Below are 288,358 nucleotides of genomic sequence, written 5' to 3'. Positions count from 1 at the left end.
TCTACATAAAAATGCCAGCTATAAGCTCTGCCACTGAGCTGTTAGTGACCCTCTTATCACTATTAGGAGTGAACAATAGCTCCTCAGATAATCACACCAGCAGTTGGGTCAGTGTGTTGTCCCACAGCAAAGGCGGGATTGAAACACTCATCACGAGGCCTCCATACTCAAACCCAACCGTTGTCGGACCCCAAACAGAACGAGGATTTGTCTCACAAAGATGATATAGTTGTAGTCCGTAGCAATCCAGGTTTCTCGATTACATCACCACAGCAAACAAACGTGTTGGTAACTGACTGTCAATGGCAGGATTTGTAATGGGTTCCATGATACCAAATTTCCTTCTACTAAGAGCCTGAAAATGGTCCGGGCAAGAACAGGAGTGTGTAATGAAGGTGCCATCGGTGTCTGGTTGGAGAAAAATAACTTGTGGGAGCTTCTCATACTTATGTGCCCTCACATAACCACTGCTCCGAAAAGACCATCCTGCTTGCTCAGTTCAATGATGCGCTTCCTCTCAAAGTATGTCAACTGGGCAAAATGTCTTTAACTGTATTGTAGAGGCATGTCTATCAGTCAACAGTCTCTTACCAAGGGGTACATGGGTTCCCTCATATTACTACTTGAGTGGGGACTATGACCTGATCCCTGTGCACCCTATTGAGCATTACTGGACCGTTAATCGGCCCAACACTACTATATTTAGGTCACTCACCTCTTTACGTTTTTTCACCTTATGCATTTAATAAAACTTAATTTTTTGCTTATTTTAACGTCCCTTTCATATATTTGCTCTCATTGTACCAACGTCTTGGGATGTATACCTTTACTACCTGTTTCTAAACGAGTATTGTCCAAGGGGTACACTACCCAAAAGTAACCCCTGAAAGCCATTTTATAGGGCTATGGGGAAGCATAAGGGCCCCTACTTGCACAAACTGTACTCAAAAAGTGCTACAAAATGCCTGTGTGTGAATCCACGCTACATCTACCTAAGTGCTCCAGGTAAAATTCAAATGTACATATCCAAACGAGAAAGAGAAATTCATAACAAGGGAGGAAAGGATTCCTTCTGATGACTGGGGAGACTCAGTCTAAGACCACATTCACATGACTGTAAGTGTTTCGCCGTCCACAAACCATGGATTCACAAAACACAGTTATTGGCTGTGTGCACGCCACATCACGGTGTGTACCCATTGACTTCAGGACTGCAGGGAATCAATCTGATGTTGGAGGGATTAATGTTGTTGAAATGGTTTGTCCACTGAGAAGTGTGAATCAGTCTCAGATCTCATTAACATACAGTGAAGAGGCATGAGGTGGTACATGGACTGCAATACGTAGTCCAAATAACTATATGAGGCAAGGTCTGGTGGAAGTATTGCATTAAGTTCATTAGACTTAATACCAAGAGGCCCTTTCACACAGACTGCCTGTTCATTCCTGATAAATGCCTGATTAGCAGAGGTAATAACTATAGCAACTGCTCAGAGTCTTGATGTATGGGCAGCAAATTTCTGTTTCGACAGAACAAACTGCCGACCAGAAACCAGGATTTTGGTGTAAGCATCAGCAAGCATTACCAGATGTATGACTGTTTGCTCATTGAAGGAGCGATCAGGGACACCTTTACACAGGGTAATTAGCAACAAGAAGTGTTCCTGGGAGCGCTCCTTCCCGAAAATATTCCCACAATTGTTTTCCCAGGTAATAAATAGAGTCATACTTACCTGCTCCGGTCCTGTTTGCTGGCCCCAGCTCATGAATCTTCCACCCTTCAACTTGTTTTCTTCTGGTTGGATATGGATACTGTCATCTGTGCTGCTGCAGTCAACAGGCTTCAACAGTGACATGTCCCCAAGCAGCACATCCCCGCTGAAGCCAGTCACTGGCTGCAGTGGCACAGGTGACCATGTCCATACGTGGCTGAAAGAAAGCAAGCCAGGGACTGGAAGAGCCAAAAGGAAGGACTGGAGCAGCAGGGAGTAGGTAATTATGACTATTGCTAAAGGTGGGTCAGGCTACAGAGCATAAGTACAAAGCATTTTTTTTTGTCTGGGAGGGGAAGCAGTATTATCAGCCTTTGTTCTGTACATAGTGCATCTAGTATGGAGAGAGAGCTAGAACTATAAGGCCCCTTTCACACGGCGAGTTTTCTGCGCGGGTGCAATGCGTGAGTTGAACGCATTGCACCTGCACTGAATCAGGACCCATTCATTTCTATGGGTCTGTTCACATGAGCGGTGATTTTCACGCATTACTTGTGCCTTGCGTGAAAATCGCAGCAAGCTCTATTTTGTGCTCTATCTCACGCAACGCAGGCCCCATAGAAGTAAATGGGGCTGCGTGAAAATCGCAAGCATCCGCAAGCAAGTGCGGATGCGGTGCGATTTTCAAGCACGGTTGCTAGGAGACGATCAGGATGGGGACCCGACCTTTATTATTTTCCCTTATAACATGGTTATAAGGGAAAATAATAGCATTCTGAATGCAGAATGCATAGTACAATAGGGCTGGAGGGGTTAAAACATTTTTAAAAATAATTTAACTCACCTTACTCCACTTGCTCGTGCAGCCCGGCTTCTCTTCTGTGCTGTGTACAGGAAAAGGACCTGTGGTGATGTCACTCCGGTCATCACATGATCTTTTATCATGGTGATGGATCATGTGATGGACCATGTGATGATCGGAGTGACATCACCACAGGTCCTTTTCCTGTACACAGCACAGTAGAGAAGCCGGGCTGCGCGAGCAAGTGGAGTAAGGTGAGTTAAATAATATGTATTTTTTTAACCCCTCCAGCGCTATTGTACTGTCACGGATGGTGTAACAGAAAACAAGAAGTTACAAATAAGGATCCGACTGGCTTGATCCGAAACTAAGGAACAAAAGGGTGACCCCTATTTAAGGCCTGAAACTCTCCCTGTCTTCTCAGCCCATGCAAAGATCTCTATGATAGAAAATTGCATATCCTCGTGCCTCGACTGTATGACACCTGAACACCCTATAATAGTGAGGGGACACGACCACCGGCTCCCTACACTTAATACGGAGGGAGTCAGGGTCACCTAGGATAAAGCAAACAGGAAAACACAAATCAATTAACAGACTTATCTGTAGAAGGATCAGTTGTAGCATCCAGCATGTACACACTCCAGGAAGTTGTATAAACTGCAAAGTGATGCAGTATGGGAAGGGATTTAAAGGGATGCAATCAGTGCAACTACATGACAGCTGAGAGAGGCTAACGAGATGACAAAACGAAAGCAAAACAAAAGAACCTCAAGCAGGAGGTTCTGAAGAACATTTGTCAGAGCTTCTCAGATGTCTGGTGGTGACATGTACTATGCATTCTGTAGACAGAATGCTATTAATTTCCCTTATAATGATGTTATAAGGGAAAATAATACAATCTACAAAATCCCAAGTTCGGGTTTGGGTACCAAACATGCCGATGATTTTTCTCACGCGTGTGCAACACGCATTACAATGTTTTGCACTCACGCGGAAAAATCGCGCATGTTCCTGCAACGCACCCGCACCTTTTCCCGCAACGCCCGTGTGAAAGAGGCCTAACACTCCCAATCAGCTTTCTCTGAAAACTGTGCCCACCCTGACTGTGCTTCAATATGCATGTTATAGTTTATCAAAATGATAAGTTACATTAAAGGAGTTGTTCACAATTTGAGGAGGTTTTGGCAGATCCCTCTTGGCCAGACCTGCAAAGGGAAGCATATCTACCTGTCCCCCACAGCTAGGTCCTGGCTCCTTCGCTGCCCGGCCACCACTGCTTCGCTCAGGTCCGCCACTGTCAAAATTGGCAGGGATACCACTGCAGCCTGTGACTTGCCGCAGAGGTGACATGCCTATTTTGTGCCATGTTAATTGGTCGTGTTAAACAAGAGGGGCAGATCACTGCTGGAACCAGTTATTGGCTGCAGTGGGACCAAAGAGGATGTTGACAGCTGAGGACCTGAGCAAGGCAGCGGCGGCTGGGCAGCGAAGGAGCCAGGACTTGGGGGAAAAAGGGGGGGGGGGGGGAGCAGGTAAATATGATTCCCTTTGCAGCTCTAGGTAGGGATGGGGGAGTCTGCTCGAACGCCCCCTCCCAGAAGGTGAACAACCCTTTAAAAAAAAAAAAAGTCTCCAACATGTATTTCTCTAATATAGCAAGTTAAGGCAGTCTGAGAAATAATTTGCAGAAACTTATACAAGTCTTTAGTAGCATGAAGAGTGCATGCTTTAAATAATTTCTTGGCAGATTATTATAAAACAACCAAATCTAAGCTAGAACCAGCACCCCCAGACCCAACATGTTTTTCATCACTGTATTTATGACTGCTTTTTTTAGTCTGTAAAGAAATCTCTACACCTATTCCACTCTCAGTGGGAAACCTACATTGAACATTTTTTGGTCGAAAGTGTATCACTAAGTTCTGCTTGGATTGGCTTGTAGTTTGAAATTACTATACACACCGTATACAGCACTGGGAAAAAAATAAAAGACCCCTCCATTTTTTTCTTAAATCAGTATCTCCACATGTATGACAGCCATTAAATTCCAGTGTTTGTTGAATTCCATCACACACATTTATCCAACTGGTATAAAGGATTGGTGATGGCCGGACCGGAGTCGTCCAGCCACCACCTTGCGGGGCTCCGTTCTCTATATAGGTGCGGATCCCAGCGGCAGGACCCGCACCTATAAGACAATGGGGGCATATGCAAGCGATGTGCCCCCCACTGTCTATGATGAGATAACCCCTTTAAGTCTTTGGTGCAATAAGGGCATTACCATTGCTCTAACATGGCCACAATGAACACTGCACTAGACACAGAGTATTTACATAAGACTCTCCAATAGAAGTCTTTGAGTCATCTCCTTTGTACCTATGATCCATGCAGCTGCAGTAAAGTATATCTCTGAATGCTGTTAAAGAGAGTCCGTCAGCAGTTTGGACCATGCTAAACTGCTGAAAGAACTAGGCAGTGAGTATCAAACTCACCTTTAGAAGAAGATTTCTTTTCAGGAGTAGTGTGAATATTAACTTTTTTTCTGCCAGGCACTGCTCCTTTTCTTTGTGTGATAGCTGTGGCATCCAACTGCTGCAGACTATATAGTCATTATAGGTAGATATCCTCGGTAGATATTTGCTTTAAAAGGGTTTTCTGGGATTTTTATATTGACGGCCTATCCTCCAGATTGGGGATCAATATCTGATAGGTGGAGGTCAAACTCCCGGCACCCTCACTGATCTGCTGTATTAAGAGGCTGCGGCTCTTCATGAGTGCTTAGGCCCCTCCCTAGGACATGTGACATCATGTTCATTGGTCACATGGCCCTGGCGCAGCTCATTTCACTCAAGTAAATGGGATTGAGCTGCCATACCAAATACAGCTGTTATACAATGTACAGCGCTGTGCTTAGTAAACTGCAGGTAGATGGCAGCACTCACCAGAGCTCTGGTAAGAACCGCAGCTTCCTCAAACAGCTAATTGGTGGTGGTGCTGGGAGTTGGAGCCAACCAATCTCATACTGATGACCTCTTCTGAAGATAGGCCATCAGTATGAAAATGATGGAAAACCCCTTTAAATTATTGATGGAACATCAATGAAACAATTTAAAGGGGTTGTCTCACTTCAGCAAATGGCATTTGGTATATAGATAAAGTTAATACAGGGCACCCTGCAATCCAGCAGCGGTGGTCGTGCTTTCACACTATAGAAAAAAGTAGTGGCCTCTCTAGTGGCCGAGACTATTTGGAGCACACATAGGCTAATGCAGCAGCTCCTGTCCTGGCCACCTCGTATCTGCGCTGCAGCGGTGGTCATAACCCCTGGAAACAAACAGTGTATTATATGATGGAAAAATGAATCCAGCCAGCAAAGGAGGCAATATGGACAATCACAATACATTAGTAAGTGCCTTGTATTAACTTTCTCTACATGATAAAGGCCATTTTCTTTCAAAGATGATTTTTATTAGGATTTTTTCAGTGTAAATTTACACTTTAAAAAAATGAAGTATGCTTGTGTAAATACAAGTATTGAAGAATAATTGCAAGCGTTTCAGTTACAGCAAAGTATCGGTGACATGGTTTGAATGTAGCAAGAATTTGTAGATTTTCATGTTTCAATATGTTACGAAGTAGAATTTAACATGGAACATCAAACATACAATATAGTGGAACTCGAGTTGAGCCTCATAGTGTTATTTTATTAGCAGTAGAGTGATCGGCTCAGTTAACGTATACATATTTCCTCCTCGGCTTCACGGGTGTTACCTTGAGTGAAAGATAAGTCTTGTGTTATGTATATGTGTTGATGAAGATCCAGAACATGTTCCTAAGTTCTTTTTGGAAAGTGTGTTAACCAACATCTCCATCCCCTCATGCATTTGTGGCCACTTCCAATTTGCCAAGCAAACGCTTGTTCTGCAATATAACTGCTCGATACTGTAGAGATTATTTCATTTATCTCTGGGATTTTTGCTGACTTCCAAGATTTGGCTAATAAAAGTCTAGTGGCAATTGCTATGTGACAAATTGGAAACCTCCAGTCTGTTGGTAAGTTTTCTAGTGCTATATTTAGTAGGACCAGATCTGGAGTAAGGATATTCTTTTTTCCTGTTAGCAAGAACAGGAGACTTTCCAGGTCTTTGCCCAGTTTTTTCAGTTTGGGACAAGACCAGAAAATGTGTTTAATCGTTCCCACACCACCACAGTTCCTCCAGCACCGGTCAGAATGATCAGGATATACAGTACAGACCAAAAGTTTGGACACACCTTCTCATTCAAAGAGTTTTCTTTATTTTCATGACTATGAAAATTGTAGATTCACACTGAAGGCATCAAAACTATGAATTAACACATGTGGAATTATATACATAACAAAAAAGTGTGAAACAACTGAAAACATGTCATATTCTAGGTTCTCCAAAGTCACCTGAAATGGTCTTCCAACAGTCTTGAAGGAGTTCCCAGAGATGCTTAGCACTTGTTGGCCCTTTTGCCTTCACTCTGCGGTCCAGCTCACCCCAAACCATCTCGATTGGGTTCAGGTCCGGTGACTGTGGAGGCCAGGTCATCTGGTGCAGCACCCCATCACTCTCCTTCATGGTCAAATAGCCCTTACACAGCCTGGAGGTGTGTTTGGGGTCATTGTCCTGTTGAAAAATAAATGATGGTCCAACTAAACGCAAACCGGATGGAATAGCATGCCGCTGCAAGATGCTGTGGTAGCCATGCTGGTTAAGTATGCCTTTAATTTTGAATAAATCCCCAACAGTGTCACCAGCAAAGCACCCCCACACCATCACACCTCCTCCTCCATGCTTCACGGTGGGAACCAGGCATGTAGAGTCCATCCGTTGACCTTTTCTGCGTCGCACAAAGACACGGTGGTTGGAACCAAAGATCTCAAATTTGGACTCATCAGACCAAAGCACAGATTCCCATTGGTCTAATGTCCATTCCTTGTGTTCTTTAGCCCAAACAAGTCTCTTCTGCTTGTTGCCTGTCCTTAGCAGTGGTTTCCTAGAGATGTGTCTGCTGCTAGAACTCTGTGTGGCATTGACCTGGTCTCTAATCTGAGCTGCTGTTAACCTGCGATTTCTGAGGCTGGTGACTCGGAAGAACTTATCCTCTGCAGCAGAGGTGACTTTGTAGCGCTTGATGGTTTTTGTGACTGCACTTGGGGACACTTTCAAAGTTTTCCCAATTTTTCGGACCGACTGACCTTCATTTCTTATAGTAATGATGGCCGCTCATTTTTCTTTACTTAGCTGCTTTTTTCTTGCCATAATACAAATTCTAACAGTCTATTCAGTAGGACTATCAGCTGTGTATCCACCTGACTTCTCCACAACGCAACTGATGGTCCCAACCCCATTTATAAGTCAAGAAATCCCACTTATTAAACCTGACAGGGCACACCTGTGAAGTGAAAACCATTTCAGGTGACTACCTCTTGAAGCTCATCGAGAGAATGCCAAGAGTGTGCAAAGCAGTAATCAAAGCAAAAGGTGGCTACTTTGAAGAACCTAGAATATGACATATTTTCAGTTGTTTCACACTTTTTTGTTATGTATATAATTCCACATGTGTTAATTCATAGTTTTGATGCCTTCAGTGTGAATCTACAATTTTCATAGTCATGAAAATAAAGAAAACTCTTTGAATGAGAAGTTGTGTCCAAACTTTTGGTCTGTACTGTATATCGTGGAGTTTTTTCGGTGTGAAATACCATCTGGAATGCATTTTGTCCATTTTCTGAAGTGGGGCAACCCTATTAAGACCTGTAAGGTTCATCATGACCACCCACTATCCACCGCTGATGACAGCTTCCTGTGCTGGATAATATTATAATGCTGGTCTGAGGTATTGAATGTACAAATGACGTAGAAGACAAACTGCTCTGTGGTTATAAAGGCTGCACCGATTCCCCTGATGTGATTCCTCAGAGTATACCTAAGACAAATTTTGGAAGAGTATGATGAATGTAACAACGTAACATTAAAATGATGATCACATTTTCATCCCCTGCAATTCCCTGCACAATTACAGTAAATGACTTGAGCTAGCAGGACCCCTTGTGTTTAATGGTGGCATTATTTGTTAACATGGCTAAATATGAGCAGTGGGCGGAAACTAAGACGTGCACCCAACACAACCGTGCCATTTAAACATCCATGTGCGGCCCTTCTACATTTCCCCGTGGAATAGCTGCATATATATATATATATTTATATATATATATATATAAACCTTTTAGTTATACAGGGAAGTAGGTTTTCCATGAACAACACTAATGAAATCTATTCATTTATATTTTATTTCCAGTCATTTCAGATGTCCTTGCTAGCTCAAGCAGTGTGACAAGAGAGCCACCCGCTGCTGCAGTGTTAAAGGGGTTGTCCGGGTTCAGAGCTGAACCCGGACATACCCATAATTTCACCAAGGCAGCCCCTTGACTTGAGCATCAGAGCAGTTTGTGCTCTTTTATTTACTATAAAACACTACCGGGCAGAGGCTTCCGCCCAGCAGTGTGTTCGGTGACGTCACCGGGTCTGATGGGCCGGCTTTAGCTCTGCCATAGCGGTTTTACAGGCTAGGGCAGCGCTAAAGCCCGTCCATCAGTGCCGATGACATCACCAGGCTCACTGCTGGGCAGAAGCCTCCACCTGGCAGCCTTAAGGAGAGCCCGGTTCGTCACCAGAACTCCACAAAATACCTTTGCCCTGTTCTATTCAGCTCAGGGCAAAGTAGAGCATAAACTGCTCCGATGCTCTAAGTCAGGGGGACTGCCTGGGTGAAAATGGTGATATGTCCGGGTTCAGCTCTGAACCCGGACAACCCCTTTAAAATATTCAGTTTTTACAATACCTTGATCTAAAGATCAATTTTCTGAGAGCAGCAATTGGAGGAGGTGTTCCTAGAATTGCCACTACTGAACACAAGCCATTGATGACGCCCATAGTCTTCCATGGGGCCCTTCTGTACCTTTGTACAGATGTATACACTGCAGCCTGACATGACCATGTTACAGGGGCATGAATAGGTGGGGGAGCAGTCCTTTCATGAACACAGCAGACACATAATGATGATTTTGAATGCTCCTGCTAAAATAAGCCCTATACCTCGTGGTGAATCGCCAAAGTTATGTAGAGACGCCCACTTCTACATAACTTCGGCAAATCTAATGGCGCTTCAAAATGCTTCCTAGCTGTCTTAAATTTATTTTCTAAGCCTAAAAGATGCTCACTGGCGTGAGTGGGAAAAAGTCGCAGATTGCAGCACAAAGGACTTTAATATAGGCGTATTTCTATTTACTAAACTACCCCCTTTGTCTCTATGAAATAAAACGCTTTCTCAAAACTCAATTGCCCTTTAAATAATACATGAGATTATTTTTTTTGTTAGATAATTTGAGTGTTTAAGTCAATGTGAAAATGTCACAAAACCTCAAACTAGAGTGTGGTGCTTTTTTTTAACCCCTTCCCGACCGCAATCTGTATATATACGTGATAGCTGCACATACCCCGTGCAGCTACCACGTATATAAACGTTCTGGCAGCTCTTTAATCCAAGTGCTGCCCCTGCCCTGTATGCTGTCACGGACAGCATACAGTGCAGTAATGCCGGCAAGGGACCAATCAGAGTGGCCCCTTGCCGGCAATCGATCCGATTGGTTAGTCTGTGCAGACTAACCAATCGGATCACGGCAGTGAAAAAATGCCGGTTTCAGGCTCTGATCTGCACTCTGCAGATCAGAGCCTGAAAGCAGATAGTGTTCCTCATGCCCCCCGATCTGTGCCCCTCCAAGCCCTTGGGGCCCCTCTGTGCCCCCCCCCCCGATCTGTGCCCCTCTCCTGCGCTCATCTCCTGCCCTAATGGCATGCGGTCCGCCCCCTCCCCGCCCCATGCATTAATTTTCTAGCCGCCCCTCCTGCCCCAGCCTCCCTCAATATTGTAGTCAGTACCCCCCGACCCCCCCCCCCTTTCCAGCGCTGCCCCCGATCTCCCTTCTGTGTGTGATGGCGGGGGCTCCATTACTGAGCCACCGCCATCAGCAGAGAATGTCAGCTCTATGCTGACACTCTCCTGTAACCCCATACATGCTGCGGTTGCGGCATCCATGGGGTTAACAGAGGGAGGGAGCTCCATCTCTCCACCATCGGGGCTGCAGCGCTGTGATTGCAGCACCCGATGGTTGCCATGGCAAAGGCGTCCAGTGCTGCCACCTACAGGCAACCTGGAAGTATTATACTTTGGAATGCAAGAGCATTGCAAAGTATAGTACAACTATCAGCCCCACTGGATCTTCAAGATCCAAGAGGGAACTGATAAAAAAAAGTGAAAATAATAAAAGTAAAAATAAATAAATAAAAATGTAAATAAAAAAAAAAGAAATTGCCTTTTCCTATAAAAAAAATGAAAAAATAAAATAAAATACACATATTAGGTGTCACCGCGTCCGTAACGACCGTCTCTATAAACATATCACATGATAGACCCCGTCCGATAAACACCATAAAAATAAAATAAAAAAAACTGTGCCAAAAAAGCTATTTTTGTCACCTTACATCACAAAAAGTGCAACAGCAAGCGATCAAAAAGGCTTATGACCCCCAAAATAGTACCAATCAAACCGTCACCTCGTCCCGCAAAAAATTATACCCTATTTAAGACAATCGCCCAAAAAATAAAAAAGCTATGGCTCTCAGACTATAGAGACACTAAAACATCATTTTTTGGGTTTCAGAAATGCTATTATTGTGTAAAACTTAAATAAATAAGAAAAAGTATACATATTAGGTATTGCCACGTCTGTAACGATCTTCTCTATAAAACTATCACATGAGCTAACTTCTCAGATGAACGCTGTAAAAATAAATAAATGAAAACTGTTCCAAAACAGCCAATTTTTGGGTCACCTTGCCCCATAAAGTGTAATAATGAATGATCAAAAAATCCTATGTACCCAAAAATGGTACCAATAAAAACCTCAACGCTTTCTGCAAAAAACTAGCCCCTGCACAAGACGATCGGCAGAAAAATAAAAAACATATGGCGTTCAGAAAACCAATCCAGCGCAATCTGCCTTCCAAAAACCGTATGGCATTCCTTTCCTTCTGCGCCCTGCCGTGTGCCTGTACAACAGTTTACGACCACATGTGGGGTGTTTATATAAACCGCGGAATCAGGGTAATAAATATTGAGTTTTGTTTGGCTGTTAACTCTCAATGTGTTAAAGAAAAAAAAAATTATAAAATGGAAAATCTGCCAAAAAAGTGAAATTTTGAAATTTCATCTCCATTTTCCTTTAATTCTTGTGGAACGCCTAAAGGGTTAACAAAGTTTGTAAAATCAGTTTTGAGTAACTTGAGGGGTGTAGTTTCTACAATGGGGTCATTTATGGGGGTTTCCACTATGTAAGCCCCACAAAGTGACTTCAGACCTGAACTGGTCCTTAAAAAGTGGGTTTTGGAAATTTTCTTAAAAATTGTAAGAATTGCTTCTAAGCCTTGTAACGTCCTAAAAAAATAAAATGACATTTCCAAAATGATGCCAACATAAAGTAGACATAGGGGGAATGTTAAGTAATAAATATTTTATTAGGTATGACTTTCTGTTTTAGAAGCAGAGAAATAGAAATTTGAAAAATTGTGAATTTTTCGAAATTTTTGGTAAATTTGGGATTTTTTCCTAAATAAAGGTGGAATACATTGACTCAAATATATGACTATCATGAAGTACAATGTGTCACGAGAAAACAATCTCAGAATGGCGTGGATAAGTAAAAGTGTTCCAAAGCTATTACCACATAAAGTGACGCATGTCAGATTTGTAAATTTTGACCTGGACACTGGGGCATCAATGACCCTTGGTCATGAAAGGGTTAAAATCAACTGTAATTCAATCCCTTAATAATTTGGACATACTAATAGATCCAAATGCTCTCACGGATGCTCAGATTACCAGCTTGTGACTGATCGCACTCCTTGTAAATGTAACACGTAGCTGGGATGGACCTTTGTGTCAAGGTGTACAACTCAATTACAAATAAGTTGTGCCGCTGTTTTTTTGGGTAAGAGAAGCGATGATTTTTTTTCTGTTACACAATTCACTGTATTGGAAAAATATTTCTATATTTTAAAAGTACGGGCATGTTCGGCTGTGGTGATGCTCATGATGTTTATATTTTTTTGTTATTTGTGTATATTTTTTTTATTCTACGGAAAGGGGGGTGATTTACACTTTTATATTTATCTATTTTTTAACAATTTTTTTTATAATTTTGAAGCTCATATTTGAACCTACAAAATCCTTTTTTTTTTTTTATTCTGAACACTCGTGGGTTTTTTAGATTAATTATTTGTACAGAATGGCTCATTTCTTATGTTGGCCTGCCACCTGCTTGTCACAATAAGAATTGCAGCTTCAATGCCCTGGGTCTCTTCAGAGAGACCCAGCGCATTGAAATCAATTACTGGCATCCTCATTGCCGATAAGAAGCCCGGAAGCGATCTCACATGATCAAGGCATCTAAAGACTTTAATGACCGCGATCAGCATTATTGTGAAATAGCGGAGACCCGCCGCCCATGGTGCCCACTACACACGCAAGCGGGTGCCATGTTTGCACTTCGCTCCAGTGCTGTACATGCACTGCACTGGTAGCGAAGGGTTTAAATAGTGCTGTGGCCCCTTATTCTAAGGGACCGGTGGGGGTTCTGCCAGTGGTAGTAGGTATCATGTATGCACAATAGTGGGAAACCCTGTCTAAATAATTGTGTATGCACAGCTCAATAGGGCACATTTTGGCGATGGTATTTGTAATGCAATTAATGTAATGTAATACATGTATGCATGTATTAGCTGCTTGCTTTGAATAACATGTGAGGAGACTTTACCTGGTTCATATACTACATTCTTTGAGGGATCTGCTAAGATAAATTATTCATCAGAAGCTGTAAAAAGGCCAGAGGTGTCTGAACAGCAACTTTAAAGGTGATAGAGTGTAGAATTTCAGGAAATGGAATCCAGGTCAGAAATTCAATTACTTAATGACAGCTATTTTGTTTCAGTTAGTGGTTCTAGGTGCAGGGGGAGCACTCATTTAGTCAGCAGAAAACACGATTTGTTAAAGGGTAAATAGACACATGGCTGAGTAAACAAGATACTCTTTTTGGTTAAGTAATGCTGTGGCCGCGCTGTCAGGGACAATATCGAGCACTTGAATGGCCTTTAAGCTCCTCATTTGTAAGCTCCCGCAGTCAAACTATCCTTTTATCCCTAAACATAAGGTTTACGAGGCATCAAATATAGACGCCTCCTTCTACAAAGAGGTTTCCCGTATTGTTATTCAAACTAGGGGGCCTGGAAAATTATTGCATTTCTGTTACTGCTTAATGTACATTTCTGTTACGCAGCTAGCATGAAAATAAAGAATGTACACGTGCATGCATTCACCCACCCGAGTGCAAAAGAAATAAGCTCTGGTTAGCAATTTTCAGATTTTTAGAAGGCTGCTATTATGTATAATCCTCAGTCATTGTGTAAAGTGGGCCAAAAATGAAAGAACAGGTGTAAATAATGTCCCTTTTAGGAAATAAAAACAAACGAACCAGCACCTCCATAATAAGTAAATTTGCTTACCGTATATCTTTGTGCAATTGACTAGCAGTGTGCCGTTACCTGTAGTTCTACTAATCACATTGTGTTTCAGCCAAGGTAACTTGGAGGTGCTGGTTCGTTTGTTTCTTTCCTATTGTCACTGCCACTGGGGGGTGGCGCCCCCAGCTGGTGAGTTTGAACCGTGCACCACCACCCATTTACCATGTGCTTTTAATCAGAAAGATTGTACAGCTGTATCCTACCTTGCCCATATTGCAGGCTGACAGCCTGGGAGAGGCATGTGTAGGATATAGCTGAGTGCTACTTTGCCCAGATTGTAGGCTGTAAGCCCAGGAGAGGCATGTTAGTGTAGGCCCCATCTGATGAAAAGCCACCTTGTCGTTCGGTAGATGGGTCCCGACATATTTTTGATCAATTATATGCGCAAAGAGCTTTTAACTGCCCTTGCAGTCAGTATGGCCACCAAGCAGCTTATTTTTCATTTAGTATTTGCTTATATCTTTGTGCAGTTGACTAGCAGTGTGCTGTTACCTGTAGTTCTACTAATCACATAATGTCCCTTTTAGTCATACTCCAGGTAACATTTACACCCCTTAAGACCCCTTTCACACGAACGTGACGTGAACGCATAGCACCCGCACTGAATCCTGACCCATTCATTTCAATGGGTCTGTGCACATGAGCGTTGTTTTTCACGCATCACTTCTGCGTTGTGTGAAAATCGCAGCATGTTCTATATACTGCATTTTTCACGCAGCCCTGGCACCATAGAAGTGATTGGGGCTGCATGAAAAACGCATTGCATCCGCAAGCAAGTGCGGGTGCGATGCGTTTTTCACTGATGGTTGCTAAGAGATGTTGTTTGTAAACCTTCCGTTTTTTATCACGCAGGTGAAAAACACATCAAAATGCATTGCACCCACATGGAAAAAACTGAACAACTTAACGTATTCGCAGACAAAACTGGCTGAACTTGCTTGCAAAATGGTGCAAGTTTCAATGAACGAACCCGGGCCTAATCCATCACGCTCGTGTGAAAGGGGCCTAAGGGTCCATTCACACGTTCGCACTTAGGGTCCGGATCCGTTCCGCAATTATGCGAAACAGGTGCGGACCCATTCATTTTCAATGGGGACGGAAAAGATGGGGACAGCACACAGTGTGTTGTCCGCATCCGCATTTCTGGTCTGCGGCTCTGCAAATAAATAGAGCATGTCCTATTCTTGTCGGCAGCTGTGTACAAGAATAGGCATTTCTATTGGGGTGCCGGCCTGTATCTGCAAAGAGCCACCCACTGTTTCTTCCTTTCTTTAATTCTCTGTCCACCTCAGTAATATCTCTGAGATGGACGCACATGCTCAGTTCCATCCTTTATCTGCCACCAGCCCTACTTACTGTTAGAAGCTGTGACAGCCACAGGGAGAGAGCTGCAGATTAAAGGACACATCCCCTGAGAAAGGACAAGCCCACTGAGCTGCCAGCCTGCAGAAAGTCCAGCAGAAAAATTGAAGCAATGAAATGGGAGGGAGCTGTGGATCCATCTGAGTTACAGGGCTGGTTCTAAATGTGTTAGAATGTGATTGTCATGTACTATGTGATGTCTGATTTTTTTATAGTAATTATCGGATAAACCTTTAAATTCCAGCTTCTTTCTAGCTGACATTCACTGGCCACCTACACACAGATTTTAATGCATACAGTAACTATATATATATATATATATATATATATATATAGGGTCTGATTTTTCTCTTAAACAGTACCACTCTTGTCCATAGGCTGTGTATAGTGTTTCCACTCTTCTCCATTCAAGAGAATATGGCCGAGCTGCAATACCAGAAACAGACCAGAGACAACAGTGATGCAATTCCTGGAAAAAAGGGAAACCAGATTTTCTATTCCTAAAAAGCTGTATTCTACAGTATTTACCTATTAGGGCTACTTTCACACTCGCGTTTGGTGCCTATCCGTCATGGATCTGCACAGACGGATCGGTTCAGATAATACAACCGCATGCATCTGTTCAGAATGGATCCGTTGCATTATCTTTAACATTGCCAAAACGGACAGGTCCGTTTTCTATTGTGCCATATTGTGTCAGTGATAACAGATCCGTCCCCATTGACTTACATTGTGTGTCAGGATGGATCCGTTTGCCTCCGCATCGTCAGGCAAGCAGGAGGTGGAACGGAGCCAAACTGATGCATACTGAACGGATCCTTATCCATTCAGAATACATTAGGGCAAAACTGATCTGTTTTAGACCACTTGTGAGAGCCCTGAAATGGATCTCACAAACGGAAACCAAAATGCCAGTGTGAAAGTAACCTTAACCCCTTAAGGACTCAGCCCTATTTCACCTTAAGGACTTGGCCATTTTTTGCAAATCTGACCAGTGTCACTTTAAGTGCTGATAACTTTAAAATGCTTTTACTTATCCAGGCCATTCTGAGATTGTTTTTTCGTAACATATTGTACTTCATGACACTGGCAAAATGAAGTAAAAAAAAAAAAAAAACATTTTTATTTATAAAAAAAAAATACCAGATTTACCAAAAAGTTAGAAAAAATAGCAAATTTCCAAGTTTCAATTTCTCTACTTCTATAATACATAGTAATACCTCCAAAAATAGTTATTACTTTACATTCCCCATATGTCTACTTCATTTTTGGATCATTTTGGGAATGATATTTTATTTTTTGGGGCTGTTACAAGGATTAGAAGTTTAGAAGCAAATCTTGACATTTTTCAGAAATTTTCAAAAACCCAATTTTTAGGGACCAGTTCAGGTCTGAAGTCACTTTGCGAGGCTAACATAATAGAAACCACCCAGAAATTACCCCATTCTATAAACTACACCCCTCAAGGTATTCAAAACTGATTTGACAAACTTTGTTAACCCTTTAGGTGTTCCACAAGAATTAATGGAAAATAGAGATACAATTTCCAAATTTCACTTTTTGGGCAGATTTTCCATTTTAATAATTTTTTTCCGGTTACAAAGCAAGGGTTAACAGCCAAACCATACTCAATATTTATGGCCCTGATTCTGTAGTTTACAGAAACACCCCATATGTGGTCGTAAACCGCTGTACGGGCACACGGCAGGGCGCAGAAGGAAAGGAATGCCATACAGTTTTTGGAAGGCAGGTTTTGCTGAACTGTTTTTTTTGACACCATGTCCCATTTGAAGCCCCCCTGATGCAACACTAGAGTAGAAACTCCATAAAAGTGACCCCATCTAAGAAACTACACCCCTCAAGGTATTCAAAACAGATTTTACAAATGTCGTTAACCCTTTAGGTGTTCCACAAGAGTTATTGGCAAATGGAAATGAAATTTCAGAATTTAAATTTTTTGGCACATTTTCCATTTTAATCCATTTTTCACAGTAACAAAGCAAGGGTTAACAGCCAAACAAAACTCAATATTTATGGCCCTGATTCTGTAGTTTACATAAACACCCCATATGTGGTCGTAAACAGCTGTACCGGCATACGGCAGGGCGCAGAAGGAAAGGAATGCCATACCGTTTTTGGAAGGCAGATTTTGCTGGACTGGTTTTTTTGACACCATGTCCCATTTGAAGCCCCCCTGATGCACCCCTAGAGTAGAAACTCCAAAAAAGTGGCCCCATTTTAGAAACTACGGGATAGGGTGGCAGTATTGTTGGTACTAGTTTAGGGAACATATGATTTTTGGTTGCTCTATATTACACTTTTTGTGAGGCAAGATAACAAGAAATAGCTGTTTTGGCACCGTTTTTAATTTTTGTTATTTAAAACATTCACGTGACAGGTTAGATCATGTGATATTTTTATAGACCAGGTTGTCACGGATGCGGCGATACCTAATATGTATCCTTTTTTTTATTTATGTAAGTTTTACACAATGATTTCATTTTTGAAGCAAAAAAAATCATGTTTTAGTGTTTCCATCGTTTGAGAGCCATAATTTTTTCAGTCTTTGGGCGATTACCTTGGGTAGGGTATGATTTTTGCGGGCTGAGATTACGGTTTTATTGGCACTATTTTGAGGTGCGTGTGACTTTTTGATCGCTTGCTATTACACTTTTTGTGATGTAAGGTGACTAAAAATGGTTTATTTAGCACAGTTTTTATTTTAAATTATTTACGGTGTTCATCTGAGGGTTAGGTCATGTGATATTTTTATAGAGCCGGTCAATACGGACTTGGCGATACGTAATATGTATACTTTTTTATTTATGTAAGTTTTACACAATAATATACCGGTAATTTTTGAAACAAAAAAAAAATCATGTTTTAGTGTCTCCATATTCTAAGAGCCATAGTTTTTTCAGTTTTTGGGAGATTATCTTAGGTAGGGTCTGGTTTATTTAGCACAGTTTTTATTTTTTACGGTGGTCATCTGAGAGGTTAGGTCATGTGATATTTTTATAGAGCCGTTCGATACGAACGCGGCGATACCAAATATGTATACTTTTTTTTATTTATGTAAGTTTTACACAACAACAGCTTTTTTCAAACAAAAAAAAAAAGATGTTTTAGTGTCTCCATATTCTGAGCCATAGTTTTTTTTATTTTTTGGGAGATTGTCTCAGGTAGGGGCTCATTTTTTGCGGTATGAGGTGACGGTTAGATTGGTACTATTTTGGTGAGCAAACTCCTTTTTGATCGCTTGCTATTGTACTTTTAGTGATGTAAGGTGACAAAAAGATGGTTTATTTTAGTTTTTACGGTGTTCATCTGAGGGGTTAGGTCATGTGATATGTTTATAGAGCCGATACGGATGTGGCGATACCTAATATGTATAATTTTTCCCCCCCTATTTTTTACCAATTTTTTTAACTTTATTTGGGGAAAATTACATTTTTGTTTATTTTTACTTGAAACAAATTTTTTGGGGGGGAAAACTTTTTTTTTCACTTTATTTTTTGTCCCACTTTGGGACTTGAACTATATTCCTTTACAATGCATTCCAATACTTCTGTATTGGAATGCATTGGCTGTATGAGTAATACTGTGTGTATTACTCATACAGCTTCCAGGGCCTGTGAGATCCAGGGGGCTGAATCTCACAGGCTCTTCACCGGAAGGCAGCGCGATGCCTTCCTTAAACATCGCGCTGCCTTCCATGCCATCGGGTCCCCCCCCACAGCCGCATGGGAACCCGATGGCACCGCCGCCGCAACCACAGGTAAAGCCGCAAACTGCAGGTCTGAATTGACCTGCGGTTTGCGGCGATCGCTGATACGGGGGGGTCACATGACCCCCCCCTCCGGCGTTTTGACAGGATGTCCGCTGAATGATTTCAGCGGGCATCCTGTTCCGATAAACCCCTGGCGCGCCGCAATCACGGTTTAAACCCATGACGTACCGGTACGTCATGGGTCCTTAAGGACTCGGGAAACATGCCGTACCAGTATGTCATGCGTCCCTAAGGGGCTAAAAGGATTTTCTGGGAATAATAACTTTTTATCTAATTCCTGCAGCCTGCCTCCTGAAACAGAAAATTCATAGTTACCTGCTCCCCACCGCTTCAGTCCTCCACGCTGTCTCTGGGGTATCCATGTTTCAGTTCCTGGAGTGTTTACATCCAGCCCTGCATGGGCATGGTCATATTTTTGAGCCATATGAGGGCTTTTTTTTGTGGAATAAGTTGCACTTCCTAATGGGACCATTTAATATTGCATATGATGTATTGGGAAGCTGGAAAAAAATGTTCCACCGCATGTGGTAAAACAGACCTGTTATCTTTATTCTCTGGGTCAGTACTATTACAGCAATACCACATTTGTATATTATATTGTGTATATATATTAACACTAAAACAAATAGAAACTTTGAAAACAAATTTCTTTGCATCACCATATTTCGACTCCCATACATTTATTTTTATATTTACAGGTGAAACTCGAAAAATTTGAATATCGTGCATATATTTCAGTGATGCAACTTAAAAGGTGAAACTAATATATGAAATAGACTCATTACATGCAAAGCGAGTTATTTCAAGCCTTTATTTGTTATAATTTGGATGATTATGGCTTACAGCTTATGAAAACCCAAAGTCGCAATTTTGAGGTACCCTTTGCTCAGAGGGTATGGGTTAATTAGCTGAACCTTTTCACAATATTCTAATTTTAAGCTGCATTAATGCAATTCCTTTTAATTTGCATTACTGAAATAAATGGACTTTTGCACGATATTCAAATTTTTCGAGTTTCTCCTGTATGTCTATGGAGCTGTATTAGGGCTGTTTTTTTGTTGGACAATCTGTAGTTTTTATTAATATCATTTTGGAGTGTGTGTGTTCTTTTGATCACTTTTTATTAAATTGTTTTTGGGAGGTGGAGTGATGAAAAATGGCATTCACTGTAAAGGATAAATATTATTATATTTCTTAGTTTGGGTGTTTTGGAATGCAGCAATAGTAAGATGCTTAATTTTTTTATTCTTATTTTTAATATTTATTTTGGGGAAGGCAGGGTGATTTGTGTTTTTATATATTGTACCATATTTCCGTCCTATAAGACGCACCAACCTTTTAGAGGAGGAAAATAAATAAATAAAAATTTCATCAGACTTCAGATCAGACCCCCAATGTTAAATGGTAACTGTCATATGATTATTTTTTTATGTCATTGGATTGGTCTAGTTAAGGAAGTTTACCTTAGTTCCCTAGTTAATACTTTTGTATAGGTATTGAATTACCTAGTAATTGCAGCATGTTCTTTCCTTCCCACGCATTTCAGTGGTGCGGCTAAAACAGCGTTGCTAGGTGTCCTCTGTCTCCCATCTTCTATATACAGAAGACGGAGGACGTAGTAGTGGGCAGTCCCGAACGCTGCGTGCGCACTCCCGCCTGACCGGGATAGTGCCGATATTTGCGATAAAAATTCACGATTAGAATATTTGCATTAAATATTCGCGATTACTCAAGAGGAAGAGGGCATGTTTAACATTGTAAGTCAGGACGGATCCGTTTGGCTCCGCATCGTCAGGCGGACATCAAAATGCTGCAAGCAGCGTTTTGGTGTCCGCCTCCAGAGCGGAATGGAGGCTGAACGGAGGCAAACTGATGCATTCTGAATGGATCCTTATCTATTCAGAATGCATTCGGGCTGAACTGATCCATTTTGTGCCGCTTGTGAGAGCCCTGAAACGGATCTCACAAGCGGACCCAGAAACGCCAGTGTGAGGAGCGGTTGCTATGGACGCAATCTTATTAAACAAGTGGTATGTGAACACAATAATTAGTGATTATGGAATATCACCACAGCAGCAACAACATATATGAAAATTGAATTTTATGTGAAAATTTGACAGTTATCCTTCAATAAGATCTCAGCTTAGACCCCAATGTTAATAAGACCGCCAATCAGACCATAGATCAGACCCCCAATATTAATAAGACCCTCATTCAGACCCCACTTCATTTAGTCACATAAATTACTGTATCAAAATACTAAGCCGAATTCGACTTCGTGCCTCATTGACAAAGCTGAGTTCAGCTTCGTAGCTTCCCCACAAAAAAACTCACCTAATCCATTTGATGGCGCTGGGGTCAGGACCTGCGCTCCAGCATGATGACATTTTACAGCATTGACTGGAAGCAGAAGGACCTGCGAAACGTCATCACACTGGAGCGCACGTCCTGTCCTGAGCTTCCAGTGAGCAGCGAGTGTTCACCGTGGCATGATCAAATGGATGAGGCAAGTTTTTTTTTTTTTTTGCACAAGCAGAGAAGGGTCCATTATTAATATTGGGGGACACTAATAGGGGCATTAGTAATTCTGGGGGCACTAATGGTCGCATTACTATTACTGGGGGCACTAATGGGGCATTAATATTACTAGGGGCTACTATAAGGGACACTATGTATTCTGGGGGTGCTAATGGGGGCATTATTAATATTGGGGGCATTACTATTACTGTGGGGCAATAATGGGGGCATTAGTATTCCTGTGAGCACTAATGGGGGCATTACTATTACTGGGGGGCTCTAATGGGGGGCAGTAATATTACTGCGGGTCACTAATTTGGGGAATAAATATTACTGTGGGGCACTAATGGGGGCATTATTAATTCTGGGGGACACTATTGCGGGCACTAATTCTGGGGGGCACTTATTCGGACATTAATATTACTGAGGGGCACTCATGGGGCATTATTAATTCTGGGGGGCACTAAAGGGGGCATTAATATTACTGGGGGGCACTAATGGGGGCATTAATATTACTGGTTATAACATGGCTGCACACCATTATATATGCAAACAATAGAGCTAAGAAATGGGGGTCATTCTTGATAAAAGTGGTACAATACCGACTATAAATGAGTAATGGAAGCTCTTAGCGCACATACGTGTCGGGCCCACCTACCAAGCGTCAAGGTGGCTTCCGCAGATGGGTCCCTATCACTAAAGAAACTGCCTCACTTTGGACTTACTAAAGCCTCCAATATTCAGGGCTGTGTAGGAACCAGCTACAAAAGTACTCTGCTCAGAAGTCCCAGGTAGATGGGCGTGTCCAGTCTAAAAGGGGTGCCACCCCCAATATATTGCAAGAAAATTTTGACTAAAACCTTCAGAATCACAGGTGCATATCCATGAAGCAAACATAATTACAGAAAACAAAATGGCTGCACACCATTATATATGCAAAGGCTTTAGTAAGTCCAAAGTGAGGCAGTATCTTTAGTGATAGGGACCCATCTGCGGAAGCCACCTTGACGCTTGGTAGGTGGGCCCGACACGTATGTGCGCTAAGAGCTTCCATTACTCATTTATAGTTGGTATTGTACCACTTTTATCTAGAATGACCCCCATTTCTTAGCTCTATTGTTTGCATATATAATGGTGTGCAGCCATTTTGTTTTTTGTATTTGTGGTTATAACATGGTTATAACGGAATGCCCAGACAGAATGCAAAATGGAAGCCTTTAAAAGACATTCCGTTTGCCTTCTGTCCTAATAGAAGTCTATGGGAAAGCATAACGGATCCGTCTGGGTCTTGTTATGCAAGACTGAAAACAAAGTCCTGTTGAAAAAAGCAAGAGTGGATTAAAAATAGAACTCTCTCTCTCTTATTTTTATGTCAAAAACAGCAACAGCTATACCTTTAAAACATCTCAACCAGACAAAGCATAAAACCTTGACTGTGGGGATCTAGCAACTAGGAGTCTAAATACAGTATATTGGAAAGCCTAAATGGAACAGTCCCAGAAATTTCTGCAACAAACCTGAACCTGCTGCGTGTGAACATAACCTTAGACTCAGTTCACACTTTTTGAATACCTGTTTTTTTAAAGATTAAGGCTACATGCACACGGCCTTTGTGTGTTTTGCGGTCCTGCAAATTGCGGATCCGCAAAACACGGATGGCGTCCGTGTGCATTCTGCAATTTGAAGAACTGCACGGACAGCCTATTCTTGTCCGCAAGATGGACAGGTTATATTTTTTTGCGGGGCCACGGAACGGAGCAACGGATGCGAACAGCACACAGAGTGCTGTCTGCATCTTTTGCGGCCCCATTGAAGTGAATGGGTCCGCATCCGAGCCGCAAAAACTGCGGCTCGGATGCGGACCAAAATGGCCGCATGCAGTAGTAGTCATTGGCTCCTGAACTGAAAAATTTAGGAGCCAAATAAAATTTTTAGTCGCCAAATCGAAACCGAATCAAAATTTGGGTATTGTGACAATGCTACTCCGATCAGATCAGTGTACTTTTTCGTCACCATTAAAAAGTATTGCGATACTCAATACCACGCGAAAAGAAAAAAAACACCAAAAAAGCTGCATGGATTCCGCATTTTATGCAATGGTCTGCCCATAATAGAATAGTCCTATCTTATTTTTTGGGGTGACTAGGTGACTAAAAAATGGTGAATCGCATGGTTTTTATTTATTCATTTCTGTTACGGTGCTCACCGCATAGGAGATATTTTTTTATAATTTAATAGTTTGGACTTTTCAGACGCAGCGCTATATAATATGTTTATTTATTTATTGTTTATATGTAAAATTGGGGATTCAAACTTAATATTTGAATGTTTTTTTTAGTTTTTTTTTTACTTACTATTAGCCATCTTAGGGGCTAGAACCCTTGTCCTATTCACCCTGATAGAGCTCTATTAGGGTGAATAGGACCTCACACTCTCCCTGCTGCCCTGTGCATTCAGCAGCAGGGAGATTACCATGGCAGCCAGGGCTTCAGTAGCGTCCTGGCTGCCATAGCAATCGATCGGAGCACTGCGATTACACTGCTGGGACTCCGATCGGAACTCCCAATGACTTTAATACTGAGGTGTTGGGGGGAAAGGGGCGCACTGCGCCACCAATGTTTATTATACTGGGGTGTCGGGGGGGGGGGCGGATGCGGACCAAAATGGTTTTTATTTATTTATTTCTGTTATGGTGCTCACCGCATAGGAGATATTTTTTTATAATTTAATAGTTTGGACTTTTCAGACGCAGCGCTATATAATATGTTTATTTATTTATTGTTTATATGTAAAATTGGGAAAGCGGGGATTCAAACTTAATATTTGAATGTTTGTGTTTTGTTTTTTTTACTTACTATTAGCCATCTTAGGGGCTAGAACCCTTGTCCTATTCACCCTGATAGAGCTCTGTTAGGGTGAATAGGACCTCACACTCTCCCTGCTGCCCTGTGTATTCAGCAGCAGGGAGATTACCATGGCTGCCAGGGCTTCAGTAGCGTCCTGGCTGCCATAGTAATCGATCGGAGCACTGCGATTACACTGCTGGGACTCCGATCGGAACTCCCAATGACTTTAATACTGAGGTGTTGGGGGGAAAGGGGCGCACTGCGCCACCAATGTTTATTATACTGGGGTGTCGGGGGGGCGGATGCGGACCAAAATGGTTTTTATTTATTTATTTCTGTTATGGTGCTCACCGCATAGGAGATATTTTTTTATAATTTAATAGTTTGGACTTTTCGGACGCAGCGCTATGTAATATGTTTATTTATTTATTGTTTATATGTAAAATTGGGGATTCAAACTTAATATTTTTATGTTTGTGTTTTTTTTACTTACTATTAGCCATCTTAGGGATTAGAACCCTTGTCCTTTTCACCCTGATAGAGCTCTATTAGGGTGAATAGCACCTCACACTCTCCGCACTGCGCCATCAATGTTAATTATACTGGGTGGTTGAGGGGGCGCACTGCACCTCCAAAGTTTATTATACTGGGGTGTTTGGGGGGGGTGCACTGCGCCACCAATGTTTATTATACTGGGGTGTTTGGGAGGGGCACTGCACCACCAATGTTTATTATACTGGGGTGTTTGGGGGGGGCACTGCACCACCAATGTTTATTATACTGGGGTGTTGGGGGGGCGCACTGAGCCACCAATGTTTATTATACTGGGATGTTGGGAGGGGCGCACTGCACCACCAATGAAGATAACTGACCTGTTAATACAAATACAGGAGGCGGGTGCCGGAATCAAATAGCCGGCACCCGACCTCTATGACAGGGAGCTGCAATCCACTGCAGTTAATCCCTCAGGTGTTGGCTATTTGATTCCGGCACCCGCCTCCTGTATTTGTATTAACAGGTCAGTTATCTTCATTGGTGGCGCAGTGGCCACAGCCCCCCTCCTCCTGCCGTCTCTCTTCCTATTGGCGGCGGCGGCAGCAGCACAGGGGGGAGGGAAAGACTCGTTCTCCACGGCAGAGCAGAGAACCATCATCTCCTGTGCCCTGCTGCTGTATTCAACTGCAGAGCTGCGGCGGCGGGTCTAGTCGCAAATGGCGACAAGGCAAAAAAATTGCCATTTGTAAATTCTAAGTCACATTGGTGACCATTTTGGTCGTCATCTGGAGCCCTGCGTGTGTATAAGGCCTTATTCTGTTTTTGTTTAAAAAAAAAACTTGGTGTACAAATTGAATAAAAAAGTGTGAGATAAAATAAGTTGTGAAATAATAATTCTTAATTGTAAAAAGGGAAGAAATCACTATTTGCATAAAACAGATTGATCACAGCACAAATTTTTCCTGTGTGTGGGAATGTGCACAGATGAGAAGGAATCAACAGACACATGCTGCCCGTCAAAATCCATTTATACAGGAGACACATTAGCATAAAAACAACACCAAGGCCCCCTTCACACGGGCGTCGCGGGTGAGGGCTGGATGAGATGCAGTTGCCTTCAGGGAAAATAGTGCGAGTAGGCATGCGATTTCAGTCAGTTTTGACTGCGATTATGTACTGTTGTTTCCATGCGAGTGCAATGCGTTTTGCACACGCGTGAGAAAAAACTGAACTTCAATGAAGTTCGGGTTCGGAGTTCTGTAGATTTTATTATTTTCCATTATAACATGGTTATAATGGAAAATAGCATTCTTTATTACAGAATGCTATGTATAATGTCAATTGAGGGTTAAAAAATAATAAAAACATAACTCCCCTCATCCACTTGATCGCACAGCCGTCATCGTCTTATTGCAGGACCTACAAAAGGACCTTTGATAACGTAATTGTGCTGGTGAGCGCGGTGATGTCAACGCAGGTCCCGCTGAATGAACATAGAAGGATCTTCTATCTTCATTCAGCAGGACCTGCGCTGACGTGATCGCGATTACGTCATCAGAGGTCCTTTTGCAGCTCCTGAAAGAAGACGATGCCGACTGTGCAATCAAGTGGATGAGGTGAGTTAATTTTTTTATTTTTTTAACCCCTCAAGGCACATTTTACTATGCATTCTGTATTAAGAATGCCATTATTTTCCCTTATAACAATGTTATAAAGGAAAATAATACAGTAAAATTGACTTTTATCAATTTACTTACATCGTCTCCTAGTGACCATGCGTGAAAATTGCACCGCATCCGCACTTGCTGGCGATTTTCATGCAGGTCCATTCACTTCTATGGGGCCTGCGTTGCGTGAAAAATGCACAATATAGAACGTGCTGCAATTTTCACGCAACGCACAAGTGATGCGTGGAAATCACCGCTCATCTGCACAGCCCCATTGAAGTAAATGGATCCGGATTCAGTGCGGGTGCTATGCGTTCACCTCACGCATTGCACCCGAGCGGAATTCTCGCCCGTGTGAAAGGGTCCTAAGGGCCCCTACACACATGAATTTGGTTTGGTGATTTTGTTATCACTATATCCAGGGGTACTATCATTCCCTGTGGAGAGTGTCTACTAGGTGTAAGGCCACTTTCACATGAGTGAGTTTTCCGCAAAGCACCCACACTGAATCCTGCCCCATTCATTTCAATGGTTTTGTTTACATGAGCGTTTTTTTTTCACGCATCAGTTCTGCGTTTCGTGAAAAATGCAGCATATTCTATATTTTGAGTTTTCCATGCAGCCCTTGCCCCATAGAAGTGAATAGGGGTTCAGTGAAAAACGTATTGCATCCGGAAGCAAGTGTAGATGCAATAAGTTTTTCACTGATGGCTGCTAAGAGATGTTGTGAAAAATGCATCAAAACGCATTGCACTCTCGCGGAAAAAAATTAACAACTGAACGCAATTGGAGAAAAAACTGACTGAACTTGCCTTCAAAATGGTGCGAGTTTCATTGAACACATCCGGACCTAATCCATCATGCTCGTGTGAGAGGCCTAAGAAGTGGCCATGCAACGCTCCAGAACTTGCTGCATTATCCATATTAAATGCATTTTTAGTGGCTTTTTTTGTCAAAACAAATGCCTGGATGTCATTTTTTCAGGTGATTTTTTTCCCAACAAAGAAGGGAAATGAAAAAAAAAACACCTGGAAAATTGCCATAGCTTTTTCTGGAGAAGGTGTTTTTTAACCCAAAAACTAATGTGCAGAAAAAAAGGGCTGGAAAAATACAACAAAATACTACCTATATGTGCTTTCCATTTATCAAACTGGTGTATAGTAGAACTGGCTTAGTTGCCCATAGCAACCAATCAGATTCCTCCTTTCATTTTCCAAAGGAGCTGTCCAAAACAAAAGGTGGAGTCTGATTGGTTGCTATGGGCAACTAAGCCAGTTCTCCTTTACACTAATTTGATAAATGACCCCCAAAGTGTCTATCCCTCCATCAAGCCTAGGCCCAGTCATACCAACGTTGTATACTGCGTTACATACTGCGAGTCCGCAATACACGGGCACCGGCCCGTGTGCACTCCGCATCACGGATGCGGACCCATTCACTTGAATACGTCCGCAATCACAGAGATGTGGAACAGAAGCACGGATCAGAACACCACGGAAGCACTACGGTGCGGACGGATCACGGACCCATTCAAGTTTAAATTGCGGTCTCCAATGCACGGAACGGATGCACCACGTTCGTGTGCAAGAGGCCTAAAGGAGTAATGTATTAACAAACAGCTTTGTGGCACCTTGTTTGGATTGTGTTATGGAATTAACTTCCCCTCATTTGAATGCTTAAACTTTCCTACTGATAGGCCTGTCTTGGCATGAAGACTCAGTTTTATCAGTTAAAAATGTGTCTCTTTTCTAAGGGGAATCTGTCAGCTTATAGGGGTTGTCCACATTTGGTGGTCTTATATGACACGTGACACATGGGGATATCACTGCGGTCAGTCATTGTCTACAATGGCACACATGTCCCCTGTCAAAAATAATGCTGACATGCGAGATCGGAGGGTGTCAGTGGCATTGAGGAAACAAAGGAGCTGGAACCCAGCAGCGGGGAGCAGGTAGGTTCCCTCCGCAAGCTGACAATGGGAAGGGGGAAAAGGGAGGAGGACTGTCAGGCAGAAAGGCCCCAAACCTGAACAACCCCATAAATACTACCAACAACTCTGCTGTCCGATAAGTTTCTGCTTCCATTACACAAGTAGCATTTCAGGTAATGATCCATCACTTACTGTATATATGTATGAAGATTAGATACAAGTACAGCCCGCCAACATCCCCCGAGTGCCACTGCCAAGACCCAGGACATTTACAGTTGTGTTCAAAATAATAGCAGTGTGTTTAAAAAAGTGAATAAAGCTCAAAATCCTTCTAATAGCTTCCATTTCCATACACACAAATGCATTGGGAACACTACACATTCTATTCTAAATCAAAACATGAAGAAAAATACATCAAATTTGTGTTGTTCCTCTAAACAAATTTAAGAAAAGTGAATATTAGACTGTTCAATAAAATAGCAGTGTTTGTATTCTTCTTTACAAACTCAAACATTCACTATATAAACTGAAAAATGTTTGAAGATTTTGCTTTCCTTTGAATCACTTAACTAATATTTAGCTGTATAACCGCTGTTTCTGAGAACTGCTGTACATCTGTGTTGCATGGAGTCAACCAACTTCTGGCACCTGTGAACAGGTATTCCAGCCCAGGATGATTGGACTACATTCCACATTTCTTCTCTATTTCTTGGTTTTGCCTCAGAAACTGCATTTTTGATGTCACCCACAATTTGTCTATTGGATTAAGATTCGGGGATTCGGCTGGCCACACCATAACGTCAATCTTGTTGGTCTGGAACCAAGATGCTGCATGTTTACTGTTGTGTTTGGGGTCATTGTCTTGTTGGAACACCCATTTCAAGGGCATTTCCTCCTCAGCATAAGACAGCATGATCTCTTCAAGTATTCTGATGTATTCAAACTGATCCATAATCCCTGGTATGTGATAAATAGGCCCAACACCGTAGTATGAGAAACATCCCCATATCATGATGCTTGGGCCACCATGCTTCACTGTTTTCACAGTGTACTGTGACTTGAATTCAGTGTTTAGGGGTCATCTTACAAAGTGTCTCCGGCCACTAGACCCAAAAAAGAAAAATCTTACTTTCATCAGGCCACAAAATGTTGCGCCATTTCTCTTTAGGCCAGTCAATGTGCTCTTTGGCAAATTGTAACCTCTTCAGCACATGTCTTTTTTTCAACAGTGGGACTTTGCGGCGGCTTCTTGCAGATAGCTTGGCTTCACATAGGAGTCTTCTAATTGTAACAGTACTCACAGGTAACTTTAGACCTTCTTTGATCTTCCTGGAGCTGATTGTTGGCTGAGTCCTTGCCATTTTGGCTATTCTTTTATCCATTCGAATGGTAGCTTTTCGCTTTCTTCCACGTCTTCAGGTTTCGGTTGCCATTTTAAAGCATTTGCAATCATTTTAGCTGAGCAGACTATCATTTTCTGCACTTCTTTATATGTTTTCCCCTCTCCAATAAACTTTTTAATCAAGGTACGCTGTTCTTCTGAACAATGTCTGGAACAACCCATTTTTCTCAGAATTTCAGATAGAAATGCACTGTAACCAGCATGTGCAACATTTGCTGCCTTCCTTCCTTAAATAGGCGCAAAAATTGCCACCTGTTTTTCAAAGAATGAATGACCTCACCCATTGAACTCCACACTGCTATTATTTTGAACATGCCCCTTTCAATTAGTGATTCAATTACACAGAATCAGCAGCAGTAAATTATTTGCCATGTAGAAATATAGTTTCTACCAAAAACTGTGATTGATCAGTTTAGTGATGTCTGACTATTATTTTGAACACAACTGTATATCTAAATACTATCACTTTCTCCATTTTAAGGTGGATTTCTAGCCTTAGGCCTCCTGCACAAGTACTCTGTGCCCGTGCTGCGGACCGCAATTTGCAGTCCGCAATGCACAGGCACCGACCGTGGGCCAGCAACTTGCAGATCGCGACCCCATTCACTTGAATGGGGTCCGCAATCCCTCCGTTCCGCAAAAAGATAGAACAAGTTCTATCTTCTTGCGGAACGGAACTCCACAGAAGCACTCCGTAGTTCCGCATCTCCGGATTTGCGGACCCATCAAAGTCAATGGGTTTGCATCCCTGATGCAGAATGCACATGGAACAGTGCCCGTGTATTGCAGATCCGCATATGCAGTCCGCAATACAGCAACAGGACACCTACGTTCGTGTGCAGGAGGCCTAAGATATCAACTGCCAACAGGCTGATTTTAGGAAAGTGGAAAGAGAAAACTTTTGGGAATTACAAAATACTATTACATTTTATTCCTTCTTTTCAGTGGGGACATTCAGCTGGCCATAAACATACATACTTGTGGTTCGATACCAACATTTTCTACAGGGTTCACTAATGATCTAATGTGTATATTGAGCAGCCGGTGTTTTCAACACATCCAATCCATGTTTTCCTGAACAATAGCTTTGAGGCTGGGTTCAGACCTGAGCGTTTTACAGCGCGTTCCTACGCGCTGTAAAACGCTCAACAGGCAAGAACCAATGATTCCCTATGGGAATGGTTCTCACCTGAGCATTTTACAGCGCGTACGATCGCGCTGTAAAATGCCCGACGCCCCAAGAAGTACAGGAGCTTCACAATGGGCGTTCGCATACTACCGGAGCCGCGTATGTGAGACGCCGGAGAATCGCGCATACACAGCGCTCAGGTCAGTACGCTCAGGTCTGAACCGGCTGTTAGGGTTTGGCTACACAGTGATCTTGGTCGCATGACAGTTGTCACACCAAAGGACCGCAGTGGGATCTGTTAGGGCAAAACCCCCTACCTCTATGATTGTCAGGATTCCAATTGAAGTTTTAAGAGCGCACAGAGAGCTGACACAGACACGCTTGCTGAATCAACTACTCTACTTTATTCCATAAAAAGCATACATTTTATAACAGTATAGATAACAGATACATCTGGCACACCACCAAAGGGGTGGAAAGCGAAACGAATGATTTGATTGGATATTCATAAAAGGTAATACTTCCACATCATACTAATAAAATTCTACTAATTAAAAAGGTTCTGCAGAATCTTATCCCAAAGTTAGCATTCGTTAGCAGCGCATTCCAAACTAAGGCCTCCTGCACACGACCGAAGGTGTCCTTTTGTCGTATTGCGGACCGCATTTGCGGATCCGCAATACATGGGCACTGTTCCGTGTGCATTCTGCATCACGGATGCGGACCCATTCACTTCAATGGGTCCGCAAATCCAGAGATGCGGAATGGTGTGAAACGGAAGCACGGAACGGAACCCTACGAAAGCACTATGGAGTGTTTCCGTGGGGTTTCGTCCCGTACTTCCGTTCCACAAAAAGATAGAACATGTCCTATCTTTTTGCGGAATGGCCGGATTGCGGACCCATTAAAGTGAATGTGTCTGCAATCCGCTGCGGCTGCCCCACGGTCAGTGTTCGTGCATTTTCCGGGTCGCAGCACGGCCACGTGGCGCACAGGTTCGTGTGCAGGAGGCCTAAGAAGGAGTATAACTCTCTTTTGTATGTCAGAATCTGATAAGGAAGTGAGGGGTCTACTACCTTGGCCTTGCAGCTAGGAGCATTATATACACAGAGACTCCCTACGTCCTGCCAGCTGGTTCATACATTTTTCCACATGTACAAGATGGAGAACATGTTTATACAAAATGGATTCTCATCCCTCACAGATCGCAGTGTAGCTGTGCTAGTATAGAAATGAATGGGGCTGCAGCTCAACTCGCATGTTTGCTGCAACTGCAACCCTAGAATCTAGGGATCAACAGATTATCGGAAGTACCGATATTATCGGCCGATATTAAGGATTTTGCACATTATCGGTATTGGCTTCTAATCTAGCCGATAATGTGTATAAAGCGAATACTAGTGAGCGCTAATGGAAGCGCTCACTAGTATGCATCGGGTGCCGGGAGCAGGGAAGAAGCGCACCCGTACAGCGTCAGGACGTAGGGCGCGCACTATGACCTGACGCTGCACGCTGTCAGGTGACAGTGCAGCGTGGACCGGAGAACACAGGGATGCGTGACACCGGAACCAGAGATGAAGAGGAGCTGTGGCGCAGGAGAGGTGAGGAGTTTATTTTTATTTTATTCATCTGAGGGGTTAAATAAAGTCTGATCTGAGGTCTGATAGGGGTTACATAAAGTCTTATCTGAGGTCTGATAGAGAATAAAGTCTGATCTGAGGTCCGATAGAGAATAAAGTCTGATCTGAGGTCCGATAGAGAATAAAGTCTGATCTGAGGTCCGATAGAGAATAAAGTCTGATCTGAGGTCCGATAGAGAATAAAGTCTGATCTGAGGTCTAATAGGGGTTAAATAAAGTCTGATCTGAGGTCTGATCGGGGTTAGGCCTCTTTCACACTACCATTTTTGTTTTCCGTTTTGCGGTCCGTTTTTTGCGTTCCGTATACGGTCCGTATACGGAACCATTCATTTCAATGGTTCTGCAAAAAAACGGAATGTGTTCCGTATGCATTCCATTTCTGTTCCGTTGAAAGATAGAACATGTCCTATTATTGCCCGCAAATCACGGTCCATGGCTCCATTCAAGTCAATGGGTCCGCAAAAAAAACGGAACACATACGGAAATGCATCCGTATGTCTTCCGTTTCCGTTCTTTCTGAACCATCTATTGAAAATGTTATGCCCAGCCCAATTTTTTCTATGTAATTAATGTATACTGTATATGCCATACGGAAAAACAGAACGGAACGGAAACACAATGGAAGCAAAAAAACGGAACAACGGATCCGTGAAAAACGGACCGCACAACACTGAAATCGACATACTGTAGTGTGAAAGAGGCCTTCGGAATCCAGGCCGCGGTTCCACGGACCGCTCACGGCCGTGAAAAATGGCCGTGGGCATTCGGCCTTAATGAAAGTCTGATCTGAGGTCTGATGGGGTAAAATAAAGTCTGTTCTGAGGTCTGATGGGGGTTAATGAAAGTCTGAGCTGAGGTCTGATAGGTGTTAAATAAATTCTTATCTGAGGTCTGATAGAGAATAAAGTCTGATCTGAGGTCTGATAGAGAATAAAGTCTGATCTGAGGTCTAATAGGGGTTAAATAAAGTCTGATCTGAGGTCTGATAGGGGTAAAATAAAGTCTGTTCTGAGGTCTGATGGGGGTTAATGAAAGTCTGAGCTGAGGTCTGATAGGTGTTAAATAAATTCTTATCTGAGGTCTGATAGAGAATAAAGTCTGATCTGAGGTCTGATAGAGAATAAAGTCTGATCTGAGGTCTAATAGGGGTTAAATAAAGTCTGATCTGAGGTCTGATAGGGGTTAATGAAAGTCTGATCTGAGGTCTAATAGGGGTTAATGAAAGTCTGATCTGAGGTCTGATAGGGGTTATTTAAGTCAGTGAGGAGGGGGGGATGGTGTGGAAATTGGCATTTGGCACTAGTGTATCATAAATGTAATTAATATTAATATATATAAATATTAATTTATAATTTACCATACATTTATAATATACTAGTGCCAAATGCAAATTTCCACCACCTCAGTGACTATCGACTAATATAATATATATAATATCGGTATAAATTATCGTCTATCAGCTGGAAAGTTCACCGATTATTGGTATCGGCTCTAAAATAAAAATCAATATTGGTCGATCCCTACTGGAATCACAAAAAATTGCACAACCAGATCTCCATGTAGCCAAACCCTTAGGGTAGTGGTCAGCAACCTTCGGCACTCTAGCTGCTGTGAAACTACAACTCCCAGCATGCACACTTAGGGCTCGTTCACATGAACGTATTTTGCGTTCCGTATATGGACCGTTTTATGCGTTCCGCATACGGTCCGTATACGGAACCATTCATTTCAATGGGTCCGCAAAAGATGCGGACAGCACACAGTGCTACGTTCCGTGGCCCCGCAAAAATTATGAGTCCTGTCCTATTCTTGTCCGTTTTGTGGACAAGAATAGGCATTTCTATAATGGGCCTCATGTTCCGTTCCGCAAATTGCAGAAGGCACGCGGGTGGCATCCGTTTGTTGCGGATCCGCAATTTGCGAAACGGCACGGTTGTGTGAACGAGCCCTTACTTGGCTGTTTTTTTAACTCCAATAGAAGTGAGAGGATATTGAGAGTTGTAGTTTCGGAACAGCTGGAGTGCCGGAGGTTGCTGATCCCTGCCGTAGGGTATATTCACATGCGATAGAAATTTCTTCAACAGAAAAAAATTCCATTCATCCAAAAGGGACTGTTTTGGCATCATGAACATGAATTCATTCAAGCTCTTTTCAGATGAATGGGACAGTTGCAGAAATGTTTGCAACAAATCTGCCACATGTGAATATAGCCAATCAGTTATCTTATGTGTATGGCCAATTTAAGCCGCAGTGAACAAAAAATACTACAAGCCACGCAAAAAAAGTATTTTTTTCATATTTAGGTGAAGTTGGAATAAAGTAGATGAATGCAATATTACACTATGTGATGAAAAAGCAGTTCTTACTTTTTAAAGGGGTTATCCCATGAATTTAAAACTCTTTTTTTACTCTATTTGTTTGCTTATTTTGATGCACTTTGTTCTGTTTCTGTGGGCAGGCAGCAGCTCACATGAGACACATCAAACACCTGCATTCCCCAGGATGCATTACAATTAGGCTAGGTCTACACGACGACATTTGTTGCGCGACAAAAAGTCGCGCGACAGATAGGGCGCAACAGTTGTCGCGCGACATTTTGTTGCACTAATGTCGCGCGACATTTTTTATAATGGCAGTCTATGGTGTCGCACTGCAACATGCGACATGTTGCGACTGCGACGCGACAGTCGCAGAAAAATCCATCTTGAATGGATTTTCTGCGACTGTCGCGTCGCAGTCGCAGCATGTCGCATGTTGCAGTGCGACACCATAGACTGCCATTATAAAAATTGTCGCGCGACATTGGTGCAACAAAATGTCGCGCGACAAATGTCGTCGTGTAGACCTAGCCTTACATCTTGTTAACACCTTCCCCCCTCACTTATAGCCCCAGAGGTACATTTGTATGTAATGCCCCCCCAATATCCTTCTCTATCTAGAGATATACAGCTATATATTTCTATACATTTAGAAATAGGGATGAATGAATGAAAGGTGTCTGGGCTGCTTCGCTAGGAGATCACTATACTGGCACTGAGAGGAAGGGAGCAGGGAAGATACTGAGCATGTAAGCCTACCACTGAATGCAAGAGAAGTTAGATCGGAAGGATAAACAGCAGGGGGCGCTACCAGAGAGGAAAATGTAATGTACATACAAAATTACAATATTTTATTGCATGTATATTTCAGTAATACTTCACTCAAAACACCCTATTCGTTGCATACTAATGGACTGATGGATAACCCTTTAAGGCATTCTGGTGGATGTTTGGGATTTTTTTCCTATTGACTTCAATGGGAAATACAACCCGGGACGGTGGTGGCAGCGTTACATTCTATTGTGTCATTACCATCAGATATGATTATCTTAATGTATTTCTGAGTTTATAAAACAATATACTTGTCTTTAAGATTTTAGTGCAGATATATCACTGAATAGTAACGACTACAAAGCCTGTTCTCATACGTCGCATGACTGTGTGCATCACCATGGAAGCAGTTTCATTGCTGCATTGTCACTTGTATGACGTGTGGAGTCATTTACTAACGCGTGTCATTGCGTCTAAAAATAAAAAATGACTTCTGTGCTCCATCTTGTTTCATGACCTTTCCAGTACTACCAATGAACTGCAGCTCTGTAAAATGTATACATGTTATGTGTATCCAAGGTGTAATATCCCATTTAGGGCTCATGCGCACAAACTTATTTTTTGTCCGACTCCATGTGCATTCTGTGTCCGTATGTCAGTTCTGCAAAGAAATAGAAAGTGTCCTATTCTTGTCCGTTTTGCATGGATCTGCAAAAAAATAAAATAACACACAAAAAAACTATGCAATACCGATGTCACACAGATGTCATCTGCAAAATATATACGGTCGTGTGCACGAGCCCTTAGTTCGTATTAGTGAAGTATTCTGGTATAAAAAAAAGTGCATTGCACTTACAATTTAAACGATCCACAGCAGGTTCTAGATTATTTTCCAATCTGCAGCATGAAATATCTGTTCTGGATTATTGCAATGAAATGGTTGAAATCCATAACTAGAGCTCTAACGTAGCATACGTAGCACACCAATTGTGTTAAATATTTCCATTTCCAGCCTTAAAAGGCTTGTCTCATGTGAGACATTGGTGGCATATCACAAGGAAATGTCACCAATGTCAGATAGGTGCAAGACCCAGCTCTGGGACCTGCACTTAACTCCAGAAGGGGACCCCCGAAGTCAGCAGAGAGCAGCCGTGAATGAGTGGCTGTCCCCCATTAATTTCTAGGAGACTGCAAAGTCCCAGTCCCATCAAAGTGAATAGAGTGGTGCCCACGCTGCCGTGCATTCTACATTCATTTCTATGGAACTTCTTCATTTCGGAACTCCTATAGAAATTAATGGAGAGCATGTTGCGCATGCACGGTGCGCTCTCCTTCACTTTTGGAGGCCCATTCTGGAAATAGGTGCGGGTCTTAGAGGTGGGACCCACACCTATCTGACATTAGTGGCGTAACCTAGCACTCTGTCTCATTTGAGACATTGGTGGCAACCACTTTAAGGCCCCTTTACCCAGTCTGACACCACAGGCAATTATTGGGAACGATAACTGCCAGCTCGTCAGGGGCGCTTAGAGCTGCATTTACATGCAGCAATCATCTCCACTGTATGAGCAATTGCCACAGCAATCACCTGTCCCCAAAGAGAATAAATTTTTCTGGGCAGCAGATCCCTGGTTACACGACACGATCTGTTGACCGCACCAGCAATGTTTTCACCTAATGAATGAAAGTTTGCTAATTCAGGTAATTGGTGGCACTTTTACACACAACAGTTATCAGGAAGGAGCGTTTCTAGGAATGTTCCGTTTTGATAAGGCCGTGGCTGTATTGCGGCCCGCATACAGTGTGTCCGCAATACATGTGCACCAGCTGTGTGCACCCCGCATCACGGATGCGGACCCATTCACTTGAATAGGTCCGCAATCCGGGAGATGCGGTGGGGTGCGGAACGGAAGCACGGATCGGAAGCCACACAGAAGCACTATAGAGTGCTTCCATGGTGTTTCTGTCCATGCCTCCGCAACGCAAAAAAATAGAACATGTGCAGACGGATCACAGACCCTTTCAAGTTGAATGGGTCTCGATCCGTCCTGGCTGCTGCACGGATGTTGCCTGTGCATTGGGTACCGCAAATTGCGTTCCCCAATGCACGGAACGCGGCGGCACAATGGCCGTGTGCATGAGACCTAACTGGCTGATCATTGGCCTGTGTAATGAGTCCTTTAGTGCTCTGCTTCGTATGTTGGTGATATAACAGAAATTTTATTTAACTAAAACACTTAAAAAGGTTTTCTGGGGAAATTTAAATGTTTAGAAATGGGACACAAAGGGTTAGGAATAAAAGATAAACTATACTCACCCTCAACAAAAATGTTTCCCTAGAGTTATTCTCATTAAAGAAATTGACGGCATATCATTGCCACCACTTTCTTGTCTATGGGGGAGTGGTGCCCATGCAGTTGGATCCCTACCAATGACGGGTAATATGGGTAAGTGAACCAGTCTTGCATGTTATTACCGAAACACTTCCATCTGCTTTAACATTATGTGATTCTATAATTTAATGGCTCCAAACCAAATTCCCCTTTTAAAATTCCCTAAATAATTCATCATTAAACTACCAGTGCATTATCTACAGAGGTAAAAAAGGAAGGCTGTCAGTGAGGGTAATACATTGCGCTACATATCTAGTATATCTAGTATAACAGAGGAATGGCTCTGGAGGTGGGATGAATTAAATAACTGGACCACTGCTATTCGAAATGTTAATGCATTATAGCTACAGTGCTGCCCATAATTATTCATACCCCTGGCAAATTTTGACTTAAAATTAGTTTTATTCAACCAGCAAGTCATTTTTTTGACGGAAAATGACATAAGTGTCTCCCAAAAGATACTAAGACAATGTACAAGAGGCATTATTGTGGGGAAAAAAAAACATTTCTCAACTTTTATCTACATTTGAGCAAAAAATACAAGATGTTCCGCACTGTGGGAAATCTCAGAGGACGTGGTCGGGAGCCAAAAGGGACACCTGTGCTGGCCAGGAGGATAGTTTAGAGAGGTGAAAAAGAATCCAAGGATCACCACCAAGGCCATCCTGGTGAATCTGGGCTCTGCTGGTGGCAATGTCTCAAGGCAGACAATCCAACGGACACTGCACACTGCTGGGTTCCACTTCTCCAGATAAGGCACACACAAGCTTGCTTGGCCTTTGCAAAAGCTCATCTGGACAAAGAAGGAGACTTCTGGTCTTCTGTGTTATGGTCAGATGAAACAAAAATTGAATTGTTTGGTGACAATGATGTTTCCTTCATTTGGCGTAAAAAAGGAGAAGCCTTCAACCCAAAGAACACCATCCCCACTGTCAAACATAGTGGTGGGAACCTAATGCTTTGGGGGTGTTTTTCAGCCAATGGACCAGGGAACCTAATCACAGTAAAAGGCACCATGAAAAAAGAGCAATACATGAGGATTGTCAACGACAACATCAGGCAGTCTGCAGAGAAACTTGGCCTTGGGCACCAGTGGACATTTCAGCATGACAATGACCCAAAACACACAGCAAAAGTGGTGAAGAAATGGTTAGCAGACAACAACATTAACGTTTTTGGAGTGGCCCAACGAGAGTCCAGACTCCAGGGAGCTAAAGATCAGGGTGATGGCAAGAAGAACCTCCAACCTGAAAGATTTGGAGGTCATTGCTAAAGATGAATGGGCAAAAATACCTGTGGAGACATGCAAAAAGCTGGTCTGCAATTATAGGAAGCGTTTGATTGCTGTAATAGCCAATAAAGGCTTTTCTATTGATTATTGAGAAGGGTATGAATAATTTTGGACTGGACACTTTTTGCTCAAATGTAGATAAAAGCTGAGAAATGCTTTTTCCCCCCACAATAATGCCTCTTGTACATCGTCTTATTATCTTTTGGGAGACACCTATGTCATTTCCCGTCAAAAAATTACTTGCTGGTTGAATAAAAGTAACTTTAAGTCAAAATTTGCCAGGGGTATGAATAATTATGGGCAGCACTGTATATAGATGTGTAATATATGTAGTCATAGATTTAGCAAATAGCATCACATAACGTCTGATAATGCTACGCTACACATAGAATACAGATCATTATTCATTTTTAAAGTGTGGGCTCATTGGCTGAGCATGCTCCATACACGGCGGATGCCGGCTGTATAATACAGTACACTATACACTCCTACACTAGTTCAAAACCAATATCCCAAATAGAATACACAGGGTATAGTATAAAATATATAAAATATTATTATTGAAACATGATCCCATAAAATATATATGTATATTAATGGTGACAGTTGGATCAGTCCCCCGCCAGATCTCTGCAGTACAGAGACAGTGCAGGTGCAAACCCAGGACACCTCGTATGCAGGGCCGTAGATAATTTTTTTTCTCCTGGGGGGGGTTCAGCTTTCTCAAATTATAAGACTTTATCTAGCAGACACACCAGGGTTTGAAAAAAAATATACCAGCCATATCATTCCTAAACCATATAGAAACACCATCAGAACAAATAACAGTAATCCATCTTGTTTCCTTTTCCAGAAGCATCTTTTTCACATCTTCTCACCGACATTATCCAATGCTATAAACTGCCTTCCCATATGCCGGGCCCCTCACAGGGAATATACTTACCCCGCTCCCTGCGCCGCTCCTGGTCCCCGCACTGCTGCTTCTCCTCATGCGCCGATGAAAACATCTAGTGTCGAGGGGGGAGCAGCCAATGGCAGGAGGGGACGGGGATGAGCCTCCCTAACATCACGGGTGACGCTAGGGAGGCTCGTCCCTGTCCCCACCTTCCATTGGCTGCTCCCCCCCACGACACCGGATGTTTTCATCGCCGCACGGGGAGATGCAGCAGCGGAGGTGCGGGGACCAGGAGCGGCACAGGGAGCCAGGTAAGTATATTTATTGCCAGAAGCCCGGCATATGGGGGGGGGGGGGGGAGTTTATAGTATTGGATAACCCCTTTAACCCATTAGATGCTGTTGTCAATAGCGACTGTGGCATTTGTTGGGTTAGAAACAGGGAGAGAGCTACCTCTGTCCTGTAGAGAAATTGTGGGGCTCCAATTAGCTGCCATGGCAGGCTGTGACGACTTCTAGGCCTGTCATAGCGAGCTGCCTGCAAAGCTGTACCTGAGGCACCGCCTTAGGGGCGCTCTGTATGAATGCCATAGTCTGCAATAGTATTCGATTGCATTCTGTGGTACATCTATTGGACTAAAAACCACTGTAAAAAAGAAACAAACAATTTTTATTTAAAAGGATAAAAAAATAAAAATATTAAAAGTTCAAATCACCCCTTTCCCAATTTTGCACATAAAAGTAAACAATAATAAATAAAAAAACTATAAAAACAAGCCCTCACTCAGCTCTGGAGACAGAAAAATAAAAAAAATGATGGCTGTCAGAATATGCAAAAATAAATAAATAAGGTTTTTATTTTTTAACTAGTAAACTAAAATAGAGACAATATAAATTTGGTATTGCTGTAATCATACTCACCCACAGAATAAGTAATGTCATTTATTTTTAGTGCACAGTGAACACTATAAAAAATAAATAAATAAAAATGCCGGACTTGTATGTATTTATTTCAGTTTCACCCCAGCTATTAAAAATCAATTTTTCGCTGCAAAAAATAAGCCCATTTATGGCTACGTGAATAGAAAATTAAAAAAGTTTTGCCTCTTGGAAGGCGGGGAGGAGGAAATAAAACTGGAAAAAATAAATTGGCTGTGTCCTTAAAGGGGTTCTGCAGTTTAAACTGATAGGATAGATCAGCTGTTTGAGAAGGCAGTGGCGCTCCAGCAGCGCCATGGCCTTCTCACTGTTTACTGCTGGCCCAGTGACATCACGACTAGTTCAATGGCCTGGGAGGGGCTAAGCGCTGCTGCCTTCTCAAATAGCTGATCGCCGGGGGTCCTGGGTGTCAGACCCCCGCTGATCAGATGCTGATGATCTATCTGGATCCTCTGTTTAAACAAAATGCAGAACCCCTTTAAAGGTGTTGTGCAGTGCTAAGATATTGGTGATTGGAGTGTTACAGTATTCAGACTTCAGATAAAACATACCGTATTTTTCGCCGTATAAGACGCACTTTTTTCCCCCCAAAAGTGGGGGGAAAATAGCAGTGCGTCTTATACGGCGAATGTAGCTTATTTTGCCCAGTTTTCAATGATACACCCGCCGCGATGCCGCGCGGCGGGTGTATCAGCTGTGAGGGAGGAGGGGCTGGGGGCGGCATCTGCATTTATAATGACAGCGGGGCCCGTGCAGTGACTATTCTACTACACGGGCCCCGCTTACTGTATAATCATATCTCTCTAATAGTTAATTGTTCTATGCATGTAATCGCATAATGAGCGCTAATGAGCGCTGTGTATTACCGTACTTAAAACTAGCAGCGCTCGCCGCTCGGAGCAGAGAGGAGGCAGGAGGCAGGCCGGGAGGACGGGCACTTGCAGCGTGAGTCATACGTCACGCGCCTGCACCGCCCACTTATGAATGAAGCAGGCGGCGCAGGCGCGTGACGTATGACTCACGTTGCAAGCGCCCGTCCTCCCGGCCTGCCTCCTTCCTCCTCTCTGCTCCGAACGGCGAGCGCTGCTAGTTTTAAGTACGGTAATACACAGCGCTCATTAGCGCTCATTATGCGATTACATGCATAGAACAATTAACTATTAGAGAGATATGATTATACAGTAAGCGGGGCCCGTGTAGTAGAATAGTCACTGCACGGGCCCCGCTGTCATTAAAGCAGATGCGACCCCCACCCCCTGTATTGAGGGTCATTCACTACAGGGACACTTATGGAGGGGATCTGTGGATGACAGCATAAGATGCTATATATGTGTCATCCACAGATCCCCCCCATAACTGTCATTCACAGATCCTCATCCTCATAACAGTGCCATCCAGAGAGGATCCCCCATAAGTGTCACCCACAGATCCCCCATAAGTGTCACCCACAGATCCCCCATAAGTGTCACCCACAGATCCCCCATAAGTGTCACCCACAGATCCCCCATAAGTGTCACCCACAGATCCCCCATAAGTGTCACCCACAGATCCCCCATAAGTGTCACCCACAGATCCCCCATAAGTGTCACCCACAGATCCCCCATAAGTGTCATCCACAGATCCCCCATAACAGTGCCACCCACAGATCCCCCATAACAGTGCGTCACCCACAGACCACAATTAGTTCAAAACCCACCAAAAGTGCACCTTTTTGGTTCAAAATATTTTTTTTCTTATTTTCCTCCTCAAAAACCTAGGTGCGTCTTATAGGCCGGTGCGTCTTATACGGCGAAAAATACGGTAGTTCAGCTTAAGATATTGTATTTACAATCAATATAGATATGATGGTTATCAACTCAGCCCAACATCACTTCTCCAAATGAAGCGTCATCTGTGCTCACACTATCCCTTTGGGTTACTTTCAGATTTTAGCATTAGTACCATAACCACAATTCCTGGACCTCCTATGGTTCTACTGGACTGATATCTCTATAGGATCCCTAGGGGCAAGGTCCAGCCGCAACCAGATGTAGATCCAAAAAAGAGAAGTATGAATGAGACATAATCATACACCAAAGCTGCTATACACAAGAAGTTGGGGTGACCGGTGATCACTGCTGCCCAAAAAAACCAAGTGCTCAATAGAGTCAGCAGAACGATTAACAAATCAAGGATAAGGTTTCATAAATATTTCATCATCCAAGTAACAAGTGTATAAAAATAAAAGGTTACAGGCAATAAACGTATGACGTTTCTGAAACCTTTTCCACAGCAATAAACTTTTGGACACCTCCACTTTCTTTAGAATTTTAAATGAAAACTTTTTTTTTAGAAAAAATATCCCCCCCCCCCTTTTGGCAGTATTATTCCATTGAAACTTAAAGGGGTTATCCAAGACTGTAAAATGCTCCCCCATATGCCGGGCCCCTCACACTAAATATATTTACCTGGCTCCCCGCACCACCACTGCTGCTTCTCTCCGTGCGCGGATGAAAACATCCGGTGTTGGGGGGGGGGGGGGCGTTGCAGCCAATGTTAGGAGGTGACGGGGACAAGCCTCCCTACCATTGGGGGGGATGCTAAGGAGGCTCATCCCTGTCACCCCTCCCGGCACTGGAGAAGCAGCAGTGGCGGTGCGGAGACCAGGAGCGGCACAGGGAGTATTCAATGTGAGGGGCCTGGCATATGGGGGAGCATTTTATAGTCTTGGATAACCCCTTTAAATACTAAATATTGTCCTTCTGAAGAATCTTGTAGTGACTAAGTAGATACACTTTAGTAGGATCATATATGCTCATTACTATGTCCTAATAGAAAGAGTATTAGGAGGCAGAGGGCCCCCACAAAAGGAACGTCATCCTAAAAAAACTTTTTAACACTACTTACCCCTAAGAAGGCCTAAATCCAATGTATTCCACGTCGTGCATGCTACAAAGCCATATCACGGATGGCAGAGTTTAAATAGGATGTGGATGACCCTGGCCATTAAAGGGCATATTCCGAACATGCTGAGCTATAAGGTAATAAGTACAGCTGCCATGTTGGTTTTAGGAATCAGAGTGATGCCAGAAATATTGCACATTTGTGGCTCGTTCTTTGCTTTTTACCCTTAAAACTGTTCATTCTTAAATGGGTTTCCAGAATTTAGTTATTAATGACTTATCCTTGGGGGGGGCAAGAGCCAGACCTAGAGGATCTGATATTGATGTAATCAGTTAACATCCGAAGTCGATCCGCCAAAACCTTGTTAGATTACTGTATGGCGCGAGCACTCCGTAGAGTATTAGAATGTATGGGCTCAGTTATTACTTCGTGCAGTCTCGCGAGATAACTTCAGTGGTACCTTGGAACCGAACCTGAGGTTTTTAACAGTAGCAATTGATTTTTTAAGTTATTACCCGAAGTCTCGCTAGACTTCGCAAAGTAATAATTTCGGCTCATCTGAGCCAATACATTCTAATACTGTACGGAGCGCTCGTTCCATACAGTACTCTAACGAAAGTTCTATATTAAACACGCGGAAAACCGCTTTAATTGTACCCGCTGTGTGCCCCCTAGCAATCCCTGGCCAGTGTGGGTTACCATCATGGATGACATGCAGCATCTGATGGTGTGGACTCCACTGAACAGGCTGCTACCAGTAAGAAGCGCTCATAGAATAATAACCCCCTATGAATGTTTTGCAGGACCGACTTGATGACCGCGGGTGAGATGCCAGCAGTGGGCGGCACACAGGATGGCAGCGCTGGGTACAACTTCCTAGAGCACGTGCGGATCCTCTGAGCTCCTGCGGCGGAGCAGCACTTCTGATGCCCCTCCCCCCGGAATGCCGCGCACATGGCAGCCGCACAGTGACACCCACCTCCGCGCCGCCCCCCGGGGCAGACATGAGAGCAGAGGGCTTCCCGCCGGCCGCCCGTCCCAGCACTAGGACACTCTGAGCCGCTGGCCGTCCACACTCCGCTCTCTCATTGTTTGAGCCCGCCCAGGCGCTGACGTCATGCCCTTTGTTTTGGTTCGCCCGGCCAATCGGACGTGTTGTTTTGATTCTACGGGAGCCGAAATGGGCCCTTCCTCCCGAGCTGAGGACTTCCCCATCCCTGACAGAACGCATTGCGCTGGGTGCACAGCCTGGCGGTCCTCCTGCAGCTTTAACAGCTCTGACATGGAAACATCGCTGCAGTTCCAGCCCGGCTTCTTCTCAGAGCAGCCGCCTCCTCCTCCCCCTCACCAGCAGCCGCCGCACAGTCCGGACGAGCAGCTCTTCTTCCAGCAGGACGGCCCGTGCCTTCAGTGCAACAGCTGCTCCTTCCACGGGGATAACCTGCCGCTTCTCCGCACCTCGTCCCCCATCACCGCCGGCGCTTTCCGCAGCAACTCCTCGCCCCTGTCCTCCTCTTCCTCCCGGCAAGGCAGCCAGCTGAACGTGAGTGAGCTGACGCCTTCCAGCCATGCCAGTTCCTGCAGACCCCACCAGCACCACCAGTACCAGCAGTGCCACAGCCGGCAGCAGGCGAGCCCCAACAGCCAGCGCCGGGAGAGCAACCCCTTCACGGAAATAGCCATGAGCAGCTGCAGGTACAACGGCGGCGTCATGAGACCGCTCAGCAACCTGAGCGCGTCCCGGAGGAACCTCCACGAGCTGGACTCCGAGTCCCAGCCCCTGCAGCCCGTGGCCAGCGCCGCCCCGGAGATCGTCGTGTCCAAGCCCGAGCACAACTCCAACAACCTGGTGCCGTACAGCGGGCAGGCGGGGGGCAGCCAGAACTCGGGCAGCAAGTCCAGCAAGAAGAGGAACCAGAACATCGGCTACCGGCTCGGGCACCGGAGAGCGCTCTTCGAGAAGCGGAAGCGCCTGAGCGACTACGCGCTCATCTTCGGGATGTTTGGGATCGTGGTCATGGTCATCGAGACTGAACTGTCCTGGGGAGCCTACGACAAGGTAGGGGCCCTCGCTCAGTAGAGGTCCTTCAGTGCCCACTCCCTGTAGTTACTGCCCCATCTGCTCCCTAACTTCTGGGTGATAACTTCTGACACCTGTTTCTGTTGCAGGGCTCGCTGTACTCATTAGCTCTGAAATGCCTTATCAGCCTTTCCACCGTCATCCTGCTTGGGCTCATTATTGTCTACCACGCCAGAGAGATCCAGGTAAAGCCATTTCCTAACCCTCCTTTACAAGTTGATACTATGTTGCATGTGTTGAACTTGTGACTTGATGCATTTTGTTTTGTATCGTACTTTGTTGTATTTGTTGAACACGTGACTTTTGTTTTTAGTGTCATGTTGATACTCCCTTGCATTTTATTCGCTACGTTTAGTCTTGTCATCGCTGATACTTTGTTACATTTATTGACCACGTGACTTAATGCATCTTCTATTGTCATCGCTGACCTGTTACCTTTTGGTTTATATTGTTAATAGCTTTAGTTTCGTCTTTTCTATAGAAAGTACATTAGACCTCAGCTTCTGCGGTCTAGTCTGCTAAGGGTGTGCCAGGGCATGTGCCCCCTGCGTTACCTGCCTATGACCTACCCCAAGGCGTTGTTCACATCCCCTCTTCTCAGTTCTCATATGGGTTCCTTTTGCTCATTTGTGACAGAACTGCTGACCTTGTTCTCCCAGACGTGTGGGGTGTGATCACATCGTGCAGCTTATGTCTGGTCCTGGGTTGTCTTGGCTTGTACAGATTGCCGGCCATGATGAAGGATATTGGGGGTAGTAGGTGACACAAATGTCCTTCATGTGTGCTGCTATGGAAGAGCAGAGTGATTCGTTGTTAGACTATGTTTGGAGTGGATTGACAATGTAGCAGACCCAGGATTGTTATTTAACCACTATTTTCATAAGGAATACAAGGGTCTGCCTAATCCCGAACTTCCCAGTCACCCCCTGTAAGCATAGTCCATCAGTCGGTACAATGGGAATTATATTTGGGCAGAATGTCAGGTTTTGGTGTCTTTTGACGCTTTCTTCATTACTTTCTAGCCGACAACCCTTCCTTGGCTCCTGTGTCTATTCTTTTACAGCCCCTACTCCTATTCTACATGGGGGTTGCTTATGTCTCAGTACACACTATAGAGAGTTCAGCACATTTCATGCTCTGCCCATGCACTTTGAGTGCCAGCTGGATCACTACCCTCAATCTCCTGGATATAGAGACACTGCTCTCATTTTCCACGTCCCAGGACAGCACCACGGACAGCTCCATTAGTCTATGCTCTTAGGTCCTGCAGACAGCACAGCTTTCAGCACCATTCACAGTGTAATGCACAGACCTGGACAGCCTCCTATATGCCATCATGTAGGGAGGACACTACTCCTCGAATGCCCAATATAGGGAGAGCCTAGCCTGCATATAATGTGAGTTATTATAGCTTTCCTATTCTGTGTACAGGAGGATGCCCATTGCACTTACAGTATCCACCTCCCTGTGCTGATTAACAAGCATTACTCAGCATCACCCAGAGCAACCTACCCATACTGTACTAAATACACTATTCTCTTCTCCTCACATCATGATACTACATACTCTATTATTATTACATGCACATATGATACAAAATCCCAATTTTTTTTTCTCATGCTGTAGTCCAATATGTTTTATTGATATATATTGTATCACATATTTCCCCAGGCCCCAGCTATACATGGTACACCGCTATCACTACTCTTCTGGGGTGTAGACGGACATCACTACCTACATACAGTGTCACGGCTGCTTTCCTGCACATGTCCTATCTACACTGGGCAGCTTTTAACCACACAAAGCGCTCAATGCACATAAATGAAGCAGGCAATATCATTCATGCTTTCATTGCCTTGCCCTATGGAAAACGCAGAGCCTCCAGCACCCATGGGAGCTCCCTGCAGATCTTTAGCTACATTCAGTCCCCATGCCCTTATCCTATGTAGATTGTCAGGCTTTCAGTACCAGAAAGAGCTCCTTGCAGGTCTTCCACTACATAAAGGGTTACTACTGCTCTCATGCCATATGAAGTGCTCCTTGCACTAATATACAGCATACACAGATGTTACTGTCATCACGCTCGTGGTCTATGTAGCATATATATTAATACCATGCTACTCCCTAGACATGTTATATACTACATACAGTGTTATTCCTGTGTTCGGGTCTTTTAGGTGTAGTCTGGAAATCCTACAGGCCCTTATACCTGGTGCCCTGTAGACTTCCCTGTTCCGTGTTATCGCTGCCCTGGTGCCATGTAATCTGTAAGCTTCCCTGACTACACATATCCCCCAGGAGATATTATATTACATACAGGGTTATCCCCTTGTGTTACATTATCTGTAAAGATTTCAGGACCAGGGAGAGCTTCCTGCAGATATTATCCCACATACAATGTGATTACAGCTCTCACCCCATGTTACATCATCTATAAAACTTCCAGGACCAGAAAGAGCCCCCGCACATATCATACTACATATAGCCCTAGTGTTACATGGGACAGTAAAGCTTTCAGCACCATACAAAGCTTTCTGCAGATATTATACCACATACAGTGGTATTGCAGCCCTGATGCACTTTCAGGACCACGGACAGCTCTCTGTACATATGCTAGGACACACAGCTCTGGGTCCTTGTCCTACATGCAGTAGACATGTACAGCTTTCCTGTCACCATACATCCTTATTACAGCTCATGTCCTGTCCTAGGTAAAGCTTCCAGCTAATATGCTACATACAATGTTATTACAGCTCTCATGGCTTTGTCAAGCTTTCAGGACCACAGAGAATGCCCTGAGCATATGATACTATATACATCCTTATTACAGCTCATGTCCCTGCCCTATGTTATCTTCCATGACCATAATCACCCCCCTGTACATATTACACCACATACAGTTGCAAGAAAAAGTATGTGAACCCTTTGGAATGATATGGATTTCTGCACAAATTGGTCATAAAATGTGATCTGATCTTCATCTAAGTCACAACAATAGACAATCGCAGTCTGCTTAACTAATAACACACAACGAATTAAATGTTACCATGTTTTTATTGAACACACCATGTAAACATTCACAATGCAGGTGGAAAAAGTATGTGAACCCTTGAATTTAATAACTGGTTGAACCTCGTCTCCTGTAGTTGCAGATCAGACGTGCACAACGGTCAGGAGTAATTCTTGACCATTCATCTTTACAGAACTGTTTCATTTCAGCAATATTCTTGGGATGTCTGGTGTGAATCGCTTTCTTGAGGTCATGCCACAGCATCTCAATCAGGTTGAGGTCAGGACTCTGACTGGGCCACTCCAGAAGGCGTATTTTCTTCTGTTTAAGCCATTCTGTTGTTGATTTACTTCTATGCTTTGGGTCGTTGTCCTGTTGCAACACCCATCTTCTGTTGAGCTTCAGCTGGTGGACAGATGGCCTTAAGTTCTCCTGCAAAAGGTCTTGATAAATGGGTATGCATTTTTCCTTCGAGGATAGCAATCCGTCCAGGCCCTGACGCAGCAAAGCAGCCCCAAACCATGATGCCCCCACCACCATACTTCACAGTTGTGATGAGGTTTTGATGTTGGTGTGCTGTGCCTCTTTTTCTCCACACATAGTGTTGTGTGTTTCTTCCAAACAACTCAACTTTGCTTTCATCTGTCCACAGAATATTTTGCCAGTACTGCTGTGGAACATCCAGGTGCTCTTGTGCAAACTGTAAACGTGCATTTTTTTGGGGGGACAGCAGTGGCTTCCTTTGTGGTATCCTCCCATGAAATCCATTCTTGTTTTGTGTTTTACGTATTGTAGATTCGCTAACAGGGATGTTAGCATATGCCAGAGACTTTTGTAAGTCTTTAGCTGACACTCTAGAATTCTTCTTCACCTCATTGAGCAGTCTGCGCTGTGCTCTTGCAGTCATCTTTACAGGATGGCCACTCCTAGGGAAAGTAGCAGCAGTGATGAACTTTCTCCATTTATAGACAATTTGGACTGATGAACAGCAAGGCTTTTGGAGATACTTTTATAACCCTTTCCAGCTTTTTGCAAGTCAACAATTCTTAATCGTAAGTCTTCTGAGAGCTCTTTTGTGCGAAGCATCATTCACATCAGGCAATGCTTATGAAAAGCAAACCCAGAACTGGTGTGTGTTTTTTATAGGACAGGGCAGCTGTAACCAACACCTCAAATCTCATCTCATTGATTGGACTCCAGTTGGCTGACACCTCACTCCGATTAGCTCTTGGAGATGTCATTAGTCTAGGGGTTCACATACTTTTTCCACCTGCACTGTGAATGTTTACATGGTGTGTTCAATAAAAACATGGTAACATTTAATTCTGTGTGTTTTATTAGTTTAAGCAGACTGTGATTGTCTATTGTTGTGACTTAGATGAAGATCAGATTACATTTTATGACCAATTTGTGCAGAAATCCATATCATTCCAAAGAGTTCATATACTTTTTCTTGCAACTGTACATCCTTATTACAGCTCTCATGCCCCTGTCCTATGTTATCTTCCATGACCACAGTGATCCCCTGTACATATTACACTACATACACCGTTATTACAGCTCATGCCCCTGTCCTATGTTGTGAGCCCCCTGCACATATAATACTACATACACCCTGATTACAGCTCATGCCCCTGTCCTGTTATCTTCTATGACCACAGTCTCCCCCTGTACATATTACACTACATACATCCTTATGACAGCTCATGCCCCTGCCCTATGTTATCTTCCATAACCACAGTGATCCCCCTGCACATATAATACTACATACATCCTTATTACAGCTCATGCCCCTGTCCTATGTTATCTTCCATAACCACAGTGATCCCCTGTACATATTACACTACATACATCATTATTACAGATCATGCCCCTGTCCTATGTTATCTTCCATGACCACAGTGATCCCCCTGTACATATTACACTACATACATCCTTATTACAGCTCATGTTCCTGTCCTATGTTATCTTCCATGACCACAATCACCCCCCTGTACATATTACACTACATAATTCCTTATTATAGGTCTCATGCCCCTGTCCTATGTTATCTTCCATGACCACAGTGATCCCCCCGTACATATTACACTACATACATCCTTATTACAGCTCATGCCCCTGTCCTATGTTATCTTCCATGACCACAATCACCCCCTCTACATATTACACTACATACATCCCTATTATAGGTTTCATGCCCCTGTCCTATGTTATTTTCCATGATCACAGTGATCCACTGTACACATTACACTACATTCATCATTATTACAGCTCATGCCCCTGTCCTATGTTATTTTCCATGACCACAGTGATCCCCTGTACATATTACACTACATACATCCTGATTACAGCTCATGCCCCTGTCCTGTTATCTTCCATAACCACAGTAATCCCCTGTACATATTACACTACATACATCATTATTACAGCACATGTCCCTGTCCTATGTTATCTTCCATGACCACAGTGATCCCCCTGTACATATTACACTACACACATCCTTATTAAAGCTCATGCCCCTGTCCTATATTATCTTCCATGACCACAATCACCCCCCTGTACATATTACACTACATACATCCTTATTATAGGTCTCATGCCCCTGTCCTATGTTATTTTCCATGATCACAGTGATCCCACTGTACACATTACACTACATTCATCATTATTACAGCTCATGCCCCTGTCCTATGTTATTTTCCATGATCACAGTGATCCCCTGTACATATTACACTACATACATCCTTATTACAGCTCATGCCCCTGTCCTGTTATCTTCCATAACCACAGTGATCCCCTGTACATATTACACTACATACATCATTATTACAGCACATGCCCCTGTCCTATGTTATCTTCCATGACCACAGTGATCCCCTGTACATATTACACTACATACATCCTTATTACAGCTCATGTCCCTGCCCTATGTTATCTTCCATGACCTCAATCACCCCCCTGTACATATAATACTACATAATTCCTTATTATAGGTCTCATGCCCCTGTCCTATGTTATCTTCCATGACCACAGTGATCCCCCTGTACATATTACACTACATACATCCTTATTACAGCTCATGCCCCTGCCCTATGTTGTGAGCCCCCTGCACATACATACATATTACAGCGCATGCCCCTGCCCTATGTTGTGAGCCCCCTGCACATACATACATATTACAGCGCATGCCCCTGCCCTATGTTGTGAGCCCCCTGCACATACATACATATTACAGCGCATGCCCCAGCCCTATGTTGTGAGCCCCCTGCACATACATACATATTACAGCGCATGCCCCTGCCCTATGTTATCTTCCATGACCACAGTGATCCCCCTGTACATATTACACTACATACATCCTTATTACAGCTCATGCCCCTGTCCTATGTTGTGAGCCCCCTGCACATACATACATATTACAGCTCCAGCCCCTGCCCTATGTTGTGAGCCCCCTGCACATACATCCTTATTACAGCTCATGCCCCTGCCCTATGTTGTGAGCCCCCTGCACATACATCCTTATTACAGCTCATGCTCCCTGTCCTATGTTGTGAGCCCCCTGCACATACATCCTTATTACAGCTCATGCCCCTGCCCTATGTTGTGAGCCCCCTGCACATACATACATATTACAGCTCCAGCCCCTGCCCTATGTTGTGAGCCCCCTGCACATACATACATATTACAGCGCATGCCCCTGCCCTATGTTGTGAGCCCCCTGCACATACATACATATTACAGCGCATGCCCCAGCCCTATGTTGTGAGCCCCCTGCACATACATACATATTACAGCGCATGCCCCTGCCCTATGTTATCTTCCATGACCACAGTGATCCCCCTGTACATATTACACTACATACATCCTGATTACAGCTCATGCCCCTGCCCTATGTTGTGAGCCCCCTGCACATACATACATATTACAGCTCCAGCCCCTGCCCTATGTTGTGAGCCCCCTGCACATACATCCTTATTACAGCTCATGCTCCCTGTCCTATGTTGTGAGCCCCCTGTACATATTACACTACATACATCCTTATTACAGCTCATGCCCCTGCCCTATGTTGTGAGCCCCCTGCACATACATCCTTATTACAGCTCATGCTCCCTGTCCTATGTTGTGAGCCCCCTGTACATATTACACTACATACATCCTTATTACAGCTCCAGCCCCTGCCCTATGTTGTGAGCCCCCTGCACATACATCCTTATTACAGCTCATGCTCCCTGTCCTATGTTGTGAGCCCCCTGTACATATTACACTACATACATCCTTATTACAGCTCATGCCCCTGCCCTATGTTGTGAGCCCCCTGCACATACATCCTTATTACAGCTCTCAGGACCGGGGAGCCTCCTGTAATGTGTTCAGACGCAGTCACCTATTGCTGGCGGTTCCTCTCAGAACACGCGCCCGGTTCTGGAGGCCTCCGTCAGTGCAGTGTCCGCATCTGGAGGAGCCGCTGCTTTCCTGTCTGGCCGGAGACCACTGGAGGATGAGGGGAATCCCTGTGCTTCCCCGCTAGTGTTACAGACTGCACGCCTCGGATGCCGGTCCCAGGTGCCCCTCACCTAGTGACTGAGCTTCTTGCATTATTAATGTCCCCGCAGCTAGAAATAGCCGGCAGCTGCAGATTATTAATCAGGCGCTCTCCGGGGTTACCCCTGCACGGAATCACCCGGCTCTTCCAGGCTCGCAGAGCGCATGCGCCGCCGCAGTGCGTGGGAAGGGGAGCACTGGAGGCAGCCGCCACTAATCATCTGTGCAGACAGGACGGAGGAGCGGGGGGCCCCCGGGGATTCCGCCTCCACTGTGTCCCTGGGAGGGGGATTCCGCGCCGATAGTGTGTCCTGGGGGGGAGCGGATTATCTCTTTACTATGGGGGATTCCCGTGCACTGTGGAGCACACAGATGGGGGTTCCTGAAGGCTGGCATCGCCAGTATGTGTAATATGTACTGTATGTGCGGACGGGGTCCAGTATATGTCTAGTGCACATCAGCACCTATCACCTGTCTCCATTATAATAAAGAGTGCACACATGCAGATCCATCGATCTATCTATCCATCTAATCTAATCTATTCTATCTAATCTATCTATCTATCCATCTAATCTATTCTATCTAATTTATCTATCCATCTAATCTATTCTATCTAATCTATCTATCTATTCTCTGTGTCTGTTTCTCACGTGTTCAGCATTTATTTCGGCTGTCTACACTGCTTATAATAATCTACATTCACATGTACTGCCATTAGTCAAACCGTATTCTCTATTGACTCCTTGGTTGTAAATTGGATGCAGGTTCTTCCAGTATTGAGTATTTGAGTGGTGATTGTGGAGAATACTGTTGGCTTTGTAGCTGAATTCTCAAGGTTGTCCAGGGTCAGACTGGCCTGCCAGAGTACCAGAGGATCCTCCAGTGGGTCCCTTATTAAACAGGGCCCCTAAGGCCTAGCAGAAGACAATTTGGAGCTGACCTTGGAATCAATAACCACACAATATCCTATTAAACCTTATTAATTTGAATGTGCAATGATAAAAAAAATTGCTGAACATACATATGTCCTGTGTATACAGAGGGTCGGCCGTCAGAATCATTTCCCGGACATACTCATATTTTCACCCAGGCAGTCCACCTGATGCTAGCATCAGAGCATCTCATGCTCCGATGCGCTCCCTTGCCCTGCGCTAGATCGCGCAGGACAAGGCCTCTTTTGTTTACAACACACTGCTGGATGGTGGCTTCTGCCCGGCAGTGTGTTCGGTGACGTCACCGGCTCTGATGGGCGTGCTTTAGCGCTGCCCTAGCTGTTGTACTGGCCACAGCAGCGCTAAAGCTCACGCATCAGTGACGGTGACGTAACAGGGCTTCCTGGCCGCCCCATGGAGAGCATGGTTCATCACCAGAACTCATGAAAATGTCTTTGCCCTGTGCGATTTAGCGCAGGGATAAGGAGAGCATCGGAGCATGAACTGTTCCGATGCTCAAGTCAGGGGGGGCTGCTGGGGTGAAGATGGAGGTATGTCCGGGTTGAGCTCCGAACTCAGACAACCCCTTTAATGTTGAGTGAAGCGAGCTTTGAACGTTACCTCCAAAGTCACTTTGTTCAAAAATTCGGATTAATACTGTACGGAGATCCGTCTCCGTACATATTAGAATGTATGGGCTCCGATGAGCCAAAGTTAGTAGTCGTACGTGACTTCATTGAATAACTTTGGTAATTGATTTTTAAAGTGGAAAACCACTTTAAAACTTGAAATTGAACTCTGCTTCAGTTCCGACTAGTACCTCGGAACTAAAGCCGAGTTTTCCCAAAGTTATGCGCAACTTTGTGAATAACTTACTTCGGCTCATCGGAGCCCATACATTCTAATACTGTATGGAGACGGATCTCCGTAGAGTATTAATCCGAAGTTTTGAACAAAGCGACTTCTGATGAAGCATCCGAAGCTCACTTCGCTCAACGCTACCAGACATCATGAAGCATAGCTACTAAAACAAAGCCAGGCCCGTTACTGAGTATACGGAAATGCACCCGTTACAGCACTAACGTTTTCATATGCAATGCTATATAACCCTATAGGATCTCCAGTTTCTTATTTCTGACACTTGTCACACTGTTTCTATTTCCACTGATGACAGTTACGATCCAGACAAAGCGATGACCTCTCTTTTTGCCTTATATTCCAGTGATAATATTAAATGTATTCCATCTATAGGCAAGGATTCCTTTATACAATACAAATGGCCCGGACACTACTACTTAGGATCCCAGCCAGATGATAAGGGTGTGAATTGAATGCAACCCCAAGTGATAACCTTTATCCAGCAGCTTCTGAATTCTCCGCTTGGCTTCCCATTGTCTGACATGATGACGGCTGATGTTGACAGTTTTCACAGCTGTCAGACCTCAGGGGCAGCGTGAGGTGAAAGTAAAGCTCAGGACAGTAAGCCGCGCAGCATAGCCTGTCCCTCTGTGCGCAGGAAGAAATGCACTTACCAGAGTTTCTAGAGTGCAGACATGAATATTCAAACAAACCAGTAATTGACATTTCTTGATTCATTGTAACAACCTGCAGTTGGGAAAGCTATGCAGAAATTAACATCTTGTCAGCGTTCACTGCTTATAAGACTTGGGTGATCTGTCTGAAGGGTGAAGGTGGTTCCTTTCTGTATGAATGCTTATGTGAAAGCTACAGCATTTCACGTTACGCCCTATAGTCCTGCAGTCTTCTCCCATAATGCAGCAAAAAGCATTACAGATGATGTAGCTGTCATAACAATCACAGCGGCTCTCTAATATGGATGCTTGGTAAACAACCTCTCCTTTCCTCCATCTAATGTATGGGACTCGGAAAATGACTTGCAATGTTCCCAGCTGCACTGTAATAGGTATCGCTCTTCATTCCGTCTGCAGTCTCTCTGGGATCTGTTCCCATTACAATAAAGGAGTGCATATGGGAGAAGCCTAAGAATAGCATAAAAACTACAATTACAACTTGAATACTATTTCATTGATAGTTCTCATTATGCATCCCATAACCTGCTGATATTATTGCAGTCTTACAGCTTTAGGATCTGGCTGAGTGGTAAGTTATGTTGTTATGGCTTCTTTTAGGACGATCCAGTATATAAGACACTAATGCAGCTTTTTATATAAAGCCATGGGTGTCCAGGAAAGACAGAGGAAGGCTTTATGGCTTATAAATAGCCCTATAACTCTCAAGCTTACTTGTTTTCTAAGGCTTTATGGGTGAATGTGATGCCAGCCGCCCCACGCCCCCAGGCATCATCTCACTCTCCGCGTGCATAGCCACCGGACTAATCTCCCTCCCGCAGCTCTGTGTTGCTGGTGGTCTGTCAGGACAGAGCAGGGCGACGCTGGCAGACACAGCTGCTGGCATATATGTTCTACACTCTATGCCTCCTATGGCTATCTCTGCCTCCTGTGCTGCTCCCTTAGGGTGCTTACATTCTCCATGCTTCTTTAAGGGCAAGCACGCCGCTTGATCTGTCTCCAGTTAATGGCTGCTTTTTTATGGATTATTTAGGGTGCCCTATGGGGAAGGTGTCTGACCTATGCCCGTTTATTAGGTTAATCCTGTTACACCTGTCCTGACCTCTGCCTGTTCATCCTATGAACCCTGTGGTGCCTTCTCTGACCTATCATTGAATGAACTCTTGCCTGCCTTGACCTTGGCTTGTCCACTGACTACACGCTTGTCTGGGCTATGTAGCTCAGGGATCAGCAACCTCCGGCACTCCAGCTGTTCAGAAACTACATGTCACGACCTTTGGTCATGGTCGTGACTTCTTGTGACCGCATGCAGTTCCCTGCGGTCTAGGTGTGGTTGCCGCTGGCAACATTGGATATGTGGCAGCAGCGCTGCCTGAGTGGTGTTAGACAGCTTGCTGCGGTAGGCATGCGGTTGCACCTGGCAACCTCTCCTTTAGGTGTGCCTTTTATTGGTGGGCACAGTGTGTTTGTTGTGTGTGGACACTGTTCCTTTTAGTTGCTGTCTTCCCTTCCCTTCTGTGGTGTTGGAAGGGTTAATTCCCTTCCCAGTGTGTCTGTGAGTCACTGGGTGTGTCTGACCGGTGGGTGGGGCCACTTGGCCTATAAAGCCTCAGTTCCTGGCTTGGTTCAGTAGGTTGCTCTCAGCCATGCTGGCTGGAGCAGCCTCCTGTTTCCACCATCTACCAGTGGGGACCATCCTTCTGGTCATACTGTCACGGCTGGCGGTGGGGAAAACCCCCAGCCGTGCGGTGCCAGGAGAAGGTAGGGTTACCACTTAGCCGGGACCACAGAGTTAGGGAGCAGGTCACCTCCTATAGCGTCCCTAACGCTGACCCTGTCTCCTGTCTGTATGAGCCGACCTTGGTGGTAGGAGGACTCATACGCCGGAACCTTAAAGTCCCTACGAGCCCTCAAGTCGGCCCTGTACTAGGGGACAGAGTGAGACGACCTGCTCCTCCTAGGAACGGGGGAGCAGGAGTCTCAACGGCCAAGCAACACAGGGGAATACAATAACAGACTTATGGCAGTGACAGGCAAATGGGACCAACACATCACTCACCTGCCACAGACAACAAACCCTGGATCCCATGTGCAGGTGCTGCGGTTCAGACACCAACGAACACAGCACACACCAGACATCCCACAGGAACCCAGGACCACAAGCTGCACTAACATAAAACCCCACACACACCTAAATAACACCGTGAAACATAGAAATTCCCAACAGAGGTTTTATGACCAGAAGGATGGTCCCCACTGGTAGATGGTGGAAACAGGAGGCTGCTCCAGCCAGCATGGCTGAGAGCAACCTACTGAACCAAGCCAGGAACTGAGGCTTTATAGGCCAAGTGGCCCCACCCACCGGTCAGACACACCCAGTGACTCACAGACACACTGGGAAGGGAATTAACCCTTCCAACACCACAGAAGGGAAGGGAAGACAGCAACTAAAAGGAACAGTGTCCACACACAACAAACACACTGTGCCCACCAATAAAAGGCACACCTAAAGGAGAGGTTGCCAGGTGCAACCGCATGCCTACCGCAGCAAGCTGCCTAATACCGCTCAGGCAGCGCTGCTGCCACATATCCAATGTTGCTAGCGGCAACCACACCTAGACCGCAGGCAACTGCATGCGGTCACAAGAAGTCACGACCATGACCAAAGGTCGTGACACTACAACACTCAGAATGCTTCACTGACTTCTATGGAAGTTAGAAGAAGAGCTGAGCATGTTTGCATACTGGGAGTTGTAGTTTCACAGCGGCTGGAGTGCTGATCCCTGATCTCGCTGGATCTTCATAACAAACTGCTAGCAGTTCATTTATAACTTCTAACAGGAATAATAAAGGAATGGCACAATATAGAGTCATAAGAATAGATGCATCCTCCTCGTAATAATTCTGAAGCAAGTAGTTACTAAAACGGACATGTCAGGGGAGGTGACAGGTCCTTTTTAGAATCGATTTCTAAGTGGCGGTCTAGCCCTAAGATAGGTCATCAATATTAGCGGAGGTCCAACTTTTGCTGGACACATAATAACCGTTTCAAGTGCTCCTGCAAGTATTGCGCAAGGTTGCCAACCAGAATTTTTCTTTTTTTGACACCTTGTCCCAAAATCACAGCCAGCCAACATGTTTTGTGGAGAAATTGAAAAAAAACCCTAATGAATGACAAAGATAATCCATGTCTGTATACTGATAACACCTCATTACCAGCATTTACTGTGAGCTGTAAAATGATGATAATTACCACCAAAATAATCTAGTCAATTTACACCAACCTCAAAAAAAATCACAGACACATCAATTTTTTCACTGGTACAGGAAAAAAGTCACCTATTTTTACTGACTGTCCAGAAATTTCTGGACCGTTGGCAACCCTGGTACTGCTCCTTCCTTATTGTCTACACTGTATTTGTAGTACCGGCTGTGTCTGGAATCGCAACTCAATACCCTTCATTGAATGAATGAAGCCGTAATACCAGGCGCAAGCACTACTGAAGGTAGGAAGCAGTATCTGGTAAAGGGCTCATTCAGACGGCCGTATGCTGTCGGCAAAAATGCGGATCATTTTTTTTGCAGACACTTGAGTATGTTTGCAAAAAAATGGATAGCATTCTGTATTTTTGCAGACCCATAGATTTCAATGGGGCCACATCCTGATTTTTACTGAGTATAAGACATGTTTCATTTGTTTTGCGGAATTGTGGAATGGAAGAAAAGGGCACCATATAAGTGAATGGGTCAGCATCTAATCTGCAAAAAAGAGATCCGCAGGGTACGCCATTAATTTTAAAGAAGCAGAAAAATCTATTTACCCCCTTCCTGACCAGGCCTAATTTTGCAAATCTGACATGTGGAAGTAATAACTTTGGATCGCTTTTACTTATCCAAGCCGTTCAGAGATTGTTTTCTCGTGACAGATTGTACTTCATGTTAATGGTAAATTTGAGTCAATATGTTATACCTTTTATTTATTAAAAAAATCCAAAAGTTAACAAAAAATTAAAAAACTCACTGTTTTCTAAATTCGAATCTCTCTGCTTTTAAGACAGATAGTAATGCCTCATAAAATATTCATTAATTAACATTCCCCATATGTCTACTTTATGTCGGCATAATTTTAAGAAAATTTCCAAAGTCAACTTCTTTAAGGACCAGTTGAGTTCAGAAGTCTCTTTGTGAGGCTTACATAAGAGAACCAACCCATAAATGACCCGATTTTAGAAATGACACCCCTCAAACTATTTTAAACTGGTTTTAGAAACGTTGTTAACCCTTTAGGTATTCAATAGGAATTAAAGCAAAATAGAGGTGAAATTTCAAAATTTCACTTTTTTTTCCATTTTAATCTTTAATTTAAATTTTTTCCTGGAACACATCAAGGGTTAACAACAAAACGAGCCTCAATATTTATTACCTTGATTCTGAAGTTTGCAGAAATACCCCATGTGTGGTCATATACTGCTGTTTGGGCACACGACAGGGCACAGAAGGCAAGGAGTGCCATATGGTTTTTGGAGGGCAGATTTTGCTGGAATGGTCTTTGGGCACCATGTTGCATTTGAAGAGGCCCTGAGGTATCCCCACAGTGAAACCCCCCAAAAAGGGACTACATTTTGTAAACTACACCACCTAAGGAATTTTTAAGGGGTGTAGTGAGTACTTCACTCAATTGGTGTTTCATAGAATTTTTAATACTGTGAAAATGAAATGTATATTTTTTTTTTTACAAGAAAAGGGTGCTTTAGGCCCAAACTTTCTTTTTAACAAAAGATAACAGGAGAATATCCCCCCACTATATGCTACCCACTTTCTCCTAAATACAGTAACACCCCAATTGTGGTCGTAAAATGTTATTTAGGGATACACCAGGGCTCAGAAGGGAAGGAGCGACATCTGGATGTTCTAACATGGAATTTTCTATTATGGTTTTTAAGAGCTATAACTTTTTTTTTTTTTATTGGTTTGTTGAATGAGCTACATGTGGGCTTAGGCTACTTTCACACTAGCGTTTTTGCTGGATCCGGCAGGGTACAGCAAAAACGCTTCCGTTACTGATAATACAACTATCTGTATCCGTTATGAATGGATCCGGTTGTATCATCTTTACCATTGCCAAGACGGATCCGTAATGAACTCCATTGAAAGTCAATGGGGGACGGATCCATTTTCTATTGTTTCAGATTGTGTCAGAGTAAACTGATTTGTCCCCATTGACTTGCATTGTGGATAAAGAAGGATACGTCTTGCTCCCCATCTCAGGACGGAAAGCAAACCACAGCCTTCTCTCTGGTGTAGCTTGCTGTCACTGGCAGCGTACCCCCCCTTTTGGCAGCTGCACGATTAGCGTGCAGGTGCCATCTCTGAAACGACGTTCAGAAACGTCCGATCAGAGATAAACCCGACCACCCAGGACATTTATAGTCAATGAGTGGTTGGGAATTGGTAAATCTTTTGAAGGCGGATTGGAACAAAATGACAAGATTTTACTTACAGAAAGTTACATCTGATTATACATTAAACATGCATACAACTATTCTAAGGAAAAAGTGTCATTTTGCCCACGGCAGATTCAAAGTCAAGATTTAGTTTTCTTTTCAGAATGTGTTTGAAAATGCTAATACAAGGTTAGTCGACACCTCTTATTAAGGTGAAAAGAAAATTATGTAAACTGTAAGTTAAATGAGTTTCTAGGCACACGTTTTTCAAATTGTGTGAGCCCACCTTCCCCAGTAAGGCAGCCCCCTTTAGGTCCTTACACTGTGAGGGTCCTTACAAAATGAGCCAATCTGATTGGTTGCTATGAAAACATGGCAATGAAGTGCAGCTAAGGCTACTTTCACACCAGCGTTTTTGGCGGATCCATCATGGATCAGCAAATACGCTTCCATCGTGATAATACAACCGTCTGCATCCGTTCTGAACGGATCCGGTTGTATTATCTCTGAAAAGCAAAGACGGATCCATCATGAACACCATTGAAAGTCAATGGGGGACGGATCAGTTTTCTATCGTGTCCGAGAAAACGGATCCGTCCCCATTGACTTACATTTTGTGTCAGGACGGATCTGTCTTGCTCCGCACCACATCGCTGACAGAAAAGCACTGCTTGACGAATCTCAATAGTGAAAAGGGAAAGAGCAAGTGGGAAAGTAGCCTGAATTTCATAGAGACTTATGTACAGTTTAGTATACGATTTACTGCTATGTCATTTTGTGATGTCATCTGCTGCCCAAGGGCAGTCACTGTCTACCCCCAGTCTCTAAGTGATAGGAAACTGGTGCTTTATAGACTTGTGGCTTTGCTTTATAGGCTTCTAATGTTATTTTATATGTGATTAACAATTCAAATGTAAAGGAATTCTGCAAAGCTCTCCCTGGTTTTAAAATGAGTAATGGTATATTTATAGTGATGGATTATCCTGTTTCCTCTGCGGTCAGTTGCCATGGTAGATGTCAGCCCCATCACTGAATAGCATCTCTATTTTTCAGCTGTTATTTAACCACCTTGAACATTCGGCATATTTCAGGTTTTGCCTGGATGTATCTGTGAACCGCTTCTAATCGCAGCCGCTGTTTTCTACAATGCCAGTATGTCTTCAGCCCCCAACTTTTGCCTCTCTCACACACAGTAGAACTCATCAAATCAATCAACAACCCTGGCACACTCACCAGACCAAAAAAATAAAAAATAATCCTGAAACAAGCTTCCTGAAAGAAAACCCACTCCAAGCAACACTTCATCGCTTACAAGCCAGCAGTTCTCAACTTGCACTTGCCTTTTCTAAAATGGACTACTGTACTTCACTACTCTTATATCATCTCTTTCCTGCAGCCCAAGCAATTGTTTAATACTTTTAAAGGGGTTGTCTCATCATAGACAATGGGGGCATATCGCTATTGTCTTATAGGTGCGGGTCCCACCTCTGGGACCCACACCTATATCGAGAACAGAGCCCCCCAAGGTAGTGGTTGGAGGACTCCGGTCCGCATGCGCGTCCCCTGCTCCCATTCATTTCTATGGGGCCGACGGAAATAGCCGAGCCAGCGCTCCGCTGTGTTCGCCGGCTCCATAGAAAATGAATGGAGGGCGTCTGCGCATGCGCAGTATGCCCTCCTTCACTTGCCGGGCTCCGTTCTCGATATAGGTGCGGGACCCACACCTATAAGACAATGGGGGCATATCCTAGCGATATGCCCCCATTGTCCATGATGAGACAACCCCTTTAACGCAACCTACTTGATCCCCCTGCCCCCGTGCCCCCCTCCCACACCCCTCATCTCAACAGAAGCCTTTGCCTCACATTAAAAAAAATGACACTATCTGAGAAAGCTTCAACCAACAATCCCCAAAACTCCTTTATACAACTACTCAAAGTTCTTCCCACGTAACCTATTTACCACTCCACCTTCATCTTCAAATCACACCCCATTACCTGTATCCTTGACACAATCCCATCCCACCTCATCCCTAACTTTACAAACATGCTTATCCCAACTGTTACCCACCTCTTCAACCTATCACTAATCAGTAGTGTCTTCACTTCTTTTAAACATGCCACCATCACACCCATACTCAAGAAACCCTCCATGGACCCATCCTCTCTATCCAGCTGTCACCCCCATCTCACTACTCCCTACATCAGAACTGTCCATCTTGAACTGTCCGCACACCCTCTGATCCCACTCACTTTGCAATCTTTGGTGTTAATTCAAACACAATGGAAAGTTCATATTGCACAAGTCACCTTGTTGGCAGTTCTGCCTCCAGTAGTCCACAGCAGGCTTTAGGGGGCCTGTTCCCCCTGCACATGGGTCTCAGCCCTCCAGTCCAGCACAAAACCTCAGATCCCAACACGGAGACTCAGCTGCTGAGCCCAGCTGCCTATTTAAAGGGATTCTGTCATGACATTTTAGGCCTATAACCTAAACATATGGCCAGGTCCGTACTAATAACCAGAATCAGAAACTGTCCTTATTAAATCTGCCTGTGGCTCTATTAGCACATAAAACAGTTTTTTATAACCTGTCATTCACCTACCTAAGGTGCCCAAGGGGACGTCGCTTCATACAGTGTGCCTGGCTGCACCCATCTCCGTCTGGTGCCCAGCGCCGCTTTCCCAGTTGAAATCGCCGCATTCCTCACCTCAGCGCCGCCTCCGCAATAGTCCGGTCCCTCAGGTTATGCCTAGTGCGCACACGCGGGATCTGGCAGAGGGACCGGATAATTGCGGAGGCAGCGATTTCAACTAAGAAGGCGGCGCTGGGCACCAGATGGAGATGGGTGCAGCCGGGCACACTGTATGAAGCGACGTCCCCTTGGGCACCTTAGGTAGGTGAATGACAGGTTATAAAAACCTGTTTTATGTGCTAATAGAGCCACAGGGAGATTTAATAAGGACAATTTCGGAATCAGGTTATTAGTATGGACCTGGCCATATGTATAGGTTATAGGCCTAAAATGTCATGACAGAATCCCTTTAAGGACAACCAGGTGCTGCCAAAACGCGGATCGCACTTAAACTCACCTGGCTGGAAACCATCCCAGCCACACATGTTGGGAGGAAAATACCTGCCTTCCCAGACAAAACCCCTGACTGTGTCACAGTAAATACCCTTTAACGGAGCTGAGCAAAGGCTAGTCAATGCTCCTCTGGGTTTCTGTGATACATATATATATATTTATAGAGCTAAGCTAATTTCAATATCTTTCCTAGAAACCCAGAGGAACGTTGCCTGGCCTACAATACTTCACACATGTACTGTGCATACTAAGTGCTCTCCATAATGGGTGTATCCTCCAGACAATGCATATAAATTGCCCAGCAACCAAGAGTAGCATACTAGTCTCTCTCTCTATCTATCTCTCTTTCTCTCTCTGTCTTTCTGGTCCTAGAGTCTTTCCACAAAAATTGTAAGTCCTAGGAGACTAGATAGTGTTATATATCAATTTTCTGGGAAATTGGAGCATATTTAATTCAGGTAGAACCCTATGCAAAATTACCTTAACCCTAACCAAAGTCGCCAACGATCTGCTAGCTGCCATAGCTAAACATAATTTCTCTGTACTCCTCCTTCTTGACCTGTCATCTGCCTTTGCACAGTTGACCACCCTCTCCTGTTGCAAACTCTCTCTTCCATCGTCATCAGAGACCTGACCCTCTCCTGAATCTCTCTGTACCTCACCAACCAAACATTTTGTGTCTCCCATTTACACACCACCTCCTCATCACATACTCTCTCTATTGGTGTCTTTCAAGGTTATGTCCTGGGACCATTAACCCCTTAGTGACCAGCCTGTTTTGGGCCTTACTGACCAAGTGTTTTTCTTCCTTTTTTCACCTTCACGTTCCAAGAGCTATAACTTTTTTTAATTTTTCCATCTATATAGCTTTATGAGGGCTTGTTTTTAGCGGGACAAGTTGTAGATTTTAATGGCGCCATTTTGGGGTGCATATAAACCTTCTGATTAACTTTTATTAACTCTTTCTGGAAGGGAGATGGGAAAAACAGCAATACTGCCACTGTTTTTTACTTTATAAATTTTACAGCGTTAATTTTTCAGTATAAATAACAATACCTTTATTCTCTGGGTCAGTACGATTACAGTGATACCAAATACATATAGTTTTTTTTACGTTTTACAACTTTTTGCAATAAAACCCCCTTTTTTTTTTTAAAGAAAAAAATGTTTTTGCATTGACACTTCACAAGACCCATAACTTTTTTTACTATGGAGTTGTGTGAGGGCTTGATTTTTGGGGGACGACTTGTATTTTTTATTGCTATCATTTTGGAGTAAATTCAGCCTTGTTTTATAACGTTCACCGTAGGGGAAAATTTACATGATATTTATGTAGTCCGGGTCGTTGCAGATGTGGCAATACCAGACATATGGGGGTTATAATTTTTTTTTGCAATTTTTTTTAATTGAAAAGTGTACAGGTGAAACTCCAAAAATTTGAATATCCTGCAAAGTTAATTTATTTCAGTAATTCAACTTAAAAGGTGAAACTAATATATGAAATAGACTCATTACATGCAAAGCGAGATATTTCAAGGCTTTATTTGTTCTAATTTGGATGATTATGGCTTACAGATTATGAAACCCCAAAGTCACAATCTCAGGTGCCCTTTGCTCAGGGGGTATGGATTAATTAGCTGACTGGAGTGTGACACTTTGAGCCTAGAATATTGAACCTTTTCACAAAATAAAAATTTTAAGCTGCATTATTGCCATTGCTTTTAATTTGTATTGCTGAGTTTTGCACGATATTCAAATTTTCACCTGTATTTTCAATTTAAAAAAAGCGTAATTTTCTTTATGGGATTTTATTTATTGACTAAATAATATTTTTATTTAATTTTTACTATTTTTACCACTAAATAGTTCCACAAAGGGACTATAACAGACAGCTTTTTGATTGCTTTTAAAATGCAATGCACTATCCCTATAGTGCATTGCATTTTAATGGCAATGCTATTCTGACATTGACCAGAGAGGCGCAGCCTGCTGGAAATTACTAAAGGCTGGTCTGGGGCCTACATCAGACCCCAGGCAGCCTTCACACACATCGGCACCCCGTGATCGCATTTGCGGGGTGCCGATGGGAGACAGAGGGAGTCCGCTCCCTCTGTTAGCACTTTACATGCAGCGGGCACCATTGCTGTTAGAGCAGGGCTGTGGCTCTTATGTAAGAGCTGGGTCCCTGCTCACCGCTGCACAGGGGAACCGTGCAGCACTTAGACTGGGTCATCGTAAAATAGCGTCAGCCCAGCCTATGGCCCCTTTAGTGACCTCCGTAAAAAAGTGCATGGATGGTCACTAAGGGGTTAATCTTCTTAATTTATACATACGTCCTGGATCAATTCATAGAGTCCCATAGCTTTCAGTACCACCTCTATGCTGATGACCCTCAAATATACCTCTCTGGCCCAGAAGTCCCTTCTCTTCTATCCATAATCCCAGAGTCTCTATCAGCTACTGTATTTTTTGTCCTATAAGACGGTTTTTGAGGAGGAAAATAAGAAAAACATTTTTTTTAACCAAAAGGTGTGCTATTGGTGGGTTTGAACTAATGGCGGTCTGTGAATTACACTATTATGGGGGATCTGAGGATGATGCACTGTTATGGGGTGGCGGATTTGTGGATGGCACTGTTATGTGGGGGATCTGTGGATGGCACTGTTAAGGGGGGAGCTGTGGATGGCATTATGATGGGGGGGTCTGTGGCTGGCATTATGATGGTGGGAAGATCTGTGGATGGCATTATGATGGTTGGGGGGATCTGTGGATGGCATTATGATGGGGGGGATCTGTGGATGGCACTGTTATAGGGTGGTGGATCTGTGGATGACACTGCTATATGTGTCATCCACAGATCCCCCCCCATAACAGTCCCATCCTCAGTTGCCCCATCATAATGCCGTCCACAGACCCCCCCCCCCCCATCATAATGCCATCCACAGACCCCCCCCCCCCCCCCCATCATTATCCCATCCACAGATTCCTAGAAAGGGACTGTAATAGGCGGGGAGAGTGGCGGGCAGTGCAGGCACTGTACTCTGTCCCCGCCGCTCAGTATGTACTGTATTATACGTAGTGTTAATCATAATATCTAAACTGAATAATGATGCTCTCACCCTGCTCCCCCTGTGCTTACCGGTACATGTCACGCTCCTGTAGTAAGCACTAGCAGCTACTTTATGAATGGAGTAGGCGGAGCAGGCATGTGACCTCAGTGAATTACGGCCGCCCGTGATGTGTACCGGTAAGCACAGGGGGAGCGCATCATTATTCAGTTTAGATATTATGATTAACACTACATATAATACAGTACATACTGAGCGGCGGGGACAGAGTACAGTGCCTGCACTGCCCCGCCGCTCTCCCCGCCTACTACAGTCCCTCCCTAGGAATCTGTGGATGGGATAATGATGGGGGGGTGTCTGTGGATGGCATTATGATGGTGGGGGGGAATCTGTTGATGGCATTATGATGGTGGGGGGGGGGGGGGTCTGTGGATGGCATTATGATGGGGGGATCTATGGATGGGACTATTATGGGGGGATCTGTGGATGACACATAGCAGTGTCATCCACAGATCCACCCCCCCATAACAGTTCCATCCACAAATCCCCCACCCCATAACAGTGCATCATCCATAGATCCCCTATAATAGTGTCATGCACAGACCGCCATTAGTTCAAACCCACCAAAAGCACACCTTTTACTTAAAAATTATTTTTTTCTTATTTTCCTCCTCAAAAACCTAGGTGCGTCTAATGGACCTGTGCGTCTTATAGGGCGAAAAATACGGGTAATTACTGTATACTGTATATGCCATACGGAAAAACGGAACGGAAACAGAAACACAACAGAAACAAAAAACGAAACAACCTATCTGTAAACACGGACCGCAAAACACTGAAAAGCCATACAGGTCGTGTGCAGGAGGCCTTAGTTGTACATGAATCTCCTTCCTTGAAAGCGTTGTCCAAGATAATTAAAAATCTTGAAATATCCCTACAATTGCTTAAAATAATAAACCATCATTTACTGTCCCATTTCTCCAGTGTTGCACTTTGTGGCGCTGATCCATTACTCCTGACACTTCCTTCAGGATACGCCACTGCAACCAGTCACTGTCTTTAGCAGTAGACCGCTAAGGACAGAGATTGGCTGCGCTGTCACATGCTGTATAAAACTCACCATGTAAATGCAGGACCAAGGTCCAGTTCATCAGCCTGCTCATTTATGTGGTGTGGTCAGGAAGCAGGTAACCTACATTTCCACATAGCAATAATCATCATCAGTTGTTCATTTTTGAGTAATCTTACAGATTTTTATTTAAGTTTAAATGCACAGAAAAAATCTATGCTAAAATTGTTCCTTATTGTTTATTAAAACAGAGCCTAATGTGATGTGAACAGTCCCTATGTTAGGCTCTGCTCACATCACATTTGTCTGCAACATTCAGGCATATACGGCAACAAAATCTCTTGTATGTGCCAAATGTACAGTCCGACTGAACTGTAAATGCTACTGTTTATCACACGGTCACATACATCGTCCTAGACCTCCGTTCAAACAAATGTTTGATGCACAGTATTTTTTTGTGATTGACAGACAGGAGTGGGCAACTTGCGGCACTCCGTCTGTTGTGAAACTACAACTCCCAGCATGCATACTTGCTCTGCTCTTCTCAGAACTCTCTTAGAAATAAATTGTAGTTTCACAACAGCTGGCGTGCCGCCCTAGGAAAACACATCAGTCTCTTTCCTATACAGGAAACAAAAACATATACCTTCCCAATTGATGCCAAAAGGATACTTGGGTCATTGTTTCGCCTGATAAATATTACAAGTGTAGTATGAACACAGGCTAAATGTTACCCATTTACAATACATAAACGTGTTATCGTTAGACATGCTATATGCAAATACTTTAGAAGCCTATACTCTGTTTATAGTTCTAGCGAGATAGGGGAATGTACAAGTTCTGCATTTTATTCTCACCATATTCTGGATGTGAAATGCAATCTATCATCTGAACATAACATAGAGGGACATTTATCAAACTGGTGTAATGTAGAACTGGCTTAGTTGCCCATAGCAACCAATCAGATTCCACCTTTAATTTTGGACAACTCCTTTGGAAAATGGGAGGGGTAATCTGATTGGTTGCTATGGGCAACTAAGCCAATTTTACTTTACACCAGTTTGATAAATGACCCCCATAGTGTTTAAATGGGAACGGTTGTATAAAACAAAACAAAGAGAAACATTGTAATATATTTTATTAGAGAAGTCTCCTCTTCTTCCCACACCCCACCTTCTGCACTGGTCCTCAGTTTACTGCTAAAGTCTGTATTGTATCGGGTTACAGCTGGTGCCCATAGAAGTCTACAGAGAAGGGAGGAAGAGGAGGGGAGGGAGGAGCTGGAGAGAGAGTGGGAGACAGAGAAGCTGCTGGTTCTAATGTTTTATTGCAGGCATGCTCAACCTGCGGCCCTCCAGCGGTTGCAAAACGACAACTCCCCGCATGCCTGAACAGCCTACAGCTGTCAGCCTACAGCAGGGCATGGTGGGAGTTGTAGTTTTAGAACAGCTGGAGGGCCGCAGGTTGGGCATCCCTGTTTTATTGTCTAACCCCAGTGCTGTATTCAGAGCTACACTGCTCAGTACTGCTGCACAGTATGTTCCATGCTTCTGCATGACCACAACACTCTCACATACAAGCCAATGAGTTGTTTTCTGACCTCTCTCACTGTAGGTTCTTTGCCTATCTTACAACTAGATGTTGGTATGTAACTAATGTCAATGTCAATTTAAGATTTGTTCTGTTTCATTTTAAAAAAAAGAAAAGAAAAGAAAGAAAGAAAAGCAACCCCTTGATATTTCTTCTACGACTCTATGTGTCCATGACAACAATCTTCAGATCTCAATGGCAGTTAGAGGAGCTTTCAGATAAGCGGTTTCAAATCAAGCACTACTTTACCCACAACAAGCGTGACATGTTGTGTCTTTTCTTGCATAAAAGCTAATGCAGCATAATTGTTTCATATACTGTAACAAAATGACTATTTTTCTTTCTTGTTTATCCAATGAGAACATTTAGCAATTGCCTAATCTTTCTTTCTGATGTTTAAACTCTGCTGGCACTAGTCTGTGGCGTTTCCATCTGCAAGAAAAGGTGTTTTTTTTTTCTCCCACATTCCAAATTTAGAATTTTTTTCATGAATTATATGGATTGCATGGAATACTTTAACTTGCTTCAGATACATAACATTTGATTCAGGCTCAGAACATTTATATTACCTCCCTGTCTGCACTGGGAATAACATGTTTAGGGTCCATTCACACGTCCGTAAGTGTTCTGCGGATCCGCAAAGCACGGACACTGGCAATGTGTATTCCGCAATTTGCAGACTATAATAGAAAATGCCTAATCTTGTCCGCAATTTTTTTGCGGAAACGGAAGCACGGATGCGGAAGTGTGAATCCGCAAATGCGGATGCAGACTGCACAATCCAGCCCTGTTGAAAATGAATGGGACTGCACCCGTTCTGCAAAATTGCGGAATGGATGCGGACCCATTTTGCGGACGTGTGAATGGACACTTAGGGGGTCAATGTTATGGAAAAAAGGCTCCAGCTGAAATACATATAATACAGTGGTCTTTTTCTAGAGCTGTTGTGCAAGTTAGGCATAGCGGCATGTACAGCAGGGCAGATTTACTAACCCTATCTAGTATATAGAAAGTGTAAGCTTAGACCGGAAGTCTAAAGAAGCGCCAAATTTATCACAGTGGTTTATGCTGTATAATAAATTTGGTGGAATGTTGGACACTTTTGTCTAACGTTACGCCACTTATTGGTTGGCTTACCCCTTGTCAAGCGACGTGAAAAAAGTCTCTAAAACACTTGTGTCATCAGGAAATTACCTATTGTTTAAATCATATTTTTATGTTAAACATATATGGGGTCATTTATTAAGACCAGCATTTTAGACTCCAGTCTTAATACGCCTGGCGCCAGCCTCTACATTACTTAGGTGCATCCACTTGCGGCCTAAATCTGCGCCAGCTGCCTAGCTGGTGTAGATTTTGATCATTTTCCACGTCTAAAACAGTCGTAGGAAATTTAAGTGAAACTGTCCGGCTGTCTCCTTCCCCACCCACGCCCCCTTTTTTAGACTTGGCGTTAGTGGGAAAAATTTAAGATTTGGCTGCCAATCCCCTTTAGGCCTATTGCACACGGCCGTTTTTTTTTCCCGTTTACTGGCCGTTTTTTGCGTTCCGTATACGGTCCGTATACGGAACCATTCATTTCAATGGTTCCGCAAAAAAAACGGAATGTACTCCGTATGCATTCCGTTTCCGTATTTCCGTTTTTCCGTTCCGTTTTAACATAGAACATGTCCTATTATTGCCCGCAAATCACAGTCCGTGGCTCCATTCAAGTCAATGGATCCGCAAAAAAAACGGAACACATACGGAAATGCATCCGTATGTCTTCCGTTTCCGTTCCGTTTTTTCCTGAACCATCTATTGAAAATGTTATGCCCAGCCCAATTTTATCTATGTAATTACTGTATACTGTATATGCCATACGGAAAAACGGAACGGAAAAACGGAACAGAAACGGAAACACAACGGAAACAAAAAACGGAACAACGGATCCATGAAAAACGGACCGCAAAACACTGAAAAAGCCATACGGTCGTGTGCAATAGGCCTTACAACTAAATCTGCAACAGAGATTCCCAAAAAATTAGCGTACATCTAATAATAAATTACCCCCATATTTATATTATTTTAGACTGTTTATCTATGTAACGATTTTTTTTTTTTTATCCCAAAATCCAGCAATGTTTGCACTAGCTGCTGGGCCTAATAAGGTAATGATTAAAGGGGTTATCCCATGATTAATGTAAAAATGAAAATGACACATAATCTAGTACATGACAATCTCTTTCTAACAAAGCTAGAACCAGCCCTGTACCGAGCATGGATCCAGAGTTGTTCTGCTAGATTTCTTTCAAGCTGTCAGTTTAGGGGGGTATCCTTTCTGCTGCAGCTGGTGGCAGTTGAAGGATGAAACTGAGCACGTGCTCTCGTCTCAGTGAGCAGGACTGAGAAATTAGAAAAAGAGCAAACAGCAGGTGGCGCTATACAGATAGAGTTCACTGAATAAATCAGTAGCTATAATACATTTTTAATTACATGCAGTTTTTAAAGTATTCAGATCCAGGTGCTGGTTTGAAAAATGTAGAATATTTTTCGTGGGGCAGCCCCTTTAATTTTACTTGCTTACTTACGTATATAGTGCCAACATATTCCGTAGCACTTTGCAGACACCATCAGTCGCTGTCTCCAATTGAGCTCAAAATCTAAATTCTCTATCAGTATGAATTTTGAGTATGGAAGGAAACTGGAGTACCCAGAGGAAACCCATGCAAACAGTGGAAGAACAGACAAACTCCATGCAGATGATGTACTTGGTCAATGCTAGGCACCACTGAGCCACCATGCTGCCCAATAATATGTCGAGACTGTTCTATATAGCAGTCATCTTATTATCAGGGATTACAGTATCAGGGTAATTCCTCTGTATAGATAACACAGGATCCACCCTTGACATTATGTGATATCACAACTTATTTATTCACTGCTGACCACTGCACAGGTCACAAAGCATGCCCAGAAAACTCTCCCATAGAAGTCAGTGGGGTCCTGTCTGGTTCATTGTGTCTATGACCCACATGGCTGCTGTTAAGCAAATCTCTAAACAGGAACTTTTGACCTATTATTAGGTCCAGTGTCCAGTGCAAAAACTGATTTTAGGATTTGTTATAAAATATACTGTAGATAATGACTAGAGATGAGCAAATTATTGAAAAGTTCGAATCGGCTGCTTCATCGAAATTTGCAAAAAAAATTGCTTTTGACGAAGTACTTCATCACAAAGCGCATTTTATGTAAGTAGTGGGTGCAATAACAGGGAGCTGCGATTGAGCTGCTCCCCGTCATTGTACCCCTCAGATGCCGCGTTCATACATGATTGCGGCATCTGAGTGTAAAAATAGTGTGAAACTAACATTTAAAAAAAATTTAATCAAACTTACCGCCTCCATTTGCTCACACTGGGCTGGACACCGCCATCTTTCTTGAACATCTGGCGCGGGATTTCGGCTGAGATCTTCAATCAAGCCGTTGCAAGCAAATGGAGGAGGTATTTTTTTGTGTTTTACACCATTTCAGGTTAAATCGATTCGCTAACACGAATTTTCCCTGAAATTCGGATCAAATTCGCTCATCTCTAATAATGACATAGAAAATGTAATAAAACCATAAAAAATTCTTCTTTTTAAAAAAAAAAAAACATTAAACCTTGATTTAACCCCTTCACCACCTCCACTGCATATGTACGGCAGAAGTCACGTGTTTAAACATGGTGTTTGCTCGCACTTTACAGCAGGCACCATAGCTGCTAGGTTTCTGCTGACATAAGGCTGATCGCATACATTTCACCCCCCCTCCCCCTCAATGCCATTGTCAATTGTGACCACGGCATCTGGGCAGTCCGAAAGGCTCCCCTAACAGCGTTCCCCGGCCAAGATCAGGGAACTTGTTACACTGTTCTAATAGACCGAAGCCTCAAGCAGGCTTTGGCAGATATTAGTGAAATATACCAATAGAGGCCACTAGGTGGCAGAATTGTATTTTTATATTGAAAATGAAGTGTAAAAAAAAAAAAATATATATATATATATATATATACACACAGTACAGACCAAAAGTTTGGACACACCTTCTCATTCAAAGAGTTTTCTTTATTTTCATGACTATGAAAATTGTAGATTCACACTGAAGGCATCAAAGCTATGAATTAACACATGTGGAATTATATACATAACAAAAAAGTGTGAAACAACTGAAAATATGTCATATTCTAGGTTCATCAAAGTAGCCACCTTTTGCTTTGATTACTACTTTGCACACTCTTGGCATTCTCTTGATGATCTTCAAGAGGTAGTCACCTGAAATGGTCTTCCAACAGTCTTGAAGGAGTTCCCAGAGATGCTTAGCACTTTTGCCTTCACTCTGCGGTCCAGCTCACCCCAAACCATCTCGATTGGGTTCAGGTCCGGTGACTCTGGAGGCCAGGTCATCTGGCGCAGCAACCCATCACTCTCCTTCATGGTCAAATGGCCCTTACACAGCCTGGAGGTGTGTTTGGCATCATTGTCCTGTTGAAAAATAAATGATGGTCCAACTAAATGCAAACCGGATGATATAGCATGCCGCTGCAAGATGCTGTGGTAGCCATGCTGGTTCAGAATGCCTTCAATTTTGAATAAATCCCCAACAATGTCACCAGCAAAGCACCCCCACACCATCACACCTCCTCCTCCCTGCTTCACGGTGGGAACCAGGCATGTAGAGTCCATCCGTTCACCTTTTCTTCGTCGCACAAAGACACGGTGGTTGGAACCAAAGATCTCAAATTTGGACTCTTTAGACCAAAGCACAGATTTCCAGTTGTGCAATGTCCATTCCTTGTGTTCTTTAGCCCAAACAAGTCTCTTCTGCTTGTTGCCTGTCCTTAGCAGTGGTTTCCTAGCTGATATTCTACCATGAAGGCCTGATTCACACAGTCTCCTCTTAACAGTTGTTCTAGAGATGTGTCTGCTGCTAGAACTCTGTGTGGCATTGACCAGGTCTCTGATCTGAGCTGCTGTTAACCTGCGATTTCTGAGGCTGGTGACTCGGATGAACTTATCCTCCGCAGCAGAGGTGACTCTTGGTCTTCCTTTCCTGGGGCGGTCCGCATGTGAGCCAGTTTCTTTGTAGCGCTTGATGGTTTTTGTGACTGCACTTGGGGACACTTTCAAAGTTTTCCCAATTTTTCGGACTGACTGACCTTCATTTCTTAAAGTAATGATGGCCACTTGTTTTTCCTTACTTAGCTGCTTTTTTCTTGCCATAATACAAATTCTTACAGTCTATTCAGTAGGACTATCAGCTGTGTATCCACCTGACTTCTCCACAACGCAACTGATGGTCCCAACCCCATTTATAAGGCAAGAAATCCCACTTATTAAACCTGACAGGGCACACCTGTGAAGTGAAAACCATTTCAGGTGACTACCTCTTGAAGCTCATCAAGAGAATGCCAAGAGTGTGCAAAGCAGTAATCAAAGCAAAAGGTGGCTACTTTGAAGAACCTAGACTATGACATATTTTCAGTTGTTTCACACTTTTTTGTTATGTATATAATTCCACATGTGTTAATTCATAGTTTTGATGCCTTCAGTGTGAATCTACAATTTTCATAGTCATGGAAATAAAGAAAACTCTTTGAATGAGAAGGTATGTCCAAACTTTTGGTCTGTACTGTATATAAAAGTTCAAATCACCCCCCTTTCTCCAAAATCAAAATACTTAACCATTAAAAAAATACACATCATAGGCATTTCCGAGTGTGAAAACGCCCGTACTATTAAAATATAACAATACTAATCCCATACGGTGAATGGCGTAATAGAAAAAAATTAAAACAGCCAATTCACAATTTTTTTGTCACTTCAACTCCCCAAAAAATGTAATAAAAAGTCACATACACTTCAGAATGGTATCTCTGAAAAGTACAGATCACCCCAGAAAAAATTAACCCCCACCCAGCTCTGTGTGCATAATTACAAAACAGTTATAGATGTCAGAATATGGTGATGAAAAAAAATAATGTTTCAAGGTTTAAATTTTTATTTTTTTGTACTAAAACACAAGAAAAACTATACTAGTGTGGTATTGTTGTGATTGTACTGACCTGAAGAAAGTAGTTAACAGGTCAATTGTACCACGTTGTGAACGCTGTAAATAAAAAAATAAAAAAAATAAAAACTGTGGCCGAATTTATTTTTCCAATTCCACCCCATTTGGAATATTTTTCCCAGTTCCCACTACATTGTATGTAACCGTAAATGCCATTAGAAAGTACAACTTGCCCCCAAAAAATAAGGCTATGTGAAAGGAAAAAGTTATGACTCTGGGAAGGCGGGGAGTGAAAAACTAAAATGGAAAAATGGAAAAATCGCCCGATCCTCTAGGGGTTAAATAGTAGACCATTTTCTTATTAGGCATTCCCTTTAATAAATGTGATGTGAGGCACTCGTGCTAGAATTCTAAATTCTTGATTAGCCGTTTTGCCCCAGTGATGGTAGAGATCAGTATTGGGGCTAGTACACACGACCGTATGTATTTTGCGGTCCGCAAAAAACGGATCTGCAAAAAATACGCGTTCCGTATTTTGTGGAACGCAACAGCTGGCCACTAATAGAACAGTGCTATTCTTGTCCGTAATGCAGAGAATAATAGGACATGTTCTATTTTTTGGCGGAACGGACATACAGACTTACGGAAACAGAATACATACGGAGTAACTTCTTTTTTTTTTTTTTTTGCAGACCCATTGCAACGGACACGGAAAGAAAATATGTTTGTGTGCATGAACCCTTACAGATCTATAGACCCTTTGTATGCCAATGTTTAATCCCTATCATAGGCACCATAATTCCCGAATTAAAGCTTTAGCTCGCATACAATATGGCTCTTTGTTGAAAATTGTATTACAAACATTGGAAAATATTATTTTTCAGTATTTACTGAAATTTTATGTGAATTAAAACTTTGTCTGTAAAGTAAAAAGATATTCAAATAAATTGATATAGCTTATATGATACAATAAATATAGTCAGTCCCTAGAAAAAACTATCTTCAGCCTTTTTGTTAGTGGTTGAAATATATGTTCATTAAAGGGTTAAGCTTCAACTCTCACAAAATGAAGGCAGCCATTTGCATACAGGATCATAACTCTCCTGACCATTCAAGATTTACTAAATGACTCCTCATCCTAAAAACGCCTCCTGGCCGGCAATTCCTGCTCAACATGTTGCTACGTGACGTGATGAATAGTGAAATGTCATGTAACCTAAGACGGGACTCAAGGCGACACAGCTGTCAATAAGAACTGGTGAGAGCATCCTGGGTCCCATTTCAGGGGAAACCCCAAGCAGTTTCTACTAATAGTACTCACAATCCATTCTAGTAATAGATTATAAATGTGTATACTGAAATAGCTTGTAACATGCTGAAGACAGCCATGCTATTCTGAATCGGCTCAATGGTCTTCTGGCCTTTCAATTGGCATGGTTCGCACGGAGTGCATACAATTTTTCTCTGGACCATATTATGACCTTTCATGTGTAATACCATGTGTAAGAATATTTATTCCAATGTGAGATGCTTAAAATGACCCTCCGATTTATTCAAGAAAAAAAGAAAATCACATTAACTGGGGAACAAACAGAACACTTTCATCTTTTTATTTGCAGATCCACCGATTTTTGGGCTCTTCTTCTGCCATCCAAGATGGCTGCACCGGCTTCTCAGACTGGTGTATACTGTGCATCAGTAGCCCAAACCGCTTCCTACTTGTCCAGCCCTTCTCTTGGATTGGCCATTACTGTTCAGGTGAGTAGTGTGGGCCAATCAAAGAGCAGCAGAAAGGGTCTTGGGCTACTAAATGCACAGTGTGGCCAACTTGGATGACAGACGAGGAGCCAGGGAATTAATGGATATGAAGCTAAAAGATAAAGAAAAAGTCATCATGTAAGTGTCTGGTTCTCTCACCAGTTAATCCAGGGTCGCTTAAAACAGGCATGTCAGGAGTGGTGACAGGTCCCTTTAAATTATCTAGACATATATAGACTGAAAAAGGCAAATAAACTTGAACTGGTGTCTGGGTTTTATGGCCATAACAAAATGAAGAAAAAATTATAAAATTAGATTCTAAAACTTTAAAGAGTTTTTCTCAGATTTTAATACTGATGACCTATCCTCAGGACCTTCTCACAGCTTACCATTCACAGCCCCATACGTGTTGTCACTTGGCCTAAGACAAGCAGAGAAACCGCAGGTGCTACTGCGAGCAGTAGGTCATCAGTATTAAAATCTCGGAAAACCCTTTAATTATAGCTGTGTACATGTATATGAAATCGATTTGGACTTTTTATACATTTCTGTACGAGTATTGCCTTCAATAGTCATGTATACCTTCATTTAATGTAAAAAATAATCCCATTAGGCTATTTGCATCCGTTGTGGATTATGCATGGACTTTCATGCGGAAAAACTACAGCATAATGCAGTACCAGCAAAGTGAATAAGATTTCACAAATCTCATATACACTTTGTGTGTATTTTTCGTGCAGATTTTGAAATTGGCAGCATGTCAATTGTTTCTATGGATTTTTAATAAAGATTTCACCCTTTAAAATGCAAAGGGTAAGATCAGGGCAAATCCGCATCAAAATCTACAATAAAATCCACAAGTAAAATTTGGATTTTGGTGCGGAAACGCAGAGAAATCCACGTGAAAATCCACACCGAAACTCTGTGAGTGAGAAGGTAGCTGTAGGGCCCCTTCACACACTGTTCTGTTCCTGGAGTTTTTTGGGGCCAAAAAAGGCCTGATAGTACTGTTTTTGAGTGTTTTGTCCATATAGTGTTTTTAGCACTTGGTGTTTTTAATGCCATTTTTTGCATGGCTAATATTTTAATTTTATTTATTTAAAAAAAATGCCATGCAAAAAAACACCATTTAAAAGCCCCAACATACATTGCACATGCATGTATATACACATGGGTATGCAGCTGTGAATCATGCTCTGGCTCTGTACTAGGCATTACAGTGCATCCTTCTGGTCTCTTTGTGTAATATTATGATCTAACATATGCTAAAGAGGTTATCCACGAATGATTTAAAGCGACTGTTCCGCATTTTGCGGACCGCACATGGTCGGTCCTGTGATAGACATGCCTTTTCTTGTCCACAATTGCGGGCAAAAATAGGACATGCTCTATCTTTTTTGTGAGACCATGGAAGGGACATACGGATACGGACAGCACACCGTTTGCTGTCTGCATCTTTTGTGGCCCCATTGAAATGAATGGGTCTGCACCCCTTCCGCAAAATTGCGGAACGAATGCGGACCCTGAACTATGGACATCTGAATGAACCCTTATGGTGACAAGACCTGCGGTTCTGTGGACTTAATCTCCTATCACTTTATCAACGTATCTTGATCTAAGTTCGGTTCACGTGAACCGTGGAGAGTTCCGACTTTAATACAGATCCTAAAATTGGCAAAGTGACGCCCTGCCTTTAGGACCACTATAAAGAGTATAAGTAGTGTACTTTTAAGTGGTATAATCTAAAATATAAATGCATGGTTATGTGGAATGTCAAAGTCTCCATGTTTGCCTTGGCAATCTACTGTATTAGCAGATACAGTACATGCATTATTACGCTTATTATTATTGTTATTATTATTATTCAACCTACACAAATATTAGCTCCCATTCCTTTTATCTGATGGGCCTAACAAATATAGGGCTTCCACAATCCACCCAAAAATGATTGTAAGTCTTTATAGTTATACCTTATTCTTTTACTCTTAGGCTAATCTGTAAGTGAGATACCTGAAAAGAATAGTAACTGAAGCTGTGAAACATTTTCTACTTACAGTTATTCATGGTGGATAACGGAGCGGATGACTGGAGAATAGCCATGACCTATGAGCGGATCTTCTTTCTCTGTCTGGAAATACTAGTGTGTGCAATTCATCCTATACCAGGAAATTACACTTTCACGTGGACAGCACGACTTGCCTTCTCCTATACCCCCTCCACAGCGACAGCTGATGTGGATATTATTTTATCTATACCAATGTTCTTAAGACTTTATCTCATTGCCAGAGTTATGCTTTTGCATAGCAAACTTTTTACCGATGCCTCTTCTCGAAGCATTGGAGCACTAAACAAAATAAACTTCAACACACGTTTTGTAATGAAGACTTTAATGACAATATGTCCTGGAACAGTACTGTTGGTTTTTAGCATCTCCTTATGGATAATTGCTGCATGGACTGTCCGAGCATGTGAAAGGTAAGGACCCTTTTTTTTAGATTTGTATTAATAGTCTCTATTTACATCCGAACACCTACTAATATCAATGTGGGAACATTTTTCTACATCAAAATCAATGGTTAAGTAAGATTATTGTCTGTGTTGTCTTGGAATACCAGGTGAAAGACCATACCACTGGCCGTATATAGCTCCTCTGTAGATTTGTGTACCTCCGTAATTACAGACAAGGAACAAGTCATGTTTTGAATATGATTCTGCAGTCACATTTTATTTTGTTCCAGATTTTCCCTCTTACTGTGTGTAGATTAGTGAGAAGAAAGACAATGGAGAATGACTCCATGATCAGACTACACAGGGGTTGTTTGTAGTCTGTAGCCCTGGAGACACATAGGTCTGCATAAAAGCTGTTAAGATGGTAGGATACTTTCAATGAAAACTATTTACAAGTTTGCTTCAGTTATGTAATTCTAGATGTGCAGCAACAATTTTTCTGCCATATCTGTCTAAATACTTTGTTTAGAATTGCAAGCAATAGATCTGAAAGGCTGAAAGTATTTGTGAAGGTTTGAGTGGAAAAGTATATACATTAGCCTATGAAACCTGAAATTGTGTGCTGCTGGTCAGAAATTTGCTGGCATATGCCATAGTAGACACATTCCGCAATTACGATACCTTTTCCCTGCTTCAGCCACTGCCAACCTGAGTCTGCTTGCAAACAATTTTATTGTGAAACACTTTGCACCTTCACTTTCTTTGTCGCCAGTTTTTCTTCCTTACTCTTAACATATTCAAAGTGAGGGAGGTGTATAGGAGGAGTGGTGTTGGTCTCTACAAAAACTTCCACCATAAATCCTCTCTCTGAGTGAGGGTACATGGTGACATATACTTACAAGTGGGCACCTGTGGTGGTGGAAGGTTAAAGGGGTTCTCCTGGAATTAAGAAAATGAAAATACTTAAATATTACCTTATTATAAATATATTCCCAAATACCTTTCATTAGTTATAATGGCTCATTTTATCTGGGGAGCAATCATTAGGAGATATAAAATGGCTGCCGTCCTATTAACACACACAAAACCTATCCTAATCACACAGGAGGACAAGTTACTTCAGACACTGAGCTAAAGAGCTGCCTCATCCTCCTCTCTGCTCTACTTATCAGGGATTATGATCCTGAATACAGGTGATAAGATCTTCAGCTGATTCTCTGTAGGTATGGAGTTCATGAGGAGACACGGACAGGACAGACTGTGGTAATGGAGTTTGCATACAAGAACTGCTGCTCATTAACGCCACCCTCCTCTCTGTACTTTATGTCTCCTCATGACCTCCACTAATACAGAGATTCAACTAAAGATCATATTAAACTGTATTCAGGATAATAATCCCTGACAAGCAGAGCAGAGTGGGGCAGCTCTTTACCTCACTGCTCTGAGGTAACTTGTCCTTCTGTGTAATATGGACAGGTTTTGTGTGTGTTAATAGAACGGCGGACATTTTGTTTCTCCTAATGATTGCTCCCCAGACAAAATAAGGCATTATAACTGATGAAAGGTATTTGGAAATATATTTATAAAAAGTAATATTGAAATATTTTCATTTTCTTAATTCCCGGAGAACCCCTTTAAAGAACAGTGCTGATGGGATAACCCCTTAAAGGCTATGTACATCTTTGGGGGCAATTTTGTTTTATTTTTGTATTGTACTCATTTTGAGCCAAAAGTCATTTTTTCTGTTGGTCTTTATTGAAAATAGGGAGCTGTACATAGCTTAGATTCTCTATTAGCAGCCTCTGGATTTTCTCTCTTTTCTGTCAGTTGGGGAGCTGACGGGCTTCTTATCTCTTCTCTCTGACATTATAAACGCTCATTATAGCTCAGTTCTTTTATATATATATATATATATATATATATATATATATATATATATATATATATATATAGCAACCAATCAGATACCACCTTTCGGTTTGGACAATTCCTTTGGAAAATGAAAGGAGGAATCTGATTGGTTGCTATGGACAACTAAGCCAGTTCTACTTTACACCAGTTTGATAAATGATCCTAAAGGTTTATTAGCACAAATTGAAAGTACACAGGTAGAAAAACCCTTTGTGACAAAATGGCTAAATATTTTTAATAAAGGCCATTTGGAAGTATGATTTTTAGCCAAAAATCAATCATAAACAAAAATGGCCTCCGAAGGTGTGCATAGTTTTTAAAGCCTCTTAGATGCTCATTTAGAACATACCCTAAGAGAGTGGGTTGCATTATGTGGGATGTAAGTATAAGGCATTTGGGATGTATTCACACATCCATGTAGATTTTGCAGACAGCAAACCAAGGATTCGTAAAACAGACTTGTGCACCTCATAGTGCGGTGAGGACCCATCTGCAATATACATGTTTTGGTCAAAGATAGGACTTGACGATCCTTTGTGGCACGACCAGACTTTCGTGTGCTTTTGGGTCCATGCAGCCATTCCGCAAAAAATAGAATGCATCCTCTGTTTTCCCGCAACATGCGGATCGCTTGACCCTTTCAAGTCAGTGGGTCCGCATCTCTATGTGGGGTGCTTGCTGGTGTCCATATTTTGCAGTTCCGTGATTTGCAGTCCGCAAAATGGACCCAAGCGTGTGAATGCACCCTTAGGCGGTTGTAGCATGGCTCTGTAGAGAAGCCATATTTTTGTCTGAAGAGCAGGCTTGACTCCTTCAGTGCAAAGCATGGGAAGAATTTCCAAATTCATCTACCGTATATGACCAGAATTATGCACACAGTGAGGATTTCCATGAAAGATGATCGCTTAGTTGGGCACACACTATCAAAATGGTTCCCAGCCACTGCTTTATAGCGTATCTGGGTTAACTAACCATTGAACCACATTGTTTTCTTCTTTGTCTTTTGTACTTGGTGTGAAATATATTCTTCTTTGTGCCCAAATGATCGATCTTTTTTTACTGCTCATGACAAAATTGGTTTATAGCAAACTGCTGTTACCATAGTTACCAAGAAAAGAGGTAGAAGTCATAACAAATCATTAAGAGGAATATTTTTTTCATATGATATAAAAAGACGTGAAGTGAGTTTCATGACATTAGAAATATTTAAACAAGTTGATAAAAGTAACATATGGCAAATTTATGCTGTATGCAGTATCAGGAAACAAGTACTCGACATTGCAGGTGTACATTCCTGCATCCTAGATTGTAACTGTATCTTCATTTTCATGTTTTATAGTATGGAAACATTAAAACAATACTAGGACAAAACATACAATTCCTATCTTCTTATCCTAGGTAACTAGGTAAATTACCTAACATATATATATATATATATATATATATATATATATATATATAATTTTTTATTTTTTTTACACAGTATAGGGAGTTGTATGGGAGGCAGGTATTTTCCTCCCAGTGTGTGCTGCTGGACTGATTAGCAGCCAGGTAGGGTCAAACACCGGACTGGTCTGATATGCCGTTCCTGGTTTTGACAACACCTAGCTGCCTTTAAAAGACAGCTGGGTTCAGCAAAACGGATCTCTGTATTGGGATGTGAGACTTGTGCTGGGCTTGGAGGTCTGAGACCAGTGTGAGGGGAAACAGACCGCCTAAAGTCTGTTCATGGACTCTAAAGGCAGAACTGTTAGCTGGGTGTAAACTAAACACCAAAACCAAAAGGTGACTTTTTGTGTTGAATGTGACTTTTTGTTTATGAACTTGCCAAGAGTGTGAATAAACAATGAACTGTTTGATTTAAGAACTGGTTGGTGCCTCTATACTGCGTCCGCTTATCCTGTCTACCAGAGCGAATCCCCACAGTTGGTGAAGGATGCGCGCAATTGCAGTGAGGCTGGCGTAAAAGCCGAAATATTTATATATTTTTTTCTCTTTGGGCACGGATGTATGTCCTGGATTAAACCAGCTAAATTTCAACCTGTGTTACTCGGCAAAATGGAAGCTGTAATGAAGGCCCTCTTGAAGGCTAACCTGCAACAACGGGAGGCTAATAAGCAGCAGCAAGGAACAAACCAGCTGCTGCTGCAACACGTGATGGCTCTACAGACAGCAGGAGCATCCCTGAGTATTCACGATGCCTGAAAAGCGGTTCGTACGGCGATCCCCCAAGATGGCACCCATGGATGACCTCGAAACCTACCTGACTGTATTCGAGAAGGTAGCCGTGAGAGAGAATCTACCCCAAGATCAGTGGGCTGAGGTCGTCGGTCTGTTCCCGGCATCCGAGTCCCAGCTGATGTATTTCGACTTACCAGACGAGCAAGCGGACGATTAACAGAAAGCCAAGGGTGAGATCCTGACGAGGCTGGGTGTGAATGTGTTGGTCCGAGCCCAGGGGGTGCACCAGTGGGAGTTTAATCTGGCTGAGCCCGCTCGACCCCAGTATTATGCTTTATTCCACCTTTTGCAAAAATGGCTGCAACCGGACGTACTGAGTCCCACTGCTATGCTGGACCGTATTTTAGCTGATATGTTCTGGAGGGCATTGTCATACTCTCTTCAGCATTGGAGTGGCCAGGCGTCTCCTGTTAATGCCCTTTAGATGGTGGACCTGGTTGAACGATATGAGGCTACTAGGAAACTAAAGGGGGGCTCTTTCGGGAAGGGGGCAGTTAAACCCCTACAATCCCCACCCCAGACCTGGAGACTGGAGACAAAAAAGCCCACTGTGTACCTGGCTCCGGTGATCTGTTGGTGGTGTCATGAGCCTGGTCATGTAAGGGCCGACTGTCCCCATAGGGTTGAGCCCATGGACTCTAACTATGGCTACCGTCGGTCGCTATATGCCAGGAAGCTGTGTGCAACAGGTACCAGGGAATCTCTAGATAATATTCGCCTGTGCCAGGTGGAAGTGGGAGACACTCTAGTGGTGGCTCTGCTGGACCCGGGGAGTCTGGTGACCCTGGTAAGGGCTACCCTCACTGCGACTCACTGAGTTTACTGGCCGGAAAGTCAAGGTAATTTGCATACATGGTGACTTAAAAGACTACCCCACTGCTCTGGTGTCTTAACCCACGGTTTCTGGCAGGAGGATTCATGAAGTGGCCATCGCCACAAATCTACACTATGAACTAATAATAGGAAGAGACTTCCTGGGCATCCCGGAACTGTGGCCATCTATGAGACTTACCGGTCCCCAAGAAACAGGGATAACCCCAGGGGATTGTCCTTGCTCAAGTGGGAGGCCAGAACTCTGCGAACCCGAGGCCGAAGGGCCAGCGGTAGGGGTGACCGCCACTTTGGTGGATGAGGAGGAAACAACCCAGTTGAATGTGATGGTTGGGGAGGTGAAGGACTTGCTGCCAGGCCCTGACTTGGCAGACTTGAATGTCTCCGGTGATAATTTCGGTACAGCACAACACAGTGACCCGACATTATCCAGAGATCGGGAGAATGTGTTAATGATCGATGGAGAACCACAACAACTGGGGGCCCAGTCGATATTTCCACGATTTGTGGTTCTCCATGATTTGCTGTATTGGGTCAACCAACTACTGGGGAAGGAATATGGAACAGTTGGTGGTGCCCAAGGCTTATCGCAAACTGGTACTAGATCTAGCACAGCAACATGTTCTCGGGGGTCATCTGGGATTGCAGAAAACGTACGACCGTATACTACAGCGGTTTTACTGGCCCAGTGTGTTTAGAGAGGTGGAAGAGTTTTGTAAGTCTTGCCCGCCCTGCCAGATAACCCATTTCCGTAGTCTCTTAGTACCTCTCCCGATCATCGAGGTCCTGTTTAAAAGAATCGCTATGGATCTCATAGGACCAGTACCAGAGTCCACTAGAGGGCACCAACACATTCTAGTCCTCCTAGACTACACTACCCAGTACCCGGAGGCGGTGCCACTGCGGCATACATCGGCTAAACTCATAGCTAAAGAGTTAATGGGGATGTTTTCCTGTGTAGGACTACCCAATGAGGTTTTGATGGACCAAGGGACCCCGTTCATGTCCAAGGTCATGAGGGAATTGTGCAAGTTGCTGCACATAAAACCGTTACGGATGTCCGTCTACCATCCGCAAATGAACGGGCTGGTAGAAAGCTTTTAACCAAACCTTAAAAAATATATTAAAAAGAGTGGTGTCCAAAGATGGAAGGGACTGGGACCTTCTCCTGCCCCATCTCATGTTCGCAGTACCAGAGGTGCGCCAGGCCTCTCCTTGGTTCTCGCCCTTGAACTGCTATATGGCAGACATCCTTGCGGGCTGTTGGACGTTGCCAAGGAGGCATGGGAACAACAGCCCAGATGCAAGAACGAGTCAAATCTATAACCTGCAGGCTCGAGTCCGGAGCTTTAACCCAGGTGATCGGGTCTTGGTTCTGGTACCGACAGTGGACAGTAAGTTCTTGGCTAGGTGGCAGGGGCCCTACGAGGTAATAGAGAAAATTGGAGATGTAAATTACAAGGTACACTAGACAGGGCGGCGAAAGCCAGAGCAGGTCTACCATGTTAATCTACTAAAACCTTGGAAGAATAAGGAGACCTGCGCTGAGGACTGACCGCGGTCGGTTTGTCTAGTGGAAGAGGTATTGGCCCCTCTGCTGCAGGGGAAGCGGTTGCCACAATATGAATTGCTGACAGCCTAGCCTCTAAACAAGCTTAGGAAGCCAGGGAGTTGGTTAGTCGGAACACGGATATGTTCTCTGAACTCCCTAGATGCACTTCCATAATCCAGCATGATATTGTCACCGAGCCCCAGGCAAAAGTCCGGTTAAAGATGTACCGGGTGCCCGAGGCTCGGCAAAAAGCCATCTCGGAGGAAGTGCTGAGGCTGGATGTCTTTGAAGAGTCTAAAAATGAGTGGGCCAGCCCAATAGTTCTAATACCCAAGCCAGACGGGACATTACGGTTCTGTAATGAGTTTCGTAAATTAAATGAGATTTCTAAATTCAATGCGTATCCCATGCGGCGGGTGGGTGAGCTAATCGAGCAGTTAGGACAGTCAAGGTTTTTCTTGGTCTTGAACATCACCAAAGGGTACTGGCAAGTGCCTTTAATGGAGGCTGCCAAAAAAGAAAATTCCTTCATCACCCCGTAGGGGCTGTTTCAGTATAAGGCTACTTTCACATATGCGTTCGGTGTGGATCCGTCTGGTATCTGCACAGACGGATCCGCACCTATAAATGCAAAAGATAGATCCGTTCAGTACATATCCGTCTGCATACGCTTAGTTAAAAAAAATTCTAAGTCTAAGTGTATGCAGACGGATCCGTCCTGACTTTACATTGAAAGTCAAAGGGGGACGGATCTGTTTACAATTACACCAATATTGTGTCAATGTAAACGGATCGATCCCCATTGACTTCCATTGTAACCCAGGAGTGATCCGTTTGGCTCCGAACCGCCAGGCGGACACCAAAACGCTGCAAGCAGCGTTTTGGTGTCCGCCTCCAGAGCGGAATGGAGGCAGAACGGAGCCAAACTGATGCATTCTGAATGGATCCGCATCCATTCAGAATGCATTGGCGCTAAACTGATCCGTTTGGGGCCACTTGTGAGATCCTTGAACCGGATCTCACAGGCGGAACCGTAAACGGCAGTGTGAAAGTAGCCTAAGGTGTTACCCTTTGGCCTTCATGGCGCCCCCACCATGTTTAAACGATTAATGGACATTGTACTTCATCCCCATCGTAGGTATACCTCGGCTTACCTGGACAATATTGTCATTCACAGTACCGACTGGGAGAGTCAGCTGCCTAAGGTGCAGGCCGTAGTGGACTCCCTTCAGAAGGCTGGACTAATAGCTAACCCCCCAAAAATGTGTGATAGAGTTAGAGGAGACGAAATACCTAGGATATGTCATTGGGTGATCAAACCCCAATTGAACAAAATAGATGCGATACGGAACTGGTCCCAACCTGTCATCACGAGGCAAGTAAAGTAGTTCCTGGAAATGGTGGGCTATTATATGAGGTTCGTTCCCCATTTTTCCACTTCAGCGGCTCCGTTGACAGGGCTCTTGAAGGGACAGAAGTCCGTGATGGTCTGCTGGAATGACCAGGCGGTAGAGGCTTCGGTCCTGTGCTGGTCACCGGTTTTGGTGACGCCCGACTTCGAGGGAGTTTGTGGTACAGACCGATGCCTCTGAAGTAGGCCTCGGAGCTGTACTCTCAGGAAATCAATGGGAAAGAACATCCAGTTGTTTTCCTGAGCCGCAAACTCGCCTCAGCCCAGACTAGGTACAGTATAGTGGAGAGAGAGTGCCTGGCCATCAAATCAAGTCTCTCCGCTATTATCTGTTTGCGGAGAAAGTTCCGTCTTGTGACCGACCACTTGCCTCTCAAGTGGATGAGCCAGGCCAAAGAGAGGAATGCTCTGATCACCAGATGGTTTTTATCCTTACAGAACTTTCTCGGTAGAACACAGAGCAGACCAGTTGCAGGGTAAAGTGGATGCCCTGTCCTGAGTGCACTGTTTGGCATGTGTTCACCCCCTCAAGCTTGAACAAAGGGGGGTTATGTGACACAGTAAAAGGCGTTGTATGAGGAGGCAGGTATTTTCCTCCCAGTGTGTGCTGCTGGACTGATTAGCAGCCAGGTGCGGTCAAACACCGGACTGGACTCATGTGCCGATAATAATGTATTGTACTAAATTGAAACAGTGATCGAACCCTGAAAAGGTGAAGTCCCACAGTGGGACAAATATAGTAAAGTAAATAAAATTGAAAAAAAAGATTTTTTTTTTATAATAAAAAAATTCAAAGTTTCAAGTAAAAAAAAAAGCGTCCTTTTCCCAAAATAAATAAAGTCAAATATATATCTTAAAAATAAGGAAAAAAAGAAAAGTAGACATATTAAGTATCACTGTGTCCGTATCGACCGGCTCTATAAAAATATCACATGACCTAACCGCTCAGATGAACACCATCCAAAAAAATAAAATAAAAACTGTGATATGGGTGCAACAAGGCTGTGCTTAAATGTGAGACAGGGTCCCCCAGAAATAATTTTGCTTGGGGCTCCAGAAATGCCAAATTTGCCCTCTCTCTCTCTCTATATGTATATGTGTATATATATATATATATATATATATATATATATATATATATACACACAGTGGGATGCGAAAGTTTGGGCAACCTTGTTAATCATCATGATTTTCCTGTATAAATCATTTGTTGTTACGATATAAAATGTCGGTTAAATATATCATATAGAAGACACACACAGTGATATTTGAGAAGTGAAATGAAGTTTATTCGATTTACAGAAAGTGTGCTATAATTGTTTAAACAAAATTAGTCAGGTGCATAAATTTGGACACCACAAAAAAGAAATGGAATCAATATTTTGTAGATCCTCCTTTTGCAGAAATTACAGCCTCTAAACGCTTCCTGTAGGTTCCAATGAGAGTCTGGATTCTGGTTGAAGGTATTTTGGACCATTCCTCTTTACAAAACATCTTTAGTTCATTCAGGTTTGATGGCTTCCGAGCATGGACAGCTCTCTTTAAGTCACACCACAGATTTTCAATTATATTCAGGTCTGGGGACTGAGATGGCCATTCTAGAACGTTGTACTTGTTCCTCTGCATAAATGCCTTAGTGGATTTTGAGCAGTGTTTAGGGTCGTTGTCTTGTTGAAAGATCCAGCCCCGGCGCAGCTTCAGCTTTGTCATTGATTCCTGGACATTGGTCTCCAGAATCTGCTAATACTGAGTGGAATCCATGCGTCCCTCAACTTTGACAAGATTCCCAGTCGCTGCACTGGCCACACAGCCCCACAGCATGATGGAACCTAGGGCTGCAGTAAACGAATATTTTTGTAATCGAGTATTCTATCGATTATATTTCTCGATTCATCGAGTAATCTAATAAGAAAAAGCTACTTAAAATAACGTACGTAATTAGGTATGTATAAAGTTATTGGTTTGAAGGGGTTAATAACTTTATACATGCCTAATGCCAAGGTGCTTCCATTAACCCCTCCAAACCAATAACTTTATACATGCCCATTGGGTTTGGAGGGGTTAATGGAAGCACCTTGGCATTAGGCATGTATAAAGTTATTGGTCTGAAGAGGTTAATGAAAGCACCTTGGAGGTGCCTTCATTAACCCCTCTCTAAACCAATAACTTTATACATGCCAAGGTGGTGCTTGCAGCCTCCATTAACCACTCTCCATCTGCCTCCCCCCAGCCTCTGATCTGCTTGCCCCCAGCCTCTGATCTGGCCCCCCCCCCAGCCTCTGATCTGCCTCCCCCCCTCCCCCCAGCCTCTGATCTGCCTCCCCCCAGCCTCTGATCTGCCTCCCCCCCTCCCCCCAGCCTCTGATCTGCCTCCCCCCTCCCCCCAGCCTCTGATCTGCCTCCCCCCCTCCCCCCAGCCTCTGATCTGCCTCTCCCCCCCAGCCTCTGATCTGCCTCCCCCAGCCTCTGATATGCCCCCTCTGGTAACGCAACCCCCCCTCCCCAGTATTTAATCATTGGTGGCAGTGGCCACAGGGTCCCCCTCCCCCCCCCCATCATTGGTGGCAGTGTCAGTTCCGATCGGAGCCCCAGCAGTGTAATGCTGGGGCTCCGATCGATCGGTTACCATGGCAGCCAGGAGTCACGCTACTGAAGTCCTGGCTGCCATGGTATGTTAGCAGTGAGCAGAGAGCAGCGCATTATACTCACGTGCGCTGTGGCCGCCGGTCGCTCCTTCTGTCTGTGCGGCGGATAGCTAATGCTTACAGCATTAGCAATGCGCCGCACAGACCTATGAGAAGGAGCGACCGCCGGCCACAGCGCACGTGAGTATAATGCGCTGCTCTCTGCTCACTAACATACCATGGCAGCCAGGACTTAAGCAGCGTCCTGGCTCCCATGGTAACCGATCGGAGCCCCAGCATTACACTGCTGGGGCTCCGATCGGAACTGACACTGCCACCAATGATGGGGGGGGAGGAGGGGGACCCTGTGGGATATGGCCGGCACATTCATTGGTGGTGCAGTGGCCACAGTCCCTCCCCTCCTCTCCTCCCCTCCCCTCCTCCTTGGTCTTCAGCGGCAGCCGCGCACAGTGGGGAGGGAGAGACTCCCTCCTCCTCCTCCCTCAGCTATGCCGGCCGCTCAGTCCTGCCTCTCTGGCTCCGGAGGACACGGAAGCGGTGAGTGAGACGCTTATTTCACTCCCGCTCCGTGATCACGTGATCTGAACGATTCATTGATGCAGGGAAACTGCATCGATGAATTTTTTGACTCGATTTAATCGAGTTATTCGAATAATCGTTTCAGCCCTAATGGAACCACCACCATATTTTACTGTAGGTAGCAGGTGTTTTTCTTGGAATGCTGTGTTCTTTTTCCTCCATGCATAACGCCCCTTGTTATGGCCAAATAACTCAATTTTAGTTTCATCAGTCCACAGCACCTTATTCTAAAATGAAGCTGGCTTGTCCAAATGTGCTTTAGCCCATCTCAAGCGGCGCTTTTTGTGCTGTGGGTGGAGAAAAGGCTTCCTCTGCATCACTCTCGCAGACAGCATCTCCTTGTGTAAAGTGCGCCGAATGGTTGAACGATGCACAGTGACTCCATCTGCAGCAAGATGATGTTGTAGGTCTTTGGTGCTGGTCTGTGGGTTGACTTTGACTGTTCTCACCATTCGTCGCTTCTGTCTATCCGAGATTTTTCTTGGTGTGCCACTTCGAGCCTTAATTTAAACTGGGCCTGTGGTCTTCCATTTCCTCAATATGTTCCTAACTGCGGAAACAGACAGCTGAAATCTCTGAGACAGCTTTCTGTATCCTTCCCCGAAACCATGATGGTGAACAATCTTTGTCTTCAGGTCATTTGAGAGTTGTTTTGAGACCCCCATGTTGCTACTCTTCACAGAAAATTAAAAGAGGAGGGAAAATTAGGTCAGGGGTCACTGAGCTTTCCAAGCCAATTTGAGTTCCAATAATTAGTTCTAAAGGTTTTGGAATCAATAAAATGACAACAGTGCCCAAATTTATGCACCTGCTTAATTTTGTTTAAACAATTATAGCACACTTTCTGTAAATTTAATAAACTTCATTTCACTTCTCAAATATCACTGTGTGTGTCTCCTGTATGATATATTTAACTGACATTTTTTATCGTAACAACCAACGATTTATACAGGAAAATCATGATGATTAACAAGGTTGCCCAAACTTTCGCATCCCACTGTATCTATATAGAAAGAGTAGATAACACATCAGCAGTCATCTCATTATCATCAGAGAGCAGAATAAGAATGAAAAATGATACCTCTACTACTATAAATTTGGAGGCAGACATAAGAGAAACACAATACTGACAATAGATTATGAGGCCTACTAAACTCCTACTCTCATTGCACCTTGACCTTTTGCCTATGCCACAGAGTATGCCAACATTACTCTCCCATAGAAGTCAGTGGGGGAGATTTATCATAATTAGGCCTCATGCGCACGACAGTATTTTGTTTGTGTGTCTGATAAGTTTTTTTTTTTGCGGATAGGATGCGGACCTATTCATTTCAATGGGTCCACAAAAAACACTGTGTGCTGTTCGCATCAGTATGTCCATTCCGACAAGGATAGGCATTATTACAATGGAACCGCCAAAAAAACAGATGCCATATGGAACGTCATCCGTTTTTTTTGCGGATCCGCAATTTGCAGACCGCAAAACACATACGGTCGTTTGCATGTAGCCTTAGTGTAGAGAGACACTTGCTTAGTTGCCCATAGCAGCCAATCAAATTCCACCTTTTATTTTCCAAAGGAGCTCTGAAAAATTAAAGGTGGAGTCCGATTGGTTGTTATGGGCAACGAAGCCACTTCACACTAGTTATTATGATAAGTCTCCCTCATTGTAGTTTCCTGACTGAGGTTTCTTGTGTTCATATTTCTGGTGTACAGCAAAGCTGCAACTTAGGTAAGAAAAAGGGTATGAAAAATATACAATCAGAAAATGTCCTCCTCAATGCAGTGTTGCCTCTATCTTAAAGCCCCCATACAAAATGGTGTATAGTAGGCCGACCTCGCCGACACTCTAATCTGTATCAGGAGCTTCCGACTCTGCTCTGACAGATGAGGTTGGGGAAGAGAAGGATCAGACAAAATTAATATTTCATACATACATGTTCGGCTGAGCATGTGTATGTGTATGGGAGAGCTTTTAGGGAGTCGGGAGGGACAGCTGTCATCCGAACCATTGTGTATGTCCAATTTTAGCCCAGACTGTGTGACTCTCACCACCTTGTGCTGCAGAGTGAGCAGCGGACATTTTATTTACAGGTGGAACCGAGCTTAAGTCTCTTTTCTTTAGAAATATCCTGATCTCTTATGGCTGTAAAGTGAATTTGTACTTAAGTAATTAAGGCAGCCTTGGAGGAAAACTATAACTATGCGGATCTCTATGGGCCTCAATGTTCTGGCATGTTAGATTATGTTATTAAAGCTTCTTTCCTGAGAGGATGTCAGCAAAGTTATGTTTTTGATGATTCACCATCTAAGTTACTTTTTATCTCCAATTAGTGCATTACAAGTTCATTGGATATTTTAACTTTTTACCAGGCATAATTGAGCTTGCTTCATATAAAAACATCATGTTGTCGACCTAGGAACTCATTGTAATTGGTTAGGCTGAGTGCACTTACATCAGTTGTGTCCAGCCAGTTGTTTTTTAGCAGAATCGGACACAACTGATATACTGTATGTGTATGTGCACTGCAGTCTGATAGCGCTGGACAGAAAAATGCTGGCTGGCGCTATTTGACATGCAGCATCACAACTGATGTGCCAAATAAATATGAAGAACCCCATTGAAAATTATGGGATCTGTTCTAAATTTGGTTTCTGCACCAGGATGGTGGGATACTGAGCCGGATATTTGTGAAAAGTTCTTTATTCATTTTTGTTATTGCTCACAATGACCTAAGTACATAAAACAAGCAAAAAAAGTAAACATTACGAGGGACCTAGTGTAAAGGGTCACCTCAGCTGTTGGATGATCTCAAGGTGTTTCCTAATGACCTAAAACAGACTCATTGTTGAAATTGTGACTTTTTTCCCCCATAGGGAAACACTGAGGTCATGTAATGGTTGTGCAACCAAAAGTCTCTATGGAGCTCTAGCCTAAGCAGACTCTTGAGCTCACAAACAGGATCTGTGTAGGTAGGCTTAGATTCAGATACAATTCCTATTATACATAATTATTTTTTATTTTTTTTTCACTAAGGTGCAGCAGATTACTGTCACATACTACATACTGTGCTGAAAAATGTAAAGTACCTGTAAGGCCCAGTTCACACATCAGTTATTTGGTCAGTTATTTCCATCAGTTTTTGTGAGCCAAATCCAGGAGTAGAGGCTTCTCAGAGATAAGGTATAATGAAAAGATACTGTGTTTTTGACCCGCACCTGGTTTTGGCTCCCAATAACTGATCAAATATGCTGTTGCTAAGTGTGTTGAGAAAAAAAATGCTCTATTGAGGGTGCACGGTATTGTTGTACATGGACACCAGCCATGGGGTGACATGTGAAATAAGAAATTATCTAACATAAGTAGTTAATCCTACTCTCCTCCTTAGGGCTCGTTCACACGACCGTTGGAGTCCCTTAAACTGCAAATTTCTGTCCGCAATGCACGGGTACCTTCCGTGGGACAGGCGCATGGGGATTGCAGCCCTATTCACTTGAATGGGTCCGTGATCCCTCCGTTCCACAAAAAGATAGAGCATGTTCTATCTTAGTTAAAAAAAATTCTAAGTCTAAGGGTCCATTCACACGTCCTGTTTTTTTCATCCTGAAAAACGGTCCGTTTTTTGCGGATCCGTTGTTCCTGAAAATGTTTCCGTATGTCATCCGTTTTTTGCGGATCCGCAAAAAACGGAAACATGTATACATTTCAATAATCAAATAAAGTTGTTTGGATTTCTTTGAAAAAAAATTGAAAAAAAAAAAATTGTTATGTGTTTCCAGGAACGGAATCCGCAAAAAACGGATGACATACGGAATGACATCCGAATGTCATCCGTTTTTTGCGCATCCATTGACTTTGTATTGTACCAGGATCCGATTTTTCAGGACAAGAATAGGACATGTTTTATATTTAAACGGACATGCGGAACGGAACAACGGAAACGGACAGCACACATTGTGCTGTCCGATTTTTTCCAGGACCCATTGAAAATGAATGGGTCCAGATCTGGTCCTGATCTGTTCCTGAAAAAACGGAACAGATCAGGAAAGAAAAAACGGACGTGTGAATGGACCCTAAGTGTATGCAGACGGATCCGTCCTGACTTTACATTGAAAAGCACTCCGTAGTGTTCCGTTCCGCATCTCCGGATTTGCGGACCCATTAAAATTAATGAGTCCACATCCGTTATGCGGAATGACAACGGAACGGTGCCCGTGTATTGCGGATCCGCAAATGCGGTTCTCAATACGGGAACGGGACACCAGCATTGGTGTGAACGAGTCCTTAATCTGACCTAGCTAAGTGAAGGCATGCAGACAAGGAGAACAGGCTTTGGACAGCCCAGACAGACCACCAGTAGAAAGGAGTTTAGATGTCCACCTTCCAGACACAAGTGGCACCTTCATTACACACCCCTGCCTGTCTGGACCATTTCCAGGCACTTAGCAGAAGGAAATTTAGTGTCATCATGGCCATTACATATCCTGCCACTGACAGCCACCATTGCCTTAATTTGCAGTGGTGTCGTGAACGAGAAACCAGGAGTGCTATGGACTGGAACCATATCAGCCTTAGCAATCCAAGTTCTGTTTGTAATCCAATAATGGTCAGGTTCAAGTATGGAGGGTTGGTGGTGAGTTCCACAATCCTGCCTTTGCTGTGGAGCGACACACTGCCCTATATGCTGGTGTGATGATCTAGGGAGCATGCAGCCATATGTTTTGCTTCTCATCCCAGGGCTTCCAATTGGCATTTTTTAGCAGGATAATGCTTCCCCCCCCGCACACACAACAGGGGTTTCACAGGAATGTCTCCTCCAAATTACAACACTTCAGTAGCCTGCCTGGTTGCCAGATTTATTGCCAATCAAGCATTAATGTGACCAGCTTGGTCTTCAGCTTTGGCAGCCTACAAGTGTGCAAGATGAGTGGGCCCAACATCTCTGGGAAAATGTGATACCATATGGAACATGTATACCTCCATGCTTAATGGGATCTCATCTTGTATTTAGTCTACAGGTGACCCAGCAGGGTACTAGCTCACCCTATCAATTGCACAGTTTTTGCCGATAAACGTATCCTTGAGTTTCACTCTAATATTGTAATCACAGATACGGAAGACATATGGATGCATTTCTGTATGTGTTCAGTTTGTTTTGCGGACCCATTGACTTGAATGGAGCCACGTAACATGATTTGCGGGCAATAATAGGACATGTTCTATCTTTAAACAGAACAGAAATACGGAAACGGAATGCATACGGAGTACATTCTTTTTTTTTTTTGCGGAACCATTGAAATGAATGGTTCCGTATACGGACTCTATACGGAACGCAAAAAATGGCCCGTAAATGGAAAAAAAAAAACGGTCGTGTGAAAGAGGCCTAACATTCATACTTTTTTTTGTCAATTAACGTATCATGCTGCCTGGGCAGTAAAAGTGCCAAGGCAGTGACAGGATGCCCAGAGGGTATTGTACATTGGTTCTATTCTAAATAATGAAACCCTATTTCAATTTTGCTGCCTAGGCAGGTGTACCACCCTGTAAGCAGTCTCCACTCCTGATGCCAGATTTGAGAGTACCGGTATGTCTCGACAACCCATTTAAATTTTGATACAGTCTCAATCATGCACATAAAAATCCCCAATTACCATATTACAACAGGACCTAATAACACATAGAAGATAAATAATGTCAATTGCTCTATAACTTGTTTGAGTCCACTCTTCCATTGTACCTTCCCAGTTACTTCAGCAATGATGTAGTCCGTACATCCGATATTTAAAAATCAGCAATAGGCAGAGAAATGTATTTCCTCTGAGAGGATGAATGAGCAGTATGGACCACCCCAACCACAGCAGAAATATTGCATGTGAATGAGACACTGCCTAGCAATCAAAACCCGATCTTTGTGTTTCACCCTACTTGCAGTTATTTTAAGAGTCAATGCTCCTGGTGACTCATTAAAGGAAGACACCTGCCAGGAACATTACCCTCCACCAGCTCCACTCGAATGACAGATTCAGCTTGAGTCTCAGCTGGAATCAGAAGTTCTCATATAAGACCTAGCAACAAGGAAAAGCAGATTGTTCCACTCAACTGGAGGCCACACATCAAATTATTTACCATCAGCAAAACTACAGCCGTTGCTAATTGCTTTGTGCTTTCCTATGTGGAATGAGTCAGTACAGGACATAAATGGTTCACATAGTTGTGTTTGATATACCGTATAAGAAATGTGACATGGCCTGCGAGCCAGGAAAAATGGAAATAAAACACTAGTTATTAAACATTAGTTATTGGGAGATGGACACATTAGGTTCTTGACCAACTTGAGGGAAATGATTGCGTTGCATCGAACTACCTCAGAACAGACGCAATTGACTCCTTTTTGCTCTAACTTTAACATGTAACCACATTTAGACAATTTAGATCTGGAACACAGAGGTACTGGGATGGTGCTGATTTTCTCTTTTACGTATGAGGTATTGATTTTAAATTTAAAAAAAAAAATCATTTAGATGAGCAATTGAAATATTCATAGAAACATAATTTATTACATGATATTTTTAGTACAAATAACATGTTCTGCTAATATCGGTGCCAGAAGAAATCCCTACCTGTTAGAATATTGAGGATACATTTGGCATGTATCTGAACCTACTAATTGATTAATATTGCTGCTTCTAAGGGGACTGAAATGGACATCTGAAAATGACTCAAGGGTGCTATTTCTCCTTAAGGAGGAGTAAGGAGTCTTGTAGGACAATGCACCTCTGGGAAAAAGGTATGCAAATTATCTCTCTTTCCAAAAAGAAAAGAAAGCTTAACCTCTAAAACCAGCAGATGAAAGGTAGCTATCATATAAGTCAATGCTTCATGCATAACTTGGATAATCCCTAAACCAGTACCTCACCTACAGAGTGCTGTTATGGGGTGAGTGCCCATCATCGGTGCAGAGCAGTGAGAACTGGCATGAAAAAATTAACACCTGTAAGGGTGCTTTGACACATGCTCTTCTGATGGTATTTTTGAACCCAAAATTAGGAGTGGATTAAAAAGAGAGAAGTAGGATCTTCCCTTTAAAATAAAATCTGTATAATCTGCCTTATGCATTTTTCCTTTGGTATATTATCAAATGAAATAGCTAAAAAATAAAAAAGCATATTGTTTACTGTAAGCCTAGAAAATCTAAAAAAGTATACATTATGTGTATAAAAATGATTTTGAGACTGCATTATTCATTTAAAAGGGCTTTCCAAGATTTTAATACTGATGACCTATCCTCAGCCTAGGCCACGTGAACATGTAGTCACTTGGCCTAGGAAAAGCTGAGAGAAGGCCACGGTGCTCACAGGAGCGGTACTGCCTTCTCGAATGGCTGATTGTTCCTCATCCAAAGGACAGATCATTAATATTAAAATCTGGGAAAACCCCTTTAAGGGCAGATACGAAATCTCAACTCTTTTTAATCTAATACTGGTTTGGGCGTCAAAAACTGCATCAAAAGACCTGAACATGTGGCAGCACGCTGACATCGCTTCCCGTAAACTACCTACTTGAAGCGTTGCAACAGTACAGCATTGTACAGGAAGAGGACGAATCTAACACGAAAAATGTCTCTCCACTTTCTACACCACCCTTTTATTGAAGTAAGACAATTGCGACAATTCTTGCAACTTTTTAAAAGTCACAGTTGATAGCTCTGGCCATCCACCCATAAGTCTTTCCCACCCACTTTTCAAACTGGAGTGATGGAAAAATGCAAAGGTTGCAATGTTTTTGCACAAATAAGCCCCCAAAAGGTGCAGACTAAGCTTCAAGCACACAACCTTCATTTTTCATCCATATGCTATCCACATTTTATGCAGTTAGCACACCAATCCATCAATTTCGATGGGTCCATAAACAAATTCATATTTTTGGTGGATACATGTGGTCTTTTTTTACATTTTGGAACATGCCCTATTCTGGTTTTGGAATTGCAGATGAGAATTGTTCTTTCTTTCTTTTTATGAGAGTGAGAAAAATATCGAATGCACATGGAAGATCCGTTTTTTGTGGACCAAAGTATGGATACGGCTATGTGCACGAAGCCTTACTTTGTGAATTTTTTGAAGCTAGAATTCTGGATTGCAGCTCTTGATAAATTTCCCCCAGTATGTGTCAGAATATCGTAGTGTCACCCAATTAAGTTGTTAAAGCTGTGCTGCATAATAATAGCACAACTCCCCCTCAGTCAGTTTCAGTGAATCTAGTTTTATCCAAGGTTTTTACTCTACCAGAAAATGTCTCTCATTATAGAGTCAAAAGTGCAGAAAATTGAATTAGGAGTAAATATTGCTGAGTTTTTGAGAGAGTAAAGAATGAAGGAAAGGCATGCCATTTTGATTAAAGTAGCTTTTGTAAATCACAGATATAGGAAGTTTTCTCCATAATTTCTCCTTGTCCCTAAGTTTTGCAACAAGGGAGATAATGTAATTTCTCATGTAGTCTAAGTGCTCTTATATGGGCCAATGCTTAGGACAATCATTATAGTGCACTAGAGCTGCATTTAGCAATCATCCCCTCTGTAATGGGGGTGAATGATTGTTACTGTGATCCTTTGTCCCCATACAGATTTTTTTCTTGACAGCACATCCCTGTTTACACAGGGCAATGTGCTCAGGGACAATTATTTTATATGCCACATGAACAATGCGATCACTCGATGAACGAGTATTTGTTCCTTTGTCATGTGGTCACTCGAACCGTTGCACAGGAAAGTTATCAGAAATGAGAGTTTATCCCCTATGATTGTCCTGATTGTCATCCCATGGGCCTTAAATGAGTTGTTTACCTTTAGTGTGTTTTTTTTCAGACCCCCAGCGTGACTGAGCCCACTGTACTGTGGATACTTACCTGCAGGAGTGGATAAGCCATAGGCCCTATAGTGAAATCTCCCAGTGGGCCAATGCCCAGGAGCCCTGTGAATGGCTGCCAGCCATGCACATAACAATCTGATCCTCTTCGCATTACCTAATGCTAGAAGAATCAGGTACTTATGCACTTGGCCGGTGGCTGCAGTTGCTCTCCTGAATTCAACTGTATTGCTATCCTCAGGATGGTAATAAAATACTGCAGTGGGGGGTGGCAGTATTTTGTGCTTCACTGTAGTATTTGGTTTTGCTGGGATTGTATTTTGTGCTGCTCTAAGATATTGCTGAACCCTGCCTACTTGTGTTGTTCCTGCCTACTTGTGCTGCCATACCGTCTTGTCAATTTGAACCCACCTACAACATGGGGCCACTTTTAGTTTTTTTTCCTGGGCCTGTTTAAGTTCCTATTCTGCCCTTGCTTTCCTGAACCTCACCACTGGGTTCTGGATCCATCTCTCCCCTTTTGGTGCTGCAGGTTGTGTTTGACGCATGTCATGTCAGTCACTGACTGCAGTAGTGACATGTCATCTATGTGTAATGTGACTCAGTGAAGTGGCATATGGGTGACATGTGACCATTAGGGTCTGTCATTGGCTGTGTTGGTCATGTGACCTATGTCAAACAAGAAGTTGATGAGGGAAGACCCAAGACCTCTGTTTCCCAAGGGATATAGATAGAGCTAGAACCAAGCAGAAGGGATCAGGTAAGTATGCTCACCACCACAGGTTTGGCCACACTAGTGGGTCTGAAAAATACACATCAAGTGAAAACAACCCCTTTAAGGATGTTTTCATGCTAAACCACTAGAATACAGGTACTTGGAGGACTAATTGACTGGTATCCAGGCTTTTTTAATTTGATCTCCTGTCCCGTCAACAAGACAGTGATCTGTGGTGCTTAAGAATAACAGAATATCTCCAACACATATGAGACTGTTTTTTTCCAATTGGCTCCAATCTGAACCTCAACATCTGTATGATTGCGAATGGCACCACTGGCACCATAATCCATTTGAATGATGGGGAGCAGTGGACAGACTTTTATCTGGATCCTTCTAGTGGAATCTAAAAAGTATGGAATTACCCAGGAGACAAACCTAGGACTACATCCAAACTTTTTTTAACAGTTGGTGGATGTAATGCCACTCCACGTAGACAAAGGCTTTGACCACAACTGGTGAGACCACCTCCCAACCTGTATCATTTATTGGACACTGTATTTGTCAAAATGATTTTCTTACAGCATCTGATGTAAATTTTTCTGCTAGGAAATCAGTTTGTTCTGAATGGATCAAACTTGCGCACACCTTCGAGAGTCTACTAGCCAGCATTTTTGCCAATATTTTATGATCAGAATTTAATAGACAAGTAGGTCGATATGAAGCAGGGTCTGCATGGGTTTTATCCAGTTTTAAAAGCAAATGGATTCTAGTAGGATATAGTCTTCATACTGTCTGCGAGCTGGTTGAAATGAAATCCGGGGCCGTATTAATGGCAGGCTGATTTGTGTCCTGTCACTCTGCCATGCAGTATTTAACAGAGGTGACAGATGGTTTTTACAGTTGCCTTTCATATCTGTACAATAGCCCGTTATGTCCTTTTTGTGGAGTTGGCATTGACTTCCTTCAAAACCGTAAAATGTACATGTGTCAGATTTGCTTACCGTTGTACATAAGGTTTCTGAATAGACCATTAGTACTAGTTTAGATCCCATTGTATACGTTATCACGCAGTTTATGTACATCGTTTGTTCTGTTAAGGTTAAAGCAAAGATTTTCCCGTTGGTTTGCTTGAGGGTGTATTGAGTGTACCGGTTAGCCACAGCTACTGATCATGTTTCTACAATTACTGTAAAAGTACGTGTTAAATATTCATTAAGACAGGTATCAAGCTGTTTTGCTGTCACCTTGATTTATGGCTAGGAAAGAATATGAAGGGTGAGCTAGTTGTTTCAACCAAAGTTTCAAATGAGTAAAAGTTAATTGGAGTAAGGCAAAGCCTAAAATGTACTTCTAAATCATTCATAAATAATACACTTAAAAGACTTTGTAGCGTAACACAAGTTGTCCTTGTTTATTGATATGTACACCCTTGGTACATACCCTAGCAACTAATGGACGACAACTTTTTTGTGGTCCTTTTCAAAGTATATAAAATATAGATTGAAAATCTGTTGTGATTGGACCCTATGCTATCAATTAAAAAAGATACATATGAATCAGAAATAAAAAAACTCAAGACAAAAAACTCAAGATACAAATGTGTAAAGATACAGGTATTTATTGTGATAATGTAGGAATCATGGTTCTGCAGCATCCACAGCTCTTCCTTATCTGCAATCTCATCTCCCAGATGCCTATATCCTGTCACTGCTGTTTGTGCTGCTAGCCGTATTCTCACTAATTAAATGAGAGTTGCCTGTGTCTTCTCTAGCCTGAGCTAAGTTAATTGAAGCAGGAGTTGTCACAAAGCAACGTAGGTGCTGTGCATTTGACACAGTCATCTTACATGCACAGAACTTGAAGCAGATGATATATATACTATACTATGTCTGCACTCCATTTATCTGTCACGGCAACTTTATAAAACATTGATATGTGCTGAGAACAAAGAGAATGTGGGAAACATATTCATCACCCTTGTTGCTGGGAATATTTTTGTTGCTATACAGTACTGTACAAAAGTTTTTGACTTTTTTAAGTGTGGGGAAAATGTTGCAGAGTAAGAATGCTTTCAATAATAAAAGAGTTAATAGTTTATTTTTTTCAATTAATGGAATGCAAAGTGAATGAACAAGAGAAAGCTAAATCAAATCAATTTTTGGTGTGACCAGCCTTTGCCTTCAAGACAGCATCAGTTCTTCTACAGTAGGTAAACTTGCACACAGTTTTTGAAGGAACTCAGCAGGGAAGTTGTTCCAAACATTTTGGAGAACTAACCACAGATCTTCTGTGGATGTAGGCTTGCTTAAATCCTTCTGTCTGTTCATGTAATCCCAGACAGACTCGATGTTGAGATCAGGGCTCTATGAAGACCGTATCATACCTTCCAGGACTCTAATCCATTTTCTGAAATGCAGCCTCATACTTGCAAGGAATCTCTATGCTCCATGCTTCACTGTCGCCTGCAGACATTCGATATTGTACTCTCCAGCCCATTTGGTGAAGAAAACAGCCTACTGTCACAGCCAAATATTTCAAGTTTTGACTCAACAGTCCAGATGACCTGCTTGAGTCACTTGGCCTTACATAGTTGAGTCTCTTGGTCTTATTTCCATGTCGAAGGTATGACTTTTTTTTGCCACAATAGTCCCATGAAGACCGCTTCTGGCCAGACTTCTCCAAACAGTAGATGAGTGTACCTGGGTCCCACTAGTTTTTGCCAATTCTAAGCTGATTGCACTTTTGAACATCTAATTTCAAAGGGAAGTAAGCTTGATGTGTCTTTTATCTACTGCATTGTTTCCTTGGCTGCCCACTGCTTCTAAGGTCTTCAGCGTTTCCTTTCTTTGTGCTTCTTCAAAAGAGCTTGAACAGAACATCTTGAAACCCCAGTCTGCTTTGAAATGTTTGTCTGAGAGAGATCTAGCTGATGCAGTATTAAGGTACATTCACATAAGGCCTCATGCACACGACCGTTGTGTGCATCCGTGGCCGTTGTGCCGCTTTCCGTTTTTTTTTCGCGGACCCATTGACTTTCAATGGGTCCGTGGAAAAATAGGAAAATGCACCGTTTTGCAGCCAAGGCCGTGATCCGTGTATCCTGTCCGTCCAAAAAATATGACCTGTCCTATTTTTTTGACGGACAACGGTTCACGGACCCATTCAAGTCAATGGGTCCGTGAAAGAACACGGATGCACACAAGATTGGCATCCGTGTCCGTGATCCGTGGCCGTAGGTTACTTTCATACAGACGGATCCGAAGATCCGTCTACATAAAAGCTTTTTCATAGCTGAGTTTTCACTTTGTGAAAACTCAGATCCGACAGTATATACTAACACAGAGGCGTTCCCATAGTGATGGGGACGCTTCTAGTTAGAATATACAACAAACTGTGTACATGACTGCCCCCTGCTGCCTGGCAGCACCCGATCTCTTACAAGGGGCCGTGATCCGTACAATTAACCCCTCAGGTGCTGCACCTGAAGGGGTTAATTGTGCTATCATAGCCCCCTGTAAGAGATCCGGGCTGCCAGGCAGCAGGGGGCAGACCCCCCCTCCCTCCCCAGTTTAAATTTCATTGGTGGCCAGTGCGCCCCCCCTCCCTCCCTCTATTGTATTAATAACATTGGTGGCACAGTGTGCGCCCCCCCCCTCCCTCCCTCTATTGTAATAATAGCATTGGTGGCACAGTGTGCGGCCCCCCGAAGGGGCGCACACTGGCCACCAACGAGTTAACTACAGGGGAGGGAGGGGGGGGCCCACTGGCCACCAATGAGTTAAAAACAGGGGGGGGGGGGGTCTGCCCCCTGCTGCCTGGCAGCACCTGCCAGGCAGCAGGGGGCAGTCATGTACACAGTTTTTTAGTTTATTCTAACCTGAAGCGTCCCCATCACCATGGGAACGCCTCTGTGTTAGAATATACTGTCGGATCTGAGTTTCACGATGTAGCTCATATCCGACAGTATATTCTAACATAGAGGCGTTCCCATGGTGATGGGGACGCTTCAAGTTAAAATGTTCGGGTGTCCGCTTGTGAGCTCCGTTTGAAGGCTCTCACAAGCGCCCCGAACGCATCCGTCCAGCCTTAATGCATTCTGAGTGGACGCGGATCTGCTCAGAATGCATCAGTCTGGCAGAGTTCAGCCTCCGCTCCGCTCAGCAGGCGGACACCTGAACGCTGCTTGCAGCGTTTTCGTGTCCGCCTGGCCGTGCGGAGCCAAACGGATCCGTTTGAAGATGACACACTGTGGCTCAATTTTCAAACGGATCCGTCCCCCATTGACTTTCAATGTAAAGTCTGGACGGATCCGTCTGAGGCTACTTTCACACTTATATAACCGATTGAAGGAGTAAGGTAGGTAAAACGTAATTTAATATAAGGAAAATATACTGCAATAGTACAAAAATACTCAATTTTATTAAGAAAATCACAAAAGACACATGATCAGCACTGGTCACAAATAAAACAATACATACAGGTTACAGTACATGTTAAAAACCAAGTGAACCGATGGTGGGCTGCCAATACATATATCTAGGGTAAAGTGCAAGTGCAAGATTTTATCCAAATGGTCATTGGTAGTGGACATATAGTATCCCAAAGCTGTAGCTATTAGACACCACAATTATCCACATGTATATATGTGTCAGAATTTGCCACAAGCTGGTGTGAAGATATACACCAAAGTTAACAAAATTAGGGCAATAACAATAATCAAAATTATATTTGACACATGATGGAAACCATTATATATACTGACCAATTTGATTCAATTGTATCGTGCAGCAATACCACCGGTCCACTCCCCAACGCACGTTTCGCGTACAGCTTTTTCAAGGGGTGTTGGTTGGCAGAGAGGAGGGTCATCCATAAATAGGTCAGGTAAATACATTTGATTGGTTATTGGACTAGTGTTTTAAATGCTTTTAAGGCTCACCTGGGTGTTATCACATGGCGGGGATTACTGGCGCCTGGCCTCTCAGCCGCATGCCACCACATCCGGTGACGCCGCGCCGGTCCAGAGGAAGGCAGTCACGCACATCCTGTGCGACACGCGTCACTCTGGAGCGGCCGGCGGCAAACGAGCGCGGAGCATGCGCAGATCACCAAGCACACCAGATCCGCCATATTGGATGAGGGCGCATGACATAACATGGGGATGTATCAGAAAAATCCAAATACTTTGCATAAGATGATGGTGTCTTATCATATATAAACCACACTGTGATAAACACAGTTGCTATCCTGAGGCATAAACATATATATACTGACATCCACATCCAATATTGGTCAGTCTATCAAAGTATGTATACACGTGCACAGAACCTCATCACAGTTCAACTTCAATGTATATGCATATATATATATATATGTTTGTCAGGTGACAGTACCCGAAGTGCACTTGCACTAGACAGATATTGTACAACCGACAGCCACAAAAGTCGTGCACATCGAATATCAATTAATTCGATATGCAATACTAGGGTGGTGACGCATGCGCAGGAAGGGGCAAGGACCAAGCCTATGCCAAATGCTGTGAAAATTAAGTGATAAAAGATTATTATTACATTTGAAGACAGGAATTACATGCTAATTAATATAATAATCAATTTTATAATATACTAAGGCCATAGATTTGACCAAAATGTGTTATCACTCGACTTCTGTGGGGGGCCTTAGACTACAAATTGGGAGGACATTAAACGTTATTATTAATATCGGCCACTTTTCCTTCTGACATGCACAATTAGCCATGGCAGGAGTAAGTAGTAATAAAGTCTCCCGAAACAGAGGCCTGGAGGTGCACAGTGAAATACTAAAAAAAGAATATATAATTACATAAAAAAGAAAGCAAGAACAAAATCAAAGTGAATAGAAAACTATTTAAATTGCATCGATTCTACACATTGATAGTATATAGAATGTCACAATTACATATAATTGGCTATATATACCGTGAGCCAAAAATATATATATATATAAACATCCTAAATTGTTCGAACATAAAGAAAGAACAAATGAGGATGTCCCCTACCCAGCCGTAAATATTTCGCATACACCACTATCCAAACACCAATCATCTATGCACCGATGGAACCGATGTTCGAACTGGTCACATCCCCAGTCACACTGAAGGTATCATGCGACCACTCATCATACCCCGAGCCTCTATATGCATAAAAGATTCACTCATCCTATCCACCACCCATTCATGAGTGCCCTACAATCATCGCCATACACATAAACATAAAGAAACCTGGACAGATCACGGAAATTCAAGGAGGAGGCATTCACAGGAAAGATGCAAAAGGCACCTTATCATTCAACCCATATGGCACCTGGGTTTGAAGTTTAATTATGCATTTACTTTCCACTTGTTCAAGTCGTCTGAAGAGATCGCCTCCTCGAGATCCAAGATTTACCCTATCAATGCCACGAACCCTCAGGTCCTGCCATCGATTATTGTGTTTCAACCGAAAGTGTCGTGCAACTGGTTTGAGTTTCAATATTCGTTCTCTATCATCAGCTGGCACTTTTGACGCCATCCGAATATCACTCTGATGTTCCTGAAGGCGTATACGCAATTCACGTGTCGTCATGCCAATGTAGATTAACCCACATGGGCATGTTGCGTAATAAATAACGCCACAGGTACTACAGTTGATAAAATGCACAATTTTGTATACATCTTTACCAGATGAATCGCTAAATGACACACTTTTTACCATAGCCTTGCAAATGCTACAATGTCCGCATGGTGTCGAGCCCCACTTTGGTCCCTTGGACTGAAACAGGAATTCCTGGTTGTTAGGTGGGACATAGTGGCTGGATACCAGAATATCACTAAGATTCCTGCTACGTCTAGAGACCAGAGTGGGGGCCGAGGTGAGAACCGAATTCAAGACATGATCACTTTGCAATACAGGCCAATATTTTACAAACGTTTTTCTAATGTTATTCCATTGTGGATTATAATCCGTGATCATACAGACTGGTCGAACTTCATCCACTGATGCATTTTGGACTTTTTTAGGCTTTGTTATAAGGAGGGTCTGTCGTGATGTGTTGACAGCTCGCTGGTACCCCCGTTCAATAACCACAGGGTGATATCCTCTTTGTGCAAAGCGTTGTCGAAGCTGAGTCGATTCTTTTTCAAAGTCCTCTGTTGTAGTGCATAGTCTTTTGGCTCTTAGAAACTGACCAATCGGTATAGATCGTTTCTGATGTTGTGGATGAAAAGACGATGCATGCAACAAAGCGTTTACAGCGGTATCCTTGCGATGAATTGCCGTCGATAGAGTGCCATCCGTAGTCGTCTTGATGTTGATATCCAAAAATGTCATTTGACTTTGGGAGATGGTTTGGGTCAATCTTATATTCCAATCATTCGCGTTCAGTTGTACCAGAAATAAATCAAGTGCCCTCCTGGATCCCTGCCAAACAAACAGAATATCATCTATAAAGCGGATCCAGGATATAACCTGTCCATCCGCCCCATCCATGATCTGTTGTACATATTCACGTTCCCAAAGACCCAAAAATAGATTAGCGTATGAGGGCGCACAAGTCGCCCCCATCGCCACACCTCGTAATTGGAGATAGTGTCGGTCTTTGAAAAGGAAGTGATTATGTGCGAGTACAAAATCCAACAGAATTAGTATGAATTCCACCAGTTCCGGCGCCAAATTCCTTGTCCGCAAAAAGAAACTGGAGGCCTTCAAACCAAGTTCATGCTGAATGCAGGTATACAGCGATTCTACATCGCATGTCACAAGATACATATCGTCTTCCATATGGACATTCTCCAACCGCTTTAGCACATCGGTGGAGTCACGGACATATGATGGAAGGCTTTGGACACATGGCTTGAGGTAAAAGTCCAAGAAACGACAAATGGGTTCACTAAGCCCACCACACCCCGACACTATCGGTCTACCCGGAGGTCTCGTTGAAGATTTATGCACCTTCGGTAGTAGATACAGTGTGGGGGTTATTGGATGCTTCACCACCAAGCCATTGTATACAGTCCTATTAATAATTGATGACTCCACCGCTGTCAGCAGAACGGCCTGTATCTGTGTCTGATAGTCATTGGTAGGGTTAGAGGTCAATCTACGGTAACAGGCACTGTCACGCAATTGACGATGAGCCTCCGCCTCATACATCTCGATAGGCCAAACTACCACATTTCCACCCTTGTCCGCCGGCTTGAATACCACCTTCTTCATTGCTTTTAATTGTTTCAGGGCCACTCTCTGAGAGTGGTTCAAGTTGTCATATGAGCGTTTCGTAGGGAGGATAAATAAATCCTTCACCACCATTTTTACAAACGTTTTGGATGACTCCAAAAATGGGGAACTAAAGGTAATTAACCTTTCGGATATAACCTTTTCTGATCCCCAATTGGAAGTGCTGTCTTTTGGACTATCCTTTAGTCCTGTGTCTGTATATGACAACTTCACTGCAATCAAGGACACGTTCCTGTTTGCAAGGAAGTTAGTCTATAGAAAACACTTTTCTAAGACATGTTCAAATGATATCTTTACAGCCCCGGAGGAATTGGAGGCGCTTCGAACATTAGAGGAACTACTGATGGAGCAGGAAGGAGGTGAGTCAAAATTTCCACCCTTCACCCGTGGCCGGTCTGTCACATTTCCACCCTTGTCTTTGAGTCCGGCAATTGAAACGTTTGTAAAAATGGTGGTGAAGGATTTATTTATCCTCCCTACGAAACGCTCATATGACAACTTGAACCACTCTCAGAGAGTGGCCCTGAAACAATTAAAAGCAATGAAGAAGGTGGTATTCAAGCCGGCGGACAAGGGTGGAAATGTGGTAGTTTGGCCTATCGAGATGTATGAGGCGGAGGCTCATCGTCAATTGCGTGACAGTGCCTGTTACCGTAGATTGACCTCTAACCCTACCAATGACTATCAGACACAGATACAGGCCGTTCTGCTGACAGCGGTGGAGTCATCAATTATTAATAGGACTGTATACAATGGCTTGGTGGTGAAGCATCCAATAACCCCCACACTGTATCTACTACCGAAGGTGCATAAATCTTCAACGAGACCTCCGGGTAGACCGATAGTGTTGGGGTGTGGTGGGCTTAGTGAACCCATTTGTCGTTTCTTGGACTTTTACCTCAAGCCATGTGTCCAAAGCCTTCCATCATATGTCCGTGACTCCACCGATGTGCTAAAGCGGTTGGAGAATGTCCATATGGAAGACGATATGTATCTTGTGACATGCGATGTAGAATCGCTGTATACCTGCATTCAGCATGAACTTGGTTTGAAGGCCTCCAGTTTCTTTTTGCGGACAAGGAATTTGGCGCCGGAACTGGTGGAATTCATACTAATTCTGTTGGATTTTGTACTCACACATAATCACTTCCTTTTCAAAGACCGACACTATCTCCAATTACGAGGTGTGGCGATGGGGGCGACTTGTGCGCCCTCATACGCTAATCTATTTTTGGGTCTTTGGGAACGTGAATATGTACAACAGATCATGGATGGGGCGGATGGACAGGTTATATCCTGGATCCGCTTTATAGATGATATTCTGTTTGTTTGGCAGGGATCCAGGAGGGCACTTGATTTATTTCTGGTACAACTGAACGCGAATGATTGGAATATAAGATTGACCCAAACCATCTCCCAAAGTCAAATGACATTTTTGGATATCAACATCAAGACGACTACGGATGGCACTCTATCGACGGCAATTCATCGCAAGGATACCGCTGTAAACGCTTTGTTGCATGCATCGTCTTTTCATCCACAACATCAGAAACGATCTATACCGATTGGTCAGTTTCTAAGAGCCAAAAGACTATGCACTACAACAGAGGACTTTGAAAAAGAATCGACTCAGCTTCGACAACGCTTTGCACAAAGAGGATATCACCCTGTGGTTATTGAACGGGGGTACCAGCGAGCTGTCAACACATCACGACAGACCCTCCTTATAACAAAGCCTAAAAAAGTCCAAAATGCATCAGTGGATGAAGTTCGACCAGTCTGTATGATCACGGATTATAATCCACAATGGAATAACATTAGAAAAACGTTTGTAAAATATTGGCCTGTATTGCAAAGTGATCATGTCTTGAATTCGGTTCTCACCTCGGCCCCCACTCTGGTCTCTAGACGTAGCAGGAATCTTAGTGATATTCTGGTATCCAGCCACTATGTCCCACCTAACAACCAGGAATTCCTGTTTCAGTCCAAGGGACCAAAGTGGGGCTCGACACCATGCGGACATTGTAGCATTTGCAAGGCTATGGTAAAAAGTGTGTCATTTAGCGATTCATCTGGTAAAGATGTATACAAAATTGTGCATTTTATCAACTGTAGTACCTGTGGCGTTATTTATTACGCAACATGCCCATGTGGGTTAATCTACATTGGCATGACGACACGTGAATTGCGTATACGCCTTCAGGAACATCAGAGTGATATTCGGATGGCGTCAAAAGTGCCAGCTGATGATAGAGAACGAATATTGAAACTCAAACCAGTTGCACGACACTTTCGGTTGAAACACAATAATCGATGGCAGGACCTGAGGGTTCGTGGCATTGATAGGGTAAATCTTGGATCTCGAGGAGGCGATCTCTTCAGACGACTTGAACAAGTGGAAAGTAAATGGATAATTAAACTTCAAACCCAGGTGCCATATGGGTTGAATGATAAGGTGCCTTTTGCATCTTTCCTGTGAATGCCTCCTCCTTGAATTTCCGTGATCTGTCCAGGTTTCTTTATGTTTATGTGTATGGCGATGATTGTAGGGCACTCATGAATGGGTGGTGGATAGGATGAGTGAATCTTTTATGCATATAGAGGCTCGGGGTATGATGAGTGGTCGCATGATACCTTCAGTGTGACTGGGGATGTGACCAGTTCGAACATCGGTTCCATCGGTGCATAGATGATTGGTGTTTGGATAGTGGTGTATGCGAAATATTTACGGCTGGGTAGGGGACATCCTCATTTGTTCTTTCTTTATGTTCGAACAATTTAGGATGTTTATATATATATATATTTTTGGCTCACGGTATATATAGCCAATTATATGTAATTGTGACATTCTATATACTATCAATGTGTAGAATCGATGCAATTTAAATAGTTTTCTATTCACTTTGATTTTGTTCTTGCTTTCTTTTTTATGTAATTATATATTCTTTTTTTAGTATTTCACTGTGCACCTCCAGGCCTCTGTTTCGGGAGACTTTATTACTACTTACTCCTGCCATGGCTAATTGTGCATGTCAGAAGGAAAAGTGGCCGATATTAATAATAACGTTTAATGTCCTCCCAATTTGTAGTCTAAGGCCCCCCACAGAAGTCGAGTGATAACACATTTTGGTCAAATCTATGGCCTTAGTATATTATAAAATTGATTATTATATTAATTAGCATGTAATTCCTGTCTTCAAATGTAATAATAATCTTTTATCACTTAATTTTCACAGCATTTGGCATAGGCTTGGTCCTTGCCCCTTCCTGCGCATGCGTCACCACCCTAGTATTGCATATCGAATTAATTGATATTCGATGTGCACGACTTTTGTGGCTGTCGGTTGTACAATATCTGTCTAGTGCAAGTGCACTTCGGGTACTGTCACCTGACAAACATATATATATATATATATGCATATACATTGAAGTTGAACTGTGATGAGGTTCTGTGCACGTGTATACATACTTTGATAGACTGACCAATATTGGATGTGGATGTCAGTATATATATGTTTATGCCTCAGGATAGCAACTGTGTTTATCACAGTGTGGTTTATATATGATAAGACACCATCATCTTATGCAAAGTATTTGGATTTTTCTGATACATCCCCATGTTATGTCATGCGCCCTCATCCAATATGGCGGATCTGGTGTGCTTGGTGATCTGCGCATGCTCCGCGCTCGTTTGCCGCCGGCCGCTCCAGAGTGACGCGTGTCGCACAGGATGTGCGTGACTGCCTTCCTCTGGACCGGCGCGGCGTCACCGGATGTGGTGGCATGCGGCTGAGAGGCCAGGCGCCAGTAATCCCCGCCATGTGATAACACCCAGGTGAGCCTTAAAAGCATTTAAAACACTAGTCCAATAACCAATCAAATGTATTTACCTGACCTATTTATGGATGACCCTCCTCTCTGCCAACCAACACCCCTTGAAAAAGCTGTACGCGAAACGTGCGTTGGGGAGTGGACCGGTGGTATTGCTGCACGATACAATTGAATCAAATTGGTCAGTATATATAATGGTTTCCATCATGTGTCAAATATAATTTTGATTATTGTTATTGCCCTAATTTTGTTAACTTTGGTGTATATCTTCACACCAGCTTGTGGCAAATTCTGACACATATATACATGTGGATAATTGTGGTGTCTAATAGCTACAGCTTTGGGATACTATATGTCCACTACCAATGACCATTTGGATAAAATCTTGCACTTGCACTTTACCCTAGATATATGTATTGGCAGCCCACCATCGGTTCACTTGGTTTTTAACATGTACTGTAACCTGTATGTATTGTTTTATTTGTGACCAGTGCTGATCATGTGTCTTTTGTGATTTTCTTAATAAAATTGAGTATTTTTGTACTATTGCAGTATATTTTCTTTATATTAAATTACGTTTTACCTACCTTACTCCTTCAATCGGTTATATATATTCTAATTAGGGGTAAGCCCGCAATTTTGTTAGGGCTATATATAGGTTTTTTACTTTCACACTTAGAAATGTTTTAACAATATAATGCAGACGGATCCGTTCTGAACGCAAGTGTTAAAGTAAAGGGACTCCTGACTTTACATTGAAAGTCAATGGGGGCGGATCCGTTTGAAATTGCACCATATTGTGTCAACGTCAAACGGATCCGTCCCCATTGACTTGCATTGTAATTCAGGATGGACCCGTTTGGCTCCGCACGACCAGGCGGACACCAAAACGACTTTTTTTTCATGTCCGTGGATCCTCCAAAAATCAAGGAAGACCCACGGACGAAAAAACGGTCACGGATCACGGACCTACGGACCCCGTTTTTGCGGACCGTGAAAAAATACTGTCGTGTGCATGAGGCCTAACCGTGAAAAAAGAAAGTCAGTTAAAGAGGACCTTTCACTACAATAAAAAATCTTAACTAAGTGTGCTGACATGGAGAGCGGCGCCGAGGGATCTCCCTGCACTTACTATTATCCCTGGGTGCCGCTCCGTTCTCCCGGTATAGGCTCTGGTATCTTCTGATTTTTGGCTCAACTGGGAGGAGCCTGCTCTTGTTCTCCTGGGCATCTCCTTCTCCCAGGCTGTAGCGCTGGCCAATCGCAGTGCTCAGCTCATAGCCTGGGAGAAAAAAAAACCTCTCAGGTTATGTGCTGAGCGCAGCGATTGGCCAGCGCTCCAGCCTGGGAGAAGGAGACATCCAGGAGAACTAGAGCAGGCTCCTCCCAGTTGATCCAAAAATCTGAAGATACCGGAGCCTATACCGGGAGAACGGAGCAGCGCCCAGGGATAATAGTAAGTGCAGCATACTTAGTTTAGATTTTTTATTGTAGTGAAAGGTCCTCTTTAAAAACGGATAAATTGTCAGTTTTTAATAGATGTTTTTTTCACTGATACTTTTCAGAGAAACTGACATTAAAATGGTTCCATTTAATTGTATGGGAGCTGTCAGTCAGGGAAAATGGACAAGATAGAACATGTTCTATCTTTTGATGCCCGTTATTCACTGAATAACCTCATAGACTACCATTGTTCTTAAAACAGACATGTGACAGCCATAAAAAAAAGTCCATCACACGTCTGTTTTTCACTGTCATGTGAATGTAGCCTTGCTGTCTTGTTTCTGTTCTCAGTCTTGTCGTGCTGTATGATCTGTGACGTAAAACTGACTTCCACGACTCCACCATTGTAGCAGAGTTCGGCTTTTCCTCACCCAGTTTTAAGCCTCCTACACCTCTGTTTCATTTAATTACTGTGTTTTAATCTACATCTGAAATTGAAGATCATTATCACCTGTTTGGTATAATTGGCAAATCATTCTGTAATCTTGTGAAATCCCTGACTTTGTGCAAGTGTTCCTAGAAGAATTGATGCTGTTTTAGGCAATGGGTGGTCACGCCAAGTATTGATTTGATTTAGATTTCTCAGTTGTACATTTACTTAGCATTTTGTTATTTGATAAAGATAACTATTATTATCAGCATCTAGCTGACTTATAGGAGTTGTCCGGTTTCCGATATTGATGACCTACACTCTGTTTGAACAGACTGCAGTGCTTCACTGTTTATCTGCTTGTTAAATGATGGAAAGGTGTCACTATATGAGCACTGAGGAGAGGGGCAGACATCAGGGAAGCTACTGCACATATTAGTCCACCTCTGAATACAGGAGAAGTTGGACCACAAGGATAAACATCGGGGGAAGGGGGGCTCTACTAAATAAGAACATGTAATGTACTTAAAAGGGTTTTTACGGGATTTTGATACTGATGACTTATCCTCAGGATAGGTCATCACCATCTGATTGGTGGGGTCCAGTTCATGACAGGTCCCACCAGACTAAAGGATCTGGTGCTAATATGTGTGTATAAATACAATGATAAAATTGCTCCTGCAACGTGTTTTATAAATAGGTGCAGGTTTGCCAGTTTTCAAGGTATGACTCATATTCCTTTTGAGCATGACAATAAAACAAATTTCTCATTACATTAAGGCTAATTTTGCATGCATGTACTGCCCATCAATCATATGCCAAGTATTATATGTGAAAGGCTCTATGGATTAACATTAGCTCTGTAATATGGACTCTATATAATATAGATATGACACAGAGGCAAGACCCAATCAAGAGTCCGCACAAAATTGCCCTGGCATAGGCCCAGCAATGGGAACTATTTATGGTGGCAGAAATACTGAAATTTATGCTGAAAGCTTTAGCTGCAGGAGGCTACAGTGACAAACGGTGAGTTCAATAGAGATAAGTATGTTATTTATAGTTTAGTATAGATGGTAACACCAAATTAAAGGACTGAAGGCAGTAAAATATGTGATACCTGTACCTAGCATTGTACCTGGAAGTAATAGTGAGCTACATGTGAATGAGCAGACCTCCACTGCTGTATCTTGGAACATATTACTAAATTAATCTATCAGTTTGGTAGTCTGCAGTGCAAAAAGGCACTTAAAGGGATTCTCTCAGCCAGATGTTGGCTACAGAGATTGTTACATCATCATATCAGTCTCCTTGATCTAGATAAAAAATATACTAGTCTTACCCCCACATGTCTCTTCCTTTCCGGGTGGAGCGAAGTGCACAGAAAGCTGGCGCATGCGCAATTCCCTTGGATGAGTCTGCTGCCAGGACACCACGCTGGCCCGGATGTGTGTATCAAGGGTGCATGCGCGAGATTACAGCGCACTGGGGAAAAAAAAGCAGAAGAGAGGAGTGAATAATTAACAGCGGGGCAGCACTGGGCTCCAAGATAAGGGGCGCGGCTGGGCTCCAACAGCTGGAGGGACAGCCCCTTGGGCTTCTTATGAAGGTAATTAGCATATGAATAAACGCGATGAAAGGACATGGGGTAAGACTAGTATATTTTTATCTAGATCAAGGAAACTGATATGATATGAAAAGCTCCGTAGCTAAAATCAGGCTGACAGAATCCCTTTAACCCCTCCACCCAACAGTCACATTAAAATTGGAAAAACACTACCGAAAATGTCACTTTATTGTAGATTTTGAATTTATGTCGGAAGTAAATATACATGTACTTGCTGCACAACTGGGGTGACTGAAATGCATTTTAAACCCTTGGTGACATAAGTAATTTTAGCCTGAACAATTCACTGAGCTTTCTACAAATTCTACATTAATCAGTAGTACAGTGTGTGTACATGAGGAATAACACTAGTTCGGGACATTATATGTGACTTGTATCTGGCATTTTTTAGGCATTTATTCTGCAGGCTGTCTCTACTTTGTAGTTTTTACAGCGTTCACTGTGTGGTATAAATAACATGATTTTATTCTGTGGATCAGAACGATTATGATGATGCCAAAAATATATAGTATAGAGTTTCTCTGAAACACCTTTGGAGATGGCATAATTTCCTGATGTGAATGATGCCTCACACAAAAGAGCTCTCAGAAGACCTACGATTAAGAATTGTTGACTTGCATAAAGCTGGAAAGGGTTATAAAAGTATCTCCGGGTCCGTCCATAGGATACCCCAGTATTGAGAAAGCAAACTCCTTACTTTCTCATGGGCTTCATCAAAGTCACCTATAATCCTGATTGATTCAGAGCGATCTGGAAAAGCCCTAGGATTCAAGAGGGATTCCCTGTCACATGCAGGGGCATGTTGGTATGCCTGATTCAACACTGCTACAGGATGACAGCTCCCCCATTCTAGTAAACTATTGGTTGCTGTCTTTTTTCTAAAGAGGCGTGTCTCAATATTGCCATTCATTCCCTGGTAAATGGTAAGGTCCAGGAAATGGTAAGCTCCATTGAGTGGCAATATTGAGACACGCCTCTTTAGAAAAAAGACAGCAACCAATAGTTTACTAGAATGGGAGAGCTGTCACCCTCTAGCTCTTAAACGTGGCATCCAAAAGGGTCAGTACTTGCGACTCGGTCGCAATAGTTTTTTCCTAAGGGATTTCTGTCTGACTGGGTTTTGGCCCTACTGCGTTCCCTTTGTGGCAAAAACGGACCCGTGCCTTTCATTCTCTGGATCAGTTCAATTACAACAAAACCACATATGTATAGGTTTTATACGTCTGTTTATTTTTTTACATCACCATATTCTGAACCCCATAACTTTTTGATAGTTATGTCTACTGAGCTGCGTAGGGGCTCATTTATTGAGGGGCAATTTGTAGTTTTTAATTTTGGAGTGTGTGTGTGATTGATTTTTTTTTATCACATTTTCTTACTTTTTTGGGGTAAGAGAAGCAATGAAAAAATGGCGAATCGGCCATTTTGGTACTTTTTCCGTTACCCCATTCTCCGTATTGGAAAAATATTTTTATATTTTAATAGTACGGGCCTTTTCAGGTGCGTTGATGCCCATGACTTTTTTTATTTTATTTTTATTTATGTATTTATTTTTTTATTCTAAGGAAAGGAAAGTGGTTTAAATTTTTTTTTTTTTTTTCATGTATTAGGAGGCTACAACACTCAGTGAGGCGAAGCTTAAATAAGTGTATCTGTGTGTATGGAACAGATTGTTCCACCACAGTACCATATTTTTTGGCCTCCAGACCATAAGATGCACCTACAATTAGAAGCATAAAAATAGAAAATACATTTTTTAATGTATATATCCTATAGGTAATATACATTTGATACAGTACAGACACATTAGGAAGCCAATGCTTCATAACATTGCCAGCCACAGTGCCCACTGACTGTACCAGCCAATGCCTCATCATATTAACAGCCATAATGTCCATCGGCTATGCCAGCCACAGTGCCTCTTCACATTGCCAGTCATAGTGCCCCCTGACTATTCCCGCTGCCAGAAATTGTCAAGTCCTTATGGCCCCAATTCTAGTCACCTGATCGATTCACTCCAATAACAGACTACAACTGCGTCATTCATTCATAGACTCAGCTCTTCACGTGGCATATACATAAGTCTCATGGCAAAACTCAACCAATTGCTTTTTACACCAGTTTAAAAGAAATAATGCCGTTCCAGCTAGTGCGACCTTTTCTTCAATCAACCAGACAAGGTTTCAAGTCAAAATCTATGTTATGCCCACTTGGTTTCATTGTGTCCATTTTATATATCCACCCCACTTCTCTGCAGTTGATGTTAAGTGTCTGGTCTCCATCCCTCTAATTTTTCTGAACCCTTTCAAGGCCGCTGAACTTTAAGCCAGCAGGATTTTTACCATGTGCTATTTTGAAGTGGAGGGATACACTATGATCTTCCCGGCCCTTCTTAATATTACCAATGTGCTCCTGTATTCTAGTTTTCAATTTGCGCAAAGTTCTCCCCACATACTGGAGCCCACAATGGCATTCCAGTAAGTATACCACCCCCATTGTTTCACATGATGTATCTCCTTTAACCTTATGGACCCTCTTTTACATGTAATGCAGGGGGAGGTAAACTTGTATTATAGAAACGTTTTTAGTGACGATTGCTTCATTATATGGGAGGGGGAACGCCGAGGTCTTGAAATATAATGAGAACAATCATAACCTAAGATTCACTAGTGATATTAGTTCCACTAGTATCCATTTTTTGGATCTCACGATATTTGTAGAGGACAATCTTATAAAGACCAAAACATTCTTCAAACCGACAGATGTTAATGGATACATAGATATGGCTAATTGTCATTATGCCCCTTGGAAGAACAACATCCCCAAGGGACAATTTATCTGTATCCGTAGGAACTGTACCTCACTTAGTAACTATAGGGAACAGAGTTTATTAATCCAGAATCGCTTTGTGGAAAAGGGTTATGATTGAGATAATTTAGAAAAGGTGAGAAATGAAGTGGAAGTGTGGGACAATAAAAGTAGCAGTAACAAAGTAAAGGAAACTAAAGATTGGAGATTTATGTTTCTGACTCAGTTTAATACATTGGTCGGCCCTTTAAAAATATCTTTGCAAAAAAATTGGTCCATCTTGAAGAATGATCCTGTTTGGGTCAGGTTCTCCCAGACTGCCCCACAGTGTTGTATAAAAAAAACACCCAATTTACGAGACTCTTTGGTCCTCAGTCATTTGTCTACCAAAGTGGGGAAAAAAGAGGATGATCAGTTCACATGGTGCGGTTTATGCACTGCTTGCAAGAACCGCTCCAGATAATATAAAAAGATAAAAAAAATCTACAAGTAAAATCGAGAGGAGAACAGATCCATAAGGATCCATAAGATCCATTTACCATGTGCTATTTTGAAGTGGAGGGATACACTATGATCTTCCCGGCCCTTCTTAATATTACCAATGTGCTCCTGTATTCTAGTTTTCAATCTATGCAAAGTTCTCCCCACATATTGGAGCCCGCAAGGGCATTCCAGTAAGTATACCACCCCTATTGTTTCACATAATGTATCTCCTTTAAAGGGGTTGTCGAGGTTATATTTATTGATGACCTATCCTCAGGATAGGTCATCAATGTCAGATCGGCTGGGGTCCGACACCCGGCACCCCCTCCGATCAGCTGTTTGAAGAGAAGGCGCGCGCGGTGTCGGACCCCCGCCGATCTGATATTGATGACCTATCCTGAGGATAGGTCATCAATAAATATAACTTGGACAACCCCTTTAAAGGAGATACATCATGTGAAACAATAGGGGTGGTATACTTACTGGAATGCCCTTGCGGGCTCCAGTATGTGGGGAGAACTTTGCACAGATTGAAAACTAGAATACAGGAGCACATTGGTAATATTAAGAAGGGCCGGGAAGATCATAGTGTATCCCTCCACTTCAAAATAGCACATGGTAAAAATCCCGCTGGCTTGAAGTTCAGCGGCCTTGAAAGGGTTAAGCAAAATTGGAGGGGTGGAGACCCGATACTTAACATCAACCGCAGAGAAGGGGGATGGATATATAAAATGGACACACTGAAACCAAGTGGGCTTAACATAGATTTTGACTTGAAACCTTGTCTGGTTGATTGATGAAAAAGTCTCACTAGCTGGAACGGCATTATTTCTTTTAAACTGGTGGAAAAGCAATTGGTTGAGTTTTGCCATGTGACTTATGTACAGTACAGACCAAAAATTTGGACACACCTTCTCATTCAAAGAGTTTTCTTTATTTTCATGACTATGAAAATTGTAGATTCACACTGAAGGCATCAAAACTATGAATTAACACATGTGGAATTATATACATAACGAAAAAGTGTGAAACAACTGAAAATATGTCATATTCTAGGTTCTTCAAAGTAGCCACCTTTTGCTATGATTACTGCTTTGCACACCCTTGGCATTCTCTTCATGAGCTTCAAGAGGTAGTCACCTGAAATGGTCTTCCAACAGTCTTGAAGGAGTTCCCAGAGATGCTTAGCACTTGTTGGCCCTTTTGCCTTCACTCTGCGGACCAGCTCACCCCAAACCATCTCGATTGGGTTCAGGTCCGGTGACTGTGGAGGCCAGGTCATCTGGCGTAACACCCCATCACTCTCCTTCATGGTCAAATAGCCCTTACACAGCCTGGAGGTGTGTTTGGGGTCATTGTCCTGTTGAAAAATAAATGATGGTCCAACTAAACACAAACCGTATGGAATAGCATGCCGCTGCAAGATGCTGTGGTAGCCATGCTGGTTCAGTATGCCTTAAATTTTGAATAAATCCCCAACAGTGTCACCAGCAAAGCACCCCCACACCATCACACCTCCTCCTCCATGCTTTACGGTGGGAACCAGGCATGTAGAGTCCATCCGTTCACCTTTTCTGCGTCGCACAAAGAGTCCAAAGATCTCAAATTTGGACTCATCAGACCAAAGCACAGATTTCCAGTGGTCTAATGTCCATTCCTTGTGTTCTTTAGCCCAAACAAGTCTCTTCTGCTTGTTGCCTGTCCTTAGCAGTGGTTTCCTAGCAGATATTCTACCATGAAGGCCTGATTCACACAGTCTCCTCTTAACAGTTGTTCTAGAGATGTGTCTGCTGCTAGAACTCTGTGTGGCATTGACCTGGTCTCTAATCTGAGCTGCTGTTAACCTGCGATTTCTGAGGCTGGTGACTCGGATGAACTTATCCTCCGCAGCAGAGGTGACTCTTGGTCTTCCTTTCCTGGGGCGGTCCGCATGTGAGCCAGTTTCCTTGTAGCGCTTGATGGTTTTTGTGACTGCACTTGGGGACATTTTCAAAGTTTTCCCAATTTTTCGGACTGACTGACCTTCATTTCTTAAAGTAATGATGGCCACTCTTTTTTCTTTACTTAGCTGCTTTTTTCTTGCTATAATACAAATTCTAACAGTCTATTCAGTAGGACTATCAGCTGTGTATCCACCTGACTTCTCCACAACGCAACTGATGGTCCCAACCCCATTTATAAGGCAAGAAATCACACTTATTAAACCTGACAGGGCACACCTGTGAAGTGAAGACCATTTCAGGTGACTACCTCTTGAAGCTCATCAAGAGAATGCCAAGAGTGTGCAAAGCAGTAATCAAAGCAAAAGGTGGCTACTTTGAAGAACCTAGAATATGACATATTTTCAGTTGTTTCACACTTTTTTGTTATGTATATAATTCCAAATGTGTTAATTCATAGTTTTGATGCCTTCAGTGTGAATCTACAATTTTCATAGTCATGAAAATAAAGAAAATTCTTTGAATGAGAAGGTGTGTCTAAACTTTTGGTCTGTACTGTATATGCCACGTGAAGAGCTGAGTCTATGAATGAATGAAGCAGTTGTAGTCTGTTATTGGAGTGAATCGTTCAAGTGACTAGAATTGGGGTGATGTGGGGATTTTATGAATGGAAAAGAGGTATACTTAGTAGGTCCACTGTAGCATGAAAGCGCACACAGGGGAGATGGTTAATATAATATAAGAGTATGGTTTATGCATTGAGAATGTTTTATGAAAAGGTTTTAATAGTGAGTAGTGATGCACGCTCAGTAAGAGGGCGGGTGTTTAATGCAACGCCCTGCCTTTAAATACCACACCTGAGAGGGGTGGTATCATCGCCCATGACAAAACTGAATGGCGAAACCTAGGTCGGGTGGAGGCACGAGAAAATAGATTTTTATACGCAGTTTTAATTGTCCATCTTGTAAGTACAATAAACACATTTTGGAATTGCTCCCTTGTGGAACTTCACTATTGTGCGCCTAACTTCCTTCCAGGATTTGGGCGTTTGAAAGAGCGTCCTACGTCTGGATTCTGATTGTGCGGTTGCATTGTGAGGAACTCTTGACTTGGAGAACAAATTCCTGATTGGACTTGACAATTTCTGGCAACGCAAACACCTTCATTTTATTTTGAATGTGGTGTTCATGTCCTCTTCATAGTATTTTGCTGGTTAGATCAGCAGGTTGTGATTTAGACCAGCCCTTCTTATTATAAGCTGGCTGCAGCCATTCCATTGTCAGTCTCAGGGGTGAACCTAGCCTTTCTGCTGCATGAGGCAAAAACGCGCCCCTCATGCCAATTTATTAATCTAACCCCTTCCCTTCAGCCCACCGTCCTTCGGCTGCCCCTCTGTTGCCCCTACCTGGTGCTGCCTAAGGTGATCACATCACCTGTCCTCATTACGTGCTGCCCCTCTGATCAGGCTTTATAGAAGTCATTCAGTCACCCAACCTGTGCATACAAACTCTAAAGGCGCCGTCAAACAGATTTTTTTGCAGAAATTTTTGAAACAAAAATGTGGGGGAGCAGGGTTAACATGGATTTCTACAAGCCCTATTCAAATGAGTAGAACTAATTTTAAGTCAAGGACATTTCTACAACAAAAATCTAGGGACTGACCAAGGGATAGATAAAGGGATGCCTACATTGGAGCTAACTATGAAACCCCTTCCTCTTTGGGTTTTTCTTTATTTGCATATTATACCCCAGTTGTAATACATGCATCTTTTACAAATAGGATAGTGTTTCACTAGTTTGCCCATGCATGCTATGGTTTCAATGCCTGTGTTTAAATCTCTGGATGGTATTTGCTCATGTTAGGAATCTGTACACTTGATACTACTCTATAGACTGTTTTCATGGTTCACGTTGGCGATGCGATTTAGTAACTATGGATACCTGTTGTCATGCCTTCCAAAGCTTCTCTTACATAAAGAGGATATATTCTTTCCACCTTCCAAGCAGCTCATGTAGGTATATATGTAGGGGTCAAACAGTTTCAAGAAATAGACCGATTTTTTTTTTTTTGTCATTGTTTGGCTGGCATTGTAAGTTATTTCAAGTATTTTTTTCATAAATATACATTTTTGAATGTAAATTTATATAAGCCCCACCGATAAGTCTGCATTTCGGCTGGTTTGGGGCAGACTCAATCAAGTCCATGGATCTTCATGCGTGATACGGGATTCACACGGCCGGTGCCTGTATATTGCGGTCCGCAATGCGTGCACAGACAGGCTACAGTGACGGTGACTTCTTCAGCACATACATACTTTTAATTGGAAACATAAGTGACCACACTATTTGTTAATGAAAAATAAATATGCAGATTGTTGTCTCTTCTTTGGCTGCCCATGCATGATGAGGCCCAGCAGCAGCATCTGTATGTGGGTCACCTGTAATCACGCCTGTGCTTTCCGGGCCAGACCTGTACATGCAATTTGTTTCAAACAGAAACAAGTATAGGAGCGTATTTTAAAAGCTGCAAAAATACAGCACTTTTGGCTGTGTCCCAGCGCCCCAGAAGCAGAATGCGCATGCTAATCACCTCACCTCTTCGTGCTCGGGCAGCCTTTATGACATCGCCACAAAGTCCTGTATTTTTTTGGGAGCTTTTAAAGTCAGAATCAGAAATGCATAATAAAAGGAAAGTATTAATGACAGAAATTATTTTTTTTTTTTAATCCAATGCTGGGTTTGTCTTTAAAACCGCATAAAAAAACCTGAGCGGGTGGCCGTACCCTCAGGAGGATGAGAGTTTTGACTAGTCTTTATTAAGACAGACATTTTTAATCTTTTGTATTACCACTTTGCAAATATTGATTTATGTAACCTACTTAGCTGATTAGTCCATTAAATGGGATGGAGGCAAGAATAGATAGTTAAGTAAAAATGCCATGCCCAGCTTCTGTGTAATTAGATGGAGGGATTGTAAGGAACGATCATTGTCTACAACTGATGCCATACAGCGCAATTATATAAATAGAAATAGTCTACGATTTATTAAGGGGCAATGAATTCTTCTGGCCATCTTATCCAATCATGTTAATAATAGCTTATAGTATCCAACTAATGTAATTCCAGATCAATATACCAGAACCTGAATGTTAGGCATGGAAATATTTGCAATTGTATCGGTTGCAACAGATTTTTTATATATTTTTTTTTTTATTTGACTAGCAAAAGACTAGTTTTTCTTCCTGACACCATGGACGCCACGATAATGAATAATGAACTGTTTCAAACAGCCAGCCCGCCTCATGCATGGCATGGACACACAAATGAAGAAAGCTCCCAGACTGTGTCAGAACAAATGTGGAAGTGGAAATACATCAGGACTCGCACTGAAATTTGAACATTGGTGAAAATTTCACAATTAAAGGCAGCTTCGGGGGCAGGGTTCCATTTCAACCTAGCTGTAGAACATCTTAATTTTGTTTCACACTGAGCTGTCATGTTGCTCTGCTGATGTCTATGCATAGCTCTTATCTCTGAACTCCTGACAGCTCATGATCTCTCATTATAGCTCAATTCCTATCAAATGGATAAGAATGTGGCTTATATGAGTGTTTATGAGCTTTCAGGAGTTCAGTGAGAAGGATGATACCATGTACTACAAAATTTGCTGAACATTTTAATAAAGGCCAATTGAAAAAATAATTTTTATTCCAAAATGAGTAAAAGTCAATCATAAAAAATTGCCTGTAAAAGCAGAGGGTTCATGTACAAACAAACTCATGCCTTATGTAGCAACAAACAAGTCAACAATAAAAAAAGTGGAATGAGGGCCCTGCTCGCAAGAGCTTACAATCTATGATAAGGTAGTGGTGACAACAAAGGGTAATAAGTGATTGTTTTGTGCAATGGTCCAGCCATCTAAATGCAATGCGTTGTTTCCTAAGGAGAGAAATTTTCAAAACAGCTCTTTACATTTTCTCCATTTTGGTTTCAGTTCAGTTTTTGCTTGTCTCACTTCAGTAAATGGCATTTCTCATGTAGAGAAAGTTAAAACAAGGCACTTACTAATGTATTGTGATTATCTATGTTATTTATTATCTGTTTCCTTTGCTGGCTGGATTAATTTTTCACATTATACACTGCTTGTTTCTATGGGTACAGACCACCCTGCAATCCATCAGCGGTGGTCGTGCTTTCACAATATATGAAAAAGCACCAGACTATGTGTGCTCCTATGGTCCTGGCCACCAGAGAGGCCGGCATGTTATAGGGTCATTTTTAAGACTTATCCAATGTTTTTCTAGATTAAAAGTTATATCCACTGTGTCTCAAAGGGGTTATCCAACCCCTATAATGCCCCCCAAAATTCCAGGGCCCCTCATACTGGTTATACTTAACCCGCTCCCCGCCACCCACTTTGCTCCTGATGCCCGCATCGCTGCCGCTGCATCTACCCGTTGTCTGGATCAAAACATCCGGTGAGGTGGGGGGAGCAGCCAATAGCAGGCCACGACGGGGAAGAGCTTCCTTAGCGTCACCCGCGATGCTAGGGATGTTTTGATTAGTGCGAAAAGTAGATGCAGTGGCGGCTGTGCAGTCATCAGGAGCAACACTGGTGCCGGAGCCGGGTAAGTATAACCAGTATGAGGGGTCCGGGCATTTTAGGGGGCAATATAGTGTTTGGACAACCCCTTTAAAGTCATCTTGTATCCCCCCTCTCAAGTGAAGTGAGTTGGACTATATGTCCAGTTATTCGTGAATATACTGTATATTCTAAATGCTTACCCCATGGACTGAGCGCCTCTATTGAGCGCCTCTATCTTTGACACATTTTGCTGTTTCTTACGACCTCTGCCTCAATATTGGACGGAGGCCGGCCTTTTTTTCTGATTAGAGTGCTGCTAGCCCAGTGGGGATCTTGGATGATAATTGGAAGCCACCCTCTACTTCATAGATTGTGTGCATGCACATTTAATGTAAGTATGGTGGGCTATACATTTTGTTTTATGCTTTTAAATAGTTATAGATATATCTATTATTTTTATTCTGTCTCTTCATCACCCAACTTATTCCCTACTGGCTTTATCTGTACCTCTTTTTTTGGTTACAACTTTTTTTTTCTTCTCCTTTTTCTTCTCCTTCTGAAACAGAAGATTCATACCTGCTCCACACAGCTTCAGTCCATCACGCTGCCTCTGCTGTGTCCATCTTCCATTCCCACACTGTTTTCTTCCAACAATGGTCACATGCACTGCTCCAGACAATGACTGGCTTCAATGGTGACCACATGCCGCACATCACCACTGAAGCCAATCATTGTCTGGACCTGCTCCTAATCTCTTAGTGCTTTCTTCCATACCAGATCACTGCCCAACTAATCATATATTTATAATTGTCTGGAGAGGTGCATACCCGATAGAAATCAGTGCAGGGACTGGAACATAGAAACAGCAGAGGCAGTATGGAGGACCGTAGCGGTGTCGAGCAGGTAAGTATGAATCTTCTGTTTCAGAGGGCAGGCTGTGGACATTTGCTAAAAAATCTTAATTACCAGAAAACGCCTTTAAAGGGGTTGTCCAAGTATAATTACTTTTTCAGCCTGTCTCCTGAAACAGAAAATTCATACCGTACCTGCTCACCACTGTTCTATTCCTCCACGCTGCCTCCAGTGTTTCCATGCTCCAGTCCTAGGAGAGTTTATATCCGGCACTGCATTGTCACATGCTCTACTGCAGCCAATGACTGGCTTCAGCAGTGATGTGCCTGTTGTGGCCATGTCATTGCTAAAGTAATTTTTCTTCCCAGAAAACCCCTTTCAATAACTAATAAAAAACAAAAAAACTGCATGTTAGAATTATACAAAACACAAAAACAGAATGTGTGAACCCAGACTAAAAGAACATAAAAAGGAAAAAAAAGTCTTCTCATTGAGCCAAATGTAAGTAATCTCTATTTGTTGCAGCAACGGTGACTTTGTGACCTAGATATTAATATTGACACCATTTTATCTTCCATTTGCATTGGAGGTTAATGATGTTATATTGTGTATTTTATATAGATAAACGGCAACTATTCACTTTGTAATAGTATTCCTTGCCTGCCAAGGGAATCTTCTCATAATGTGCCAGGGCTTCTTGCACATAAAACTGAGCCTTTCATTACTGGCATTAGATATCCCTGAAATTGTTTTATGTGCAAATTTTAGTCTTTAGCCCATCACTGAAGAAAGCGCAATAGGCATAGTAGTATATATAAAATCTGATAGCCAAGAGAACCACATTACTATATGAGATACCAAGATACCCCAGTACATTATTGTCTGTATTTAGTTTATTTTATTTAATTTTTTTGTGTCCAATATAATTTCACAACTTTGGAAATGGTCCTTTCTTACATTACACTACATAGTTTTGCAGATCTACCAGTCACTACTTCTACAGTGTTTCTACTTGGTGTGCAGTCATATACAGTGCATTCGGAAAGTCTTCAGACCCTTTCACTTTTTTCACATCAAGTTTTTCCCCATCACTCTGCATTTAAAACCCCATACTGACAGTAAAAACAAAATGTTCAAAATCTGTGCTAATTCAGTGAAATGAAAAGACTAAAATCGTGCATTGACATAAGTAATCAGATCTTTTCCTCAGTATTTAGTTGAAGCACCTCTGGCAGTGATTACAGCCTCCAGTCTTCTCGTGTATGATGCCACAAGGTTTGCACACCTGTATTTTGACATTCTTGTCTGCAGATACTCTCAAGCTCTGTCAGGTTGGATGGGGACTTTCAGCGGATGGCCATTTTCAGGTCTCTCCAGAGATGTTCCATTGGGTTCAAGTCAGGACTCTGGCTGAGCCATTGAAGGACATTCACAGAGCTTTCCCTAAGCCACTCCTGTGTTGTCTTGGCTGCGTGCTTAAAGGAGTTGTCTCACCTCATCAAGAGGCCCTTATACTGCTTAAAATGTTAATACAAGTGACTTACTAATGTAATCCATTTGTCCAAATTGCCTTCTTGTCAGTGTTTTATTCCATTTTTCCATCCCATAATAGATTGCATTTTATCAGCGGTTATTAGGCTGGGGTTTTCCCATGAAAGGTTTTACTATGCAATGAATAGGGCATTTCAAATGAAGTATTAATATAATATACCAATAATATACTGACTATAAAATTATTGTAGGGTTTTTATGTACATTGAATTTTTCTGCAGCTTTTTTTCCTGTGGCAAAAAATTCCTGTCCACCGTTTCTAGGTTTCAGAGGTGGACTAACATGCTCAGTAGCTGCCCTGCTCCTTCCCTCCTCTCAGTGCCAGTATAGTGCTCACATAGTGAAGCAGTTGAAGTGGTCCTCATATATTTATGCCAACTTCTAAATTCATTAAAATATATAGCTACGTCTCTCTTTCTAGACAGTGAGGAGGGGAGGGGCTTTAGATACATGTATATCATCAGTGCTTTATGTGAGGGACTATTTTCTTTGCAAGGGAGGAGAGGGTTAACTAGAGATGATTGCACTGCTGGGAGATGAAGGTGCTTGATGAGCTGCTGCCCACTCACAGAAAAGTTGCTTTGATACAGTTAAAATAACCATCTGACGTCACCGCAGGTCCTGAAGAAAAGAAGATACCAGCTGCGCGATCAAGTGGATGAGGTAAGTTTATTTTTATTTGTTGTTTAACCCCTCAATAGACATTTTATTTAGCATTCTGTTTTAAGAATGCTATTATATTCCGTTATAACCATGTTATTATGGAAAATAATAAAATAACCCGAACACCGAAATTCAGTGAAAAAGTCTGGGTTCTGGTCCGGGTACCCGAAATCGCAAAGTTCGGTATGAACCCGAGCTTTGCAGTTCGGGTTCGCTCAACTCTACATACTATATATCAAGAGTAATGTTGTGTTTCGTCTTGTACAGTAAACCATTCATTTTTCCCAAAGTGCACACAGGTATTCTTAGAATGTGTCTGCAATCTTCTATGGGGCAGTGTTGTTAGTTATATTGGTGAAAATGAGGTGACAGACTCCCTTTAAATGTACATGTGCCTGGAGAAACCGACATAGTCGCTTACTGTACCAATGTGCATAAGGTGGATGTTAATATCCAACTCTTGACTGGTAAAATTTATATTTATTGATTTGTTTATTTGTTTGCAGTTGCATAGTCCATATATGAATAAATTTTTTTATTGCCACGCGTGGTTTTGGGAGTTTGGTCATTTTGTCTGGTATTTTTGTACACAGAAATTTTCTACGACTGTTATTTCTTATACCAGTCTTAGTAATAAGTGTTCTGAATAAGATTCATTAATATTAACAAATTTGGCACGTCATCTGGCTTTTCGTACACCAGAAACTGAAATTTATAGCAGCTAGGAGCTGGCCTAGATTTCAGCTGCAATTTATGCCAGTTTTTTGAGTAAATTATAGTAAATCCAGGGGGTCCCGGTAGGCAACACTCCCTCCTGCCAAGGGCATAGCTACAGTGGGTGCAGAGGTAGCAGTCGCTACTGGGCCCAGGAGCCGGAGAGGGCCCAAAGACTCTTGTGCTGCATAAGAAGTCACCGGTATTATAGAAAATGCATGCAGGTCAAGTTACACCTCTGGGTGGAGGGAAGGGGTTAGGTCAAGAATTTGGCATGGGGGTGCCATTTCAATTTTTTATGTGCTTTCCTGGCCACAAAGCACTGAGGGAAGGCGGCTCAAGCTGAACTCTTGCACCAGGGCCCATGAGCCTTTATCTACGCCCCTGCCTCCTACTTTCTTTGTGACTTTCAAAAAGTGCAGAGAAGTTCACAAAGTTGCAAATTATGGCACAAATACGGGGAGTGCCATAATCTTATTTTTTACACTGCTATTATAGCATACAAACATTGATTAATCTCTTAGTGTGTATTAACTCTATCGTTTTCTTCTTGCCATATTTTCCCTTTACAGAAGGTGTTGGCAAAATGCCTGAAAAAGCACCAGGAGCTACAACATGCTGCATTTTTGAAAAGAAGCAATGAAGACAAAAACACCATGATGTTTCAGCTGTATTCAGAATCATAATCCCTGACAAGCAGAGAGGAGGATGAGGCCGCTGTTTAGCTCAGTGTTGTGAATTAACTTGTCCTTCTGTGTGATTAGGACAGGTTTTATGTGTACTAATAGGATGGCGGCCATTTTATTTCCCCTGATGATTGCTCCCCAGACAAAATGATCCATTATAAGTAATGAAAGAAATTTGGGAATACATTTATAATAAAGTAATATTTAAGTATTTTCAGTAATTTTATTTTCTTAATACCCAGAGAACCCCTTTAAAATCTAACCTGAATGCTGATCTTACGAACAGCTGAGGCAGAAAGGGGGCATTGCATGTTTTTATTTTATTTATTTTTTCACAGATCATGATGGCAGAGCAGCAAAAAAAAAAAAAAACTGTAAAAATTCAGAGGTGATATAAGGTGTTTGGGTATGGTGAACTACTGCATGTTGTTTCACAAGGTTGCTTCCAAACTCTGAAAATAGATTTTGACACCTTTGTATTTTCTCAACTTTGAAGGGTTTTTACCTTGAAAGGGTCCCTTGTTAATAAGCTGATAACATAGTGTTAGCCTTATGGAAGGCCACAGGGATGAGGTGGGGATGGTCAAGTGCACAGGTGGTGAGATGCGATCTGAAGGGTAGAGTGGAGAGTTTTTCTTTTGTTAAGTGGGTTTTGGGAGAAGAGGACCGAGCAGTTGTGTAGAGGGTCTGTGGGGACTGTGTACTGAAGCTTTCTCTGATGTTGACTATCTTTTGTTTGAAGTATGTGGCAAAGTCCTTAGGTGAGATGCGAGGAGAGGGTGGGGGCGCTGGGGGATGGAGAAGGGAATTAAAAGTGTTAAAAAGTTGTTTAGGGCTGTGGGCCAGGGAAGAGATGAGAGATGAGAAGTAGGCCTGTTTTGCATCAGTGAGTGAGGATTTGAATATGAGGAGGGATTGCTTGTATGCAGTGAATTATGGTTCCCGCAGGGGTTTGCTAGTGTGTGGACCGGGGGAGCAGCAGAAGAGACCAATAAAGAGAAGTTGAGTAGGTTGTGGTCGGATAGGGGAAGAGGCGGCTCAGTGGCAGGTGTCAATAGGGATGTTGAAGTCACCCATGATGATAGTGGGGATGTTGGCAGAAAGAAAGTGTAGTAGCCAGGTGTTAAAATGGTCAACAAAGATGGTGGCTGGGCCTGGGGGGTGGTAAATGACAGTTACTTGAAGGTTGGAGGGAGAGTAGATGCGAACAGAGTGTACTTAAAATGAGGTGAGCGTAATGGAGGGTGGCAGTGGAGTTGGGCTGTAGGAGCAGGTGTCTGATAGCAGAAGACCAACTCCTCCACCATGTTTGAAGCCGGGGCGGGGGGTGTGAATGAATTGAAATCCACTATAAGAGAGTGCAGCAGGGGAGGAGGTGTCAGAGGGTCTCAGCCATGTTTCTGTGAGACCCAAAAAGGAAAGTTTTTGAGAGATGAAAAAAGATAATGAATTTAGGACAGTTTGTTACAGACAGAGTGTGCATTCCATAATGCTCCTGCAAGAGGAACCAAAGAAGCAGGGGTCAGAGGGATGGTTATTAGGTTTAAAGGGTTGCAGAAATTTGTAGAAGGAGATTTGTGCTGGAATATGGAGGTGATAGTGGGGATTTGCTGAGGGGGGCCTGGATTTGGAGAGCTATCGCCAGCAGTAAGGAGAAGCAGAGAAAGTGTTAATATATGAGAATAAGAGAGGGCATGAGGTATCTGTGTGTGTTTGGGAAGGAAGTGTTTTGCGTGGCCAAACAGGTTTGTGCAAACAGTCAGATGAGAAGGTAAGATGGAGGAAGAGATTAATAGTTCCTTGCTGGGTGAATGGATGTGGGGTATTTCAGGAGGTTTTGGAAAAGTGGGAAGAGTAAGATGAAAAATGTAAACATTGTTTTCAGTAACTATATCTGTAATCACCTGTGGTCCAATTCTGGTATAATTCAGTATGTGCACTTTAAAGCGTTGCACTTGAAAGATGTTGCATTTGGAAAGACCAAGGTCTAGAAGACCTTGGAACTTAGATTTATACTACTCAGTGTTCAATCAGGTGTGACCAAGAGGGGAAGGGACTACGTATGGCCTAATCAAGGGAGGACCAAAAACATGGGTGAAATAGTCAATGTAAACAAATACTCAATAAATCCAGCAGGGAAAGAGACATTAAAGTTCAGTAGAGACATACCAGGGATGAGAAGGAAAGATGAGGGGTGTGGACAATATCAGACTGTGGAAACGCTGGGTGCAGCAGTTAGCTTCAATGTAGACATACCTGGAGAGGAGAGAATTGGGTGATGGTCAGTGGGCAGTGATGACAAAGTGGATTCCATATCCATAATATTACATTCTGGTATAATTCAGTATGTGCACTTAAAGAGTTGCACTTGAAAGATGTTGCATTTGCAATAGGGGTAAGAAACCATACAATCCCTTTACAGAGGTTTTCCTGGCGATTTTCCATTTTTATTTATTTATCTATTTTCGTTTTGATTTTTTACTCCCAGCCCTCTCAAAGTAAAAATAAAAACCTTGAAATTATTATTTTTTGTCTCCATATTATGACCCCTATAACTTTTTTGTATTTATGTGTGCGGAGCTGCTTGAACGGGCAATCTGTACTTTTCAGTCATACCATTTTGGAGTGTATATGACTTTTTAACTATATTTATAAAAAAAATTGTTGGAGGAGAAGCGACCAAAAAAACTACGAATCGACCATTTTAATTTTCTGTTTCGCCATTTTCCATATGGGTTTGAATTTTTTCTATTTTAATAGTATGGGTATTTTTGCACACCCAGATACCCATTATGTGTATTTTTTTTTTTTTTTTTTTAGCATTTTTTGTTTTGTTTTGGGGAAATGGGGGGGTGATTAGAATTTTTATATTTTTTGAATTGTTTAATTTATAAAAACATTAATTTTTTATTTTTACATAGGGAACTATAACAAGCAATCATTGGATTGCTTTTCTCATAGACACATTAGCATTGAAGTCTATGAGGATTTTACAGTTTTTCTATAGAGCCTCCATAGACAGTGGCGGATTACAATAGGGACATTCGGGTCGGCAGCCCGGCGCAGGCGTGCGTGATGACGTCATCGCGTGCCTGTGCCGGGATGCAGCACTGTGACGCGCCTGACTCAGCCCGCCTTCCTCTGCGAGCAAGCGCCTGGCCCTGGACATATATGAGTATTTATCTTTTCATTTTTTGTTCATTTTTTATTTTTTTATTTCATGTGCCTACTTAGGGGGGGGGGGGGCACAGGAGGACATATTAGGGAAGATAAATTGATTACATGGGGGGGAATGTGGGGGCTGTATGGGGCCAAATTATTATTGGAGGGAATACTATGTCGGGGCAAATTGCTATGTGGGGGCAGTGTGGGGACAAATTATTATGAGAGGGAATACTATGTGGGGGCAAATTACTATGTGGGGGCAAATTATTATGAGAGGGACTACTATGTGGGGGGAAATTACTAGATGGGGCAGTGTGGGGGCAAATTGCTGTGTGGGGGGAAAATTATTATGGGAGGGACTACTATGTGGGGGCAAATTTCTATATGGGGGCAGTGTGGGGGAAACTATTGTGTGGGGGTAATTGCTATGTGGGGACAAATTACTATACGGGGCAGTGTGGGGGCAAATTACTATGTGGGGGGAACTATTGTGTGGGGGCAGTGTGGGGGAAATTGCTATGTGGGGACAGTGTGGGGTAATTGCTATGTGGGGACAGTGTGGGGTAATTGCTATGTGGGGACAGTGTGGGGTAATTGCTATGTGGGGACAGTGTGGGGTAATTGCTATGTGGGAAAATTACTATGTGGGGGCAAATTACTATGTGGGGGCAAATTACTATGTGGGGGCAGTGTGGGGAAAACTATTGTGTGGGGGCAAATTATTATGAGAGGGAATACTATGTGGGGGCAAATTATTATGAGAGGGACTACTATGTGGGGGCAAATTACTAGATGGGGCAGTGTGGGGGCAAATTGCTATGTGGGGGCAGTGTGGGGGCAAATTATTATGGGAGGGACTACTATGTGGGGGCAAATTTTTATATGGGGCAGTATGGGGGAAACTAATGTGTGCGGGTAATTGCTATGTTGGGACAGTGTGGGGTAATTTCTATGTGGGGACAGTGTGGGGAAATTGCTATGTGGGGACAAATTACTATATGGGGCAGTGTGGGGGAAACTATTGTGTGGGGGAAATTGCCATGTGGGGACAGTGTGGGGTAATTTCTATGTGGGGACAGTGTGGGGCAATTGCTATGTGGGAAAATTGCTATGTGGGGGCAAATTACTATGTGGGGGCAGTGTGGTGGAAATTACTATGTGGGGGCAAACTACTATATGGGGGCAGTTTGGGGGAAATTACTGTGTGGGGGCAAATTACTATGGGGGGTAGTTGGGTAGACAGCCCCGGGCCTATACCAAGTTGGGTAGACAGCCCCGGGCCTATCATGCACTTAATCCGCCCATGTCCATAGAAATTAGCAAGCAGCAGCGTCCTGTCGCACAGGAGGACAGGGGCTGCCGCTAACACACTCTGGCTCCCCCTATCCCCACCGGGAAGTGTGCGCTTCTGGATTTTCAGCATTCAGATGCCTGTGGTCAGGATTGACCACGGCATATGAAGTGTTAAATGTCCGCCATTGACATTACCTGTTTGTCACCTGTTGCCAATTTTTCTTGCGCTAAAAAACACCTTTAACAGAGATCAGAGCTTTTACTTTAAAAGGCATTAATTACTATTGCACACAGTTTTTGCGGTTTATGCTTTAGAGAATCCAGCATTTTAACCGTTGGCCTTCCTTCATGTATTTTCAGACAAGCCATTATATAACTTGGCAGATTTTTTTTTCCTGTTGCCCTGGGACATGACACAGATCAGCTTTGTCCTCTGTATTGGAAACCACTGAATCCATTGAGAAACTGTTTGGCTACCCGGAGAAAATGAGTATTCTGACTAATGGCTGGAAAAGACAAATAGAGGAGGATCTCTTTGTGATGCGAAGAAACCATTTTGTTACAGAGAAGGCAACTTATTGCAGATTGTTCAACAATTCTGAGCATTAAAATGCTCAATGTGGATACATAGTAGTCAATGTAGTCAATCATTTGAATTTGTAATACAATTTCTTTGATAAGTATATGGAAAATATGAATCTGTAATATGCATTCTCTCCATGTAGAAGACCCATAAAATTCAATGGAGTCTAAAAATATAGATTTCTGATTTAAACACTTTTGGTATCTAGTAGGATAATACTGATTGGTATTTAATGGAGTCCAACATACAGTTCCATTTGCATACTCTATTGGCTTTTATGGGGAGAATAATAATTCATATTTGTAGACGGAATTAAACACATTATTGCTGTATTGGCAACGATTCATGAATTATCAAAGCTTTGTCATCAATGCTGGTGCCTGGCAGTCATGTTGTTGAGCGGTCAGTACTTGCTAAAGATCTTCTAATGGGCTGTGCCACAATTAAATGTTATTTGAATATAATTCAGCATAAAAAATAAGTTTTGTAATTTGCTTTCTTTTACAAAAATGCTCCAATTGTGAGATATTATCTTTACTTCATTATAATGGTTCCCCTGGTGTTTGATCTGTATTATAATGTACATGTCCACCTTCTGAGCCATATCTGCTGTTAGAAGCTGTGAAAGTTACAGGGGGAGAGCTGCAGCAGAAAGGACATGCCCCCAGAGAATGGACACATCCATGAACTATGTATTATTGGGAGAGAGAACTGCAGCAGAAAGGTTGCACCCCCTGATAAACGACATGTCCCCTGAGCTGCCACCCTGAAATAAATATAGCAGCGCAATTGGAGCAATGAATGGAGAGATCTCTGGATCCATATAAGTTCCACAGCTGGCTCTAGAAATGTTAAAAAGAGGTTGTCATGAACTATATCAGGCATGCTCAACCTGCAGCCCTCCAGCTGTTGTAAAACTACAACTCCCACCATGCCCTGCTGAAGGTTGATAGCTGTAGGCTGTTCAGGCAAGCTGGGAGTTGTTGTTTTGCAACAGCTGGAGGGCCGCAGGTTGAGCATGCCTGTACTATATGATGTCAGACTTTTATTTTTTACATCAATCATGGCATGATCCCTTTAATTGCTGGATGGTAAAGATCCAATGGTTGATTAGGTCTGAAAAATATAAACGGAACTTAATCATCTTACCTAACGCTCTCCCTACACTATAGGTGGCCATACACATTAGAAGTTGGTTGATGGTTGAACAGCAGTTGAGCAAACCGTGATCTGGTGAACGATTGTTTTCCAGAAACAGCCATACACATTTTAGTGCATATTGGCCATTACAGTTGTTCAGACTGCCCATACACGTTCAATGAGCGGACGATGGACGAATGATTTTTCTTGGAATGTTCCTTCAAAGAAAGATTTTTTTGTTCACAAATAAACATACATTTCTCACCTGAATATAAAACATGTCTGATGTAAAATGATAATGATCTGTCAATGATCGTTAGTTATATTTCAGCCGATGAATGTTCATTTTGGTTGGAATTGTCAGGCTTGCTCAACTTTAGAATAATGTGTATGGCTTCCTTAAGTGTAACCATACAATAGGTATATATAGTACATGGTTGGAAATAATAAAACAATGGGGGAAATTTAGTAAAGGTTTTACTCCACCATTGTGGCATAAAAAAGCGATAGATTTTGGTGCTTTCCATATTTGCACCATAATTGACTGTGACTTTTTAAGCCTTTTGCCGCGGTAGTGAGAAAATGTGGGTGGCTTAGCTGAAGGGGCTGGGCTTGGCATGGCCCACCGTATTTACCATAACTTACACCAGAAACTAGCGTAAGTTATAGCTGAAGCCTACTACCCTAGGTGGCATAGACATCAGTTTCTGGTGGCACACAGACTGCCAGAGGTTCAACTAATTTATTAAGAGGCATCTGACTGTATGGGAGCACCATAGACTTCTATGGGACAAACATACACAGACATACTGTATGCCAAAAGTATGTCCTGCCTTAGTTTCCCTGGCGGGAAGAGACTTTTCTTTAAATTGTGCCTCAACCTTCAGCTACACTTTATTAATACTTGTAAGTGTGCTAAAAGAATATTTGTAATATATATATTTTTTTTAACTTTTCCTAGAGAAGTAGACACCTGAAGTTCAGTATGTATAGGAATACAGGTTCCCCTGAGACCAGGACACGGACAACAGAAGTAGGTGAGGGCCAGCAATATCATAGTACAGCACAAAATACTGCCCCAGCAGAACCAATTACCACAGTGCAGCACAAAATACCACCCCAGCAGAACAAAATACCACAGTGCTGCACAGAATACTGCCACCCCAACCACATAATTCAATTGTATAACTATCATGAGGACGGTGATACAGATGAGTTTAGGAGGGTACTTGCGGTTGCTGACCAGGTGCATAAGTACCTGATGCTCCTAGCTTTCATTAATGCTGAGAGCATCAGCTCGTTATGTACCCCAACGACTGCCGTAAGGCTCGAGCATCCCCCTGTAGGGTCTATGGCCAGTCCGCCTCTGTCATTATATATGCAAAATTTAAAATGTTCAAATCAATGTATAATTTAGCTGAATAGGTAACTATTGACCATCTTGGTCACATGGAATAACTACTGAAGGTGGCAATGTGAGTTAATGGGAATTAGTGAGCTCTTATCCAAACCGGATTTAGAGCAAGATACTGTTCCTTTAATATCGCATTATACTCTAGGTGTGTTTTCCTCGGTTGACTTCAGTGGGAGAGAATCCCTTGTCTACTTATAACAACAACATTTTACATTGATTGGACTAAAAATGTTGGCGTCTTTTATATATCAGAACATTGACTGCCAGCAGTCGAGCTGCTTGTGACTAGCAACTACCTCCGGGGCTATTAATTCAGCTCTTTGTCTATTACACGACTGTAGCATTTTTATTCTGTTACCTGTGGCGATTTTTTTCCAATGTGATATTTCTTTGAATTCTCAGGTGACAAGCTTTACAGTCTTTCCTTTCATAATTTCTTTGTGTGCTCTCAGTACAGTACATTATGTTCAGATTATAAAGGGCTTTGTACATTGTTGTGGCCATGTGGAAACACAGCGATAGGTTCAATAGAAATGGATATTTTAGTGCTTTTGTAGGCGCAAGTGTTCTGTAAATGTACCTCTGATTGTTAATGTTTCAAGGCACTTCATATATAATTAGCTCTGCTTGGGTCAGTGAGCAATTTGCAGAGTGTCAATGGGATGCATTGGAAGGGGAATTTGCAAAGGGAAGTATGAATGCTGACACTGTAGCCGTTACTTCTTTCACGTTTTTTTAGATTTAATACTTTCATGAAATGTGAGGCAATGGATTCCTCTCCAGTTAACTGATTGATGTCATATTTAAAACTAGACATTCTGGATTTTACAGAGGGTCAAGAAGGGTTTCAAGATGCTTTTGATGCAGCCATCTGAGTCTTTATGATACACTCCACTTTGAAATCCACCCATAATAACTACTTTGTGGCCTGAAAATGTATAGCTTTAAGGAAGTGTTTAACTGTATGTTTTTATCTGCTTGTGTACAACTCGGCAATATATCTGTCATTCACATGTATCATCAGGGCTAAAGATGAGGGACTTTTGTGATTTTTTTTTAAATTAAAGGGATTCTCCAGGAATCAAAAAAACTTAAATTCCTAAATATTATTTTATAATTCATTACTTAGAATGGCTTGTTTTGTCTAGGGAGCAATACTTAGGAGAAATAAAATGGCTGCCGTCCTATCAGTACACACAAAACTTGTCCTAATCACACAGGACAAGTTACTTCACCACAATGAGCCATAGTGCTGCCTCGTCCTCCTCTCTTCTCTGCTTGTAAGGAATCATGATCCTGAATACAGATGATTCTCTGTGGGAATAGAGATGATGAGGAGACATGAGAGGAGGGTGAGGTGTGGCTAATGAGCAGCAGCACATGTATGCAGCCTCCATTACAACAGCCTGTCCTGTCCGTCCTCTCTGTACTTCATGTCTCCTCAAACTAAATTCCCTAGAGATTCAGCTAAAGTTCTTATCATCTGTATTCAGGATCATAATTCTTGACAAGTAGAGAGGAGTAACTTGTCCTCATATGTGATCAGGACAGGTTTTGTGTGTACTAATAGGACAGTGGCCATTTTGTTTCCCCTGATGATTGCTCCCCAGACAAAACGAGCCATTAGAAATAATGAAAGGTATTTGAGAATATATTTATAATAAAGTAATATTTAAGTATTTTCATTTTCTTCATTCCCGGAGAACCCCTTTTAAGAGTTTTTCTCATTCTTCACACATATTGTCTGCTGTGTTCGCTTCATGAAATAACGAATAGCTTAATAATAATAATAATAATGTAATGTTAAATGTTATAATCACTTTTTTTTTTTTTTATACGATAAATTAGTGGTTAAAAATCACACCAGGAAGCTAAATGCAATGTGTGTAAGCTAACATTACAGAAGGCAGCATAGATTAAATCAATAGACTAAATTTATACTCCAGGTAAAAGATGAAAATTTAACTTTTGCCCAGTGTGAAAGTGCCCACTGATATTGGAATAACTCATTGCATGTATGCACAGTGATCAAAACTAATAATTCCCTTCTATTGGAGAGGACCACATGAAAACCCCTTTAACACATTTCAAAGGATTCTCTGAGAAAATATAAATATAACTGATCTAAAAGTATAAGTATAAAACTCGTCTGTTTCCATCTTCTCAGTGTCTGATCTGGTGCCAATATGGTCACTAGCAATGACTCCACAACATTTAAACTTTTTTTTATTTCCTCCCTCCATCCAGTATTTTTATTCTCCACTTCATAAAGGGAGCAGATGCTGTACATTTGCCATCCTAGGCTTGATGACATATGGACTTATTAAACAAAAATGGCCTAGGACTGAGAACCACAAGATGGGCAGACTGACCATTCAGGCACTTGGGCATGGACCGAGGGCCTGCGGCCACTAGGAGGCCCCGTACGGCCCGCTGGCAACTGCCTCCGCTCCCCTGGCTCCATGTGTGTCCTGATCCTATTCTTCACTATGCGAGGGGCATGGCTAACATAATGAAGGACTCACCGTGAATACTAATCAGCGCTTCCATTTTTGGAAGCGCTGATTAGTCCAGGAGTACGGGGAAGCGGTGAAGGATTTGTTGTCACCGCTTTCTGGTCCTCGGCTGTCGCTCTGTGAGCGGTGGAGTCCAGGAGCAGGAGAGGTAGGTGTTTTATTTATTTTTGCTGGGGACATAATGGCCAGGATGCTGGGGGCTGAGGCATAATGCGGGCCTGAGAGGCATAATGGGGGGCCTGAGAGGCATAATGGGGACTGAGAAGCATAATGGGGGCTGGCTGAGAGGCATAATGGTGGCTGAGGCATAATGGGGGGCCTGAGAGCTGCATAATGGGGGCGGAGAGGCATAATGGGGGCTGGCGGAGAAGCATAATGGGGGCTGATGAGAGGCATAAGGGTTGAGAGGCATAAGGGCTGATTAAGGGGGCTAATGAGAGGCATGGGGGTGATGAGAGGCATGGGGCTCTCATCTGAGGTCTGATTAGGGGAAATTTACATTGGGGTTTGAGCTTAGGTCTGATTGGGGGTCTGATTTGAGGTCTTATTGGGGTCTTATTAACATTGGGGGTCTGATTGGGGCTGTCAGCTGAGTTCTGATTAACATTGGGGTCTGATTGGTTGTCTGACCTGGGGTGTAATGACAAATATTATTTTTCTTATTGTCTTGCTTTGAAACCTAGGTGCGTCTTATAGGTCCCCTTCCTGAACCGCAGAGCGGGGCCCACTTCCAGCCCTGAGCACAGCTTCCCAGGGCCCAGAGCTCTGATCCTGAGCCTGCTGTAGTCTTCAGAACTGTAAGTATTTACAGTAATTCTCTGTAAGCTATATTATATATATTACTTGTTTTATGTGAGTAAGGGTGCTGGGTGGTTGGAAAAGGGGGTAAGGGGATGGAGAAGGGGGGGTGGAGGGGTACAGTACTATCTGCACATTGTAAAAAAAAAGAAAAAAAGAAAAGTAATCTGCAAAATACTATACATTTGTATTAGAAGTTGTGCTTTTAAAATTTTTATAACGATACAGCCATTTTATTTAATACTTTTGTGCTGATTCTTTATTCTGTCTCTATATTAATGGACACTATAGTCACCAGAACCACAACAGCTTAACGTAGTAGTTCTGGTGTCTATAGCCTGTCTCTGCAAGCTTTTTAATGTAAACACTGCCTTTTCAGAAAAAAGGGCAGTATTTACATTACTGCCAAGGAACACGTCTAGTGGCCACTCATCAGACGACCACTAGAGGTGCTTCCTAGTCCAGTGTTGTACAATTTGCAACACTGACATTCACGCTAAACACTCCTCATAGAAATGCATTGATTCAAAGCATCTCTATGAAGCCGCGCATGCGCTATAGCCTCCCAATGCTTCCCTATGGTAAAGCAGTAGGTTGGCTATGATATACTCACACTGCACATTCCTGTGCATTGTATTGATGAGGTGATCTGTAATACAGTCTCAAACTGCACATTCCTGTGACTTATATTGCTGTAGAGCTTGTGATACTCACACACTGCACTTTTCTATGCGTTTTATTGCTGAGGTGGCCTGTGATGTACTGGCACATTGCACATTACTGTGAGTTGTATTGCTGTGGAGCAGTGTGATACGCTTCTGTTGTAGTGGAGGGCGTGATTATTATTTTTTTATAAGTAAACATTTATTTTGAATATAGTGAAGAGAAATTGGGTACCAAGTGTAGGCGATGTGTGCGGCGCGATATGGGGCTGTGTGTGGGTGTGGCTTGATGGTGGGCGGGGACACAAGGGCCCCATAATCTCCTATTGCCCGGGGGCCCCATAAGTTGTCAGTCCGCCCCTGCCACAAGAACAACCAACAAGGACAATTATTGCCACTTAGATCAAGAGAGAAAATGGTAGAGGTCTATGGTGTTTTCCTATTAGAGCAGAATGGACGCCAAACAGTTTGAAAAAAATGTAAAAGGGTCATAATCACATCCATATTGAACATGAAGAATTGTAATGTAAACTACTGCCTTTTTTCTTCATTCCATCAAACTAAATGTACTACTGTCATTCTGCAAATTGTCTAGATGGAAAGAGTACCCCCCAGGGTCATTTGTGTTCATCCAAGTATTCATCTGGCATGACCTACAAAGAAATAGAAATGACTGCCTTCCTGTGCAATGACTGAAGTGGAAAGAATTGTACAAAGAAAGCCAGAGCATTGCATCAAGGAACTTTTACTTCCTGCAAGGAAGACAGTCATTGTTTTCTGCATCTTAAAGTATAGTCATAAAGTGGTATCCCGTACTATAAAGGTGTATGGAAAGTGCAAAGAATGACCTTATTTCAGTAATAATAGCAAGCATTAAGCCTATGAAAAATAATGCAGAATTATCATAATAGTGGCAATATAAACTGTCATGTTATCATATATGATTCATATATGACAGTAGTATCCCATTTGTACTGCAGGGGTCTGTGTGTTAGCAGGACAAGGGGGTGAAAGACCATCAAATGAAATTTTACATACATATAGATAAAATAATGCTGTGCTGGATGGTCTTTCACATAATAGTCCCTGGTGATTCCCACTATATTATCTCCAATATTCCTCAAACCAAAGATAATACTTTATGACAATGAATTTCATAGATGTTGTGAGATTTCGCTAGACCAGAAACAGACATTTGACCAGATACTCTGAGCAGCATGTTGGTGTTCATTTTGGTCTTTCTTCATGCAGGTTCTCTACCCTTAAACTGGCCATATAAAATAGGTAGTTATTGACTGACAACTATCTCCCCGACCACCTCATAAACATAGAAGGGCGAAAGTGGGGCACCATATAAGCATAATGATCTATATATATGCAGCACAGGTCTTCTATTGTGCATTAAAATCATATAAGTCTAACCCCCGTCCACCTTATAAATACAGCAAACTCATGTTTTATAACCTGATAGAATCGTCTTCTTTCTGCCCAAGGGGCGGCGTTTCAGCTTCACTTGTGCCCAGCCAGCCGCGCCCCAACCGCCGTTTTGAAGCGCCGCCCAGCTCATCAATATTCACTTTGCTGGGCGGCGACGTTCCGAGATCCCGCGCATGCCCAGTAGAAAGTTATGGGATCTCGGAATGTCGGGGACAGCAGAAGCCGTCCAGCGAAGTGAATATTCATGAGCTGGGCGGCGCTTCAAAACGGCGGTTGGGGTGCGGCTGGCTGGGCACAAGTGAACTGAAACGCTGCCCTTTGGGCAGAAAGAAGCGCGATTCTATCAGGTTATAAAACATCAGTTTGCTGTATTTATAAGGTGGACAGGGGGTATACTTATATGTTTTTAATACACATTAGAAGAACTGTGCATGCATATATATATATATATATATATATAGATCATTATGCTTATTGGGCCTGTCAGTGTCCCTTTAAGTATTGTATCAACAGACACATTTATTCATTCCGTAAATTAAAACAAATATAGTAATGTAAAACATAGGGGGTCATTTATTAAGACAAGCATTTTAGACGCCGGTCTTATTAAAGCCCCTGCTCTGGCAGTGGATCGCCAAAGTTATGTAGAGGCGCTGTCCTCCGCATAACTTTGGCGCATCCAACGCCACTTCTAAATGTAAGTCAGCTTCCTAACAGGGAAAAGTTGCAGATTGCGGCACAAGAGTTAGAAATCTGCACCTGAAATACGCCTAATATAGGTGTATTTTAGGTTAATAAATCATCCCCGTAGTTTTCATTGTTTTGAACAAATGGAATTGAAAATCAAACAATAGCCTGTACACAGAACTTAAAGGGGTTGCTCAATTTTGGGGGGAAGGGGAATGTTGCTTAATGAGGCTGGCACCTGCTGCTCTGCGCGGGACCCTGGATGTCATCATCCATTTTGACGCTGCCTGCAGCCAGTCACGTGCCACAGTGATGACCTGCTCCTTGTCACTTCTATTATGATGGATCAAAACGGAATGCCTCTTAATGGAAAGCAATAATGGAAGTCATAACGCTGATGTGAACCCGCCCTAAATAGAAAAGAAAATCCCACTGTGCTCCCAAAAGTTGTTCAAAAGTAGTATTATTTAATCACCAATGCAACGTTTCAGTCCTCTTACTGGGACTTTTCTCAAGCAGTATTTTTATACTGAACAACTTTTGGGAGTGCCGTGAAATTTTCTTTTGTACATACTGTAGATAGCTATAGACAGATAGATATATGGACGTATATTCCCTGCAGGCTATCAGGGCACTTCTGCCAACAAAACAATAAAAAGGGCAGTAGTAAAATGTAACTTTTAATATTATACCTTTAAAATTCAAAAGGCCCACAATTCTATTCATAGACACCACCACTTAGTGGGCGAGTACCACAAACAATTCCCTACCATGAAAGTGTGTTTATACCCAAGTAGGGTAAACCAACATTCATAAAGGTATACACTTCTTACCAGAGAACGTGTACAGGTAGGGCCTTGCTTGAATCTCACTCAGGTTGTTCCCATCCCCACAGATGAGAGGTGGGGATTCTACTGTATTCCACCATCTGTGACCACGCCGACTTCTCACCGTCTGGTCCATGTGTGTGTATAATGTTGCAGAAAGGGCAGAAGGGTAGAGCCCGACCACTAATAGTAAAGAGTGCTAGGAAACCTAAACATAAGTGCTCAGATAAATAGATATATGTGTCCCTACGCATTTTCTCTATTTTTATAGCCCCAGATTCATCAGGGGACACGGGGCTCGTGCTACCTACAAAACAAAAACAAAAGGATATATATTTATATTTATAGACCTATATGTACACCTAAAATTAGGGGTAATTGGATCGCCCGTTATCACCATTCAGGGCATCCAATAAACCACTCACTTACATCTATATGTGCTGGTTAGTCCCCCGATGTAACCGTCCTGGAAAATGTATGGTCGCACCTCTGGATCCATTACCCCTTACAGGATGAGGGTACTGTTACATGGGATCAAGCCATTAGTGATACATGGCATCCCATATTGCATGTGGTATCATAGCAACCGTGCGCTGCGGCGCACGTCCTTTTAAATTGACGTTCCCGCCTCCCGACGTGTGCTAACGTCATCACGCAACGTCCGTGCGTCGCCGCGTCATTGCACACATGGGGAACGTCATGTGGGCCCGCTGGTCACGCCCAGAGGGTGGTGACAAGGGCTGTCAGGTCCTGAAAGATGCCCCCAGTATCCAGGTCCTTGAAGGTCAGTACAACACTGGTAACAGAAAATGACATAAAGGGGCGTGACACCGCTTTTAGCCTAGTATATCACACAAACCTATACCAATTGACTAATTAAAGGGGACTAGATAATAGGGAATCCTTAATATGATCCTGTCCAAATGGATCAACCTGATTGGGTGTGAGATTCAAGCAAGGCCCTACCTGTACACGTTCTCTGGTAAGAAGTGTATACCTTTATGAATGTTGGTTTACCCTTCTTAGGTATAAACACACTTTCATGGTAGGGAATTGTTTGTGGTACTCACCCACTAAGTGGTGGTGTCTATGAATAAAATTGTCAGCCTTTTGAATTTTCAAGGTATAATATTAAAAGTTACATTTTACTACTGCCCTTTTTATTGTTTTGGTTCTGTTTACTGCGGTAGTCTGCTTGGACTCTATTTGGTCTTGAAAGTGGAACAGCCTTTTGGTTGGATTTGTGTTGCTTTAAGTTTCACTTCTGCCAACAAGCAGCCCTTGTCATCTACTGCAGCACAGAGAGGGGCCGCAGCACATGTCAGGTCACTAGAGGGCGACATTCTGAACTCACCAGTACACCTCGGGAGCAGGCTAGAGGAGACTACTACATTCACAGTGGAGGGCCTCAGATGAGAGGGGAAGGGGGCCGGGCCAAGGTCTGCCTGACTGCTGTGGAGCCGGTGCTATGGATACAGCACCCGGCTCATCACTACCGCATAAGGACCCTGCGGGCTACAGTGGGCGGGAGACCCGGGACCAGCGCTCCTTGCTGTGCTGTCTGTGCTCTTCTCAGGTGCGGCCGTCCTCTTTCTTCCACAACTGCCATCTGTCTGGGCAGCTCAGCAAGGGGGTTCCATTTGGGGATGGGGGTCCTGGGCAATTGTCCTGTTTTCCCTCTCCCCCCCAACTCCAGCCCTGCATTCATGTTTATTTCAATGGGGGAAGACAAGCCACAATCTAATGTTATTTAGACTTTCATAGCAACAGATTTGGGTTGAATGAGGATTGAGCTACAGTACGTGGTTTTGAACATCCTAAGTTCCCGATCGAATGGCCCACCTTGACATTAAATTGCAGAGAGAAGTGGCTTAACTACCGTAGGTGAGAGGCCTTTTTCAGGGTCTAGGGTTAGTGTTTTGCCTCATGGAGAGCACCTAAAAGGTGTAAGGAGTCTTATGAGGGGGCAATCACCCTGAAACGAATGTCTGCAGATAAGGTACATACCTGCTTAGGTATAATCTTAAATGGGTTTGTCCCACAAACAATATTATAAGCAGCACCTGGATCTTAATCCTTTTGTAATTGCATGTAATTAAAAAGCCACTGAGTTATTCCCTGAAATCTACCTGTATAGCGCCACCTGCTGCTTGCTTTTTTCTAATTTCTCTGTCCTGCTCACTGAGACGGAAGCACATGCTCAGTTCCATCCTTTAACTGCCACCGGCTGCAGCAGAAAGGACACCCCCCCTGAGAAAGAACACATCCCTGAGAAAGGACACACCCCTACAGGGCTCCAGATGGCGACCAAAATGGTCGCCAATGCGACTTAGAATTTACAAATGGCGACAAGACTTTTTAGTCTTGTCGCCATTTGCGACTAGACCCTCCGAGGCAGCTCTGCAGTTGAACAGCGACGGGCACAGGAGCTGATTGTTGTCTGCCCCGCCGCCGATGTTCTTCTCAGTCTGAGTACGCTCGGTCACAGCACACAATAGCAGAGCCGCTGGCAGCAGGGAGGGGAGGGACTTGGGAGGAGTGTAATCTGATCCTAGAGTGGAAGCTGCTTCTGCCAGCCCCTCCCCTCCCCGCCCACCAACCAATCAGAGCTGAGGCAAGGCAAGCACTAGCAGCTCTGAGTCTGAGTCACACACTGTACAGGGAGTCTAAGAAAGAATCGAATGAGTCACAGGTGAAAAGAATCTAAAGATCCGACTTAGTGACTCATTCGATTCTTTCTTAGACTCCCTGTACAGTGTGCCCCCCCAACACCCCAGTATAAGAAACATTGGTGGCACAGTGTGCCCCCCCCAACACCCCAGTATAAGAAACATTGGTGGCACAGTGTGCCCCCCCAACACCCCAGTATAAGAAACATTGGTGGCACAGTGTGCCCCCCCCAACACCCCAGTATAAGAAACATTGATGGCACAGTGTGCCCCCCAACACCCCAGTATAAGAAACATTGGTGGCACAGTGTGCCCCCCCAACACCCCAGTATAAGAAACATTGGTGGCACAGTGTGCCCCCCCAACACCCCAGTATAAGAAACATTGGTGGCACAGTGTGCCCCCCCAACACCCCAGTATAAGAAACATTGATGGCACAGTGTGCCCCCCAACACCCCAGTATAAGAAACATTGGTGGCACAGTGTGCCCCCCCAACACCCCAGTATAAGAAACATTGGTGGCACAGTGTGCCCCCCCAACACCCCAGTATAAGAAACATTGGTGGCACAGTGTGCCCCCCCAACACCCCAGTATAAGAAACATTGGTGGCACAGTGTGCCCCCCCAACACCCCAGTATAAGAAACATTGGTGGCACAGTGCGCCCCCCCCCACAACACCCCAGTATAAGAAACATTGGTGGCTCAGTGGGAAGTGCCAATGAGGGTTAAAAAATAAATTAAAAAAAATTAACTCACCTCCTCCAGTTGATCGCGTAGCTGCCGGTCTCCTGTTCTTTCATCAGACCTGTGGTGATGTCACTGAGCTCATCACATGGTCCATTACCATAGTGATGAATCATGTGATGTATCATGTGATGAGCACAGTGATGTCACCACAGGTGCTTTGACAGGTCCTGAAGAAAGAACAGGAGACGATCAATTGGAGGAGGTGAGTTTTTTTTTTTTAACCCTCATTGGCACTGCCCACTGCGCCACCAATGTTCATTATATTGAGGGGGGGCACACTGCACCACCAATGTTTATTATATTGAGGGGGGGCACATTGCACCACCAATGTTTATTATATTGAGGGGGGGCACACTGCGCCACCAATGTTTATTATACTGGGGTGTTGGGGGGTGCACACTGCGGCACCAATGTTTATTATATTGAGGGGGGGCACACTGCGCCACCAATGTTTATTATACTGGGGTGTTGGGGGGTGCACACTGCGGCACCAATGTTTATTATATTGAGGGGGGGCACACTGCGCCCCCCAATGTTTATTATACTGGGGTGTTGGGGGGGTTGCGCACTGCGCCACCAATGTTTATTATATTGAGGGGGGGGCACACTGCGCCACCAAAGTTTATTATACTGGGGTGTTGGGGGGGGGGGGGTGCACACTGCGCCACCTATGTTTATTATATTGAGGGGGGGCACACTGCGCCCTCCAATATTTATTATACTGGGGTGTTGGGGGGGTGCGCACTGCGCTACCAATGTTTATTATATTGAGGGAGGCACACTGCGCCACCAATGTTTAATATACTGTGGTGTTGGGGGCGCACTGCGCCACCAATGTTTATCATACTGGGGTGTTGGGGGGGCGCACTATGCCACCAATGTTTATTATATTGGGGGGGCACACTGCGCCACCAATGTTTATTATATTGACCTTCTACTAAGCATTCTGTATTAAAGAATTCTATTATTTTCCCTTATAACCATGTTATAAGGGAAAATAATACAGTGAATAGACTTTCATCCTAGCAACCATGAGTGAAAATCGCACCGCATCCGCACTTGCTTGCGGATGCTTGCGATTTTCATGCAGCCCCATTAGCTTCTATGGGGCCTGCGTGAAAAAAGCACAACATAGAGCATGCTGCGATTTTCACGCAACACACAAGTGATGTGTGAAAATCACCGCTCATGTGCACAGCCCCATAGAAGTGAATGGGTCCGGATTTAGTGCGGGTGCATTTCTGTATTTTGAATACCAGATCCGGCACTAATACATTCCTATGGGAAAAAATGCTGGATCCGGCCTTCAGGCAAATCTTCAGTCTTTTTAGCATAGCATGCTGCGGTTTTATCTTTTGCCTGATCAGTCAAAATGACTGAACTGAAGACATCCTGATGTATCCTGAACGGATTACTCTCTATTTAGAATGCATGGGGATATACCTGATCAGTTCCGATATTGAGCCCCTAGGACTGAACTCCGTGCCGGAAAAGAAAAACACTAGTGTAAAAGTACCCTAAAATTTTTAAGTTTAAATCCCCCCTTTCCCAATTTTACATATAAAATATATAAACAATAAATAAATAAATATATTACATAGCGCTGTCCAAACTATAAAATTATTAAAAAATATCTCCTATGCGGTGAGCATTCGCTATTTTTTGTTTACCCCAAAAAATAGGATAGGACTGTTCTATTATGGGCCGAATGTTTCATAAAATGCGAAATGCACGCAGCTTTTTTTGGTGTTTTTTTTTTTTTTTTTTGCGCGGTATTGAGTATCGCAATACTTTTTTATCATGACTCTTTTCTTTTTGGAAAAAGAGCCAGTTTTAATACCTTTTTCTTAGGTCAGCATTGTCTGGCCTATAAGCCTGCTTATGCCTACTAAGCACTTTCTATAACAAGAAATAGTACCGCCAGGTTTTAGTATGCATTTCTCATATGCATTTTGTGAGCCCTCTTACCGTGACAAGACAACCTGTCTATGCATTACATGTTTCTGTGGAATTCTCTTGCATTGTAAATATAGACAAAGCCTTAAAATCTGAGTTCTCGACAATCTATGCTGCCTATGACAACCCTAGCAAATAAAGACTGTTATCTTATTGGACCATCGTCATTTATTGTTCACGACTGGAAATTTTAAGGTGGATTTACACGTACCAATGAGCAGCAGATTGTTGGGAAAGAAGCTTTCATTTCCGACAGTCAGCTGCTTGTTAAGTGGAGGTGACTCGCTGCATTTACATGCAGCAATCACCTCCACAGTAAGAGAACAAGTGATCACTATTGTGATGGCTCGTTCTCATGCATCTGCATTGTTTCTAGGGAGCAGATTGATGTTTACACAGCATGATCTGCTGCACAAAAATAACAATTTAGGTCCCTGCATGAAAGATAATTTCACCCAATGAACAAGCATTTCTCTCGTTTATCGGGTGATCTGCTGGACCTTTACATGGGCAGATTGTCGGGAACGAGCATTCACTGGAACGTTAGTTCCCGATAATCTGTCAAGTTATGCACTTCTAAATCCACTGTTAGAGGTTATTGCGGAATCAGTCAATTAGGAAGAGACAGAGTCTGATTTGATGTTAATATGGCATTGTAGCTGCATACTGTAGGACAGAAAAGCTTAAAGGGGTTGTCCCATGAAAAATACTCTACAGTTTTCAAACCAGCACCTGGATCTGAATACTTTTGTAATTGTATATAAATAATCATCTTTCAACTGCCTCCTGAGCTATGATAGGGAGAGCATGGGCACACCTGCTGAGCTGTGATAGGGAGAGCATGGACACACCTGCTGAGCTGTGATAGGGAGAGCATGGACACACCTGCTGAGCTGTGATAGGGAGAGTATGGACACACCTCCTAAGCTGTGATAGGGAGAGCATGGACACCTGCTGAGCTGTGATAGAGAGAGCATGGACACACCTCCTGAGCTGTGATAGGGAGAGCATGGGCACACCTGCTGAGCTGTGATAGGGAGAGCATGGGCACACCTGCTGAGCTGTGATAGGGAGAGCATGGGCACACCCGCTGAGCTGTGATAGGGAGAGCATGGGCACACCTCCTGAGCTGTGATAGGGAGAGTATGGACACACCTCCTAAGCTGTGATAGGGAGAGCATGGACACCTGCTGAGCTGTGATAGAGAGAGCATGGACACACCTCCTGAGCTGTGATAGGGAGAGCATGAACACACCTGCTGAGCTGTGATAGGGAGAGCATGGGCACACCTGCTGAGCTGTGATAGGGAGAGCATGGGCACACCTCCTGAGCTGTGATAGGGAGAGCTCCTGAGCTGCTGCAGCAGAAAAAACACTCCCCTTGAGCTTTCAGCTTGATATAAACCTAGCAGAGCAATGAATGGGGAGATCTCTGGATCCATATGAGGTATGGGGCTGGTTCTGGCTTTGTTAGAAAGAGACTGTCATGTACTATATGCTGTCTGATTTTCATTTTTTCCATTATTCATGGGATAACCCCTTTAAGAACAGCTCAGCTAAAGAAAAAGCCTTAAAAGGCACAGCAGCTAGATGTTGTACTTTTTTGATGGTAAGATTTTTAAAAATAACTTTAACTTCAAATGTAATTGAAAATCTTTATTGTACTTCAACATTTCCTTTAAATGATCTGAGTAATATAGCAACAAATAATGACCTAAATCTCGAGAACTCTTCTAAAAGAAACGTAGTTACTTTAAAGCGTAAGGACTTTATTTTTGTAACATAGAAAGCCAATATCCTGCTCAACTCAAATTTAACTAATGAAGCTAGGTTTATTGCCTGAGGTATATTTTGTACTCTTTTATTATGGGCGATATTTTGCATGCTCTGCTTATTTTAGAGATAAAACATGTCTCCTGGCTTCCAATAAATGTTCTCAGAACAGAGGTTACAATTTTGCAGAAGTATGTGTGTGCATATGTTTGCGTATGTATTTGCACATTAATTTTCATTTTTCCATTTATTTTCATAGGAAGCAGTCCATCAGCTCACAGCAATTAATCCACTTTTCACGCCTAAGGCAAAAAAAACCTCTACATTTTATTATGCACCAGTGACCCATCTCCTTTCATTTTCCTCACCATAGTATCCTTCCCAGAACTAATTGCCTCTGTAGTAATCAGGCCAGTTTAAAAGATGTGAAGATCTTAAACCATGCTCAGCGGGTGAATTATTCACAAGTATTACATAGAATATATCAGACAGAACGTCTCACTTTTAACTGAAGTGTTCCTAAATACTGTACGTTTGTGTCTTCGGGCTAGAATACTTTCAAACAAATGTGAGCACTTGCAAATGAGGTGCAGTCACTTTATGAATGAAACTCTACTGACCAGCACAGTTTACAATTGATTTATCCATTTTCAAAATTCCTTAGATCAGGCATCTCAAACTCGCGGCCCTCCAACTGTTGTAAAACTACAACTCCCACAATGCCCTGCTGTAGGCTGATACCTGTAGGCTGTCCGAGCATGCTGGGCGTTGTAGTTTTGCAACAGCTGGAGGGCCACGAGTTTGAGATGCCTGCCTTAGATTATATGAGTGCGGGACAATAGCGCCTCCGGGCAGCCCGACGTCCACAGCATCATTGTAATCTATGATGCTGTCTGCTCCCGTGCACACGATCAATGCCGCTCCGGTACATATGGCCCACTCACGGACCGTATATCTCGGACGGCATACGGTCGTGTACAAGGGCCCTTACTGATTAGACAATGCATTATCCTGCATTGAAAGTACTGTAACTCGAAATGCATCATTTTTGGATAGCATTAAGGCCAGCTGAACGGGAGTTGGTTCTCTTAAAACGCAAATAATAAATCCCTAATTACAAAAAAGAAATACTACTCTATAGCCTATTCCCTGGCCAGATTGATTACATACAGTGTTTTTATAGCAGATATTCTTAAAGGGACATATGCATTTTAATGTGTCTACCTTGTAAAAGTTTTTTACCATTAAGGGACATAACCACCCAACCAGCCACCATCTTAGTAATATCTGAGCCTCTCATCCAATTCCTAACTATGTAAACCTTCATAGTTTTATCTAGCAGTCTCATTCAATTTAAGACCACCCATAAAAAAAATCATAATGATATCTAACAGTCTCTCCCACATGATGTGCCTCCCCTAACATTTCATGAGGAAAGATTACATTCTCATCCAACTGATGGGACTCATAGTCATAGTGATAACTGACATTCCAATCCAATTGATGTGCGTACCTCCCAAATCTTCATAGTGATATCTGGCAGTGTCATCCACTTGATGTGCCCACCCAATAAGCATTCACATCCACCTGCTGAGCTCTCCCAGTGGGACTTCACAGTGATGACTGACATTCTCATACAATGATTTGTTCATGCAGAAAATTTTCAAAGTGATAACAGACAGTCTAAGCCAACCAATCCTACCAAGTGAATGATGTGCCCACCATGCAGACTCACAATGATAACCCTCTTGTTGAGATGATCTTCCTACCCAGCAAAACCTCACCTCCACCCAGCAAGCCTTCACAGTTATAACATTCAGCTTCATCGTAATAGCAGACATTCTTATCCAGTTGGTGCCCACCAAGTATGGCATCACAGTGATAACTGATGATTATGTGATATTCCCAGAGTGATAACTGACATCCTTTTCTATTCTCTGCAGAGTGATTACTGTAGAGCAGTAGAAAGGAAAAGTAGATGTTCAGCTCCAGCATATGAACTGCCCAGTGCTACCAAAGGCTGTAACTGACAGTCGGTATCAGCAGGAACTGAAGGGACTACTGATAAATCTACTTTAACACATTTGTGTCACGTCCTGGAGATCTCAGTAGTTCTGTTTTCCGATAATAAATTATAGTAAATAGAAAGCTGCAAAATGAAGATCCACATTTGAAGTTATGTAACAGATTTGTATGAGGGACTAGTCAGAATTTTTTTTATTAAAGAGGTTGTACAGGATTGAAAAAAAATATGGTTGCTTTCTTAAAAAAACTAAAAACGGTTGTCACATCTGTTCATAGATTGTATGTTCTTCATAATGACGTGTTTAAGTGGACATACAGTATAACCACTGAAGCCAGTTCCTGGCCACAATGGTGAGCTCTATGTACAGTATATAGACAGTGATTAGCTGCAGCAAAGAAGTCATGTTGACACCTCATCACCAGAGCAGAAAGAAGGACTGGCTGATAATCTGGACAGTTTCTGAACAGAAGTGGTGAGGAACAGTGTTGATCGAGCACCAAAGTGCTCGGGTGCTCAAGTAGAACACTTTATGATGCTCGGGTGCTCTACAGCACCCGAGCACAATGGAAGTCAATGGGAGAACCCGAGCATTAAACCAGGCACCCCTTTCTCTGAAAAGGGAAGGGTGTCTGGTTCACAGGAAAAGGTCAGAAATTGATGGAAACACCACTGAAATAGTTCGGGAACAGCATGGGGAGGATGTCTGGATGCAGTTTAGACTCCCAGGTCGCTGCTGGGAACGATGTTGTCCGAGTAGTACGCCACTTTTACAGACTGACAATAATTCTGAGCGGATCCGCATCCACTCAGAATGCATTGGGGCTGTACGGATCCGTTCAGGGCCACTTGTGAGAGCTTTCATACGGAACTCACAAGCGGAACCCCGAACGCAAGTGTGAAAGTAGCCTTGCCTGCAGACCCGCACCTAAAATCTTTTACAGTGTCAGCTCACCAGCAGGCCCATACCTAAAATCTTTTACAGTGTCAGCTCACCAGCAGGCCCATACCTAAAATCTTTTACAGTGTCAGCTCACCAGCAGGCCCATACCTAAAATCTTTTACAGTGTCAGCTCACCAGCAGGCCCATACCTAAAATCTTTTACAGTGTCAGCTCACCTGCAGGCCCGCACCTAAAATCTTTTACAGTGTCAGCTCACCTGCAGGCCCGCCCTAATATCTTTTACAGGGTCAGCTCACTTGCAGGCCCTCACCTAATTATACCTAATAGATAATTAGCGCCCATGATGCCTTGCTTGGATGTGGTAGCTGTAGCCGTTTCTCAGGCTCCCTCTCCGGAATCGATCCCTGATTCCCGTTACCCATGGTCACCATGGTTTGCATTAAAAAGAACATTGAAAATTGATAGGGCAGACATCCGAATGGATCGTCGCCGTCACGGGGACGTGCGGTCGGCCCCAGGTTATATTGAGGCAGCAGGCCCTCGCCCATAATGTTTTAGATGGTCAGATCAGCAGGCCCTTGCTCCAAATGTTTTTGAGGGTCACCAGCAGGCCATCAATCATAATTTTTCAAGGCTGTGTATGATGCCCTCTTCTATGTGTAACAAATGGTGTATTGGGGTGCCTGTTCCTTGAATTTTTTGGCAGCCCTTTTACTTAGTGCATAGGCTTTACCACAATTTGATTGAGGCGCTTCTTTATGTGATATACAGGTTGTATCAGATGCCTCTTCCTTGTAATTTTTGGCAGCACTTGCACTTTATATACAAGTTTATATACAGGAAAGAATGTTTCCTAACAATTTTTCCTCTAAAATCGATTTTATCTTTGGTTTTGTGCGTATTATTGTCAGTCTGTAAAAGTGGCATACTACTCGGACAACATTGTTCCCAGCAGCTACCTGGGAGTCCAAGGTGCATCCAGACATCCTCCCCATGCCGTTTCCGAACCATTTTGGTGGTGTTTCCATCAATTTCTGACCTTTTCCTATGAACTAGGCACCCTCCCCTCTTCAGAGCAGGGAGCGCCTGGTTTAATGCTTGGGTTCTCCCATTGACTTCCATTCTACTCTGGTGCTCAGTAGGGCACCCGAGCTTCCCGATGTGTTCAGCCAGGTCACCCGAGCACTTTGGCGCTTGATCAACACTACTAGCCACCTTAGATACTAAAGGCACCTTCCCCTGTGGGAAGTTGCCTGAGCAATAGGTTCCAATTTGCTAGTTCAAAGATGTGCTGTTTATGTTTGTTTGACTGCATACCGACTTCTGCCTAATATCAATATTTGACCCTGAACTGCCTATCTGAACTTCTGCCTGCCCTATCCACGAACTAATTAGTGGATTTCATGTACTCTGTTTTCTCTGACCTCAGCCTGTCCCTGACTATGGTTTTGCCTGAACCCTCTTTGTTCCACACCGCTGTCTGTTGACCCACATGGTTCACCAGTAACTTGAACAGAGAGTACACTTAGAAGTAGCAGCCCGGTGGTCGCCTGCAGTGAAGTCTACGTACATCCCTTTATGGAGTTAAAGTATAAAAACGAGTGTGGGGGGGTGGCACTTAGATAACACTCTCTGGAGAGGCCCAAATACTAATCTGTTAAAGTAGCAGTGGCCCACACCCACTGTGTAACAGTAATTACTATGACAGTGACCTGCTCAAGTACCACCAGACAAAAAAAAATAAAAAATCACTTTTTGAAAAGTCCAATATTTTCATGGACTGTCCTGTTAACCTGGAGATTGGTAAGGGGAATATGACTTATTTGATTATTTTACCATTCCAAGTGGTGTTAAATAAAATTATGGCTTCACAACCCCTTTAAAATTGGAAATCATTCTCACTCACAAGCTAATATAACAATGTACAATAGTTTGTATCTCTCAGTCGTGAAACCACCTCTTTAAAAAGGATATCTGCTTTGGACAATCTCTTTATGTTGGAAGCTCCCTTGAACTACAAGCTGATCACAAAGCATCCCACTGCTGGAACCTCTAGCAATTAGCTGTAATTTGTGTTGGAACCTCTCAGCAAGAATTTAAATTCCCTGATGAGCAACTTCAGGAAATATGAAATTAATGGGCTGTACATGTAATGTTTGAATAGATTTTGTCATCTAGAGCAAGTAACACTCTTCGTAGCTACAAACGCTTCAGCTATTAGATTATGGTGCTGAATGGGGGACTCAAAATTCCCTAATAGACAAATTTTTTATTTTTTTAAATTAGACAACACATTTAAGGAGTTATTCTTACAACATATCTTACAGAATTGTGTTGTAAATGTGAAAAGTAGAACTTCATGTGTGCTTGCGCATTATTTATGAAAGAGTTCATTACCGTGATATTCTACTGTAGGACTTACTAACAATTCAAACATGCTTTGCTACCTGATTAAAAGAGTTTTACTGACCTTCTTCAGTTGTGCCCATTGCTAAAAATATAAAATGTTTGACATTTTTGATCATTCTGAAGATTTTGGCAATAACTATACAGAAGGCAATGTTCCTTTAGATACCAGTGATTTTTTTTCCAAGCATATGCTAATCATGTTCTAGACTTATTGTAGATAGGAATCACCCACCATAAAAGGTGACAACCTGAAAGTATTTGTTTTTTATATAATTAAAATATAGAAAAAATATTATTCTTGGAATGTAGATTTTATCTCTGAATATAACCAGCATTGAAAACAATATTGAAAACACTGAAAACAATATATGTTTTCATTTTGATTATATCAAGTGATTCTGTCTGTTCTGTAATTATTTATCTAAGCAGATTTAGTCACATTTTAGGATTATGATGAACTGGGTATGTGTGTGGCTAAGGGGGAACACTAGTGTGGGCTCTCTCGCCCTACAAGGTCTTTGCCTTGTTTGAACGCTAAAAATCTAATTAATAAATAAGACCAGGATTGTGGTGTTGGCTGCTATATGACCCGAGTTAGGCTACTTTCACAGTCACGTTTTGTGTGGATCCGTCATGGACGGATCAGTTCAGATAATACAACCGTCTGCATCCGTTCTGAACGGATCCGTTTGTATTATCTTTAACATAGCCCAGACGGATCCGTCTTGAACACCATTGAAAGTCAATAGAGGATGGATCCATTTTTTATTGTACCAGATTGTGTCAGTTTGGCTCAGTTTCATCAGACGGACACCAAAACGCTGCAAGCTATAGCTCTCAGAACATGGAGACACTAAAACATAATTTTTTTTGTTTCAAAACTGCTATTATTGTGCTAAAGTGATTTAAAAAAAAAAGTATGCATATTATGTATAGCCACTTCCGTAAAAAACAGATCTATAAAAATATCACATGACCTAACCACTCAGGTGAACACCGTAAAAAAAAAAAAAAATGTGAAAAAAACAAACTATTTTTGTCACATCACAAAAATTGCAACAGCAAGTGATCAAAAGGGCATATGCCCCCCAAAATAGTACCAATCAGACCATCAACTCATCCTGCAAAAACTGAGACCTATAGACATATTAGGTATTGCCACTTCTGTAATGATCTGCTCTATAAAAAAGTCACATGAGCTAATCCCTCAGGTAAACGCTGTAAAAATACCGTATTTTTTGCCCTATAAGATGCACCGGCTCATAAGACGCACCTAGGTTTTTGAGGAGGAAAATAAGAAAAAAAATTTTTTTAACCAAAAGGTGTGCTTTTGGTGGGTTTGAACTAATGGTGGTCTGTGCATGACACTATTATGGGGGATCTGTGGATGATGCACTGTTATGGGGTGGGGGATTTGTGGATGGCACTGTTATGTGGGGGAGCTGTGGATGGCATTGTTATGGGGGGCGCTGTGGATGGCATTATGATGGGGGGGTGTCTGTGGATGGCATTATAATGGTGGGGGGACTGTGGATGGCATTATGATGGTGAGGTGGAATCTGTGGATGGCATTATGATGGTGGGGTAGTGGATCTGTGGATGACATATATGTCATATGGATGCTATATGTGTTATCCACAGATCCCCCATAACAGTCCCATCCACAGATCCCCCATCATAATGCCATCCACAGACCCCCCCCCCATCATTATACCATCAGGGGGAGTGCAGTTTAGATATGATTATTAACACTACGTATAATACCGTACATACTGAGCGGCGGGGCCAGAGTACAGTGCCTGCACGCCCTGCCGCTCTCCCTGCCTACTACAGACCCTCCTCACTAATACATCGCAGTCTACAATGCTGCAGCATCACAAACTGCGATGTAAATTGCCATCATTCGCCCCATAAGACGCAGGGGCACTTCCCCCCACGTTTGGGGGGGTGGAAAGTGCATCTTATGGGGCGAAAAATACGGTAAATAAAAACAACCAATTTTTGGGTCACCTTGCCACATAAAGTGTCATAATGAATGATCAAAAAATCATATCTACCCATAATTGGTACCATTACAAACGTCAACTCTTACTGCAAAAAACGAGACCCTGCACAAGACGATCGGCAGAAAAATAAAAAAAATAGGGCGTTCAGAAAATGGAGATACAAAACCCACATTTTTTTATGCTTTATTATGTAAAACTGAAACAAACATCATAGAAAGTAGACATGTTTGATATCATTGCGTCCGTAACAACCTTCTCTATAAAAATAGCGCATGATCTAACCTGTCAGATGAATGTTGGTAAAAATAAAAAATAAAAATGGTGCCAAAACATCCAGTTTTTGCTTACCTTGCCTCACAAAAAAGTAATATAGAGCAATTAAAAATCATATGTACACCAAAATAGTACCAATAAAACTGGCACCTTATCCCGTAGTTTCCAAAATGTGGTAACTTTTTTGAGTTTCTACTGTAGGGGTGCATCAGGGGGGCTTCAAATGGGACATGGCATCTAAAAACCAGTTCAGCTAAATCTGCCTTCCAAAAAGTATGGCGTTCCTTTCCTACTGCACCCTGCCGTGTGCCCGTACACTAGTTTACGATCACATGTGGGGTGTTTCTGTAAACCGCAGAATCAGGGTAATAAATATTGAGTTTTATTTGCTTGTTAATCCTTGCTTTGCTACTGGAAAAAATGGATTAAAATGTAAAATCTGCCAAAAAGGTGAAATTCTGAAATGTCATCTCCATTTTCCATTAATTCTTGTCGAACACCTAAAGGGTTAACAAAGTTTGTAATATCAGTTTTGTATACCTTGAGGGGTGTAGTTTCTAAAGTGGTGTCATTTTGGGTGGTTTCTGTGACGAGACCAATCTCGCCACATTGCATTGGAGAATCCTGGTTGCCCCCCTGCTTCCTTTTAGACTATGGTCCCATGTTGAAACGCTTGATTTTCCCCTGCAAAGACTATGTGAAAGAATTTCTCTCCATGGCAATTGAACTGTATGTAGGTGATCTGAGCACCATTAAGTAATAATGTGCGCTCAGATCCAAGCTATCTGGGGATATGTTAAATGTCTATGTTTACTGTAATGGTTGTGACATTGTATATTTGAATAGTGATTTCTGTCCTATTGTCCCCACGTGTGCATTGGTGATTTCCCCTTGTCTTGAGAGATAATTGAATTACTCCTCGGTTGTCTCCAGGACAGAAGACATGGTGTAAAACTGTGTATTCTCCTGTAAAACACTCCCATACAAAATCCTCCCCTCTGCCTGTGATACAATTACCTTACACAATGGGTTGATGTAATTATCACAGGCAGAGGGGAGGATTTTGGGAGTGTTTTACTGTATTGTACCTGTTTATTGGTTGTTTTGATGAAACCCTGTGGGTGGTACTAATGTGTAACAATGTTATATAAGAACAATAAACACACAGCTCTGGCTGTCCACTGCTTTACCCTCAACACAGAGCTTGGTCTCGTTCTTGGGGGGATTCACTGTATGCTGTTAGAAACTGATTGCTAGGAGTGTAAGCCACTTGGGTGCGTTTCCTATTCGTCTGCTAGCAGCTATTCGTGAGGTTCCGTCCGGAGTTTGGAGGATTCCCTTGTATGCCATTACAGTTTCTATTATATAAGCCTCACAAAGTGTCTACAGACCTGAACTGGTCCTTAAAAAGTGTTTTTTGGAAATTTTCCGAACAATTTCAACATTTGCTTCCAAACTTCTAAGCCTTCTAACGTCCTCAAAAAAATTTAATGTAATTTTCAAAATGATCCAAACATGAAGTAGACATATGGGGAATGTAAAGTAATCACAACTTTTTGAGTTATTTCTATCTATTATAAAAGTAGAGAAATTGAAATTTGCAAATTTTCCAAAATGTTTGGTAAATTTGGTATTTTTTATGAATAAAAAAGTTTTTTTAACTCATTTTTACCACTGTTATGAAGTACAGTATGTGATGAGAAAACAACTAAGAATGGGTAATAAATAAAAGCGTTTTAAAGTTGTTACCACATAAAGTGACACATGTCAGACTTGCAAAAAATGGCCTGGGCAGGAAGGTGAAAACAGGCCTGGGGTTAAAGGGGTTAAAGTGATTAGTTCTGCTGTATAATACCCTCCACACAGCTGTTGCTTATGAGTGTATGCCACAGAGAGGTAGGAGAGCAGAAATTATTTTTTCTCTATGTGCAGTTTATGGGAGACATCATAGCAGCTATTCTTCACCAGCTAGCACAGGGTTCCACATTCTGCCACACAGGCTACATTAGGGAACTTATTGGAGATTTAGTCTCAGATTCCTAAACAGGAACCCAGTGACCCCATTATACTCAATGGCACCTCTGTTTTTTTTTTTTTTTTATGGAAATAAGTGTGAGATAAAGACGTCAGAGAGAAAAACGGCTAAAAAGCAACATATACCATAAGTCATGTAATGGCCATATACAGGTGAAACTCGAAAAATTTGATTATCGTGCAATAGTTCATTTATTTCAAAAATGCAACTTAAAAGTAGTTGCATTAATATAACTTAACATTAGAATATTGTGAAAGGGTTCAATATTCTAGGCTCAAAGTGTCACACTCTAGTCAGCTAATTAATCCATACCCCCTGAGCAAAGGGTACCTGAGATTGTGACTTTTGGGTTTTCATAAGCAGTAAGCCATAATCATCCAAATTATAACAAACAAAGGCTTGAAATATCTCTCTTTGCATGTAATGAGTCTCTCATATATTAGTTTCACCTTTTAAATTGCAATAATAAAAAATTAACTTTGCACGAGATTCTAATTTTTCGAGTTCTAGTAGACTAGTGATGAGCGGCAGGGGGTATACTCGAATTTACGATATATTCGCAAATGTGTGATTATTTTCTTGATTGCGAAAAATCTGCAATGTAAGGCTACATGCACACGACAGTTAAAAATGGACATGTGATGTAAATTTTTTTAAACGGCCATCACATGTCTGTTTTAAGACCAATGGCAGTTTTTTGGAACATGCTCTATCTTGTCCATTTTTCACTGACATACTGCCCCCATACATTTGAATGGGTCAATTTTTAACGTCTGTTTCTCAGAAAGGCATCAGTGAAAAAAATATCTGTTAAAAATTTTCATTTTTAATGGACTTTTTTTTCACTGTCATGTGCATGTAGCCTAATATTCACGTAATGCGCGCGAAATACAGCTACACTATATCAGGATATAACCTACATTGACTATCTCCCGCTAACTATCTGTAATATATATATATATATATAATCTAACTAACTAACTATCTAATGTAATGAATGTAATGAAATGAAAGTAATGAAACAGCAATGACGCTGCTGTCTCTCTCAGATCTGCAAAAAACGCTGAAAATTGCTGCTGGGGAGGTTCTTATATAGTAAGGGGTATGCAACTTTCCAATTGGTTGCTAGGGATGTTGCTAAGCTCAGACAAAGACATTGCAGCCTTCTCATTGGCCCACAAGCAAGAAGGGAGGTTACTGATGGAAAAAAAAAAATCTAGAATATTCAAAATTACTAATATATATCACTATATTCTAAATATTCCCGAATTCTCGAAGTGCCATATATTCACGATTAATATTCGCAATTCGAATATTCGCCCCCAACACTAACATAGACACACATGACCGCTTATTCTGAAAAGTCATCTTTAAACTATAGCACCATTTAGTGCTCATTAAAGGAGTTTTATTCAAGTTTAATATTGATGGCCTACACCCTCATTGATCAGCTGTTTAAAGTGGCTCTGGAGCTCCAGTGATCACTGTGGCCTCCTCACAACTTCCCAAGCACAGTTCCATGTATTGTATAGTGGCTGTGCTTGATATTAAAACCCAGATCCTTTCTCTTGAATGGGACAGAGCTGCAAATAGGCCATGTGACCGATGAACTGGCCTAGGAAGAGGAGCAGCACAGCCTCTTCAAACAGCTGTTTGTCGGGATTACCAGGAGTTGGACCCCCACCGATCAGACATTGATGACCTATCCAGAGGACATAGGCCATCAATATTAAACTACAGAAAAACTTTAAAGTGGTTGTCCAAGATCATAAACATTTGGACAATGTAACAAAAATTGTCCAGCAAAGAAACCAATACTGTACGTACTTGATGGTGACAGGGATAATGTCATATATTGCATCACATTTTCACCATGCAGCATCCAAATAATACACTACACAGATAAGATAATGCTGTTATACATTGCTTATATAATACTAAATCAAATGTTTACATTTTACCGCCAAACAGTATTGAAATAACACCATGCACTAAGGGCCTGTGTCCCTTTTCAGCCTATGTAACTTTATGCTGAAATTCTGCTATACAGTGCCAATAATGGTACCCACAGTGACTTTATACTGCCATACAATACTGAAAAAGTTTGCTGTAGTACATCCAAATAATGCAATAACCAAACACACAGTGGTGCTTAAAAGTTTGTGAACTCTTCATAATTATTTTATATTTCTGCATAAATGTGACCTCAAATTACATCAGATTTTCCTAAAGTCCGAAAAGTAGATAAAGATAACTAAATCAAACAAATGAGTAAAAATATAAAACTTGGTCATTTATTTATTGAGATGATCCAATATCACATGTATATAGGGTTGCACCAGGTATCAAACTTGCGATACCCAATCAATACTTTTACACCCAAATCGATATAAAACCAGGATTAGCTATTTTCCGATACTAGACTGCGTCACTGCCTAATATGAGTTAGAGAACATGGTGCGCACTTCTCTCGGTGCCCACCATGTTCTCCTCAGGCGACACAGTGGAGAAGGAGGAAGTCCCTCCCTTCCCACTGTGACGTGGCTGCCATTGGCCACCAATGAGAAGATAGTACTGAGAAGGAGGGAAGAGACTGTTAAGACTGCACCACCAATGAATATAATTAACCCTTTAATACAAATGTAAGCGGCGGGTACAAGCCATATCACAGAGACGGCACCCGGCCTTAATGACAGGGCATGCAATCCCACGAACCCTATCAATTAACCCACTTTAAAGAACCACTGAACTTCATGAACTGCATGATCCTACAATATCTTCTTAGAACCAAAACAGCACCTTCTCTCAGTGCTGGCGGGGCAGCACCTAATAAGGTCCAAATAAAATAGCCTAGAACCTTGGGCTCTCCCTCCTAGGTATAACTGAAATTTGTGTGAGGAGGTTGAGAATGGCACTGATTGAGCAGCTCCTCTAACATGTCAAGTTCATATTGCAGTGGCCAGGTTTGGGGTGGCCCTAACTCTATGCTGGGTCTCCTGGACACTGTTGAGGTGTCACCACATGTTGCTGCTCTCTGGAAGGGATAGTAAGGTGTCGTGCACCCCAATGGAAAATAAGTCCAGAGAGTCAGGGTCTGCAGTAAACCAGGGTGCTTCTTTACTGGAGGGATTCAGGTACAAAACAATACTGGCTTCTCCAGTCTCCTCCCTGGCAGAAAAAGGGTTTGATGTTGAGGAAAGGTCTGAGCTAGCTGTCCTTCTCTGTCTTCAGAAGGCTGGTACCCTGGTCCAAGGCTGGTGATCCAGTTCTGTGGCAGAGTATCCCGGTCTCAGCGTTTTCTTCTGGTCACTCAGTAGTCTGGCAGAGTCTCCTCTTACGAGCACTGTTCCCTAACTGCAGCACACTAGGGGCTCTGACTTCTGTCCATATATACAATTTTAGCTAGACTACAACCTTCTAGTGGGAGGGGTGGAGTGGATAAGCTCAGCACAAATAGATACATTGTAACACTTCCGTCTCTCATAGACATTACAGTTTTAATGAGACTCAATGGCAATGACACGCCAGTTTTTCAAGACAAAAACAAGTTTTCAGACATAACAACATAGCTAAACCAGTCACAAGTTCAGACTGATTTTGTTGGTAAACAACATTTGGCTTTTTTCCTCCAAAACATGCTCTTCTTCATACTCTATGGCAGCTGTGGAAAATTGCCAGCTTCTCATTCAAAGTCCTAGCAGTCTCTTAATATTCATTAAACCTTTCCACAGAGCTATGTAAATACAGTGATAATGAACAGGATATATATTGCAAGATACATATAAAATGCAGTAACACAGTAATAAACAGTGCAAGTTAACCCTTTTCAAGTGAAATAAAGTAAGAAGTTTATAACTTTGCATAGGGGAAATAGACAAATGTCCACTAATGTCCAAATGTCAAAGTACTACACTATTAGCAGTTGTAAGGTATCGTCTCTTCTCAGGGGGTCACACTCACAGATATCTGTGCATTTATTTTGACAGTCTTCTTATAAAGGATAGTCCAGTTATACATCACTGGGTGGGGTGAGGTTCCCGCACCACCAACACTTTAAACACAAATAAACTCCTGCCCGTCTAGGCGCTACCTAAACACAATACGTCCCTACCTCACTCACAGAGCTCAGTTCACACATGGACAACATATGCGGCTTTCCTCAGCCAACATCAATACTGCAGCCTCCAGGCTGTGGCAACTCCAGTACCTTTTGGGGGAGTGTGGCCCAGTAGTCCTCCAGACGCTGGTCATGCAACCCTCGTTCTCTAGGTCCTCCAAACCTCAGGCTATTCAAAGCCTTGTGGCCCCTCAGTCCTCCTGACTGAGACCACACACAGAGCCTCTGCTTCACAAAACAGTCTCGCTCTCCCTCCTCAGACTGACCTACTCTGAGGCGCTTTATGCAAGCCTGATTACAGCAGGCCTCACCTGCGATCATCTCAGGTAGAAAGAAAAACCCATACTGGAAGGGTGTGGACTGGGAACTCCCTTTACCAAGCCTAGTCACCAGTCCAAGTAAAATCCAGCCCAGAAAATGTATACAAAAATGTCTCAGCAAACTATGCTTTGCTGAGACTACTGCCACTCTCTGGATTTTACCTGTCTCACCCATCTGAGGTACCTGAAGTGGGACAACACACCTTCCAGCACTGTTCACATTACCACACAGTATTATAGTGTGTTGAATGATATGTCTTTCTGGGTGAGTAGACCTCAATTAATTGGGCTCGTTTACTATGCCACTCTTTGTGCAGAGCTTCTAGTATCTAAATTGTCAGTATTACAGTGATGCGAATGTATAATAATCATAAATATTTTTTATTAAAAGCTGTATAATGAAAAATGACATGTAGAATCAGTTCGGTGACAATAGCCCCTGGAGATGATTTTGCCTTAGCATGTAGAGCTGTTCCAGCATAGCTATGTTTTCACGGTTCCTCTTGCATTTAAGACAGATGAAAGTGTCTCCCAATCTCTTGTTATATTGTGTCTGGAGATACTGCCTTTGGCATTTTTCTGTTAAATTTTTTTTGCTTTGGTTTATATTCTTCATATATTTGCAGAACAGGCAGATCACACAAGACATCTTAAATAATACAAATACTCCTGTGCAAATAGTAAATATTGATGTATAGGTACATATCCTCTATAATAAAATCCCTCTGTGTCTGCGATGTGTCCGTGCGTGTGTCCCGATATTAAATGTGCATGCCTATATTAAATGTGCATGTGCGGCGGTCCGGCCAATAGAATTGCAGCGCACCACACAGCCGCCCAGACCTCCCACATCAGCGCGCCGCACTGCCGCTCTGGAGATTGCCGGGATGTTACCAATGGTAAAGGGGACGGAACTCAGCAGTGAAAAAAATAGGTGGTGCTGAAATACCTGGGATGACACTACAGTCATGTAATATGAGGGGTGGAGATGAGTAGTACGAGGCTTTTTCACAGGCGGTGCAGATTGAGCAGCAGGTAGATGGCGGGTTTTGTTCTGCGGGTTCTGAGCTCAGTGTGAGTGTGAGACACCGGAAGTGGGTGTGCAGCGCTGATCTCTGCCCCGGTCACTGCTGTGTGTTCTCTGTATACAGAGGATTATATATATATATATATATATATATATATATACAAAACAAAAAAAGTAAAGAGCAGCACACAAACAACAATAGAAGTGCAAATTCCTTCAAAAGACCGGTGTGTGTATATATACAGCCCTCGCTGGCTGTGGCCCCCAGGATACATTCACACCGGCTCCTGTATACAGAGGATATATATATATATATATATATATATATATACAGCCCTCTCTAGCTGTGGCCCCCAAGATACATTCACACTGGCTCCGTATACAGAGGATATATATATAAATATCTTCTATAATAATAAAAGCCCTGTGTGCCTGCGCTGTGTCCGTTCACCATTTAAATGTGCATGCGTGGTGCGCCAGCCAATCTGCACACTTCCATGGAAACCACCTGCACCGCCCATACCTGCATGCTTGGCGTGTACAGGGGGTTGAGTGCCCGGCGTGTAGAGCTGTCCGGAAATAAAGGGCCACGAAACTTGGGGGAAGGGGTCTGTGTGTGCTGCACTGTCACTTTCAGAGCTAATGATCTCTCCTGCTCGCTGCAGTCTCTTTGTGAGTGGCGGTGAGAGGCCACATCCACCCCTCTGTGCCGTCCTCTATCATCCCGATCTGCAGGAAACAATAGTGCAACTTCCCTGCCCCCTCCATTACCCCATTACTCTGATTACATCTGTATACTCCATCCATGACATTAGAGAGAGCTAGGGAGGGTGCTACAGGGGATATATTATAGAGATGAAGTGGGATACAGGGATGCAGGATGATGGGGGTTATAGTCACACTTTTTCCATGTATACAATGTCCTATACTATATATATATATATATATATATATATATATATATATATACAGCACTACTGTAATACCTGGAGCTGACCCTGCAGGATGATGGAGGTTATAGTCACGCTGACCTCATGTATACAATGTCCTATACTACAGTATATATCCTACCTAATAAAATCCCTGTGTGCCTGTGCTGTGTCCTTGCTTGTGTGCCGATTTGTTAAGTGTGCATGCATGGAACGCTGGCCAATCGGCACACATGCACAGACACTGCCTGCACCGCCCATACCTGTGCCCCCTGTGTGTAGAACTGGCCACAATCAGTCAGTGCCCCTAGCCACCAGTCACAGTGCCAGCAGTCTCAGCCATCAGTCAGTGCCACCAGCAGTCTCAACTACAGCCAGCAGTCTCAGCCACAGCCAACACTCAGCGCCAGCAGTCTCATCCACAAGCCACAGCCAGCAGTCTTAGCCACTCCACCAGTCAGTGCCAGCAATCTCAGCCACCAGCCGCAGTCAGCAGTCTCAGCCACAGCCAGCACTAAGTGCCAGCAGTCTCAAGCCACAAGCCACAGCCAGCAATCTCAGCCGCAGCCACCAGTCTCAGCCAGCAGTCTCAACCACAGCCACCAGTCTCAGCTACAGCCACCACTCAGTGTTAGCAATCTCAGCCACAAGTCGCAGCCAGCAGTCTCCGCCACAGCCACTAGTCAGTGCCAGCAGTCTCAGCCACGAGTCAGTGCCAGCAGTCTTAGCCACAAGCCACAGCCTGCAATCTCAGCCACAGCCACCAGTCTCGGCCACCAGCCACAGCCACCAGTCTCAGCCACCAGTCAGTGTCAGTAGTCTAAGCCACAGCCACCAGTCTCGGCCACCAGCCACAGCCACCAGTCAGTGTAGTCAAGTTCCCTTGCCATTTAATATAGACTGTTCCTACTAATGTTTATGCACTACTGTTCTAGCGCCCGTTATTGTAACAGGCTTAATGTCTAGTAGATAACAATTATGTAACTATAGGAAATATGACGGTGTTACAGTTGTTCAACGGTGTGTTCTCATAGGTTTTTACTGGCGTTTCTCAGCATTTTTGCATTTTTACAGATTTTTTTGCACCTGCATATTTTGCTGTAAAAACACCATCCCCAGATATTAGCTGAAGGTCTATGAGAAAACACAGGAATCACAAGCGTTTTTCTAGCTAGCTCCTTGTGTTTTTCAATATTAAGTGGCTTTTTCACTTTTTTTTTTTATAAATGGATTTTTGGCTTTCTGGCTTCTTTTCAAAAAGGCAACATACTGTAGCTCTTGGTGTTTTCTTTGGGGCATTTTGACATCTTTTCCTGTATAGGGTGAAAGTGACATGAAGGAACGGCTAGTGGGCGCACAGACAAAATAATAAAAATTAAAAAAAATCCAGCATATACTTGCAATCCAAAAAATGCCAGTGAATCTACTGTGCCTTATGCCCCTGGGTGATTGGTCAAAGTCAAGATCACTTCATTAGAAATGTATGTTGTTTTTTTGGGTTGGATTCTAAGGTTTATTTACCACTGCTGAATATACTCTGCACTGACTCTAAGGCTCGGGCTACACGACGACAATAAGTCACGCGACACATAGGGCACAACTACACTGCAACATGTGTCGCGCGACATTGATGTCGAGTGACAATTTATATAATGATAGTCTATGGTGTCGCACTCCGACATGCAACATGCTGCAACTGCGACGCAACAGTCGCAGAAAAATCCATCTTGGATTTTTTTTGTTGCTACTGTCATGTCGCAGCATGTCGCTTGCCGCAGTGCGACAATATTGACTATAATTATATAAATTGTTGTGCGACAAAATGTCGCCGTGTAGCCCTAGCCTAATACTTTATGCGGCTGCATTTATCACACCTATGCGTTAAGCTAACTTTGTGTATCACATGTTTCTATATACTGCTTGATCTACTGGTAATGACTAACTGAGCTACTTGCTACTGTATGTATGATTGTGCATTTTATTTCTAAATAAATTGTTTATTGAATAAAAAAAAAAATATATAATTTGTTATCTTCCTGTTCCTGCTGTTCGGGCCCACTGCTGGTGCGGGCCCCATAGCAGCTGCTACAGCAGCTATGGAGGTAGTTATGACCCCTGGTTCTCTCCCAATAATTACCTGCTTGGTCGACACATGTAAGTGCGCTTTAATAAAACTGAATAGAACACTAAACGCATAACAAACATGTCTAAACTGTATTCGTTCATCAAGATTATCATTACATTATTTATATAGATTAGTCAACTTCCATATCACTTTACATACGTTTAGTACAATATTCGCTTGAATTGGTTGTGCAGTGCAAAGATATTGATGACCTATCTTACGGATAGGTCATCAATATCAAGGAGCTGATCGGTGGGGGTGTCAGGAGTTGGACCCCTACTGATTTGATATTGATAAGCTATCCTAAGGAAAGGTCAATATCTTTGTACTGCACAACCCCTTTAACACATTGTAACAATTGCAAAAATTTGTGGCACAGATCTATGAACCAGTGTTTATAGTATAGATTGGGTAGGAGTCCTGCTCATATAAGCTTACAAGAAGTAAAATGGCATAAATCAGAAATACTCATACCGAAGGGGTTAATTATTATTGTAGGTAGTGGGCCAACTGCTTATGTAAAGCTCTACTGAGGTATCATAACATTGTAAATTACTATATTACAAGCCAACAGGGATATGGATTGCCATATATAAATGTGTCTAGAATGACAGTCCGGGATAATCTGACTATTGCTCTTCATTCATATTCCATAGCATTGCAGATTGTAGTAACTAAATGTAAACTCATTATACTACATTTGCTTTAGTCAAATGTCTAGGATTGTCATTTTATTTTTAGCTGCTTGTCAGTTTTTGCTCTTTTGCAGCTTGTTCTATATTTCACTGGTTTTACACATCACCAAAATTACAATGATTACTGTAGCTTAGTTAGAATTTTACTGAGAAACAGGAGATGTGACTGATTTATATGCATTAACAATGTAAGTTATGTTGTGGCTATTAAACTTAATAGTCTCTACAGACATTAAATGAGATTTCCCTTTCTTTGCTTGAAATCTGAATCTGATAGGATGATTAACCAGCCACCACAAAATGGTGTGCAACAAGAGAGGGATCAAAGATTTGTTGACCATGAAATAAAAAGTCCACATGAATAATTCGCTTTAGCGCCACCTCCTGGTCTTTACACTACGTGTAGTCTCCTCTGGAGTGTAATTACCAGCACTCGCTACATTCAAGTGAATTGTATTACACTGCACTTCCGAGAACAAGTGCAGTGTAATGCAGAGGAAGCGGCGCTCACATGAGAGTGCTCTGCAGGGGTGTATTGTGTCATACCCCTGCCGATCAGATATTGATGGCCTATCCTGATAATAGGTCATCTATATAAATCGCTGCACAACCCTTTAAATCAGTGTATTCCTTTACTTCCTACCTGCTAGTGGAAAGAGATAGTTTTAAAGAACTTACCCCAATATCTTACACAAACAACAAATATAAATATGTTTGTGTGTCTGTAGAGGCAACTTTCCACCGCCATATTACCAGCACCATACAGAGACTTTCCCCATTCATATCACTTTAACATTTTTTTAGATACACGCATAAACACTAGGATCAATGACATAGTAAGCCAGTTGATCTAGCTAATAAAATCCTGTTATTACAGCAGCATCAGCACCCTCAGCAGTGTGAGAGAGCAGTGTAGTAAGAACGGAGAGAGAAGGAGGTAGGAGTGGCAAGTGTATATCGCGAAGAAGGTTTTGGACCCACCATGTCACCATAACTCTACCTCCATTAGTAGTGGTGATGAGCTAGAGATGAGCTCCATCATCGTTGCTGTGTCTGCCACCCTGACATTTATGCCCATGGTAGTAATGGGTAGTTCATGCACCATATTTTATATGAAACAGTCATGGCTTCTAAATAAATTTTAAATGATAAAGTGAAGGTTACTTATTAACATTACCCGTATTTTTTGCCCTATAAGACGCACCTGCCCATAAGATGCACCTAGGTTTTTGAGAAGGAAAATAAGATTTTTTTATTTATTTTGAACCAAAAAGTGTGCTTTTGGTGGGTTTTGAACTAGTGGTGGTCTGTGGATGACACTATTATGGAGGATCTGTGGATGACGCACTGTTATGGGGGCATCTGTGGATGGCACTGTTATGGGGGCATCTGTGGATGGCACTGTTATGGGGGCATCTGGGGATGGCACTATTATGGGGGCATCTGGGGATGGCACTATTATGGGGGCATCTGGGGATGGCATGACACTGCTATGGGGGGGGATCTGTGGATGACACATAGCATCTTATGCTATGTGTCATCCACAGATCCCCCCCCCCCCATAACAGTGTCCCTGTGTAGTGAATGACCCCCAATACAGGGGGTGGGGGTCTGCATCTTGTTTTGTAATGGCAGCGGGGCCCGGTGCAGTCATTGTATTCTACTACATTGGGCCCTGCTCACTGTAGTAATCATATAGCCAATGTAAAACTGTAAATTCATTCATCCAGGCTGTAGTACGGAACTTACTACTATCTTCCATAGCAGGCAGGAGGCCGGGCGGGAGGCGGAAGCGTAACTCACTACGTCACTCACCTGCGCCGCCTGCTTCATTCATAAAGTGGGCGGAGCAGGCTTGTGATGTAGTGAGTTACGCTGCCGGCTCGCGCCCACTCGCCCGGCCTCCTGCCTGCTATGGAAGTTAGTAGTAAGTTCAGTACTGCAGCCTGGATTAATGAATTTAGCATTGCCTATATGATTACTACAGTGAGTGGGGCCCGATGTAGTAGAATACAGTTACTGCACCGGGCCCCGCTGCCATTACAAAACAAGATGCCGGCCCCCAGTTCCTCCCCCCTCCCTCTGATACACACGCCGGCCCTGCTGTGCAGCAGCGACGCAGCGATGTATCAGTGTAAAATTGCAGCATTCGCCCCATAAGACGCTGTGCCATTTTTCCCCCACTTTTGGGGGGGATAAAAGTTTGTCTTATAGGGTGAAAAATACGGTAACTGGCATATATAGCAATTACCTAATACAAGCCTGTTACATAAATCACATGAGCAGTTCAGGTAATAGGAGAGAGTAGTTGAGGGGAAACCAAATTCCTCTCAGCTGTTTCCCTAGAGCTAAATATAGGAGGTGCATGCATTATAATAGACAGTGAGGAAGGTTGTTATGATATGCTGATGGGTAGCGATAAACCTTCACTGTTCATTCAGACTCCAGCTTTTTTTGTTGCTCATGTTTCATTATCATACGTTACTGTATCTGCCATTTAGCAGTCCTTTTTAAATGTCTAAAAAAAAGTTTTTTCTGTTTTTGCTTCTGTTATTTACTAAATTACTGCAGACCCAATTCCCCTCTAACCCCATTCAGACACGTCCTCACTGTTATGATAGATCTGACATTTTACTTTGGCTTAATCAAATTCTTATTCAGCAACCTAACAAGAGATTCTAAGACTAAAACGACTTTTAAAGCAAAATAAAAAAGAAAACACTTCTGACATAAGTAACCCCAGAGCATTTTTTTTTATAAAGGAACAAAATAAAGATACTTGATTGAGGCTGCATGCTAGCAGTGCCTTTTGCATGAGAAATATTTCAATTGTTGCTAATTAAACAGTGACATGGACAGATGGCGGATGTAACTCAGATTATATCTGAAAAGAATTATGCTTAAAACATTGTCCAGTATTAAAAAATAAAATAAAACTTGCATAAACTAAAAAAATAACATAAAACACAATTTACATAATCTGCATAAGAAGTGTTCATCACATGGCTTACTACAGTGTGTGTGTATATATATATATATATATATATATATATATATATATATATAGTGGGGATTCGCTCTGGTAGTTAGGACTAGCCGATACAGTATAGAGGCAAAGTACACAGTTCTTAAATCAAACAGTGGTGTTTATTCACACATTGGTGTATAACAAAATGCAGATAAGGTGTATCACAAAACGGAGGTGGCTTGGTGTTTGTTCACACACAAGGAAAGTCCATAAACAATGAAAGGCACCTTTTCTCCTGGGTGTTAATTCACACCCTGTTAGCAGTTCAGCCTCATCAAGTCCATAGGAGGCCTGTTTGCCTTTAAAAGGGGCCTGAGTCCTCCAGCTCGGCTCAAACCTCAAATCCCAGCACAGCCCTCCGTTTACAGCACACAGACTCCTGAGCTCCACAGTCAGAGGGAGGTAAAGCCACCACACCTGGCAGTGCTGGCTGGTTTTTATGCCTGGCAAAATCCGGCCTGGAACATAGGGCGTAGTCACCCACCCAGCACTTTGACTACTCCCAGTAAGAGCCATCCCGGATCAGCTATGACAGCCATGCTAAATCTTAAGATGTCAGTTAGCAATAGCTGCTGGTGACACATAAAATACTGTCTCTTACTTCACCGATGCCTGGAACCTCGGTGACACATACCTTCCATCTACGAAGATTCCAAGTACCTTCTTACAATAATACATATATATATATATATATATATATATATTTTTTATATATATATATATATATATATATATATACAGTTTTGAGATTGACATATACACACACACACAGTATTTTTTGCCTTATAAGACGCACCTGATGATAAGACGCACCCCAGGTTTAGGAGGAGGAAAATAAGATATTTTTTTTTTCATCAGACCTCATATCAGATCCTCAGATCAGTACATCAGATCAGGCCCCTATATCAGGACATTACATCTGACCCCCTTATCAGGACATCACATCAGCCCTCCATGTCAGACCCCCATCAGACCTCAAATCAGCCCACAATGTCAGACCCCCATCAGACCTCAGATCATCACTTAATGTCAGACCCCCATCAGACCTTATATCAGCACACATTGTCAGACCCCCATCAGACATCACATCAGCCCACATTGTCAGACCCCATCAGACCTCAAATAAGCCCACAATGTCAGACCCCCATCAGACCTCAGATCAGCCCTCAATGTTAGGCCCCATCAGACCTCAGATCAGATTAAAATAAAAACCTCCTCTTACCCATCTTGCACCGCAGCTCCTCTCCACCTCCGGCAGAAGTCACGCTCCCCAGTCTTCCTGACCTGCCTTGCTCTGTCAAGAGACTGCGTGCAGCGTCAGGTCATAGTGCATGCATTACGTCCTGACACTGTCCTGACACTGTACTCCCAAAGAGTAAATTAACAATAGTGCTCTTTAATCACTAAACGGCTACGTTTCAGTCCTCTTACTGGGACTTTTCTCAAGCAGTAACAAAATACAATGGTGCTCAGTGAATAGATGCAGACCCCACATGGTAATTGCTCATAATACAGATTAAGGCCTCATGCACACGGCCGGTGTTTGGGTCCGCATCTGAGCCGCCGTCTTTGCGTCTCGGATGCGGACCCATTCACTTCAATGGGGCCGCAAAAGATGCGGACAGCACTACGTGTGCTGTCCGCATCCGTTGCACCGTTCCGTGGCACCGCGAAAAAAATATAGCATGTCCTATTTTTGTCCGTTTTGCGGACAAGAATAGGCATGTCTACAATGGGCCGCTCGTTCCGTTCCGCAAATTGCGGAAGGCACACGGGCGGCTTCCGTTTCTTGTGGATTTGCGGTTTGCGGACCGCAAAAAACGTCACGGTCGTGTGCATGTAGCCTTACACAAATCAAATCAACAAACAAAATTATACAAAAATGTCATTTTATAAGGCATCATATGCATAAATGATCTACATGTGCTTTATAATTCATATGAAAAGGAAATTATCGTATTTTACTCATTTTTTTGTGTAATCAACATGATTGACAGTGATGTGAAATTAAATAAAACTGTGTATACCCAGGTGCACAATTAAAAACAATTGATTAAAAGCGACAGCGTAAACACTAACAGGCATGGACCCCATGGCTTAAGTGCGCTATCTACGTTGTAAATATCCCACTGCGCATGCGCAGGGTTCGTACCTACTTCCTAGACCTCTATGAATTTGTGAAATACATGCTACATAACTAGATAATGCGCACATGAGACCCAATTGTCAGGATCACATGATCGCACTTCCTGTGAGAAGCATATTGAACTGCAAGTATAACTTTGGATACTTATGTCAGGTGATCGCAACCAGAGTAGCAACAAGAATTATTTAATTCCAACGATATTACAATATAACATTATACAGAAGTGTAATTAATTAACCCGGAGAAATCATAGGGTGCAAGATTATAAAAGTAATATTTGTAAAAGTGGACTCGAGATTTCTCCACGTCTCACTGCATCTTCAAATGCAGGCGAGATGTGTTAGAGGGAAGCATAAGTTGCTTGGTATCTGGTCGCCAGACACCGAATGCATCTACGGTATGACAAACCACATTCTTTTGCTACAGAACTATGTGCCAAAGTACTATAGTGGCACATAGGAGGATTTATTTGGAGCTTTGCACCCTAGTGCAATTATGCACAGTGTGTCAAAGCACCAGCGGGTTACACCATGTTCTCAGACCCTCCATCAAGTTGTGGTATACCCAATCCCACCTCAGCCACAAAAGAAGCATCACTAGATAAATATATGTAATAATCATGCAGACTACAAAAACCTCCCTTATCTGGAAAAATTCACACTGTGTAAAAATCAAATATTATATTATTGCAATTATTCTCTTGTGGGGTCAATGCTGGTTTCACATCTGGAGTGTTCACTGTCGTTCTTTTCTGCAAGAAAGAAAGTAATATTTTCTAAGACTTTATTTTTCCCCAAAAAGGTTTTTTTTTTGTTTGTTTTTTTTAGCCCAAAGAAAATACATAAAATCTGTCAGAATAAATATCAAGCAGAGGAAAGCAATCATGTAAAGATCCAGGGTTTAAAATCCACATTTAGGGTACATTCACACATCCGTAGAATGGGTCTGCATCCGTTCCGCAATTCTGCGGAACGGCTGCGGACCCATTCATTCTCAATGGGAACGGAAAGGATGTGGACAGCACACATTTCCGCGGCTCTGTACTTCCGGTCTACGGCTTCTGAAAAAAATAGAACATGTCCTATTCTTGTCCGCAATAGCGGACAAGAATAGGCATTTCTATGGGGGAGCCAGCCCGGTGTATTGCAGATCCGCAATTTTCGGATCCGCAATACACTACGGACGTTTGAATGGACCCTTTAATCTGTTTGGTGTAAGTGTATTTAGTTTTGCAATTCACTGTATCTCCTGTTTTTTTAAGGCTAGAGCTCTATTGCCCCCTTTACGGTATATAGGAATATGGTCAATTAACATGCATTTTAGATCACTCTCATTGCGTTCCTGTTCTGTGAAATGTTTTGAAACAGGTAGATCTATGCGTTTTGTTCGTATGGTATATCTATGTTGATTTAAAAAATTTTAAAAATCCAAAGTAGTTTCTCCAACATACAGTAATTGACACGGGCACCATAATACATAAAACATATGTGTAGAATCACAAGTTAAGTAGTAATTAATCCTATGTTTTGTCGTAATTGGATGTACGGTATAAATGTATTTCCTTTTTGTATATATCTACAGCTGATACAATTTAGCCCTTTCTACCACGGGCCAGTTTTCACCTTCCTGCCCAGGCCATTTTTTGCAAATCCGACATCTGCCACTTTATGTGGTAATAACTTTAAAATGCTTTTATTTCTCCAGGCCATTCTGAGATTGTTTTTCTGTCACATATTGTACTTCATGACAGTGGTAAAATTGAGTAAAACATTTTCATTTTTATTTATTAAAAAAATGCCAAATTTACAAAAAAAAAATTCCAAATTTCAATTTCTCTACTTTTATAATAGATAGTAACAACTCCAAAAATAGTGATTACTTTACATGTCTACTTCATGTTTGGATCATGTTGTTAATGCCATTTTATTTTTGGGGGATGTTAGAAGGCTTAGAAGTTTAGAAGCAAATCTTGAAAGTTTTAAAGAGGACCTTTCACTGATTTTTACTCTGTGAACTAAGTATACAGACATGTAGAGCGACGCCTGGGGATCTCACTGCATTTACTATTTTCCCCAGGCGCCGCTCCGTTCTCCTGCTATTCCCTCCGGTATCTCCGCTCACTAAGTTATAGTAGGCAGAGATTTCAGTCACAAAGTTATGGTAGGCGGAGTCTGCCCTTGTTCTACTCTAGCGCTGGCCAATCGCAGCGCAGAGCTCACAGCCTGGGAGGTTATTTTCTCCCAGGCTGTGAGCTCTGCAATGCGATTGGCCAGCGCTACAGAAGAACAAGGGCAGACTCCGCCTACTATAACTTAGTGAGCGGAGATACCGGAGGGCATAGCAGGAGAACGGAGCGGCGCCCAGGGATAATAATAAGTGCAGTAAGATCCCCGGGCGCCGCTCTACATGTCTGTATACTTAGTTCACAGTGTAAAAATCTGTGAAAGGTCCTCTTTAAGTTAATTTACTTTGTCAGTAGTTGTAGTTTACAGAAACACCCCATATGTGGTCGTAAACTGCTGTACGGGCACACGGCAGGGCGCAGAAGGAAAGGAACGCCATATGATTTTTGGAAGGCAGATTTCACTGGGATAATTTTAAGCTGCCATGTCACATTAGCACCTCTAGAGTAGAAACTCGAAAAAAAGACCCCATTTTGGAAACTACAGGATCAGGTGATAGTTTTGTTGGTACTATTTTAGGGTACATGTTTTTTATTTGTTGCTCTATATTACACTTTTTGTTAGGCAAGGTAACAAAAACTAGCTGTTTTGGCACCTTTTTTATTTTTTTATTTACAATGTTCATCTGACAGGTTCGATCGTGTGATATTTTTATAGAGCAGGTTGTTACGGATGTGACAATACCAAATGTCTTATATAGGAGTTCATTTTTTTCAGTATGAGATGACGGTTTGATTGATACTATTTTAGGGTGCATATGACTTTGATAGCTTAGGGGTTAGGTCATGTGATATTTTTATAATGCAAGTTGTTAAGGACGTGGCAATACCTAATATGTGTACTTCTTTTATTTATTTACGTTTTACACAATAATATTTTTGAAACTAAAAAAATAAAGTGTCTCCATAGTCTGAGAGCCATATTTTTTTTTGGGGGGGGGGGGGGGGGGCGATTGTCTTAGGTAGGGTATCATTTTTGCGGGATGAGATGACGTTTGATTGGCACTATTTTGGGGTGCATATGACTTTTTGATCGCTTGCTATTACACTTTTTGTGATGTAAGGTAACAAAAATTGCTTTTTTGACACCGTTTTTTTTATGGTTTTCACCTGACGGGTTAGGTCATGTGGTATTTTTATAGAGCAGGTTGTTACGGACACTGCGATACCTAATATGTAACACAATAAAAGCATTTTTTGAAACAAAAAAAATTATGTTTTATTGTCTCCATAGTCTGAAAGCCATATTTTTTTGGGGGGTGATTTAGGGGCTTATTTTATTTTTTTCGTGATGAGGTGACGATTAGATTAGTACTATTTTGGGGGGCATGCGCCTTTTTGATCGCTTGGTGTTGCACTTTTAGTGATGGAAGGTGACAAAAAAAATTGTTTTTTTATCACAGTTTATTTTTTTTTAACGGTGTTCATCTGAGGCGTTAGGCCATGTGATATTTTTATAGAGCCGGTAGATATGGATGCTGCGATACCTAATATGTCTACTTTTCATTTTTTCCCTTTAAAGCATTTTTTGTTAAACTTTATTTAAAAAAAAAAAATCTCTTTTTTTGTCCCATTTTGTGACTTCAACTTTTGGGGGTCTGATCCCCTTTACAATGCGCCACAATACTTCTGTATCAGTGATGCATTAGCTGTATGTGTATTACAGACTGTATTACACTTACAGCCTGCTTCCTGTGAGATCCAGGGGGCTGGATCTCACAGGCTGTCACGGAAGGCAGCCATGATGCCTAAGTAAGGCATCGGGCTGCCTCCCCTGCCATCGAGTCCCCGTCCCAGCAGCGCGGACACCCGATGGAAACTCTCTCCCTCTCCACACATCGCACGTGCAGCGGTCAGCGCCAACCACGGCACATCAAGGGTTAATGCGCCGGCATCGGTGGCGGCGCATACAGCAGGGGTCCGGCTATCAGTGACTGCTGGACCCTGGCGCTGATCGGTTGGGCGTAGCTCCTGCACCCGCCCGATCAGCGCGCTGTAATAGTACTGCGCTGAACGGCAAGTCATGTCCTGCTGCGCCGTACTATTACGGCGCTGATCGGGAAGGGGTTGAGCAAGGAAAACACCCCAATTTTTGTGTTCGTAAAAAACTCTGGCCCACAGTTTTTTTAGAGCCTCTATCCGCGTGAACCAATTTATCTCTCAAATTTGGGGGTTTCCTATAGGACATCAGATGAAAAGGCTTGAATTCCTCTATTTTGTCAAATCCACTTTTTATGGACCAATGTTTATTAATATTTTTTTTCACATTGTATCTGTTTTCCATGTATGTAGGGATCCTGTTCTGTTGTTTCTTATTTTTCCTTTTCTTAAGTAATTTTGCCCTGTCAATATCCCTAATTGTTCCTAGATGTGTATCAAGAACAGATTTTGGAAAACACTGTTCCACAAAGGATTCTATCATTTTCTCCAATGTCTGATCTACAGTATTTTTTCATTATTACTTACAATACATTTTACACATAGAAATTGACTAAGTTACAAGGATTTGACCATCACCCTGGGGTGCGCACTGTCAAACCGTAGAGTATTGTTTTTGTCCGTCAGTGTCACATAAACATCAGTCTGTACCATATTGTTTTTAAATATGATCTTAATGTCTAGGAAATGAATCTCCTCAGCTGAGTATTCAATTGTAAATTTAATGTTATCATCAGTGGTGTTTAAAAAAGGAAAACAATCAAGTAATTGAACCTCTGTACCTCTCAAGATACCATTCAATAAGTTCAATATAAAGTCTTGACATTCCTTAGAGTATTGAGGCCGTGTCAAAGTCTGTCCATCCAGTTCAGGCTGTTATCCTGCAAGTTGATCCAGAGGAAGGCAAAAAAAAAAATAGTGAGGTAGAAGCCAATTTTCCTCATTTAAAAAAATTCCTTCTCAGCTCCAATCAGGCAATTAGAATAACTCCCCGGATCAACAACCTCTCCAGAAAACAAATAACTAAAACCTATAATATTATTACACTCCAAAAATACATCCAGGCCCCTCTTGAACTCTTTTAGTAAATTCACCAACACCACCTCCTCAGGCAGAGAGTTCCATACTCTCACTGCTCTTACTGTAAAGAATCCTCTTCTATGTTTGTGTAGAAAGATGCAGAGGATGTCCCCTCGTCACAGTTCTGGGGATAAATAGATGATGGGAGAGATCTCTGTACTGACCCCTGATATATTTATACATAGTTATTAGATCTCCCCTCAGTCGTCTTTTTTTTTTTTTTTCAAAACTGAATAACCCTAATTTTGATAATCTTTCTGGGTACCGTAGTCCACCCATTCCAGATATTTGTTTAGTTGCCCTCCTATGAACCCTCTCTAGCTCTGCTATGTCTGCCTTGCTCACATGAGCCCAGAACTGTACACAGTACTCCATGTGTGGTCTGACTAGTGATTTGTAAAGTGGTAGGACTATGTTCTCATCACGGGCATCTAGCCCTTTTTGATGCACCCCATAATCTTATTGGCCTTGGCAACAGCTGCCTGACACTGGTTTTTACAGTTTAGTTTGCTGTCCACTAAAATTCCAGTGTTACCCAGTGTTTTGCCATTAAGTATGTACGGGTAACTTGCATTTTTCCTTCCCATGTGCATAACTTTACATTTGTCAGTGTCAGACCTCATCTGCCACTTCTCTTCCCAAGCCTCCAACATAGCCAGGTCCATCTGTAGCTGTATAATGTCCTCTTCTGTGTTAATTACTGTACACAGTTTAGTGTCATCTGCAAACATGTATATTTTACTGTGCAAGCCTTCTACAAGCTCATTAAAAAATATATTGAAGAGAATAGGGCCAAATACTGACCCCTGAGGTACCTCACTAGTGACAGTGACCCAATCTGAGTGTGTTCTGTTAATAACCACCCTCTGTTTTCTATCAATGAGCCAGGTACTTACCCACATACAGACATTTCCTCCTCATTTCCAAGCGTTCTCATTTTATATACTAACCTTTTATGTGGTACAGTGTTAAATGCTTTGGAGAAGTCCAGATATACGACATCCATTGATTCGCCGCTGTCAAGTCTAGAACTTACCTCCTCATAGAAACTGATGAAATTAGTTTGATATGACTGATCCCTCATGAAGTCATGCTGATACAGTGTTATTCGCTTATTGTCATTGAGGTACTCCAAGATAGCATCTCTTAGAAAAAAATCACAGAAAATAAATAAATATGTGGATGTCCCTGGCCACATTCACGAAAAAAAATCACAGAAAAAAAGATAATAATGCACTAACAAAATAGATGCAAGCATTATATATGGACCAAGCCCTCACTCTGATGTAATACAATCTGAGACTCTTAGCCAATATATTTTGATCAAAACACATCTGTGCCCACCTACCCAGTGCCAAGGTGATCTCAGGTCAGGTGGGTCCTTCGCTAAACCTACCTAAGCCATTGGGCTTCTATGTTCAGCAGCGCAGATTTAGACAAGTGTGAAGCCCACCTAAGTTTTGTAGAAGCCAGCACTTAGGCGGATGAACTCCCAGCAGAGGAGGGATGAAGACCGGCGTCTAAATCGCTGGTCTTTGCAATTGTCCCCTTATGTTTTTTTGGTAAGAAATAAGATAGACCGTACTCTTGAATTCCACTCAAATACATGCCAAAAGGAATCTCTTGTAGGCTATGGATATTTTCAGCATATATGTTATACGTTATGTTATAGTCTGCCTCCTAATCTGAGAAACCTCCTTATCAGAAGTTCACTGTTCTTTCCAGTGACAACAAGAACATTTCCTTGCAGCGAGATAAATGTGAAACCTGTCCACATATAACAACCATGAACAAGATTAAGATTCCCAACACACATCAGAGCAGAAGTTTAGGATGAGAAAGTATTTGCATAATTACACAATAAGTCATATATCAGCTCATTGGGGGTAACGAAGTAACCCCATTGATCAGCTGTTTGAAGAGGATGCAGCTCTCCAGAGAACACTGCTGCCTCCTCACAGCATACCAAACATGGAGCTGTACATTGTATAGTGGATGTTCTTGGTATTGCAGCCCAGGCCTATTTATTTGAATGGGATTGAGACACACATACCCCCTTTGACCAATGGACATGAAGTCACTGGCCTAGGAAGGGGCTGCAGTTCTCTCCGGAGCGCCGCTGCCTCTTCAAACATCTGGTCGGCAGGGATGCTGGGAGTGGCACCCCACCGATCAGATATTAATGACATATCTAGAGGATAGGTTTCCCCAGAAAACCCCGTAACACATTACAACCACAGTTTTAGGCTCCCCCAAACAACTCTTCACATGGTTTAGATTTTTCATCAGTATTTTTAAGCCAAAAACAATAGTGGGTCAAAAACCCAGAAGAGGCACAAATCTTTCCATTCAGCTTTTGGAAGAATGTAAAATACTGAACAAATACTGACCATGTAAAAGTATCCTAAGAACACCTCTTTTAGGGTGGCCTGTAACATTCCCTCCTCTCCATTCACACCCCTTCAACATAATTCCTCAGATCCTGATCCCCTCATCCGACAGTATCCTCCACAACCCATGCACTCAGAAGCACTACAGATATTGGCAGGTGACTGACTCATGCAGCTTTATGTGCAGTCCCTCCATTAAGATAGCTGGACTACTGTAGCTGGTGAGCATGGCCCTCACTTCTATTGTTTCAATGTTTCAATGATTACTTTGTTGCTATGTAATGTCTGATTTTGTTAGGCTTTGCGGTCACAGTAAGAAAAAAATTTGGATTTTTTTTAACTACAGATAGTGATATGGAAAGTTAAAAAAATAAGCAAAAATTCTTAATGTAAAACCTGATTAGATAGTTGGTAATTTTCTGATGACACATTCCCTTTACGCCATTATACAGTACTTAAAATTCATTTACTAGACACATAATTATGTAAATGATTCAATTTTTATTAATTTAATTTGTAGTAAATAAAATGCAGATATGCACCGAATACATTGTCTGAGCAGCTGCAGCTTTCCTCTTTGCAGCTGCTAAGAGTACTTCTATAAAAGCAACTTCTTGGGCTCTTTCACCCCTTTTTTATGTTCTTAAATACTTAAAAAACAATAGGATTCAAAAGTTTTTCTTAGCATTTGTTACCAGCATCTTTGGTGGTGTTTTCGTTTGTAGATGGCTTTTTTATGGCACTTTTCAAGAGTATTATTTTAATTATAGAAAAGCTTGTGGGAAAAATGCAGAAATCAGCAGCACGATTCCCAGCTGGGAGAACCTTTTCCAAATTTTATACCCAATGATGCATGCGTTTTCAGGCTTCTACCCCAAGTCTCCACTCAATTTTAGAAAATGGATGCAGAAAAAAAGCTATATGCACATGGTTAGAGAATTGGTTATGAGACAGAGAATAAATAGTCATTGTAAAAGGCACATACTGTACTCAAAATGGGCTAAAGAAAGAAGCAGGGTACCACAAGGATCTATGTTAAAGGGGTTGTCCTGGCTTTTTCTATTGATGACCTATTCTCAGGATTGTCAGGGGTCTGACACCCGGCATCCCCGCCGATCAGCAGTGTGCACATGCTGTCTCCCTTCTCTCTTCTCACCTGCCCCTGCTGTCCCATAGACATACAGTGGTGAGCAGGAATAGAAATGGGAGATGGCACGTGCGCACTGCACGCGCCGTCTCTTCATACAGCTGACCGTCGGCGGTGCCAGGTGTCGGACCCCCACCGATCGTGTATCCTGAGGATAGGTCATCAATAAAAAAAGCCCGGACAACCCCTTTAAGCCTAATTCTCTTTAAGCTCTTTATCAATATGGTGGGTGGGATTGAGGGTAAAGTGCCAGTTTTTCCCAATGGCAGAAAATTGTATAGGAAACTTAAAGCCCAGTTTGATTGTCAGATATTACAGAAGGAACTTGATAAGATGGCAGCATGGGCAAGAATTTGGTGGATGAATTTTATTGTTCATGAATGTAGAGGCATGACTAACTTCTTTAAGATTGAAGAAGTGTATTAGCAGCTACAATGCTCTAATCAAGATAGAACAGAACATTCTTACATAACAGCAGATAAGCATCATCCCACTCATCTTTTAACATATCATATATTGCAAATACTCTATCCAATGAGAATTGATAATAGCATTTTGTTAATTATTAAGACGGAGAAAATCATGATCATTACAAAGTTCAGTATTTTTCACTATTTGACCCAAATGACCGTGGTTGAGTTGACCGCAACCTTTGCTTGATCAAACTTTTTTTGCATTTTCCATTAGCTCTTATTTATGCGTATTCATACATAACACATGTTACCAAAGAAGTCATTCAATATACCATTTTACTATTAGATGAAATTAGAACTTGTCACATTCTCCATTTTGTCACCCAGCTAGACCTAATGTTTATAATTATGAAATATCTAGATGCCCCATCATGGAGTAATGCACCTAAGCCACAGTAATTGTATGGCTACATGCACAGTAAATGGACTGAAACTGAGGACAACAGAACAAGAAAAAGACTTGGATATTCTGGTTACAAGGAAGCTAAGCAGCAGTACTCAATGTCAGGCAGCAGCTGCAAAAGCAAATAGGATTTTAGGATGTACAGTTTAAAAAGAGAGACAAACCCCCAAATTCTTAATGTAATATTATCCATTTATAAAACCTTTGTACGGTCTCATCTTATGGGATTCAATGTTGGGCTCCACATGCTATAAAGAATATAGGAGAGCGGGTTCAGAGGTAGGCGACTAGTGTCAAGAAAAGGTGATTTAGACATCAATACATGGATGGATTCTTTACAATTAGAGTAGTCAAACTGTGGAATACCCTACCCCAAGAGGTAGTAATTGCAGATACTATATCAACATTTTAAAAAGTATAGATGATTATCTAATGGCAAAGAGCATTGAGGGTTAAAATTATCCCAACAGTTTATTGTTTATTTTTGTTTAACCAATTTAACTATATAACCACAAAAAGCCAAAAATCAAGACACTTGTGTATCTAGACTTTTCTATAATTTGCTATAGACTTGCCACCATGTTTCTGACAACAAAGCCTACAATCAAACTTGTCAATCCAGCTTTTGCAGTGCTACTTGTAAGCAATTTACAGCAGCTTCTCCCTTAATATCCCCTTCTTATCCTGATCTCTCAACTGTGTGAATTATGTAGAGGTTACTTCTGTGTGCCAAAAAAGATTATCCAGTTCACAAATCTTTTATGAGACCTTCTCTGTTTGTAAAGCAACTGGCTACAACAGATTTATGGCAGATTTACACTGTGCAACTGTTGAACAGACTATTGGGAACAAACGTTACTATGAATGGTCATTGCTGATATACTCCCGTGTAAATGTACTGCTGAAATGATCTTTCATGCAGCAGAGGATCTCAAAACCGGAGGAAAACACTTCAGTTTGATGTAATACAAGTGGCTGCATCTGTTCTGTTTGGATGCAGTTGTATTAAATCGAAAATGAACCGATCCGGCACTAACACTATTTGAATTCAATTTTCCTGTCTAAAAAACGGATCCCACTTGTTCAGTTTCGCAAACCGGACACAAAACTGCAGTTTGCAGCGGTTTTGTGTCCGTCACAGAATGCAACAAACCGGAAAGGAATGCATTCTGTTGCACTCCGTTCCGGTTTGTTTAGTTTTGTCCCCATTGAAAATCCTATGACAGATCTCAAAACCAGAAAGAAAATCGCATATGTCAAAGTAGCCTTAGATTGGCAGGTATTTTTGCATCGATGCCAAGTGATTTAGGGAGTCATTTGCATTCAATAGATGTTCAGTTACATAACACAATAATTGCTGTATAGTTTTGTTGTTTGCTCGTTTTTGTGATTATTGCTACTGGATGTTCAAATGACATGATAATTTTTAAATCAAGCAGATTTGTTTGATCCATGGAAAAGTAACAATTTTGAACCCTTGTTTGATCACTGCACCCTATTTCATGCTGCAATAATTTCTTAAAATCGAACGATCGTGCAAATATTCAAGCGATAACCACTCCACCTAATAGCTCTTAAAATATATTGACACATTTCTATAGTATCTGAATTGGACAACAATAGACACAGTAGATTATTCATTATTCATAGTAACATAGTTTATAAGGCTGAAAAAAGACATCTGTCCTTCCAGTTCAGCCTATTATCCTTCAAGTTGATCCTCCTGCAAGTACCGTATTTTTCGCCCTATAAGACCCACTTCCCCTCCCCCCAAAAAAGTGGGCGGAAAATAGCAGTGCATCTTATGGGGCGAATGCTGCAATTTACAATGATACTCGGCCACTGCAATGCCGCACAGCGCGGTCGACGGGTGTATCAAAAGAGAGGGAGGAGGGGCTGGGGGCCGGCTTCTGGATTAGGAATGACCGTGGGGACCGGTGCAGTCCCTGTATTCTAATGCACCAGCCCCGTTCACTGTTGTATAATGTTATCTAACCTGTAGTCATTGTTAAAATATAATAATCATGTGTAATCCATCTGTATTACTTACAACATTAAGTTCCGTAGCAGAGAGGAGGGAGGAGGCAGGCCGGGAGGGTGGGTGGGAGGGGCGTCACTCACTACGTCATGCGCCTGCGCCGCCCACTTTATGAATGAAGCAGGTGGCACGGGCGCGTGACGTAGTGAGTGACGCGCCGACCGTCCCGGCCTGCCTCCTCCCTCCTCTCTGCTACGGAACTTAATGTAAGTCATACAGATGGATTACACATGATTATTATATTTTAACAATGACTACAGGTTAGATAAGATTATACAACAGTGAGCGGGGCCAGTGCATTAGAATACAGGGACTGCACCGATCCCCACTGTCATTCCTAATCCAGATGCCGGCCCCAGTATTGGGGGTCATTCACACTGCAGGGACACTGTTATGGGGGGATCTGTGGGTGGCACATAGCATAAGATGCTATATATGTGTCATCCACAGATCCCACCATAGCAGTGTCATCCACAGATCCCCCCCCCATAGCAGTGTCATCCACAGATGTCCCCATAACAGTGCCATGCAGAGATCCCCATAACAGTGCCATCCAGAGATCCCAAATAACAGTGTCCTCCACAGATCCCCCATAACAGTGTGCCATCCACAGATCCCCCATAACAGTGTCATCCACAGACCACCATTAGTTCAAAACCCACCAAAAGCACACCTTTTGGTTTAAAAAAAGTTATTTTCCTATTTTCCTCCTCAAAAGAGGTGCTTCTTATAGGAAGGTGCGTCTTATAGGGCGAAAAATACGGTATTTGTTCCAAGAAAAAAGTCAAATACTAGAAATTATCAACTTGATATGGTTATTGAATTCATATGCAAGTTTGAGTAATCCCAACAGGTAGCAGAATTTTTTTTTTTTTTACATGTTGATCACCTCTCTATTCATGGATTGATGACCTCTAACAGAAAGTACAAAATCACCTCTTCTGGATCTTCTCAGTTGTTCACACAACTCAAAATTAAACGTCTGAATAAAGTGGATGAAAATTGCATCAGACATATAAAGTGCAGAATGCATTTCAGTCACTATTTTTGAATTTAAGCAAATGGTAATGGAAACTATTCACATATAGCAAAATATGAGTAGGAAATTTTAAGCTGGGGCTACACCTAGACTTTTTGCAGCACTTTTGATTGATTTGTAAGTTTTTTTTCAAGATTTTCATACTGATGACCTATCCTCAGGACTTCCTCTGGACTTCCTTGGAGTTGTAATTCTCTCCTATATCCCTTTCCCTTTTGGCCACTGCTGCTCCATAATACCAGTCTGAACATTCTGTGAGTTGTAATTCTCTCCTCATATACTCCTCTCCCTACAATGTCCACATGCCCCAGTGCCCCATAATAACAGTCTGGACATCTATTTCGAACTATTACTAACTAGGAAGTTCCTTCCAATAAAATGGCCACTTTTGCTGGGTAAACAAAAGGTATCCAGACTAAACCTAGCCCCGTCCTCCTTTCTGGCTCATGGATGATGGAACAATGCACTGCTTTTCTGTAGTATTTTTTATGGTCTGCAGTTGTGATATCTAACTAAACAAAGACACAATTATGTTATTATATAAAGATTATGTTATGTTGTTTTTGTGCTTGGATTCTGTATGCGGTTCCCCTTTAAAGGGTCTATGCAAGCTGGTGGATAGGCAGGTCACTGGTGACAGATTCCTTATAAGGATACTTTCTGCATCCATTATAAACGGATCTGGTTGTATTATCTTTAACATAGCCAAGACGGATCCGTCATGAACTCTATTGAAAGTCAATGGGGGATGGATCAGTTTTCTATTGTGTCAGATTGTGTCAGAGAAAACTGATCCGTCCCCATTGACTTGCATTGTGGGTCATGACGGATCATGCTCTGCATCCCGTGACGGAAAAAAAATCGCAGCATGCGGTTTGCTCTCCGGTATGAGAACGGAACGGAATGCATTTTGGAGCATTCCGTTCTGTTCAGTTACATTTTGTCCCGATTGACAATGAATGGGGGCAAAATGGAAGTGTTTTTTTCCGATATTGAGACCGGATCTCAATACCGGAAAATAGAAACGCTAGTGTGAAAGTAGCCTAAGATATCGATCTACATCATGCTCTCCTGAACCAAACAGCATATCTGTTCAAAAGGGGAAAGCTTTGCCCTTTTGAAAATCATAATTTTGATACATGCTGTATATCAAGGAACAAGCAATATATTAGGATATAATTAGAGAAAAATAGGCAAATTATGTCATCAAATGCCATTTCTACTGTGTATCATTTTAAATGACCTTTCACGTATCTGCTGCTGTTTATAAACAGTTGATTTAACTGCTATGTTCACTCAGCATCAGGTAACTGAGCCTGGAGGCGAATGTCAGTGTATCAGTGCATGTCTTGTCTGTCAAAATCTGTCTGATGGGTGCTACCAATATTTATTTTTTACAGTACCCTTGAATCTAAAATGTAAATTTTGTTCAGCTAAAAAACTATAAAAGAGCTCGTATAGTATGCCAAATTTTTAAATCTTAAAGAATACCTGTCATTTCAGGGGACTTTTCAAAATAGGCTGCCATGTGTGCATGATGAGTAACATTATATCTAGCCATTATATATCCTGTACATGGCATTTCACACACTCTTAAGGTTTTGACTCTTAATGTCTTTTTTCTCTGGTGGAGACTAGCTGCTATTATTTTTCCTATACACTGCACACAGAGATAGAAGGAAATCCTCCACTGTGAGGTTAGATAGAGAATTGCTAGAGCCAGCAGCAGTGTCTATGTGTCTCTTTCTTCAGCAGCTCACATCTCCTTCCTCCATCTCCATAGAGGCAGCAGTAACCCGATCACTCGGCAAGATGATAATATATCTCCTCTGTCAAGATCAATGTTAGCTGCAAATTGTGAATGGTCAGTTCATTAGGTAGGGAATGCAGGGGAAGTGGTTTATAAACTACTTATCTGTAATAAGATATGTTACATATGTTATTATATATTCTGGTACTATTGATCTGTGCAAAGTTTTTTTTATAAGTACAGTGCCTATTTAAGTTCTATTTTTCCATAAAAAGTAGGCCTGTAAAGTGAACATTGTTTTATCAGTGAAACAATGGGTTTGCCTCTTTTATATAAAAAATATAAACTTTTGTTGCTATTCATTATAATTAATCTCTGAATAAGATTGTCTGTTTGTATTATTATTTTATTCACTTACAATTGTAGATAGATGTTTCATCTCCTGCTTTTCATTGTAATTTGGTGGTGTCAAGGTGACCATCATCTCTTACGAGTTTCAGTGTCATTTTGCGGTCACCTGGTTAGAAGGGGTGTTTCACCTTTTTACCTACAGAATTATGTTAGGTGCAGAAAGTACTCACTCCCCAACTCTCTATGTGATGGTTTTTACATTCCTTCACACAGCACTAGACACAGCACATAAACACAGCACTAGACACAAAACATAACCAAGAAAACTAGAAGACCCCATCTATTATCTCAAAATTCCCACATTGGATATTTGACAATGGGGTTTCTAAACAAGACTACCCCTTTAAAGTTCAAAAGTTACACTATGTATGTAAAATATGGTACAGTCCGTATGCATTCAGTGAAATACTGTCCTTTACAATATGTTATGCAGTAATGATCATGTTGTTTTGGGCTTCCTCCTTGTCTTCCATTCTATTGTGACCATGAGAAAACTATTCACAACCAGCAAGTAGCTTATGTGCAAGCTGAACTGCCCATCTGGCCAAGTTGCTGGAGGTGCATTTGGTGCCGTACCACTTACTTGTGTTAAATGTGGAGCAGTTCTGCTCCTTCCTCAAAATTTAATAATTCTTTAAAATATCCCATCTATTAAACTTTTGGCAGGTGTCCCTAGTGGTGCAGTTCCGCACCTGTTATCACACCCAAACAGACAAAGTTGTCCTTCATTAATGTGCAAAACATCACTTTTTTTCAAAATGAATCATGCATTGATCTATGATGATGTTTACACACCTCCCGCTGGGGCCCATTACTAAATCTGACATTGCTAATGATGGCTATTGATTGTTGGCCCATAACACCACTGTCTGCTTGTTTACCATTATGTTCTGTATTGTATGGCTGCTGCCTCAGCTGCTATTCCCTCCTGCCAATTTCCCTGTCACTTCCATTACCCCTACTGGCACTAGCATTTCCCTTATGCTGCTGCCAGTACTTCTTCTACCCCAACACAGCAGTGCAAACATCTACTTGTCTGTTCCATGCTGTGCTGCTTCTGCTGATGTAATCCCTATATATCTTACTCTTCCCACATCCACACTGTAGTACTGCTGCTCCCAAATAAAAAAAGAGCATTTTTCCAGGCTTGTACACCTTCAAAACAAACCATTGTTTCTTTCAGGCATTTTGTACCCATTAACATCATTTTAGGATGCTTGTGAAGAACAAGCCACTGTTTCTCATGGCAGCAACACGTGTGTATAAACAGGGGCAGGCATCTTCCCCTATTAAGGCATAGCTGTTGGACACTTGGTCCCAACAAGCAACAGGTTCTTTTTCTGATAACACTGTGTGTTTAAACACCCCCACTAAGGGACAATTTTTGGACGGTTCCTAATATAAAAAAGCAAAACAAATGAGAAGGTACAGTGTGTTTTTAAACACATTGCTTGTTAACACCATCAACCATAGCTATGTATGTCAGTGTCTCTCAAACATTACTTACTATTCTGGTCATTGTGTTCAAGAACTTTAAAGGGGGTTGAGATGAGAAGAGAGAGAGCAAAAATGTATCAAAAGATATAATGACAAAGATAATGACAACATTTTAAAATTCTTAGGAGACCCAGGAGACCTGACAGTGTCATATACCAATATTCAAGCCAATTAGAGCACTTTTGATTCATGTAGAATGGATTAGTCCACTAATCAAATTTTTTGAAAAATTATACGAATGAGACACGAAAGGAATTTCTGGAAGTTTTCTCATCTCTACCGCTAATTCTAATAATAATGAGTAATTATGTGTAATTTGATTCTAACCATCTCTGTGTATTCAGTATACTATGCGGGTCTTAACACGTGCACTGGCGCCAGCCTCTACATAACTTCGGCACATCCACCACCGGTCTAAGTCTAAGGCAGCTTCTTTGCTGTCTTAAATTTTGACGGTCCCCTTACCCGCCCACGCCACACACCCCTTTTTTAGACATGCCGTGAGCGGAAAAAAGTTGCAGATCATAACACATATGTGTTATGATTGTGCCACAATCTGCGCCAGAAATACACCATAAGTAGGCAAATTTCTGTTATTAAATGTCCCCCTATGTGTTTTTCGCCTTTAGAGATCACATTTTTAAAGGTTATTATTATTGTATTTTTAAAAGAAACACCAGGAACAATAATTGTTGCACTGATCTCTCAAATTCCCTGTTTTTCCTATACTGTTTTCTGGTTCCCCTCTGATCTTACGAATGTTATGACCATGACCGCCAATCTCTAGCTATAGCGGTGACATCAGTTATATTGATGCATCATTCACATTATGAGAAAATGACTAATTAATAGCAAAGACTATTTATACAAAGCATGTAATCATCCTTGTGGATTTTCTACTTCTTGCAGATACCATGACCAACAGGATGTTACCAGTAACTTTCTTGGCGCAATGTGGTTAATTTCAATTACTTTTCTATCGATTGGCTATGGTGACATGGTACCGAACACATACTGTGGAAAAGGAGTATGTTTACTCACAGGAATTATGGTAAGAAGACATTTAATCACAGGGGCTTTCCTTGAACTTCTTTGAGCGTTGATGAAACATTGATGAACGAGATTGTTCCCTAATAGGGGATATTAATTTTAATGCAGTGCACTGAAAATAACCAAATGCATCCTGGAGCAATGTCCAAACCTGTTATGTTCTCTTTTGTATGCACAGTATCTAATAGTGTTGTCTCTATTAAACATCTTGGCTCTAAATTTTCCGACCTTCCTTCCATAATTCTGGCATCAAAAAGTTGCAAAAATTTTGCACTCACTGGCACAAAATGTAAGTGATTCAGCAAAATTTAGCAACTTTGGAAAACTGGAGTAGCTTCCATAAACAAAAGTGTTAGGTCTAAGGATATGATAATTTTTTCAAGTAACATGAGACATGTGATAAATGTGGCATAACGTACTCTAACACAGACTCAAGTAAAACTGACTTCAAATTTTCCCCTCATGATGTGCGTTTTCTGTGATTTAAACAGTAGGTCATTTTCTGGAAGCACATTCGCTCTAAGCAACCATGAAGTTTTTAGGATCAAGATAATTACTTTTTTTAAAAAATTTTATTGAAGCATGTTTTCTGTGGAGTGCCTCTGTCCCATCGAGTACACATCGGGTTAAAATCAAATCCATGCGGTTTCTCCAACAGTCTGTCACCAGCATTTCACCTTTTTAACCTTTCCCACTGCTTTCTAGCATGCTTACAGTTAATCAAAACGTTACCTCTGGCATCTTTCCTGCTCTTATAAATCCATCAAAAACGATCTTTATAAGATATGCAAATGAGGGCTCGCAAGTTCCCAGGGGCGGCGTTACTCTCTTAGGTGCCCTGCTTGCTCAGCCTTTTCATTGCGTCCCCCCGCCCATTCCTAACCTCCGCCCGCCCATCCTTTCCCTCTGACCGCCTTTCTCATAGCTTGTTATTCTGCCGAGATCCCGCGCATGTGCACTCCGTCCGTCGGCCGGCGCATGCGCACTGCGATGCCCATTCCTTGTACGGCATCACAGTAACTATTGCGCATGCGCAGGCTAACGACGCAAAAACTCAACAAAGGAGGCGGTCCATCGGCGCATGCGCATTAATTACTGTGATGCCGTACAAGGAATGGGCATCGCAGTGCGCATGCGTTGGCCAAAGGAATGAGTGCGCAGGTGTGGGATATCGGCGGAATAACAAGCTATGAGAAAGTTGGTCAGAGAGAAAGGATGGGCGCGCGGAGCGTAGGAAGGGGCAGGGGGACACAATGAAAAGGCTGAGCAAGCAGGGCACCTAAGAGAGTAACGCCGCCCCTGGGAACTTGCGAGCCCTCATTTGCATATCTTATAAAGATCGTTTTTGATGGATTTATAAGAGCAGGAAAGATGCCAGAGGTAACGTTTTGATTAACTGTAAGCATGATAGAAAGCAGTGGGAAAGGTTAAAAAAGTGAAATGCTGGTGACAGACTCCCTTTAAAGTTAAACTTATTTTTTTGTATTATCCAGTTATGTATATACATATTGACGAGGTTTTCTAAATTATTTGAAGATTTGCCTGCTGCCAGGAAATGTGATAAAATAGCAAAAGTTATACCAAAGTTTAATCCTCTACCATTTTTAGTGCCACACTCAGTCCTTCTTTTCATGGCTGCAGTGGTTACGTGCCTGTATACCTGATGTGACTGCTGCAGCCAATCTCTGGCCTCTGTGGTCTCTTGCCATATAATACTGGAACCAGAGATTGGCTACAGTGGTCAGATGGAGTAGACAGTCATGTCACTAGTGCAGCCATGTAAAAAAACACTGGGGGATTCAACTAGTAATTATAGGGGAAAAAAATGGTGATTAAGGAGAAACCAAATAATCATTGAACAAATCTATTCCTGAATTGCAAGCAAAATCTGTGATACTTCTTAAATTTGAATAGTATTTATTAATATTATAGTAATCTTGCAAATCATGGATTTAGTGTCCAATTTGCGTCCAAAAATCAGTGAAAAAAAATCTGCATTTAACACATGCAGCAATAAATTCCGCAGATCATGTATATTAGGTTGAACTGAGGTATAGGATTAAAGTTTTGGCAAGTGAGATGCAATATTTCTAGCGACCAAGGTTTTGTTGTCCTTCATGTGGGGAAGTATTGACCCACTGGAAACTAGCGTAAATTTGTTAATAGTGCAGTTAGAGTGTACAAAGGAAAATTGAGAAACGTAGGAATCCAAAGTGTAGATAACAAAAAAGTATAAAATTGCAGAATATTTATATGAAACCTCTATTTAAATGTCAGCACCAGGGTTGTTCATCAGAACTGTTCATTTTTCTGGACAACTTATCCAAATATCATGGACAGCAAACATTATATTTCAGGCACATCGAAAAACCATAACGTACCGTTCATAAGCTACCTGTACAGCTGATATGTAATATAAACACATTAGCCAAATTTACTAAAATTACTGAACTGTAAATTGATGATATTTTCAATTACCTATGCTATCACCACCAGCTTCAAAAGAAAGGTATGGACTCTATTTTTATAAACCAGGTAGGGATTTATAGATGGCTGCCAACTCTGATTACAGATACTTTGTGCAGTATATTGTACAGTAAAGCACACTAAATGCAAAGAATGCAGCTTATTTAAAACAAAAAAAGTAAAAATAAATAAATTATATATATACACAGTGGATATAAAAAGTCTACACACCCCTGTTAAAATGTCAGGTTTCGTTTCTGTGCTGTAAAAAAAATGAGACAAAGATAAATCATTTCAGAACTTTTTCCACCTTTAATGTGACCTAAAAATTGTACCACTCAATTGAAAAACAAACTGAAATCTTTCAGGTGGAGGGAAGAAAACAAACAAAAAAAATAATAATTTGGTTGCATAAATGTGCACACCCTCTTATAACTGGGGATGTAGCTGTGTTCAGAATTAAGCAATCACATTCAAAATCATGTTAAATAGGAGTCGGCATACACCTGCCATCATTTAAAGTGCCTCGATTAACCCTAAATAAAGTTCAGCTGCTCTAGTTGGTCTTTCCTGAAATTATCTTAGTCGCATCCCACAGCAAAAGCCATGGACCACAGAGACCTTTTTAAAGCATCAGAGGGATCTCATTGTTAAAAGGTATCAGTCAGGAGAAGGGTACAAAAGAATTTCCAAGGCATTAGATATACCATGGAACACAGTGAAGACAGTCATCATCAAGTGGAGAAAATATGGCACAACAGTGACATTACCAAGAACTGGACGTCCCTCCAAAATTGATGAAAAGACGATAAGAAAACTGGTCTGGGAGGCTACCAAGAGGCCTACAGCAACATTAAAGGAGCTGCAGGAATATCTGGCAAGTACTGGCTGTGTGGTACATGTGACAACAATCTCCCGTATTCTTCATATGTCTGGGCTATGGGGTAGAGTGGTAAGACAAAAGCCTTTTCCTACGAAGAAAAACATCCAAGCCAGGCTACATTTTGCAAAAACACATCTGAAGTCTCCAAAAAGCATGTGGGAAAAGGTGTTATGGGCTGATGAAACCAAGGTTGAACTTTTTGGCCATAATTCCAAAAGATATGTTTGGCCCAAAAACAACACTGCACATCACCAAAATAACACCATACCCACAGTGAAGCATGGTGGTGGCAGCATCATGCTTTGGGTCTGTTTTTCTTCAGCTGGAACTGGGGCCTTAGTTAAGGTAGCGGGAATTATGAACAGTTCCAAATACCAGTCAATATTGGCACAACACCTTCAGGCTTCTGCTAGGAAGCTGAATATGAAGAGGAACTTTTTCAGTATGACAACGACCCAAAGCATACATCTAAATCAACAAAGGAATGTCTTCACCAGAAGAAGATTAAAGTTTTGGAATGGCCCAGCCAGAACCCAGACCTGAATCTGATTGAAAATCTGTGGGGTAATCTGAAGAGGGCTGTGTACAGGAGATGCCCTCGCAGGAGTGTTTTTGCAAAGAAGAGTGGGCGAATCTTGCCAAGTCAAAATGTGCCATGCTGATAGACTCATACCCAAAAAGACTGAGTGCTGTAATAAAATCAAAAGGTGCTTCAACAAAGTATTAGTTTAAGGGTGTGCACACTTATACAACCATATTATTTTATTTTTATATTTTTTCTTCCCTCTACCTAAAAGATTTCAGTTTGGTTTTCAATTAAGTTCTACAGTTTATAGGTCACATTAAAGGTGGAAAAAGTTCTGAAATGATTTATCTTTGTCTCATATTTTTACATCACAGAAAGCTGACATTTTAACAGGGGTGTTTAGACTTTTTATATCCACTGTATATCTTATACAAATAATTTTAGAACTGGAGGTGTATGAGATAAAATAGTGATAAGGACAGATAATTTACAAGATGTTGTACCCATGATCTCATTGAAAAACACCACAGTCTGTCTTAAAAAGATTACTTATTTGGGAGGGCATTTAAATGCACAGAGAATGGAGGTAATTTAGTTTTAGTGCCCCTTTAACCACCTCCTATCCGCACGTTGACTAAAAATGTCCAGGAGGTGGTTCTATATCTCTGAATGGACGTTTCTGAACGTCCATTCAGAGATTGCAGCTGCAGATCAGGTTGTCACTGACAGCGGGGCAACCCTCAGAGAAGGCAGGGACAGTTTCCAGGTGTCCCTGCCTTCTAGATCGCTGTATACTTATTGCAGACTGAGCGCTGAGCAGCAAGCGCTATGCGCTTCCTGTTCTGGCCCGGCGGTCAGGCCTCGATTAGCCTTGCACTGAGGCTGTACAGTGCAGTATTATGCTGTACAGCCTCTCTGGGGGGTATTTTCCCTGTAACTGGGGCTACTATGTCAGCCCCAGTTACAGGAGAAATCAATAGTGAAAAAAAACTAAAGTGAAGTTAAATGTTCCCCAGAAGTCTTGTATGACCTTATGGGGGACGAAAAGTGTAAAAAAAAAAAAAAAAAAAAAAAAAAAAAGTGTTAAAAAAAAAATTAAGAAAAGGTTTCACAATCCCCAAGTAAGGAATAAAAAAAAAAGTTAAAAATAGAAAAAATATAATAAAATAGACATATTTGGTATTGCCGCTTCCGTGACGGTCGACTATAAATATATCACATGATCCACCCAGTCTGATAAACGTCATAAAAGATAAAAACTGTGTGCTTCATAACTATGAAAAATTTAAACTGGTGAGAAACAATAAAACCTCTCAATATCATAAAACCTGGGACCCCTGGATTAACTATATTAAAAATTATGCCATCACAGAGTTTCTGTAAATTACTTAGATATGTAACACTAATTGACCCGAAAACCAGCTCTTGGTTAAAGATCTGATCTTTTTCCCCTTTCCCTCTGTTCTTACTTTCCCCTTCCCAGTTCTTGTTAATTAGATATGTTATACATAAAACACTGTGATAATATTATTCCACCACACTTGGTCGAGGTTAACCATACACTGTTACCCACACTACATAAGTGGAATACAAATAGCTAGTATCAGCTAGTGTTCAAGTTCTAAAGAATTTTATTGTTAGGTTTATGACATAAACTTTTTTTTATTTCTCAAATTGTTCATTGAACTGTTAATAAAGACTTTGGTCCTATATCATTGAACAACTTAGACTACGTTCAATTATTATGTTGATAACTCTATGTTCAACCATTTAGGTTATACAATGTACTGAACTTGAATTGTAATACTTAGCATGAAAATGTATGCTCCTTATACTATCCTTACTCTTGTTTTCTTGTTATGACATTTTGCATTGTAATAAGTATTCATCCTTTTTCAAATTTAAGAAATGTACCTTGCAAAAACTTTTAATAAACAGATAATTTACTCAAAAAAAGCAATTTTTGTCACCTTACATCACAAAAAGTGCAACACGAAGTGATCAAAAAGGCATATGTCCCACAAAATGGTACTAATAAAACCGTCACCTCATTCCGCCAAAAATTAGCCCCTACATAAGAAAATCGCTGAAAAAAATAAAAAACTTTAGCTTTGAGAACATGGACACATTAAAACATATTTTTTTTGTTTCAAAAATGCTATTATTGTGTTAAAGTGAAAAAAAGTATACATATTAGGTATCGCGGCGTCCGTAACAACCAGCACTATAAAAATATCATATGACCTAACCCCGCAGGTGAACACTGTAAAAAAATAAAAAATAAAAACGGTGTAAAAAAAAGCCATTTTTGTCACCTTACAGCAGAAAAAGTGCAACACCAAATGATCAAAAAGGCGTATGTCCCACAAAATGGTACCAATAAAACAGTCACCTCATTCCACAAAAAATGAGCCCCTACATAAGAAAATCGCTAAAAAAAAAAAAAAAACTATAGCTCTCAGAACATAGACAAATTAAAACATTATTTTTTGTTTCAAAAATGCTATTATTGAGTAAAACTTAAATAAATAAGAAGAAGTATACTTATTAGGTATCACCATGTCTGTAACGATCTGCTCTATACAAATGTCACATGACCTAACCCCTCAGGTGAACGCTGTAAAAATAAATAAATAAAAACTGTGCTAAAACAACCAATTTTTTGGTCACCTTGCCCCATAAAGTGTTATAATGAATGATCAAAAATCATATGTACCCAAAAATAGTACCAATAAAACTAGCACCTTATCCCCTAGTTTCCAAAATGGGGTCACTTTTGTGACGCTCCTTTTCTTCTGCGCCCTGCCGTGTGCCCATACAGCAGTTTATGACCACATGTGGGGTGTTTCTGTAAACCGCAGAATCAGGGTAATAAATATTGAGTTTTGTTTGGCTGTTAACCCTCGATGTGTTAAATAAAAAATGGATTAAAATGGAAAATCATTTTCCTTTAATTCTTGTGGAACGCCTAAAGGGTTAACAAAGTTTGTAAAATCAGTTTTACGTAACTTAGGGGGTGTAGTTTCTCTAATGGGGTCATTTATGGGGGTATCCACTATGTAAGCCTCACAAAGTGACTTCAGACTTGAACTGGTCCTTAAAAAGTGGGTTTTGGCAATTTTCAAAAAAAAATTAAGAATTGTTTCTAAAATTCTAAGCCTTCTAACGTCCTAAAAAAATAAAATGACATTTCAAAAATGATGCCAACATAAATTAAACATATGGGGAATGTTGACTAATACATATTTTATGAGGTATCACTTTATGTTTAAAAGAAGAGAAATAGAAATTTAGAAAATTTACATTATTATCTTCTTTAAAGTTTTATTAAAAAAATTTAGGGATATATATGGGGACACCCTGCATTAGGTAGAGAACTTTTGCCAATATTATCATTTTTATTAAATTTATTCTACCCATCCAAGAAACATAAAGATCTTCCCAGTTTGATAGTTCTTTTCTCAAATCCGTTAGAAGGGGAGGAAAATTTAGTTCATAAATTTCTTTTTGAGTAGATGCAATTTTAACTCCAAGATATTTAAAATGTGATGTAACCGAGATTTAGATGGCTTAACTGCTTAATTTAGTTCCAGGTCTGTTTTTCAATGTTAACATTATAGATTATAGACTTGCTTAAGTTTACCTTAAAGTAAGATAATTTGCCTTATACTTCTAACTCAGATAGGATATTAGGAATCGTTTCTAGCAGGTCTGTTACAAAAAATAATATATCATCCGTGTAGGCAGCTATCTTATGAACCATCCTGGGAGTTTTAATTCCCGTAATGTTTCTATTTTGTCTGATTTTCGCGAGAAATGGTTCCAAGGACAAAATAAAAAGAAGGGGCGAAAGTGGACACCCCTGTCTCGTGCCAGTTTCTTATATTAAATGGGCTTGACGTCACCCCATTAACACTTACCCTAGCTGTCGGTATTGTGTATAATGCCTTAATTTTATTGATGAAGTTCTCTGGGGGACCAAATCTGGCAATGGAGGCCATAAGGAAACACCAGTTTAAGCGATCAAACGCCTTTTCTGCGTCTGTTGATATTAATGCAGTTGGCATTTCTTACTATATTCTAATGTCATTTCTCTGGAAAAAAGGCCAACACAGGATTGCTTTTACCACTCTTGCTAAACCCCAAAAGTCGGGAGGATTAGGCCTACCAGACTTTAAAGGTTATGGGGAAGCGGCAAATATTTCTAGGATACTGGAATGGAACGTGAGACCGATCAGGAAGCCTTGGGTTGATTTAGAGGAAAGTTGCTCGAACCTATCACTTAATCATATAATATGGAAGACAGTTTACAATCAAGAGTTATTCAGGGCTACAAGGAGCTCCTACTATACTAATAATACATCTAGACTTTGGCAAAGATTACAAAAAAGGATGAGAGTAGAAATACCAGATTACGAAAACCTACCACTTTTGACTTTAATCCCCAGAAAGTATAGATCAATCAACAATAAATTTAAAATAAAAGGGACTACAGGAAACAACATTATTTTAAAAGATATTATGGTAGGAGATAAATTGTTAGATTTTGCTGCATTTAGGAAGTCTTCAATTTTGCCTCAATTCTCCCAGAAAGAGTATTCCCAATTGAGTGAACACATTACCTCACTCAACATTAAGACTAATCCGCTATCTAATTTTAAGGGACTGACCAAAATGATTTTAGGAAGAAGCCCAATTGCACATAATATCTCAATCACCTATTCATTGCTTAAGGAGAGTGAGCCCCCTCCGACATATCTAGATGCTTGGAGCAAAGAACTTGGTAGAACCTTTACTGAAAGAGAGAGACAAATTATACTTGCCTTCTCAATCCCCAATGTCACCTCGGTCAGACTACAGGAAGTACACTACAAACTTCTGTCAATATGGTATTGCATCCCAGTTCTCCTAAATAGAATCAATAATATTATCCCGTCAGTTTGTTGGAGATGTGGGAAACAGAAAGGATCTTTCTCTCATATCTGGGTCACATGTGATAAGATTGCCCCAGTGTGGGAAAAATTCAACCGGATATTGACAGAAATATATGGTTTCTCCATTAAAGTAAACAGAGACACAATACTGTTAGGGTTAAATACTCAAGATTCCAGATTGGCAAAAGACAAACTATTTCCCTTTATACTGACAACATTTAAAGGTAATATTCCAAGACACTGGATGAGCGACAAAATCCCGACAATAAAAGAATGGCTGCTGGAAATAAATATGACCAACGGATTTGAAAGAATTAAATGGTCAATCATCGGAAATCATAACAAATATTTAAAGATCTGGTCTAAATGGAATGACTTTATTTCTACAGATAAGATAGTTAAATATTTGGATGGATAGGATACTCCAAAAAAATCTTTTGAGAAGAGGAATACATTTCTGAATACATGTGACTAAGTTCTTGTTCTGTGTTAATTTATCCTTATTTCCTTCCCCCCCTTCTTTTTTTCCCCTCCTCACACTTCCTTCCCTCCCCCCCCCCTTTTTCTTTCCTTCTTTCCCTCCCCTTTTTCTTTTCTTTAGATAACAGGTTTATCTACAAAATCATTTATAGTAGGTAGATTTTCAACAGATATCTGCACACTAATGCAGAAGACAGGAATTGATTGTCTTGTATTTAAACTCAGTGTGATAAGGTTATCACGCCTATTTTAGGCACTATCACAGCCTGATTCAATAAAGATACTAACATCCTCCAAAGTTTGTATGAGGTTTATATCTTTTATAGATTCAAAATGATTATCGTAGGATTGTCTGAGTTATAAGACTTTACCAATTAGTAAATTAAAACTACCTGTTGAAATCAGGTTAAGTCAAAATTGTATTTAAAAAGGTATTTAACTCATAACGTACTTTATTGAGAAAAATGACCTAATTTTGATATGTGACAATGAAGAGATGTTTTGTATTGAGAACCTGTTTCTTTATACCAAAGTTTTACACTAATGTTGTAAATTTATTTTCTGAAAAACTTAAACTTAAATTTACAAGAAATTTGGAAAATTGCAAATTTTTTCATAATTTTTGGTAAATTTGGGATTTTTTTTGTAAATAAAGGTGAAATATATTGACTCAAATATATGAAGTACAATGTGTCACGAGAAAACTGTCTCTGAATGGCTTGGATAAGTAAAAGTGTTCCAAAGTTTTTACCATATAAAGTGAGATATGTCAGATTTGCAATATTAGGCCTGGTCAGAAAGGGGGCAAATGGGCCAGATGTGAAGTATTTAAAGATGTACAATTCTTGACAGTTGTAAGTCTGGCCAATTTCTATTTCCTAAAATTAAAAAAATTACCCTTTAACCTCCTCAGGACCGCCGTACGCAGGATTGCGTCCTGCCGGCGGTCCTGCTCTTCTGGGTGGACGCATATACGCGTCCTCCCGCGAGAGCCGAGATTTCCTGTGAACGCGCGCGCACAGGCGCGCGCGCTCACAGGAACGGAAGGTAAGCGAGTGGATCTCCAGCCTGCCAGCGGCGATCGCTCGCTGGCAGGCTGGAGATCCGAATTTTTTAACCCCTAACAGGTATATTAGACGCTGTTTTCATAACAGCATCTAATATACCTCCTACCTGGTCCTCTGGTGGTCCCTTTTGTTAGGATCGACCACCAGAGGACTCAGGTAGGTCAGTACAGTCCCACCAAACACCACACTACACTACACTACACCCCCCCGTCACTTATTAACCCCTTATAAACCCCTGATCACCCCATATAAACTCCCTGATCACCCCCCTGTCATTGATCACCGCCCTGTCATTGATCACCCCCCTGTCAGGCTCCGTTCAGACGTCCGCATGATTTTTACGGATCCGATCCATGTATCCATGGATCCGTAAAAATCATGCGGACGTCTGAATGGAGCCTTACAGGGGGGTGATCAATGACAGGCGGGTGATCACCCATATACACTCCCTGATCACCCCCTGTCATTGATCACCCCCCTGTCATTGATCACCCCCCTGTCATTGATCACCCCCCTGTCAGGCTCCATTCAGACGTCCGCATGATTTTTACGGATCCGATCCATGGATCCGTAAAAATCATGCGGACGTCTGAATGGAGCCTTACAGGGGGGGTGATCAGTGACAGGGGGGTGATCACCCTGATCACCCCCTGTCATTGATAACCCCCCTGTAAGGCTCCATTCAGACGTCCGCATGCGTTTTGTGGATCCGATCCATGTATCCATGGATCCGTAAAAAATCATGCGGATGTCTGAATGGAGCCTTACAGGGGGGGTGATCAGTGACAGGGGGGTGATCACCCTGATTACCCTGATCACCCCCTGTCATTGATAACCCCCCTGTAAGGCTCCATTCAGACGTCCGCATGCGTTCTGTGGATCCGATCCATGTATCCATGGATCCGTAAAAAATCATGCGGATGTCTAAATGGAGCCTTACAGGGGGGGTGATCAGTGACAGGGGGGTGATCACCCTGATTACCCTGATCACCCCCTGTCATTGATAACCCCCCTGTAAGGCTCCATTCAGACGTCCGCATGCGTTCTGTGGATCCGATCCATGTATCCATGGATCCGTAAAAAATCATGCGGATGTCTGAATGGAGCCTTACAGGGGGGGTGATCAATGACAGGGGGGTGATCAGGGAGTCTATATGGGTGATCACCCCCCTGTCATTGATCACTCCCCCCCCCTGGTAAGGCTCCATTCAGCCATTTTTTTGGCACAAGTTAGCGGACATTTTTTGTTTGTTTTTGTTTTTGTTTTTTTCTTACAAAGTCTCATATTCCACTAACTTGTGTCAAAAAATAAAATCTCACATGGACGCACCATACCCCTCACGGAATCCAAATGCGTAAACATTTTTAGACATTTATATTCCAGACTTCTTCTCACGCTTTAGGGCCCCTAAAAAGCCAGGGCAGTATAAATACCCCACATGTGACCCCATTTCGGAAAGAAGACACCCCAAGGTATTCCGTGAGGGGCATATTGAGTCCATGAAAGATTGAAATTTTTGTCCTAAGTTAGCGGAAAGTGAGACTTTGTGAGAAAAAAAACAAAAAAAAATCAATATCCGCTAACTTATGCAAAAAAAAAAAAAATTCTAGGAACTCGCCATGCCCCTCATTGAATACCTTGGGGTGTCTTCTTTCCAAAGTGGGGTCACATGTGGGGTATTTATACTGCCCTGGCTTTTTAGGGGCCCGAAAGCGTGAGAAGAAGTCTGGGATCCAAATGTCTAAAAATGCCCTCCTAAAAGGAATTTGGGCCCCTTTGCGCATCTAGGCTGCAAAAAAGTGTCACACATGTGGTATCGCCGTTCTCAGGAGAAGTTGGGGAATGTGTTTTGGGGTGTCATTTTACATATACCCATGCTGGGTGAGATAAATATCTTGGTCAAATGCCAACTTTGTATAAAAAAATGGGAAAAGTTGTCTTTTGCCAAGATATTTCTCTCACCCAGCATGGGTATATGTAAAATGACACCCCAAAACACATTGCCCAACTTCTCCTGAGTACGGCGATACCAGATGTGTGACACTTTTTTGCAGCCAAGGTGGGCAAAGGGGCACCTTTCGGATTTCGCAGGCCATTTTTTACACATTTTGATTGCAAGGTACTTCTTACACATTTGGGCCCCTAAATTGCCAGGGCAGTATAACTACGCCACAAGTGACCCCTTTTGGAAAGAAGACACCCCAAGGTATTCCGTGAGGGGCACGGCGAGTTCCTAGAATTTTTTATTTTTTGTCACAATTTAGCGGAAAATGATGATTTTTCTTTTTTTTTCTTTTTTCCTTACAAAGTCTCATATTCCACTAACTTGCGACAAAAAATAAAAAATTCTAGGAACTCGCCATGCCCCTCACGGAATACCTTGGGGTGTCTTCTTTCCAAAATGGGGTCACTTGTGGGGTAGTTATACTGCCCTGGCAATTTAGGGGCCCAAATGTGTGAGAAGAACTTTGCAATCAAAATGTGTAAAAAATGCCCTGCAAAATCCGAAAGGTGCACTTTGGAATATGTGCCCCTTTGCCCACCTTGGCAGCAAAAAAGTGTGACACATCTGGTATCGCCGTACTCAGGAGAAGTTGGGCAATGTGTTTTGGGGTGTCATTTTACATATACCCATGCTGGGTGAGAAAAATATATTGGTCAAATGCCAACTTTGTATAAAAAAATGGGAAAAGTTGTCTTTTCCCAAGATATTTCTCTCACCCAGCATGGGTATATGTAAAATGACAGCCCAAAACACATTCCCCAACTTCTCCTGAGTACGGCGATACCAGATGTGTGACACTTTTTTGATGCCAAGGTGGGCAAAGGGGCACATATTCCAAAGTGCACCTTTCGGATTTCACCGGTCATTTTTTACAGATTTTGATTGCAAAGTACTTCTCACACATATGGGCCCCTAAATTGCCAGGGCAGTATAACTACGCCACAAGTGACCCCATTTTGGAAAGAAGACACCCCAAGGTATTCCGTGAGGGGCATGGCGAGTTCCTAGAATTTTTTATTTTTTGTCGCAAGTTAGTGGAATATGAGACTTTGTAAGGAAAAAAGAGAAAAAAAAAAAAATCATCATTTTCCGCTAACTTGTGACAAAAAAAAAAAATTCTAGGAACTCGCAGTGCCCCTCACGGAATACCTTAGGGTGTCTTCTTTCCAAAATGGGGTCACTTGTGGCGTAGTTATACTGCCCTGGCAATTTAGGGGCCCAAATGTGTGAGAAGTACCTTGCAATCAAAATGTGTAAAAAATGGCCTGCAAAATCCGAAAGGTGCACTTTGGAATATGTGCCCCTTTGCCCACCTTGGCAGCAAAAAAGTGTGACACATCTGGTATCGCCGTACTCAGGAGAAGTTGGGGAATGTGTTTTGGGGTGTCATTTTACATATACCCATGCTGGGTGAGAAAAATATCTTGGTCAAATGCCAACTATGTATAAAAAAAATGGGAAAAGTTGTCTTTTGCCAAGATATTTCTCTCACCCAGCATGGGTATATGTAAAATGACACCCCAAAACACATTCCCCAACTTCTCCTGAGTACGGCGATACCACATGTGTGACACTTTTTTGCTGCCAAGGTGGGCAAAGGGGCGCATATTCCAAAGTGCACCTTTCGGATTTCACCGGTCATTTCTTACACATTTTGATTGCAAAGTTCTTCTCACACATTTGGGCCCCTAAATTGCCAGGGCAGTATAACTACGCCACAAGTGACCCCATTTTGGAAAGAAGACACCCCAAGGTATTCTGTGAGGGGCATGGTGAGTTCCTAGAATTTTTTATTTTTTGTCGCAAGTTAGTGGAATATGAGACTTTGTAAGAAAAAAAAATAAAAATAAAAAAATCATCATCATTTTCCGCTAACTTGTGACAAAAAATAAAAAGTTCTATGAACTCACCTTGCCCATCAGCGAATACCTTAGGGTGTCTACTTTCCGAAATGGGGTCATTTGTGGGGGTTTTCTACTGTTTGGGCATTGTAGAACCTCAGGAATCATGACAGGTGCTCAGAAAATCAGAGCCGTTTCAAAAAGCGGAAATTCACATTTTTGTACCATAGTTTGTAAATGCTATAACTTTTACCCAAACCATTTTTTTTTTGCCCAAACATTTTTTTTTTATCAAAGACATGTAGAACTATAAATTTAGCGAAAAATTTATATATGGATGTCGGTTTTTTTGCAAAATTTCACAGCTGAAAGTGAAAAATGTCATTTTTTTGCAAAAAAATCGTTACATTTTGATTAATAACAAAAAAAGTAAAAATGTCAGCAGCAATAAAATACCACCAAATGAAAGCTCCATTAGTGAGAAGAAAAGGAGGTAAAATTCATTTGGGTGGTAAGTTGCATGACCGAGCGATAAACGGTGAAAGGAGTGTAGTGCCGAAGTGTAAAAAGTGGCCTGGTCATGAAGGGGGTTTCACCTAGCGGGGCTGAAGTGGTTAAACAGTACATGACGTGCATTTGTGTGAGACTGTGTGGAGTATGTATCTGTATCAACCTCTGCCACACGTGAAATGTTTTTCATTCACTGACAGCTGCCACATGGCAGCTCCCTTCACATTACATTCAGTTTATCCCAGCTATTCAGGGTAGGAAATAGTTTGATGTACTGATTGCCAATCTCTACAGATCAGACAGCAAAGATATATTATTGTAAGCAACAAATGAAGTGTTAAGAGAAGAGCCGGTGTACTGTGGTATAAAGTTTACTGGATAGGGCTCTGTGATGAAAGGTAGAAGAGGGCTTGATGGTGAAAGCAGGAGATAATACATGTTCCATGTGTCAGTAGATATCGTCACTCCTCAGGTCAGCGTTTCAGAATACAAGCTCATCATATTTCCTCTGTCATTCAAGTTGCTTTAGAACCTGTGAACTCTCTGGACTGTAAAACTGCTCAACATGTCTATATACAAAAAACCCGCAGAGAGCTTCCAGCTCCAGATTTCAACACTTATCTACTGGAGGGCATGTAAGGGTACTTTCACACTAGCGTTATTCTTTTCCAGTATTGAGTTCTGTCCTACGGGCACAATACCATAAAAAAAGGCTTCAGTTTTATCCTAATGCATTCTGAATGGAGAGCAATCTGTTCAGTATGCATCAGGATGTCTTCAGTTCAGTCACTTTTACGGTATTTGGGCGGAAAAAATACCGCAGCATGCTGCAGGTATTTTCTCCGAACAAAATTCCAGAACACTTGCCGGAATGCCGGATCCGGCATTATTTTCCATTGAAATGCATTAATGTCGGATCCGGAAACACCAGAGAGATGGATCTGGTATTGCAATGCATTTGTGAGAGGAATTCGGATCCGTGTATAAATGCTATCAGTCTGCCACGGATTTCCGGATCCGGCAGGTAGTTCCTGCAAGTGTGAAAGTACCCTAAATCATCAAGGCAAAGCAGTACAAAGTGCAGGACAGGGATGACCAAGAGCATCTGACACCAAATCTCTGCAAGCATCTGTTATAAAAATCACTACAAGCCAATGGATATTAAAACTTACTACAGTACTTGAGCATAGAAAGATATCAAAGTTGAAAAGAGAGAGGTTAGATAATCAATTATGTATATAGATATTGCTAGTGTCATTTTACATCAGTCTCTCTATTTATCTCCATTCTTTCTTTCTTTCTTAGGCCTCTTTCACACTGGCGTGTGCGCCCCGTTGCCGTATTGCGGACCGCATTTGCAGATTCGCAATACACGGGTGCAGTTCCGTGGGCATTCCGCATCACGGATGTGGACCCATTCGCTTGAATGGGTCCGCAAATCCAGAGATGCGGAATGGTGTGGAACGGAACCCTACGGAAGCACTACGGAGTGCTTCTGTGGGGTTTCGTCCCGTACTTCCGTTCCGAAAATACTTCCCGTACTTCCGAAAATATCCTATCTTTTTGCGGAACGGACGGATCGTGGACCCATTCAAGTAAATAGGTCCGCGATCCACTGCAGATGCCCCACGGACTTTGCTCGTGCATTGCGGCCCTCATTTTGCGCCAGTGTGAAAGAGGCCTTATTCTGCTCTTTTTATATTTGTCTTGATTTAAGGGTTAAATTTGATCGCTTGATTTATATTTTATCTTTTTAACTATTAGAAGACCAGATTTTTATTACCGTATAAAAAAAAAATGGTTTTCTTCAGTGTTTGTAGCTTTTTGTTTGAATAACTGAAAAGTGAGATCCTGCTATTTTGATTTGTTTGAAATACTTCAAATATACATGGGCGCCTTAGGTTATTTTTGTTTGGTGCAGATCGCAGATTTTCTGTTTATGTTTACAACCCAGAAAACCCAATATATATAATCTAGTATAACATATATTTATATATATATATATATATATATATATATACACACACACACGAACAGTTGACATGCTACGACTTTTTAAAATCTGCATGGCAGGTAAATTTGTACAGTGCCTTGCAATAGTATTCACCCCCCTTGACTTTTTTTTGTATTTTGGTGCCTCAAACTTTTTATTTATTTATTGTGAAGCAAACAAGAAATAGGACAAAATAATAGAAATAGTCAATGTGCAAAACTATTCACCCACTAAGTCAATACTTTGTAGAGCCACCTTTTGCAGCAAACACAGCTCCAAGTCACTTTGGATAAGTCTCTATGAGCTTGCCACATCTTTCCAATGGAATTTTTGCCCATTCCTCCTTGCAAAACTGCTCCAGCTCCTTCAAGTTGGATGGTGTGCTCTTTGAAACAGCAATCTTCAAGTCGGACCACAGATTTTCTATTGGAATGAGGTCTGGGCTTTGACTAGGCCATTCCAACTCATTTACATGTTTCCCCTTAAACCATTGAAGTGTTGCTTTAGCAGTGTGTTTGGGGTCCTTGTCCTGCTGGAAGGTGAACCTCCGTCCTAGCCTTATATCATGCACAGGGTGGTACAGGTTTTGCTAGATAATATCCCTGTATTTAGCACCATCCATCTTTCCCTCAACTCTGACCAGTTTCCCAGTCCCGGCTGCTGAAAAACATCCCCAACAGCATGATGCTGACACCACCATGTTTCACTGTGGGGATGGTGTTCTTTGGGTGATGTGATGTGTTGGGTTTGCACCGTACATAGCGTTTTCTTTGATGGCTGAAAAGTTCAATTTTAGTCTCATCAGACCAGAGCACCTTCCTCCATACATTTTAGGAGTATCCCACATGCCCTTTCGCTAACTCACAAAGTGCCTTTTTGTTTTTAGCTGAAAGTAATGGCTTTCTTCTGGCCACTCTGCCATAAAGCCCAACTCTATGGAGCGTACGGCTTATTTGCGTCCTCTGTACAGATACTCCAGTCTCTGCTGTGGAACTCTGCAGCTTCTCCAGGGTTACCTCAGGTCTCTGTGCTGCCTCTCTGATTAATGCCCTTGCCCGTTCTGTGAGTTTTGGTAGGTGGCCGTCTCTTGGCAGGTTTGCTGTTGTGCCATGTTCTTTCTATTTAATTATGATAGATTTGATGGTGCTCCTGGGGATCATCAAAGATTTGCATATTTCTTTATAACCTAACCCTGACTTGTACTTCTCAACAACATTGTCCCTTACTTGTTTGGAGAGTTTCTTGGTCTTCATGGCAGTGTTTGGTTAGTGATGCCTCTTGCTTAGGTGTTGCAGCCTTTGGGGCCTTTCAAAAAAGGTGTGTATATGTAATGACAGATCATGTGACACTTAGATTGCACACAGGTGGACATCACTTCACTAATTATGTGACTTCTGAAGGAAATTGGTTGCACCAGAGCTTTTTATGTGCTTTCTAATAAAGGGGATGAATACATACACACGTCAATTTTCTGTTTTCTATTTCTGAACTATAGTTTTATTTATATATTTTTCTCATTTCACTTCACCAACTTAGACTATTGTGTTTTGATCCTTCACATAAAATTCATGTTAACAAAACATTGAACTTAAGGCTGTAATGTAACAAAACACAAAAAAAGTCAAGGGGGTGAATACTTTTGCAAGGCACTGTACATGAGATTTGGCAAATATTATGCTGCAGTATTAAAGAAAAAACTATCACCACAAAATGCAGTGCTATCTGCAGGCAGCATATTATAGAGCAGGAGGAGCTGAGCGGATTTATATATAGTTTTGTAGGAAAGGGTTCAGTAAATCATGTAATTTACATATTTATATCTCAGCTTTTTCTGACTACAGTTGTACATGGGGAGGTGTCATTAGTGAATAATAGCAGCCTATGTGTAAGTGTAATGAGTAGGTATGTATACACCGATAGCTGTACATGGAAGTAGTCTTAAATTAAGAATTAGGCATTAAGAAAATGAAAATACCTAATATTACTTTATTATAAATATATTCACAAATACCTTTCATTAGTTATAATGTTTTGTCTAGGGAGCAATCATGGGGAGAAATAAAATGGCTGCCGTCCTATTAGTAGACACAAACCCTGTCCTAATCACACAAATCACACAGAAGGACAAGTTACTTCAGGGCACTGAGCTACAGAGTTGCCTTATCCTCCTCTCTGCTCTGCTTGTCAGGGATGATCCTGAATCAAGGTTGCCAACCGTCCAGAAATTCATGGACAGTCCGTAAAAATAGGTGACTTTTTTTCTGTCTGTGTGAAAGAAAAAAATTTATGTCTGTGATTTTTTTTTTTAGACTGGGGTACTTGACTGGATTATTTTGGTGGTAATTATCATTTTACAGCTCACAGTATATGCTGGTAATGAGTTATTATCAGTAAATTGAACTGTAGACACGTATTACTTAATGTTGGCTATTATTTTGGTAATAGTTGTCCAGAATTAGCTGATAAGGTCTTCAGCTGAATCTCTGTAGGAATGGAGTTCATGAGGAGACATGAAGTACAGTGAGTAGGTGGGGATGTAGCTAATGAGCAGCAGCACTTGTATACAGTCTCCTTTAACACAGCCCCACCTTATCACAGTCTGTCCTGTCCGTACTTTCTGTACTTCATGTCTCCTCGTGATCTCCATTCGTACAGAGATTCAGCTGAAGATCTTATCGGTTCTATTGAGGATCATAATCCCTGACAAGTAGGAGAGGACGATGTGTTTAGCTCAGTGTTCTGAAATAACTTGTCCTCTAGTGTGATTAGGACAGGTTTTGTGTGTACCAATAGGACGCGCGCCATTTTATTTCCCCTGATGATTGCTCCCCGGAGGACAAAACTAGTTATTATAACTAATGAAAGGTATTTGGGAATATATTTATAATAAAGTCATATTTAAGTATTTTAATTTTCTTGATTCCTGGAGAACCCATTTAAGTACAGAAAGATATTCTTCTGTTCAACATCTCCTGTTCTATAGCATGCTGCCTGTAGATTACATTGCACTTAATGGTGATAAGTCTTCTTTAGGATAGACCAATCACAGTTTAACCTCCTCTTAGAGAATGATATGGGAATAAATTAGAAGATGACATGGTATCTGTCCTTTGTAAGTTCTCTCCTTTTATTGTCCACTCCTTTTTTTTTTTGGCTTCCTAAATGGCATCAGGTAACCTGACCGTGTTGCCATATCCTTATTGATAGGTCTACCTTAAAATATTTTGGCAGAAAATAAATGATTAGGATCAGTGGTTGTTTTTGAATATATGTGGTATTAGTACATTCCAATACTTGAATTTATTTAACATTATTCTCCATTATTTTATACTATACATTCCTTTGCTAGATCAGTTTTAATTATATTGTGCGTTTTAGTCACCAAGATGTCTTAGTACCTTGTTGTGGTATTATTCAGAATCACCAACTTACCTTATTTGTCTACTAGTCCAAATATAGCATTGTCCTATAGCTTCCTAAAGTATATTTTTCTACACGTGTCAGTTTCCTAGAATATTGTGTATTTTTTGTTTTCTAAGTGTTCTTGCATGGCAAGACCACATTACTGTTATCTCACATATATATTCTTATTATTATAGCCAATTTTACCACCCTAACTCCTCCCACAGTTTTTACACTAAATAGACAGTAATATACCGAAACGTGCGGATTGTTCCCGATTGGTGTGCTATTACTTTGTGGAACATTTCACGGAATGGTTCACGAAATATCAGCGTTTTTGTGGCGAAATTGGTCCCATAGGAATGAATGGCGGAATGTTCAAAACTTGAGTGGGAGCTGACAAAAGTTAGAGTGGGAGCTAAAAAATCAGGACATGTTGTCTAAACTGTCACCACTCCTTCATTTTCAAGCCCACATACACAAATTTTATATCAAAATGTTCCGCTATCCCTGTTGCCACTAAAAATGTCCATGGCTAAGCCATAGTCCTGATAGTTTTAACAATATGACAATTTGTTTGCAACTCACATCGCCCATTGACATTCATTGAAACTCCACTCTAGCCACCTCAAATTTGAAGGACAATTTCTAAACTGTGACTGTGCCGTCATTTTTAATATTTCAGAGCCATGCATCAAAATGTAGGTCTGGGTCTTGTGATTCTCACAATATAAAGCTCTTCGGATTAGGATTTATAATGTTTAAACTACAATCGTTTGAAGTTGGCAACTGCCAGTGAAGTGAGCAAGTTGGAGCAGTTTGTTTTTAACCGCTCTTCTCTGCCCTTGCTGTAGAGTGAGTTGCCATAGGAACCCAGGTGTGTGAGCAGCCAGCAGAGTGACAAAAGCTAGAGTGTGAGTTGAAAAATCAGGACATGATTTCTAAACTGCAACCACTCCCTCATTTTCAAGCCCAGCTACACAAATCGGCTGCTGATGTTTTTATAAATGTATGTTTTAATGTAACTGTGATGCACTTTGGGCAACAACATTGCAATTACATGTGCTATATAAATAAATAAATTTGATCAATCAATTGGTTAGTGTAATGTTTACTATCTTTACTCACTCCAAACACTCCACACAGTTACTCTGCCCACTCTATAAAGTTACTCTGTACAGTCCAACCTTTCCACAGTTAGGCCCCTTTCACACGGGCGAGTATTCCGCACGGATGCAATGCGTGAGTTGAACGCATTGCACCCGCACTGAATCCTGACCCATTCATTTCTATGGGGCTGTTCACATGAGTGGTGATTTTCACGCATCACTTGTGCGTTACGTTAAAATCGCAGCATGCTCCTCTTTGTGCGTTTTTCACGTAACGCAGGCCCCATAGAAATGAATAGGGTTGCGTGAAAATCGCAAGCATCCGCAAGCAAGTGCGGATGCGGTGCGATTTTCACGCACGGTTGCTAGGAGACAATCGGGATGGAGACCCGATCATTAATATTTTCCCTTATAACATGGTTATAAGGGAAAATAATAGCATTCTGAATGCAGAATGCATAGTAAAATAGCGCTGGAGGGGTTAAAAAAATATATATAATTTAACTCACCTTCGTCCACTTGCTCGCGTAGCCGGCATCTGCTTCTGTCTTCACCTTAGCTCTGTGTAGCAACAGGACCTGTGGTGACGTCACTCCAGTCATCACATGGTCCATCACATGATCTTTTACCATGGTGATGGATCATGTGATGAGCGGCGTGACGTCACCACAGGTCCTGTTGCTACACAGAGCTAAGATGAAGACAGAAGGAGATGCCGGGCTACGCGATCAAGTGGACGAAGGTGAGTTAAATTATTATTATTTTTTTTAACCCCTTCAGCGCTATTTTACTATGCATTCTGTATTCAGAATGCTATTATTTTCCCTTATAACCATATTATAAGGAAAAATAATACAATCTACAGAACACCGATCCCAAGCCCGAACTTCTGTGAAGAAGTTCGGGTTTGGGTACCAAACATGCACAATTTTTCTCACGCGAGTGCAAAACGCATTACAATCTCGTGTGAAAAATCTTGTGTGCACCCGCACATTTTCCCGCAACGCCCGTCTGAAAGAGGCCTTACTCCAGCCACTGCAACCACACAACAGTTACTCAAGCCACTCCACCCTAGTTGTAGACTACTGGTGGAGGCATGAACACTTCACACAATTTCCCCAGAAATTGTAGCTTTTCTAGTTGTTTTCTATTTATTTTTGTATCCAAAATTGCTATTTTCTGGCAAAAATAGTCTCAAATATTTCAGACAAAATATGACTTTTAAGATGGTGAGTTGAAACCCATCTATTACCTTGATTTTAAATTTTTATGATAAGATCTTACCTTTAGCTTTTTAATAATTTTTTTTATTTTTATTTGCTGAATACCTAATAATCTGAACTGACTATTTATAGAAATTAATAAATTTATATCAGACTATTATATTTTTCTCTGCAGGTAAAACAATTCTTCTAAGCAATGTAAGGCCACCTACACACATTGCGAAATAGGCTTCCCGTTGAAAAAAAAAACCGTAGTGTATTACAGTACCAGCAAAGTGTATGAAATTAAACAAATCTCATGTACACTTTGCGGATGTTTCCCTTGTGGAAGTTGACCTGTTGTGCGGATTTAGAAATCTGCAGCATATCAATTATGTTTGCAGTTTTAGGTGCAAATTTAACCCTTTTCTACAGCAATATTGCATCAAATTTGCACCAAAAATGCATTTGTCTTCTAATAACACAAAAGAAAGGTCTAAGGTGTCCTGGAAAAAATTATTTCAAAGTTATTTAGGCTGGTTCAGAAATTAAATAGTTATTTGCAGTTAGGTAGACACATTACTAAAATAAAAAATTGAACTAGTAAAGAAAGGGGGGAAAAGCTCTGTGAAGTGGTTAAAGTGAGGATTTTGAATAGTCTATAATGTTGAGAATGGTTAGGTCTAGGGTTATTTTTTCGATACCAAAATTTTGATTCGGTTTTGATACCATAAAAAAGTATTGCAATACTTGATACCATTCGATACCACGCAAAAAAAAAAAAAAAATGCCAAAAAAAGCTGCGTGCATTCGCATTTTATGGAACATCCTATTTTGGGGGGGGGGGGACAAAGTGACCCCAAAAAAATGACGAATCACGCAATTTTTCTTTTCTTTTTTTTTACAGTGTTCACCGCATAAAAGAGATTTATTTATATTTTGGACTTTTCGGATGTGGCAATATGTAATATTTTATTTATTTATTGTTTATATATTTTATATGTAAAATTGGGAAAGGGGGTGATTTATACTATTTTGGTGTATTAATTCTTTACAGTTTATTTAACAACTATTTCCCCCCTTAAGGGCTAGAACCGGATCTTGCACTGTCCCTGCTGCCCTGTGCTCTGTGCACACAGCAGCAGGGAGCGGACCATGGCAGCCAGGGCTTCAGTAACATCCTGGCTGCCATGGTAATCGATCGGAGCCCCAGGATTACACTGCTGGGGCTCCGATCAGAACTGCCACTGTCACCAATGAGGAGGAGGGAGAGGGGACCCTGTGGCCACTGCCACCAATGTTTTTAATACTGGGGATAGGGTGGAGCGCACTGCGCCACCAATGATAATTAATGTTTAACCCCTTAAGGATCGTGCCATTTTCACCTTAAGGACCAGACTGATTTTTGCAAATCTGACATTTGTCACTTTATGTGGTGATAACTTTTCAAACACTTTTACTTAGCCAAGCCATTCTGAGATAGTTTTCTCATCACATATTGTACTTCATGACAGTGGTAAATTTGAATCAAAATATTAGATTTTTATTCATAAAAAAATACCAAATCGACCAAAAATATGGAAAAATTTGAAACTTTCCAAATTTCAATTTCTCTGCTTTTAAAACAGATAGTGATACCTTCTAAAATTGTTATTACTTTACATTCCACATATGTCTACTTCATGTTTGGATTATTTTGTGAATGATATTTTATTTTTTGGGGACGTTAGAAGGATTATAAGTTTAGAAGCAAATCTTGAATTTTTTTGGGAAATTTCTGTCACGGCGGACAGGAACTCAGATACACAGACAACCAAATACACAAGTGTCTAGGCTAGATGCTGGGGACAGGTCACCTCCTAGCACATCCCTGACTTCTCTCCTTATGCTGCTAAGCCCACATTCAGACCTTGATGGTAGGTATGACGTGTCCTCGTGCCTGGACTGCAAAATACCCTAGAATCCCTGAGATGGTGAAAGGGGAGAAGGGGCAGAAGACACACAAATAGCCTAGACCATAAACAACACAAACAAAACTTATCTGAGCTGGAACAGACAAGCCTTCCTTCCTGAATCCAAGACCAGAATGAATTGTATAACCCGCACAGCCCTCTGGGATTGAAGGCAATTTAAGCCAATGACCCCACCCAGAGCACCTGAAGGAAGGCGGATTCAGCATGATTCCAAAACAAACAAAAGGTTAGACATGTGCTGCCAATCTGACAGACCTCCGCACACCATCCGAGCAGGGCATGACATTACCCCCCCTTCTACGGGTGACCTCCAGGCACCCCGGACCAACCTTATCCGGGTGGGCTCTGTGAAAAGCCCTAACCTGTCGGCTGGCGTTGACCTCCAGGAACCCACATCCTCTCCTCAGGGCCGTATCCCCTCCAGTGTACCAGGTACTGAAGGGAACCCCGAAGAACTCTAGAATCAAGAATCCTGGAGATCTCGAACTCTAAATTCCCATCGACCAAAACAGGAGGAGGGGGCAATGGCGATGGTTCCACTGGTCTCACATATTTTTTCAATAAAGATCTATGGAACACATCATGGATCCTCCAAGTCTGCGGAAGATCCAGTCGAAACGCTACTGGATTGATCAGCGCAGATATTTTGTTTCCAAGATGGCACTCCCAGTTTCCAAGATGGCACTCTCAATTTAATGTTTTTAGTGGACAACCACACCAGATCACCCACACACAGGTCCGGACCAGTCACACGTCTCCTGTCAGCCATTTGCTTATATCTCTCACCCATCGTCTCCAAATTCACTTGTATCCTCCGCCAGATAGAGGATAAGGTAGAAGAAAACCTTTCCCCCTTTGGCATCCCAGAGGAACTAGTCCCAGAAAAGGTACGAAACTGAGGATGAAAACAATATGCGCCAATAAATGGCGACTTACCCGTGGATTCCTGTCTACGGTTATTCAAAGCAAACTCCGCTAAGGGCAGGAATGAGGACCAGTCCTCCTGATTCTCCGCCACAAAGCACCTCAAGTAGGTCTCCAGGTTCTGATTAGTACGCTCCGTCTGTCCATTCGACTGCGGATGGAAAACCGAAGAGAACGAAAGTTGAATGCCAAGCCGAGAGCAGAACACCCTCCAGAACCTGGAGACAAACTGCGTGCCCCTATCAGAAACCACATCCGAAAGAAATACCATGCAATCTCACGATATTGTCAACAAAAATTTGCGCAAGAGTCTTGGCATTAGGCAGACTAGTTGCTAAAACGATCAACTACCACCAAAATTACTGTTTTCCCCGAGGAGCTCGGCAGATCCGTAATAAAGTCCATGGACAAGTGCGTCCAAGGACGAGACGGAATAGATAAAGGAAGGAGTGAACCAGCCGGTCGAGTATGAGCAACCTTAGATCGTGCACAGGTCTCACATGCTGCTACGTAATCCTCAATGCTCCTATGTAACCCGGGCCACCAGAACCTCCGAGACACAAGGTCACAGGTGGACTTACCACCAGGATGTCCGGCAAGGACAGTATCGTGATGTTCCTTGAAAACCTTGTATCGCAGTTCTTCGGGAACAAACAACCTCCCTGGGGGACAGGAACTAGGAGCCCCCTCCTGGGCTCCCATCACCTCCATCTCCAATTCGGGATACAGAGCGGAAACCACAACCCCATCAGCCAAAATCGGAGCAGGATCCTCTGAATCACCTCCCCCAGGAAAACTGCGAGACAACGCATCTGCCTTGATGTTTTTGACCCCCGGACGAAAAGTAACAACAAAATTGAACCTGGTAAAAAACAGTGACCATCTGGCCTGTCTAGGGTTCAGACGCTTGGCAGATTGCAGGTAAGCCAAATTCTTATGATCCATATAAACAGTAACGGGGTGAGAAGCCCCCTCCAACCAGTGACACCATTCCTCAAAGGCCAACTTTATAGCCAGCAACTCTCTATCTCCCACATCTTAGTTCCTCTCGGCGACCGAGAGTTTCTTGGAAAAGAAAGCACACGGGACCCATTTGCCAGGAGAAGAACCCTGCGACAGTACTACCCCCACCCCCACATCTGATGCATCCACCTCCACTACGAATGGTTGAGACACATCGGGCTGCACCAGAATGGGAGCAGACGCAAAACACTCCTTAATAGTCGAAAAGGCCTGCAATGCCTCCTCCGACCAAACAGAGACATCAGTGCCCTTCTTTGTCATATCAGTCAGAGGTTTAACAATGGTGGAATAGTTTAGAATAAATTTTCTATAATAGTGAGTAAACCCCAAAAACCACATCAAAGCTTTCTGATTCTCTGGTCGGTCCCATTCCAGAACCGCTCAGACTTTTTCGGGGTCCATACGAAAACCAGAGTCGGAAAGCAGATATCCCAAAAACGGAAGCTCCTGCACAGAAAACACACATTTTTCCAATTTGGCATATAACTTATTCTCCTGAAGGATCGTCAAAACCTGTCTCACATGATCCTGATGGGTCTTCAGATCAGGAGAGTAAATTAAAATGTCATCTAAGTAAACTACCACGAACGTCCCCACCAAGTGATGAAAAATGTCATTGACGAATCGCTGAAATACAGCTGGCGCGTTCGTCAACCCAAAAGGCATAACCAGATTCTCAAAATGACCCTCGTGCGTATTGAAGGCCGTCTTCCACTCATCCCCTTCCTTGATTCTGATCAGATTGTAGGCCCCTCTGAAATCCAACTTGGAGAACACCCTAGCACCAACAATCTGATCAAAAAGGTCGGAGATCAAAGGAAGGGGATACGGATCCCGGACCGTAATACGGTTCAATTCCCGAAAATCCAAGCACAGTCTCAGTGATCCATCCTTTTTCTTGACAAAGAAAAAACCTACTGCCACCGGAGACTTAGATGGCCTAATATGACCTTTTGCCAAACTCTCGGCGATATACTTTCGCATGACCTCTCTTTTAGGTTGGGAAAGATTGTAAAGGCGAGACTTTGGCAACTTAGCTCCTGGGATGAGATTAACTGGACAATCCTAGTCACGATGAGGGGTCAATTCCTGGGTCCCACCCTCCGAAAAGACATCCGCAAAGTCTGAGAGATATTGAGGTAGAACCGCAGTGGACACCCCAGAGATAGATGTGCCAAGACAATTCTCCGAACAAAATTCTCCCAAACCAATAATTTGTCTTGCTTGCCAATCAATAATTGTATCCTTTGAGATAGAGGTGAAGAATCTATTGCAAACACCGGAATCTCCCTTTCTAAAGTGCACGTACTTAGACCCAGATTTTGAAGAAAAAGAAAGTCAATGAGGTTTAACCCAGCACCACAGTCAATGAATACCTCCACAGAAAATTTTCTTGAGTCTAGCGCCATCATAGCTGGAAGGAGAAAACGAGAATTACAGGGAGCTTGCATACCTTGTTCCACTACTCCATTCACACTACCAAGAGTCAGGACGTTTTTTTTTTCTTTCATATCATCATGCGGTTTACCAAAATGACAAGCAAAAACAAAATGGTCACTTTTTCCACAGTAGTAAAATGGTCACGTTTTCCTATCAGAACGAAAAGATATTTGACCCAACTTCATGGGTTCCTCCCCTACCCCAGAGTTATAAGTAATATCACCTGGGCAGCAGGTGAGACGAAACCACACGCAGAAGGGATCCCTTGCGTGGAGGGACCCTTACACCTCTCTCTGATACGTCTATCCAACCGTATAGCCAAAGACATGGCATTCTCTAGAGTATCCGGGTACTCATGAAAAGCCAGGGCATCTTTCAGCCTCTCATATAACCCCTGACAAAACTGACTACGTAACGCAGGGTCGTTCCAACCTGACTCAGTAGCCCATCTCCTAAACTCTACGCAGTAAACCTCTGCAGTATGTTCACCCTGTAATAAGTTACGCAATTTAGATTCTGCCATCGAGACCCGATCTGGGTCATCGTAAATCAATCCTAGGGCTTTGAAAAATTCCTCCACCGACCGGAGGGCCATATTACCGGGCGCAGAGAAAAAGCCCAGGATTGCGCGTCCCCTTTAGGCAGAGACATGATGATACCAACCCTCTGACTTTCATCACCTGATGAAAATGGACGCAGTCGAAAATACAGTTTGCATGACTCTTTAAAGCGGATAAAATCATCCGCACCCCCTGTAAATTTCTTGGGAAGAGCGACTTTAGGCTCCCCACCAATTTTACGTGCGCCTGATGCCAGAACACTCTGACACTGTGTGACCGAACTACGCAGATCCGCAACCTGTAGGGATAATCCCTGCATGCGGTCGACCAGTGCATCAATTGACACCATCACAAAACCGCTGAGTAATGGCAGTCACAGTAGGGCGGGTTATAATGTCTTTTTGATCACTTGCTATTACACTTTTTGTGATGTAAGGTGACAAAAAAAGGCTTTTTTTTACACCTTTTTTTTTTATGGTGTTCACCTGAGGGGTTAGGTTATCTGCTATACCTAATATGTATAATATTTTTTTAACACAATAAAAGCATTTTTTAAACAAAAAAAAATCATGTTTTAGTGTCTCCATAGTCTGAGATACGGTATATAGAGAGGTGCGGCAGCACTACTATATCCAAAATGAACCAATTGGAAAGACCATAAACAATACCTTGACTGCGGTGGTGATGGTGCAAGCAGATCGGGATCCTGGCTGTTGATCCACCATCAATAACAATACAAAAAATCTGCAGCACTCGTCGATTGTAGCAAATATAGTGTGGGTTTATTCCATAAAAAACAGCAAGATGATGCGACGTTTCGACCGTTCCCGGTCTTTTTCAAGCGATTTCCATAGTCTGAGAGCCATAGTTTATTTTTATTTTGGGGCAATTGTCCAATATTGGGGTTAATTTTTTGTGGGATGAGGTGACGGTTAGATTGGTACTTTTAGTGATGTAAGGTAACATAAATGGCTTTTTTTTACACAGTTTTTATTTTTTATGGTGTCTATCGGACAGGGTGGATCATGTGATATATTTATAGAGCCGGTCGTTACGTACGCGACGATACCTAATATGTGCAGTTTTTCTTTTTTTTTCTATGTTTTGTTATAAAATCAGGGGAAAGGGGCGTTTTTTTGTATTTTTTTTACTTGAAACTTAATTTTTTTTAAACTTTATTTCTGTCCCACTCTGAAACTTCAAGTTTTGGGGGTCTAATCCCCTCTGGAATGCATTACAATACATCTGTATTGTAATCCATTGCCTGTTCATGTACTACAGTGAGTAGTACACAAACAGGTTGCCTAGGAGACCCATCCTGAGGCTGGATCTCCTCGGCACCCGTAGAAGGCAGGTCCTGATGCCGTGCAGGGCATTGGGTAGCCTCTGCACGACATTGGGCTGCCTTGTCACGCATAGGGTCCCCGCCACAGCAGCGTGGGGACTCGATGCACTACTTCACCCACCGCAAACCACTTCTATGCCGCGGTCGGCGCGGACCGTAGCATAGAAGGGGTTAATACGCCGGCATTGCTGTAAACAGCGATGCTGGTGGATACAGCAGGGGCCCGGCTATCAGGGACTACTGGACCCCTGCAGTGATCGGGCGTGCACCGCTCCGGAATGCATTCTGGCAATACATCCCCCCCCGCCATACATGCACGGTGTTCTACGTTAAGGGGTTAATATACAAATACAGCTGGCAGCAGAAACACATTGCTGGCACCCGACCTCTAAAGGGATAGGGTGCGGCACTTGAGGGGTTAATTGTCGCGGATTGCTGCGCCCTGTCAGAGGCAGGGTGCTGGCAATGTGTTTCTGCCGCTTGTATTTGTAATGTATTAAAAGTTAGTTATTATTGGTGGCGCAGTGGCCACAGCCCCTCTGCCCCTCTGCACTCTCATCGGTGACAGCGGCAGCAGCAGCACAGGGGGAGGGAGAGACTGCTTCCTTCTCCCTGTGCTGCTGAGTGAACATGGCGCAAGCTGAGAGCAGCGCGCTAATGTTCTCTGATACTGGTCTGTGCAGTAGCACAGCCTAGTATCGATAAAAGGCAAATCCCTGTATCATATCTATACCGGGGCAAAAGTATTGACTGGGTATAGAAAGTTCGATACCCGAAACAACCCTGTTAGGTCTCTTCTTCCTAGTTAGAGAAAATGGGCACTCTGCACAAGCTTCCGAGTTGCCACATTTATTACATTCATGACTTTTGGAATGGGGAACTCTAGGAACAGTCTAGAGACATATAAAATCATTGTCAGGCAATGATGTTCAGTAATAGACAATGATCTTCAGGGATTGGATTTCTTTGGTAGCTAAGAAACCATCTGTGTTGCAAAGGGAGACATTCACCTAGTCCTTATATTTGGGAGTAGAAAGGCTTCCTTGAGATATAATTTAAAGATATATAATGGAATTAAAATAAATCTGTCACCAGGGAACTCACTGTTAAACCAGACACCATGCCTTCTAGTGGTAGCTCGGCTAAATATTATTATACCTTTCACTTAGTGATCTGTTGCTTTATTCTGGATAAAAAGTTATTTTAATCCATATGCCAATGAGCATGTAAGTGCTGCAGGGTGGGTCCAAGCCATTCTTTGCATCCTTATGCCTCCTGAATCTTTTGCCAGACCCTACTTCTTCTTGACTGACAGGGCCAGTGTTAGGTTAGCGGTCCGTGCCCGCCACTGCCATGCCACTCACTATGCTGCCTGGCACTCTCGATTGCACAAATTTAACCCCTCAGATGCTATCGTCAAATGTGACCACTGCATCTGGGAGGTAAAAAATCTGGAGCGTATGCTCCCAGCTGTGTACCAACTCCTCCTATCGAGGATTGGGGAAGTCAGATGATGCGTGTGGTAGCCTCGGTCCTCCTGAGGACCCGAGGCTGCCACACGTAGGTTCCCATGGAGCCCCTGCCTCATGCACACAACCGTTTTTCGGGTCCACATCCGAGCCACAGTTTTTGCAGCTCGGGTGCGGACCCATTCACTTCAATCGGGCACAAAAGATGCGGACAGCACTCCATGTGCTGTCCGCATCCGTTGCTCCGTTCCGAGGCCCCGCAAAAAAAATATAGCACTCTGGCTAAACCAAGTTGCAAAGTCTAAAGCCTGTATTACACTGCCTGATTTTTTTGGCAGATAATCACTAACGAGCATTGGCATGGACGCTTGTAAACGATCATCTGGCGGTGTAATACTGTCGCCGATTGCCCAATGAACGAGCTTGATCAACCAAATCTTTTGGCATGTTAATCGTTAAATAATTGTTTGCAGGAGGCAGCTCTTGGGGCCTAATCAAGATCTGCTGCCGGCAAACCACTATACAGCATGGGGTCGAGCAATGCCTTATCAATTGCTCCTCCCCATACTGCAGATGAGATTGCATGTAATAATAGCTGTCTCCTCTGCTAGCGAGCAGGTGATTGCCAGGAGGGAACTCTTCCCTCCCGACAATCATATGCCACATTGGGCTGTTTATTACAAGCTTAAAGGTTGCCCTACACTTTAGATAGAAGCCGAGTGATGGTTGAAGAGCAGGTGAACAAGCAGTCATCTGTCGAACGACCATTTTGCCGACACAGCCATACACATTTTAGTCCATATTGGCCATTACAGTTATTCAGACTAGCCATATATGTAAAGTGAAAATGGATGAAAGATCTTTCAGAGAATTTTCTTTCAAAGACACAAATTTCAAACATGGCTAACTTCTTTTCAGATGAATATGGTCTGTCATTGGTCAGCTAAAAATAACATTTGTTGTTAAATTTCACCCGATAATTTTGGTTGAAATTGTCTGTTTTGGTCAACTTTAGACCAATGTGTACTTGAACATTAAGGGATTCCTAAGTCTTCACTCTTTAAAACATAAACTAGGATCTGGACTTCACTGCAGGGAATCTCTAGGTCAGTGATGGCGAACCTTTTAGAGACCGAGTGCCCAAACCGCAACCCCAAAACCCCCTTATTTATCGCAAAGTGCCAACGTGGCAAGTTAACCTGAATCCTACAGTCCAATATAGTATATCTTTCATGTACTTTATCATGTAGTAGCTATAATAGCCTATCTACATTCAGTGCGCTGCCTGTGCTGTTCATGGTGCGTCCTGCGCTGATGAATCGCAGGAAAGGTCTAAGGCATATTGGTACACTCATACTTTTTCCAGGGTGTGGGTGCCCACAGAGAGGGCTCCGAGTGCCGCCTCTGGCACCCGTGCCATAGGTTCGCCATCACTGCTCTAGGTTGTAGCTCCCAGAGTAGTCTTAAGGCGGATTTACACTGCCCGGTAATCAGGCAGATTATCGGGAACAAATGTTCCTGCAAACGCTTGTTCCTGACAATCTGCCCATCTAAGCAAGGTAGGATGCAGGCAGTGCCAGTTACATACTGTAGCAAGCAACCACGCACCTAAGACAGCTGGGATTGCCCACAGAGACGTGGCACTGGAGCCTGGTCGCGTAAAATCTGTGCAAAATTATTATTCTGTGCAAAAATTAACCATTGCAATGTGACAGCAGAATCCGACTCTACATAGGGATGGTTTGTAGTCTGTCACCATGCAGATACATTATCTTACAAAAGTGAGTGCACCCCTCACATTTTTGTAAATATTTTATTATGTCTTTTCATGGGACAACATTGAAGATATGACACTTTGTTACCATGTAAAGTAGTCAGTGTACAGCTTGTATAACAGTGTAAATTTGCCGTGCTCTTAAAATAACTCAACACACAGCCATTAATGTCTAAACCGCTGGCAACAAAATGGAGTACACTCCTAAGTGAAAATGGCCAAATTGTGCCCAATTAGCCATTTTCCCTCCAAGGTGTCATGTAACTTGTTAGTGTCCAGGGTGAATGGGGGAGCAAGTGTGGTAAATTTGGTTTTATCACCCTCACACTCTCTCATACTGGTCACTGGAATTTCAACATGGCACCTCATGGAAAACAACTCTCTGAGGATCTGAAAAAAAGAATTGTTGCTCTACATAAAGATGGCCTAGGCCAGTGATGGCTAACCTTGGCACTCCAGCTGTGGTAAAACTACAACTCCCAAGATGCCCCCCTTGCTTGGCTGCTCTCAGAACTGTATAGAAATAAATGGAGCATGTTGGGAGTCGTAGTTTCACCACAGCTGGAGTGCCAAGGTTAGCCATCACTGGCCTAGGCAATAAGAAGATTGCCAACACCCTGAAACTGAGCTGCAGCACGGTGGCCAAGACCATACAGCGGTTTAACAAGACAGGCTCCACTCAGAACAGGCCCCGACATGGTCGACCAACGAAGTTGAATGCACATTCTCAGCATCCTGTCCAGAGGTTGTCTTTTCAAAGTAGACATATGAGTGCTGCCAGCATTGCTGCAGAGGTTAAAGGGGTGGGGGCTCAGCCCATACGCTGCACACTGCATGGCTGTCATCCCAGAAGGAAGCCTCTTCTAAAGATAATGCACAAGTAAGACGGCAAACAGTTTGCTGAAGGCAAGCAGACTAGGGACATGGATTACTGGAACCATGTCCTGTGGTCTGATGAGCCCAAGAGAAGCTTATTAGGTTCATATGGTATCAAGCGTGTGTGGTAGCAGCCAAGTAAGGAGTACAAAGACAAGTGTGTCTTGTCTACAGTTAAACATTGTGGTGGGAGTGTCATGGTTTGGGGCTTCATGAGTGCTAGGCAGCTGTGGGAGCTACAGTTCACTACGTATCAGGGAGCCATGAATGCCAACGTGTACTGTGGCATACTGAAGCAGAGCATGATCCCCTCCCTTTGGAAACTGGGCTGCAGGGCAATATTCGAAAATCATAACAACCCCAAACACACTTCCATCCACCACTGCCTAGCTAAAGAAACTGAGAGTAATGGTGCTGGATTGGTCAAACATGTCTCCAGACCTAAACCCTATTGAGCAGCTGTAGGGCATCCTCAAAAGGAAGGTGGAGGAGTGCAAGGTCTCTAACATCCAACAGCTCCGTGATGTCATCGTGGTGGAGTGGAAGGGGATTCCAGTTGCAACCTGTGAAGCTCTAGTGAACTCCATGCCCAAAAGAGTTAAGGCAGTGCTGGAAAATAATGGTGGCCACACAAAATATTGACATTTTGGGCACAATTTGGCGGTTTAGACATTCATGGCTGTGTGATGAGTTATTTTGAAGGCACACCAAATGTACACTGTTATACAAGCTGTACACTGACTACTTTACATTGTATCAGAGTGTCAGATCTTCTGTGCTGTCCCATCAAAAGATATAATAAAATATTTACAAAAATGTGAGGGGTGTAGTCACTTTAGTGAGATACTGTACATAGACCTGCATAGGAGCTGTAGACACAAAACAGTATTTTTAATCAAGGCTAGTTGCAAAGCTACCTACAGGCCTGTTAAAGGTCGACATACACTTTAAAGTATGATAATACGTGGTGCAGTATAGCACTTTTTAGCACTAAACTGATGGTTCTTTTGTCCTGTTGATTTCAGGGTGCTGGTTGTACTGCTCTTGTCGTAGCTGTGGTTGCAAGAAAGCTAGAACTTACCAAAGCAGAGAAACATGTTCACAATTTCATGATGGATACACAGCTCACTAAAAGAGTAAGTAAGCTAAGCTTGTTCTTATTTTATGAACACAAAGACGTGCATGCAAGATAATAAGGAATAGTCCAGAAGGTATAGTGCCCATGGTGCCTCCCATGCTCTTTCTTCCTTGCATTCCCAACTGACCCAGGGACCCTTGATTTAACATACTGCATCATTATGCTAATCTGTTACTGAATGTTCCTAAAATAGGAATGCACCTACTTGAAGAAGTCCTTTATACTGTTACTGTCTTGTGTCTATACCTCATGGTGTATGCCTGCATTCTTACTTTGAATTGTGTTATACTTATGTCAGCATGTTTTTTCTCTGGTGTTAAAAGATAAAAGATGTAAATCCAGGGTGCAGAGTAAATACGAGGATAAATCATGAGTATGTTATAATAAGTTCACCAGCACAAGGCAGTTGTTAGGGCGGATTCATACGATCGTGATCGATCCACAAAATACGGACCATGTTCAGTCGCATCACCCAGACCTACCGCGGCTCCACTGACCCAAACTGACTGCATCCTGATGAATTATAATGCAGTGAGGTCTAATCTGATAATGGGTCTAATGTAATATATAGTACATTAGATGCACGATCAGATAGTGACTGACTGTATCATAAATCACTGTGATACAGTCAGTTCGGGTCAGTGGAAACGCGGATGGTTCGGGAGATATGGCCAAATCTAGGGCTGTGTTTCACGGACTGTTCATAGTCGTGTGACTCAGCAATACCAGTTACCACCAAGAACATAAAATAATGTCATATATTAGAAAAGCAGTTAAGAGCGATGCTGAAAGTTTTGCAGTTATATTTCTTTGACTGACAAAGAATGCATTTTTTTGTATCTTGTGGCAATGACTGTTTTTGCTAAAGTGACAGCAGGAAATGCAGCGATATTAGTTGCCATGTTTAAAATATTGTCTTTTTGTTCATACAACCTGATAACAAAGCAATCTTATTCAACATTATTGTTGAAGTGGCTGCACTTTCTGCTTTCACGATTCTGTGAGGGCACAGGGTCAGGAGCTGTGCTGGTGCCCTGATCTTGCTGCTGGAATCAGAGATAACTCTGATCCTGGTAGTTTAACCCCTCAGATGCCACATTTAACTGCGACTGCAGCACCTGAGCAGTTAGACACAGGGAGGAGCTATTAATTGGTGTAATTGCAGGGTGCCAAGTAGTTGACCTTTCAGCAGGTGTCCTGCCATGTTGCTCCTACTGGTAAATTCTCTATATACTGTAATACAGAAGTGAATAGGACAAGAAAATCGCAAGTTGAAGTCCCCTCAAAAAATTGAGTATGTTTTTAAGAATATATAGAAAAAAGCAACATAGATATAAAAAAAATATATATATATACAGTAGAGACCAAAAGTTTGGACACACCTTCTCATTCAAAGAGTTTTCTTTATTTCCATGACTATGAAAATTGTAGATTCACACTGAAGGCATCAAAACTATGAATTAACACGTGGAATTATATAAATAGCAAAAAAGTGTGAAACAACTGAAAATATGTAATATTCTAGGTTCTTCAAAGTAGCCACCTTTTGCTCTGATTACTGCTTTGCACACTATTGGCATTCTCTTGATGAGCTTCAAGAGGTAGTCACCTGAAATGGTCTTCCAACAGTCTTGAAGAAGTTCCCAGGACTGTGGAGGCCAGGTCATCTGGCGCAGCACCCCATCACTCATCTTCATGGTCAAATAGCCCTTACACCTTAGCCTGGAGGTGTGTTTGGGGTCATTGTCCGGTTGAAAAATAAATGATGGTCCAACTAAACGCAAACCGGATGGAATAGCATGCTGCTGCAAGATGCTGTGGTAGCCATGCTGGTTCAGTATGCCTTCAATTTTGAATAAATCCCCAACAGTGTCACTAGCAAAGCACCCCCACACCATCACACCTCCTCCTCCATGCTTCACGGTGGGAACCAGGCATGTAGAGTCCATCCGTTCACCTTTTCTGCGTCGCACAAAGACACGGTGGATGGAACCAAAGATCTAAAATTTGGACTCATCAGACCAAAGCACAGATTTTCACTGGTCTAATGTCCATTCCTTGTGTTCTTTAGCCCAAACAAGTCTCTTCTACTTGTTGCCTGTCCTTAGCAGTGGTTTCCTAGCAGATATTCTACCATGAAGACCTGATTCACACAGTCTCCTCTTAAAGGGGTTATCCCATCTTAGACAATGGGGGCATATCGCTAGGATATGCCCCCATTGTCTGATAGGTGCGGGTCCCGCACCTACAAGGAGAACGGAGCCGAGAAAGTGGAGGAGGGCGCACTGCGCATGCACAGCCGCCCTCCGTTCATTTCTATGGAGCCGCCGAAAATAGCCGAGTGCTGGCCCCATATTTCCGTCGGCCCCATAGAAATTAATGGGAGCGTTGGCCACGCATGCGCGGTGCGCTCCCATTCACTTCAATGGGAGAGGTGGAGAGCTGTGTCTGGTGGTGGACGGACCCTGGGAAACCCGGGGTCCTTCAGCCACAACTCTCCCCGGCTCCGTTCTCGTTGTAGGTGTGGGTCCCAGAGGTGGGACCCGCACCTATCAGACAATGGGGGCATATCCTAGCGATATGCCCCCATTGTCTAAGATGGGATAACCCCTTTAACAGTTGTTCTAGAGATGTGTCTGCTGCTAGAACTCTGTGTGGCATTGACCTGGTCTCTAATCTGAGCTGCTGTAAACCTGCGATTTCTGAGGCTGGTGACTCGGATTAACTTATCCTCCGCAGCAGAGGTGACTCTTGGTCTTCCTTTCCTGGGGCGGTCCGCATGTGAGCCAGTTTCTTTGTAGCGCTTGAAGGTTTTTGTGACTGCACTTGGGGACACTTTCAAAGTTTTCCCAATTTTTTGGACTGACTGACCTTAATTTCTTAAAGTAATGATGGCCACTCGTTTTTCTTTACTTAGCTGCTTTTTTCTTGCCATAATACAAATTCTAACAGTCTATTCAGTAGGACTATCAGCTGTGTATCCACCTGACTTCTCCACAACGCAACTGATGGTCCCAACCCCATTTATAAGGCAAGAAATCCCACTTATTAAACCTGACAGGGCACACCTTTGAAGTGAAAACCATTTCAGATGACTACCTCTTGAAGCTCATCAAGAGAATGCCAAGAGTGTGCAAAGGTGGCTACTTTGAAGAACCTAGAATATGACATATTTTCAGTTGTTTCACACTTTTTTGTTATGTATATAATTCCACATGTGTTAATTCATAGTTTTGATGCCTTCAGTGTGAATCTACAATTTTCATAGTCATGTAAATAAAGAAAACTCTTTGAATGAGAAGGTGTGTCCAAACTTTTTGTCTGTACTGTATATATATATATATATATATATATATATATATAATTTAAAAAAAGCTAACAGTCTCCATTTAAAAAAAAAAAGCTTTTTATTTTTATTAAACGTAATGAAAAACAACAAACACTATATAAATTTGGTATCTTGATAATTGTACTGACCCACAGAATAAATGTAACATGTCGTTTTTACCCCACAGTCAACACTGAACATGCATAACCCTAAACATACTGGTGGAATAATTTTTTCACGCCATCATCCCAATTTTTTTTTTTAAATGTTGCAATACATTAGATGTACCCCAAAAATAGAATGCGTGCTGCAAAAAGTAAGATTTCTGATATGGTGAAAAAAGAAAACTGGTATGGCCTTTGAAACAAAGAGATGGAAAAATAAAAATTGAAGCTCATACAATGAGAATGCAGAGGATCTGCCTCCATAGACATCACATTTTAATTAATATTTATTCAGGCAAAATAGTTACTGTTAGCTGTAGTATATAATATTTAATATCAGTTTATCAGGCACTAATATAAAATGTACATTCGCAATATACTTAGCAGAAACCTATATAAATCTCTATAGTAATTGAATCACTTAATCTAATGATACTGCTGCTTTAGTCTTTCCTGTAAGTATTATTTCAGTGCATCTTTCCTGAATAATCCATTTACAAATAATACCGTAAAGTATGTAACCATTAACATGAAGTGAAGTTTGAGTTGAATATAATATCCCTGGTTTACAGTGGCACAGACTGGTAGACAGCTTGCAGGAGCAGAAATATTGAGAAAGTATTTATTTGTATGTAAGAAGCTTTAATTTAATTCTTAATTGGAATAAAGATGATTGTTGTTGCTGAGCAAATTTTCATGTTAAAGAGAACCTCTCACCATGTTTTCCCAAATAAAATATACTTAGCGGGGTATATGGGCACTGTATTCCATGCTTTTATAGAGGCCCAAAATCTTTTCTGTTGCCAGTATAATGGAATGGAGGAATGAGTCCAAAGCAGAGACGCATTGTCAGTATGTGTCGTGTGATGCCTCTTTAGCCAATCACAACATAAGCAAGGTCCCTTATTTAGAGAAAGGCTGCATATCAAATGGCAAATCCTGCCAGTTCCTATGTGCCCTGTACTTTATGGTTATATACATGGTAGAGAATCTGCCTATTGCCTGAACACCCCTTAAAGGGAACCTGTCACCTGGATTTTGGGGTATAGAACTGAGGACATGGATTGTTAGATGGCCACTAGCACATCTGCAATACCCAGTCCCCATAGCTCTGTGTGCTTTTATTGTGTAAAAAAAACCGATTGGATACATATGCAAATTAACATAAAAGAGTCATATCTTACTTGTGTGACCAGAGAAGAGTCATATTTTCAAGCTCTGACTCATCTCAGGTTAATTTGCATTTGTAACAAATCGGTTTTTTTTTTACACAATAAAAGCACACAGAGCTATGGGGACTGAGTATTGCGGATGTGCTAGGGGCGATCTAGCAACCCATGTCCTCAGCTCTATACCCCAAATACCGGTGACAGGTTCCCTTTAAGATTAGTTTATCATTGGTGCGCAAAGCAGAGATTTACACCAGCAAGGAAGCTATATTATAGTTTCCAGGCATAGATGATAATAAATGTGGTGGGCTGCCTACGCCAGCCCCACAACACTCACTGCTTTGAAAAATGGCAAGCGGTATCTAAAACCCCCAGGGAGGATGATACATTCCACCCATATTGTTTAAAAAGAGACATATTCACTTTTAGTTTGGTCTTACAATAAAGTAAGTATAAAATAATGTTTTATGTTACCTTCACCCATGTTCTACTACCTTTTTAAATGAAAAAAAAAGTCTTAATATTTGTGACTGAGCACTCCCAATAGGCCATCAATTCCACCCATGTACAAAAAGACAGGGGCAAGAGTTATCTCCTTGTCATGAAAGGACAACTGATCTAATAACTATGAGTAGTAATACCTCTACTATAAAGCCAAAGTAGATGAAACAGGATCCAGCACTGACTATGGGTCATGGGGACAACTTAGCTGCTCCTTCTCCTCCCCTCCATGCACAAAGCATGACCACAACACTCTTCCTTGGAAATCAATGGGTCACTGTATGACTGAGGCTTTCAATGTCCAAGTCCTAGTTGCAAATTAAATGTCTAAACCTGCTGTTCACAGCTCAAAGTAGCATGATGTCCCCCAAAATATTGAAGAGTCATTACCGTAATAGAATGAGAAAAACGAAAACACATTAGAACAATGATGCATTGAATATAAAATGCTCTCCCTTTTACGATAATCTGCTATGTATATTTTGTAAAAAAAAAAAAGGAAAAAAATCATTATAGAATTTTTTATTAGTTGAAAGAGTAAGGTGATACATTCCCCTTGAATGAGCATTTCTAGGAAATGCACTGTACTATGTGTTAAAGAAAAAAAAAACAATTATAAGAAATACAGTGGTCAAAAAATGCAACTGGTTAAATAAAATATCACTGCACACAGAATATAGGAAGACTGTGAACGTTTTATGGTTAGTTTACTTATTATAATGAACTTTGTTTTATTTGTAAGGAAAAGACTAACCAATAAAATTTAAATATATATTTTAAAAAAAATAGGTCACCCTGAAATCCTAACTTAGTTTACTACCAAAGGAAGATGAAAACATAGCTGAAGAACGGGTCTCCCCTGCTGCTCATGGATTTAAGTCATGATGGGAATTGTAATAGTTTGAATTAAGCTCCTTTGAATTGCAGAAATGATTAGGATATCTCACTGCAGATTGATCATGGAACATCAAAACATGAAGGTCAAGGCAAGCGAATGAGTCAAATGAGCTTTGATATGCTGAATGGATAGTCTTTCCACTAGCGACCTGATGGAATGAGACGAGGGATTAGACTCTGTTAATAGCAACTGGAACCCGACATTGAGTTTTCAAAGACATACAAATTCAGTGCCCCAGTGAACGTTGTTGTCCTACTCATTATTTCACCATCAGTAGTTTCAGGCAATTTCATCCAACACAGAGACATTGCATGAAAAGCAACTTCTCCACAGACTATTGATTTTTGTTATGTAATGACTTTTAAAGGATTTAGGAATAATTTTTATGAAACATTTAATAACTTTTGTACTAATTAATGTTCACTATGTATGAATATATTATAGGCTGTTTAATAGTTAATGAGCACGCACCAGTCATCTTTCTCTATCAGGCCGGTATATAACTTAACAACTATTACATCCAGGGCTGGAATACGAGTGATCTGAGCCCTTTAAGACTTATGGGTCCTTTACCAACCATTGTAGTCATGATACTGTCCACCTGGTTTGGGCTAATAAATTGCATTCGTGTAGCACCTATGATTTGCACTTTTGTTTTAATGTTCTTAATGTGAGCGCTGTGACCTTCTCACAGCTTACCAAGCATAGCGCTGTACATTGTACTGTAAAGCAGCTGTGCTTGATATCGCTGTGAATGGGGCTGAGCTGCGCCTAGGCCACATGACAGACCAACGTGTCGTCACCGGCCTAATAAAAAGCTGAGAGAAGGGCGTAGCGCTCAAAAGGCTGATCGTGGGGGGCCTGGGTGTCGAACGCCCAATGATCTGATACTGATGACTAGTGTGGACCAAATCGAGCTTCAGATCATAGATCCGAAGTCGATTCGCTAAAAACGTTGTTTAAATGCTGTACGCAAATTCGAGGTACCGGCCAGTACCGAAGCCGACTTTGGATTCCTGTTTTAAAATGGTTTTCAAGTTTAAAAATCAAAGTCTTAAATTATTCACTAAAGTCTCGCGAGACTTCGGTGATAATGAATTTGCTTTGCCAGAGCCCATACATTTGAATGCTGTATGGAGATGAATCTCTGTACAGCTTTCAAATGAAGTCTTGAGCGAATTGACTTCGGATCTATGATCCAAAGCTCAATTCGCTCAAAACTACTGATGAACTATCCAGAGGATAAGTCATCAGTACAAAAGTCTGGGAAAACACCGTTAATGGACTTATGCCATGATTAACGTAAAACATGAAAACCAGACATTATATAGTATGTGACCATCTCTTTCTAACAAAACTAGAACCAGCCCTGTACCTCACATGGATCCATAAATCTCCACATTCACTGCTCCAGTTACTCTTCTAGATATATTTCAGGCTGGGAGCTTATGGGGCATGTACCTTCTTGGAGTGTTTCCTTTCTGCTCTCTCTCCCTGTAACGATCACAGCTTCTAACAATAGACTAGGGCTGGTGGCAGTTGAAGATTTAAACTGAGAATGTGCAACCACCTTATTGAGGTGGATGGAAAAATATGCAAAAGAACAAACAGCAGGTGGCACTATACAGATATATTTTATTGAATAACTCACTGACTATACTAAATTTTTAACTATATGCAAATACAAAAGTATTCAGATCCAGGTGCTGGTTTAAATAAAAACTGTAGAATATGTGTTAAAGAAAAAAAACAATTATAAGGAATACAGTGGTAAAAAAATGCAACCAGTTCAATAAACTATCCTCTACAATAAAATATCACTGCACACATAATATAGGAAGACTGTGAACGTTGTATGGTTTGTTGATTTTACTTTTTATAATGAACTTTGTTTTATTTGCAAAGGAAATTAGCTAAATTTTTCATGAGACAACCCTTATAAAGGAAGGAAAGTTAAACCTACAGTATAAGGTAATTAGCAATTGCCTCATATTAGGGGGAAAAGTTCATTCGCAACTCCAGATATGGTGATCTAAATAAAGGACTAGCTCAGCTGACTGTAATGATATCTTTCACTTCATTCTGGAGAAAAAGTTATTTTAATCTACCACTTGATTGAAAGGGCCAGGCAAAATTACTATTCAGGAAACTGGTCCTGTCAATCAAAAAGGAAATTGAGGGGCTGACAGAGGAAGCAGAAAGAGCAAGTGGTGCACAGAGTGAATAGTGGACTTTACCAATCATTTGCATATGGATTAAAGTACTTTTTCTCCAGAATGAAGCAATGAAGTGAAAGTTATTAGTATCTTCAGGTGAGTTAGTCCTACAAGAATTTCCTGGTGACAGATTTTCTTTAAAATAATTAACCTCCACAACATCCTCTGTCCATATTCTTACTGCTCTTACAGTAAAGAAATGCTCGACCTAGCAATAGAAGGAAGTTTCTCTAACAACATTGACAAGGGAACTTTCCTTCCAATACTTGGTTGTCCTTGGTCATTGTATATCTTCTTTGCTCAAGTCAACCAGTCAATAAGAGTTACAATAGGTTCCCAGTAGTGTTGATCGAGCGCCAAAGTGCTTGGGTGCTCTGGCCGAACACATCGGGACTATAATGGATGTCAAAGGGAGAACCAGAACATTAAACCAGGAAACCCCTGCTCTGAAGAGGGTAGGTTGCCTGGTTCAAAGTAAAAGGTCAGAAATTGATGGAAGCACCACCGAAATGGTTCGGGAACAGCATGCGGAGGATGTCTAGATGTATCTTGGACTCTCAGGTCGCTGCTGCTAATGATATTGTCCGAGTAGTATGCCACTTTTATATACTGACAATAATACGCACAAAACCGAATAAAAAATAGATTTTAGAGGAAATATTGTTAGAAAGCATTCTTTGCTGTATATTTACTTGTATATAAAGTGCAAGTGCTGCCAAAAATTGCAAGGAAACTGCACTCCATGACACCCTTTGTTACACATAAAGGAGGGCATCACAAACAGCCTTGAAAAATTATGATTGATGGCCTGCTGATCTGACCATCTAAAACATTATGGATGAGGGCCTGCTGCCGCTTTGGTGACTCTAGATAACCTGGGGCCGATCGCACATGCCCATGACGGCGACTATCCGTTCAGATGTCTGGCCTATCAACTTTCGATGTTATTGTCAGCTCAAACCATGGTGACTACGGGTAACGGGGAATCAGGGTTCGATTCTGAAGAAGGAGCCTGAGAAACGGCTATGGCTACAACATCCAAGCAAGGCATCATGCGTGCAAATTGCCTATTAGGTATAATTAGGTGAGGGCCTACAGGTGAGCTGACACTGTAAAAGATTTTAGGTGCGGGCCTGCAGGACCCTGTAAAAGATTTTAGGTGCGGGCCTGCTGGTGAGCTGACCCTCTAAAAAATTATATGCGAGGGCCTTCAGGTGAGCTGATCCTGTAAAACATTGTAGGTGAAGGCCTGCTAGTGTGCTGACCCTGTAAAAAATTATATGCGAGGGCCTACTGGTGAGCTGACCCTGAAAAACTTTACATGGGAGGGCCTGCTGGTGAGATGATTCTCTAAAAAATTATATGCAAGGGCCATCAGGTGAGCTGACCCTGTAAAAGATTGTAGGTGAACACCTACTGGTGAGCTGACCCTGTAAAACATTATATGCGAGGGCCTGCTGGTGAGCTGACTCTGTAAAACATTATATGCGAGGGCCTGCTGGTGAGTTGACCTTCTAAAATTTTTTATGTGAACGTCTGGTGGTGAGCTGACCCTGTAAAACATTGTAGGTGAAGGCCTGCTGGTGAGCTGACCCTGTAAAAAATTATATGCAAGAGCTTGCTGGTGAGCTGACCCTGTAAAATATTATATGCGAGGGCCTGCAGGTGAGCTGACCCTCTTAAAAAATATATGCGAGGGCCTTCAGGTGAGATGACCCTGTAAAAGATTGTAGTTGAGGGCCTGCTAATGAGCTGACCCTTTAAAAAATGATATGCGAGGGCCTGCTGGTGAGCTGACCCTGTAAAACATTATATGCGAGGGCCTGCTGGTGAGCTGACAGTCTAAAAAATTATATGAGAGGGCCTTTAGGTAAGCTGACCCTATAAAAGATTGTAGGTGAAGGCCTGCTGGTGAGCTGACCATGTAAAAAATGATATGCAAGAGCCTGCTGGTGAGCTGACCCTTTAAAACATTATATGCGAGGGCCTGCTGGTGAACTGACCCTCTAAAAAATTATATGCGAGGGCTTGCTGGTGAGCTGACCCTGTAAAACATTGTAGTTGAGGGCCTGGTGGTGAACTGACCCTCTAAAAAATTATATGCGAGGGCCTGCTGGTGAGCTGACCCTGTAAAACATTGTAGTTGAGAGCCTGGTGGTGAACTGACCCTCTAAAAAATTATATGCGAGGGCCTGCTGGTGAGCTGACCCTGTAAAACATTGTAGTTGAGAGCCTGCTGGTGAGCTGACCCTGTAAAACATTATATGCGAGGGCCTGCTGGTGAGCTGACCCTGTAAAACATTATAGTTGAGGGCCTTCAGGTGAGCTGATCCTGTAAAACATTGTAGGTGAAGGCCTGCTAGTGTGCTGACCCTGTAAAAAATTATATGCGAGGGCCTACTGGTGAGCTGACCCTGAAAAACTTTACATGGGAGGGCCTGCTGGTGAGATGATTCTCTAAAAAATTATATGCAAGGGCCATCAGGTGAGCTGACCCTGTAAAAGATTGTAGGTGAACACCTACTGGTGAGCTGACCCTGTAAAACATTATATGCGAGGGCCTGCTGGTGAGCTGACTCTGTAAAACATTATATGCGAGGGCCTGCTGGTGAGTTGACCTTCTAAAAAATTTTATGTGAACGTCTGGTGGTGAGCTGACCCTGTAAAACATTGTAGGTGAAGGCCTGCTGGTGAGCTGACCCTGTAAAAAATTATATGCAAGAGCTTGCTGGTGAGCTGACCCTGTAAAATATTATATGCGAGGGCCTGCAGGTGAGCTGACCCTCTTAAAAAATATATATGCGAGGGCCTTCAGGTGAGCTGACCCTGTAAAAGATTGTAGTTGAGGGCCTGCTAATGAGCTGACCCTTTAAAAAATGATATGCGAGGGCCTGCTGGTGAGCTGACCCTGTAAAACATTATATGCGAGGGCCTGCTGGTGAGCTGACAGTCTAAAAAATTATATGAGAGGGCCTTTAGGTAAGCTGACCCTATAAAAGATTGTAGGTGAAGGCCTGCTGGTGAGCTGACCATGTAAAAAATGATATGCAAGAGCCTGCTGGTGAGCTGACCCTTTAAAACATTATATGCGAGGGCCTGCTGGTGAACTGACCCTCTAAAAAATTATATGCGAGGGCTTGCTGGTGAGCTGACCCTGTAAAACATTGTAGTTGAGGGCCTGGTGGTGAACTGACCCTCTAAAAAATTATATGCGAGGGCCTGCTGGTGAGCTGACCCTGTAAAACATTGTAGTTGAGAGCCTGCTGGTGAGCTGACCCTGTAAAACATTATATGCGAGGGCCTGCTGGTGAGCTGACCCTGTAAAACATTATAGTTGAGGGCCTGCTGGTGAGCTGACCCTCTAAAAAATTATATACAAGGGCTTCCAGCTGACCCTGTAAAACATTATATGCAAGGGCATTATATGCAACAAATAATCATGTTGATATGATGGAAGAGGAGAAGGAGGAAGAGAAAAGGAAGATACAACCATATACCCATGTTCGTGGTGGAAGGGGTGCATGGGAATATAATGCATTCAGTACATTATAAACAACACATTTAAAGTGCCTTTATGTTCATCAGCTTTCCTCTGGTGGAGTCGAGAAGTCATGGTCAATGCAGGCCTTGTTCATTTTGAGTCAACCTGTCAGCATTTTCAGTTGACAGGCAGATACGCTTATCTGTTATTATGCCACCAGCAGCACTAAATACCCGCTCAGACAAAACGCTGGCAGCAGGGCAGGCCAGGACCTCCAAGGCGTAGAGCTCCAGTTCGTGCCACGTGTCCAGATTGGACACCCAGTAGTTGTAAGGTACTGAGGGATCATTGAGGACGCTGAGACAGTCTGCTATGTACTCCTTCACCATCTTCCAAAATGTTTCCCTCCTTGTGAAACTAGGACGCGCCTCAGGGTGAGGGTGCTGGCGGGGTGTCATGAAACTGTCCCAGGCTTTGGAGAGTGTTGCCCTGCCTCTGTTGGAACTGCTGTCTGTTTTCCTTGTCTCCCCTCCTCGGTTGGCAAAGGAACTACAGACTCTGCTGCCAGCATTGTCAGATGGAAATTTTGGAAGCAATTTTTCAACAAGGATCTTCTGGTATTGCACCATTTTGCTCGTCCTCTCCACCAGAGGAATGAGAGATGAGAAGTTTTCTTTGTAGCGGGAGTCGAAAAGATTGAACAACCAGTAATCGGTGTTGTCTAAAATACGTATAACGGGCGCGTCGTGGAAAAGGCAGCCTAACATGAAGTCAGCCATGTTTGCCAGAGTACCAACAGGCAAGACTTCGCTGTCATCATCAGGAGGATCACTCTCCTTATCCTCTTCATCCTCTTCTGCCCACCCACGCTGAACAGATGGAATAAAACTTGCATTGGTACTACCCTCTGTAGCGGAGGCAACCATCTCCTGCTCCTCCTCCTCTTCATCGTCCAATTCGCGCTGAGAAGAGAACTGAGGGTGGTCTGGCTATCACCCTATGTAATGTCTTCCCCCATTTCATCTCTTCCACATGCAAAGCGTCGTCCTTAATTGTGAGCAGCGAGCGTTTGAGTAGACACAGAAGTGGGATGTTTACGCTGATAATAGCGTTATCGCTGCTCACCATCTGTGTTGATTCCTCAAAGTTTCTTAAAACCTCACAGAGGTCAGACATCCATGCCCACTCCTCGCTTGTGAATAGTGGAAGCTGACTAGAAAGGTGACACCCATGTTGCAGCTGGTATTCCACTACTGCCCTCTGCTGTTTACAAAGCCTGGCCAACAGGTGGAACATCCAGTTCCAGCGCGTGCTCATGTCGCACAACAGCCGGTGAGTTGGCAATTTCAAGTGCTGCTGCAGTGTTGACAGACCGTCTGAAGCTGTCGATGACTTTCGGAAATGTGCACACACTCGGCGCACCTTCACCAGAAGCTCAGGCAAATTGGGGTAGGTTTTGAGAAACCGCTGAACCACTATGTTTAAGACGTGGGCTAGGCATGGGATGTGTCTGAGCTTGCTGAGCTCCAAAGCCGCCACCAAGTTACGGCCATTATCAGACACAACCATGCCTGGTTTTAGGTTGAGTGGCGAGAGCCACAGCTCAGTCTGGTCTCTTATCCCCTGCCACAGCTCTGCGGCAGTGTGCTGTTTGTCCCCTAAGCATATCAGCTTCAGCACGGCCTGTTTCCGCTTCCCCACTGCAGTGCTACACTGCCTCCAGATACTGAATGATGATTGACTGGTGCTGCACGCGGATAATTTGGAGGTGGAAGTGAAGGAGGAGGCGGAGGAGGAGAAGTGGGGGTTGGAGCCACTAATGTAGGTGCTGGTGGAAACCCTGATCGACGTATGGCCCACAATCCTTGGCGTCGGTAGCACCTGTGCCATCCTAGGGTACGATTCGCTCCCAGTCTCCACAACATTCACCCAGTGTGCCGTCAGGGAAATGTAGCGTCCCTGGCCGAATGCACTTGTCCATGTGTCCGTGGTTAAATGGACCTTCCCAGTAACTGCATTGATCAGGGCACGTGTGATGTAACGGGACACATGCTGGTGTAACGGCACACTTTGAAAAATGGCGGCTGAGGAATGCGTAACGAGGAACGGCCGCCGACATCAGGCTGCGGAAGGCCTCAGTGTCCACAAGCCTAAATGTCAACTTTTCCAGGGTCAGTAATTTGGAAAGCTGTGCATTTAGTGCTATGGCCTGTGGGTGGCTGGGTATTTGCACTTACATTTAAATGCCTGGGGTAAGGACATTTGTACGCTGAGCTGGGACTCGGAAGTGAATGTGGTAACTGATGGTGCTTGCGAAGGTCCAGGTGCAGGGCGGGACGCATTCGGGCCTGCGTCTTGGAAAAGGGACTGGCCAGCACATAACACAGGGGAAGAGAAGGCAGTGGTGTGACCCGCAAATACAGAATGTGGACCCAAGCGTTCGGCCCACCTATTACGGTGCTTTGATGCCATGTGGCGGATCATGCTGGTGGTGGTGAGGTTGCTAGTGTTCACGCTCCTGCTCTTTTTTGTATGGCACAGGTTGCAAATCACAATTCTTTTGTCGTCCACACTTTCCTAAAAAAAACGCCATACTGCGGAACACCTACCCCTTGGCAAAGGAGATTTCCGCAAGGGCGTGCTCCGGGGAACAGTTGCAGGCCTGTTTGGTGTGGCCCACCTTCTACCTTTTTGCCACCCCGCTGCCTCTTCCAGCCTGTTGCAGTGCTGCAGATCCCTCCCCCTCTTTACTGCTGTCCTCACTCGGCTTTCCACCTTCCTAGGTTGGGTCAGTGACTTCATCGTCCATTACCTCCTCTTCCACTTCCTCACTCTGCTCATCTTCCTGACTTGTTGACCTAACCACTACCTCAGTGATTGACAACTGTGACTCATCCTCTTCATCAACCTCTTGAGACAGTAATTGGCGTTGAGTTATTGGCAACTGTCTCTCATCATCATCCACCTCATTAAACAGTAATTGCCTTTCCCTACCGTCATCTTCTTGTGATTGTGGATGCTCAAGAGTTTGGGAATCAGGGCACAAGATCTGTCCCTCTTAAAGCGTGCTTGGCGAGAGGGCCAAATCAAGGAATGGCGCTGGAAAGAGCTCCTCGGAATATCTGAGTGTGGGATCACTTGTTTGCCCAGACTCTCTATGGTGGGAGGAAGGAGGATCAGGGTAAGGATTGAGTTTAGCAGACTCTTGGCTACTGAGACTGGACTTGGTGGAAGACAGGGTGGTGCTTAACCGACTGGAAGCATTATCTGCTGCAATCCAACCGACCACCTGGTCACATTGGTCTGACTTCAAGAGTGGTGTCCTGCACCGCCCTGCAAACTGGGACATAAAGCTAGGTATTGTGGATGATTGTTTTTCTTGTGCTCTGGCAGCAGGCACAGTTTCCCCGCGCCCAGTGTCATGGCCTCTGAGTGCACCATCAGCATCACGGCCACTGCCCCATCCCTTACTGCTCACCTTATTCATATTAAATGTTATATATTATTGAAAGTCTGTCACACGTACAGTAGTGTAGGATTTGGAAATGTATGCGCAAACAAATTTAAAAGGGTATTTGGGATATGGAATCGTCACACAGGAGATATCCCGCAGATAATGTCAATGCTGTTACCAGCGGCTAATGATAAATTACAGGGAATGTCACAGGTATTTGGGATGAGGAATCGTTATACAGGAGAGGCACCACCGGTAATGTCACTGTACGCAGCGTCTACGCAGAAAAGTACACTGTATGTCACGCATACATTTTTGAAGCGCACACGTTACTCTGCACATGTGGCACAGCTAGTGTCACTGTCCGCAGCAGACACCGTCTACAAAAAAGGACACTAGACGTCAGATATTTTTGGGATGTGCACACTTTACACAGGAGATGTGGCGCACCTAATGTCACTGTCTGCAGCGGACACCGCCTAATGAAAAAGTACACTGTATGTCGCAGATATTTTTTGGATACGTACACTTTACACAGGAGATGTGGCGCAGCTAATGACACACTCTATGGAAAAAGTACCCTGTATGTAACAGATACTTTTTTTAAACGCACATGTTACACTGCAGATGTGGCACAGCTAATGTCACTGTCCGCAGCGGACACCTTCTATTGAAAAAGTACACTGTATGTCACAGATATCTTTTGGATGCGCACACTTTACACAGGAGATGTGGCGCAGCTAATGTCACTCTTCGTAGCTGACACCGTCTACGGAAAAAGTACACTGGACGTCAGATATTTTTTGGATGCTGACACTTTACACAGGAGATGTGGCGCAGCTAATATTACTGTCCGCAGCGGACACTGTCTACGGAAAAAGTACACTGTATGTTACTGATATTTTTTGGATGTGCACACTTTACACTGGATGGCGCAGCTAATGTCGCTGTCTGCAGCGGCCTACCTATTGTACTCTATTTTGCGCAGGATGCGCTAAAAATAGATATTGCTACCACGCACAATAGTCCGTAGAAGGACTTTTGGGTCTGTAAAGTTTTAGCTATTTTCCGCAGGTTGTGCTAAAATATAGATTGCTGCTGCCACACACAATAGTCCTTAAAAGGTGGTAATAATAGTCTTAAATCACTCCATAAACTGTATGTCCCTTCCTCAGCAAAGCTCTCCCTGACTAAGAATGAGCCGAGCATGCGTCATCGGGTGCTATATAGTCAATGATGCGTTCCGGCCAGCCAATCACTGTAATGCCATCAGCCAACATGGCTATTGCATTTCAGTGAGGGCAGTACTTTACCTGCACGTTTATTGGCTGCGTAGCAGCCAAAAAACGTAAGGGGCAGAGATTCAAGCATTGCGCTCAAGCACATGAGGTATTCGGCTGAATACCACCATGTGCCAAGCATCGAGATGCTCGAGCCAAACAGGTGTTCCGCTGAGCATGCTCGATCATCACTAGTTCCCAGACAACCTGATTTCTTCCCAATCAGAAATGGAGGTCCGGGTGGTAGCGTATCAAAACAAATAATACAAAGAATGTACTGCTCACTCTCAATATTGCAAATACTTATCTTTTTTGGGCCTCATGAACATGCACAGTGGACATTGCATTTATCACTAGATCATCTGTGGCTTTGGGCAGGAGATTCATGTCCAGACCTAACAACACTCTTGAGTTACATTGGCTTGATTTATAGGGGCTGGATGATAAATCTGGTGCAGGGATAGACATTTTTCCTTGACTCTATGCCAACTATTGATTGACTTACTTTGAAACTGATTCTTCCAGCAGAATTGTGGTGCAATTTTGGCTCAAAATGGAACATCTTAGAACCACCCCCTTTTGTATAAAGCCCTACCCCTTTTAATCAAGCTTTGCCCCTTGTCAAGCATGTCGGAAAATAGAAATCCTATATGTGCCAAATTCTATCACTTTTTAGACGTATTTTGGTGCAGACACATTCGTCTCATCATGTTTGGCAAATCCTGAACATGAGTATAACATCTTTGGATGAATTTATTGGTTCAGAGATGAATGTACGGATGTTAGAAGATTTCATATTGCTTTATCTCAAATATTATTTCCCTGCCATGCAAACGGTGACTTGTACATAAAAATTTCAGTGTTTTATTAGATTGTATTTGATTTGTCCACAGGTAAAAAATGCAGCAGCTAATGTTCTCAGGGAAACTTGGTTAATTTACAAAAACACAAAAATGGTCAAAAAGATAGACCATGCAAAAGTGAGGAAACATCAGCGTAAATTCTTACAGGCTATCCACCAGTAAGTGATTTCTGTTTCTATTCGTATGCCTTTCTAGTGCCATTTACCTGTTTTATTTTAATGACAATTTGTTCAAGACACTGACTTTTTTTTATGAAAGCATGTTACCCTGTGATGTACGGTAGAAGCTCTTAATTTCTAGATCCACAAAATGATGTCACTTGTATAAGACACATAGGACCTTGCATTATAAATTAAAGGGGTTGTGCCAAGATAGAAACTTATCTCCTATCCACAGGATCATTGGGTGTCCCAGCAGTTAGACCCCACTGATCAGACATCTATCCCCTATCATGACACTGGCAGTTCTTTTTTAATGGAGCCGATGTCACACATGTCCGCTCCTGCTCTTTTCATTCTCTGCAGGACTGTTGGAGATAGCCTTTGGGCTGTTTCCAGCAGTCTCATAAAGAATTCATGAAGTGACAGCAGACATGTATGACCTTCCACTCCATTCATACAGGGACTTGGAAACCCCATACTCATGTTGGTGGGGTCTGAATGGTCAGACACCACCAAATCAGGTGCTTATGCCCTGTCTTGGCACAACCAATTTAAAAAACAGATACCCTACCAATGTGACATAAAAGATCAGCCTTTAGATATTGGGCTGTGACACATGAAGTGATTTCTGGTACTAGGTCCGATGCTCACTTCTCACAGGCGAACACGTTCTCATATGAACTGAAATTCTCTATTCTCTCAAAAGCGTATTTTATTTGTACATTGATCATAAACACTTCTAGTGCCATAAAAAAAGATACCTCTCAAGTACACATGAGACCTCTCAAGTACACATGAGACCTCTCAAGTACACATGAGACCTTTTAGTCAGAATGTGTTGTTACGATTTTGGCAAATTTTCTGTTGTTTGTGTGCTGTATGACGTTGAGTGAACCCTCTAATATAGTGTAGTGTTACCTGTACAAATAGTGATATACATAAGGCTACATTCACATGACCGTATATGTTTTGCGGTCCGCAAATTGCGGATCCGCAAAACACAGAAACCGGTCGCGTGCGTCCTGCAATTTGCAGACCAAACATGGCCAGCGCTATATAGAGAATGCCTTTTCTTGTCTGCGGTTGCGGACAAGTATAGAACATGGTCTATCTTTTTTGCAGGGCCACAGAACAACGCGGTGTGCTGTCCGGATCTCTTGTGGCCCCATTGAAAAGAATGGATCCGCACCCGTTCTGCAAAATTGCAGATCGGATGCGGATTCATTTATGCGGTCATATGAATGCACCCTAATACTGTATTTATAGCCTCAATCCTTGCACACTGAAAGTTTTATGTTATTGCTCCTCAACTGTTGCTGAGTGCAGAGCATCTCTAGGGTATTACACATCACTAGTACTGTATTAAAATATAGAAAGTGCAGTAACATATTCCCTATATAATGAGTGGATACAAATGTAAAAAGTACATTTCACTACAGTGTACGTAGCTTTGTAGTTCCAATGCCTGGTTCTTCTCTAGTGAAAACAGCTTGTCGATGGTCCTGCCAGATCCTCACCGATCACATATTAATGGCTAAAGCTAAGGATAAATCATCAATAGCAAAGTCCCAAAAAACCTGTATAACACCATAGGTCTTCACTCTGACTACCAGAGAAGGACCCCCTTATTTTAACCCAGATTTGTACCTATGAAACTGGCTGACCTGTTACATGTGCACTTGGCATGTTGTCCCCATGTTCACATGTGCTCATATTGCTATATGCAAATGAGTCTCTGGGAGCCACGAGGGCATTGGCGTTACACCTAGAGGCTCTGCTCTCTCTGCGACCTCCACAACCTCTGAACTTTAATTGACAGGGTCAGGCAAGTGCCCCTCTGAAGAGAGACAGGGGGCACTTGTAATTTGTATTGAATTTATTTGGACCCAAATTGAATCAAACATTTTAGATTGGTTAAAAGCCTGCAGCATGTACTGTAAAACCATCACCATTAAACCATGGTATGCATTTAAAACTATAAGTTCTTAATCATAATTCTGGTTAAGAACTTGTAGATCAAAATGTGCAAGCTGAGTTCATTGACAATGGTTTTACAAGTTGTCCTTAAAACTGCAAGATGTTAAAGGGGTATTCCCATCTTAATGATCACTGTTAAATCTGTTAATGATTTAACAGTGATCATTTTTCTAAATATAATTTAATTTAATTAACTAATTCCCACCCCTTAGAAGAAAATAAACATATACTTACCTGACTGTTGTCTTCCGTCTCCCCTGGTTACGGCCACCGCTCTTCTCAGGAATCGCAGTGGCCGCGCTTGTGCAGACGACTTCTTCTCTTCTCCCGGCCGACCACGCGCAGTCCCAAAAGCGCACGCTGAGGCCGCGCATGCGCTATGGTGATTTCTTCCTGGCCAGTATAGTATACTTGCCAGGAAGAAGTCACCAGGGCGCATGCGCAGCCTCGTTCAGTCCAGCGCGTGGCTGGGAGAAGACATCAATCAAGATGGAGCCCGCCCCCTGCCGAGTGCCGAAACCAGGAAGTGGACAGCGTGCCGGGAGCAGGTAAGTATGAAATAGCGTGTTGAGAATACCCCTTTAACTAATTGAAACTTAGTTCTGGCCTTTCCTCAGTCTATATCATTGCAACATGTATGCTAGTAGTTTCAATTTATATGTGATGCAAGATAAATTTGCACATTTGTTTTCTAGAGTCTCTGTATTGCTGTGTATTTATGTAATCTTAAATCATTAAAGATTTGCAGAATACAGAACATTGGTTATTATGCAGGATAATTAATAATTTAAGTGGTTCTCTGTATGTACATACATATAGATGCAGTAACTTAGTGCCAGACAGCTCGTATTTCTTATATACTTTCTTTTAGAACTTGGTCCCAGGAATAGCATGAGAATATTTTCTTTTTTTAAAATTTTATTGATGGGAAATAAGTGTATTTGTGTAACCCTAACACAACCCTTTCTGGGGTCATGGTAGGGTGCACATTCTATGTGCAAATGCAGTAGGTATGGAATCATTGTGTCATCTTGAAAACAACTTCCTACCATCTATTGAATTTATTGTAATAATAAGAATTTTATAGCTGACAGATGGACATTTCAGTGGGGTACATATTAGAGCATATGCGGTAGTAAGAGCACTCATAGTTACTTCAGGAATATTTGTGTACTGCTGAAAACCACTTCATAAAGGTACTGTAAAGATAACACAAGAGAAAAATATCCTTATCTAAAAAGTGTACATTCTAAGTTTCCCTTAACATGTATACTTTCAGTTTATTTTAAACAGGTTTTTCTTTGTCTTGTTTTTATTTTATTTAATTTTTACCCATGAAAATGAAACTAGAGCTCGGAAGTAAGTTACGCTGTATCAGCTGCTGTTTCACAGTTTTGAAGACTGTTTACAACTGCATGCGAAGAACTGATTCTCTTTCTCTAGATCATTAACTTTTATGCTTGGGAGGGTGCCAGCTCTCGAAGATGGGCTGCTGTCCTGTCAATCATATATGGGTTGCTGTCATGGACTCTTAACCCGAAGTCATGATCCTAAACCTGTGATAAGTGGAAATTAAGAAATTTTAGGGAACTCTTCACAGTGTTATTCATTGATAATAAGGTTATTTGCACACTATTGTTATTACTTCCAGTTTACACAAGGCGATATTTGATGCTGTCCTGATTAATTTCTTTTAACCAAAGACAAAGTTGGGCCCAAAAGGAAGGAAAAGTATAAAGGAAGAACTTATACTTCTTTCGTTTGAATCCACTCCTTGTTTTGAAAAAAATAAATAAATATATATATAAAAATGTAAAGCTGCAGTGCCTTACAAAAGTATTCACCCACCTTGACTTTTTTTTGTATTTTGTTACATTACAGCCTTAAGTTCAATGTTTTGTTAATCTGAATTTTGTGATGGATCAGAACACAATAGTCTAAGTTGGTGAAGTGAAATGAGAAAAATATATAAATAAAACTATTGTTTAGAAATAGAAAATAGAAAATTGGCATGTGCCTATGTATTCACTCCCTGTTAGGAAGCCCATAAAAAGCTCTGGTGCAACCAATTACCTTCAGAAGTCACATAATTAGTGAAATGATGTCCACCTGTGTGCAATCTAAGTGTCACATTATCTGTCATTACATATACACACCTTTTGTAAAATGCCCCAGAGGCTGCAACACCTAAGCAAGAGGCATAATTAACAAAATACTGCCATGAAGACCAAGGAACTCTCCAAACAATTAAGAGACAATGTTGTTGAGAAGTACAAGTCAGGGTTAGGTTATAAAAAAAATATCCAAATCTTTGATGATCCCCAGGAGCTATCATAACCAAATGGAAAGAACATCGCACAACAGCAAACCTTCCAAGAGACGGCCGCCCACCAAAACTCACGGACCGGGCAAGGAGGGCAGTAATCAGAGAGGCAGCACAGAGACCTAAGGTAACCCCGGAGGAGCTGCAGAGTGGCCAGAAAGCCATTACTTTCAAATAAAAACAAAAAGACACATTGTGAGTTTGCGAAAAAGGCATGTGGGAGACTCCCAAAATGTATGGAGGAAGGTGCTCTGGTCTGATGAGACTAAAATTGAACTTTTCGACCATCAAAGAAAAAGCTATGGCTGGTGCAAACCCAACACATCACATCACCCAAATAACACCATCCCCACAGTGAAACATGGTGGTGGCAGCATCATGCTGTGTGAATGTTTTTCAGCAGCCGGGACTGGGAAACTGGTCAGAGTTGAGGGAAAGATCGATGGTGCTAAATACAGGGATATTCTTGAGCAAAACCTGTACCACTCTGTGCGTGATTTGAGGCTAGGACAGAGGTTCATCTTCCAGCAGGACAAGGACCCCAAACACACTGCTAAAGCAACACTTGAGTGGTTTAAGGGGAAACATGTAAATGTTTTGGAATGGCCTAGTCAAAGTCCAGATCTCAATCCAATAGAAAATCCGTGGTCAGACTTAAAGATTGCTGTTAAAAAGCGCAAACTATTCAACTTGAAGGAGCTGGAGCAGTTTTGCAAGGAGAAATGGGCAAAAATCCCAGTGGTAAGATGTGGCAAGCTCCTAAAGACTTATCCAAAGCGACTTGGAGCTGTGATTGCTGCAAAAGGTGGCTCCGCAAAAGGTGGCTCCACAAAGTATTTACTTTATGGGGGGGTGAATAGTTATGCACATTGACTTTTTCTGTTATTTTGTCCTACTTGTTGTTTGCTTCACAATAAAAAACAAACAAACATTCTCAAAGTTGTGGACATGTTCTGTAAATTAAATGATGCAAATCCTCAAACAATCCATGTTAAATCCAGGTTGTGAGGAACCAAAATATGAAAAATGTCAAGGGGGTACATACTTTTGCAAGGCACTGTACATCACAACGTCCTTGTGAACCTGTCCATAGGGTTACTTTAAGGGGTTCCACACTAATTTCAACAAAATTACCAACTGTGATAACGTTTACTGACTGTGATCAAAGTTACCACACCCCCTCTCCTTCCCTACTGCGAAATTAACACGTCCTGTCTATAATCAATACCACCTTTCTGTGCTTGGATTGACAACTGGGTGTTACCATTCCCCATCACACCCAATAAAACAGATTGGCACTACCTGCACTTCTTAATTCATATGTCCATACCACAGCAGTAATTGGTAGACGTGTTCAACCATGAATTGGCACACGGGGGTGTTCTACGCAGAACAATCCAGACTTCAGTATGCAAAAAGTCAATCCATGGCGCTGACCAACCATTAAAACACAACTTTATTACAGTAGTTGGTACATAGGATGTAGATTGACAGGCGATGGCCATTTCGTGCTGTCCCACACTTTGTCTGGCCAGACGTCTCCTGTCAATCCACGTCCTGCTGTATGTACTGACTACGGTAATTAAGTTGTGTTTTATCGGGTCTTGAGTACCACAAATGTTCTTTTTGGATTCCCCAGCACACTGATAGTGTTCAGTCATTGCTGACTGTCATGGTCTTACCTCCTTGCTGTTCCCTTCGTTTGACAGGTGCTGGCGGCCATCTTGGTTTCTGGGTTTTCTTGTAGCCTCCCACCCTGCGGCTCCTCCTTCCCACTGGGAGGAGCTGGATGCCTAGCTCATATATATAGGAGGTCTGTGGCTTCAGTTCCTTGCTTGGTCCTCCTGTGTTCACATGCTTCCAAGACTGCTGCTGCTTCTGGTTCCTGATCCTGGCCTCGTCTGACTACCCCGTTGGTTCCTGATTCCGGCTTCGTCTGACTACCCCGTTGGTTCCTGATTCCGGCTTCGTCTGACTACCCCGTTGGTTCCTGTTCCTGGCTTCGTCTGACTACCCTTCTGGTTCCTGACCTCTGTCTCCGCAAGACCCTGCTTCGGTTTAGCCATCCGTTCGGACTTTGCTTACGGCTTGCTCTTCAATAAAACCTTCTTATTTTCCACTTATCTCTTGTTGTACGTCTGGTTCATGGTTCCATGACATTAGGACCAAGCCATGAATTCTGACGGTACAGGGCCACCCTCGCTACCTACGCTGGTTGCCAGACTTGATCAGCAGGATCACCTGTTGGGTCGGTTCGCTGTGGCGTTGCAAACCCTGCTTGAACGCACGGCTCATTTCGCTTCCGTTGCCGATGGGTCGGTTGTCGCTCCTGGGCCCGCTCCTACTGCCGCTCCGGTTGTTGCGCCAGAGTCTACCCTGACACCTGTTGCTGCGCCTGTGGTGTTTCAGGGTATGACCGGTTCTGCCCCCCTTCCACAGCGCTTTGGGGGAGAGCCAACTCAGTGCCGAGGTTTCCTTAACCAGGTGGGCATTTACTTCGAGTTGCTGCCACATGCCTTTCCTACTGAGAGATCAAGGGTGGGCTTCTTGATCTCGCTGCTCTCGGACAAGGCCTTGGCCTGGGCCAGCCCTTTATGGGAGAACAACAATCCGGTGGTTGCCGAGTTTTCCGGTTTTGTTGCTTCTCTTCGGAAGGTATTCGATGTGCCGGCTCGTGCTGCCTCTGCTGCGAAGCTCCTTATGTCCATCAGACAGGGTTCACGATCCGTAGCTGAATACGCCATTGAGTTTCGTACCCTGGCAGCAGAGGTGGGCTGGAATAATGAGGCTCTGGTCGCTGCTTTCTCTCATGGTCTCTCGGATGCCTTGAAGGATGAGGTTGCAGCTAAGGACCTACCAGTGGAGCTCGAGTCTCTTATTTCTTTCCTGATTTTGATTGACACCAGACTCAGGGAGAGACCTTCCTTTAAGGAGAGCCTGCGGAGGCCTCCTAACAGATTGGCGCCTACGTTTGCTGTCCCACCCGTGCCTCCCTCTCCTCCCACGCCTCCTGGGGATGACTTGTCTGGGGGTGAACCCATGCAGCGGGGGTTTGCTCGCCTGTCTGAGGGGGAGAGGGTACTCCGGAGACGCGAGGGCCGATGCATGTACTGTGGTCTCGGTGGGCATTTTCGGTTGGCATGTCCGAACCGTCCGGGAGAACGCTCGCACCTGAGGTCCTGTCGGGGGCAGATCTTGGGTGGAGTCTCCTCGTCCCCGGTTTCCCGTGTTGACAAACCACTGATCACGGTTGTTCTCTCCTGGGTCGGGGGCTCGGTGACGACCCAGGCGTTGGTGGACTCTGGTGCTGGTGGTTTGTTCATTGATAGAGTGTTCGTTGCCGCCAATTCCATTCCTCTGCAGCCTCGAGGTTCCCCACTGGCTCTTGAGGCGATAGACGGCAGACCCCTTCTGCCGCCACACGTGACTCATGAGACCCTTCCAGTGGGGATAGCCATTGGTGCCGTTCACAGAGAGTCGGTCTGTCTCCAGGTTATTTCGTCTCCACACTACTCGGTGGTCTTGGGGTACCCCTGGCTCCAGAAGCATAATCCGACTTTCGATTGGAGATCGGTCGAGATCCTCTCGTGGTCACCGCAGTGTGGGGCTAGTTGCATCCATGGGCCTGTCAAGTTGCTGTGTACTTCCTCGGACTCTCTGTTGCCTCCTGAATACGAAGAGTACCGGGATGTATTCGATAAGGTGCGCGCGGTTGCCCTACCTCCGCACCGCCCATACGATTGTGCCATAGAGTTACAATCCGGTGCCGTTCCTCCTCGTGGCAAAGTCTATCCACTGTCGGTAGCGGAGAATGAGGCCATGGAGGAGTACGTGAGGGAGGCACTTTCACGCGGACACATTCGCAAATCCTCGTCCCCGGCAGGGGCTGGATTTTTCTTTGTGAAAAAGAAGGGCGGCGAGTTGAGGCCTTGCATCGATTACAGGGGTCTCAATCGCATCACGATCAAGAACGCTTACCCGATACCCTTGATTTCCGAGCTGTTCGATCGCCTCAAAGGGGCCACGGTCTTTACCAAACTCGACCTGAGGGCGGCATATAACCTGGTAAGGATCAAGGCGGGCGATGAGTGGAAGACCGCGTTTAACACCAGGACCGGTCATTATGAATCCTTGGTTATGCCCTTTGGGTTGTGCAATGCGCCCGCAGTCTTCCAGGAATTCATCAACGATGTTTTCCGTGACCTGTTGCAGCAGTGTGTGGTGGTCTATTTGGATGACATCTTGGTATATTCTGCATCCATGGAGGCCCACATTCTGGATGTCAGACGAGTGTTGCAACGCTTACGAGAGAACAAGCTGTTCGGTAAGCTTGAGAAATGCGAATTTCACCGATCCCAGGTAACCTTCTTAGGTTACATCATTTCCGCTGAGGGGTTCTCCATGGATCCTGAGAAGGTTTCGGCTGTCTTACAGTGGCCCCAGCCCAGTGGGCTTCGTGCCCTGCAGCGCTTTTTGGGCTTCGCCAATTATTATCGGAAGTTCATCAGGGACTTTTCCGTGCTAGCCAAGCCTCTCACGGATCTGACCAGGAAGGGCAGTAATCCTCAGGTCTGGCCGCTCGAGGCCATCCGAGCTTTTGAGGCTCTAAAGTCCGCCTTTGTGTCGGCTCCGATTCTGTCGCATCCCAACCCTGGGTTGCCTTTTGTCCTCGAGGTGGACGCGTCTGAGACGGGAGTAGGCGCCCTCCTGTCTCAGCGTAGAACACCAGAGGGTCCTCTGCTTCCTTGTGGGTTTTACTCCCGGAAACTGTCTTCCGCGGAGTGCAACTATCAGATTGGTGACAGGGAGTTATTGGCCATCGTGCAGGCCCTTAAAGAATGGAGGCACTTGCTCGAGGGCTCGGTGGTTCCGGTTCTCATCCTGACGGACCACAAGAATCTGACCTACCTCTCTGAGGCCAAGAGATTGACACCACGTCAGGCCAGATGGGCTCTGTTCTTGTCACGTTTTAATTACGTGGTCTCCTACCTACCCGGCTCCAAGAACATCAGAGCGGATGCCTTATCACGGCAGTACTCCGAGCTGTCCGGGGAGGAGTCGATTCCGACTACGGTCATACCCCCGAATCAGATCCTGGCCGCCTATTCGCACCAGCCTGACTTCTCCTCTGGGTGAGCAGATTTTGGCGGCTCAATCTGGTGCTCCCTCTGGGAGACCCAACGGCAGATGTTTTGTGCCTGAGGAGTTGCGCACTCGGTTGTTGCGAACCTACCATAACTCCAAGGCCGCGGGGCACCCTGGAAAGAATCAGCTGTCCTGGGCGGTTTCACGTCTGTTCTGGTGGCCTTCTCTACGTTCCGACATCGCCGCATATGTAGCGGCATGCTCCGTTTGTGCCCAGAGTAAGTCCCCTCGGCACCTTCCGTTGGGCCTTTTGCAACCCATAGCCACCGGGGAGCGTCCATGGTCACACCTGGGGATGGATTTCATTGTGGACCTCCCTGCATCCCGAGGCCATACGGTCATTCTCATGATTGTGGATCGGTTTTCCAAAATGTGCCACTGTGTTCCTCTCAAGAGGTTACCCTCTGCACAAGAGTTGGCCTCGATTTTTGCCAGGGAGGTCTTCCGGTTGCACGGTTTGCCCAAGGAGATTGTGTCGGATCGGGGGAGTCAGTTTGTGTCCAGGTTCTGGCGCGCCTTTTGCTCCCAGTTGGGGATTCATCTCTCTTTCTCCTCGGCCTACCACCCTCAGTCCAATGGGGCCGCAGAACGATCCAATCAGGCCTTGGAGCAATTCCTTCGTTGCTATGTCTCCGATCACCAAGACAATTGGGTTGACCTCCTGCCTTGGGCTGAGTTTGCCAGGAACACGGCGGTGAACTCTTCCTCTGGGACGTCTCCCTTCATGGCCAATTATGGGTTCCAACCTGCCGTGTTACCGGAGGTATTCTCTCCCCAGGATATTCCGGCTGTGGAGGATCACCTTTCCGTCCTACGTGCTTCTTGGGTACAGATCCAGAGGTCCCTTGAGGTCTCTGCGCAGCGCCAGAAACTCCAGGCTGATCGCAGACGAGCGCCCGCTCCTTCCTACCAGGTCGGAGACCGCGTATGGTTGTCCACCCGCAACCTCAACCTTCGAGTGCCCACTCCCAAGCTGGCGCCTCGCTTTGTTGGTCCCTTCCGAGTGCTTCGCAGGGTAAACCCGGTAGCCTATGCCCTTGCGCTTCCTCCTGGCATGCGGATCTCCAACGTGTTTCATGTCTCCCTGTTGAAGCCACTGGTGTGTAATCGTTTCACTTCCTCGATTCCTCGGCCTCGTCCGGTCCAAGTGGGCAATCGTGAGGAGTATGAGGTGAGCAATATCCTGGACTCACGCCTGGTCCGCGGCCGGGTGCAGTTTTTGGTCCATTGGCGTGGTTATGGTCCAGAGGAGCGTTCCTGGGTTCCCTCCGCAGATGTCCATGCTCCTGTCTTGCTCCGGGCCTTCCATGCACGCTTCCCTCAGAAACCGTTCCTTACTCCGCGGAGGAGGGGCCCTTGAGGGGGAGGTACTGTCATGGTCTTACCTCCTTGCTGTTCCCTTCGTTTGACAGGTGCTGGCGGCCATCTTGGTTTCTGGGTTTTCTTGTAGCCTCCCACCCTGCGGCTCCTCCTTCCCACTGGGAGGAGCTGGATGCCTAGCTCATATATATAGGAGGTCTGTGGCTTCAGTTCCTTGCTTGGTCCTCCTGTGTTCACATGCTTCCAAGACTGCTGCTGCTTCTGGTTCCTGATCCTGGCCTCGTCTGACTACCCCGTTGGTTCCTGATTCCGGCTTCGTCTGACTACCCCGTTGGTTCCTGATTCCGGCTTCGTCTGACTACCCCGTTGGTTCCTGTTCCTGGCTTCGTCTGACTACCCTTCTGGTTCCTGACCTCTGTCTCCGCAAGACCCTGCTTCGGTTTAGCCATCCGTTCGGACTTTGCTTACGGCTTGCTCTTCAATAAAACCTTCTTATTTTCCACTTATCTCTTGTTGTACGTCTGGTTCATGGTTCCATGACACTGACAGTATCAGACTGTGTAGGAACACATCCTTTTGACATGGGGAATGGTAGCACTCAGTAGCCAATTAGGGCTGGGCTGCATGAAGACTTCCTGTATACTTTATGTAAAATACATGGCAGGAGAGGTGACAGCTTTTCTATAAATTCTATGACTCAAAGGTGATATCTTCTATTATTGTAGACATACTTTTTTTTTCTTCCCCATGTGGACCAGATCACTATGATGACTTCTCCTGACACCTGTGGAGTTTTCAGACATCTTTGGCCCCTCACTTCTGCAGCCCATCCTCAGCCTCTACGGCAACAAAAAATAAATACAGATGACAGACCAAACCCTAGAATAAATACAGACCCAGTAATATATGCAGGCCCTAGACCTAACCACTAAACAAATATAGACACCAAACCCCCTAAACGGTTAGAGTCCTCAGTGCAAACCCCCTTAAAACAAATATAGACCTGCTAAATATATGCAGAACCTCAGACCAGACTCCCTAAATGCGGAACAAATCCTTTAAACTAATACAAATCCCAAACTTCTTAAAGGGGTTTTCTGGGATTTTAATATTGATGACCTATTCTCAGGACAGGTCATAATTATCAGATTGTCGGAGGTCCGACACCCAGAACCCCCACCAATCAGCTGGTTGAAGAGAAGGCCGAGCTCCATGTGAGCACAGCCTTCACTTGTTTGTTTACCTGCTCGCCGTCGATAATGCAGCTCGTGTAACTACAAGACGTCCCATTAATTTAAATGGGATAGCTCCAAGACACTTAAATAGGAGTGATCTATCTCATTGAAATGAATGGGGCGGCTTGTAGTTAAACCTGCTCACTGCTATGTTGTCGACGGCAAGCAGGTAAAAAAAAAAAAAGGAAAGGTTGCACTCATATGGAGCACGGCCTTCCCTTCAACCCCACTGATCTGATATTAATGACCTGACCTGTGGATAGGTCATCAATAATAAAAATCCTGGAGAAACCCTTAAAGTGCAGACCATAGACCCCATACTCTAATCCTCTGTAGAGCCTTCGTGCTGCTCTGCATTCTGGCTTCAGGACCTGTGCGCATATGGTCATATGACCTTGTTTGCTCAAGACCTTCTACAAGTGCCATACACATTTGTGCCAGGGATCATTACATAAAGCAGTTTTGTGATGATTTTGCAGTGATTCGTGGCAAAAACCACACACCACAATATGCATTTATTTTTGATCACCTTGGGAACTCAAGCAGCCTTCGATGGCCACGTACTATTATCCACCACTTGCCTATAACTACTCCCTGAACAGGAGCAGGTGTAAAGAAGATAAGAAATATGGAGTAAACAGCCACATGTGCTATCTGCTATAAGGACAGCGCTGCTTACAGTAGAACGAAAACAGGTTTGCCCTCACAGTCACTATACCTGGCGCTTTCTAATACTCTTTTTAGTGCAGCCCATATCAAAGTGTTAGTGCTCCATATGCTTATGCTTGGTAACCCTATGATTACTGTGGAACTATCCGCTTGTGAGCTGGAGTTTCAGATATTTATCAAGTGATGAAAAAATTATAGTATTTTCTGCATTCCTCATATGGTTCTGGACAGTACTATTGTATTGATTTTGTAATTATATTTAAAAAAAATAGTAATTTTCCCTCAGAATATCTGTTTGCAAAGTAATTGCCAGCCATAAGACAGCACAAAGTAATAATAATGCTCTCAGATTACCTTATTATCATTTCAGAAATATGTTTCTAAAATTAACCTGTAGGATCATGTTTTGTTAAGTTCAGGCTATTCACAGACTGCAACAGAAGAGAATCACCTCACCTTTAAGATGGATTTGAGAATGTATTATTTCTATGCAACTCACATGGCAAGCCCTTAATTACCCTAGCTTTATGCCAAGAGTCCTGCCATGGGTGTATATTAAAGACATGAGGCCCCAGAACATAACATAGTATGGAGGAAGAGAGGTGGTAGTTGGTCTCCCTAGGTCAGAGATGATGCTTAGTTCTTCTAAATGCCAGTGTAGACTGGAGACATTAGTGTAAAGTCACCAGTCCTGTGACAAAAGAGTATGCGGCCAAGATGAACTCAAATACCTCTTTTTGTGGATCCCAAAGGTACTGTTATGGCTGCATTAATGGCACATCTGGGACACATTAACTAAAGACTGTAGTTTCATACTTTATAAATTTGTTGCAGCTTTGGCTGTCTATGTGCCACGAGCTGAAATTTCATAACTGGCGTAGATTTCAGTTATAATTTATGCCTGTTATCTGGCGTAAATTATTATAAATGTGTCAGTCTGAGGTGGGCCTGCTCACTTCCACTAAGCCCCGCTCATTTTATAACAATTGTCAAGAGCACGGGAGAATCATAAAAAGCTAATTTCTGTGCAAAATGTCTTCAGTGTCTAACTCTTACAATGAGGCAACTTTGACAAGTATGCTCCTCTGATCAGTATTATTTTAGAGGATGAGATAAGGCTACTTTCACATCTGCGTTATGTTGTCCGGTTTTGAGATCCAGCTCAGGGTCTCAAAACCACAGCACAACTCATCAGTTTTATCCCCTTTCATTGTCAACGGGGACAAAACTGAACAAACCAGAACTGAGTGCACCAGAATGCATTCCATTCCTGTTTGTTGCATTCCCATGCTAGACATAAAACCGCTCCAAGCAGCGTTATTGTGTGCAGGATGCGAAACTGAACATGCTAAATTCGGAACCAAAAACCATGTACATCAATGGTGCCACATCCAGTTTTATGCTAGTTAAGTCGATATATCCATAGAAAGTCTCTGCGGCCATTATGTGAGTGATTTATTAAGCCTGCTCATAACAAAACATTACTTTTATTTTTACATAAAAACAAACTTGATGGGACACTACCTTAAAGTCAGTTTTCCGCTGATGGATACTGTCTTTTTTGACCACTGCAGCTAAATTTTGGAAGCAATGTAGAACATGTTTATCTCAAACCCCCTAAATCTGTCAATGATGATGATATTTCACTAACTGATCACCATTAACACCACTGCCCCTTTTCATTATTTTATGGTGCTGTTAATTTTTTTTGATAAAATTTCCACCATGGATGCTGCAGCTGAAGTCCATGTGTGTACAGTCGTGGCCAAAAGATTTGAGAATGACACAAATATTAGTTTTTACAAGGTTTGCTGCTAAACTGCTTTTAAATCTTTGTTTCAGTTGTTTCTGTGATGTAGTGAAATATAATTACACGCACTTCATACGTTTAAAGGCTTTTATCGACAATTACATGACATTTATGCAAAGAGACAGTATTTGCAGTGTTGGCCCTTCTTTTTCAGGACCTCTGCAAGTCGACCGGGCATGCTCTCAATCAACTTCTGGGCCAATTCCTGACTGATAGCAACCCATTCTTTCATAATCACTTCTTGGAGTTTGTCAGAATTAGTGGGTTTTTGTTTGTCCACCCGCCTCTTGAGGATTGACAACAAGTTCTCAATGGGATTAAGATCTGGGGAGTTTCCAGGCCATGGACCCAAAATGTCAACGTTTTGGTCCCCGAGCCACTTAGTTATCACTTTTGCCTTATGGCACGGTGCTCCATCGTGCTGAAAAATGCATTGTTCTTCACCAAACTATTGTTGGAAGAAGTTGCTGTTGGAGGGTGTTTTGGTACCATTCTTTATTCATGGCTGTGTTTTTGGGCAAAATTATGAGTGAGCCCACTCCCTTGGATGAGAAGCAACCCCACACATGAATGGTCTCAGGATGCTTAACTGTTGGCATGACACAGGACTGATGGTAGCGCTCACCTTTTCTTCTCCGGACAAGCCTTTTTCCTGATGCCCCAAACAATCGGAAAGAGGCTTCATCGTAGAATATGACTTTGCCCCAGTCCTCAGCAGTCCATTCACCATATTTTCTGCAGAAGATCAATCCCTGATAGTTTTTTTTGGAGAGAAGTGGCTTTTTTGCTGTCCTTGTTGACACCAGGCCATCTTCCAAAAGTCTTCGCCTCACTGTGCGTGGCAGATGCGCTCACACCTGCCTGCTGCCATTCCTGAGCAAGCTCTGCACTGGTGGCACTCCAATCCCGCAGCTGAATCCTCTTTAGGAGACGATCCTGGCTCTTGCTGAAATGATCTCAGCAGGTCCTTTAATGACATCAATGAAATGCAGTGGAAAGTTTTTTGGGGGATTAAGTTAATTTTCATGGCAAAGAAGGACTATGCAATTCATCTGATCACTCTTCATAACATTCTGGAGTATATGCAAATTGCTATTATAAAAACTTAAGCAGCAACTTTTCCAATTTCCAATATTTATGTAATTCTCAAAACTTTTGGCCACGACTCTACAGTGTAACTCAATGTAATGATGTACAAAAATAATCTTTGGTTGCAACAATTGATCTACAGTCCCCCAATTCATCGTTGACAGTCCATAAATCTATTCAGTCCCTCAAATCATAGGAACCTGGATATGTATAAATCAGATATATTGAGATAATTATTGACAGAAACCATGTAGATGAAACAAGGAATCCGCAAAATTATAACCAGGATGCATAGTTTCCTTCTTATCTCAATTACATCAAATACAACCTTAATTCCTTTAAATCATTAATTAGGAAACATTCTTCATCCATGACTTTGGGTAGTCGGAACCATAAGTAGTCTCTGTATGCATCCCTGGTTGAGTGCGCATATAACTATTTGGCCAGGACTTTGAAAACTATACACTTTGTTAGTTTTGTTTTTAGCTGCTGGTCAAATAAAGATGATTTTACGCAATGGAAATTCTCACTTATCACTGTAATTTCATCACAAGGTATCAAACACCCTCTAACCGAATCCATCTCAGACTAAAAAGGGCTATACTTGTATCAGCACATGCAGACACAGGGAAGAGCATATGCTTGTATATTAGGTATTATATAGTTTTGTATGTTTCCCTGTACTGCTTGTCATGATACTTTCTGCTTTTCTCTATCATAAACAAGTTGTTTGTTCTTTTATTCTATAATCAGTTGGAACAGTGATGAGGACATCACACTTTCTTGTTCTACGCTTTGCTGTGTTGAAGAAGCATGCCCTTCATTCTACAGAAACATAACAAAACTGATTTCTCAAGACATTTCTCATATACTTTGAACTTTTCCTGCAAGATGCATGTGATTCTGAGCTCCACCAAATTATAGCAAGAGATCAATAACTGATTTTTTTCCAGGTTGCGAAGTGTTAAAATGGAACAGCGGAAATTAAATGATCAAGCAAATACCTTGGTGGATTTGGCAAAGGTTAGTAGAAGAAATGAATAGATGTTTTTAAAGTGGAATCAAATTTAAGACTCAAAATATATATTTTTAAAAAAGTTGGAAAGTGAAATCAGGGATAAACAGTTTCCTCCTGTTCACTGGGCACATTCCATGTTATTAGTCTTTATCTCCAGATCTTCCATGGTCATTCTAGAAGTTCACTTCCTGCCACAATGTTCATCTGTCTACTTACAAAGGTATGATAGTAGCAGAGGACAGTGCTAGAATGGAGATGTCATGTGCTGGTCCTGACACACTTCTGAAGAAAGGCAATTGCTTGTGTGGTGGCCAGAATTAAAGAGAATCTATTTCTAAATAATTTATTAAAAAAATGACCTAGCATATTTATTCAGTCAACACATAACCCATTAACAACAAAATCCAAATATATGCACAATCGCCATAAAAAAACAGGGCTTGCTGGTGTAGATGATAATATGATATATAATGTTCATATGCTAAATATAGTCCGGAAATGTGCACATAAAAATATAAAATTACCAAAAATAATAAAAAAAATATATAGCACCACTATCGTCTATGTAAAGTAAAGTATATATAAAAAATAAATAAAAATGTGCACATCAAAGGACTAGATCCTCAGCAAACCCTAGGGGAATAATGCCAGATAATGTCTCTATGCCACTACACAAAAAGTATGCAGTATAAGGTCTCATATATAGGCAAGGTATCATTGTCATAAAAAAAATAATGTGACATGGCTTTACATCAGCTTACGGGACTCAAAAGTGATACTCTGCAAACAGACTGATTTTTAACCCCAGTATCTCAAAAATGGCAGAAAATGTTTAATGCCCAGAAGGTGTCCACAGGTGGCCATGGTTCTTCCTGCATGGTTCTTTCTGTTCTTTATCTTCACTATTTTGTGTAACCAATAAAATGACTACAAATGTCTAGTTCCTGTGTTTAACCCACTGGTGTACATCAGCTAGCTAAAACTGATGTAACATTGACCGCAATCCTACAGAAGACATAAGAACCCTATACTGTACACATGAATGACTTGGGCACTATTAACGGGATACAGAACAGAAGTTTAATCCTGTACTACATCAAATTTCTGCAGGACTTCAATACTATACCTTGTAGGGGTAAAAATCCAAACTTTCTGTAGGCAATATTCAGAAATATTTATTGTGTCGAATTCATGTACGTGTAGTCATTGCATCTATTAAGGGGAACTTGTCACCATGAAAATGCAAATTAATCTGCAGGCAGCATGTTATAGAGCAAGAAGAGCTGAGCAGATTGATGTCGTTTTGCGGGAAAAGATTTAGTAAAACTTGTATTTCATTCATTTTGCTCATTCTGGGTTTTGAAGTCAAGGAGTCGGCCCTATCTGTGATGACAGCTATCTCTGTATACACAGTCATAGAGGGAAGGCTGTCATCACTGATAGGACGCATCATTGACTTTAAAGCTCTGAATGAGCAGGGATATAAATGAATAAATTACTGAATCTTTTCCCATAAAAACTATATTTCAATCTTCTCAGCTCCTCCTTCTCTGTAACATGCTGCCTTTAGCTCAGACATCGTGTTTAACATGAAAGGTTTCCTTTAAATATGATGTATATAACAGGTAGGAAAAATCACAATGTTATGATTGTCAGGTGAATATATATGTATATATATGCACACACACACACATGGATATACAATACACACACGTATATATTTACTCCTTGCACTTACCTTTTCTGTAGGTAGCTGAAGTCATGACTGTATTTTCCTGACCCACTCTTTGTCTGCACACTCCCTCCCACTCCATCTCATGTGAATCCCCACTACAGATCAGTATCTGTATCAAGTTGAAACAGCATGCAAGACATTTTGGCTTTAACTTTTTTCAGTACCATGCAGGAATGAGAGGGGGAAACCACTTCTGTGGTTCAACAAAAGTTAGTGCGGTGAGCAGGGGCCCATGGGGATGTACCCACAGGGGGGCGCGGATGGATGGTGTTACAGAGAGAATGAGGCAAGCAATGATCTGCCTTCAACCCTCAAGCCAAGCCTGATTGCAGCAGTCAGTTGTGACAATGCTGTGGCTCATAGAAATTAGTATTCCAGTCCAGTTCTTTACGCTGATTTCCCCAAGCTGCTCCTCCCAATAAAAGACAGAAGATCTAATTAGAAGTTGATGGGGAGAGTTGGTAATAATATATTTCTTCTAAGCTTGCTGCCACCCTGCACAAGGCACTGGAACGTGCTCAATGGGAGAATATTGTACTGACAGGCAGTAAGGTTTAGGCTCTCAGTAATGCAACAGGAAGTAACTTGTAAACTTGTAAACCTCTACTGACCATGTCAGAATATATTAGGGACTTAATTAAATAACCATTCCTATACATAGGATTCAAGGGCGTAGCTAAAGGCTCATGGGTCCTGGTGCAAGAGTTCAGCTTGGGCCCCCTTCCCTCAGTGCTTTGTGGCAAGGGGCAGCTGGAATACCTAGCCTTTCTTCTACCTGAGGCAAAAATTGAAACAGCACCCGATCCCATGCCAAATTCTCAGCCCAACCCCTTCTCTCCATCCCTACTGTTACAGACATACTTGGAAAACACTACATACAACGGCTAAAAAACATACAGTGCCACATGCCTCTTACATCCAATGATGTATCCTGATATAGAAATTCTATTTCCTCATCTTCTCCATTTGGACCAGACCACTATTATGATTTCTTTCATCCCTCTCTTGTCTCTGCAGAGTCTGACAAACCCCACCTTCTCAACACCCCATCCTGCCACCCTCAGTACTGCACCAACTGTGCTCCCCAATGCAATACTGCAGAAACAGATAACCCCCCTGAAAATACTAGTACCAAACAGATAGTGCCCCTTCAGTAATTATTGTCACACAGTGCCCTAAAAATAACTGTGCCCAGCAAATAGTGTCCCTGACACTAATAGTGTAAACATAATGGCCCCCAATAGAAATAATTATCTGCCAGAGTGAACTTAGTGTTAACAGTGCCTACAATAGGAATAATGCCCCCATTTTGCCCATACTAGTAATCGTGTTCCTCATTGTTCCCCAGTGATAATAATTCTTATAGTGTGTGGCCAGTACAAAAAAAAATAGACCCTTATAATGTGCACTAGTACAAACAATAACCCTTTATATTGTGCGCCAGTGCAAAAAAATAACCCCTTATAATGGGTGCAATGCAAAAAAATCCCTTTCAATGTGCACTAGTACAAGAAGTGCCCCCTTATAATGTGCACAGTACAAAAAATACCCCTTATAGTGTGCACTAGTACAAAAATACCCCCTTATAATGTGCACAAACAATACCCCCTTATAATGTGTGCCAGTGCAAAATATGCCCCTATCAAATGTGCCAGTACATGAACATGCCCCCATAGTGCTCCTACCCCCACCCATGGTGTTCCAACAGTATGGTGCAAAATAATGGACAATAAACTTAAATACTTACCTCCATGCGTCCGTCAGCAATGCGGTGCAGGCTTTTTTCAGCCTGTTTCCTGTCAGAGGGAGCCTATCAGAGGAAAAGGTGGGACAGGGAGACATTTCTCCCTTGCCCTGCTGCAGCACCCAATGACAACAATACACAATTGGTAGTGCACCATTGGCAAGGGGGTAGAACAGCTAGTAATGTGAAAAAAATTGAGTTTACATTTGGTTATCCTATTACTGTAGCATCTTGTGGCACTGCATCTAATTATTGGAGTCCTTTTGCATCTTAAAGAGGACCTTTCATCTGTTTAGCCTTAGCCTAATTAGTGTCTTACCTTATAGGGCGGTCCCCACTAATGTCATCGCACTTTTTTTTTTTCTTTTTTCAAAGACGTCCGCTGCTGTCCCCCGTTGATTTTGGTGCCTTATATTTTAATTAGCCGACTTGGTTATAATAGGCGGAGACTGGAGCGGTTCTCTTCTCCCTGGCTGTGAGTGCATCCAATCAGAGCTCACTGCTCAAAGACAGGGAGAATGAGCTCCTCCCTGGCTATGAGCGGTGCGCTCTGATTGGATGCTCTCACAGCCAGGGAGAAGAGAACCGCTCCAGTCTCCGCCTAGTATAACCAAGTCTTAAAAAATAAAATAAAAAAAAGTGCGATGACATCAGTGGGGGCCGCCCTATAAGGTGGGACCCTAATTAGACTAGGGTTAAACAGATGAAAGGTCCTCTTTAATGTTCCCATAACACTGTGTAAAAGACTATTATCGGGAGTTATAGTTTTATGTATATTACTAAAACCATAGGTATACATTTTTCTTGAATGTTACTAATTTAAAGAAGTCCTCCATGGCAACATAGGTTATTATTGAAGTGGTTATCCCACGAAAAATGTTCTACAGTTTTCAAACCAGCACCTGGATCTGAATTATTTTGTAATTGCGTGTAATTAAAAATTTTGCATAGCCACTCAGTTATATCTTTATAGCGCCACCTGCAGTTTGTTTTGTCTTATTTCTTTGTCCTACTAGATGGTCACACATGCCTAGTTTCAGTTTCATCCTTCAACTGCCTCCTGAGCTGTGATAGGGAGAGCATGGACACACCTCCTGAGCTGTGATAGGGAGAGCTTGGACACACCTCCTGAGCTGTGATAGGGAGAGCATGGACACACCTCCTGAGCTGCAGCAGAGAAGATACTCCCCTTGAGCTGTCAGCTTGATATAAATCTAGCAGAGCAATGAATGTGGAGATCTCTGGATCCATGTATGGTACAGGGCAGTTTCTAGCTTTGTTAGAAAAAAATTGTCATGTACTACTTGATGTCTGATTTTTATTTTTTACATTAGTTATTTTTTATTGAATAACTTAGAGGCTATTCTGTATGCCTTGTGTATACTTGTTTTATCTGATGTGCCATTCATGGGTTCTTGGCCACTTTAATTCCTTCTCCTCTCCAGCTCACGATACAGCCATGGATGTTGGCGGTCTGGCTTTGGTTTCTTGCACTCCACGGCTATCTCTCCATGTGGTGCACTACCACACACTCTGCATCAGCATCTCTGTAGGTTGCTGTATACTGCCTTGGTACACAGTATTGCTCACTCTGCTCAGACTCTCGCTCTTAGATTGTGATATCTCCTTCTTCAAAACCTACTGAGCACATTTTGCACTGTCTCCCACAGGTTGCATATATTTTTACATGACACATACTTCTCGCTTACACTGCAGCAGGCTGGCTGGGCTTTATGGCCTTGACCTCGCTGAGGTCTATAACTTCAGAGTTGAGGAGCTAGGAAGTATACATTTGGTTACCCCTACTCCAGACTATTCCTCTCCATTGCTAGAATATTGCTAATGAGTTAGCATTATGGGGGTCATTTATTATACTGAAATATAGGCATATTTTAGGTGCGGATGGCAGCTAGGTCTAAAATTATGTGCATGGCATGGGCGGAAAAGGGGCCGGGCCGGCGGGCAGTCTCATTCATCATTTTCTACGCCTGTTTTAGGTATAGATAATGGTCTAAATGTAATCCAGCTAGGCAGCTGTCTTACATTTAGAACTGCTGCTGGATGTGGCAAAGTTATGGAGAGGCCTGCACCTCTTCATAACTTCGGAGGATCCTCTGCCAGCTATGGGGTTTTATTAAGACTGGTGTCTAAAATGATCTAAAATGCAGTCTTAATAAATGTGCCCCTATATGTTTAAACAAGTTGCCAGATCGCTTCTTTAACATATTTTATCTCTGCACTGATGTATATAAATGATATTTGTAACAATTAGAATGTTTTTTTTTCCACAGAAAAATTATCTAGATGAATAATATAGAATTGGGGACATTTCACCACATACATGCATTATCACATCCTATAAATTAGTAAATATAATTTTTGGAGTTGAGGCTTCCAAATTGTCACTGGTTTGCCTTTATATGACTGTGCAGCTGTATGCTCTTCCTGATTGCTATTATGAAATGCTGTGGTGTTAAAGCCTTCTCTACTGGTGTATGGTTGATTACTGTGCCCTTCTTATAGGAAGTTTTAGTTCATACACTATTTATGCTAATTGTATTCAATGGGCCAACATACTGTTGTGGTGAAAAGGTGTGTAAGTTACAAGGGGTGTTGCTAAAAAGTCACTGTTCCTAATTGACTATTCATTTTAAATTAAATTCAGTGCTTCAGAACAAATAGCATTGATCAGACGCAATCACAGGCAAAATACACAACATTAACCCCCAGTGACGCACGGGTGACGTCTTCTCTGATTATAGACATTCTCTTTCCACATCTTCTCCATTCGTCCAAAGTGCCATAAACACTTTCCCCAGCTGTGACTCGTCTTTGCAGACTCTGCTGCCCAGATTCATATTCTTCACTTTTCAATCTTCATCACCACCTGAGCCCCTTTAATCCCATGGACCCTCTCCCCTGTGACAATAAACAGATGAAGAGAGAAACAGAAGTCACCAAAACACCTATCCTTGGACTTTTGAGCCCAAAACATTCCTGGTGACACTTCTAAAGAGGCTCACAGCAGGGACACAGTAGTGGAGAACAGGACCAGGATGAGCATAAAGACGGTGAACATTGACTCTCCCATCTTGGATCTAGTACCATGTCATCTAGTACACTGGGCACTCTGTCAGTAACAGAAAATAAATTGTATTCTCCAGTACTGACTAAAACCCCCGAGATATACTTGGCATCAGCTGGCAAAAGACCTGTTGATCATGATCAACAGGTCGTTGGCCTCTTCTTTACATCTTTTGTATCAATGAATGCAGATAAGTCTACAATTACAGATCATGCCCTATGTATTTATATGAACACTTACAGAGCCTTGTAAAAAGTATTCATACCCCAGAGTCTTTAGCATACTCACTGGATATGCTAAAGAAAAATACAAAATACTTACTTACAGAAACACTGCTTCTTTTCCTAATGCTTTGCATCCTGGTAAAGTGAAAATTTTTTATTTTTCAGTCGGTCCAATGTGATTGAGAATGTGAAAGGTAGAATTGACTCCCACATAAAAATACTATTTTCTTCCAGTAAAGATCTGGTTGCCATAGGAACGTCAGACAACGGAAGGAGATCAGGCTGTATAGCATACATGTGTTTTTATTATTCCTCTCTGTAGATGACAATACCATTCATGTCACTAGAAAAAACAGCTACAACATGACCCTATATGTGCAGTGTCTTTTATTATTAGAGGTGATAGATTACTGATTTTATGCAAGGTTGAGAGAATACTGTTTCTTCTACATTTTATGATTACCATGAAACAGATCCATAGTACAATCTCTGTAAGCTTCAACAGCTTATTTTGAGAGAGTACTGTAGATAGTATCATAGGGTCTAGACTTAGCTACGAACACCTTTGAAGACATTTATTCTAAATGTATGTGTTTTGAAATCATTTTTGTATTTGCTTTTGTTAAACATTTTCAACTGTCAGACAAGGTCTCTGATGGCTCGCCCTCTAAGCCCCTCTTTGTTCTACTGAACAGAGATTTAAGCTGACATCTTTACAACCAAATAAACTGGAATCAAAATGAAATCAAAAGAGATGTCAGATTTATGTGCATTATTAATATTGCACAGAGAAAGAGAAAACTAACCCTCAGTGATGTCAGGTGTGAAAAGGTCCTAGCAGTCTGCAGAAGCTGTAAATTCTTGAGGACTGGCCAGTCAGATACAGATTTCTGTAATCAGAGCTGAATGTGTCTTGGCATTATCTGTCTATTTATTTTTAAAAAGTAGATAGGCACTCAATCACCTGTGGTCATCATAAAACACAAATGTTTATTCGCATAGTTCAATAATCCCAAAAAGAAGACAAACTCGTATATACAGAATAAATCCTATAAGTAAAAAAAATCTTACAAATAAAACAATCCTATGTGTAAAAAAAATAAATAAAATTAATTCATTGATATCAATTAAAATGCATCCCCCTGCCTATACACTCTCGGGGGTATAATAGTACTACCAACACTGATTGCAATAATATTCACTGAAGTTAAACAGTCCAATTTATAGTGAAAGCATATTGCAGGATATAGCACTCCTCTTATTCAATAAATCAGATCCACAAATGGTATGTCTACAAATAGTAAGAGTACATTTTCTATCTGCCTTTTGTGTCCAAGTATTATTTATTTCAGCCCGCCGTATCCAAAAAAAGTCTCCGATAATTCGAACGCACACATACGATGCATTATTGGTTGTATAATTAAATGCAGTCTACTTAGTGTCCCATCTGGAACACTATCCTGTTGATATACAGTTTGCTTTCAGTCAATTGTCCTCTCACTGCAAATATGAACTTGATATATAGTATTCACTTACCCGTGGGTTATTACGGAGTTCAGTGCTCCTGGTGGCGTCCCACGTGTCATGGAGCACTGAGTGACTCTTGCCTCCGTTTAGTTCCCACCATGGCGTGTGTAGCGCTGCCTCCGCTCCAATCTCAGCGTCCTACGTGTTCCGATGTATTTCTCGGTTGGTGCTTCTTGTTGGTGTCTCACACGTGTATCCGACACCTTCAGAGTCGTAGTTCCGCCAGCGGTATTAGATCAATAGTGTCTATCTTCGCAGTGAGGATTTATCCTATTTCTGCTCTCTAATGTCGCTCTTTTAAAGAATCATGTGTACGGGTACTTGAAAGCTGTAATTAATTCCCAGACGCATTTCGAAGTCTCTATTTGTTTGATTTTGTCTATACCTTATTTCCAATTCTTCTGGTATTATTCAAAATGTGGATCGGGATCCTGTTATTTGTTTGCTAAATTATACCTCCAACATACGTATTATAGGGCAATTTAAACCTGCATTTGGCATCATTTGGTTACTGTTATGTGTCTCTATGTATCAACATATACTCCTAGGATATATAAGCAATATCAAAAAATATATAGAAATTAGAAAATACTAAAATATATTCTTTGCGTTATACATGCGATTAACATGATTGTGTTTTTCACCTGCATTTCATATCTGTATTATAATTAAAACCCATTCAGTCTTAGTTATTAAATTAATCGAATATATACATACAATGTAAAAAGGGATTCAACTAGTTCAGATCCTTAATATAGCAGAAAAAGATTTTTCATTTTTTCTATATATATGTTTAAAAATGGATCACCTACATTGGGCACAATATTCACATATGTTTATAAATATATATATAAAATATGTTTGACAAATTTGCTTGAGAAAAGCTCTAGTGCAGAGCCGAAACGTCATCATTGCCACTGAGGTGAATAAAGAGTTTTCTAAAATTTTTATTTATTTTTTGAAGTGCTGCCTTTTTCTATCTATAATCGTGGGATTGACTTTTCCCAGCGGTCTGTGCACCCATATCTGGTTTTGGGCTGTGCTGCCTTTTTTTCATTTATATATCACATTAATAAATATATAAATAAAAAGTATATATAGAAAAATATTGAAAAACATTATATATATATATATATATATATATATATATACATATACATACACAAATACCCCTAAAACCTTCCTCTTTATTTCTTTTTTTCCTTTTTTCTTTAGTATAACACAAACAACGATTCCATGTCAGTGGGTGGCATCCACCCATTTTTCTATAGAAATCCAGGGAGAAAAAGGAACAAGACACAACAGATAGAGGATGAGACACAAAACATATTGGTGAATTTGAGCAGGACAAATTTGATATCAACACAGATTAAATTATTAGATTAACGGCTAAAATTTGCACCCACTTATAGTTTAAACAAATTTGACACTTACGTCGGCATTGAAAAATGTAGTAGAAAACTTTGTTTGAAAAAATATTTTCTAAAAAAATCTATAAACACAAAGGGAAATGTGATTAAACACAGATATTTTTCAACATACAGGTTTGAGAAATAAATCAGCCAGATATCCAAGACAGGAATTGAGTCAGGAGATTATTACTTTTCGAAAATGTGTTGAACATGACATACAAAAAATCTGAGACGATAAAGTAATCTAGCTAGACAAGAAATTCAACCAATAAAATAATTACATTCACAAGAGCAAATTATAGTAAGACCAGCCGATAAAGGTGATGCCATTGTAGTTCTAGGATTGGATGAGTACAATGAAGAGTGTAACAGACAATTAGGAGATAAAAGTACTTACAGTAAACTATAAGGGGACCCCCACAATGCGATACCACCAATAATTAAAAAATGTGTGACAAAGGTTTTGCAAAAAACATATTGGCACAACAAGAATATGAATTTATAATCAATACCCAACAGAGAACACTGCTCTTTTACTGTTTACCTAAACTTCATAAAGACCCAAAAAATCCGCCAGGATGTCCCATCATTTCGGGGATAGGTTCCTTGTCATCAAATCTCTCACAGTATATCGACAAGTTGCTGCAACCTACTGTAAAAAATACGAGGGCATATATTAGAGATACTACTCAAATCATTCAGATATTAGAACATTTAGAATTTAATCCACAATGGACAATTGGTACATTAGACGTACAGTTATTATACACCATTATTGACCACCAACACGGAATAAGAGTTATGAAAGAACAGCTGGTGATAGATGCATGACTCCCTCTGAAACAGATTGATTTTTTAGAGGACAGTGTACAATTTATTTTGTCACATAATTTTTATTATTTTGATCAGGAATTCTATGTACAGATTCGAGGAACAGCCATGGGCACCAGGTTTGCCCCCAGCTATGCCAACCTATTTATGGCGCAATGAGAGCATTTTAATATCACTCCCAGGCTGGGGACAGACATGGTGCTTTGCCATAGACAATGTCATTTTTATTTGGAAGGGAGATAGGGAATCTCTAGATTGCTTTTTAGTCAATATCAACAACGTCAACTTGCGCTATTCATCAAATATTTCTAATACTTCAATAGAGTTTCTAGAGCTACAGATCTCAATAGAGCCTGATATGCAATACATTCCACAAACAGGTAGCCAACAGTTTTATCTTGTATAACAGCTGCCATCTACCGAGATGGCTTCTAAATATCCCTTTCGGTCAGTTTTGCCGTATTAAATTGAACTGCACGAAAAATGAAAAATTTGAAGAAGAAGCCTTAAAAATGAAAGAGGCATTTACTAATAATAAATACCCACTTACCTTGGTAGAACCAGTATTAGAAAACGTACGCAGTCTTTATAGACAAACCTTCTTCAAAAACAAAAGACAGTAGAAGACAACGAACCTATGGAGGATAATGTTAGAATAAATTTACCTTTTAATGGCCAATATTGGAAGATTCAACAAATTGTGAGAAAACATTGGCATTATATACAGAAGGATAAGGTGATTGGATCTTTGATCCCTAAAGACCCTCAAATAGTGTTTAAAAAAGTACCTAATTTATGCCTTAAAGTTGCCCCTTCGATTAAGACTAAACACAGTATTAAACCCTCCAAACAACGTACAGAGAATATAGCTTTTTTTTTTTTTATGTGGAACGTGTAGGGGTTGTAAATTGACATCCTTTCCGAGTAAAACAACAAAGATAACATCAACGACCAGTACATACTCACATACCATTAAGGACTGCCTAACATGCAATTCAATGGACGTGATTTATATTGTGGAATGCCAGTGTAAAAAACAATATGGAGGCAGGATTAAAAGAACGTTAAAGAAAAGGATCATTAATTGTCAAATCACTTTAAACAATATCATAATCAAAATATAAGGGGATTAAGGTTCACAGCAATTGAAAAAGTAGAAAAACACTGGAGGGGTGGAAATCACATTGATAGGATGTCTAGAATAGAATCAAGAAGGATTTTCGAGTTTAACACTTTACTGCCGGAGGTCTGAATGCAGAGATAGAACTATTTGGATTTTTATAGATATAAAAATGGGTGGGTGCCCCCCACTGACGTGGAATCGTTGTTTGTTTTATACTTTGCACCAATTATATCTTAGTGGATATAATAGCCTTTATAGCCATACTATTTTATATAGAAAAAGAAAAATGAAATAAACAGGAAGGTTTTAGGGGTATTTGTGTATGTATTTTTTCTATATGTTTTTCAATATTTTCTATATATACTTTGTATTTATATATTTATTTATTAATTATTGTTTCATATATATATATATATATATATATATATACAGTACAGACCAAAAGTTTGGGGACACCTTCTCATTCAAAGAGTTTTCTTTATTTTCATGACTATGAAAATTGTAGATTCGCACTGAAGGCATCAAAATTAATCAGAATTAACACATGTGGAATTATATACATAACAAAAAAGTGTGAAACAACTGAAAATATGTAATATTCTAGGTTCTTCAAAGTAGCCACCTTTTGCTTTGATTACTGCTTTGCACACTCTTGTCATTCTCTTGATGAGCTTCAAGAGGTAGTCACCTGAAATGGTCTTCCAACTGTCTTGAAGGAGTGCCCAGAGATGCTTAGCACTTGTTGGCCCTTTTGTCTTCACTCTGCGGTCCAGCTCACCCCAAACCATTTCGATTGGCTTCAGGTCCGGTGACGGAGGCCAGTACATCTGGCGCAGCACCCCATCACTCTCCTTCATGGTCAAATAGCCCTTACTCAGCCTGGAGGTGTGTTTGGGGTCATTGTCCTGTTGAAAAATAAATGATGGTCCAACTAAACGCAAACCGGATGGAATAGCATGCCGCTGCAAGATGCTGTGGTAGCCATGCTGGTTCAGTATGCCTTCAATTTTGAATAAATCCCCAACAGTGTCACCAGCAAAGCACCCCCACACCATCACACCTCCACCGCCATGCTTCACGGTGGGAACCAGGCATGTAGAGTCCATCCGTTCACCTTTTCTGCGTCGCACAAAGACACGGTGGTTGGAACCAAAGATCTCAAATTTGGACTCATCAGACCAAAGCACAGATTTCCACTGGTCTAATGTCCATTCCTTGTGTTCTTTAGCCCAAACAAGTCTCTTCTGCTTGTTGCCTGTCCTTAGCAGTGGTTTCCTAGCAGATATTCTACCGTGAAGGCCTGTTTCACACAGTCTCCTCTTAACAGTTGTTCTAGAGATGTGTCTGCTGCTAGAACTCTGTATGGCATTGACCTGGTCTCTAATCTGAGCTGCTGTTAACCTGCGATTTCTGAGGCTGGTGACTCGGATGAACTCATCCTCCGCAGCAGAGGAGACTCTTGGTCTTCCTTTCCTGGGGCGGTCCGCATGTGAGACAGTTTCTTTGTAGCGCTTGATGGTTTTTGTGACTGCACTTGGGGACACTTTCAAAGTTTTCCCAATTTTTCGGACTGACTGACCTTCATTTCTTAAAGTAATGATGGCCACTCGTTTTTCTTTACTTAGCTGCTTTTTTCTTTTCTAGTCTATTCAGTAGGACTATCAGCTGTGTATCCACTTGACTTCTCCACAACGCAAATGATGGTCCCAACCACATTTACCAGGCAAGAAATCCCACTTATTAAACCTGACAGGGCACACCTGTGAAGTGAAAACCATTTCAGGTGACTACCTCTTTAAGCTCATCAAGAGAATGCCAAGAGTGTGCAAAGCAGTAATCAAAGCAAAAGGTGGCTACTTTGAAGAACCTATAATATGACATATTTTCAGTTGTTTCACACTTTTTTGTTATGTATATAATTCCACATGTGTTAATTCATAGTTTTGATGCCTTCAGTGTGAATCTACAATTTTCATAGTCATAAAAATAAAGAAAACTCTTTGAATGAGAAGGTGTGTACAACCTTTTGGTCTGTACTGTATATATATATATATATATATATATATATAACACAAATGAAAAATATTTTTCTGCTATATTAATAAGGATCTGAGCTAGTTTATTCCTTCTTTACATTGCATATATACGATGAATTTAATAACTAAGACTGAATGGGTTTTAATTATAATACAGATATGGAATGCAGGTGAAAAACGCAATCTCCCCCCCCAAAAAAACATTTTAGGCGCATGTATAACGCAAAGAATATATTTTTGTATTTTCTCATTTCTATATTTCTTTTTATATTGCTTATATATCCTAGGAGTATATGTTGATACGTAGAGACACATTACAGTAACTAAATTATGCCAAATGCTGGTTTAAATTGCCCTATAATATGTATGTTGGAGGTATAAATTTAGCAAACAAATAACAAGATCCCACATTTTGAATAGTACCGGACAAATTGGAAATAAGGTATATAAGGGTATTACTTCATGAGCTGGATAAACACTGAGGAAGAAGCCAGACAAATAGAGACTTCGAAACGCGTCTGGTAATTAATTACAGCTTTCAAGTACTCGTACACATGATGCTTTAAAGGAGCGACATTAGAGAGCAACCATTCTGCCAGCAGAAATAGGATAAATCCTCACTGCGAAGATCTTATACCGCTGCCGGAACTACGACTCCGAAGGTGTCGGATACACGTGTGAGACGCCAACAAGAAGCAGAAATACATCGGAACACGTGGGACGCCGAGATTGGAGCGGAGGCAGCGCTACACACACCACGGTGGGAACTAATCAGAGTTAAGAGACACTCAGCCTCCATGACACGTGGGATGCCACCAGGAGCACTGAACTCTGTAATAACCCATGGGTAAGTGAATACTATATATCAAGTTCATATTTGCAGTGAGAGGACAACTGACTGAGAGCAACCTTACTTATAGGATTTATTCTGTATATATGAGTTTGTCTTTTGGGATTATTGAACTATGCAAATAAATGTTTGTGTTTTATGATGTCCACAGGTGATTGAGTGCCTATCTACTTTTTTTTTTAAATATATACATTTAAGTGACTAGGAGCATTGTCACGATACGTGCACCATATCCCTCTCGATACAAAGTAGAGCCACCTTCTCCTTTATAAATGTCTATCTATCTATCTATCTATCGATACTGTCTATTTCGTATATACTGTATCAAGTTATATGAAAAATACAAAAAAAACAGTACCAGGTAGCTAATGAAGGTGAGATGCAAGCCCAAGGGGACTTGACTCAAGAAGTCTAGTAGATAAAAAGTTGAAAAAGGGAGGACTCTCCAGAAGTTCAAAAAAAACTAAGGGGGTCATTTATTAAACAGAAATATGCCTAAATTAGGTGTATTTCTGGCACAGATTATGGTGAAAAGGTCCTTTGTGCCACAATCTGCGACTTCTCCCTGCTTACGCCAGGTTAAAAAAGTGGACGGGGAAGGGTCGCAAGGCCCATCTTATTTACTATTTTCTATGCCTTGTTTAGGTGTAGAAAATGGTCCAAATGTAAAACAGCAAGGACGCTTTCTTACATTTAGAAGCAGAGGAAGATCCACCGAACTTACAGTACAGACCAAAAGTTTGGACACACCTTCTCATTCAAAGAGTTTTCTTTATTTTCATGACTATTAAAATTGTAGATTCACACTGAAGGCATCAAAACTATGAATTAACACATGTGGAATTATATACATAACAAAAAAGTGTGAAACAACTGAAAATATGTCATATTCTAGGTTCTTCAAAGTAGCCACCCTTTGCTTTGATTACTGCTTTGCACACTCTTGGCATTCTCTTGATGAGCTTCAAGAAGTAGTCACCTGAAATGGTCTTCCAACAGTCTTGAAGGAGTTCCCAGAGATGCTTAGCACTTGTTGGCCCTTTTGCCTTCACTCTGCGGTCCAGCTCACCCCAAACCATCTTGATTGGGTTCAGGTCCGGTGACTGTGGAGGCCAGGTCATCTGGCGCAGCACCCCATCACTCTCCTTCATGGTCAAATAGCCCTTACACAGCCTGGAGGTGTGTTTGGGGTCATTGTCCTGTTGAAAAATAAATGGTCCAACTAAACACAAACCGGATGGAATAGCATGCCGCTGCAAGATGCTATGGTAGCCATGCTGGTTCAGTATGCCTTCAATTTTGAATAAATTCCCAACAGTGTCACCAGCAAAGCACCATCACACCTCCTCCTCCATGCTTCACGGTGGGAACCAGGCATGTAGAGTCCATCCGTTCACCTTTTCTGCGTCGCACAAAGACACGGTGGTTGGAACCAAAGATCTCAAATTTGGACTCATCAGACCAAAGCACAGATTTCCACTGGTCTAAATGTCCATTCCTTGTGTTCTTTAGCCCAAACAAGTCATTTCTGCTTGTTACCTGTCCTTAGCAGTGGTTTCCTAGCAGATATTCTACCATGAAGGCTTGATTCATACAGTCTCTTCTTAACAGTTGTTCTAGAGATGTGTCTGCTGCTGTGTCATTGACCTGGTCTCTAATCTGAGCTGCTGTTAACCTGCAATTTCTGAGGATGGTGACTCGGATGAACTTATCCTCCACAGCAGAGGTGACTCTTGGTCTTCCTTTCCTGGCATGTGAGCCAGTTTCTTTGTAGCACTTGATGGTTTTTGTGACTGCACTTGGGGACACTTTCAAAGTTTTCCCAATTTTTCGGACTAACTGACCTTCATTTCTTAAAGTAATGATGGCCACTCGTTTTTCTTTACTTAGCTGCTATTTTCTTGCCATAATACAAATTCTAACAGTCTATTCAGTAGGACTATCAGCTCTGTATCCACCTGACTTCTCCACAACGCAACTGATGGTCCCAACCCCATTTATAAGGCAAATAATTAAATCCCACTTATTAAACCTGACAGGGCACACCTGTGAAGTGAAAACCATTTCAGGTGACTACCTCTTGAAGCTCATCAAGAGAATGCCAAGAGTGTGCAAAGCAGTAATCAAAGCAAAAGGTGGCTACTTTGAAGAACCTAGAATATGACATATTTTCAGTTGTTCCACACTTTTCTGTTATGTATATAATTCCACATGTGTTAATTCATAGTTTTGATGCCTTCAGTGTGAATCTACCATTTTCTTAGTAATGAAAATAAAGAAAACTCTTTGAATGAGAAGGTGTGTCCAAACTTTTGGTCTGTACTGTATGTAGAGGCCTGCGCCTCTGTATAACTCCAGCGGATCCACCGCCAGATATAGGGGTTATTTAGACCGCTGCCAAATACGTCGGTCTTAATAAATGTGCCTCAAAGTGATGTGATGTTTCAGCTCAGCACAAGGATAACACTGCCACACATATATAGCTGCAAACACATGTAACTATCATACGGCCTCCCTACAAAGCTAATGTGCATTGGACATTGGAGGGGGAGCGAGTTCAAAAGAAAACTTAAGTGCATGTGTGACATTCATGGTGAGCGATAAGACCTGCATCCACCATATTGGAAAAAGGAGAATAAGTGTAGCTGTTCAGAGCATGCCAACAAAAGTGCACCATCATATAAAAGGGCAGAGCAACCATCTCAGCCTCTATCAGCAAAAAACTGCTTTAAAGAGTGTTATAAGGGATCTGCTCAAATATTAATATACTTTGGACACAAGATCTTTGTGAAAAGCATTGTATGAACATATTATGTTATGATGTAAAATTGTAAAGCAAGTGAAACCGTGCACTAATGCCAAGTTAACCAACACAATGTAAAAAAAGGGAACAATGGAGAGATAAGGTAATTATTTTTTCACCCTGTAAGACGCACCTAGGTTTTAGAGGAGGACAATAAGAAAAAATATTTTTCATTAGACCTCATGTCAGACCTGCAATGAGATCCCCAATTTTAATCAGACCTCAGATCACAGCTCCAATCAGATCCCCAATGGTAATAAGACCTCAGATCAGACCCACAATCTGACCTCTGCCCACACCCCAAAGTGAATGAACCCCCAATCAGACCCAAGTCTCAAATAAGCCCCCCTATGCTTCATTTGATCAGTCTTCAGCCCCATATCAGCCCCTATGCCTCCTTTTGACCAGCCCCAGTCTCATATTAGCCCCCATGCCTCTTTTGATCAGTTCCAGTCTCATATCAGCCCCTTGCCTCATTTGATCAGCCACATGCCTCTTTTGATCAGCCCCCATTGCCTCAGATGTGCCACATGCCTAAAATAAAAAAGAATTTACTTCTCCTGCTCCGGGAGCCGCCGCTTCACACCACCAACGTGCTTGTTTGTCCTCCTTCTCTGTTGGCTGTGCTGTGAACTGGCGCGCACAGCGTGAGGTAAAAGAGCACCCTCACGCTGTGCCCAGCCAATGCACAGCCGACAGCAGAGGACCAGGAAGCCGTGAGTACAGAGCCCTCACTGCTTCCAGGTCCCTTCTGATACTAATGAGCTCTTCCATGATGGAAGTGCTCATTAGTATTCACCCCATAAGACGCAGGGACATTTTTCCCCCACTTTGGGGCGAAAAATACAGTGGTCCTAAAACAACACTGATTGAATCACCAAAGAACATCACACAGCAAGCTCTGACAATGGCAAAAGCTGATAATCATGGGTGCTCAAAACCAGTCCCCAAAAAAAGACACAAAGTGGGACCCCAATGATGGAATGAGAAAAAATGCCCCCCTTGATCATCAATGCACAATTAATACCACTAAGACAAGGGAAACAACCAGATATTGGTGGCACAATAAAACTCTGGCACAAAGTCTTACTAGGGACTACGTCTGAAGTTACCAAATTATCCCAAAGATTTCTTGACCTATGATATGAAAACAACGGGGGTTTACTAAATATTGTTTACTAAATTTTGTGACAAAAGCCATTGGAATACATAAAAAAAGTCATCTGTATCTGTCTTTTTCTTATATATAGTATATCTATTTCATATCTATTTGTCTCTAACTACAGTATCTATCTATTTATTACATATCTATCTATCTTAGATTAATTAACCATTAATATCAGTAATATATTTAGAAACTGACAGTGGCATACTTGCATTATATCTCCAAACTTCTGTCTCTATAAAATATTAGAAAGTGTTTATATTCCTTTGTGTATGTCATCAGAGAAAGCCTTCTGGAGATTGTGCACAATGTCATAATATAAAACGATTTCTGTCAATTTCCTCTTTTTCCTCCTAGACCCAAAACATCATGTATGACTTGATCTCCGATTTGAATGAAAGAAGTGAAGACTTTGAGAAGAGGATTGTTGTCTTAGAAACAAAGCTAGAGACATTAATTGGTAGCATTCAAGCTCTCCCTGGACTGATTAGTCAGGCAATCAGCCAACAGCAGAGGGACTTGGTTGAAACTCAGCTGCAGAGTTATGACAAGCATGTTGCATACAGCATGGAACGTTCACGATCTGTGTCAAGAAGGCGACGGTCTTCATCCACAGCACCTCCAACTTCATCGGAAAGTAGTTAGAAGGGAATATGTTAACCAAAAAGACTTTTTGCCATCATATGGTCAATATTTTAGCTTTTATTGTAAAGCCCTATGGTTCTAATCAGTGTTATCTGGGTTCTGATGTCAGAATCTTAGAAACCTGAACATAACATTTTAGGCCAAATAGAGTGAGAACTCTTTTATTTCTTTCAGATGCACAGTGAATGCACCTATCATTGCTATATAGATTGTTTCTCTGTTTCACTAACTTTATATTCATGCACTTCAAAGAAAGTTTATTACTATATAGTATAATAAAATAATTTCTGAACATAATTGTATGGTCACTTCTGTTCATACAATGGGTTCTGCTTATATTAGGCAAGTTTATTGAAATAACCAAGTGATATGTACCAATGTGATTTTTATAAAATTATTTATTTATGAATTTAAAAAAGTAGGATGACAGCCACAAAGGCTTAGTTATTTTTTTTAACTGTATCATAGTATAAAATATTAAATGCATAAATACATTATATTACCTTTAGACCTTGCCTTAAGATATATAGCATAGTTCTTGGTTGTAGATTTATCCAGGCTTGAATAAAAGTTTATGTTTTTCAACTGTTTCACTTTCTTTATCTTATCTTTCTTCTTTATTTTTTGTTTGTTTTTAATAAAATTGATTATACACACACATTATATATATATATATATATATATATATATATACAATACAGGCCAAAAGTTTGGACACACCTTCTCATTCAAAGAGTTTTCTTTATTTAGATGACTATGAAAATTGTAGATTCACACTGAAGGCATCAAAATTATTTATTAACACATGTGGAATTATATACATAACAAAAAAGTGTGAAACAACTGAAAATATGTCATATTCTAGGTTCTTCAAAGTAGCCACCTCTTGCTTTGATTACTGCTTTGCACACTCTTGGCATTCTCTTGATGAGCTTCAAGAGGTAGTCACCTGAAATGGTTTTCACTTCACAGGTGTGCCCTGTCAGGTTTAATAAGTGGGATTTCTTGCCTTATAAATGGGGTTGGGACCATCAGTTGCGTTGTGGAGAAGTCAGGTGGATACACAGCTGATAGTCCTACTGAATAGACTGTTAGAATTTGTATTATAGCAAGAAAAAAGCAGCTAAGTAAAGAAAAACGAGTGGCCATCATTACTTTAAGAAATGAAGGTCAGTCAGTCGGAAAAATTGGGAAAACTTTGAAAGTGTCCCCAAGTGCAGTCACAAAAACCATCAAGCGCTACAAAGAAACTGTCTCACATGCGGACCGCCCCAGGAAAGGAAGACCAAGAGTCACCTGTGCTGCGGAGGATAAGTTCATCCTAGTCACCAGCCTCAGAAATCGCAGGTTAACAGCAGCTCAGATTAGAGACCAGGTCAATGCCACACAGAGTTCTAGCAGCAGACACATCTCTAGAACAACTGTTAAGAGGAGACTGTGTGAATCAGGCCTTCATGGTAGAATATCTGCTAGGAAACCACTGCTAAGGACAGGCAACAAGCAGAAGAGACTTGTTTGGGCTAAATAACACAAAGAATGGACATTAGACCAGTGGAAATCTGTGCTTTGGTCTGATGAGTCCAAATTTGAGATCTTTGGTTCCAACCACCGTGCCTTTGTGAAAAGGTGAACGGATGGACTCTACATGCCTGGTTCCCACCGTGAAGCATGGAGGAGATGGTGTGGGGGTGCTTTGCTGGTTACACTGTTGGGGATTTTTTCAAAATTGAAGGCATACTGAACCAGCATGGCTACCACAGCATCTTGCAGCGGCATGCTATTCCATCCGGTTTGCGTTTAGTTGGACCATCATTTATTTTTCAACAGGACAATGACCCCAAACACACCTCCAGGCTGTGTAAGGGCTATTTGACCATGAAGGAGAGTGATGGGGTGCTGCGCCAGATGACCTGGCCTCCACAGTCACCAGACCTGAACCCAATCGAGATGGTTTGGGGTGAGCTGGACCGCAGAGTGAAGGCAAAAGGGCCAACAAGTGCTAAGCATCTCTGGGAACTCCTTCAAGACTTTCAGGTGACTACCTCTTGAAGCTCATCAAGAGAATGCCAAGAGTGTGCAAAGCAGTAATCAAAGCAAAAGGTGGTTACTTTGAAGAACCTAGAATATGACATATTTTCAGTTGTTTCGCACTTTTTTGTTATGTATATAATTCCACATGTGTTAATAAATAATTTTGATGCCTTCAGTGTGAATCTACAATTTTCATAGTCATGAAAATAAAGAACACTCTTTGAATGAGAAGGTGTGTCCAAACTTTTAGTCTGTACTGTATATGTAATGCTGATCATTGCCTTTCCATCACAGCTTTATGTTGTTTGTCTCATGTTATTTACATTGCTGATGTTAATGTCAATTAAATTAAAAACTCAAGAACCTTTGTTTCATAGCAGCCAGTCACTTGCATTGGCTGTTAGAAGCTACCGTTCCTCTATATTTTGTGCCTATCTCCTCCCGACATCAGTGTTGTACTGGCATTTTTGGGGTTAAAAAGTATGAACATTATAATATAGCAGCACTAGGGAATGACTTTTAAGTGTATTTCCCCTTTAATTACTACCACAATCTTAGATGAAGATTGGTATAGAGTCCCTGCTTCCATGCTGCTTTGCCCTTCTCTGTCATCATCTCAGTTGCAATCCTGCTCTTTGCTGAGCATTTGTCACAAATTGGAATCTTCTGATACAGTACACTGCCAAGCAATAATTTGCTTTTTAATGGCCAGGACTGCCAACCAGTCACCACATACTTGGTGATGGATACTTACTTGCCAGATGCATACTGGTCAGAAGAGTCTAATGATTTTTTTTTTTTCAATGTACAACGGTGGTCCAAACTGGAGTTATTAGTTTATGTCAAAGTGGTGGGGACGCGGCCAACAGTGAACATGATCGGAGCCTTGGGTGCAGTAAGGTGCAACGTCACCACCCTTAATGCACCCATGGTCTAATTGGCATAAAACAAAAAAGCCTGTTTTCTACACAATGGGACCATACTACCATGTGTGGGGCATATAAATATGTGAGCATCATATGGTGTGGAGTCGCACAAAATGAGTCACCATATTAGCGGTATACTGGGGCAGAACTTAACAGTGCTATTGGGTTGATCTTGGCGGTGTGACATTGTCCCCAAACATAACATTGTTTGGGGCGATGTAAATGCAGCTGATTCTTGGTGAGGGTTAACTGCAGGACTCTTTTTTTCACAAAGTGATACTCCCATCCTCTGCTATGCAGGAAGCCACAACATAGCTCAGTTCAAGTAAATGGGGCTTTGTTGTAGTTCCCTGCAAAGTGGGGAAAATATATCATAGGGAAAATGTTAAGGCAAATTTGACCCACTCTGCATTGCTGTCATTTGCACCAAATGTATTACGCATTCTTAGATCAATTTGGTGCATCTTTAAAATAACACTTTCTGCTGGAGTGAGTTTGTGACATAGTTGCTTTGCTTAAGACAGAACTGAAGGGAAAATGCCCCAAGAAAAAGCCGGAACTTAAGACAGTTGCAGTAGAGGCTTGGCAGAGCATCACCAGGGATGAAACCCAGCGTCTGGTGAGGTCTATGCGTTCCAGACTTCAAGCTGAAATTGACTGCAAAGGATTTGCAACCAAGTATTAAAAAGTGAAAGTTGGATTTATGATTATTATTATTCTGTCCCATTACTTTTGGTCCCTTAACAAGTGGGAGGCACATATGCAAACTGTTGTAATTCCTACACCGTTCACCTGATTTGGATGTAAATACCCTTAAATTAAATCTAACAGTCTGCAGTTAAAGCACATCTTGTTTGTTTCATTTCAAATCCATTGTGGTGGTGTATAGAGCCAAAAATGTTAGAATTGTGTCGATGTCCCAATATTTATGGACCTGACTGTATCGCTGATTAACCACTTCAGGACCCATTCATTTTTCACCTTAAGTACCAGGCCATTTAAACATTTCCAAATTAAAATTTCTCTACTTTTATAATAGATACTGTATTAATACCTCCAGAAATAGTTATTACTTTACATTTCCCATATGTCTACTTCATGTTTGGACCTTTTTCAAAATTACATTTTATTTTTTGGGGACGTTAGAAGGCTTAGAATTTAGAAGCAAATCTTAAAATTTTTAAGAAAATTCCCTAAACCCAATTTTTGTCAGGACCAGTTCAGTTATGAAGTTATGAAGTCAGTTTGTGGGGCTTACATATTGGAAACCACCCGTAAATCACCCCATTTTAGAAACTACTCCCCCAAGCTATTCTAAACTGATTTTACAAACGTTGTTAATCCTTTAGGTGCCTCACAAGAATTAAAGGAAATGGGAATAAAATTTTTGCAGATCTTAAATTGTAATCTATTTTTTCTGCAACACATCAAGGGTTAACAGCCAAACAAAACTCAAAATCTATTACTTTGAATCTGGAGTTTACAGAAACACCCCATGTGTGCTCAAAAACTGATGTATGGGTGCACAGCAGGCTTCAGAGTGGAAGGAGCACCGTATGGCTTTAGGAGGTTTCAGCTGGAATGGTAATTGGGAGCTTTGTCAAATATGAAGACACCCTGAGGTGGCCCTACAGTGGAAACCCCAAAAAACTGACCCCATTACAGAAACTACACCCCTCAAGAAATATTTCAATGTGTGTAGTGAGCACTTTGACCCACAAGTTGTTTCACAGAATTACTAAACACTTGGCTGTGAAAATGAAAAATTACATTTTTTTCCAGAAAAAGTTGCTTTACACTCACATTTTTCACTTTGTTACCCATTTCCCCCCGAATACGGAAACACCCCATATGTGCTCAAAAAATTATGTATGGGCGCAAACCAGGGCTCTAGAGGCAAAGTGCAAACTATGGTTTTTGCAGGCTTGAATAAACAGAAATGGATTTTAGGTGCCATGTCTCATTTAAAAGATTCCTAAGGTCCCCAGAAAAAAAAAAATCCAAGAAGTGACCCCATGTTGGAAATAGCACCCCCGTACGAATATTTTAAGTGGTGTTAAGGGTACTTTTCAGCAAACAGGTGTCTCACAGAAGGCTTAAACACTTAAAGGATAAGGTTTAAGGATTTCAAAGCACACATTTGTGAAAATGATAAATTACTAGCAGACCCCAATTTTTCACTTTCACAAGGTGTTAAAGGAGAGAATGCACCCCAGTATGTGTTCCCCATTTTATCCCCATTCAGGAAACATCCCATATGTTCTTGCAGCCTGCTGTATGAGCACACAGCAGGCAAACAGCAAAATATGGATTTTGCTGACAGGCCTGAATTGGCGAACATGGATTTTAGGTGCCATGTCGCTTAAAACAATTCCTGAGTTCCACAGAAATTTAAAACCCCAAGAAGTGACC

General features: G+C 42.2%; 1 protein-coding gene across 1 annotated transcript; it reads left to right on the top strand.

Moving 5' to 3' along the window:
* The first annotated feature begins 45,564 nt into the window (after window positions 1-45,564).
* KCNN2 (potassium calcium-activated channel subfamily N member 2) lies at window positions 45,565-283,531 on the top strand. The gene is made up of 8 exons (XM_044291181.1): window positions 45,565-46,506; window positions 46,617-46,712; window positions 80,659-81,077; window positions 194,627-194,768; window positions 229,596-229,706; window positions 247,093-247,220; window positions 263,745-263,814; window positions 282,702-283,531. The coding sequence occupies exons 1-8, from the start codon at window positions 45,565-45,567 to the stop codon at window positions 282,987-282,989; spliced, it is 2,196 nt and encodes a 731-aa protein (XP_044147116.1). The 3' UTR covers window positions 282,990-283,531.
* Window positions 283,532-288,358: the final 4,827 nt, after the last annotated feature.

Source organism: Bufo gargarizans, chromosome 1, assembly GCF_014858855.1.
Source record: "Bufo gargarizans isolate SCDJY-AF-19 chromosome 1, ASM1485885v1, whole genome shotgun sequence".
Taxonomy (NCBI): domain Eukaryota; kingdom Metazoa; phylum Chordata; class Amphibia; order Anura; family Bufonidae; genus Bufo; species Bufo gargarizans.
Note: the sequence above shows the minus strand (reverse complement) of the source record. Positions and strands in the feature narration are given on the sequence as shown.

Excerpts from the sequence above, each read along its gene's own strand:
- KCNN2 (XM_044291181.1), top strand. The coding sequence starts at position 45,565 with ATGCCCTTTGTTTTGGTTCGCCCGGCCAATCGGACGTGTTGTTTTGAT. Across the intron at positions 81,078-194,626 it reads ACTGTCCGAGCATGTGAAAG|ATACCATGACCAACAGGATG; the intron begins GTAAGGACCCTT and ends TACTTCTTGCAG. Across the intron at positions 229,707-247,092 it reads ATACACAGCTCACTAAAAGA|GTAAAAAATGCAGCAGCTAA; the intron begins GTAAGTAAGCTA and ends ATTTGTCCACAG.